This window comes from Oenanthe melanoleuca, chromosome 5 (assembly GCF_029582105.1).
Source record: "Oenanthe melanoleuca isolate GR-GAL-2019-014 chromosome 5, OMel1.0, whole genome shotgun sequence".
In the NCBI taxonomy this organism is placed as follows: domain Eukaryota; kingdom Metazoa; phylum Chordata; class Aves; order Passeriformes; family Muscicapidae; genus Oenanthe; species Oenanthe melanoleuca.
This window is the reverse complement of record NC_079339.1, coordinates 11909012-12174276: the sequence shown is the minus strand read 5'-3', so window position 1 is coordinate 12174276 and position 265265 is coordinate 11909012. Positions and strand designations below refer to the sequence as shown.

The following is a 265265-nucleotide window of genomic DNA, read 5'->3' as shown; positions in this document are numbered from 1 at the left end:
TTCACTACCAAATCTTATGCAAATTAGTAGTGGATTAAAGCATGTAACCATGGATAGAAAATACTGTCAGCTGTGCAGCATTAATTCTGAATTGTTAAATTGTTGCAAGCAGTTACTTCTTCAGAAGAGTGTCCCGAGCCAGCAGTGCTCTTCCAGTTGGCTGAAGGTCCTGCTGCTGGATTTCCACAGCTGTGACCTGCTCCAGAAGGACAGAAGAGAATATTCCAAGTAGCTGATTGCCAAAACATTTAAGGCCTCAGTGATGAAAATACCCATTTTTCATTCTGAATAAGCACAAGGAGCACACATGTAAATTCTGAAATGGTCTGGGCTACTGTGTTTTATCTGGCTAAAGGATGGCCCTAGAAGTGCAATGCAAAACCTGAGCATGGTTTTGCTGAATGACCTATTTATTCTTCATATTTTGAAATCCCTGTTTGGTTCTGCCATTATTTTGGCTTTTAGGGAGAGCTCTAGCTCATGCATAACATGACAGCAGCAAGAGCTGAAGCCCTGAGTATGCAGGACTGCCTTGATAATGTCCTTATGTCTCTCCATGATCCCACAGCAGCTGTATTCCTTTCTGGGAAGTTATGCAGATTCACAAGGATGTAGTAGAGATAATCAAATTTGTGATCTTAACTGCTCAATACTTCATAATTTGTGACTGAGGGGTACTGATGGGAGAAAAGCATTAGGAATATGCTGTATGGGAGCTCCTGGGAACTTCCATGGATATCAGTATGCTGCTTTGCATGAGTGTGGGGGATCTCATTCTGCAATCTCTTAAAGCCAAATCAAGATAAAAGAAAATCCTGGGAGTCCAATGGATGGTTCCATCTCTTCATTAAGGCACTGTGAGTTGAAAGACACTAACAGTGACTGAGTCATAGCTCTGTGGGCATTGAGTGGTTTGGATGGGATGGATTTGCTGACCACAGCCAAGGAAAGGAAAAGGAGACACATTGCCAGTATGTGTTATCCAAGCCATGTTTCAGTCACAATCTGCTCTCCTCAGAACAGAGAAACATCCTGGCATGTGCAGAGATTCATATTTCAAGTGGCTCTTAGTCAGCTGGGAGGGGAACATAATTTTCTTTGGGATATTTTTTGCTGTCAATATTTTGTAGAAGGACATGGAAACACCTGTGCAGCAGGAGCTGCCATGACTTTGGGATGTTTTCCACCTGTCATGCTTTTCAGTAGCTCTCCTCAAAACCAATTTAATACCAGAGTTGGTTTTGTACAGACATTTTCATTGATGGCATGCATTTTTTTCAATAGCTTGAACACTAAAAATATTAGATCTGTGTTTCATGTCTATGCTTCAGAGATGAAATTGCCTTCTTTTATATATCCATCCTGTTGTGCTCTGGCTAAGCTTTTGCTCAGCAGCTCAGATAACAAATTGATTCTGGTCCTGTGCATACAAAGGAATATCTTGCACAGACCATCATTCTTCAGGATCCACTTGCAGCTTTTTCACTGCAGTAAAAGCTGGTGTACAGCTGTGGCTCTGAATTGTTCCAATCTTGGTATCAGGAAGTTGTTACACCCTGCTTTCTGCACAGCAGTGTATTGCATATACTGTGCTAGGGTTAAAGGGAGTGTTATTCCACTGCTCTGATTTCAGAGACTTCTATAAGAACAGGAATAAATTACCAGGAGGAGTACATAGAGCAAGGAAGCTTGCTGCTTTTCCATTAAAAGTTTTAGAAAGTCATTGCAGGATGCAGGTTAGAATAGCAGGAAGCTAGTTTCTACTATGTCCCTGCTGCCAGGAATCAGGGCCAGGTTTCTTTATTCAGGGCCTCATGAGGATTTGTATTTATGTCTTATTTAGATGCTAACATGAGAAGCAGGAATGTTTATCTGAGGACAGGCAGATGTGGGCAACTCTCATTTGTGAGTGGAAGGGCTCATCCTAAGTAAGCACGAATAGAGAGATTGGATTTACAGAAACTTTATAGGTAATATAAAAAAATAAACTAAAAATCAGACCACAGAGGAACTTAATTTGTACACTGGCCTTCAGAAAGATTTATAAGGGGTTCTGTAGAGGCAGCTTTATGCACTCTGAGACATGTGAAGCCTTATGTGAGGTGTTTGCTCTCTATCGTGTGCTTTTTGGCACAAAGCTGCAGCTGAAAGACTCAGTCACTTAATCCTGTTAGTTAGCATCACCCCATTTAAAAGCATTTTATAAATTCTTCAAAGTTTTCTTGTGTTGTTACACCAGGGGGTGCTGTCTTGCAACTGATAAATTTTCGGAGGTTGTTTTTTTGTTGTCTTTTTTTTTAAGTGTTAAGGAAGAAAGTGAAATATCTCATGCAGGGATGTACTGCAAATTTTGTCATATAAGCAGTAGAGAGTAATTTTGGCCCACTCTTGGGGTCATTTTCCGTTGGCTTTTGTATATTTTTGGGTTGCCTAGCTAAGTGTAAGCAGTGCACACCAATTCACAGCTCAGATTACTAATACAGTACATCTGTTCAAACACTGCCTTTTCTCTGGAGATTTTGCTTTTCTAAAGCACAGTGAGATAGATTTGGCTGTACACAGCTGCCTGGGGAGGATCTCCCATTTGAGAGACATGAAAATGAATTCACTAAGAAAGGGATGTAGGTGTAATATAAGAAATTCTAGCTGTGCCCATACATTTGTGATACTAACCTAGGCCATTTTTAGTTTGAGCAAAGCTATAAAATATCCACTGTATTTCACTATATATTTCTTTGGAATTTTTTTTTTGTATATATTTTGTAACTTGTGATTTTAACCTTTTCTAAACTCTGTGTATAAATTTATTTTTTTTTTTATTTCATCAGCGATCTGCAATTGTTAACAATAGAATGGAATTGCTGCCAAAATGTGATTTCTTTTGTTTTGACAGATGAACATAATTCTCCTAGCCATAGATTGTAGATATTTTATGATTTGGTTATAAAGTACAAATATTTTATATTTGTAGACATTTTATTCTTGTCTAAACCAGCTACTTTAGACAGGTATAAGGTCTGCAGTTTCTGTGGTTTGTAAGTGCCTATTTTGCTCTTTCTTTCACTGGAATTTCATATAGGGGAAGCAGAACATATTAAGCTTGTTGTTATCCTGACCCCAGCACAGAAGCAGTGTTAGTGGGTCTCACTGTTGCTGCATCTTACTTACAGTGGTTTTCAGGTTTGATGTTTCAGGTTTTTCCTGTAATAGCTGATCAAAGTCTTCTACAGCAGATGGTCTCACTACATCTTTTAACTAAAAATGTGGTCTCTTCTTTTTCTGAGGTCTTAGAGTACCAGGAAGAGTTATAAGGATTTTATCATGCTTCTGATTTTAGTTACATCCAAAGTTTGGAGATGAATTTCAAAATGCAGTAATGAGTTCTTAATCTGATCTTTCTGAATTACTTCTGTCACTCATATTTAGACACAAGAATAAACAATTATTTCTGCTCTGTTGTTCTTAAACTATATGTAAATATTTTATTACTTTGTAGAAATTTCACTTAGATGGGATTCCCCACATCCTTTTGTTTTTTCCCTCCTTGTTTTTAAATATTTTTTGCTGACAATGATCTCCACGTGATCTGTCCAAAACTACTATGATGTGTTGCATAGACATCCCTACTTTGGTTTTTCAAATGAAGTTCTGCCTTTTTTTTTTAATATGCATTGAACTCAGTGGTGCTAGTGGACCAGTTTCCTCTGAGCTATGGCTAGAAGAGATGAAAGGGTTGTTCATGTGCAGAAGCATGCACCATTTAGCAGGAGATTCTTTTGAGACCAGGAATGGTGGATGACAGGCCTATGTAAGATCTTTGAATTTGGGAGGGTAGACTTCTCACTTCAGCAGTGTCCTAACTTGTGGCAGAGCTCTGTGGACACTGAAAACCCACTGGGTTCATCTCTTTTAATAATGTAGTGCATGGTTTTAGGTGTGATCTGCTTTGCATGTACAGTAGTCTCTGGGACGGGATCAAACTTAGCACAGTTCTCCTCCTGGTGTGACCTGAGGTTGTGACCCTGTGCCTCAGTTGCTGCCAGGATTTCCAGTTAAGTTGTGGGATGTGCATCTGGGACCAGAACCATGCAACAGCTCCATTCCTGGCCAAAACCAAGCCTAGGCTTGCAGTACCAGAGTGGCAACAGGTCAGACCAAAGCTGATCTCCAGGCTGGGGTGCAAGCTTCAGTTCAGCCATGAGCAAACCTGTGTCTTCCCCCCTGATGCAGAGAAGTAGCTGCCTGCTTGAGGCATTACCCCATGCTCTGAGACCTTTCAGGCTGTTCCTGTCAGTAAGAGGCTGTTCTACATCGTCAGGCATCTTGTCAAGGGACTGAATGCACAGTTGTGTGTACCAGATGGGAGTTATGCTCTGGGCTTCAATCTATTTGATCCTGAGTGCCATCTCTGCTTATTTACAGTTCTCTAATATCTGAAAACTGCAACTTGAAATGGTCCACTTAAGTTCTTGTGTGCTATGCACAGATTTGTTACTAACCTGGAAGGTGAGTGACCCAGTTTATTTGGTTAGTGCAGCTAATGTCACCTTTTAGAAAGTGAGGGAGTTCACTGGCTCCTTACAATTACATCCACATTAACATGAATTATTGTTCTGAGGAGAAGGAGTGGGGTTTTGAAGTCTTGTCATCTTCAAAGACTCTATCCCTTCATCCATTCTTGAGCTTGAGGAGAAGGCAGCTTGAATCTGCAAGTGTTAGCACATGCAGCAAACCATGTACCACTGATGGCTTCAGCCTGGCTGCAAGGTCCCACACCTGTGCCCAGGACACACCTGTATCCTGCTGACCACTCCTAAAACCCCTATAAACTTTCCATAAATAAACCTCTGTAAAGTTTATATAAATCCAGTCTTCCCCAGTTTGCCAGGCTGCATTCAAGCAGCTGTTTATGTGCTCACAGATAGCACCTACCTGTCAGTAAAAACACTGAGCAATGTAGGAGCATTCTTCTTTTCTGGCTCATCCAATTTTCTTTGTTCTAGTTTACTTAAAGAAATATTTCCATCACAGAAAACAGATTGTCTGGAATTGCCTTGGATTCTTAAGTGGGATTTTTTGAATGCCATATCAAACTTTCTTTTAACGGTGCAAGACAAGAAGCTATTAAAACTTTAATGTGTTTGACCTGATAATTTAGTGCTTGTGTTTTCAAGCATGTAACACTATGTTAATGTATCTTTACTAAGAGATACAATTATTCCAGGGTTTGGATGCCTGATCCATAAGTAAGAACAGGTGTTTTTTTCCTACGCCTGTTCCCACTTGCACTTTCAGACGCACAAGTTCAGCAGTGCTACTATATCCAGCCTTAAGAAATGGGAATGTTACCGTAGAAACACCATCACTGGGAGAGGTACAGAATGCCACAGAGACCTGCTCTTGCAGCAGGCAGGTGCTAAAAGCACACGAAGACATTTATCAGGTAATCAGTCAAACTTAATATTTATGGAAAGTACAGATCATGCGAGACTATGGAATGCATTTCTTAATTAAATGAAAAATCAGGAATTGTGTGTATTCTTGCAAATTCTTCACATGTTGCTATAAAGCACAAAGATACAAGCCCTAACAAATACATGCTTTTATTTCTGGAAGTAAAGTATTCCCTAACTTCCCAAGCTATATATATTAAAACACATAAATAACAAAGCTGCAATTCTTGTTTAACCTTTGGTTTTTTTGTTGTTTTTTTTTTTGTTGTTTTTTTTTTAAATGTAGTTTTGCATTGCAATTTTTCTTGGAAATTATTTGAGTTTGTAGTTGGGGCAACCATGTTTTCAAAAGCTTGTAACTGATTTTTGTAGCAGTATTTAATGGATGGTACTTGGGAGCAGAGCAATTTTTCTCATATATCCAGGAAATCACCTTAGAGCTTCAGTTTCATAGCTGTGAAGACAGGCTGCCACCTTTGTGTTCTGAGATCTGCTGGTGAGAAGTTCTGTACACAAGCTCAGGTGCTGTTGTGCTTCTGAAAATGTAGTCAACAGTCCCCACTTTCTTCCTCATCACTAAATGGGCAGGTCTTTGAACTTAGATTTCAGAGAGCTCTGGCTGAGTACAGTGAGACAGAACTGGGAACTGGATGGCTGTGAGCACCTTCTCTTATAAGCAGCATGCTGAAGAACAGAGGCCCTGCCAGCTCGATATAATTTACATTTTGCTGTAGTTTCCTGTGAAGACAGTAAATTCTCAGTACAGCAAGACTAATTTTTGATGTGCACAAAAGCTAATAAGCAATCAGGTAAGTGATGGTTGTGTAGCAGTGGCAGGACAAAGCTGCAACAGAGGCAGCCTGATGTGTTTCAAGTGACCTTTCCTGTGAGGCAAGGAAGGGAAATTGATAGATAATTGAGAGCTGGGCTTCTCAGCACCTCCTGCTGCTCCTGTGCCACCAGGAGTGAAAAGACTTGTGCAACACCTTGTTTGTTATAGTGAAAGCATATTTTCTAGCTCTGTTTTCCAGTTTGTCTTTAACAGAGACAGGCACAGATGCTTTTGGAGGCAAATGCAATCATCCTGTTGACAATTGTAGGCAGCACTTCAGAAGTTCCTCTTCTTGCCCTCGGAGGAAACACAGTTTCTCTGGCACCAATACACTGTGCCAGGCCTCCCTTCCATGGCACTGGTGTCACAGGAGCACCCAGCCCCTCTGCCAGCAGCAGCAATCCTTGTGTGCATTGCCAGGGTGGTGTGGGCTGTGCATTGGGCTGGGTGACTTTTAAAGGTCCCTTCCAACCCAAACCATGCCATGATTCAATGCTTCAGTGTATTTATTCCACCAGTCTTCAGTTGCCTCAGGTTGCAAAGAAACCAAGTGGATCAAGGGAAGCCTAGAGGCCCAGATCTTGTTGTTTTAAGAAGAATCTGCAAACAGACAAATATTTCAAGGAAAGACAGAAGGGCTTTGTATTAATAGAAAAAGGGACAAGCAGTGGAATTGGATCTTCCTTCTAAGAACCCTTAAATGCCCATTGAAAGGTTTAGCTGATTCTACTTGATTAGATTATGATAAACATTTTGAGGGAGTTAATTTCCTCAGCTTTCTGTGATACTATTCTATATCTACCTTTGTGAAAAAGGTCAGTAACCCAAATTGTTCAGGAATCCTTTAATAGTACTGTCCTCTGCCACAAAGAGCCCAAAACTTACCAAAGCAAGGGAATATGTACTTTGCTGGCCTAAAATGTGTTATGTGCAATCACTGTAGCTATTTGAATTTCAGACAGGGCTTTTTTACTTTATGTTTTGCAGTATGTGATGTATTTTTGAAGTAACCTAAAAATACACTTAAATAATTAGGAGCTGGAAATGTGATGACATCTCACAAAATGTTGCTGTCCACTAAACTCCTGGCAGTGCTCATTCACAAATGTTTCTGCTACATGGAGGGTGTGAATGACAGTGGAACTGAGGTCTGTATCATGTGCTCAGAGTTTTCCTGGGTGATGAAAGTGATGCAGGTATTACCACTTGTCTATTCATGTTTTTTGATGGCAGTCTTAAATGTGATAGAGCTCTGAAAATGTAAATTATCACAGCAAGTTCAGAGTATGTTGAATTGGTGCCATTCACATAGAGGAGCTCCATGGAATCATTTCAAAATCCAGCTGGGTTGTGTAGATTGCCCAATGGAGATCCAATGCAATTTTGTTTGACTGCTTGTATCTGTGTGATGTTCCTATGTCTGAAATTAATTTTGGTGCTTGTGACTGAGCAAAGGATACCTGTCTCTCTGAAGTTCCACTAAGCCTCAGCTTTCATAACTTAAGCAGCTACTCAGAGAAATGGGTCTTGTCTTAGTTGTTTCCATGCAGAACTTTTGTGAGGAAAACAGGATTTAAGCTTGGGAATAACTGACTGATGATCATCTCTGCCCTGTTTGGATGCAAGCAAGTATCACCTCATGCACAAGCACACTGTAATGTCAGCACTGCAGTGACTGAGGGTGAATTCAGGTTTTCTCAGTGCTAGGTTTGGGACTAGTACATCAGGTCATTGATAAGGCAGGCAAGGAAGGCTGTCATTCCCTAGAAGCTGGTCTGAAGTGATGAGGAAGTTTGCTGGTGTCCCAGTCAGAGCCAGGTTAGAGCTTCTTGGAAACATGAGCAAGGTGGAACATTGAAACCTGGAGCATGAGGCTTGGGGCTGGCTGAGGCTGGGCTGTTGCTCCCCACAGGAGAAGGACAAGGAGGACTGGACCTGAGGGCACTGAGATGGTTTTTCCTCTGGTGGATTCATTACAAAATCTACAGGCAGGTGCTAACCATGTTTGGAGTAGCAGTTATTCCTGTCTGTCTTGGGTCAGGGCCTCAGCTGACATCCTTAGAACAAACCCCTTGTATTTCTCACAAATTTCCTGAAGCTTGTTTCCACATAAAAGCTTAGCAGCCCTCATCCAAAGGGGCTTAGGGATCTCTACCAAGGGCTGTGTTATATTTTGAAACCCAGGTTTCCTTCCACAAATGTTCACAATTTTGCATGGTGTAGCAATGTTTAACTGAAACAAGGGTGCTCCCCTACATCAAAACCCACAGGGACAAGCACTTCCCCATTCACACCCTGGCCCATGTACTCCCAGAGTTTCTGAAGCTTTTTCAAAGGGTCTGTTACTCTAAATTTCTTGAAAACTTCCTGAAAATTAAAAATCAATCCATTTTCTCGGTCTCTGTCAAATTGTAATCTTATGGAAGAACTTTTTGTGCCCAAAGAGAAGGACTGTGACAGAAGACAAATGCAGTCATTTACCCTGGCAGACTCATTCTCTGCCTGACCTCACCCCAATGGCATTTTGAAAGTGTGGGTGCGTTATTTTGTTCAGGTGAATCACTCAAAATTACCGTTTGTCTGAAAGAGTTTATCAAAAACTAATGGGATTTTGCAGAATAAATGGCTTCACAATTCTTCATCTAGCAGATTGCTGAGAGATGAAATGAGTCTCTGAGGTATTTATTAACTTCTGTGGGCAGCTCTGAATATAAGAAAGGCAAGTGCTTGAAACTTTTGTACAGGAAGTCTTGCACTCTTTGTTTATCAGTGAGGAGTTTCTAATGCACAATCAAAATGCCCACCATCTATTTATCTGCTTCCTATAACACTGTAACATAAGACTATTTTAATAAAGAATTCAAATTTTCCAAGAGTAAATGTCTGAAAATTAGAATTTTTAGAAAATTCTTCGGAATCCCATTTTCTGAACAATCAGTCTTTTCCACCAGCTCAGAACACTGGTGGATGCACAGCTCCTGAGAGGTAGGGGAAGGGTTTCTCATGGACTTGGAAGAAAATGGCAAACATGATGCTCACCTTTCACAGAAATTTTATAAAGCTGTTAGAATAGAGTGTCAGGTTTTGATACCAGATGTAATTATACTCTAGAGGCAAGTCTATATTTAATCCTGAAGGATAGGAGTGTTAAGTAGGCAGGGTAAAGTTTGCCTGTATGGACTACTCCATTCCTCAAATGAGCAGGCTAAAGCTTATTCTCTGCTTTTGTCTCTACTTGTCACAGCATGAACATGAATCAGAGTTGGTACAGTGTAAATATGATGTGCAAATGCAGTTTAATTCGTGCAAACTCTGTCAGAGAGAGGGAGCTTGCCTTTCCCAAAAGGGATCTCTCACACTATAGGCCAACAATTCCCACTGTAAAATTGTCATTTGAATCTTCTGTAGATTGTCAAATAGGTTTTATGGAGACAGGGATGGTGTGTTTGTAATATGTGCTAGGCATGCATGGACCATGATATGCTGTGCCATCAGCTACCATTGCATTAGTGAGCCATACCATAATAAGGGCTTCAACTGATTTTTGCCTTCTCTTTACCTATGGATATTCTCATACTGCAAGGAGCAGAGGATTGTGAGAAAGAAACAAAGGAAGATTGTGTGTAGGAAGGGAAATTTCTTCTAACATTCTGTAATTCTGTATTTTTCCATAATCACCTGTGTAAGTGGCTTGCTTTTAGTTTTGATTTTTTTTTTCTAAACACTTAAAAATAATAATAAAGGCCTAGACAAAAAAAAAAACCCAAAAAACCAGCAGAGTATTACTGTGAGATTGTTTTAATTTTGATGGTCAACGGAAAGACTATTCAGCAGTGCAAGAGAAAAGCAGATGGAAGCAGCCACTCTAAAATCAGGTGATTTTACATTGGTTTTTAGAAGAATGTTTCATTTTTAATAGGTATTAGGATCTCCTCATGATTGTAAAGGCAAAATATTTTTAAATTAGTTTTTTGTCAAGCATTCTGCAGATGGAGAGAGTTGATTGTCACTAATGAAGTGTTTTATGACTAAGACCATTGCTGGAATAAAACTGTTGGCTACTTTTGCCTGCAGGTTCTACATCAAAATCCTATATACATTCATTAAGTTTGGTTTCCTCCTTTCTTACTCTTATTCATTAGTGAATACTGTGGGTTCCTTTATTGCATCTTCTTCATCCTGGATCATTATAGGGTCACTAAATGTAATTTTCCCTGTGGGTATATATTAGCTGTTCCTGCTCATTTCACAACATTGTAATTATGGAGAAACCAGAGGTTTCAAATTATGAAAACAATTTGGTTTAATTTAGATTCAGTGTCAGCCATAGGGAAAAATCCTTTCATGTACCTACTTTGTCGGGTTTGTTTTTAATAGAAAAGGACCTGGATTTACTGCTCCAATGCCTCATAGAAGGTAGGAATCTTGTGGCAGTGTCCATTTTTTCATAGCTAGTGAGTTTTGAGATATGGCTGTGTTTGGAATTAAATAAATCTTTCCCCAGGCAGCTGGGGTCCTGAGCAGGGTGCAGTGAAGGTGATGGTCAGGTCCCTCAAGGGCTGTGCTGTGCACAAGGGCACTGCTGTGCCATGAAGGAAAGGGGAGAACTGCTGCTCAAGGCCTCTTGCTCTGAGTTTTTCCTTTCCTCCTTTGAGGGGCGCCAGGCCCTGGTATGGGGGTGCCTGCTGCCCAAAGGAATTGTGCCTCTTTCTTGTGCCTTGTGTGCTGCTGGGAGAAACAGCAGCTTCAAAAAGATGGCAACTGGCTCCTCTGGTTTTTGGAACAGTACTTCTTTTCTGATCATGCTGGCATGGAATTGATTCCCCATCAAGGACAGCTAGGAGAGGACTGTCCATGTTTTCCCTTTCTAAGTTTTCAGGGTGAGGGGTAGCACACCTTGCTCTGCACACTGACTCTGTTACAGCACATCCTGGTGCTGCTTGTATTCCTCTGGGTGTCCCAAGGAATGCACGGTTGTGCTCCAGAGGGAGGGCTGCCAGCAGATGCACACACTGTATCTGATGCTGAGAGAGACAAGGACAAGGAGAAGTGCACATCTTTCAGTGGTCAGTGGCAGAATGATCCCAGCCAGGTTTAGTATGACACTGATCTCACTGGTGTAGCTGGTGTTTAAACCCAAGGATGACAGGTACCCCGTGGTGCTTCTGACAGCAGACAAAGCAGGTACTGAGTGCAGATTTGCACACAGTGCTGCTACTGAGGCTCAGTTGTTTCTGCCTACAGGACATCCATTATTCCAGTCCTTAGGCTCATCAGGAAAGGGCTGCTGTGCAAGTGCTGCAGTTAGAGCAAATCCCTGAAGTGTCTGAGGGCCATAAGCCCATTTCACCTCTACCCATGCATCAAATATGAACTCATGTCTCCAGTGACTTAACTTTCTGCACCACCGGTCTCCAGCCCTCTCTGTAATGCTCTTATTTCTGGATGGGTCACAGGGGATCCTCTCAGGCTTTTAATCTGTAGCTTATTGTTTAAAGATTTATTTGTTTTGCAAGACTACCACCAGTGCTGATCACAGGCCAGCAACCATGGAAGGAGCTGGGCAATTGGAAGACTTTCCACTTTTCCCCCAGTGCTTATCTGTGATAAGGCTGCTTTGAAGGATTCAAGTAATTTGCAAACATCATCTTAAAACTGCAGGTGCTTAGTTGTTTGCAGGAGAAAATGAGGTGCAAGCAGCAATCACTTGATGGTGCAGAATAGCCTTATAACCTTTTTTTTTTTTTTTGGTAGGTGTGCCTTGTTTCCATGGCTACCCTATGTTAAGATTCCTGCTGTTGGGATCAACTTCAATTCTGCAAGTACCAGAGGGTGCCCAGCAGTAGGATAGTTTGGTCTCAGGAGGGGATGGTTACAAGGTTTTCCCCTGCACACACAGGCAGCACTTCCTTTGCTGGGCTCTGCTTCTCCATCACTTTAAAGAAGGCAATCTCACATTTCTTTCTGTGCTTTCTTCTCCCTCCAGCAGACTTTGCCACTTCAGGGACATACTGCCACAACAGGCAAAGTAATTAAGCCAAGAAACCTTAAAGAAAACACTAATCTTTTGCCCTGCTGCCAATTCAAGACAGTATAGCCAAGGAATTCTTGCTCTGATCTCTCTGCACACCCAGTGTTCAGTCTGTATCCTGCTAAAAAACTCCAAACAAAGAGAAAACCAAGCCCCAACCAAAACAAAACAACCCCTGTCTCTTGGAACTGCTCCTAATTGCAAATACAGATATTAATGTTGATGTTTCTGTCTCGTATTTTTCCCATGATTTTTTTTTTTCCTTTTCTAGATTCTCCCTTCCCCATGCAGGCAACAACATGTTGATGGGATGAAGTGTTAAATTTTGCTTGTTAGTATAGCTGTACTCATATGCCACAGTCTCAGGAGTGTTGGGTTGGAGATGAAGTACTAGTTTTATCCACATTCACATAAAAAACTGTAATAATAGGGAAAAGCTTCTGAAAGCCTAACAGTGGTTTGGTAACACTGGTAGCTTCTAAAAGTTTGCTTGGGTGTTTCTGTGAGTTTCTAAGTGTGTCACATATTGATCACTTGATTCCCTCTCTCTCTTCTGTGTTGAAATTTCATGTTTTTGTCAATGATGTGTGTCCAGAAGCAGTAGACTTCAAACCTATTCACGGGTATTTGTAACTTCTTGTTATCTCTCTCCCTTTGGAACTGATTGAATATAGCTCAGGCTGAGGCTTTCTCTCTTGTCACAAAAAGGAGCAAAGCTGCTTGCAGCCTTTCCTCCTACTTATCTATTTCTGTAGCCATGAGGTACAAGAGAAATCTCAGCTTCTATTTTCTTCAATTTTCCGCTAAATTTCCTTTGAAGGTTATCTTCCCTGGAGGCTTCAACTGATCCATTTTCTTTTCATTTCCTTCTCTTTTTTTTCTTTCTTTCTTTCTTTTTTTTTTTTTTTTTTTTTTTTTGGCACTGTGTAATGTGTTCATGTAAAGAAAGGAGAGGAGAAGGAAGTGTACCTTTCTGCTGGCATAAAAACTCCTCAGTTCTTGCTCTGCTTCTGGGCTCTCTGCTTGGAGATCCTAGATACAGCCATGCATCTCTTCTCCATAAAAGGGAGTAATGCAGCTATGAAGGATGCTATTTGAACTAATTTTCCTTATGGACTTTGAATCAGGCCCTTTAGTAGGAGATCTGTTGTCCATGGATATATTCATGTAATCATAGCTCTCTGCTGTATTGATTTAAAGTCAGTTTTAATTAATCCTTACTTTTCTAATTCATCTGGAGGCAGTGGAGCTAAAGCTCATTGATCATATTTTGTAGGGGGTATGAGGTTAGGAGGGTAGTTCCTGCTCCATAAAGCAGGCTGGCTTTGCTCTAGGGTGGGAAATCCCAACACTCCTGCCCAAGTCCTCTGCCAGGACCAAGCAGCCAGGTGAGGAACAGAGCCATGCCTGGTGCTTTTGGTGTCCCAGACCCAAGGCACCCTTCCCTGTGTCCCTGCAAGGCAGTGAAGATGGGTTGTGTTCCTTCTCTCTCCTGATGGAGCTCATCCTGATTTACACAATTCATTGATAGCATCTTTCCCTGGCCACACTGTGCCTCAGCTTCTACTTTTGCCCTCAACAGTCAATGTAGAATTTTCAAAATATTCATCTTTTGACAATTTGACTCTGCTTTTTCAGAAGCTCTTCTGGACTTTTTAATATTTTCTGACTATACCTGAGCGTGTCTGTGAGCTGTCTGAGTATTTAGAAAGCATTTATTTACACATTTCCCAGCATGTAAATAACCAAATTGATGGGTAAGTCACAGTCTGTACCTCAGAACTAATTTGGGGAAATTATTGCATCTCTGCAATTCAGAACCTCTCTTGTCCAAACATCAGCCTTAGACATACTGAGAGCTGTTTGTGTTACAGGAAGACATGATGCAATGTATTTCAGATCAGCCCTGCTCCTGTCACACACTGTCTGAGGGGGCTGTAGGGTGGCTGGCACCACAAAGTCTCCTCAGATTCTGGGCACTCTGTGCTGGAACCTCTGTCTGATTTAAACCTGCACTTTGTATTGACACCAAATTTCCTTTGCAGGGTGAAGGGTTTGGCCTGTGGGTTTCTTAGCTGAGAAGCACAACCATAAAATCCATGAGAAAAGCAAGTTTTCTGTTCACAGCAGAGCTAATGTAGCTTTCCTATATATATTTGCATCTTCCTCACACACTCATATCCACACTGCTTTTCCTTCTGCTTTTATAAGACTTTCTAGTTCCCTTTCTGTGTTTCTCTGGACAAGCAGTAGCATTTTGGCTGATGTAGGGTTATGGAGGGGCTGACTGGCCTTGTCAGTCTGCCTGTTCTTTCACAGCAGCCATTTTTCCTTGCTTGGGTTTCTGTCCTCCATCCAGCTGATTTGCATGAAGAAAAAAAAATAGTCTCAAGTGGTATGTCAAATTTGGCTGAAATTGGTATTAACAGGAGTATCAGTTTTCTGCTTATGCTGAAAAACTTAAGTGTGCTCCTTTTGGGCCCCAAGTCATCTTATGTTTTATTGAAATATTTGCCTACAAGCTTTAAAAGATACCAGTAACTGAGCTTTCATCCTCTTTGTTTTTTTTCCTGTGGAATTTTATTTATTCACAGGGGAGCAATCTGATAGCATGTAGACCATTGGCTATATGACTTTAGTAGAAGGCCATTGTGCAGAAGATTAATAAAGGTATTTGACTGTGCTGCATTTCCTCTTTATTCATTGTATGAGCAGTGTTGACGTGTGCAGTACACTGATACAGATTGTACTCTTTCATCCAACCACACACAGTCCTATTCTCCCTATGTTTTGCCTTTAAAGTGAACCACTTGTAGTTGTGAATGATGTGATTTATTTTATTAATGGTATCTTTGCTGCAGGCTGTGGCATTGAGTCTCTTTGTCCCCATGAAGTCTTTTTTATGACAATGAGAATATATGACTTAGTGTTTGTTTCAGTTACAAGGAGACAACTGTATTTTGCATGTACTTATTTCTTCAGTTTCAAATTCTTTGTCCATTCCCAAAATAGACAAAATGGGCTGAAGCATATGCAAAGATCCTCATTTCAAACTTAGAAATATCTATTGGAACACTATTTTTAACTGGAGATAACAGCTCAAGAAAACCAATGCATTCCCTAAGCATATCCTTAGGTTTCATTGAAGTCAGTCTAAGATTTTGGGGCAAGTTCAGTAGCTGGAGCTGCAGACCACAGTGTTTCTGGACTGCATATAGAGAGCCCAGGGCCCTGCAGGGGGTTTGCTAGGAAGGCAAATCCTTGTTGTCTCCAGCTGCAGCAAGGAGTTGGGATGCAGTTGTACAGGCTGGACATTGCCCAGGGGATCAGGAAACCCTACTCCAAGAGAGAGTGGCCTGGTGCTTTTACTGAGCCCTCCTCACCTTTAGAGCCCTGTGTAAGAAGAGGCAGCCCTGCCAGAGTAATTCCTTCCAAACCTCATCCCACAGCCCTGCCTCAGCTCTGGGTCCTGCCCAGCTCTCATCAGCATCGTTTCCTGCCCACATTGGTGCCACTTGGAGACCTTCCACTGCAAATATTGATCCAGCTTACACTGCTTTGCTTATGAGATCTGAGGAGATGACAGCCTTTGGCCTTCTGGCTGCAGGCTATTACAAATGATTACAAGATGAATCAGAAACTCCACCTACCTGCGAGGTACCACGTTTGGGATTCTTTTCCATCCCCTGCCCACGCAGTCTTTAGCCCAAAGATTCTACCTGGGTAGGGAAACATGCTGCTGGAGGGATCAGGCTGGCAGACTGCCATCTGGTTTGCCTTTCTGTCTCAAACACATCAGGTTTTTCTCTTCATTATATGCTTACAATAAAGCCTTGGGTGAGTGGCAATGTTTGGAGGTCTTTTGGCTCCAGCTGTGTCACTGCTTGTTCAGCTCAGTGTCATGATTCACAGGTCTGCATTCTTTGCACTGAATCAGACATTAGAGGTGCAAAAGGTCTGTCAGGTCATCTAGCACACCCTTTGGTGACTCTTCCTTTCAGGATGTAAGTGCAGTTTCTGTTCTGCTTAGGAGAAAAAAGGAAGCAGGGTTGCACAGTGTCTCTGCAGGTCTGGATTGTTGTGTGAACCCGGGTCTTTGGTCCTTTGTGCTCGTGGAGAGCTTTAGGTTCTTATAGTTTCAAAAAATCAGTATTGTTGCCTTTTTTTTGCCTGATCATTTGTGAGTTGATACAGCAAAGGCAGAATAAAAGGCACAGTGCATTGGGTAATCAAAGGGGAAAAACTTTCTAAATTGTGGGGCTTGGAGATTTGTGCCACCTGTTCTTTTCCATCACTCAGGGACAAATACAGCACGTGTGTATCTTCCCTGGCTTATTTCTCCCCTTCCCTGACATTTCTTTTTTTGCTGCACTTAAAAGCATTGTTAGAATTGATATGACTCTGATGAGCCTGTCCAGGGTCTTGTTGATTGTCTCACATAAGATAAACTGGTGAAAGAGGTACTGCTAGGAACAGATCTTGCTCATTTGAGAGGCCAGTAGTCTTCTTTCAGCACTAGAGCTGAGACTCACTCCATGCTCCTACAGCTCTTACATTCTCCTTTGCTCACCAAGGTATTTTTCATGATTGCACTGCTGTGCTTGTTCAGGGTGAGCTCCCCTCTCTCCTTGCTCCTTACCCCTCCTTGGCACTATGTGTGTGTCTGAGTGTCCAAGGACAAAGGCAGGACTCAGACAAAAACCTCCTGCCACACTCAGGTTTCTGGCTAGGCTTGCATTTCTGCTCGACTTTGTGTGCTGTATTTTGGAGATTATTTCAAGCACCAGGTCTCAAAGAGGAGTTTGGTAAAGCCATTAAAAAAATAAGGTTCGTGTTTAAATCCCATTGATTTAGATAGGTATATCTATTCCCAGCAGGAATCAAACTAGATTATTACCTGTGTTTCAGCAAGAGCTGGATGGAAATTTGTCTTACTGGGCTCCATAAATGTGTAGTGGGAGACTACTATATGTGGAAGAAATCCCTGTTTGAGGAGGCACTGCAACAAAGGCTAAACAAACCAGAAACAGTAAAGGTAGCAGGTTCAAAGCAGCACACAAATCAAGCAGAAGTCTGACTTAGAAACCCATCTTTCCCAGGTGTGCCTAAGGCCCCACCCCAGAACTTCCCAGGTACTCCACTGAATAATTTTTAAAACATTGAAACAGTAAAAAAAGCTGATGGCTTTAAGTCCATCATGCAGGATTCTCATTTCCTTTCATACTGAGGAGACTTATTGGATGAAAGGTGAAGTTATCAAATCTAGCACAGGAGCCCTTCTTCTCAGTGGAAAAGGGAGTTGCTGCCAACTTGTTTGGGTAACAGCAGCCAGCCAAGCCTGTGTCCTGCAGTGTGCTTTAAGCCTCAACAATTCCAAGTTCTCCTGCTGGAGCACAGCAGGCACAGTGGGAGCACAGGTTTGCAAGAGCTTCATCTGTGACCTCACCAGCCCTAGTGTGGTGGCAGCCTGGGCTTTTCCTCAGTGAGAAGCACACCAAAGAAACAGGTGCAAAATAATTGCTAGTTACAAGTTAGGGTTAGTTTGTGTTTCATTTGCTGGTTAGCAGAGCAAAAAGGATAACAGTGAAGACCTTTCCTCATTTTCCTAAACAGGTCCTATAAGTCCTTTGAAATGGGGCTACTTAGGGAAAAAAAGTCCTCTCCCAAACCCCAAAATAACCTAATGATGCTCTCAGGCAGAGGAGTGTTTGCACCTCCTTCTAGCACAGGCTGCTCTGAGCTGGAGTTGCTCCCTGCAGAGTCCCAGTGGGATTGCAGGCAGGACAGTGGGGATGTGGCTGCCAGCATGGAGGATAACAAAATAGTGACTTCTGTCCCCTTTTTGTTACAGCTCTGCATCCCCCTTCCCACACTGCAAGGACACTTTAACCCCACCCTATTTCTCTTGAGTAAATGATGTGTAAAAAATGAGGGAGGGGTTGGTTTTGGTTTTAGTCAGCAGCAGAGTTTTGTGTTTTATTTATGTTTGAGGGAGTGAAAAATTCATGTCCAATTGCTCAGGGTGGGAGATCTTGCCAATATTGTTCTGGTCATGCCTCAAGGCTATTTGGGAATTCATTTAATGAAGTCCATGCTAACAGCTGAAGACCCATACATAAGAAATGCTTTTTAGGGTTTTTATAAATCTATAAATCTTTCTTAAGGTTTTAGGTTTTGCTTTAATAAAACAAGAGGTTTTTTAAACACAGCAATCTTTCCCCACATGTTGGTGACCCGAGTTTGTGGTTTAGGGAGACATTTCCCAGAGAGTGAGTGGAGATCTTGTGGTGACACTTCTAAAGGCTGCACTTTCTCTGCTGTAGGACCCATTCAAATGAGACATTATTAAGTTTCCCAGCTCAGATTTGTTTTGTTTTGTTTTGTTTTATTTGTATTTTCCTTACTTATGCCTGTAAAGCCATCCTAGGGTGTTATGAGGAGTCATAAAGTGTTCCTCATTCTCTGGGACTGAACTGGTATCAGGGATTCTTTCTACCTGGCTTATTTCAACCTACCTTTCACAGAAAATTCAGGGTGCTTAGCAGCTCAAAGCCCCATATTTTTACTGCATCTGCTTGATTATATCTAAAACAAGTAAAAAAACTACAAACCTAAAAATAGATAAAAATTATTTTTACTGGAAAATGTTTGGCTTGGAGTTCTTAATCTGTTCATTGATGTCTGTCTCTGAAAGGGCAGATGAATCTCACATTTCCAAGAAGACTATAAATACAGAGCAGTGCAGTCTCATTTACTAATGTTATGAAGCTAATTTGGCTGTAAATTCAATCGTACATCTATATAAACCATCAAGTAAAAAGTCACCATGCTGGGAGACTGAGTTCCCAGCAAACATCTAAGCAGGAACACAAGTCTCTACTCTTCCTGTAAATCACAAAAATGGTGTCCTCATGAAGCTCTGAAATTAGAAAAACTTTGTAGAATTTATCTACTGTTGTTTAAAGGCAGCTTTATATATATGTCCTTTTAATTTCTCTCTGCTTTGTGATTTCTGTGTGTTTAAGGATTACAGAATTTTCCTGCAGGTAAAAGCAGGAAAGTGTCTCCTCCATTACTAATTTAAAAAAAATAACAAGAAAGAGAGAATAATTTGATAGTCTGTCTGGTGCTTTTCCAATAATTGAGTGATAATAAACTATTCTAGATATCTTGAGCAACTCATCAAGCCTTTCAGCACTAGGCAGGCCACTAATGGATGCAGAATCAGACCCCACTAAAATACAATAATCTTTACTGGAAATGGTAAGCCTGTGACAGTGTACTCTAGTGGAGGGTGGCAGGGATCTACCTGAGGTGGGATTTGGTGAGACACACAATTTATTGTCACTGGCTTACAAGATGTTCCAGGAATTTCTTCTGATTCTCTGAACTTTCCCTCACGTCACCTGACTTTGACTCAGAGCCCAGACTGCAAAATGTAGTTTGGTTTATGAGATAAGGTTTTCAATTTCTACTTTAACAGAATTAAGTATTGACTTGACATTTATACAGATTATGACTCGTGGGATGAGTTGACTGATTAAAATGAGGACAAGCAATCTACCAGAGTGTGAAAAACAATGATGAATAATGAAGAAATAATGACTGATAGTAATTAGGGAAGATTATATCATGTCTGTAGCTCTGTAAAACTTCGTACTGAATGATCTGCAAAAGTTTGTTAGAAGACCCTTCCATAAAAAAACCAGAAAATTCCAGTGAATTTCTTAAATGTTGTTGGCTTGGGAGTTTATTTAGTGCAGATCTCATTACATCAGGTGAGTATTTAGCAGAGGTGTACAATATTACTTCCCACCTTTCACCTCCAGTGAAGAGGCAAGGACAAGGCTCATTTGCATGTCTGTTTAAAATTTAAACACTACTCTGCTTTTTTCATAAACTTTAATATTACTTCCCATTATCTAACTTTTGAGTGACTGCTGAATAAAACAAACCAGAAATGATGAAAAGGTGCTATAAGAAAATGTATTGGAGGGGAACCTTGTCACAGCTTTTAAAAGATGGAGCCTGAGCAAATAAGGAGCTGCATCCTCCAAGTCCTGGCTTCCTGTTAGACTTTATTTGCTTTTTTGTTGCCTATTTTCTTGCCTGCTCCTGTCAGTCTTTCCTCTCTAGTCTCTCCACTGTGTCAGAACTGACTCCTAGACTCTGAACTTCTGCACTAAATCTGTCTGATTGAGCACAGGATTTGTCTACATTTTTAAATTCATTAGAAGTGGTGTAATTTATTAGAAGTGGTGTAATTTATGTTAATTATCTCTATGTTGTATTCAGAAATAGACTCTTAGTTTCTGTCTGATATTCCTAGGCAGTACCTTAAATCAAGCAGTAATCTGGCAGTCATATGGCACCTGTCAGCAGATGACCTTGGAAGATAACATTTTAGAACCAGATTTGTCATCTTTTGTTCCTCTGTATAAAATTTGTCATGATCTATCCATAGCCCCAGTCTACACCAAGTTATACCCTGGAACCGTGGGGAGGCAGCATGAGGAAATATTGTAAAATCTCTCCAATAACAGCAGATGGGGGGGAAAAATCTGCTTTGCTCCCAAAGGCAAAATATCTGGGCACAGAGACAAGTATCATTTATAGCAAGAGCTGATAATATTTTAATTTTTTTTATTGACTTGCTTCCCTCTGGAAAATGCTGCTTGCTTGTAATGATCTATTTTAGTGAAACTGGGAAAACTGTGGAGCAGTTCAATATTGAAATGGATACTTCTTCTAGACTTCCTTCTCTCCTTCACATTCTTCCATTTCTTTTGCTCCAGTGTCTTGGCTTTATTCCCAATACATACATGATAGGAATGATCCAATGTTACATATTGGAATATTTTGATGTTCAGAGGTTTTCAGCTTCCCACTCTCTGTTGTTTGGGGTTTTTTTAAACTTAACATTAGTTTAACCTTTGACACTATTTCCACCTTCTAATACTTTCCTCCATTGCTCTCCTCCTTTAACTTGGCCCTTAACCATGCCTTTAATGATGTCCTGAACTTTTAAACCTTGTTCTTTCTTTTTCTGTTTGACAGTGCCTAAGGAAGGGTTCTAAGGTAAGGATTATGTGTCCAAGGAGAAGCTTCATGACACTTCCATGCTCTTCTGATGCACAATACCTTTTCTTTCCTTAGGGAAAATAAGCTACTACAATTCTAAGATGATGTTCCCAGCACACCTACTAATATTCACCTTAGCCTGTGGGATAATGGTTTTTCATTTTGTCCTCTTGGTGGTGGTGAGCATCAGGAGAACTCAGTGCAAAATCTTGGTATGAGGGCCAAGTAGACAATTCTAACAGAGGGGTCTAACCTTGATTACTGTCATCTCCTTCTTTTATACCTGGCATGTGCTACAGCTCTTGGAAATTCTCAGCAATTACTCCTTTCCTTGCTATTCATGTTTTTACAAATGCATCAAGCACAGGTTGAGGACACATTTAATAGACAGTGTATTAGCCTGATACATGACCTCTGATCTCAGAGATTTATGATCTCAAAAAGCCTTCCATGAACTGTAATTCTGTCTCCAATGTGCTTGGACAAAATCTTGGTTTTAGCACATTGCATCTGAAGAAAGGAGATGATGGCAAAGACATGGGGTTTCACTGAGAAGAGGAAAGAAGGAAAGAAGGAAAGAGACCAGCAAAGGAATTCCTTGGCAGAGTGCACTCCAGGACAGTGTGAAGGGAAAGATGACTTTCTGTTAGAGCCCTACTGTGACCAGCCTAGGGCAAAGTAAGGAATTGCTGTGAGGGCTTTGGGAGCCCATGGAGGGAGTTTAGAAATAATCCTATTGAGTGGGGATTGAGCTTTCCTAGCAGGGGATGTCTCTGGTGAGATTTGAACTGAGGAAATGAGTGCTGGGGAAGCAACTCTTCAGATGCTGTGAGAATAATGAGTAGACTGGAAGACTGGAATAAGAAGTAGGTGGAGAGATAAATAGAATGTTTACTAGAGGTTCGTGATGGGGTGGACATGAGCTGCTTTTTATTGAATAAATAACTGTCACTGCAACTACTGTGTGAGTGAATCTACTCTTCATCCCTAATGTGCATCAGTGGAGACATGGCTGGCTGTTCCAGGCTGGCTATTCCAAGGCTGGCTGTTCCAAGTGCAGGTGAAGGGCTGCTGCAAACCAGACTGCAGATCAGCTTTCACATTTCTTCAGCATCATCCTATGTGTGGTGGGTTTATCTGCTTTTCTCGTCCTACTCATTTCTGTTTCGGCTGCTGAAGTGTAGGAGGGGGAGAGAATTATTTGTGTTGCTGTTGTTTCTTACATGTGTTATTTAAGGAAGGGCCAAGTTCACTAGTAACTAGTGCAAACTGCCTTCTGGGCAGGTGCTGTCTGGAGCTGAAAGATTTGGGAAGCTTTGCTCTGTAAGGATGTATGGATTGAATTGCAGCCCTCGTGCTTAATTTCTCCTAAGCTTGGCCTTTAAAAATAAATAAATAACCATAAATATTGGTTGCTGGATCACAGGATACCTCCTGTCTTATCTATATTTATAAATATTATTTTATTAGTAGTGAATTAAATCCAAACATTCCATTGCAGCAGAGGAGTGCAAAGAAAGTTTCTAAAAGCTGAAACACAGCCTCTGTGGCAATATCACAGGCAGCTCCTGGGGACTCTGACACAGTTCACGTGCCATTTCCATGACTAAGATAAGCTAAGTAACCCTGTTGCCTTGCAGAAATCTGCCTGTGCCTATGACCTGTGGCTCTCCCTCCTGAAGAACAAGGCCATCTCTGTGTAAAGGTGAAATGGAATTGCCTCTATTTATCAGTTATAAAGAACTAAAGTGTTTGGTGTGCACCTAATTGCTTGCAGATAAACTCTTGGGACACTTAAAAAGCAGATCTATTTCTTCATGTGTCCTCTATAGTGGCAGCAGAGACCCTTTTTTCTGTCATATTTGATAGCTGCAATTCTTATTAACTCTGCAGTAAAAATCCTCACCAATTTCAGCCAGTGCTGCATTAACCCCTTAGAAAGGGATAGATAAGATGGCACTCTCGGGGTGAATTGATGAGTGCTTTCCTTACCTCACCATGGATGCTCCAAGCTCAGGAACCCTGCAGTGAGATCAAATCAAATTCATCCTAATCTCAATGCAGTGGGTCAGGAAATGGTGCAAATGCATCTTTATCATCCAGTAGGGGAAAACAGGGAAAGTGTAGCTCCTTACTCTGTTCTGTTTCTACAACTGGCTTCCTATATCTGTGAATTTTTCACTTAATATGGTAGTTGCATTGTTAGAGAGCCCAAGAGTTTGTTGACAGTCACCTGTGCCCTCATATATTTCTCTGAAAAACGTTTCAGTATCCAGTGTTTTAACTGTCTAACTAGGGATTCATTGCCTTCATTTCTATTTCTGAGAAAACTAGAGTGACATAAAAAGTACATGCTGTATGCATTGAGATTTTACAAAGGTTTTATGAACTACTACAAGCCTATTTTAAAACACTTACTATTATATAAGTGTTGAACTGAAACTGCTAATACAAGAAGACACTTCTGACATTTCTAGGAGGGAAAAAAAAAACATTAACTGAAGAAATTACTAAGGACACAGAATGGGTCTGTGAATGGAACACAGGGGAATCATCTCCTCCAACCTCTCTGTTCAAGCAGGGTCATGCCATGGCACAGGACTGTGTCCAGATGGTTCTGGAATATCTCCATTGAGGGACATCCCCCACCCTCTCTGGGCAGCCTGTTTAGTGCTTGGTCACTGCACAGTAAAGAGATTCTTCCTCATGTTCAGGTGGAACTTCCTGAGCATCAGTTTCTGCTAAGGAGTGTGCAGTGCTTCCCACAGGGGTCTTGTTAGTCACTCAGGAAAAGTAAACTGCATTTGATGAAGTTCACCCTGGTATTTCAAGGATGAGAGCTCAAATCAAGCTCACTCTTACAGAAAAAATAAACGGTCTGTTGAAACAATTAAACTGCAAAATGCCACACTGTGCTATTTTGGCAGTGATCTGAATCATGACACACCTTCTCCCATTTGTGTGGGAGAGATCTCAAGTGGAATGCAAGGTTAATTACTTGGGGATGGTTTTCTTCCACCAGAGATTACCTCTTTGCATAACTATGAGCTGCTGGTGGCAGTTCCTGTCCATATCCCCAGTAAAAGCATCTCCCTGTGTCCCAGAATCGAGCCAGGGACCACTGTCAGGTCCAGCTTCACCTGGTGCAGGAAATGGGGCTTGTTTCTGTGCATGCTGCAGCTCTAAGCTGTTCTCGTCTAACAGCCCCCATGTGACCTGGTGTGTTTGCTCAGAGACCAATTTGATTTCAGAAAGGCTCTGTGCAGTCACTGCAGCCTGGCTTGATGTTATCAGCTGAGAGATGAGTGTCATATATCTTAATTCTCACTGTTAAGGAGTGTCAGAAATGCACAGCAGGAGCCCTTATGTTATGTGTATATTACTTAGACCTGCCTGTTATCCCTGGGGCAGCTTTTTTATATATTGAGACACAAAAATAGCACAATCATGCTGCTTTGGATGTAATGTCTATAACTGTGTGCAATCCATTCCCAGATGGCCAGAAAAGGTGGTCTCTGCACTATGCCTTTCTTTATTAAATACAGACTGACATGAAAGGAAGAAATGGTGAGGATGAATTCATGCTCAGATATAGCATCACATTAAAAGGTCAAAAACAAAACTGAAGTTTTGTCAACATTAGACATTGTTTCCAGAAAAAAAAAAAGGACCTATCCTTTACTTCCCACACTGAAAAGCATTTACACTTCATTGCCTGATCATCTATGAAGGTTCTCCAACCCTAAGGCAAGTGCCAAAAGAAGAGTCAAAAAGCCTGTAGGGCATGGATGAGTGACAGGTTTGTTTTTATGACTTCCTACAACAAAATGAGAAATGACTTTACTTTTCTGAGAGTGGGAATTGCAAAGAAATTTAGTCAAACATGTAATATGAAATCTTGCTTTCAACGAAGCAGGAAACATTTTCAGCAAATTCAAAGGCATGGCTTAATGAAAGGATTTGGAAGCCAAAGCCTTTTAATAGCTTTGGGCCTAAGTGTAAAAAAATCTCAATGCCAGTACTAATATGAATGTCTATCTTTTCACTAATATCAGGTAAATCTAAACAAAATGAAAATCCACACAAAGAACAGACCATACCTTCTGGCTGTGTCATCAAGTGGGGTTCATATGCCCCTGTTGAGGAGCAAGCTGGGTTTGCTTCCTCCTGCCTTGGGCTCCATCCTGCCATGCAGGAGGCTCCTTGGCCACAGCCAGACAAGGATCCTCACTGCTGTGGGCTGTGGCTGAAGCCACACACCCACCTGCTCCCAGCCCCTGTGGGGACAGCTAACTTGGCAATACTTGGTTGGGCTGTGCTTGTCGTCTGATCTGGTGCCAAGCTGTGATCAGGACTCTGCTGCTCTGTCTGATCCTGGGGCTGTACCACCACTGTGTCCTTGGTCTGTAATTCCCTCACAGCAATCCTCATGGGACATGAGCTGCATTTTCTGCCAGCATAGTTCCTTGTTCCACTGTTGTGTTCCCAAGCAGTGCCAAGTAAGGGAGCACAAGGAAGAATAGTGTCTGTTGTGCCCTCCTCTCTTCAGAGTCCTCTTTGGGGCTAAAGGGCATAAAATGGCAGCAGGCTCTGCACCACATGGTGACATTTTGGGAGTCTCCACAACATGGAGAGGCTTTAAAGCACCTGGGGTGCAGGTGGCCTGTGAGATTCAGCAGGCACAGCCACTCCATGAATAGAGTGGCTGGCCAAAAGCCTTGGTGAAAGGAGAAATGGCCAGTTTCTCTAGAGATAAACAAATAGAAAATGGGACAGGATAGAAGGTCTTGTGTCACTGTGGACAGGAGGGAGAAAGGATTTCCTTGGTGAAGGGTGCTTTTTCTGTCCTGCATGATCCAACCAGCTGGTTCCTTTCATTGCCTTTCTAGGCCTCCTCAACTCTTCCTCCCCCATCCATAAGGCTGCTTACACAGCCTTATTCCTTCTGCCACTCTCTCCACAGCCTCCCAGGAAGCAGGCAGAAAGCAAATCTCTCCTCACCCTCCCCCTTTCCCGGCACAGCCACTTGTCAGCCGCGGCTTTCTCCAGCCAAACACGGAGTGCTCAGCCTGTGATGTTCCCTGAGGGTTGTGGAGGCAGCAGTCACAGCCACATGCCAGAATGCTCAAAAGGTCAAGAAGGACACACAGGGCCAGGACAGACACAACCAGAGGAACCATGCTTCCCCAGAAGCACAGATTGAGGCGTCCTGGGGAATGAGGGTGAAGCAGGCACACCTAAACCTTTCCTCTGGAAAACAGAATGGGATAGAAAAGTCACTGAACTCCACCCTACCCTGCTCAGCTGGCCCTGCTAATGAAGGCATGGTCAGACACAAAGGGTCATCTGGCTTCTCCAGCTACCCAGAGACTGGAGAAGATGAGCATAAAGCTGCTGAAGAAACACTCCTTGCTCAGTCCAGATGGAAAGGCTCAGCCAGTTCCTTGCAGAAGCTGTGTAGGACACAACAGCCATCACTGTTTGTGCAGCCTGTGCAGTTTGCACATTGCTGTCTAGTCTGTCAATCAGGACCTGCCATATTGTAGTCAACGAAAAAAGCACATTCCATTTATTCACAGCATTTCGTGGCATGTGGTGAAACTAGCCCTGCTCCCCAGTGCTGTGCCAGTATGGCTTCACCACCAGCAGCTCAGAGGGCTCAGCCTCTGCCACTCCATGCTGTGAGTGATCCTGCTTGGTCTTTTTTTTAAAAAAAAAAAACAGACTGGATGTGGCTCTTGGTGCTATGGTTCAGTTGAGGTGTTGGGGTGTGGGTTGGACTTGATGATGTTGGAGGTGTCTTCCAACCTGGTTATACTGTGGAAGGAGGTTTGGGCATCCCCTCTGAACCTGATGGTGGAGGAGGGGGAAGCACAGGTACCAGAAGGCCTCCTGGGGCAGGGTGTCTGCAAATGTGTGCTGGTTGGTCCATCAGTGACTGGGCCACTGACTGGCAGTCCTTGTGGGTTATGTAGCTGGAGCTGCCCTGGGGTGGGGTCTGAATGGGAGAATGGGATTGTCATAAAGGGGAACCTGTGGAGAGCAGTGTCTTGGGTGCTTCAGTGAGACCTCTGACTCCTGAAGTCCAAACTGAGGTTTGGACAACAGATGCAGGATTAGAGGGTGGCTAACAAGGGCCACAAAGGGCTTGAGAAGCTCAATGCCTTTTTCTTCTTTGCCCAGGCAAAGGCTGTTCACAAAGAGCCAGCTCACTCTGGGTGTCCTGAGGAGCTGCTTTGGCTGCCACAAGAGCCCTCTCATTCTGCCTCTGCCTGTGGCCCAGCCCAGCACTGGAGGAGCTCTGGACAGCAGGTCCATGGGGTCACCTAGAACAGGACAAAGAATTTTAAACAGGAACATGGTCAGAAAGAAAATATGTGCAAAAAGTCTTGTCTCCTGATCCCCTCCTGTTTCACTGCATTCCTTGTTAGCAGGCACTGCTCTGGCAAGAACTTCAATGTTTTCATTTGCCAGGAGCCAAATAGGCAAATATTTCCTTGCATCTTCTGAGCTGTTCTGAGGAAGAAGTGCAAACCTAACACACTAGACTTGATGCCAGACCCAGGAAAACTGCAGGTCACTTTCTGCACTTCCCCACACAGCTCCTGCCAATGTGATAATGTGAGAAGAAGTTGCTGTTTTCCTGCACTAGCTCTGCTGTAGCCAGGGAAGATGTGCTGACCTTGGGGTTGGATATCTTGCCAGCTCTCTTGTCACCACTGAACAAGTTATTTCAAATTGTCCCTGCTGATTTTCATTTTCACCACTTTCCTTTCTGTCCTTTGTGCTTTTTGAGATGTCACTCGTTAAAACCAGGCTGTAGCCTTGACAATGATTTTGGGAACAAAGAAATTATTTAGTTGGGTAAGAGTTAACTGGAATAATACTCATTAGCATTCATTTACTACAAACTAGTAAGGGCAAGTAATGTTTTGAGTACATGAGTGAGTTTGGTAAGTGGTGAATGGCCACATTTCAGTGAGCCCACAAGTGTAAGCTCCTCAATGTGACTGTTTATTCTATGTAATAGAAAGATATATTGATATTTAATGGTAAATTTAATTATTATTATATTTTTTCCATTATGATTTTGTGTGGCTATTACTATTTTAAAATATCTTTTAAATACACTTTCCTTTAATAGGAGATTTGACAGTGAGCCAAAGCATCTTAAAGATTTTGATTTATTGCATTAAGACTTTTAAAGATGGGAGTTGGAGCTGCTAGGAACAGAAAATCCTAGAGATATTTTTTTTCAATTGTTCTGAAAGAAATTGTTTGGCAAGTAGAACATTTGTCTTGCACGATGCTTATCAGAGAAGACAGAATTTTTAAAAATTGTACATTGAAAAAATAGCGTCTGATTACATACAACATGTTCTGCCAGATATTCTGAGACAGCACCAGAAGGCACCACATTTCAAGTGGCAACAACATGTCATGGAAATATCTGAAAATCTCCTTCTCAGTGAAATGTCTGTTTACCATGCACTTGTTATCAAGCTGGCTTGTTTACTTTTACCTGAATTTCCCCATTTTTTTTCCATTGTTAGATATATTTTCTGTTTTTCAGATAGATTCTTATTTTTAGTGACTTAAGAGTGTAAAAAAAGCAGAGTATTTGTTTTTAAAGATATGTTTAATGGTATTTTTTTCCTACAGCAGATATGTTGAGCTCATTGATTCTTATTGACTTCAGTCTCTTGTTCTCACGTACATAAATAAAGACAACAAAAAGAAAATAGATTTCAACAGCTCCTTCACCTGTGGTGTTCCTGGTGATGAATTAATAGGCTGATTTAGGGGAAGATAGAGAGTGTCTGGAGCAGAAATAAGTAAAGGGCTTGTGTTGTTCATACCCCAATATGGCTCACTTGAATGATGTACTCTTTCTGGGTGTCCTCAGGCATATTCCTTGGCATGTTTGTGCTTGAATGCCCTGTCTGCAATGGGATAATAATATTTTTTCTGTCTGTCTAGATGGTAATTTCCTTGTGATAGGAACTGGATCTTGCAACATGTTGGTGCAGAATCCACCAGTGTGATCCAGTAGTACTGCTTCTTTACATTGATGGTAAGTAATAACTTGGACAAATATGAAAATTAAATGTTAATTCCTCAGCTGACATCTCAGTACAATTTAATTTCACATACTTGAAAAAGTGCTTTTTTTTCTGCTTGGCAACAGCCTCACAAGTCAAAACATCCCCAAAAAATCTCCCAAGTATCACCTTTGAACCAAAAGCTCAAGTGCCTCTGAAGCTGGACATAAGATATTGTGAATATAGTGTGTTTTGCTATGTAGGGTTTCCTTGATGTATCCAGATTGGGGCAGGAGGAAAAGGAGTGAAAGAGGAATTGCTCAAACTCTGCAACAGGCTATTTCCTCTCCTCTGGCAATTATTCTTCCATTCCTGTGTCCCCATACCTAAACTGGGGCAAGCCAGAAGACAGCAATCTCACTTGTCCAGTGTTTGTCTGTTGAGTTTTGGAAACACACCTTTCCAGGTTCTTGAGCTGGCATCCAGCAGTGCCTCACAATACCTTGTATCCTGAGAAAGGGCTGTTGATGACATGAAGAGCATGGAAAGGGTGTTGACTCCATTGTTCAATGTGTGTTGAGATTACAGGGGGTTTGATGAGCTCACTACTCTGCAGGACTCAATGGCAGAATCTTAGATAAAGACCGGCAGGGGAAATCAGTGGAGAGCTTGCCAACAAGGAATAGGAACAAAATACAGCAGGAATGCTAGACAGGAGAAAAAGATCCATTTTACAAGATTTTTACATTGGTATTTCAATTCTCATACCCAAAGAAAATGAACTGCTGAACCTTCTCCTGTTCACCCACAAGTGACCTTACGTGATGAAATGACAGTGCTGAGGGAAATTGTTGTAGGCTGAGAAAAAAAGTTTCCCTAAGCAATAGCTGTGACTTCAGCTAGCTGTGACATTTGAAAACACAGCCAGACTAACCTGTCCTTTATTCCCTAGCAGCACAGATGCCCTGTTATGTTCCATAGGCAGCTATGATCAGTAGCTGAGTTGACCCAAATAATAAGGGAAGTCTCAACTGTTGGGGCATCTTGGAGGTACGAAAAAAATGTGGCACTTAGGTAATAGGATGGATGAAAATGAGAGTGAAGATGGGAAAAGTATTTATTTAAAGGAAATTCATGTCACCAAGCAGCTTTTAGTCCTTGAAAGAGTAATGCTTTTGTATCTGTGAGCCTGTCCCAGACAGGATCTTGCTGTACAAACCCCATTGCTAACAAGAGCACTGTTTCAAGACATCTCTAGATCAAGAATCCTTCTTGCCTATTTTTAGCACTGGAAATTTAAAAGATGATGTAACTGTTTTGAAGAATAGCTCTTCTTGTGGTGCCTAGATGGTGATGCCACATTGCATGGATTTTTGGTCATTTCAGACAGCACCAGAGGTGGTGTCTGAAGCAAAACATGACAGCTTGAAGAGCCAAACATTGGACAACCAACAGCAGAGGGGTTATCACCATCAGAGCAGTGCTGATGGTTCAAAGAAGAGCCCCACATTTCTTATCAATGAAGGCAGAACATTTCACTGTGCTCAGGATGTACATGCATTGCCCAGATAAGTGCACACTGGAGAGGCAGGATTGGCAAACTGGTCACCAAAGTCATGGATCCACATGTAGATGTACTTGTTTAAATATACTTTCAGTATCTCTATGCTATCCAGTAATCTCAGTTTTTTAAACCAGTCCAAAGTACTGACTCTTTTAAATCTCATAATTTCCCAGCCTCAGACATCTGGTAAACTCCATCTGTGCTGTGGAACTATGCTATTTCAAGGTCATGCATTTCAGTAAATGATTCCTAGTGCATTTTGCTCCACTGTGGATTTAGAGTTCTCAGAATTAACCAGACAGATCTCTACATCCAGCTGAGATACAGAAATACTGGGACAATGAATTCTAGAAAAATTGCATCCCAACATTAATCAGTGGGAATGGGTCATGAAGGGTAAAGGGAAATAGAACTGAGGCTGGAAGTGAGTGGCCTTACAAAAAGTGAGTTTATAGGAAACAGCAGAATAGGCAGTTTGCTAAATTAATGCCATGAAGCACAAGCACACATCACCTCTGAAGAAGGAGGATGGGAATTTCAGTCAGACCAGTGCCTCAATCATTAGCTCTCCTTTGATCTCAGCATAAGGAGGAAATATGCAGAAAATGAAATGTAGGTCATCATACTAAAGAGTTATACTAAAATGGTAATACAAGCCTTTATCGTGGAAATTACACTGTAAGTTAGCCAGAGAAATAAAATGCAAGGAAGGATATTTCTGAAAGTATGTTTCTATGTAAAAGGAAGGAGTTCAGGCTCAGGTGGTATAAAATACCAAGAAGCAAGGGAAAACACCAACAAAAGGGAAAGTATTTTTTCCAGTGTTTTCTTCTAATGTACTTAACTGCAATCAAATAACTAACAAATTGTTGTCTACAGGCAGAACAATATGTGCAATATTGTTTCTGAAATACAATATTGTTTCTGAATTGCATTATCTTTTTCTAGAACTTTTCTTTAATCCTTGTGGTTATTCTCAAGTCTTGTTTTCTTCCCTAGCATGCAGTTTCTGAAAATGTAGGACATGTGCTTTCTTGTTTCATAATCTAGGTTATTACTAAAATATTTAATAATGCTGTTTTGTGTGACATCTTCTGGATTGTTGTGTGCTGCTACCCTCAATTCTGTCAAGGAACCACTGCAAATCACTGGGTCCAGCTGTCCCACCTGCCCTGCTGCAGCTTTACTGCTGCCATCTAACATAGCACAGGGCTTGTGTAATAGCCTAATTATGAGCACAGAGAACCATAAAACTGTAGAATAGCCTGGGTTGGAAGGGACCTTAAAGAATTCCAATCCCTCTGCCACAGCCAGGGACAGCTCCCACTATCCCAGGCTGCTCAGAGCTCCATCCAACCTGGCCTTGAACACTTCCAGGGATGGGGCATCCACCACAGACCCTGGACAACCTGTGCCAGTGCCCCACCACTCTCACAGTAAAGAGTTTCTTCCAAATATCTAATCCAAAGCTGCTCTCTTTCAGTTTGAAGCCATTCCCCCTTGTCCTGTCACTGCCTGCTTGCATAAAAAGTCCCTCTCCATCTTTCTTGTCAGCTCCCTTTAGATATTAGAAGGTTCAATTACATCACCCTGGAGCCTTCTCTTCTCCAGGCTGAACAAACTGAATCATGAAAGGGAGCATCAGGTATAGGATGCATACAGCTTCCTCCTACTCAAATGCCTGTTAATGGATCACAGGAGAACATTATTTTCATTTGACATTATGTCCTGGAGAAGAACATAATTGTTGTCAGTTGCCTTCTTGTTTTCTTAGAGGTATTTACAAACAGTTTAATTATTTGGTTAAATACTTTTTCTTCCAGAAAATGAGATTAGAGTGACTGATAGACAATTTTCTACTCTTTTTTTTTCTGCCTTTTTAACATTCTCCTTAACTTCTCACCCACTTTCTATAAAAAGGGTAAGGGTAACCACCAATGCTTCTGAGACTGCTAACCATGTACCTTACAACAAATGTTCTCAGATGATTTAGTCCAACCTACCTAATTTCTTGCCCTTTCTTTCTCTAATCAATCTTAACTACCACCTAAGTGGGTCTAGAGCAGTACTGGTGTGGGAGCTTTGGTGAGAAGTGGAAATGTGGCTTTCTTGTCTCCACTATCTTGCCAACTCCAAAAACATGGTAGAAGCCAGCTAAGGTGCTCACAAACCTTCAGGTTTTTGCAAGGTGAGCAGCAGATACTCTTGGGACAGGTGGTAAAAGCTGCTTCTCCATTTTGGGGTAGCAGGATCCTGAATGATGGAAAGGTGTATGAAAATCTGGCTGTTCCCAAGGCTGAGGTTCAGGGGCATAACACAATCCCCCTGGGATCTCTCAGAAGATGCCATGAAAACCCTGCAAGGAGTACAAACAGCAACCAAGGGCACATGTAAAGCTCACCAGCCTCTGGGGAATGCTCTATGGGGTCCCATACTGTGAGGAAGATGGGTCAGTCATGACCACAATGGGTGGAGAGGGGCTTGTGGTGTAAGGAATGAAGGCACCAGCTCCATGGTGCACCATGGGCATGGGCACCTGCTCCAGAGGGAATGCCATCTGCTCTCAGCTTATTTCTGTTCATGTTTGTACCCCTACTTGCTGCCTGCATCTTGAAAGGGATCAGGAAAGGTACACACACCCTTCCAACAGAGTAAGGGTCTTCTTTCAAACAGGAATTTGGAGGTGATTTGTGGAGAAATTTCCTTTTGGGATCACTTTCTCATTTTTAAGGTCTACAGGGACAGTCTAAAAGGTACTAGTTTAGATTTGCTTCCTGCCTTTTTGTTATCCTAGTATCATAATTATATAAACAGATAAATTAATATATGTGTAAAAATCAATAAATGCATACTATCTAAATATGCTTGGAATCCTGTCAATCAAATAAATCAAGACTGATTGCTTGGTTTGGTCGAGGATTAACTTAATGCCCAGATGTGCAAAACCTGAGCTGCTCACTAAAGAACTGATGCTAGGGCATTCTCTTAAAAAAAAAAAAAGGAAAAAAACCCCAAAACTTAAATTGGCCCATATGTTTATTGCTCAAGGCAGTTATATAAATGTTAGGGAAAACATACAGCATCACAAACTTAAACAATCTTGTCTAAAAATCTCATTCCTACACAGTTTCTTTTACTCTTTTCTCTTGGGATATTATTTCTCTGTAATAATGACTGGGTATAAACACATGGAATCATAATAATTAATAAAAATTGACAAGCCCATCTTAAACATTTCAGAAAAGAAATTAGGACTTCTGCTTGTAGATCAGTTTCAAGGCTCAAAGAAAATGATACATTTTGAATTGTTTACTACAGACTACTTTACTGGAATAGGTAGATGTAAAAATAGATCAAGATTTATAAAAAGCTGTAGCTACTTGGCTGCAAATAGTTTTACACTTTACTCAGATAGAAACTAATAAGTATGTCTGAGGAGAAAGAGCTTATTTTTCTCCCAGTTTCTTGGTCCCTATTGCTTATTAAATTGTTCAAGATTTTTGTACAGACAAGAAAAATTATCGAGTGTTTTATTCTGAATTGGGTCTTGCATTCCTATTCCAAGGAAAACCAAATTGTTCTTATATTTTTTTTCCTGAGCTTTTTGTTTTATGGCTTTGAGAAAGCCAGTTTCCTTTAACACTCATATGGTCAGCAGTGGAGTCCTTGATGGGAATTGCAGCACATGGATGTCCTTTAGGTGAAACTATCCATGGTAGGAGGGGTGACGTTTAAGGTCTGTTTGAGCAAGGTCAATAAACAAGTGCCAATGATAGGCACATATATAATCCTACATCAGTGGAATAACCCACAGTTAAAGTTACCTGCCACTCTGACTCATGTCCCAAAGATTTTTCCTAACTTTTTTCAGTGCTAAGCCTGAGAAGAAGTTTTCTTCTAATTAAGCTTTTAGGTTTCCACAGAGCACTTTTTAGCTTTCAATATGTCACTTACTGCGTACACGTCTTCCAACCTTCCAAACCCACATCTTTGCCAGGCTGCCAACGTAAAATAAAGTTCTGGATCTTTCCCTCAAGCACTTCCTGAAGCCTTTTTTTTTCCCCCCTGTCATTATATAAAGCACTATGGTGATCTTTCTTTCAAGCCTGCCATCTGGAAGTCATTCCTGATTTTGTCTCTTTTTAAATATGCATATTCAGGCTAGACCTGAAGTGACGCAGCTTCTTTCTATGCAATGCTTCTAAAAGCTGTACTTTCTTTGCCAGCTGCTTCATCAAAACTTTGGTCATGGCATCATCATCTCAAGTCTTGGTATTTTGAGTTCTTCCTCTCTGTTATGAAATCCCACATCTACTGCCTCCCTAGGGATATGAAAACTGATGCTGTGAAATTTATTTTCCTGGCTGCCTGGAGCATGCCAAACCCTTTTTGCATCATCTTCCCCTGCTGCCTCCTATCAGTCACAAGTTTCTTGTCTTCACCTGCTGGGTAAAGTGTCTCACCAGTCAAGTCTTTCCCAGGTTAGTTGATCTTGAAGTGAATCCTGGGGTGTGTAGTTCCCTCATCTCAATGTCTTTATTCTCATGTCTTCTGGGTGCAGGGAGTAGAGACTGGCACTTTCAGGGCTGGATCTGCCCTGGCTGCCCTGGTTTTAGACTGTCTCTGCACTTGATGTTCTCTCCCTCTACCTATGTTTACTCAGCAAAGAGTAAACAAGTCTTACTGACATCTTTGGTTGCAGTTAGAAAACTACAAAGCCCACCGCTGCAATCCATCTCCTGTTTTTCTGTGATGGTTGCTTTGTGCTTTGAAAGAATATAATTCTATTTATGAAAGCAGATTTCAAAATTTACAAATGCAAAGAATTTAGCAGTATTCTTTAATAGCCTCTTTTGATCATAATTGATGATTGTGTTATTCTAACCCTTTGTCATAACTGTCAGAGTTATTTAAATAACAAGATTTTCTTGCAGAATTCACAAGATTGGATAGATATATCAGTGACAATACTGATATTATTTTCAGAATACTAAATTTGTTTTAAAATATGTATAATGAAACTGAAACCTTAAAAAATAAGGGATAATAAAAATGTTTGACTTTCTATGTAACTTTGATTGAAGAACTCAGATATCCTATTCCAATAGTTTTCAGAGAGATTAGTGTGTTCCTAAAACTCACTCAAAATCTGCTTTTCATGTCACTGCCATTCCTGGCAGTGGAGTTTATTGGTTACTGTACTAACGACCAGCTGTGAGATTGTAGCTGTATTTTGATTAAAAAACACCCAATACTTGATAAATCAGCTGCAGCTTCACTTCCCCACAGCCTTTTGATTTTTCATAGGCTAGAGAATGTAATTAAGACTTAGGAGACTTGTCCTGCTGGATTAATACTCGCATGGTCCCTGATCCTGGCAGTGGCCAGTGATTGATTTGTAGGTGAGAGAACACCAGAGCCAGGACACGTGGGAAGTTACTGGGTTCTTTGTTTAGCCAACCTGCCTGCAGGCTGCCAGTGCTTTAGGGGCTTCCCGAGTCAAAACTGTGCCCCTGGTCTGTGCTTAGTAGCAGCTTTAAGCTGCTTTCTGCTCTGACTTTGTCTAACCTTTTGTCACTCACATGCAGTTTCGTTTTCCACAGCCCCTCCTGGCAGAGATTTCCACAGTGCCATTGATTGTGTCTGTGGAAAACAGTATCCTTTTTCATCCTGTTTTGTTTGTTTAAACTTGTTTCTTCCTACTATCACTGGGTGTCCTTTAGTTCTCCTATTTTGAGGCTTTCTCTGTTCAACTTCCCTGTGCTGCTTAGGAATTTACAGACCTCTGTTTTATCTCACTCTCTCTTATCTTTTTTCCGAACTGGAAAATATTAGGCTGCGTATTCTCTCCTGTGTGAGTTGTTCCTTATTTCTGATCAGCATGGGCAATAAGGAAACGGATGTGAAAAAGCAGCTTATCACTACAGCAGAATACCGAGGCAACTGAACCTGAGTGCTGGCATTCCCCTTCCAAAATAGTGAGTCCCGGGGACAAAGTGTCACCTTCTCATACAGTTACACCATTAAATCACAAAATATCAGTTTGTTTCCTGTGTGTGGGACACTCTTCTCCCCTGAGACAGAATGGGTGTTGAAGGAGTTTTGGGGTTTTAAGCAGAGAAATTCAGTTAAAGAACTGCAAAGCTCACCATGACAAATTGGGTAATAGTGGAATTAAGATTAAGCTACACCATGGATTTACCCCATGTGTATATATTATATCATGTTAGTTCTTAATTATCTCCACAAGTAATTTCTCTGTGGATCTCTCTTAGCCTCTGCACCAGGCAGTCAGTGCTGTCCCGGGTCTGTGGAGGGAAGGAGGCTCCTGCCTGTGGAACCCATTTGGTGCAGAGCTGAAATACGTGTTGAATGTTGAAAGTTTGGATTCCTTGAGTAAGCAGGAGGTTGCTGTCCCTGCCCCAGTGTTGTACAGGGAAGCAGCACCGGATCCTCCCTTCAGCGAAGATTCCATGCACGGCCACCACTTCTGTGGCTTTGTTTGTAGGGAGGAGGAGCGTGTCTACCTTGCTGATGTGATTGTGCAGCTCAGGAACACGGTAACAGCTCTCTGTCATTCATTCTGTGCTGGCAAAAGGATGCACTGTCTACAGGTGTGTAAGGGTGTAAGACACATGTGGAGTTGTGCTTTATATCTTCACAGAAAGGGAGAGGAAGCGAAGAAGCAATTCCCTGAAAGCAGGTCTAACAGCAGAACTTCTGCTTTGCTGTACTATGACCATCTGCCGAGTGTTGGGTGTGCAGAAACGTGCTGGGCAGTGAGACATTACCCAAAGGGGCAGGACACCACTGTCAGCTGCCTGTCCCCAGCCAAGGTGGTGGAGATGCAAAGGGTGGATTCATCACACACAGAAACCGGAGTACAGGTGAATGTGGGGCTGTGACATCCAGCGGCGGGTGACACTTGATCTGAATGGCTTAAACGAGAGAGAAACACATTCACAAGAAAACCCGGTGAAGAATGGCGAGGGGCTTTAGCCACTATGACTTTTTCCCGTTTTTCCCTCTTGGTGGGCAGTGACATGAGCGACACTTCGGCTTTAAACCTCCCTGAGCCTTCTGTACGCAGGGTCACCAACACGTCCCACCCCATCCCGTGGGCATCCCGAGCCTCATTAACGTTGATGAGGCACTCAGACGGGCAAAGCCCACGAGGCCACGGCTAATTACCTGCGCGGCGGGCTGTCTGCCGGGGGGACACCGGGGACACCCGGGGCCGCCACCCGCGGACACAAACACGGCACGGAGCTCATTAGCATGATGAGCAAGGACGGCAGTCTGCGCATCCCTAATTAGCATGTACATAGAGCCCCGCCCCCTCATTAGCATGGCGATAGCAGGGACGGCAGCTCGCACATCCCTAATTAGCATGTACATAGAGCCCCGCCCCCTCATTAGCATGGCGATAGCAGGGACGGCAGCTCGCACATCCCTAATTAGCATGTACATAGAGCCCCGCCCCCTCATTAGCATGGCGAGAGCAGGGACGGCAGTCCGCACATCCCTAATTAGCATATACATAGAGCCCCGCCCCCTCATTAGCATGGCGAGAGCAGGGACTGCAGCTCGCACATCCCTAATTAGCATGTACATAGAGCCCCGCCCCCTCATTAGCATGGCGAGAGCAGGGACGGCAGCTCTCACATCCCTAATTAGCATGTACATAGAGCCCCGCCCCCTCATTAGCATGGCGAGCAGGGACAGCAGTTCTCTCATCCCTAATTACCATGCAGATGAGGCCCCGCCCCCTCATTAGCATGACGATAGCAGGAGCGGCAGTTCTCTCATCCCTAATTAGCATGCAGATGAGGCCCCGCCCCCTCATTAGCATGGCGATAGCAGGAACGGCAGTTCTCTCATCCCTAATTAGCATGCAGATGGAGCCCCGCCCCCTCATTAGCATGGCGATAGCAGGGACGGCAGTTCTCTCATCCCTAATTAGCATGCAGATGGAGCCCCGCCCCCTCATTAGCATGGCGATAGCAGGGACGGCAGTTCTCTCATCCCTAATTAGCATGCAGATGAGGCCCCGCCCCCTCATTAGCATGGCGATAGCAGGGACGGCAGTTCTCTCATCCCTAATTAGCATGCAGATGAGGCCCCGCCCCCTCATTAGCATGGCGGCTGGCCCCGCCCCGGCGGCCATTAGTGCCGCGGCGCCCTGGCTGCGGGGGCGGGCGGTGCTGCGCTCCGCTCCGCTCGGCTCCGCTCGGCGCTGCCGCACCGCACGGCGGGGCGGGCGCTGCTGCTGCTGCTGCTGCTGCTGCTGCTCGGCCCGCGGCTGCTCAGCCCCGGCGGCACAAGGCGGAGCGGGAGGAGAGCGCCGGCGAGAGAGGCAGGCGTGGGACCCCGCGGCGGCGCTGCCGCGATCGCCCCGCTCGGCTCCCCCATGGCCGCGGGCTGCAGGGACGGCCCGGGGCAGGAGAAGTACCGGCTGGTGGTGGTGGGCGGCGGCGGCGTGGGCAAGTCGGCGCTCACCATCCAGTTCATCCAGGTGAGGGGCCGCGGCGCCCGCCGGGGCCTGGGCGCTGCCCGGCGCGGGGGGGCCGGGGCCGGGGCCGGGGCCGGGGCCGGGCTGGAGCCGGCGCGGCGGGCGGCAGCTCCCGGCGGCGCCGCGGGATGCTGCCGGCGGGGCAGCGGGAAGCCCGGGGCGGGGAGGCGGCGGCGTGACCTTGAGGGGCCCGGGGCGGCGGCGGCCGGGCCGGTGCGAGCCCCCGGGCAGGTTCCGGAGGGCGGGAAGCGGCCGCCGCCGGGTGGGGTTCGCCGGCCGGGCGCGCTGCGCTCCGCGGCCGCCGGCGGCTCCGGTGCCGCGGGCGGGGTCCGGCCCCTGCTCCGCCCGGGAAGCGCTGACACTCGGCGTCCGGCTCCGAAATAGCTGCCCCGGGCTGCGCATCTTGTGCCGGCCCGGCGAGGGCCCGCGGAGCTGCCGGGGACTGTGTGCGAGCGGGGACCCGGCAGCGCCCACCGCCCTGCGAGCGCCCGCTCTCCGTCCTGCAACTTGTAGACAATTGAACTTTTCCGTCTGTTCGTGTTCGGTAGAAAACACCATACAAAGGGTGCGTGTCAGGGTTACGAGGAAGATCCCTTTTTGCTGTTTCGCCGCCAGTTCAGCCGTACCTCCTTTACTTATTTTCATCCGCTGCCCTGTTGCTGTGAGCATTTCTACCTCTGTTTATGGTGGTAGGAGGAGACAGCTACTTGCTGTTGCTGACGGCAGAGCAGCAAATCTGGAGAGCATGGCTTCTTGTTTGTTTTCTTTTATTCCACTGAGGAGAGGCGGTAATGCTCTACCTACCCCCGAGATGGGCTGCTTGACCGCGGGGCACGCTTGTCTTTTAATGCTCGGGGCAGTGATGTTCTCAGCGAATGTTTTGTTAGAACAGGTGATCTGATAGCAAGTGGACAATTTCTTTATTTCAGTGGGTTTTTTCACTCACACATTCATCTATGTGCTCATTAGCTCATCTACTCTGTTAAGGATTTAAGCTGTGTAGCATAGACTGAGTAACTGCATAGAAAACAGCACTTATTTTTGGCTAAGTACTGGATACCCAAATGCTTATAAGATCCAGTATTGTACAGAGCATTAAGAGAGGGAACACTTTGGGAGAAATGGTTCTTTGGAGCTAGTTTAGTCTGAGTGGTGTTTTTTGAGATGTATTGAGATGTTTTGTCAGATATATAGATAGCTGGTTAGTTTTTGGTAAAATGCTGGTTGGTGTGTTTGAAGGTGATGGGGCTGGAATAAGTGCAGTCCTCTCAGTGTGTGGATTGAATTCCTCACTGCTTGCGTATGGAGATAATTAAACCCTGCTTTTTCTGCAGCTGGTTTAGGGTGCCATTCACTCAAACACAGCACTGCTGCTCGAGGTGGTGGTGCCTGTGTCTTGCTGTGGCAGTAATGTGTGCAGCTGGGTATGGCATCAGTTCTGAGACGCTGCTGTCTTGGGAAGTGGTGCTCGAGGGATTTCTGGATTCCGTGGCAGCATTGAGGGCTCTGGGATAAATTTACCTTTGCAACAACAATGCTGTAGTTCCTCCTAAAGATGTAAGGAGGAAAGAAAGGGAAGTTCACACTTGATGCCTTTGTATAGCCATCTTTTTTTAAGAGCAGTAAGGTTCTGCTGAGTACTAGATAGCCTCAACATTTGAGTACTTGTAGAAATTAATTCTTTAAACCTAGAAGTTTAAGCTTATATTAAATATAAATTTTTGGCCAAGTGCTGTGACTGACACTTGTCTTTCAGCAAATATCTGCAAAAGAGGAACCTGTGTCTGTTGTGTCATGTATAAGGATCTTTTCAAATTAACAGCAGAAAAATGAATAGTTCAATTTGAGAGAGTGTTGAGGGAGCAGCACTGTGGTGTTAAGCTGACACGTGGAGGGTGAATTCTTCAAAACAACTTATTGTCAGTTTGCATTGAGTTATCTCCATCTTCTTGCCCTCTCGGCAACTTTATCCCGAGATAAAATCTTGCCACTGAAAAGTGAAGTTTAGCAGAAAATTCAGCCTTAAAAAAACCCTAAACAGCCCAAAACAAAACCAAAGAAAAATAGCTGGGAGATGAAGACCTGGGCAGTACCTCAGGTACTTTAGAGAAGAGTTTTGTGTCGTTTCCGTGCTTGCTGTGTGGTTTTGGACAATGAGATGAGGCTTGGTGAACTATTTATATCCCCCAGCGTCTTCCTGAGCTCTGAAAGCTGTGATGTTATCAAGTGTGTGCTTTGCCATGCAGGCACCTGGGTAGTTTCTGTGCAGCAAGTGTATTGCCAAATACGTTGTTTGTCTTTTAAGGCTGCACAGAAACTGCTCCAAGTTGTTTTAAAATTGATTACGAGCAAGTCACGTGCTTCATTTTTGGAATTTCTTAGGATTAAGTGACAAACGTGTAGTGGCCTTCACTAAAACATGGATCAGTACTAGCTTTTGCTACATGACAGGTCCTGATGTCACTGGAGGATTTAAATTCTTTTTTGCTTCTTTATTGCTTGTGTTTAAAATAAGGCTGTCAACAACTGAGTTTTGAGGCTTAAAAAGGAAAGCTTATTTTTTCTTACTGATACTAGTAAATATTTCTACACTTGGTTTTGCTTTCCTTCTTAATTTTCAGTAAATCAGTACTCAAGTACAGCTGTTGCTTTTACTTCAGTGCTGGTTGTTTCCCAGTAAATAAAACTTTTGTGGTGATAGGATATAATGAGAAAGCATGTGCCATAATTAATGCTCTATCTTTGGAAGACAACAGGGGATTCATATTTGAAAACGGGAAAACTCTTCTTTGATTTCAGATAAAACAAAGGGAAACATGAGAAAGTGAGGATGTAAGAAGAACCAGTTAATCTTCTTTCTTTTGCCAGCTTTGTGGGATGTCTGCACAGCTCATCCTTCCCTGCCTTGTTGATGGTGGGAAAGCAGAGAGCATTCATTCCTGCAGGAGTAGCAGTGGCTGAGGTTATGGCAGTGCAAAGTGCTCCTGTGCTTGCTGTTCTGTGTGTGAGAGACATTATCAGTTCCTGGTGATTGTTGTGCCTCAGTCTGGCCAGGAACAACCACGTGTTTGTAGGGAGGCTGAGTGAGCAAACCCATCTCAAGGCTCTTTGGTGTCCTGGGTTCAGGCTCACTGTGCTAATTAGAGCAGTGCAGGAATAATTGAGGTGGAACTGGTCACTTGTGTCGAACTGCCTGGGATCTTGGGTTCACCTCTCAGGCGTTCATCTGACACCTTGGAGTAACTTTAGAGTACAAATTAGCAGATCAAAGCTTTCAGTGGTTAGATGAGTAGTGTGTTCCTCAAAATTCTTCCACTAGGGAGGTAAACACAGCTCGATATTGCTGTTGGTGGGCCAGGATTTCATCCTGGAAATACCAGATCATTTCCTTTAAATCAGGATATGATAGATGAACTTACTGCTGTCGAGCCTGTGCGCTGGTAAGACAGGAAGTGAAGATGTTTTAATTGTGGAGGAGAGTTAATGGGATGTTGCAGCTATAAACTCAAGGAAAGCAGCAGTGAATGATAGTTCAGCATTACACCACAGCATTTTGTAAAAGTCTAAGTGGTAGAACCAAGCATTCCTTCTGTTATTGGAAACATACACAAATAATCCATCATGTTCACATCCCAAGAGGCAGAAAACTTTTAAAATGCATTGCAGCCAGTTAACTGGCCTCTTAGCAGGCTGAGGTATTTGGGAGTATGAGCTGTGCAGAGCACACAGCTGTTGCCACAATAGCTTTTCTCCAGCTGTCATGCAGAGTTCTGTCACAAAATACCCCACATTCCCTTGTAACTCAGCCCTTTGTAATATTCAGGTTTCTTTGCTCAAAGGGAATACAGCCTAGCAGATACCTAATCACCCTCTGATTTTTTTTTTTTTTATCTTGCAGTTGCCATTTACTTCATGCTTTTTTTTATTTTGCAAAACTGAACAATATATAGCTAGTTTTTCTTGCTAGTTTTAGCAAGAAAGCCACAAATATTTTATTCTTTCAAGTCTCCTGTGCAAAATGATGTCTATTTTTGATCAGAATTGATGAATTTATTTGTCCTGGTGTTTTTTCTCTTTGTAAAACTATGGCTTTTGTTTTGTGACAATGGCATGTATAGTTTTGCATACTGAGTAGGCTCTGGTGATTTGTGTGGGTGTATCAGTTAATAAATGTCATTAGATCCTTGAGATGGTATTGAATGGATATAATTCATTGTGGCTGAGTTGAGCTTAGTTTGTCAGTCAGCTTAATGTTACCTGTGGTAATGCATGAACATGTCTGAAACTGCTAAAACACTTAACACGGTACAAAATCTGTGTAGGGCTTCAGTGTTTGGGGCTTGTTTTTGTTTATTTACTGATTTCATGCTGTATTTGCAAGCTCAAATCTTACTGCCAAGTTTGTAAAAGAAAATACTTTTCCTACTGCTCTTAAAGTGTCTGTAACGAATTCTGATTGGAGCTGAGCTTACTGTTCCACTCACTAGTGAGCAAAATGATTTGGATGTAGATTTTTGACTCTTGAATTTTGATATCAGACTCTTTGTCTGAAAGCAGGCGTGTGACTTGCAGATGGATGGGTCAGCAGTTGTTCAGACTTTTCCCCCCCTTTTTCCTTTCCTTTTCCAAGCTGCTACTTTCACAAGACTGTTCTCATTAACTAGCAATAAACCCAAAGGTGGGTTATCTCAAAGTGTCTTTTACCTCTGAAAGTAGCTGTTGGGCAACAAAACGGCTTGTTCTGAATTTTATGCTCTATATATGAATTCCAGGTTCCAAAATAGGGTAGTAAAGTAGATTGAAAAGCAACAACTGAGCGTGCAGCTGGTGTTTGAGCCGGCGTTCTGGGTGTTTGACAGACCCTGATGTCTTGGTGCCCCACTTCCTTCCCTGTGCTGGGCTTGGGATGTGCAAATCCCTCCACAGTTTCTGGGTATTCTGAGTAACCCTCTCTGACCGTCAAAAAATGCTCTTGGAGTAAGCACACAAGCAAGTGAAAGGAATAAAATGCCACGGATTCCAGGCTGCAGATTCACGCAGGGCTACGCTGGCACTGGTATGCTCACACTGAGATAAAGCCTGGGGCCTCCTTACAGTAACTCAAGGTGACAAAATACAGTCCAGGAGCAACTGGTGTCGACATCTGGTGAGGTTAAAGGTGGGAAATAAAAATCCTAATCAAAACAAAGGACTTGTGGTGCAGTCACCTGGAATAATAAGGGCTGCTTGTCGCCCCTCTTGTGAAACTTGAACCGCTCGGGCTCTTTGCTTCCTGCAACACTGCTACCAAGCAAAGGCTGGGCTCACTATGGATACAGATCTATAGCCTGGGAATGCAATAGGTGACTTCAGGCTTGCCTTGCAGGCAAGCAGGAAACCTCAGGCTGCATGTGAGTGTTGCAGTATAGCCAGCAGTGGCATAATGAATCCTGTTAGCCAGCAATCACGCCTTGTACTAGTGCACACACAGGGTAGAGCTGAGCTGAGTTCAAAAGCTGGCATCAATTTGGAGCAGTGCTTAAGTTTTGAGATACTCCCCATTCTAGTTTTGAGCAATTTTTTTTTTTTTTTTTTTTTTTTTTTTTTTTTTTTTTTTTTTTGTTAACAAAGTGGAATTTCTTTTGGGTAGCTAACCCACGTGGCAGTCCGAAACCTTTCTGTGTGCTAGCTCCTAGCAGCAGTTGCTTATATAGCGAGTAAATATTGACGTACCTTTTGGTTATCAGGTCGTCTTCTACTGCCACTTGCACAAGGAGTGCTGGCACAGTTTCCCAGATTACTGCCTGGCATGGCCTTTGCACTCCAGGGATGAATAGGCAGCCGCTGGCCGCCAGCCCTGCACCTCCTTCCCCTCCTGGAGGGAGAGGCTCCTGCCTCTGGTTTTGGCTGGATCTCTGAATTCCAGTGCTCAGGAGTGGTGGTGGAGGGTGCCTCTTATAAGTAGGGCCCTTATACTCCAAGAGTTTGGAAGGGCCTAAATGGCTCATACCTTGTGCAGCCTGTTTGCACTTACCAAAAGCATTCCCAGCACTGGAAATGTTGTGACTGAACTCCTTGAAGTATCCGAAGATAAATACCAGCTTGGTGAAGTGGAATGTAGCAGACTTCTGGCTGGCTGGTAGGAAGCTAGGTTTGCTGCAGACCTTCCCAAATTAGTCAGTCTGCAGGTCTAGACTGGTGTGGCACAAGCTTTGTTCCTACAGTTCAGGTGGCTTAACTGCACCAGTTTGGTAGTCTTGTCTTCAGTTATGGTCATAATGCACTGTTAAAGGAAAATGGAGCCAGAGAAATGCAGCACTTCTTGTTCTAGTTCAACAAGTATGTAAAACCAACATTAAAACAGAAATCATGCCTGTAATTGGTACTTTTTATTTTCCTTTAAACTTGTTGCTCCGCACAGGACGCATCCAACGAAGACAAACTCTTACTGTGAGGAGTAGGAGGGAACCAGATTGAAAAGTTCAATTACAAATTTCTTAGGCAGTGTTGGCCTGGAAGTGGTTTGCCATGCAAGGTTGCTGGAGTTCTGTTTTGAAATTCTGAGAGCAGTGGTAGCCTGGTACTACAAGTTTCTAGTTAGATCCCAAGTGAATTATTTCTGTCTGGGCAGTGAGTGAGACCCTTTCTGTTCACCTGGAGCTGTATCATTCTTTATGAAGACATGCTCTGTGACTGAACACCTTTTTTTCTTGTCTCTTTTTTACCTTTGCTATTTTGTATGCTCTGCCCTACAGCTCAAGTGTGGTTGCAGCTTGAGTTTGGGATAGCCTGTAGGGCACTTAATGGGAACAGGTAACACTAAAGAAAATATTTCTTTCCTCTTTTTATAGCTTAGTTACTTAGATAGCAGACAAGGGATGTTTGCTTAATATGTTTGCTTTGCCTTTTCTTATTTTTTTTCACCATGCATAGACTTAAGCTGGTCACATCCCAGTGTGTGAAGTTCATGATATGCAGTTGTGCTTCTGGATGGAACTGTGGCGAGATTGAAATTAATTTTTTGCAGATGGCTTGCTTTTACTAGGTTGTTTTTTAGGAGGGTTGGCTGGACTGTTCTTGGTTAAGCTAAAGAAGGTCAGGTATTCACATTTGAAGAGCTTGATTTTGAGACTAATCAAGTGTTGTGTGCAAGGGCTGTTGTTGCAGCGAGGTCAGGGATTCTAATCTGCTGCTGGAATGGGAAAGGCTGGAGAACCTGGACTTATGTAGAGCCCCAAACCTGGCTGGGTGAGGGCTACTGAGGAGGACTGTGTGCACTTCTCTAGCTTTGTGACCACAAGGGCTGTGCTGGAACTGGAGAGCCTTGAAAGCGAGGGCAAGATGATTGTTTGCCTTTTAGAAGGGACTGACAGTGGGGAGGCACAAGGCTGGAGAAATGTTTTTGTTCTTCAAGCCTGAAAAACAGGACTTTGCTGTAACTGAAGACTTAATTTGATAAGCTAGTACTACAAGTAAGGAAAAATGTTCAGAAGGTCCCCTTGCTGCCACAGCAGTTTGCCATTATAGCTATTTACTCCCTCCAGTGCACCGAAACTCCGCAAGCCATCGGAGTTAAAAATAACCAGGGAATGTTTTTAGCAGGATCAGTTACCCTGTCTGGTTCACTGTGCAGCTCTGCAAACAACTTCATCTGGCAGAGGAGCTCATTTAACCAGGCCTGCACCAGCTTCTCAGTTGTGAGCAGAAAGTGAAGTGTAGTTTTTGGTGAATCCAGATAGGAATGAGTTCAGGCAATAGGAATGTATGCAGAAGGGCACTATTAAAGATAGCATAAAGTGCTGGCTGCTGGGACCAGCGTGCTTTAATAATTAACTAGATGTTAGCACTGACACATAAAAATGGTGCAGTTGAAGAAAAAAATTAGTATAACACTCACAAGCAAAGTACTCCACAAAGATCTTTATTCAGGGGTTCTATGGGAAGTGTTATTTCTCCTCATTCGCTGTGGGTACACACATTAATAACTATCAAATGTGTCACTTTCCTCAAGTCTTCTAAGCCAGAGAATAAGCTTGAGCTTCCACACAACTTTACCAGCAAATTATTTTTCCAGTCCTGTTCTGAGTGGTCTGTAACTGTAGTGATATAATATGTTGAGACACCAGTTATATTTGCTAGGAGAAGAAATTTTAAAATCACTCTCGTTACCATTTTGAGTTTTCCTGACAAAACTAACAACCCAGCTCATATTGCAGAGCATCTTCAGTATTCCTCATTTAAGCAGACATAAATCTATAAACCTGCAAGCAAATCTGAGTGTTTTGCTTCATATGTGGTAAGTAGACCATGAAATGGTAGGATGCCAGTGATAAATCTGTGTGAAAAATCTGGCATCTTTGGGTAGAAAAATGATCTACTAAATTTCTTTTGTTATTAGACTGGTTCTATGCAGGGAAAATTAGTGGGATTACAGTAATATGCACTGCTTGAGGTAGGGAGTTACTTAACTGTGTGTTCATAACTTTTCTGTGTTTCTCCCTCCTTTTAAGAAGGTGCTTTGTGATCATTTGGAAAGGTACCTGTCTATAATATCCTTGTATATGTGCTGCCAGCTCTACTAAAAAAGCACACAGTGTTTTCCTCTGCTAGCTCACACTAACAAGCCTTCATTAGCAAAACCCAATAAAGTAATGGTGATGTATTTAAATGGATTCTGGCTTTGCATGACCCAGTATTACTGAGCATGCAATAATGAGTATATTTTAACTTTGCCTTGAAATTTCAGTTGCTGCTTACAATTTTTTTTTCCTAGCAGTTGTCTTTGAAGTCCTCCAGAAACACAGCATCTTAGCCTTTGCTTCCTATTCTCCTGCCTCATCTCAGACCCTAAACTATGTTACCTGGATCTTGACCACATCCTCAGAGATTTCCAAAATGTGTCTGTATATATGCTGTATCACTTTGCTTTCCCATACTTTGATTGTCCTTAAACTCATGTTCCCCCTCCTTGTGTGAAGCAGGTTTGCATCCTGATGGGAATTCTCAAAATATTATGGATGGAGGTGATACCCTTCTGTGCTCAGCTGCACTCCTGTAGTGTTGCAGCAAATTCTGAAGCTTTTTTTCTGATGGGTGTATGCCATGATAAACATTTTCCAGACTCTCCAGTTTGAAAGTGAACCTGTGATGCCAAGGTCCTTCTTAGCACACCAGCAAAGTTACCAACTGTGCCTTGTCTTACATCTGAGAGTATTTAAAGGAGAACTTTTAAACTGTGGATGTAATCTTAATTCTATCTCTGTAGGGGCCTTAACAGGGGTGTTTGTGGTGGGGTTTTTTTGGGGTTTTTTTGTTTCTAGAAATAAATTCTTCTGTCTGTGGCATCCAGTGGACCAACCACTTTGACTGTCCTGCCTTTGCTGGCTCTTAGCAGGTTGTCACCAAGCCACAATGCTGTTTTCTACTTAGCTTTGGTTTGGAGTCTTGTGCTTCCAGTTCTTCTGGGTTGGTTTAACTACTTCTTCAGCTGTTGGGGCAATATTATTTTATGTTGTACAAGCAATTCTACCAGCTGAAGGAGTGCTAAACCTTAAAGCTCTTGTCTGGTTTGGTTGCTGCAATAACTGCATGTTTAAGCTGCATGCCATGCCTGGAATATGGGAGGTTCAATCCTCTGGGGCTCTCTAATCATGAAGAAATTATCAGAAGGGAATCAGGCTGCTCACTGTAACTTCTTGAGCATGAATTTAGCATTAAGTCTTACATAGAAACCAGGCCTTCTGCCATAATGTAATTTAAGATGCTTCCAGCAGTTAGGTGGTTTGTAACTTGCTCTGCCATACCCTGCCAGCCTCGGGGGGATGCTGTGGGAAAGCTCACAAAGGTCCAGGTGGAGCTGGAAGAGTTGTCTGTGTCTCATGGGGACAGCAGAGCCGTGGTGAGACCCTTGTGCAGGCAGGGGGGGTGGGACAGCACTGCTCCTGCAGCAGGCTGACACAGATGTGTGTACAGCTGGCTGCAGCCTGCAGTGGGGGAGGTTAAACTGCTCTGGGGTGCAGGCTGAGACCTGGGGGTTGTTCCTCTTGCAGAGGGCACAGGGAGAGTTGTGAAATGCCCCTGTGTGTAACCCTGATGAGCAACTCCTGCTCTCAGAAAAGAGGGTGTTCAGTGAAGTCTCTCAGAGGTCACACTGTGTCAGTGCAACTAACAGAGCAAGAGGTTTGATTTCTTTCAGGTTCAGCTTATAATGTCAAGGCAGCTCTAAAGTTTTTGAGGTGTTGTGGGGATTCTGGCTGCACATCTCTGAGACCACTGAGACTGCCTGGCAGTGGGTTTGCTCTTTGATCTGTCCTGAACATTACTTAGTGCAAGGAGACGTTTTAAACAGAGCTTTACTTTCATCAAGGATGTTTAAAACCTGAAGCATTTCTGAATTCCTGTATCTGTGACCTAAATCTACTAACTATAGAAAATGTTTTGTCTCCCGCAGAGTTTCTGCTTTGTTTCTATCTTGCTGGAGCAGTACAACCAAATATATTGTTGCAGACATCTCAACTTCTTTGAATTTAAAAAAGAGACTTGAAAGCTCAGCTTTTGAAGTAGCTAAAGACATGTTTTCCTTTAGCTGTCTAGAAGTTTTTGCATCCATTAGAATGGATATGTTGTCTATCAAGTAACTGAAGGATTTGACAAACTATTTTTGTCTGTTAAACTATTTTTAGTCATATATATCCTACAAAAGTTGCTAAAACTCACTAGCATTTCTAAATTTGAAATTGCTCAGTGTCTCTGTTGGTGGGACTGTGTGGGAAAAGAGCCTCAGATCTGAAGTAGTCAACTTCCTTGTCCCATTATCTGCCTTCTGCCTGAGTAGGTTACATTCCACACATTTTTAATAGTGGCTTCCCCTCCTCCTTAGCTGCTTTGACTTGTTTTGTGGGAGGGCTTGAATATTTCACTGACACGCCAGAGGTCTTCTCCCAAAAAAGGAAACCGATAATAAAATTGTTCCCTTAGAGCAGATTTTGGAAATAATCTGGTCTGTGCTGATCTGGGTGTCTGTTGGTTGAAGTTGTGACCTGGGGTTTTAAAATCCAATTGAATTGGGGATTTTGCTCAAGGTTTGAGTTTTTGGTTTATTTTATATATATGTATTTTTTTTTTTTTTTTTTTTTTTGGTAGTTTAAGAGTTTAAATTGCACCTTGAAAATCTATCTTCTATGCATTTCTTCAATTTACAAATACTCTGAAAAAAATAAACAAAAGCCCTGCATCTCTTGAAAAATATACTGAATGCCTGCTTGCATGAGGGAAGGTGGTGATCTGGAAGAATTTGTTCAGGGTGATTTCAGAAGATGAATAATTTAAACTGCAGCCACTTGCTTCAGACTAGATAATTGAGGCTGGGTTTTCTAAGAGCTGAACAGCTTATGTTAAAACTTAAAAAAGTTCCCTGCAGCACATGTACTTTAGCTAGCTGTTTTGTATGTGAGTTAATCCCATGCCAGTTGAGTAGCGTGAGAAATTTAAAAGTATCTCAGCTTTTCCCCTGTGCAGGGAGTTATGAGATGCTTCTGTGACTGCCTAGCACTATTCACCTAGTTATTTATCATCTCTTTGTAACTTCTTCCCTGAATGGATTCCAGTCCAGAAAATACATAAGAGATACAGGGAAAGGCACTCGTGCTACTTGATTCTGCTGGGCAAAACCTTCTGTTCTGTTCTTGCTGACTAAATGTCTCCAAGTTGGAGCACTGACTTTTGTCAGCTTCCAGGCTGTGCTTTGAAGTGTGAGCTGTTGCAAAGGAATGGCTGCCTGCTCTCCCAGCAGTGGCTGTCACTGTGATTCCCAGGAAGATAGCCCCAGATTTGGTTTTATGTTTTCAGGATCTGATGGTCTTTTCCTTAACCTGAAGCATGTAGGCTGTCAGTGCCAAAACTGACTTGAAGCAGAGTTATAAATCTGCTTTCCTGGTTTAAAAAAAAAAAAAAAAAAATATATATATATATATTTGAAAAACAGCAGTGCATTAGTGGGCTTTGATTCTGTTCCATATGTTTGTAACACATACAGTCCCTCCAGGCAGCTTTGAGTTTTGGTCATTGTGAAAGGTTGAGTTTAACACATGCACAGGAAATGAGTCTTCTAAGAGTTATGACTTAAATTAAAATACTTTCTAATGCTGGAAGAAAGCTCAAAAGAGAAACTACTTGCCTGTAATTGGTAGCATCCACCCTGTCTTTGTAAATAACATCAGCTTTGCAGCCTGTGAAAGGCTGGCAGAGCTGTGTGGTGCTAATGCTGTGATCAGAGGGATGTGCACACCCTGCTCCATCCAAGTTAAGCAACAAGAAGATAAGATCTTCTGAAGGGTTTCTGCTTGTCACACTGATGGACTGTCCAGAGACTTCACCTATGACTGCTGGAAATCTGAATAGTCCATTATTCTAAGTGTGATGAAGTTGAAAAACCTGTTTCTAATCTATAAAAATTGAGAGAAACTAATGTGCTTTCCTGTGGTTTTTGGTGCAGAAGGCTGTCTGCCTGTGCATTCCACTCTCTGTTTTCTCTTCACTGAATGCCTTAACCACAAGATCTCTACTTGGTAGAATATGGGAGCGGAAATAGCAATAGGGTTTTTTTAAAAAAGAAAAAAAAACCCCTCTGATCAAACCCCATGCATTCTAAAGCTGCTTTCTGAAAGTAAACAAATTGAAAGTCTTTGCATACTGCTCACACATTTTAAGATGGCATTTGCTGTACTGCTGCCTCTTTATACCTTTCAGTTCAACATTTGCAGGAATTCTTTGCTCAAGAAATCAATCAAATAATGATGCTCTCTACTTATTTGAGACTATGCTTCATTATGTGTGCCTGTCAGAGCAGGGAAGAATGTTGCACATTGCAATTTGAATTTAGATGTTGCTCTGTGGATCAATTTCCTAATGAAAACAAGTGGCTTTAGGTGATGGAGTGTGTTCTAGCTTTCAGGGCAGGGTGTTTTAAGCTGTCTTCCCTACTAGATGTATGGTAAATCCACTTTTTCACATGCTGTTAAGCTGTTAGTAGCAGGTTAGCAGAGGTTGGAGTGAGTTAGTGTGGAAGGATTGTGACATGTAGTGAGTCTGCTTGGTTTGCTCTGAGTTTCTTACTTCTGTACATGTTCTGAAATGGGCTTGGGTAATTTACTTGTTAGCTACCCATTTCCTGTCAATGTGAACTTGCTTGCAGAGACAACAACTTGAATTTTGTTTGTTCCTAATGTTTTTGTTTGTGGGTCTTATAATTGCTGCATTTCATGCTACAGAAGCTCTTTCTTCCTGCTCTTTGCATGGGCTTGCAAGACCTTCTTGTGCTGGCCCTTCTGCACTCCAGAATCAGCCTCTGCAGGATTCTGGCCTCCAGAAATGAGGTGAGGAATGGAGGGATTGCTTTGGAGAGGAATAAAAAGCAAATAAGAGCAGCAAAGAATTACATTTCAGGAGTACTGGCTCCCCTCCTGGAAAGTCTTTTAGGACTTGTCAAGTTGAAAGACTGTAAACTAAACATAGTGTAGCTGATTATGGCTTGTAAGTATCATTTGGCATGTTAAGATGATAAACAAAACAGATCTTCCTTCTAAGTTGGTTCTAGACTGTGGAGAAATCTAATGCTTTCTGTGCTGTTTGTGGAATTCATATTCACCCTCTTTTCTGAGCTTGCTATATGCTTAAAGAATATTAGTCTAACGTGGTTTTCAAAGGCAAAATATTTTAGTAATAAACAAATTAGAGTTACTTTTGTGGCAGTGGCTGTTCAGTGTCTGTCCTGAAGAAAGTATCTTACTTCACTGAAGATTTGTTGCAGTTTAGTAATCATGAAATCGGAGGGAGAGGTAGCAGCTGCTAGTGGAACCAGCTTGTCTGAACTGGGAAAATACAACTAGAATGATCAAATTATTTTTCCTCAGCTCTTGTCCTTCTTACCTTTGATCAACCTTGTATCTGGTTTAGACAGTATGATTACCAATGCTTTTCATGACCTATATTCATCTAATGTGCACCTCTGTTTTCCAGATAATAATGTTTTTCTCCTCAACTGATGTCTGTAAAAGAATAATGTATAGAGAAGCCAGCCTGTATCTTCTAATGCAAATGAAGTAAAAAACATGTGGTCTGGCTGCCCTGTGCAGGCTGGCTTGTAAGTTTAGAAAACAAGTTTATTTGAGAATTTATGTAAATTCTTTGTAAGAATGAGTGCACACAGGGCAGAAGGGAAAGCACCTTGCTGGAAACCCCCGAGCAGTTCTTGACTGTATTCTGCTACTGAAATATCTGAATTGAACACTTAGTTTTTAAGTTCACACCTTCAGCAATCTAAAAATCCCAAAGCCTACCATAAGGAGGTGATGATAAACTGGTCAGTGTGAGTGTTCTGTAGGAGAAAAAAATAAATTCTTTGCATTTTTAGTGGTGTGCCTTCCTTATATTCCCTTAAAACTTGAAAGCCTGCTAAAGTACTAGATTGTTTTATTCAGAACAGGAGTAGCAGGAGGGGGAGATAAGAATTTATTCTATTCAAGTGAAATTTATTTGAAGAGTTGTTTTTGAAGGTTTATGTGGACCTATGTGAATGACTCCAAAGATTTTAGCTCTTAGGAAAGGGCAACAAAGAACTGGGCTCAAATCTGTTTAAATAAGCACACAAAGTTAGTTTTGAAGAAGGATGAGAAAAAGTTTGTTTACCTGGATTGAGCTGAGATGTATTGTGTGTAGTCTGATGGTGCTTCTGTCCTCTTCTAGTTGGGATGGAGTATTTCCCTAAAGCAAAGCAGGATTCCTCAGCCAAAGGTCTCTGCTTTCTCTGGATGGTTGGTCTGCTAAGCCTTTGGATTATAGAGGTAGCATCTTGTCATGATTTGTGTACCTGCAGCATAGATGGTGTCCTGGAGGTTTTTAATATGAGGGTTGGGTAAAGAGCAAAGGAAGAATGCAGAAAGTTTCTAGATCCAGTGGAGGTTTGCATGCTCTGGATGGTCTCAGGTTGTGTAGATGCATTTATTAGTTTTCACAGAGTTTGCTGCTGTAACTGTAGGAAGAGCATTTTGATGTTAAATCCCTGCTTGCTGTATTAATCTGCCTGCCCAGTTACTTCAGGAAAGCTGTGTGGACAAGCTTTAGATGACCAAGAGTGAAGAATGACTGACTGTCTGAGGGTTCTGCTATCACAGCAGGTGTGGCTGGGTCTTGTGCTTCAAAGAGGGAATTACAATACCCATTGTTTCACGAGAAAAGCTCTCCACTGGAGATCTCAGGCTCAGCCTGAGCATCCAGCTCTGGGAGGAAATTGGGCACTGTTTCCCTTCAGCAGTTCATGTACTTCTGAATGGCAAGTGTTTGCTCTTAATTTGATCTTTAAACTCTTCTTCCCCTTGGAGGAACTTCACTCACAAATGGGTAGAGAGCTATTTTGGAACCTTAATGTACTGCTAAATAGGATGTTGGAGAAGAAAATGCTAAACAGATTTTCAGTGATCCTAAGGTCTGTGTGACTCTAGAAAATGTTTGTAGCTCAAACTCTGAACTCCTGAAATAAGGATAGATTGCCTGTAATGTTTGATACAAATAATGTTTTTTATACGTTGCTTAGAATCAGCTCCACTTTGGGAAGTGAGAGTGCTCAGTGTGAAACTGCTCCAATCTTTCATTTGCCTCCTTCACTGCTACCATAAATGGCCATACTGTAAAGACATGTGTTGACTGTGTGTGGTGGTTGATTGTGTAGCACCTCAGCTGAATGCTTCTTGCAGTTTCTTGATGTGGTTCATCATAGATGTGGCTTTTTGAAATGTGAAAGTAGGTGCTTGCATGTAAAGCTAGTCTGTGGGATGAAGCAGATCTTCACATTGACAGGTCTCCCAACATGTGTCTTGAGTGTGCTGTGTCTTTGGGTTTTAATGGAATGAGAATGGTTCCTTGCAGCAGATGTTTGGCTTTTTTGATTAGTTATAAGAGCATGTGGTTTGGGGTTATTTGTATTCTCTATATACATGCTCTAAAAGTGCAAAGGCCAGGATTAACATCCAACAAGTCCTCCAACTCAAAAAGTCGTGTGAAATATTCATCTAACAATCACAGAATCAGTTAGGCTGGAAAAGACCTCTGAGATCATCAGCTCCATGGATCTATGGATCACCACCATGTTACCTAGACCATGGCACAAAGTGCCCCATCCAGACTTTGCTTGAGCATTCTTAACATTAACATCAATGCCATAGGTATTGATTAATGTTAGTTGTCTCTGTCTTTTTCTATTCCATGCAGTGTCTGTGGTAATTCAAAGTCAAAAATAAACTCCCTCTGAGATTTCTACATGTTTCCCTGCCCTGTGAGTGGGGTGATGCTAAGAGTGGTACTACACCTGCAGGTGCACAGGCAAAGGGGAAGAAACATTGTGGTTGGTTTTAGTAAAACCAAGTGTTTTGCTCGTAAATACGGGTTTTTTTTCAGATGGAAATTGTTGCTTGCTTAAATATGTAGACTGATTACTGAGAGCAAAAGAATTTTTAATAAAATTTGAGGACATAAATGTGTTTCCATTTGACACCGTTTTGACTTCAAAATCTGAAGTTGCTGAGACTGAAAATTCTGGCACTGCTTAGGAGCATTTTAATTGTGCAGATCTGCTAACAAGCTAATTTAGCAAGGCAGAGCTTTTAACCAGTTCTGTGCTATGAAATTGTACTCGTGTCAGGATCAGCAGTGGTAAAACCACTTATACATATACACTTATACAATAGCTTCTGGTTCCTGGAATTTGGCTGTGTGCACATTTCCCTATATGTGAATATTGGTCACATTGTGCTTTTGAAGTGTTGGCTAGTTGGGAGGATAATGCTGCTCAAGAACTTGCCTCTGTCAAGCTCCCTAGTGAATATTCCAGTATGGAATGATTTGGCTTTGTGACTGCCGTGCTGCTGGGGTGGGGCTGTGTGTAGCACTTGCTTGGTGGAACAAAGGGTGGCAAACCATGCCTCTTCTGCCAGGAAAGCATCTCCCCCTTGCTTGTTCTGTGATTCTGATGCTGATGGGGCTTCATGCACACTGTAAAATAACTCAGGAAAAATAGGTACTGCCCCTGATATTCTTCAGGTGAGTATAAGTGAGTGTGGATTCTGAAGGAGGTGCACAGACAGTGTAAGAATTGCACATAAACTTCATGTTCCACTCTGCAGATGTGCTGATTTAAGTGATCTCACTGAGTAACCTTGTGCCACTGAGGTGCAGGGTCTGGAGATGTGCAGGGCAGCATGTTTGGGTTGACCTGTGGGATGCTGATGCAAACAGAGTGGAGCCATAAATTCTGTCTTCCCAACCAGGAGTCTGGTGGTTTGGATTTCCTTGTTTCTGTTTATATTCAGGATAAAACTTTCTCTTTTACCTATTGCATTTCTTCTAAGAACTTCAGTTGTTTGCCTGTAATGTAGAAGTTCCAATAGACATGGCTTTGCTTCTGAAAAGTCAGAAATGAAGTGCTACACAGCCTGTTGTAAACAATCCTCATGTGCTGTGCCTTTGCCACTTGATGAGAAATCCAGGCTGAGTTATGTCAGATGGGAAGGAATAATAACCTTTGATCTTGAAATCTGCTGCTGCTGGTACTGGAAGAGCCTATGAAGACATTCTTCCAAGGACATTAAGATTAAACTTTTCTGCAAGCACTGATTAGGCTGGAAAGGAAAGCATTGTAATCCCCTGGTATCTGTGTTGGAAAATACTCTGTATTGCTTTTTTCCAAAGCGATTTGTCCAGCTGAAACTTTGTTTCAGTTACACCAGTCCGCACTGCAGGCTCTTGCACACCGTGTGTTTGATTTCTAAGCTTTAGTTCTTCCAGAAACCTGGAATTTTGAGGATAGTGCTCATTTGAACAATTAGTTCTGCAGCAGTAGTGTCCACATTTTTGAGCCTAGCCTCTGTTTAAGGTGCCTGTGCTTTGACAGGCATCGTGCCCCACGGTGATCTCGGGGCAGCCTGCGTCACTGAAATATCTCCCTGCTCACATGGGGTAGGGTTTCTCCATCCTGCTCCAAAGCTGCAGTGACTTACACATTGCTTGGCTAAGTTCAGTTTACAATGGCTGAGTCTGGGCTCTTTCTCTTCCCATCTGTCAGAGTCAGATCTATTGAACACCGTGCCCAAGCAGTGGGACAGAACAAAGGCTTGTGTGCCAGGCAGGTTTGAACACACTGTCCCTGGTGTGAAAAGGCTGACACAGCCTGCCCTGCCTTGGAAGAGATCCCCTTCCTTCCTTTTCACTCTCACAATTAGGTGGCTTAACCTGACACCTTAGCTCAGAGCCACGATAAAAAAAAATACTCTTAAACTTGTTGTTGTTTGACTCTCCCAAACTGAGGTTATGAGTGCTTCTCCTTGATGTGTCTGGGTTAAAAATCAGATGCTGAAACGTGAATCTCTTGAAAAAGTTCACTTGGCAGAGGGGCCACGAAGGCTATGGAGCTTTTTGCTTATTTGGGAATGAGTGGTGTGAAGTGCTTTGTTCTGCTTCTTGGTCCCCGTGGGAGCCCCGGCTCAGAGCAGCCAAATCTGCACCAACATGGAAAAAAACACCTATTGACCAGTGCAAATTCTCCTGCTTTGAGGTTTTGCTGCTTAGTCACAAACTTCTGAGAAATGGTTTCATGTGGAGGAAAGCACATTTTCATCTCAGAATACAGTGTGATTGATGACTGATATGGATGTGCAAAAAAAACCCTGGGTACTCCCCACTGCTGAGCCTGCAGCATGGGACCAATGGGCCTTGAGTTAATCTGCCTGGCTTGGTGTGGCTTTCAAACTTTAGAAATTGATGTGTCAAAAGTGTCTGTTTAGTACATTATTGCTGTTGGAGTTTTTACCTTGAATTTCTTGTTGCTTGCAAGCTGCTCAGACACTCTTTTCTAAAGGAAAGTTACCTAGTGTGTTTCTGTTTTAATTAATTTTGCAGCACATTTTACCATGATAATATATGCAGACTCTGATGCTGTCACTGCTGAATGATTAACACACTTTGAAGGAGTCCATTATTTCATGGGTAGGCAACCAATTATTTCATTATCATTTGAAACTGTCATGCTTCTTACTTTTACTGAGTTGGATGAGGATCTGGGGGAAGGCTAATAATTATTAGCCTTGCTAATGAAAATAGATGGCTAAATAACACTTACACAGCTGTAATTTCAGCATTCCTGACACTTCTGGTTATGGCACTTTCCAAACTTAAAGATAATAGCAATTGTCTGTAGTCTGCAAAATTAGTCTAGACAGTCTAATCTAAGGCCAAAAGGTTGGAGTTGAATAAATATGTGATTTGGGCAAATAAAGCTATTAGAGCTGTGCTTATCTTCTTGAAGCAATAGTTCTTATTAGATAGAAGTGCTATTTTATAGCTTTTTCCTAAATAATTAGCTTTTAATGATCAGTCAACAAATCTTTGAAAAATAAAGCACTCCAGACTTTGCTAATGAAACTGAGTGTTATTATGTTGGATATTGTCCAAGCTTGTGTTCAAAAATTCCAGGGAATTTACTGGTAATTGAAAAAAACCCTACAGGACAGGAACTAGTACATTGCTATCAGTGTCTACAATGATCTGGCAGTGTAAATAAAGTGTGTCACTGGGTCTGAAAGAGTAATTTCAACATTTTTCTTTCCCAGCAGAAGTGGTATGATCAAAACTTCTGTAAGCTTTCATTCTTTGGGTTCAGTTCCTGTTTGGCATTTTTATATTTGAGCAAATTGTGTATTAATAAAGTAAAGTTGGGTCAAAAGGCATCCCTTGGTGATATTATGTGAACTTTATTAAGGTGCCTGGACTTATAAACGTGGTTTGCATGGCTATTATTTATTTGGATGAGGGTTTTTTATAATTTTTGGTGACAATTTGAATTTTCTGATCTCTTGATCATCCTGAAGTTGCTGTAGTTTAATTGTAGAATGAAATACTAGAAATATTTAATTCTAGCTTGACTTATTCTAGAAAAGTGTGGGCTCTGGGCTTAGTGGGCTGGTCAACCTGATTATCTCCATGTTAAACAAATATTTTAAGAGGAAGGATGTGGAGAATTTACCTTCCTCATGCTTTCTACCTGACTCTTTCTGATGAACCTGTCAGAATAAGAAAGGTGTGAACTTCAGGAAGTTTTGATCTTAGCTTGCTGTAGAGTCCCAGGGATCAAACGTTTTCAGGTACTTAAAATGTGAAATACAGGCTAGAGTTGCTGGAGTGTGGCTTTGTTTCACTGGCTTGTTGGGCTAGAAAAGCTTCTTACTTTAATTTAATTAATGCATTTGTCTGGCTCCAAATGTCCATAACCTAAGCTAGACAATCTGAAAACTCCAAGTTCATCAGGGTTATGAAGTGGATTCTTGGTTAATAGGCTGGAAATGCCTTAAACTGGGGTCTCCCTGGAACCACTAAGCTGAAGTCTTGCTGACTGTGGTAGAGTTATGTCTAAGCTACAGAAGTGAAGGGAGATTTTAATTGACTCTAAGTCTTCTCCAGTTACTGTACTTAGTTTATAAACCAAAATCTCTTAATTGCACTGTATATCTTGATGTGTTTTACTTATTTCTATTAATGTGTGTGAGAAAAAGTATTCTATGACTTTTGCCTCACCAGGGGATTTTTGGAGCAACCTTACTTTCTCTCTTACAGCTGTAGTCCCTATTATCTGGTTATACACAGTCCTAAAATCAGATATATACTTGTTAAAAAAAATTTAAAAATCACTACTTTCTTGAAAAAAAACTTGAGTTCATCATGAGCTACTAGTTTGAAAACTACCTAAACATGATAAAACTTTATGGATGAAATGATAGTGTGTTGTGAATGTTTTAAACATTTCTTGAATTATGAGTGGTTAAGATGAGGAAGATGAAGTGCATGGTGAGTTCCTGCACATATTTACTGTGAAGCAAAAACAAAATGAAATTAAGTCTCAAGTAAGCTTGCAGTATAGAATATGCTTTGCAGTCAGACTTGTTTCAACTTGAGAAATTGCAGAGCTGCCTTCAAAGAATTCTGTAGGTGCTTACTGGCATTAAAAGGGCATTAACTGAAGGCATTACAAAAGTCTTCTCAGACAGTGAAAGTGCACCTCCTCTGATCTTGAGCAATGAAAGCTGCACACTAGGAAGTACCCAGTGGGCCAAAGTTCAGTGCACATATTGCCTAAAGCAGGGCTCTGTGCTTGGTGTGGTTTGATTTTGAGATATTTGAGAATTATAAATTGGAGGGAAATGCTCACAGGCTGATGAGCTGTTAATACCAAGTTGCTGTCTTGTGGGGAGAGCTGTAAGCTGGGACTGAAAGAAGACCTAAGCACAGTGCAGATTAGTTTGAGTCTAAAAGGTGAAAGCTTTTAAAAAGTATCAATCTGCTGTTTTTTGAAGGAAGTTAATATTTTAGAAGCTGTTCACATGCATTGCAAAATATATATATGAAAAGGAAACCCACTCTCATCAGTATTCACTTTATGTTCATGTAGCCAGCATCCAAAATTTGAATCATAGAATCCTTTAGATTGAAAAAGACATTTAAGGTCATCAAATTGAGATTGCACTGGCATCTGATGGTGTGTTTAAGCTTGGCAGCATGTCAGCAAAAGGGCACATAACTTTTCAGAAAAATAGTTTTAATGATTATTCTTTAATAATTTGAACATGCACTAAAAGACTTAGTCAAAATGGCAAAGACACTTTCTTTTCCCCAAGCAAATCTGTATCTGGGTTTATTTTTTTTCCCCCACTGGATCTTGTAATTGTCTGTTTAGCTCTTACACTCTTCAGATTTCTACTGTAAACCCAAGCTGTTTTGCCAGCATGTCTTAGATGCCAGGTTGAGGGAGGAAAAAAAAGGGTGGGGTTGGAGAAGGTAAAGCTGCTTTATTTGAAGTAGCAGTTAAGGGAAGGGCAAAAATGAGCAGACAGTATTTTAGGCATGTTGAAATATGTAAGAGCTGATGGGTGTTTCCTGTCAGTGCACAACAGTCAGTTTGATTTCAGTCTTTGATATTCCTGAGTCTTGGTTCACTATGTGACTGCAGAGTAAGTTGATGCTCCAGAACCAACCTGGCTTTTAAATCTGTCACACAAGTCCTGCTTAACTGGGGGTGAAATCTGAAATTTCCTAGCATACAGCTGTTTGGAGAAATATCATTGGAAATGAGTGTGTTTATGGATACAAAATCCAAATGTTCATTTAGGAAATGCAAAAATTAAAGGTGCATAGACAGATTTATGTATTAACATTCAAACTGTAGACACTTTATCTTCCATATCCTTTCCCCCTTGCCCTCCCATCCTAGCTCATCTTTCCCCACACCTGTGAGGGATGCAAAACTAGTTTTGTTATTAGGTATTGTGGGTAGTGAGCAGAACAAAACCCATATAGAAAAGAGCCATGTTATATTTAGCTGTGTGCATTAAATATGCCCATGCACTGAACACATTTTTCTTAGGAGTTTTCCTGATGTGCTCACTCTGTGGTCAGTGTCCATGGAGGGAGAGGGACAGAGGGGTACATGGCTGTGTAATAGCACTCACACTTGCAGTGTTTCCAGCTTTTGACAGTCCTTGCATTGCATAAAAGAAATTAAGAAGACTTACCTCTACTTAACCAAGTCAGGTGTTTATTTCTGTATCCTGCTATCTATTCTGTCTCTGAGTTGTGTGTGGGCAGGGGAGTAATCTCATGGATATACTCTAAGGCTGCCTGGCTTATTCAACAACTTTGCATTTTCCTTTATGATTTCCTTCTTTAGTAGAAACATTAATGTTTAATTAAACACGTACTTAATTATAAAGTTTGGTACTATATATATGTGTGTGTGTGTTGCTATTTTTTCAAGCTTTTCAAGCTTTGTACAAGCTTAGCTTGTACATGTCTCATGTCATTTTTCACTATAACTTCCTTCAGCTTAATCCTCGTCTCTCTTTGTGCCTCAGTTTTCTCTGTTCATGAAATGTTTCACATCACTGGGTAATGGCAGTAATTGAAGTTACAAATGACATCTGTTTCCCTGGACAGCCATAACAATGCTGACAGTACACATTAGGGCACTGGGAAGTAGTGCAAATTGAGGGAAGCATCATTGATTACTTGCAAGCACTGACTATCTTTTAATTTATACTTCTTGGAAGAAAGGAATGGGTGCTTTTACTGTTGGTATAATTAAAAGAAAGAACCTCTTAAAGATTTGTAGGAATATGGGATGATTGGATGATGACACACTTAGCTTTCTGTAGCATGAGGCAGTGTTCTAATCGTTGTTTCCTTAGTCTGGTTTTTATCAGGATAATTCTAGACCTTTATTCTCCTATTCTCCCAACATTCAACACCAAAATACTTGCCCTCATTCTGTAAAATGTGAATGTTTGTTTATGCCAGCAAAGCATGCTGAATGCAGTCCTGAACATTTGTGTTTGAGATGGTGCTGGGTTGCTGTGGGTACCTCCTGCAGTTCTTTTCTGGTACCAGTTTGGGCACTGCACAAAACCTTTGCAGAGGTGGCACTTCCTGTCACCACCCCAGCAGCATCCACCTCCTGCTTTTCCAGCACCAGCCAATTAAACCTGGCTGGAAATACTAGTCCTAGTGAACCACCTGCTCTTGGGGAGGTGTGTTTGCTATTGGAACAAGCTTGTCAGAGGCTCTCTGCTAGTGTGTGTTTTTAGTTTGTTTGGGTTTTTCTGTGACCCAAATGCTTGGGGCTCTGCAAAATGCTAAATTTGTGTGTTTTGCTCTGTCTGTTCCTTTATTCTGGAATGCAGTCTGGGTTTATGTTTGCTTCTAGAAGTCAGTTAGGGTTTTTTAACTGCATGTTTTCCTTGTTTTCTAGCCAGCCAACTCATGCACTCTAAAGAAATGACTTCTCCTTTGTGCTGTGGAAGGAGGTTCTTTTAATCCCTTGAGGTGCTGAGGCCCTGAGCTGTTGCTTTGCCTGATGCTGGGCAGGTTAGCTCTGGACCAGGGCATGATAGTGCTTGGGCAAGGTGACAGGTTACTGTCACCCATCCTCTAGAACCTTGCTAGTGGTGACACAGAACCTCTCTGCCTGCTTCTCCAGAGACAGGATCACAGATTAGAGTTCCTAGGAATGGTCTGTCATCTCCTTTGCCACCTGGAGGAGGGCACAATGTGTCACTGGGGTCACTTCAGTGCAGACTTGGCTGCTCTGCCACTCTTAGGTAGGAGAGTTGAAGGCGCAGGCTGGAAGATTTCATGGGTGGGAAAACAATGGAAGTTGCAAACTGAGTTATGCAGTCATTCAGATCTTAATTTATGATCTGGTAAGGCTTTTATGGTGTAGCCAAATGCCTCAAACAAAAAGCTGTGCACTTATGGTCCTACTAACTGGCCATGGCACCAGAGCTCTGGTCTTAATCTATGGCACTGACTTTGTCTATGGCTTGGAAAGAATGCTAGAAATACTCATTTAAATGAAGAGAACTTGGGTTTCTGTCTTTTTCTGGGTTAAATATTTCTGCTGTGATGAGTGTGGTGTGTGATAGGGCTGTAGCTGATACTGCTGTTGTTGTATGCCCCTGGTGAAGACCTGGCAGGGCAGGGGATGAATTGGGCTTCACACTGGTGGAGTGGGTCAAGAACAGGCATGCTCTTGGTGGAGTGCAGGGGAAATGAGGTAAAACCTGGAGGACAGATGATAGTGTGAAAGGCAGGCAAAGGAGACACTGCCAGAAGAAATACTCTGTCAAGGAGCACAGCACAGGAGTGTCTTGGGATCTTATATTTCAGATATTTGGGAATGTATTCAAGCCTAAAGTTGAAGCTTTGGTGTTGGTGGATGCTACACATGTTTGCTTTAAGTCCTAGCATAAAAATTACAGCTAGGGGGATTTTTGGGCTGTTTGCAATGCTCAAATTGCAGATGCTTATTTAAATCCAGAGCTGGTCTGTAACTGTAGCTGGAGGGTGGAAACCCTTCTATTTCCTTGCCTTTACTGGGTTTGAACCAAAAACTTAAAACATGTGGAAAAAATTTAAATGAGCAACCAGTGGCTCTTTGAAACATTATGTGTGTGTTTAGTAAATACAGATGGAGATTATAGAGACAGCAAGGATGAATATATATTTTGGCATGTACCTCTCCCTTAACTCACTCACAGTGTTGTGCTCTCACTTCATGGCCTTGGAGCTTGGTGTGAAGAGAAAGGGAAGGATGCTGTGCAGCCTCTGGACTGCAGCTTAGAGCAGCTTCCTGTCAACAACATCTACTTCTCTCCCACCCAAAAACATGAAAGTGCAGAAGAAAGTTACCTCCTAGCTTTGCAGTTTGTGGGCTGTTGATTACTTGATGAAGGGTAAATGTGAAAAGCTTAAGAACTGTGAGTTGGGGCTGGGGTTTTCCATCAAAGGTGTCTTTACTTAGTCATTTTTATTAATTAATGGAGTGGGACTCAAGCTTGTAGGCTAATGCAGGAATTTCTCAGTGTGTATTAAATGCAACATATAAATGAAGGAAAATGATAAACTTAAGAGCAGGTTTTCATATCTTCTCCTTACCAAAAGACTCGAGTGATTGAATCAATGGTTTAGGGATTGCTGTTTCCTAAAACAAAGACTGCTAGAGCAGTATTCTGTGTAGTGTCATTGTTTCCATGCACTGCAAGTAGAAACTCCTGTGAAGGTCAGGACATCTTTTGAAATGTGTTTTAAGATGACAAGTGTGTATATAGGAAGGGATTTTAGTGGTGGGTTGCCCAGCTGTAGGTGATGCAGGTGGTGTGGGATTGGGAATTTTTATGTTCTTTTGGTTTTTTTCTCCTTTGGCAGCAGTCTTTCCCATCTCTGGACTTGATTGCCTCAGCAGTCTTAGAAAGAGAAAACCTAGAAAAACCTGTTGCATAATATTCAGGGTAAATTGAATGGTTGATGAGACTACTGGGCTCAGCTTCTCATTTCCCTCCTAGGAGATGGGTGGAAAGAGCTTTGATTTTGCTGGTGATTAAGGGAGTGGTGTAACAGGAGAGCGTGCTCAAGTTACTATCTCCTTAGAAGAAATTTAACTGCTTCTAATTATTTCCTGCAGGCAGTGGCCAACTGCAGTGGAGCCAGCTGAATGAGTCGTGGCTCTGTGGATTTGTCAAGTGCTCCTGGAAGAGCAGATCTGACATCCTGGGCTATATCAGGCCACCCCAGAGATCCATGCAGTGTGTTCCATGCCAGCTCCCATCCCAGGCTCCTGCTGCAGCTTAGCAGGGTGGCTGCTCAGAGGTGTTAGGGCATGTTTAGGGCATTCCTAAAGCAGACAGCACTAGGCAGGCATGGGTATTCCAACATTCTGGGATGTGCTTGCTCCTCTCATTTGTCTAGACTTGGCATCAGTTTGAAACCAGTAGGTTGTCAGTGGTTTGTGTCTGCTGGAATTGTGCTCCTGTTAGGGTTTTAAGCAGTTCTGCCACAAACTCCTTGACCTCTACCAAGTTATTTATGCTGGTGTAGAGTCTTGGGCTGGCTGGGTGTGCAGGCACCAGGAGCAAAGGGATGGTCTCATGGAATGTTTCAGGGTATGCTCTGCCATGCCTTAATTCCTTAAACACTGCCTGAACAGCAGCAGGAAGGTCCATTTCTGCTCAAATTGATAAATACTGTGTCTGCTACATCTAATTTTTGTAAATGAACCCAGACTGCAAGCTGTGGTGGTTGTGTTTCCTGCAGCACATAGTCCCAGTGCAATTTGGGAATACTCCTTCAAAACCAGCAGCTGTTTCAGGCACATAAGCCTTGTCCAGTGCCTGGAGGTAAACCACAGCACTAATTGCCTTGCAGACCTCTCCTGTAGTGGCTGTGACAGCAGATTTGGCACTGCAGCTCCATGGGAGGGAAGAAAACACATGTAAGAGCAATTGTTACACGGGGGAGCTGTGGCATCTGCTCATTCTGAATTTGACATTAGGCTGATGCTGCATCAGGACAACTTAATCTTGTGTCCCTTTTTGAGGGAGGAGCCATGCTCCATGTCTCTAGTCTTGCACTCTTGCTTTGTGTATAGTTGTTTTTTTTTTAATTAAGAATAAAAACAAACTAAAAAGGGTGGAGGGAATCACAGAAATGCCCAGCAGATTACAGAACATGGTGTAGTTGTTGGCCTGTGGACAGATAATGAGGAAAATAAGAAGAATCTGTCTGAGATCATTATGGCTTTCTTTTTCTGAACTCTTAGTGAAAAATATTGCCCTTGCTGGATATAAAGTTGCTTCTTTAGGTGTTCTACTAACGCTGATTCATGAGAGTAAAATAAATATTCCAGATTCTCCCTTTTAAATAAAAATGCTATCCTTTATCATTTTGTAGCTGTAAAGGTTCAGACAGTAACTTTGAATTCTGCAGGGTGGAGGAATGAAAGCTGAAGCTGGAGAGGGATAGGGAGTAATTTCAGAGTGCAGGCTTTATCTTCCATGGCTTAGTCACCTAATGCTTTTTATAAATATCACTTTCCTTAATGAAACACAGGACTTAAATTCTCTTCCTTGTGATCATCCTTTTAAAGTCAGATTCTGTAAATTATTTTATTTATATATCTGTATGTTCACATAAGTTTCTTATCCATCTTTGAAGGTTTGTTAAAGGCCACAGAAGAGTTGAGACTTTATTTACAGTTGGTGTAAATTCATTCCTCAAAGTCTCTTCTGAAGCTCCTGGATAGCAGATTTGAGTCAAGGATACAGGCAAAAGATGAGAACAGTTGAAGGCTGAATTTGTTCCTCTTTAAATCTTGAAGGGAGGCAAAGGGATGACTGGTAGTTGAAGGAGCTTCTTGTTTGAGGTGAGTGTTCTGCTGCCTGTAGATAGGCACTTTGGCTGTGTGCTGCATTTAGGATCCCATGCCTGTTGGTTTACTGGAATTTTTTTAGTGGTAGGGGTTTTGTTTGTTTGTTTTGATTGGTGTGGGTGGGGTTGTGGGTGGGATTGGAGCAGGGAGGCTGTTCAGCCTGGGTGCCATCCGTGCAGAACAGCTGAGACTGCTGTGTAGGTGTATCCTGAGAGGACACTGATGTCTGCTTAAAATGCAAAGGAGCTGCTCAGGGTCTCTGCTCTGGGGGCAGCAGGTTTTTGGTGTGGTAGCAGATCAGCAGCAACCTGTACAAACTACATGCTGGCTGTGGTGTGTGAGCCCAGGTTAAATATAGCACACACAGCTGGTGTATGGAGTGTGCCACAGCCAGTGGTGTGTTTCTGCTGGGAAAGCAGCTGCAGCTCAGGCCAGGAGCTCTGCTGGGGAACCCCAGGCCATGCTGCCAGAGCAGGAGCCTGGCATGGACATGTCCAAGTGCTGGGGTCAGTGGGTGCAGTCAGGACAGCTGCAGCTGCCCTCTGAGCAGCTCCTGACCTGGACTGCACAAGGGCAAGCACAGCCACGGGAATTACCTGCAAAGAGCAGAGTTAGCTGTGTTCTGCACTGACAGTGGGGTGTCTGGAGAAGGTTAGTGGGCTAGTGCTGTGATTTCAGTTCTTCCTTTTCTCCACTGCCCCGTGGTTTTTTTTGGTTTTTTTTTTTTTTTTTTTTTTTTTTTTCTTTCTATGAGCCCATATGTAGTTTCAAAGCATTCCTGATTCCTTACTGGTTTACAGAACTCAATAATGCACACAGGTGGTAATCCTGCAGCTCTGCACAGATTGTGCCTGCTGGGAGCATAGATGGGAAGGAATTTGATCAGTGTTCAGATTTGTTATGCCAATGTGATTGCTTTAGCTTTAGGTGAAGTTAACTTTACCATGACTGCATGCTAGCTAAAACTTCATCCTTTGAATTCTAAACTTGTCTTCTGATGGTGTTGTTAACCCAGGATTCAGTACCAGATCTCCCAGTCTCTAGAGAGATGTACCAGAATGTGCTTTGCTCTGCAGTCTGGGTGATAAACAGCAGCCTGGCAGTGTCTGGTGCAGCCTTGTGCTTAGGCCATGGGTGGCACAGGCATTTCATGGCTTATTCTGCTTTCAGGGATTGTCTTTCTGGAGGATGTGACTGCTTAAAGTCATTAAAACCAGGACAGAAGTCCTGGGAACAAGGATGTTCCAACAAACTATTCAGCTAACTAAGTGCCACTTGTGCTGTGTGGAGCTGTTGCTGGAAATTGTTCTAAAACTGCTAGGGAATTCCAGAAACAGCTGAGAAATTCCTGGGACTTCTTAGAAATTACTGGCTCTGGGAATGGGAGAGGAAGTCCTGTAAACTTCTAAGTTAATGAACTTCTAACCCTACCAGAAATCCAGAGAAATTACAGGAGATCTTAGAAACTGAAAGTTTCTAGGGATTTCTGAGAAATCCAAGGAGTTACCAGGAATGTCTAGAAAATGTTAGAAAGGCTGTGAGAATCCAGTTATCTCAGTGACTCTGCTAGTAATGTCTACAATTTATGAGCATTTACTGGGAATAGTAAATTACTGGTTGTCTTTGGATGAAGTGTCAAGCAGCTGTACATGGATAAACACACTCACCTTCCTCGTGCTGTCAAGTGTCCAGTTTTAGCATCTCCCTCACTGAGTGTCCTGGGTGTGCTTGTCTAAGACACAAACTTGTTTTCCTCTCTGCAGTCCTACTTTGTCACGGATTATGACCCCACCATTGAGGACTCCTACACCAAGCAATGTGTGATAGACGACAGAGCTGCACGCTTGGACAGTAAGTAGCCCACCCACAGTGCCCACAAAACCAGGTTTAGGAATTTGTATTATTCCCAGGAATTACCTGGGTGCATTGGTGGCATGAAAAACACACCTCTGTGCTGCCTCTCCCAAGTGCAATATAAATGCTTTGCTTTAAAAATTTCAGCTCTTGCATGTTGGTGATTTCTTTAAGGAAAAACCAACAGTGCTCATCTCCATGCATCTCTGAGCATTTTCCATCTGTGTCAGATGGTCAGGAATTAGCAGAAGTCCTCAAGTGTTTTATTGTTGAGTTTGTTTGGTAGGTCTTGAGTTGCTCAGTCAGTGCAAGAACTTGTTGGGAATATTAGAAAAATGTCCAGCAGTATTTGCAAAAAGTGGTTTCTGCTTGGCTGAGATGCACAGGAGAGACTCTCACAATATCTTATCAGGAATAATTATTTTTTGTTTTCAGTCTATCAGAACATGAAATGTAATAATCCATATTTTTGCTTATGTTCAGTTCTGGATACAGCAGGACAAGAAGAATTTGGAGCCATGCGTGAGCAGTACATGAGGACAGGGGAGGGTTTTCTGCTCGTTTTCTCAGTCACAGATAGAGGAAGGTAAGCCTGAGGTCAAGTTATTCAAACAAACAAGTTTTAATTATTCTGAAATTGCACCTTATCCTTAACTGAAATAATCTCAAACAAAACATTAAGTGTGTGTTCACTCTTAGGTTCAAGGTGTGATGCTCTTCCAGCACTGATGAAGACCAATTTTGAACCAATCACTTTATGAAAGTGTCTCTTTCAATAGATGACTGGAAAGCATACCCAAAAAATGACAGCTCTGTTCAAGAACTTTATTACAGCCCAGAATAGCATTTTCCTGGGAGTGTCTGGTATTCAGTCAGTTCTTAGGAATATCCCTTTGCCATGTGCAGCATCGTGTAGGTGGCTCTGGATTTGAGTGGATTTAGGATATGTGCCTGCTCTCCTTTGCAGGCAGAGGTCCCTCTGCTTACTTCTTACAGATTGAATGCCTGCAGGATGGAGATGAAACAACATCTTTTTTAGAAGCTCATGGAGAGCTATTCTTAGTGGCATTCATCCCTTCACCTTTGCATGAGGTGTCTGGCTGCCTAATTCTTTTTAATGTGACTTTTTTACTGGTGGTCATCTTGCTTTTAAATTTTAGCTGGCAAATTAGGTGTAAATGCCTTCAGACTATATGTCTGGAAGGCTGAAAAGGGCATGTGATTGTCTGCAAATGTCTGTGCTGAAGGTTCTTATGTAGTGATGTAGCTTTAACAGTGTTTACTTGAAAGCAGTGATTTATTTATTCATTCTCCAAAAATCCTTGCTTAGGCCAGAACTAGCTTGTTTAGTATACTGTCCTGGAAGGCTTTTTGCTCTGCTTACCTTTCCTTAAACACTGCTGGAATATTCCTTGTGCTTGAACAGCATCAGTACCTGCTATAACTTAGTTGGTAACTGGAAAGCTTTCTGATGGTTTAGCCCTGCCATTTTTCTGTCCTTGATGAAACAAAACTTCCCAGCTTTGATAGCTTCCCCCAAAATTCTTAGAAGTAGCTCTGGAGGTTGCCAGCTGAAATACTGATTACCAGGGTCTCCATGCTGTAGTTTGAATATTCTGGATGGAGTAGAACCTCCAGAGTCAGTATTTGTAGAGTGGAGTGTGGTTGCTTGATTCTCTGCCACAGATTGGCCCTGGGTCCCTGTGGAGTGAGACACAGTCAGTGTTTTCTCCCCCTGCAGCCCCACCTCAGCCCAGTGCAGAGGACCCTGCTCACTTGGGGATTTTTTTAGGTTGAGTGTAGAATGGTTCTCTGACTGGTCATGCTGTGACTCCGGAGTGCCTGCAGCTGCCTGTGCCTGTGTGTCATGGCAGGGAAGTCCCAATAGGTGACTCATCATTTCTGGACTTTTTCAGAACCTGAGAATCTGTGAATAGAGCACTGATGCTCTACTTGTGTTCTTTCACAGCTTTGAAGAAATCTACAAGTTTCAGCGGCAGATTCTTCGAGTGAAAGATCGCGATGAGTTTCCAATGATTCTCGTTGGTAATAAAGCAGATCTGGACCACCAAAGACAGGTAATGCACTTACTGCAGTTACTACTCACTTTCTTCCAGAAAATTCAGTTTTCCTCCCAAAACTAAACCTCCTCCCAGAATGGGAACAAACTAATGAGAAAAGTCATACCATACAAACCAGTTCCAATGCAAGAAACTCCAGTCAGTTTGTGTACTTGAAGAGCCTTAAGAGCATGATGGCATTCCATGCACAGCACATCTTGTGTGTGACTCAGTGGGGTTATGTTGAGACCAAGTCTGTTCACAGAGCTGAGAGCTTTCTGTCATGACTTGATTACTCAGGCATGAACGTGTCTAATTCCTCGGTTCTGTTACTCACCACTGCCCTGTGCCAGCAGAGTGCATTCCAACACTAACTCCAGCAATCCTTAGTCTTCAGTGCTCTTGCTTTTACCTTTCACTGCTGTTGTGTAGAAATTAGTGGTTATTCACTGTTTTCTCTTTGGCCACTCATCTTCTGCATAACTGACTTAGAGCTTTAAAAGCTGGAAGTACAGCATCACAATTTCTGTTGTATTTATGCACCTTAAAGTTTTGAAACCAGTAGTTTTCAACCTTGCCTCTAGATTAAAATAGTTAGTTTAGAATTATTTAAAGGACTTTCAAATGTGTTTTCCTTAGTTGCTGTTGATTTTTAATGAATCAAACTAATTTGAGCTGAAATGAAGAACTTACTACAGCAGCAGGAAAGGAGCAGATGTCAAACTTGCATTTTTTTCAGCAGCTAATTTGAGAAGCTTACTATTCTCTCTTGAGACAGTAAGATGACATCTAAAGCTGGGTGGCAAACACATGATTTTCTGATAATAAAGTAAATATTACTAAAATTGCTGCAATTGTTTTAAGAATTTCACAAGAAAAAACATAGCTTAAAGAGCTCAGTGAGTTAGTTTGTGCAATATTGAATTACATTTACAGTACAAAAAAAGTTCCTGTTGGATATGGTCCCTTGACTGTCACAGCCTCTTCATCCCAGAAGCTGTGTAGAAAGATCATGACAAAATTAAAAGCTATGCTGAAAGATGTTGCCTTGAAAGAAGTTTTCACAGCATTAGCTCACAAATTCTTCTGAAGTAACTTTGAGTACTCACACAATCACAGAACAGCCTGTCCCTGAGACAAGCAAAACTCTTCTATTCTTCAGTTACCATCAAGATTCCTAGAATTAACCTTGCAGGTCCTGGAGCATGTATACTTTATCTCCTGCACAAATGTAGGCATGGAAATTATGGAGGTGAAGCTGAACTATTCTGCTAATTGTAGTTGCTGAAGGACAAACACCCAGATGCTTTGGGAGGGAAATAACATCATTGCTGTCAGCCCCAGCTCTCAGGATAGCTGCAATTGTAGTTGGTAAACCTGTACATCCATTTCTAGAAACAGCTGTGGACTTTGTTCCCTCTCCTCCACCCTCCCAATGTTATTACACTGCCTCTGTTTCTCCCTTAAAGGCAGAGAGGTGCCTGTCACCTGTTCTACTGGTCCCTCTGTCCTGTTCCAAGCTGCTTTTTCATGTGGAGGTGGGCTGGAGCACATTCAACCTCAAAGCAGCTTTTTCTAAATTGCTTAACTTTGCAATTTTGCTGCTTGTATTAATATGTCCCCAAAATTTCCTTTTGCTTTTTATGGCTATATTAACTGCCTTAATTGATTAGATGCTGATGGGCATAACTTTTTTGTGCTGTCACTCACCATTTATATACCAACTGGGGCTTGTCACTCCCATCACAAGCTGGGCCTTAGGCAGATGTAGCTGAGAAAACTCTTCTGGGTTTGCTTAAACAGCTCCTGCATGTTCTTAACTCTTCCCTGCCCCTTCCCCATCACATGGTGTGTTGCACTTGGCCCTCAGTCAGTGTGAAGGAATGGTTTAGGATGCTGAGCTGACATAATTGGTCCCCACAAGGGAGAGGCTCCCCTCCCTCTTGGCTTCACATTCCCACTCTTTCCCAGATCTCACTTGAGGCACTTCTGGAATTAAATCATCTCTCTGGATGGGGAGGAGCAGGAATGGCTTCCTGGGACCTGTGTGAGCTAGATCAGCTTGCAGGAAGATTTGAGTGCCAGTGCTGGAAGCATGGGCAGGGGTGGGACTGTGGCTTGAGCAGAGCAGGGAGGGGTTGGGTGGGGGGAAGCAAGTGGGACCTCGCCTTTTGGCAGCAGCAAGCAGGGAGATGTTATCAGCTGGGTGTTAAACAGGGGGTTGTTTCTGAGCCATGTGAGCTCTCAGTCACTGAGGGACCAGCTGATTCATCTGGCTGAAAACTTGTCAACTGGTCCTGCCACCAGCTAAACCAGCCAGTCCAAAAGTGAGGAAAAACTTCAGCCTGACAAGCAGGGTCACCCTGCTCTGGCTGCAGGTTCCTTGTGGCTGAAAGAGTTAAACATGTGGAAGAGTTCTGGATGTCTCAAGGGTCTGGCCACACCTTTATCCAAGTAAATGTGTGTTGAGGTTGAACAGAGTACAGAGTACTCTGGTTGTGACACCATAAATCTGGAGGCTAATGATGCATAACTAATCATCCTGGTGTGGTGGCAACTGTTTCTCAGGAAATACATGAACTGGGTTGCACAGCAGAAGTGCACAAACAATGGTATGATCTTGATGAATTGTTGGGCTCACCAAAGGTGTGGTGTGAATCAGTGGGGCCCTTATACACCAGAGACCAACTCACAAATGGTTTTGGGAGGGATGTGAAAGAGTAAGTTTGAAATAGCAATTTGTCATGGTAATAGCTGTATGGATAAATAGAGTTAAGCATCTTTCTTGTGATTTTTGTCTCTCAATATCCACAAGTTATGTTGACAAAGAAAAATGAGTCTTTAGAGGACAAGCAAGCATTAATCTTTAGAATGAATGATAAGAAATGAAGCTGCCAGAGTTTCCAAATTCCCCAGTCACAAATTGCTGACTCTGAAACCAGAATTGAAGCACCATATCTCACTGCTCTTTCCTAGAGTAAATGCTGTTTAGCAGTCTTTCTGTTAAATGGGTTAATTCCTTAGAACTCAACACTGGATGTTTCTACTGTAAGATAATTCAGTAGAGCACCAGATGTTTTAATAATAACCACTAGTGATGGAGGAGTAGACTTGTCAGTGCAGGATATGTATGACTTTCTGTAGATAACTGCTAGCTTAAACTGGGTCAAGTCTGATCATTCCCCAAATGGCAGGGTTTCAAGGAAAATCCAAGTTGCAACAGGAAAGTTCTTGGGTTTCATTAAATGTTAGTTCTTGCTTTTGCATCATGACTGAACTAACACAGTGACCTAGTGCTGAGATCATCTCTGCTGCCTGTTACCTTTAAAGCAAGGTTTTAAAGAGAAGTCCATGGGACTTAACTCTTTACTTATCACTTGTATGAAAGTGTGGCAATGACTTCTTGCAGTGTGGATGTTGGGATGATGTCCAGGGACACCTCTGTGCCCACAGACAGGTTGCACCTCCTGGTGCTCCTGTGGCTTGTGTGATGATCACAGTCTGAACGTGTGTCAGTGCTCACAGCCACAGTTTCCACCTGCCAAAGTGACATTTGACAATGTGCACAAACTGGGATTAGGGGACAGTGAGCTACCCCTGCAGGAGAATTGGGATGACAGATGCACTCTTCAGGAGTGGTGGAGCTCTTGGCAGGAATGGGCAGTGTTTTTGTGCTGGGAGCTCTGCAGGGTGACCACAGAGTGGTAGAAATGGATTCCTCTCAAACTTGAGGAAACATTTAATTGTTACCTGTATGGTGTGTCCCTTAGTCTTGTGTCAGTGTCCAGGCAAAATACAGGTGCAGTGTTAGGTTAGGCAGCCTTGTAGAGTTAAGATGGAGGAAAGCATGGAAACTTCAGAAATTATGTATTTTTGACAGATATCAATAGTGAAGAGAGAAGGGCATGTGTTCACAGGATTATTGTTCAAGTACTCAAATGGAAACTGTTTCAGAAGAAGAATGTTAACTTAGGGAGGTGGGGAATAAACTATTCCATGTTTGACTGGCTCACATCTTCTGTAATGAGTTTTTATGTGAGAAACTTTTACTAACTGTCTGAACAGCACTGAATGAGTGATATCCAGAAACAAAAAGTAAAATATCCTATAACAGAAAGGATGACATTATGAGTGGTTCTCATTTGTATTCAGCCTTAAGCTCATTAAAAACTGCAGAACCAACACACACAGATGTACACACAGTCACTACCATCAAATCTGTGGTTCTCTTTATTTCTGTCAAAATAACATCCAGGCTTCTTTGAAGAAAAAGGGTTTAGTTTTTATTTTGGTGTTGATGTTAAATAAACTATCCCATCACACTTCCTGGAAAACCTGTCATGTTACAGGGTTGTTGTACTCAAGAAGGGACAACAAAAATGAAAATTCATGGTTTTATTTACAAGTATTTCTATGTTTGTACTTACATTTCCCTCAGCTTTGAAGATGGAACTGGTATGTTCTGGCCTCTAATTTACATTTTGGGCACTGCACATGTTTCCATAGTGTTTCCAAACCAAATGTTTTTTTAAACTGACTTTGAGGCCACTAAAATTGACCATAAGTAAGTTGACAATATACTCATAAGACTGACAAAAAGGATTATTTTGTAATTTAACAGTTACAGACATTTTAGTAAATACAACAAGAACTTTAGTGTGTTTATAATGTTTTAGATGCAGGTTACTGTGGAAGTGTAGCTTAACTTTATTACAATGTTTGAGTTGTACCTGTAATGTGCTTTAGGTACAATATCAAAGAAATTCTTTAAATGGATGTTTAAAGAGTGAGTTCAGTTTCTTCTCAGAATTATACATTACTTGCCAATTATTTATTTTTGTTGAACTTCAGCCTCTCACTTTCTGGGGCTGCAGTAAGCTATGCAAGGATGAAGGAGAGTAAAAGGAGTTAGTTTTGCTAGAGTTGTTGTAGCTATAACTTATTAGTCTGAGGTAGGGATGTACAGAAGGTTCTGGAATAGGAGATTCTACAGTCATTGATGTGCCAGAAAATAGCTACAAATATTTGTGCAGCCTTCATAAGCTTTGCAATTGGAATATTTCAATATCTGAGGTCAGAGGGGAGGGTTGTAGTGAAATTGTTCTAGCTAGGGGAGCAGGGGTCTTCATTATTATTCAGTTTTCCAACAGCAGAGGAGGATTGAAGGCTCCAGTTCTCCTTGTGCACCCTGCAGTTAAAAAGGCAGCTCCAGTTGATCTTGGGGTTGAGTTGGTTCTGAGGGTTTCTTTTTTGGCTTCAGCTGAAGATGATAACACTGAAATGAATGCAGAGTTGCTGTGGGTGTTTGAGATCAGCAGATGCATCCTGAATTACTCCAGCTAATGGCACAGGGTGCTGGGAGCATTTTGTGGAGCTTCACAAGGGTTTAGTGGGAGCAGCCCTGATTTCAGCAGGAAGTGTATGGATATAGCACCAGTGGGATGCTAAGGACAGAGGAATCAAACATGTGGAGATGCCATGCATGAAGGCTCTTAAACCACTGTGCAGCTGTTAAGGAACTAATTTGCAAGCTGAAAAGTACTTATAGACCATGCACTGTGGTGAATGCTGCCACTACTTTTCTATTTCCATTTCTGTGTCACTTCTTAATTTAATGAATTAAACTAAATTGAAAATAAACTTTCCTTATTTTTGTTCCTGTGTCAGTCCTCTACGTGCTGGTTTAATGTTTTTCTGTGAAAGCAGTGTAATCTTTGACATTTCATCCATTAGGCATTGTCTTGGCAAGATCTGCTGTACTTCCTTTTATCACTGAAAGCTGCCCTTTCCTCCCCAGCCCTGTGGGTGACCTTCCCCTTGGAGCCTTGCACCACTCAGGGTGGCCTCTGTTCTCTGACCTCACTGCTTTCCACCTCATCCAAAAATACACAGTGGGCTCCTTTGGCTTTGCCTTGTGCCTGACTTTTTTTATGATTTTTTTTTTTTTTTTTTTTTTTTTTTAATCTAGATTTAGCTGGGACAATGCAAAGGTAAATTTAGTAATAATATTCAGAATTCTGTTAGTAATCCAGCAGATGCTGACTGAAGCACTTGCTTTGAGGAGGGGCAAAGGCCTAATGTCTGCCTGTCAAGGAAAACATGTTCTTATGCAGAACTGAAGTGAAGGCACCTGGAGTGAGGGGAATTCTTTGGAAAGCTGCTCTTTGTCTATTGCAGAAACTTCCTTTTAAAATGTCCGTTTCCCAGCTGTATAATGTAAAGGGTGAAAACTGTTCTGTGCCCAAATAACCATTATTGTTTGAGGGAGTTGGATCCTTAGCATGCCCATGCAGTGTGTGCTGATACAACCCTTGATATTAATGACTGCTCTCTGTTACAGGTGACACAAGAGGAAGGCCAGCAGCTGGCACGACAACTTAAAGTAGTATACATGGAAGCCTCAGCAAAAATCAGATTGAATGTAGACCAAGCTTTTCATGAACTTGTCAGAGTTATAAGGTATGGTAATTGAGATAATTCATGTCCATGTATTAATGGATAGCTGCAGTTGGAAATTGCTGGGAAGATTCTGCCTGCTGTTACCTCTAAGCTTTAGCCAGTGATCTCCATTATAAAACACTCAGGTGCATTAGGAAAAATGTTTACATTAATTAAATATATATCTGAAAGAGAATCTTCCAGATTTTATTGATCACCCAGTCAGTAAATGTGATAGACTGCATCTGAGACTGGTAAAAAATTTGGTTTCTTGAAAGGCAGAAATCCAAAAAGTGAACTCAACAACTATCACTTATTTCATCAGTAATTTCACTTATTTCATCAGTAATTTCACTTATTTCATCAGTAATTTGAATGTAAAAAGGAAGTGCATTCCCTATGAAAGTATAAAAAGAAAGTGTAGAATATAGTAGTTGTGTTATTGTACCTGAAAATCATTCTATGAATTTAACTTGAAATACCTATTTCCAGGAAATTTCAGGAACAAGAGTGCCCTCCTTCACCAGAGCCAACACGGAAAGAAAAAGACAAGAAAGGCTGCCATTGTGTTATTTTCTGAGAATCCCAAGAACCAAGCTATCAACTGCCAGATCATTTTTTTTTTTTTCTTTCCATCATTTTACATCACTTCTGGTATTGGTCTAGCCTTACATGTGCATGTCCTAAAAGTGGTCACCAGAATAGCCTTAGTCCAAGAAGCTGGCAGAATAGTTCTTGAAGAAGACTCGGTCATCCTGGGGCAGACTTCAAACCAAAACACTAAGGCTGCTTCTCTAATACCACAGTTCCTTCCTTCTGTCCCTTCAGAGCTTGCACCTTGTGGAGTTTTATTCGCAAAGGAGATGAAACAAAACCGTGTAGGACGAGGTGTTGAAGTCATGCATAAGTTGTCTCTTGTGAATTAATTTATTTTTACTTCTGACATTTCATTAGCTATTACAGAGACCTATATTGGAGTATAGAGAATACTTTTTAAAAAAAGGGGTGGATTGGCTTTTTGTTTTTTTTTGTTTCTGCCCTCAGTTAAATTAGACTTGAGTATTCAGCTAGCCTTAAGAAACCTACACTGAATTTCATTGTCAGCAAAAATTTTCATCTCTCATTTATGCTGCAGTTTTATTTCGGTGGCCAAAACATTCTACTGTATTTATTTTTTGAATCCAGAACAGCTACAGGATGATTACTACTACTATTAGGATATGGCCAAATACCTGAGCTCATTCTGGATTGAGGCATTTTCAGCTTATTAAGAAATTTCACATTATGTTTGGAAACAAATTGTGTCTTCCTTTGTATTTCTGGGTAAGGGATTAAGGAAAACTAAAATTGTAGCTGTTTTTGTTTCATGTGATATAAAAACGAATTTGATCTTTCCATTGTCAGAGATGATTAAATGTTTTTGCTATATACTTTTATACATTATTTTCTTATCAAACTAGTTAACAAGTATTTTTATATGTTTGTAAGCAAATATGCTTTCACAGCATAACTTGTGTATATGTAAAGATGAGTATTTAATTCTCACAGTTCACTTTTAACTGACAAAATGTGGGATTTGCCAAACTGTGGTAAATTTCTCCTTACTCTCCTGGTTATACCCAAGAATGGCCAATTATGTGCCTGCCCAGCACACCTATAGAGTAAAATCTAGTGTTGTGTTTTAATGAATTTCAGTATCCCTTACTAAAGACTGACCATTATGTGAATTATTAAACTGTAAGACTTTTAACTGATTGTTTAGTTAAACTGTGGATGGTTGTTTAATTTTGAGTTCTGTGGATTGTGTTTAAACAATTCAAGAGTATGGTCCCTGATATTGAAATACTGAGTGGTATTGCACAGTTGTCACCTTAACTGAATGTGTCCAACAGTTCTTTGAAACTTGATTATTAAGCAAACCCTTGTATAACTTCAGGTGCTAGAATTAAAGATGATCTAACCATTTTCGGGGGGTAAGCACACTGCCTCTTTCTGAATCTCTTCCAAAACCTGCATTTTTGGGGGGGTAGGGGGGAGAAGGGCATGATGGAACCTGGCTAGGGAATAGCAACATGTGTCTGCAACAGCATTTTCCTCAAGCTTGGAAATAAGAAACTTTACTTTCAAGAAACATTTCAACTGAAGTCGTGACAGATGACAAAAGCTGATGTTTGCTTTGGCTTGAAGTGTGTAGTCAGTGGTCCAATGAACAATCCTTGTGTTTTCAGGCTGTGCTCACTGTCAGGTGCTCTGCCATAAATCTGGAAGTGTCTCCTGAGAAAACAGGGCTGAAACGAGTTCCAGGTACCTTTACAGCAGCAAGGCATTAAACCTTGAATTCAGGCAACTGCCAGGCATTGCAGAGCAGTTGGAGTTTTTAGTGTAATTTAGATCTGCTTGTGTAATGGAGCTTTGAGAGAGTGGGTAGCTTCCCCTCCCAGTGGATTTATTGGTTGATGAAAGGCTGCTTAGAAGGAGTGTGTGCAAGATTCAAACTAGAAGTTACAGTGGAAACACATTTGGGAGATGCATTGCATTTTTCAAGTCAAATGTAAGAAATTACAGCCTGCAGCAAACACCACGTGTTTTCTTAGCTATGTCAAGCTCTCTGGAGTTCAATCACTGAATGTGTGGCATTAGAATGAGTTAAGACAACAGATTACAGCATGTGTGCTGAGACTGAACTTGTGAGGTGAACATATCTTTAGCTTTTATAATGTTTTTCCTTTTTTTTTTGACCTTTCACTCATGGTAGAATGGCTTTAAATAGTAGAGTGTTACACAGAAGCTTTTTTTAACATGCAGCTCCTCATAACTGATAGAGAAGGTTCTAGAGATGGATAACTTTGAGGAGGTTGGTGCTAAGGAACCTACACCTGCTGAGCCATGTTGTAAACATGGTGAACCTTACAAACAAAATAAACAACCCTGGGACCACCAGCAGCTGCTGTGCAGAGTTTATTAACTAAATAAACATGTGCATCTGCTTTTTAAGGCTTCTGTTGGAGAGAATGTTAAGAGAAATCTCTGATGTTATAATTATTGTCAAGACTGTGACATCTCCATAAGGAGATGTTAAATGTAGGATCCTTTGCCTGTTAAATTTGGATCCTACTCTTCAGACATGAAGTAGATATTTAGAGAAGTAATAAGGATTTTTGGCCTGTAATGGTGACCTAGGTGGTTGTGAGTTCAAAACAGCTGAAGGTATTTCAATGATTTATTTTTCTAATTGTTGTAGCTGAAAGTAATGGTTAAAATGGTGCTTCTGGCCCCTGGTGTAGGGCTTGAAAAATATAATGTGGACCTTGTCAGTCTTTTAAACAGTAGTAGTCCTGATCCATATGCCTTGGATTGGTTGTGAATTTACAACATTGCCACCTTGCTGTAGGAAGAGTTTAGCTGACAGTCCAAGAGAGATTCTTAAACCTTTTCTGGCAGAAGAAATGCTTTAAGATTTGTCACTGATATTTGTAGTTACTTCAGTTCAAGGCCACATCCATAAATCTATTAAACTTGCAGTTCAGGAATCCAGAGTGCTTAAAATGTGCACAGAAGTGATCTCCTGTTCTGTAGGGTCTGGATCTGAGTTCCAAAGCACAAAATAACACCTCTTCCTGGCATCTCACACTGCTGAACCTGCTACTCCACTGGATGAGGAGTGGGGTTGATGTGCTCATAGGCAAAAGCCTTTTTATTCATGGGAGCAGGAGATGAGCTGTTGTGAAAAGCTTAATAATGCAAAATATATTTGGAAGGTGTTAACTCCCACTAATGCCAAGGAAAACTCTGACTTAAATGCATGGCCTTGTGGTTAGTCATCATTGATAAGGTTCAAGTCTGGATACAAAGAAAAACATTGGCTAATGTTCTTCTGAAATCACTAATGTGACAAGATTTCACCCCTGGTGTAGTGCAGTTGCTGACTGGCCTTGCCATATCTTGTTACAAGACTTTGATGAACTTACTCCTAACAGGAGACTTTTGAAGTTAGCTAACACAAGCCCAGCACTGCCAAAAATTATCTGTGCTTGTTCTTTAGAAGTTCATTGCTGGGAAAGGCTCAAGCTGAACAGAGCCTTGATTAAATCAAGTGCAGGACGTTTACACTTGATTTAGGCATAGATTTTGAAGTTGTTTACCCTCATGATAAAAGAAAAACCTCAAACAGAATTTAGGAAAGCAACCAAGCTGGATATAGGGGGGCATGAGAGTGTTTCCTTTGTTTCTGCAGTGACCCACAGCAGGGCAGCAGTCTACCAAAATATGAAGGCTTAAATTGCCAAGATGGGCTGTTGCTCAGAGCATCCTGGGTGGTAAATGCACTGCTCATCACTTGTAGGTGTGGCTTTTTCTGCCTTCTTACCTGTAAATTCAAGTTAAAATTGCAGGCTTGAAGTGAATTCTGGGTTTTGCATGGTGGTAAATAGAGATCTCAATCCCAGCATTGTATACACATGTTGGAAGGCCAGAAAACATTGGGAAAAATCTTTTTTGCAGACCTCTGACCATGGGAACACTTGCATGCAACAGGTGAGGTGCAGAAATGAGGCTAGGTGGTGGAGTAGCCTTTAGCTGGGAAGATAAAGAGCTTTAAATGAGAAACCACAGATGTGGAAAAGGCAAGGGATTAAACCACAAGGAAAATTTAATACTCAGGAACAACATCATGAGTCTGTGCTGGGCTTGCTTTCTGTTTCAGATTTTTCTGTTTCTTGCTTGCTGTTCTAGACTTTTAAGACTTCAGTTATTAAGGGTTTGAGAGATTTATTTATTTGTTGTGACATTAGCACTTCTTAAGCTAGTATATTTTTAAAAAATACTTCTGATATGAAAATATTGTAGAGGGAGAAATTAGCAAGTAATGTGCAAACACCAAAATTCAAGACAGCGATTAAACCTCATAATTCCTCTCTTAGTCCAAGGCTTGGATTAGGGTGTGCTAAACCCAGTTTTCACACCAGTGAAACTGAACTGAAGACTAGTAGAGCACAGTTACTTCTCTGACTGCCCTGAGATCTCCTGCAGACCACCACGAGATGGCACCAGGGGCAGCACTACATGCAGCTGGGAGATGCTGCGTTCCCCAGGATCCCCGTGCAGAGTTAAGTGCTTGCTCAGTAGGAATAGACAGCAGGAGCCATAACAAAGCTGTTGGTCTGTAGTAAACAGGGCTGTGTGTCAGGGCTATTTCAGAGTAATTATTTTCCATGGATTCTGTAAAATCTGGATGTTCAGTAGCTGGGGAAAAAAAATGGTTTATAAATGGTGATTCTGAAGAAATTGATATGAAAAGCAGGAAGGATGCTTCAAGTCTAAAATGTTCAAAGTGTGCTAACTAATACATCGCCCAAATTCTTAATTTCTCCAGTTTGCCAACTTTTGTAGTTGCCAGCTGTGTCAGGAATATCAGAGGCAAAGCAAAAATGAGTGATACTTGTGTTTAGTAACAATAATAACAAACAATGTACAATTTGCAGTCAGAAAGCTGTGCATAAACACTTTGTGTTCAGCTAAATAATAGATCTATGATGATTACTGATAGCAAATTTTTAGGGTTTGTAGGATATCTGGGAAGGCATCTGTCACTGCCAGGTCCTGAGGTTTGGGCTCTTCCCTTGCTGCCAGGAGCTGCTTTGTGATTACTTCTTTCCAGCAATATTACTTGTAATGAATGTCCTTGAAGGGCTCTGGAGTGGAAGTAGGAGATACACAGCTGTTTCCCACTTGTAGCACCAGAGCAATCCCTTACAACTCCTATTTGATGTCTTCATCTAGGACTGAATGTGGCATATTCCTCAGACTGTTCCAGACCATTCCCCTCTGTTTGCCTTTCAAGAATTAGGTGTTGGACAAGGAAAATGGGGAGCTGTTGCTGGGTGATTTAGTGACAGTAGACACCCAGAGCCTCCATTGCCTCTTGAGCAACCTGCTTTCCAAGGTCCATGTGAGGAGGTAGAATGAGGAGAAGAGGCAAGAACAGTGGCTAAGGATCAAGACAGGGTTACTTAGGAAGGCTTGACCCATACAAATTCACAGGACCTGATGGAGCCCATCCAAGAGGGAGAGAGAATGTGCTGAGGCCCTCACAAGGCTGCTGGGATATCTTTCATGACTATCTTGAATGGAGAGCAGGGAAATTCCTGGTGGCTGGAAGAAGGCAAATGTTGCCTCCTCTTCAGGCAAGGTCTGGAAACCAATATAGGGAAATGCAGGGAGTCATCCTTGCTTCTGTGTGTGGAAAGTCACACAGTGAGTCCTCCAGGAACATATTTCTGGGCACATAAAAGGGAAGTGGTAGGGAATGGTCTATATAAATGTATGAATTTTCTGGAGTCTGACACCTGACCACCAGGACTGCCCTCTGTGGCAAAGTGACTGAATTTGTGGTGAGAGAGCAGTGTGTTTTTACCTCAGCTCAGCAAGCCTTTCAGCACTGTTTGCTATCCTATTTTGATACCAAGGTTCAGGGTGTTGTGGGCTGGGTAAAGCACTGACTGATGGATTGGGCTCAGAGGGAGTGGTGCTCCTCAGTGTGTAACAGGCTGACCTCCAGGCAGAGTGTGGTGACAAGAGAAATGCTGCAGGGATCTCACCTGGCATCTTGGACATTTTGCCATGGCCTGAGGAAACAACTCAGTGCACTCTTAACGTGTTTGCAAGTGACGCCGTATTGGGGAGAGCCAGCTGGTGAGCTTGGGCATGTGGCTGCTGGAGGAACAGGTCAGCAGGAGCCCGTGGAATTTTACAAGGACAAAGGCAAAGACCTTTTTAAAATCAGAAGTTTTCTTTAAAGCAGCTTAGAACTCTAGCAGAGCTCTGTGATTTACCTGGATTTACTTGTGCATGCCAGGAAGGGTGCTCTGGACCATGGTGGCTGCCCAGGGCATGCCAGGCTTGCATTGCTGCCTCCAGTTCATCAGAGATCCAGAGAGAAGAAACAGGAGCAGTGCCTTGTGCAGCTGATGTGTTTTAGGGGGTTATTCAGATACCTCTGTTATATTTTTGGATCTGTTAAATGCTGCTTCCCATTGTGGGGAAGGTGCTTGTTTCTGGGCAAGAAGTAGCTTGTGGAGTGGGATGTCAAGGAGACAAATGGTGAAGTCTTGCAGGCCAGGCTCAGATATTTTAAGTGAACCATGAAACAGGTGTTGTACCTTGTGTGCAGAAGGACAAGGGGCTTTGTTCTTTAATTATGGGCTGTAGCCTGTGAATGAGGAATAAATGCATTACAAGGCTTTTGCAGTTTGGTTTCCAATGGTCACCTGCCAGAAGATTCTGCTACTTTAATATCTATACATGAATCCTCTGGAATAATGCCCTATACAAGAGCAGACCTCTGCTGTGGTTTTATGCTCTAGTGAAGGATTTTGTAATTCAAAACTCTTCTCAGCCTGAGCAGGATCAAGTGACTTTTTTTTTTTCCATATCTGGCAATTACATTATTTATTTCAGAACAACATTAAAAACCTGGAAAGCATAACTGCTGTGTTCCAGGGTGAAATCTGTCACTGTTTATCACAAACCTGAGACGTGAAAAGGTTGACAGCTGCAGGCAGATTTGTTGGTGCTTTTTTGCCTGCTCTACTGAAAATGACAGGGTTTTTTTGTCCTTTGAAATGTGGTCACCACCTCATTTTTGGCTTGTGTCACTGCACTGAGGTGACAAAGTTCCCACTTTCCAGTAGAGGGGACAGCCTGATGCATGTGGGCATGTCTCTAGATTTCAAATAGTTTCATGTTCCATTTACCTGAAGTAATCAAAATTTCTCGTAACATTTACACAATGATTATGTATTTTATAAGCTTTAAAAATTAATTTTTAAAAGAGTAAATTTATTGAATTTTTATATGTTTTGCTGTTTCTGCCCCCCCCTCTTCCAGATTCTGATTTTAAAGCCTGAGGAACATTTTTGAATCTTCCTGGTACTGAATTCCTTCTCTATCAAAATGCCTTATGGAAGAAATTCTTTACTGTGAGGATGTTGAGGCACTGGAATGGGTTGCCCAGGGAAGTTGTGGATGCCTCCTCCCTGGAAGTGTTCAAAGCCAGACTGGCCTTGAGCAGCCTGGTCTAGTGGGAGGGGTCACTGCCTGTGGCAGGGGGCTGGAATGGGATGCTCGTTGATTTCCCTTCCAACCCAAACCATTCTATGGTTTAAAATCTCTGTATTAGAAGCCAGTCAGTGTCAGTCCTTGTTCAGGACAGGGCTGCCTGACTGGCTGCTCGTCCACTGTCTGTGGTAGCTGCAAAAATCTGGGAATGTTGGTATGGTGTGTGAGGACACAACCTAAAGAGGCATCAGGAGTTTCCTTCTGAATGCTGAAGGCAGCAGGAACTGTGGAGGAACAGGAATGGGAACAACACATGTAATGCAGAGCAGGGATTTAAAACACCTTTGCTAACACCTGGTTCTGTACTGGGGCTGATGCTATTGCTCCTGCAACATAAATTGGGAAAAAAACCCAACAACTATTGTGATTTTGTTGAACATGAATGTCAGTTGGTAAAGCTCAGGACTTCTTTCACAGATAGGAGGATGCCAGTCCAGAGGGATGAATGCAATATAAAAATCCCCAGCAGGTGGGGACTGGAATGTCCCAAAGAGTGGCACTGCCAGGTGACTCCCGAGGGGCTTCAGGGCTGACACAAGCTGCTGCAACCTGAGGGACACACTGGGAGCTGCTGGTGTCCCAGAGGAGGGGAACCTGGTGGATTGGAGCATCCTTGTCCAGAGCTGCTTTGTGCCTTCTTTAACACAAGGGAAATTCCAAATTGTCTGAGCAATCTTTATATTTCAGCTTTTTATTTTTATTGATTAACAAAGCAATACCTCACAGAAGGCCACTATACTCATCCAATGGCACAGCCTTACATGTTTTGTGTCGCACCATTTCTGTGCATGTAGGAAATCAGGATATATTTCAGAGAGGAGTTGAGGATGAAAAGAGCTAATGAATTACTAAGAGATTGCTTTAGCAGATCACACTGCACAGATGGATGAAACTACCACGCTGTCCTTTCAGCAATATGGTCCATGAGGGAGACTGAGCCTGCTAAAACATACAGAAAAATACAGATCAGCACCCACGCTGCTGTGGACTTCCTCTGCTCTAGTAATTGTAGTATTTTCTATAGAGCAAGTACAGCATACACATCACATATATATATAGTAAATATAGTATTTTCCAGCTCTTAAAAAGAAGAAAGAAGTTGAGCTCTCATGGACACAGTGCCAGTTTCTTACACTTGTGAAGACTGGGACTTTAAAACCACCATGGATGGTATGGTCAGGTTTCTAAACACTTCCAGGTAGATTACCAGAGGGTTGTGTCATCCTGTGGCTGTGTAGGAATGGGGGAATTGCTGTGTGGAGGCTGCAGGGCCAGTGTGGGTGTCTCCCAGGGTTTCTTGGTTGCTGCTAGGAAAGCTGTGCTGCTTCAGGTTCCTTTCTGCAAGATTTAAATTGTTATGCTGGCTTCTTTGCAAAATGCCTGGAGCCTGACAAATGAAGTTGTTTATTGTATCAGGAGCAGCATAAAATCATAATGGCTCTTGGAGAGAATTTTTAGAAGCTGCATTGTCCTTTGGAAGAAAGATGAAATACAGAATTATGCCAGATGCTCTTAAGGATGTAAATACCCTCTTTCCAGGCAAAATCATTAAGCCCAACTTTCACAAGCTTTACCTTGGCAGAGTAATGCCAAGGCACACTCCTCCTTCCTGAGTTCCCCTGCAAAAAGCATTATGTCATCCAAGGCTTACAGTTCCCAGCATGGATGCTGGGTGTCCTGGAATCACCACTGCTTGTCCCATTGCTGCATGTTACTCCTCATTTTAACAAGCTGCTCCACAAGCCTTTTGTGCTGTTGTCTTCTATTTTTAATTTTCAAATTATGTCGTGTTTTTTTTCACAGGCATCTCATGCTTGCTGTAAGGCAGCAGAGCTCCTATGGGGATGCAGGCTCTGCAGGGCTGTTCCTGTGGGCCCCAATCTCCTCCTAAGCAAGGCCCAGGTGTTTGTTCTGCAGGGGAATGCACTGTCCAGGTGTGAAAGTGTTTGTAACTGGTTTTCCTGCAGGTTTTCCTGGAGCTGTCTTAGAACCTGTGTGGCTGTTGAATGAGAGCTGGGGTGTTTTGTTCAAGCCAGCCTGACTCCCTCTGGAGCTGCTTTGCAGGCTGGGCTGCAATATTCTCCTGCTGGTGTCTCCCAGATGTCACCCTGCTGCTGTCCCCAGCTGGAGGCAGTCTCACATCGTGGGACAGTGGCATTCTGAAAAATCCCTTTGCAGTGGTGCTTAGGGGACCAGATCTCCCCTGTCCTTGCTCTGCCCCACCTCCTCCTCACTGCAGAGCCCTCTTTGAACCCGGGCAGCCCCTCGGGAGGACAAGGAAGAACTTTTTTGTCGAAGCAGCAGGGCAGGGACTTTATGGAGACCCGGAGCATCCTCACCTCCAGGCAGCAGCCCCGAGGGCTTGGAGAAATCCCTGCTTGCGTAAGCACTAATTATCGCTGCTGAAGGACTCCTAATCTCATTGAGCAATTGTTTGGGGTGGTGGGGGCAGCGTCGGTCCTGTTGGTACAGTATATATACTTAATCACGGAGTGGGCATGCCCGAAAGGCATGCTTAAAACTCAGAGTGTTTCTAGAATATGTAATGTGGAGTTTAGGTTGCGTTCTTGACTTCCCACTGTTAAACCCGTTAGGCTCCATCCAGTGACTCAGCAGGTACTTTGCCATTTGTCTGCGGGGAAATGCAGCAACAGCCTGCTTGCTCCAGCCCTGCTGCCAGTTTAATTTTTGTGCTGCTTCAACAGCTCAAGCCAGTATTCCAGATCCCGTTTATTTGGGTGATAAGTCATTTGCCGTATTCTGAGCACTGAAGCAAGGAAGATTTTGTGTCTTTTCAGCGATCAGTTCCAGTCTTTCTCCCAGCTGGCACTGGGATGGGGAGTCAGTGGGGCAGCTTCTCAATGCTTTTAAGAAGAACTGAAATGTTATTGCTGCTCCAGCATTCATATGCTGCAACCCAGAAGCCCAGCCCCTTGCTCCCCCCCGATTAAACATGCTTGCTTTGAGATGTCCCTGCATCTGCAGTGGTCAGAGGGAACCTCTGGAAGCAGGGAGCAGATGTGACTAATTTTGGATGTGTGTGTTCAAACACATGGGTGACACATGCCCTGAAGCACTGGGAGCAGAACCGATGGCAAGAAAACCATTTCTGTCTCTGACTGAATTCCAGCACAGATCTCATTTGTGTCATGCCCCTTGCACATGAGTGTCCCAGCTTTGCCACCAAAACATTTCTGAAAATTTCAGCTTTGAAGGAACATTGTCAGCAATGCAGGCTGTGGGCCAGGGGGCAGCAGAGCTGGGACACTTGCAGAGGAAAGTCACTGCCCAGCAGCAGGACCTGGAGGTGCTCACAATTGATCACAAGGCAACAGCTTCACCATCAGTCATTAGTATTTGTTCTGAATTAGTGAAACAAGAATTGACTCCTGAGCAGAAGGGTGGGGATATTTTGCATTCAGGGAGATGCCACCCACTGCAGGAAGCAGGGAGACAGCTGTGTCCCAGCAGGCTGAGTCTGCTGCCCAGTTTTTCTGAGGCCTCTCAAGTTGATGTTTGCCTGCAGCAGAGCAGTGGAGGCCACACTTGTTTCTGCTCTGGTGCACCTCTTCTGAGTGGACGTGTGTGAAGCAGTCCCCTGAGAGGCACAGTCAAGTCCTCCAAGCACTACTCTGCCAAAGTTTCTGTGGGGGGGTTGTTTTTGATGTGTTACCCATGCAGAGAGGCTGTGCTTGCCCTGAGGTTCAGCAGGGTCAGCTCCAAATCTTTGCATACCATCTGCCTCAGCATGCTGCTGTGATTGCACTTTCAGGATGAGCCACCGTGGCTGACATTCTCCTGCTCAGTGCTTTGGTCCAGGATGACTGAGAAGGAGCCTGAGGTGCCAGTGAGCTACACTTTGACTGAGGCACGTGAGCAGGAGAGCAGCCAACCTGTGCTCTTGCTTTTATTGATGTGCCTTGAGGGGTTTGTTTCTGACAGAGGCTTCTCTGGGCTCCAGGAGCTCATCAGGATGATTTTTGGCTGCTCCCATGTGGAAGATGTTGGCTTGAGTAATCTCATAGACAAGTGAATGGTTTCTGTTTGCCCATTTCCAAATGTCTCATTTTGAGCAGAGCAGGTAGGTGGAGGAGATGGGCTGTGAGTAACCCTGCTTTCCAGATGTTTCAGGTCACTCAACGTGGATTATAAATGAGATAAATGGGAAAGCACTGTCTGTACATCCCATCAACAGCAGGGTATATGCAGTTACAAGGAGCAGGGCTCAGGTCTGGGCATTTTAATTGCCATTCCAAGGAACCCTATTTGATGTTTTCCCTGTTTAAAAGAAGTATGGCCAAATATATAGGAAGGGTTTGATTTGGGTTAAAACTGGTATATAGAAAAAACTCTTGGGGTTATTCTGCCTGTCCTGATGCAAAGGGATTGAGGGTTTGGTCTATTCACCCTCAAAATAAAGACTGGAAATTTAAAAAGTGATGGCAGGCATTCATTTACTTGAACTGGAGGAACTGAATGGTGCAAGAACAACTGGCTAACTGATGTCCCTGAATACCTTTGAACTAGGAATGGGAAGTCTCTGTCAGCAGGGTGGAACTCCAGGACTTTCATCTGCTTTCTGGAATTCTAGGGGATTCTTCACTAGCAGCCTCTGGAGCTTCAGCCTGAAACCCTCATCAGATACAGTGGTTTGTGAGATGACTGACTGTGCCTGATTGACCCAAGTCCTTTCCAGTCCTTATTTATGTATCCTTTGGATTATTCTATTCTATTCTATTCTATTCTATTCTATTCTATTCTATTCTATTCTATTCTATTCTATTCTATTCTATTCTATTCTATTCTATTCTATTCTATTCTATTCTATTCTATTCTATTCTATTCTAAATTTTTTTATATTCTCATGAAATGAGAAAGGGCAGGGCTGGGCACCTGGCTGGCCAAGCAGTGAAAGAAGGAACCAGAAGATGCTAGCACAGGCCAAAGAGTTGGGACAGTCTGGGTGAGGTTTGAGAGCAGTGCCCCCAACCCTGTGTGTCTGTAGATATCCTGCACTGCCCTGGGGGCTGGCTGTGCTGCCTTGGCACTGCTGCCAGCATCTCCTTTGGCCTGGGAATGGCCAGGTCCCCCTAGGTAGCCCCATGTGCTGTGGTGTTGCAGGAGATGATGGGGTCATGGTCCTGCTGTCTCTGTGCCTGACACTGCACAGCCACTCACCTCAGCCGCCTCACAATCCCAGTGTGACACTGGGAAGCAGAGCTGATCCCCAAACACTGGGCAGATGTGGGCACCTGGGAGCACCACAGGCCCTGAGGATGGAGGTGAAAAACTGAGCCCCAAAGGGCAGGCCCTGCCATGGGACACTGCTGTCCCCAGCAGGGACATGTGTGCAGGAGCCTTGAGGGGTGGTTTGGCCTTTGCTCCTACACCCAGCTCAGGGATGTAGGGCTGTGCCGTCCCTGGGCTGAGCTGGGACCCTCATCTCTGCCCTGGGGTGAGCTGGGACCCCCATCCCTGCTCTGGCTGAGCTGGGACCCCCATTCCTGAGCTGGGGTGAGCTGAGACCCCCATCCCTGCCCGGGCTGAGCTGACTCCCCCATCCCTGCTCTGGTGTGAGCTGGGGCCATGCCCTGTGCAGCAGCAGCGGCTGAAGGGGTGCCCAGCCCTTCCCCGCAGCCCGGGGCCCCGTCCCAGCCCCGCAGCCCGGCCCGGCCCTGAGGGAGGGCGCTGATCCCGGCCGTGGGATGGATCCATGGAAGGGATCCCGCGGCGAGCCCGGGGCCCGGCGCTGGGTGGGAGGCGGCTGATGTCAGCGCCACGGGCCCGTATCTGTGGCAACCGGGATAAATAAATAAATAAGGCTCGTGTGGCCGGGCAGGAGGCGCTCCAGCCGCTGCTCTCCCCGCTGGATATACATCCCTTAAGCGGCTTAGCGCCGCGCTCCAGCCTATTACCTGGCGTCTCCTCACAGCATCCAGCCCCTCGGCGGGGACACCGGGAGCCTCCCCCTCTCTCCATCCCTCCTCCTCCTCCCTCGGCGCTGGCAGTGGTTCGCTCCAGCCGCCGGGGCTCCATGGAAGCCGCTGCCGGGCGGTGAATGCCGGCGCCAGGCCGGGGGTGGCTGTCCCTGTCCCTGTCCCTGTGCCAGGTGTGTGACCGCCCGCCCTGCCCTGCCCTGCCCTGCCCTCAGAGCCATGCCGGGAGCGCTGTAGCCCAGCCGGAGATGGACGGTGTCAGCAGCAACAGGAACATGTCTTACAGTAGATGGAGTTACAACAGGTACCGTCTGTCTCGGTTGGGTTTGTTGTTTTCTTGTTTGCGTTTGTTGCTTTCTTGTTTTTTCCCCTCCGTGGTGCTGTAAAAGCATCAGGCTCGGTTTATATAAACCGAGCCCTCTTCAGGGAAGCAAAGCCCTTCAGTGATGCTGCTTTTCCAGTCTCGGGACAGCCTGCGCTCCCGGGAACTCCAGCAGCGGCGTTCGCTGATGTTTAGCAGGTGCTGGTTTGGAAAGCACGGTGGGACTTTCACCCCTGGGCTGGCCAGGCCTGAATGCTCCAGCCCTGAATGCAAATGTTCCCAAATGCTCTCTCCTCTGAGCAGGGCTCTGGATGCACTGATCACCTCGGCAGTCACCCAGAACTCTGAAAGGTGTCTGGAGGAGCTGCTGCTCAAGGCTTTCCACAAAGACACACCAAAGCTTGGGGCATGGAGGTGGCAGGGAGCCAGGATGTGCCTAAGGAGTGATGCTTTCAAGAAGCCTGGGTACCACAGAGCTGAGAGGGCTGAATTTGGTGTCTCATTGAGACAGTAGAAATATTCCCACTGTGTTTCATACCAGCATGAGTGCTTTTCCTCTTCCCAGAAACAGAAATTTATTGTACAGCATCAGTTTTGTTTTTGTGATTCATAGCTGTGACTGACAGGTTCTTCAAGCCTGGATCAAAAAAAAATAAAGGTACAAACTTCATACTCTTCTTTTTTTTTTTTTTTTTTTTTTGTTTTGTTTTGTCTTGTCTCTGTAAATGTTACACCTGAAATGCTAAGCATAAGCAGTGTTAAGCATCTCGCTGTGTCACTACCACAAGCCACCATGATATTCTGGAGAAATAGCCCTTGGAAGTGCTTTTCAGTGCTTAACCAGGTATTCAGCCTTGCCCACGCTCTCTGGATGCGTGGGTATATATGTTTTATATGTGCATCTAGAGAGTTTCACTCATTTTTTGTGCATTCCCACTGTCTCAGCAGTAAAAATACAGATACAGTGCTGCCAATGGCACAATATCTTCTTTTAAAAAAAGTGTATGTGTTTATGTGTATGTAAAACTGAGTTATACAACAAGCTGTGATTTTATGCTGCATTGTCCCATGCAGAGGATCTTCTCCATCTGATGCCACATCCTCATAGAGCAGCAGAGAGACCCTGAAGAGCTCAGTCTGTCCCATGCAGCCCAAGTTTACAGCAATTTCAATATTCTTACCCTGCAGTTAACAATCCAAACATTTCACACAAAATCCTCTTGGAGGTTTTCTCCCAGTACTATCACATTGTCATCTAACCTTACGTATTGTATTCTATTTCTCCAGTTTTCAGTCTTCTTGGCCCTGACAGAGAAGTCACTGATGAGTGTTCATCAGCTTTCACCTGGGAACATTCTGCATTTGTGTGTCCACCCTGCTTGGCTGTCCTACATCATCTGGGGGGGATAAATACAACATTTCAGTGCCCAGGCTGGTTTTTTGGTGGCTGGCTTTCCAATGTGGGGATTTTTCCTAATAAATCCAACTCTATACTATATGTATATACACACACATATTTCAGTGCTGTGAGCATGAGGAGTGAATCATGGCTTTAACTCACAGTCTTCTTCTGAAAACCAGTGCAGAGCTGCTCTCTCAAGCTGAGCTTGCCCTTCCACACCCATCTTGTGCCCAGGTTCCTGACAGGAGAAGGAGCTCACTCTCTTTTATCCCAAACCCTGATGGCTGATGTTTGCTTTTGGGTCATGTCCCAGCTTTGGTCTCACTCAGCAGTGGCCACAGGAGTCCCAGCAGCTCTCAGGGTGGCAGCTCTGTGGCAGAGATGTGGGACAGCCCTGTGAACAACCAAGCACTGTGTGAAGGCAAACATCTTTTTCTTGTGAAAAAGAGCACCCAGGTACCCCTCTTGTGTGGGCATCCATGGATCAGCATTGTAGGAATAGAGGGACAGGACCAAATGAGCAGGTGCTGCCTCCCATATATACAATTGTATTCATAGTCTAGAAAGAAACCAGGCATCATCTATGAAATTAAACTAATTAAACTAAGGGTTTGGCCTTTGGATTCTGTAAGATGCATGCATGGATTTTTCCCCACGGAAATGAGGGGGGAAATCCTGTGTCCCTTCTCAATGGCCACAGGTGTGCAGCTTGCAGGTATTTTTATTTGTTGTGTATCTCAGCATTTGGCCCTGTGATTGTGGTATTCCCATGGGCTTGCTGCCCAGGATTTGCACAGGTTGCTCCTGCAGATAGTTTGTGCAGCCAGGAGTGAGTCCAGTCACTTGACTGCAAAACTGGAGGTGAGGGAGTCCTCAGCTCCTCTCTTAACCAAGGGGAAGCTTCTCCCCACTCCCTCCCCCAGCCTAGACCAGTGTGTGTGTAAGAGAAGCAGAAACAATGGGAAAAGTCTCTTAATGATCACATTTGGCATTTCCTTATCTTGTGCACATCTTTGCCTTCCTCCCATTTTAGTGCTGTTGTAATTCCCTGGTCACTCTGGACATTGCCAGCTGGAAGCACAGGACAGGCAGCAATTTAAACAAAAACTGGGGATATTTTGATGATCCTAGAAACACTCAGGAAGTCTGGATTCAGATGGCTGACTTCTAGAGTAAAAAAAAAAAGCTTCTCTTTCACCTACTGTCCTTGGTGACAAGCTGTTTATTGGACAGTTTATATTCAGTTTCTGTTTGGTTTCTTTTCCTTTTGAACATCGTACCTGCAGTCCTTGGGTGTGCAGAAATGCTCATCTTCCAGGGCAGAGTGAAACTTGTTCTCTTCCAAGCTTTCAGTGTTCAGTGCTGGTGCAGGTTTTGGCAGCTGGGCTGATGCCTATCAGCACTCTTTCTGCCTTCTCCCAGCTTTCTTTGGAAATTGTGCAGGCCCTTGCTCTTGGAGATGCTTGGAACCTCTTCATGTTGGTGCTATCTGCAAGTGGAGGTTTTACCCAGTGCTTCTCATTATTCCCAGGTGGAAATGAAAGCTCAGAGAGAAGAGTCAATATGATAGGAAGGTGAAAATGGGGAATAGTCTTTGGCTGCTCTAAGACTGTAGAGCCATTCTCATGAACTGGAACACCTGAGTCCTTCCTAGCACTCACAGCAGCTGGTGACCAGATTGTCAAAGGCTTAAACTTCAACAACACCACCCAAATTTGACCACTGAAGGTCAAAATGGTGCTTGTGAAGGCTCAAGGGAGCTCTGATACCATTCATGTAGCTGAATTCAATTGAAGGCACAATTTAGGACAGTGTGCAGGATTCAGTCAATCCACAGGCCCAGAAGACCAGTTTGAAATCAAATATATGGGCAAGGACTGCAGAATGGGAATCTGCAGTCCACATTTGGAAAAACTGTGCAAGGAATCAGCGGTTCCCTACAATTTTGCAAGGTTTTTTCATGAATAACTGGTCTGTGTTTAGCTCTCATGGCTAGTGCAGAAGGATTTCTTCAGGAGCAGCAGGAAGTTTTACAGAAGGAATGGGTAATCTTTGCATTATACCTATGCATGAACAAAGATGTGTTTTTACGAAAAGACAACAAACCAACAAGCCACAGCAAAATACCAGATGTGAAGTCATCCCTTCTTTCTCACATCTCTCCCTGACATCAATACATTCATTGTTTTTCTCTGCTTTCCTCTCTTTGTTTTGTCTCCAGACTTTCTATTTCTTTCCTGGAGTGCTTCAGTGCAGTCATCCTGACCTCAGTAATTACCACACTATGAATGACAGAAGTTTTATCCACCAGCATTTGGAAGTATGTTTTGGGAAACCTGCTCTCAGGCTGTTCCAACTGTTGGAGACAGCTTGAAACTTTTCCCTATTGATCTATATCTTTGTTCTATTCTGGATATCAGTGTTGTTTTTTACTTTCTTTTGAAGCTGCTGTTTCTGGTTTTGCCTTTTTTTAGCCTGTGTTGAAAAGCTGTGACAGTGCATCTGGGTCATGGTGTTGGGGGGTTTCGATCTTAGATCTTTGTTTTTGAAGGTTTTTAGACTCCTCTGCCTTGATTTTTCTGGGACATGCTTTCATCAATGAGTAAATGGGGGCTGTCCTCCAAACTTCATCCAAAAAAAGCTGTCTTAGAGAAACTTAACTTTCTTTTTCCATCTCTTCTTTGAAGTAGCATCTGTGAAATCTTGAAGCACGTACAGGTTTGCTGCAGTGAGTGCACTTTACCCAAGAGCAGCTTCTCTCTGTTTGCAGCCAAGCCACCCTTCTCTCCTCTGCCTTCAGGTGTTCCCTCCTGGATGAGATACCTTTAAAGCTGTAATCACTGGACAAAGGATCTGTGAGGACAAGAAGAGGAAGTTGTTCTATGGGACAAAAGGAGAGGTAGAATCAGCTAACCCTCAAGTGAAGCCAGAATAAAACATTCCTGTAACAGATACAGAAATCCTTACAAGTTTATCAGTTTTGTGCATTTAGTTTGCTGGAATTAGGCTTTTTGCTTTTCTTTCATAATAAAACATCTTAATTTCAATGACATAGGAGAAGCTAGAGTTTGGGAGTGATGTTTCTTTCCTTAAGTCAAGGCACAAGGAATGACCTGAGGTGAGTTCATTGCATCCTCCCATGCTCAGGGTGAATGTTTTGTGTTGGTTAGCAGCACATTCTCCAGAGGCTTGTGACAGCCTGTCAGAGAGGTGTGGGAGAGGAAACTTCAGCTCCTGCTTCCCCAAAGATAAAATTTTAAAGCTTCTTGAACAAAAGTAGCCTGAGAATATAATTTAAACATACTTGGCTCATGTACAGCATGAAAATCCTAACAAATGTAAGAATTTCTTCACTGCAAGAGTTGCAAGCACTGGAACAGGCTGCCCAGGGAACTGGCTGAGTCTCCATCCCTGGAGATATTTAAAAGGCACTTTGATGTGACACTTGGGGACATGGTTTTGTGTGGACTTGGCAGTTCTGGTTTAATGGTTGGATTTGATCTCCATGGTCATTTCCAACACAAATGATTCTGTGGTTGGTGCATGGAGCAGTAAAAATCACAGCCAGCAGCTCAGCAGTGAGAGTGCAGTGTAAGTGTTTAAAGGAAATTTAGTGTTTCAGCTGGTCTTCAGTTTATCCGTAGTAATGTTATGTATCCAGGTAACATTAGTTAGGAATTTTCACTAGGAAGGAAAGAATTACTTGAGTCTTAGCTTGCAACAAGAAACCAACACAAAAATATACACATTTTTTGTCAGTAGGGTAATAGACCCCTGTAAAATTTCCAAGGTCTCTGCAGAGCTCTGTGCTTAAATCCTGCCTGCAGGTTGTCTCTTGAACCATTAGGACAACTCAAGCATTTCTTCAGAGTAGCAGGAGGAATAGGAAACCAACAAAACTGTCTGTGAAGCGTGATGTACCACAAGAAATGGCATGTCATGTACCACAAGAAAGGCTGCTCTGGGTCTCCTATTAGCACTTTTCTCTTTCCTTGCTCTGTGGTCTTATCACACACTCTGTGTGAATGCCTTTTGTTACCGTGTCTAAAAGAGACATTAAGTGCCTCATCTCTGGAGCTGGAGCACAGAATTGTCACTCTCTGCTGTGCCTGATTCCATGCACAATGCAGGGAAGATAGAACACTGCAGCTCTGAGCTGTTAGACACTTCGTGCTCTTGCTGCAGCTCTCAGCATTAGATTAGATCTTAAAGAAAAATCAACTGCATTGCTCACTATCTGCATTATCACAAAAAAGAAAACCTTTTCTCTCTCCAGCACATAATCTGTGTAAATGCTGCTACTAATGGAAGTCTGAGGAATAATGTTCATGGCTGAACATCAACAGAGATGGTTTTCCCCTTCAGAAATGGATGAGGACAGAGGAGCCATCCCAGCTGTTGACACAGCGGGATGTCCAGGTGAAATGACCAGGCTGAGTTCAGCCAGCAGCCACCTGTATTTGCAAAAGAGGCATGTTAGCCAGTGCTTGGATAGATCTGAAATGCTTGAATGCTGAGGTCAAGAACAGGGGAGGATTCCAAGAGCTTGTATGAAAACAAAGATGCTTCCAGAGTAGTACATGTCTTTGAAGAGCGAATTGTCAACAAATCAGCTCAAAATCCATTTATCCATTTCAAAAGTAATTCTTAAGTTGTAATTTGTCTCTGGAAGTATACTACATAGATGATCAGACAGGCAAGACACCTTGCTTGAAAAAGACCAATATTTTTTCCTTATTTTTATGAGCTTGCTGTGTTGTGTGCTTGATTCCTTTTATCTGCTGTTGCTGTGGTGTGTTACGGTCCTGTTACTGTGACAGACTGCCACACTGTGTCAAACATCCAATTACTGACTTAGCTATCAGGTAAATGTGCCAGCTCAAATTCCTCCACCAATTTGTGGCTCCTTAGGGAGACAAGATCATGCCTAGATGTAATTCCAGAGGCAGTGCTCTTCTGTTCTGGGAACAATCCAGTTTGTTTTGAGGTTTCACTGTTTCATGCACCCCCAGCACCCTCCTCCTCCACGCTGTGCATTTCTGCTGCCTGTGGACACCAAGGGCTGTTTGGAGGGTGGAACAGTTCCTCATGGCCCCTCCAGGCACTGATATCATCAGTATTAATGTTAAACTATTGATCTGCTCTTGAGGAATTGTGTGCAAGCTCATCTAGATTCACTCTTGCCTTCACAGAGTGTGCTGGCAATCCTTTAAATCACATTTCTCCAAGTGAAACTTTTCCAGCTTGAAAATCCTGCTAAAAAATCCTGTTCAAACATCTTCTGCTGGGACTCCTGGGGTACCAAAGCCAATTCCTTACTGTGGCTGTTCCAGATATGCTCTCACAGGTTGTTTTGCAGAGCTGTGAGCTAAAATCCTACTGAAAGCCAGGGAATTTGCTTGGTTGGTGAAAGATGCTCCCAGAGAGCCTTCTGAGGAAGGCTGTGTAAGGAAGAGGTCTGGAGGGGCTCAGCAGGGGCTATCAATCAGGCAGTCAGTCCAGGAGAGGCTGGCTCCACACAGACTGTCTTGCCTGTCTGCAGGATGCTCTGGTTTCCAAGAACATAACTCCATTTTTGCTTCATTCTTCACCTGAATTTTGTTGTTTTGTAACACAGAACTATTGAAGTATAGCTGCATAGGCTTTCCCAAACTGACGTTTCTGCTTAGCTTATCCCTCTATATTATTTATTTTCTTCTGAGGTGGAATAAGTAGACACTTGTTTTTTAGTATAATTTAGCTAGTTTTAGGAAGAATAATGAAATTGGGCTTTGTAACAGGGTCTAGTAGAATAAAGTTATCATCTGGATTGTAAAACAGTACACTCAGAGCAGAAAAGATTTTTTGGTAGTTAGGTGCAGATCAATCAGAAGCAGAAAATGAAGAGAGGGACTAGTAGGAAAACTGATAGCTGTTGATAATTAAACACTGCAGAGCAGATGAGCTGATTTTTATGGCAGTGCTGTGACCAAGAATGACATATGTGGTCAGTAGATTTGTGTTTATTTAGGTGGGTCGAAGTAAATCTCAGAAGAGCTAAGTTGCACAGTGCAGATTTCTGGAGGAGAAAAAAAAAACAGCCTTCTAAATAATTAATAATTTATAGCCTTGTTTTACTAGCAACAAGTGAGTAACAGGTGAATGCTGAGAGGGAGCTGGGAATCAGTGGAATTGGAGCAGACTCCAGTGTATTGTGTGAGCAGAAAGTGTTGGCAGTAGCTTTCCTTCCATGGCATTCTGTGCTCCAGACACTGACACATAAGTGTCCCCTTCACTTAGAAGCTGTGATGTTGCCTGCTGTGGTTTTCTCCCCACCTGTGTTCTTCAGTGTGCCCAGATACCCTGCCACACTTTCCCAGTAACTGCGTTACCCACATCCCCACCACCACCTCAAATTTCACTCCTCCTTTCACCTTCAGCATGTGCCATGTACACTTTTGTTTCTCTCTGGCATGCTTCACTTTCCTCCTTGCCTTCCTAGAAATCCCTTGCATGTATTTAATTAGGGAGGATTTTGAAATTCAGTGTGGGCTACTCACGCAAGAGGCAGAGGAGCCGGCCTGGGCTATGAACCCAGCTGAGGGCAAAGCCCACTTAAGTCCCTCCTTACAACCCTTCTGTTCTTCTGCTAATCACAGTAAGAGGATTAACTCCAGGAGTATGGGATGTTGGATACTACAGCCAGAGATGTTCATATCAGGCTCTGGGCTATTTTCATTCATCCTTTTGCAAATATAATATGATTCCTGAAGCAATGGGTGTACTGAGATCCAAGGCAATTTACTTGTGCTTGAAATGCAGGTGTATGGATAACAACAAAAGGAGCTTTGAACTAAAAAATAAGAATTAGTTTAAATTCAGAGCAGAGAATTAATGTTCCAGACTTGTTGAAAAAAACAGAGATTTTTTTTTCCCCTCTCCACTTGTATTTGGTAGTTGCATTACACAGATGTTGTTTGCTCTCTCTTATGAAAAATGAGCAACCACACAATATTATACTGTTTTGGGTTTTTTTTTGATGTCTGAATTATACCTTAGGTGAAGGTGCCCTCCTCCCATCAGCTCTGGGTGCAGGTGGGCTGCTCTTTGCAAGAGAGCTGAGGCTAAGCCACAGCTATTTGTGTTCATAATTTTCAGAGCTGCTGGAGTTGAGCTTCAGTCTGACTACAGGGATTATTAAATATATCATCTCAAATATGGCATCATAAAGTGCAAATACACTGCTTTTTGCCTCTGAGACTGGGAAGGAAGGTGGTGATATTTTCCTGATATTTACTGTCTCCTCTGGGCATTAGGACTTGGCTGCCAATAGGGCAAAAGTCCTTGCTGCCTGCAGCCCCACTCTTGTGCTCCTGAGGAAGTAAAGCCAGGATTTGTCCACCAGGCATCCTCCTGGATGGGCTGGGGCTGCAGGCATCTCAAAAGCGCCTGGGAAGGAAACTGAAGCTCAAAACTCTGTTTTGTTCACTGTCATGTCTTTATGATACATTATATGCATTTGATTGATTCACTGTGAAATCTGCACAGACTAATGGGTTGTTTCAAAATGCAATTCAAGTAAAATATCTTCAAAAGCAAAAGCATTTGTTTTGTTTTTCCCTTGCAGTGGGGATTTTCTGTTGTCCTAGTTGAGCTTTAGATTTTTTAACATAAAGCAATGAGATGCTGAGCTAATTGCTTTAAGTGTGGGAGACTGGATCTGTTCCCATTTTAGTACACAAAAAGGCACTTGTTTAGGTGCAAACTTTCTTTGTTAATTAACAAGTATGAGTGTTCTGTAGTGCTTCTCTGGCCATCCCATGTGGAGCCAGCCTGGGGAAGCTGTGCTGTGGGGGCAGCCCTGGACTGTGGCTGCAGGGTGAGGCTGAGTGCAGTTCCTGCTGTGCTAAACTCTCTTGAGAGAGGAAGCTATGCATCTATCTTTGACTCAAATTGATCTTTTGGGCATTGATGATTATCTTCCTGCTAAAAATCTCACCTTGCCCTTATTGAACTGGGGAAGCATTTCCATGCATGAGCATTAATGCTGGAAATATAGAGAACCTTTTTTTTTTTTTTTTTAAGTTAAGTTTCTCTTCACCACTCTTGTGTAGGTAGTTGGCAAGTCAGGGTAGATGACTTGGATAAGAATAGGTATGGAGAGAGGGAGTAATAAAACAGATATTTAGCAGAGAACAATGCTAGAGCCCTTTAATGAGCCTCTTCTGAAATATCTCAGATTGAGTCTTTGCAGAAATTATGCAAAAAGTTTTCTAATGATACTTGAAGTGTGTCCACAAGTACTGTCAACGTTTCTTATGCATAAGTTACCAAAGGTCTGTAAGTTATAACTTATGCACCATTATAACTTAAGCACTGCCAAGCTTTTCTGTACCTGAATTAGAGATTTAGAAGCTATAACTTTTTTTTTTCAGGGAGAACAACTGAAAACTCCATCCCTGTGCAATGAACTATTCAAATATGTGCTCAGCACCTGCTGTCTGTGATAAGGGGAGACTCTTCCTAAATGCTTGTTTAGTCTGACTTAAAATTCACCTTTTCCGGGATGCTGTGCATGAGGCTTTGCTAAATGAAAGGAAAAGATCACAGGCACCAGGGGAAGGTCTCACTGTAGAGGTACTGATTGTTTAAATTTGAGATCAGCTTTGTTCTGGTTACAGCCTGACATTTAACTACAGCCTTGTGCTCTCTGCCCTGATTGGCTTATGAGTACTCCAGTCTATGGATGTAAAAAGAAAAAATAATCTGTAATAGAAGGCACAGGACATGGCTGAGGAAACAAGAAGTGCATTCCAGCATGTCTTAGGGAATTGGATTGCTGGCATCAACCAGCACTCTCCATCTTTTGCTCACCTATATGTAGGAAAGATGTTCCTTATTGGGTGCTGGAAGAGGGGAAGTCTCTAGAATTAGATGTTTAAAGTGAAGTTCACTCCATGATGCTCCCTGAGAGCTGCCAGTGTGCTCCTTGCTCTGCCATCTTGTTTGTTCTGTGACTGGGAACTTCACCATTTCTTTGATGCTTTTCAGACAGCCTCTGAATATATTCTAGGAGACTTTTAGGCCCACTAGGTTTTTTTTTAAACCAAATCCATATTCTTGTCCCTCAGTCTGGAAAGGTGTTGGTGCAGGAAATACCCCTTTAACAATACAGGAAGTTTAGAAAGACAGTTTGTTTACTTCCCTCTCTTTCAAGTCCTCTCCTTTGTATTCTTTTTTCCTGCTACTTTACTGTCTTGTCTTTTCTTTCCAATTTTATTGCAGTTACATCCCTGGTGATGGACCATAATAAAAAACCCCAAATGGGTATTATTTTTGATTCACCCTAGCAGTGGGCAAGCTTTTCACTTCCCTGAGCTGTTTCTTGAAGGATTCAACTGCCTCCTGTATTAAATCTGTGCTGTCTCAATAGTGCATTAACTGACCAGAGAAAAAGCGCTGCTATTTTGAGGTATTTAATTTAATGTTATCACAGTGTGGTGGTTGTGCAGGGAGAGCATGGCTTTGCAGAGCTGGGAGCCTTGCATGTGCAGTGGTAGGTGAGCAGCCAGGCACCCCTGCAGCACAGGAAAGCCTGGATGAGCAGATGGAGAGGAGCCCTGCCTAGAAGGACTTGGGGTAAATGATGGATGAGAGGCTGGACATGACCCAGCAATGTGCAAGTGTGCACCTGCATCCCAGAAATTACCCATATCCTGGGCTGCATCCAGAGCAGTGTAGGCAGCAGGGGAGGGAGAGGGTTCTGCCCCTCTGCTCTGCCCTGGTGAGATCCACCTGCAGTGCTGCTCCCAGCTCTGGGGTCCCAGCACAGAAAGGTGAGTCCAGAGGAGGCCACCAAGATGATCTGTTGGGATTCAGAATGCAAGAAATTCTCAGAACATTGGGCCTGTAAATCAAAGCTTGGAAAAGAACACAGGATTTGAACTGAGGTCTTGGGAAAAGCTTCCAAGCTTAGGTGCTAGAAGCATGAATGTAGATTTAAAGCTTAAAGCAGAGACATGCTAAGTAGAAAAAAAAGCTTAGCTATAAAGTTTAAGATATAGAAAGAATAAAGTAGGTATAAAGGTGACAGAATAGCCTTACTAGAACAGGATTGGCTGAGAAAGGTCACACTGTAATTAGACAAAATTTCTTAGTATTGGATTAGAAACATAAGTGTCCTTGTTGCCAGTGTTTTATTGGTTAATAAGTACTTAAAAGGTCTTGTAACCATAAGTCTTGTGATTCCTGGTCATGCTCTCAACACCTGTAACAAGAATTCACGTTTTCTGTAGAAGATAAGAAAAATAAAGCACATTTCTAAGCAGCCAGAAGTCCCATCTCTCTGCCTCATTTGGAATAAGAAAGAATCCCCCTGGAATGTGATAACGTGGGAGCAAATAGCCCACAAAGATCAGAGGGATTGAGCACTTCTTCTATCAGAAAAGGCTGAGAAAAATTGGATTGTTCAGTCTGGGAAAGAGAAAGCTTTGTGTGAACACCCTGTAGCCTCCCAGTGCCTGAAGGGAGTGTGTAACAGAAAAGGAGAGGGACTGCTCACAAGGCCATGGAGTGAGAGGACAATGGGGATGGCTTCAAAATGAAAGAGAGCTGTTTTAGATTGGGTATTTGGAAAAACATTTCTGCTGTGAGGGTGCTGAGGCACTGGCAGTGCTCAAGTTTAGGTTGGATGGGGCTCTGAGCAGCCTGGGATATGTCACATCCTGAGGTGTCTCCTTAGACCTGAGATCACCTCTGGTGGACATGCAGGTGGTTTGGAACCCAGCTCTTTCCAATGCCCGCCGATGAGAGACTGCAGGAGGCTGTTCTTAGAGGTTTTCATGGTTGTTTATTGTTGCTTATCTCAGGAATGCTTTGTCCAGCGAACAGCAGTCTGCTCGCCAGACGTCCATGGCAGAATCTGCCTGGCAGAGGCAGAACTTATCTTTTATAGTCTAAACTACGTACTAGGTATTTACAAATGACCCCCAATACAATACAATCTTGTTACATGGTCCAGATCTGTTCTCATCCAATCTAAGAGTGCCAGCGTGTCACCCAGCATGGATGACACGGAGAAGAAGGAGGAAGAATATCCACACCCCCAATTCTCCATGTTGGCCACGTGTCCCTTATCACAAACATTCTAGAAATCTGCTAATTCTACATTCTAACAGTCCAATTTACACTCCATTTACTTTTGTGGCTTGCATTTCTTCTCTCAATGTTGGCAAACTGCTCCAAGGAGCCAAATCCAGCCCCCGAGACACCTGGGTCTCATTCAAGGGTCTTTGGGGACCCCGCCAGGGGGGTCTTAAACCTTCCAAGGAAGCCAGAGGAATACTCTGGACCCCCACAGGGATAGAGGAAAGCGTTCTTACCCATGGCAGGGGAGTCAAAATGAGATAATCTTTAAGGTTCATTCCAACTCCATCCTTTCCATTTCTTCTGTGATTCTGGATAGGAAATGATGTGGGCAGAAGTGTGGATGTCCTGCCTTTCCTCTGTTACCAAATGATAGAGGGAATGGGGGCTCTTCCTCTCAAACATGTATCCAATTCCAACTTGTAAGTTCAGCTGTGCTAGGCTCATGGAGCTCCCCTGCCTCAAATCCTGCATGTGCATTCCTTTTTTCCCTCTACCTGCCTAAATATATCATATTCATTATATACATATATATATATATATATATATATGAAATATATAATATTCTGCCTTGCTCTGTATTGCAAGACATGATTCCTTCCCATTTTTAATTAAATCCATTCCAAACTACTAATTAATGGAATAAACACACCTTTCTGCTATTTGCTGGCTTAAGGCACTCATCAAAAAGAATATTTTCATCTCAAAATGAGATCTCTTCCCTGGAGTTTTCATCCTGAAACCCCCAAATTTCAGGTCTAGGACCCCCCAAATGCCCGAATTTGAGATCTGGAGCCCTGAATTTTGGGGGGATGACCCTCCCATTTCCCTTAGATTTCTGCCCCTCCAATTTGTTGTTCGCACCCCTCCATATCCTCAAATTTAGTGTCTTGAATGCCCCCCGGATTTAGGTCCAGGACCTCAATATTGGGTAATTTTTTAGAGTCCTGGACCTTCCAACCCCCCCAGATTTTGGGGTCCTGACCCCAGATTTTGGCATTCTGATCCCTCCAACTTTCTGCCACCCTTAGAACTCGCCAATTTGGGATCCCAGGCCCCCCAACCCTCAATTTTGGGGTCCAAACACCTCCAAATCCCAAAATTGGGCACTTGAACCCTGTATCTCGGATCCTGAGCCCCCACATTTTGGGGTCCTGTCAATGGTGTTGATGGATTAGAGGGCAGGCATCTCTAATCACAGCCATCACTGGAGCTGCTCAGCACTCTTAGAGCTGCCTGGAGACTTAGGAAAGGTTTCTGCAGAAAATGGACCATCCTTCACACTCCAGCTGCTGTGAAGCTGTGAGGAATCCAGGCTTGGGCAGTTCTCCTGCACATTTCCCCCCATTTTGGGCTTGTTGTATGAGCCAGCCCCCGAGTGGCTGTTGGGTTATAAGTGTTAACCAAGAAGTGTTACTCCAGAGTGCTCAGTCACTCAGCACTGAGCCCCTGTGGCAAAAAATAGCTTTATGTAGATTGCAGGAGGTACTGAGAGGAAGCTGGATCCCCTGAGGCTCTTGTGGGAGGGGGAATGAAAAGGTTTCTTTGCCCGACTATGTCATACTCATGCAGTCATGCCAAAGAGCAGTGGTGCACTGCTCCTGCTTTTCAGAGGCCTCCAGATGCATTGTTTGTCTCCAAAAACAAGATAGCTGGAAGCCACAGTGATAAATGACAGAGCAGGCTTTCCTCCCTTCCTACAGGTCAAGCCTTTCCAAAAAGGAATAAGGAGGCTGCAAACATGGGGCTGGGATTTCTTCCTGAGACCTGCCAGAATCTTTTTTTTTTTTTTTTTTCTTCTCTCCCAGTGCATTTTTTTCCAATAATAGAAACTGTCACCTGTAATTGAGACTATCACATTGAAAAGTGAGAATGGTGCAGAAGTGTACGTAATTTAACTTATTCTAAGCCTGCTCATCCCCCTTGCTGAAACAGACAACATTTTTAGTAACCCTATCCAGCCCTTTCCAGCCAGCTGTAGGTTCTCCTATAAAAACAAGGCAAATCTCCACCACTTAAACTGCAAGACAGAGGGAGGGATGGTGGACACTGGGTTGACTCCTTCAATTTGAGCTATGCCTGTTATCCTTAGTGGTCATGGATATTTGCCTTTTTTTTTTTTTTTTTTTTTTAAGCACAAGGCACCAACAGTGCATGTGGATGATGCTCTGTCTTAATGTGGCATAGTGGCCCCAGCACAAACCTCGGATTTTTTAATGTGTTTTTAAAAATGTTTTTACATAACTTGGGGTTTGTATCCAGTGAATTGCAGGTGGGATTTGGATAAGTTAACACACCTGTTACTGTGTGTAACTGCATCAGATTTGGCTGAGTGGTGTTGATAAAATGCCATTCCTTTCCTACACTATGCACTAAAGAGCTGGACAAATAAAATAGCTAAACCAACGATTTTTCATGAGTTTATTACCACTCTGGTATCTAAGACCCAACAGAGGGTTTTTATTAGCCCTTCACAGAGTACAGATTTAATAGAGTACCATTTTCTCTGTTGAGGTTTCAGTGTATTTCAGATTTCCAGGAAATGGTCCTGGAACTCCAGTTCAGCACTGGCTGCATTAGTTTGTTACAAAGTCATTGTGAAGAGGTGGAGGATAACTCACATTCATCTTGTAAACCTTTTTGATTTTGTAAATGCAGAAGGCAGAAAACTTGAAGCAGACAGGAGGAGCATGGCATTGTATTCAAGGCTTGGTGGCATTAACAAAAATAATACTTTTATCATCACAAAATCATTGAGATGCTTCTGAAATATTTTTTCAGCTCCTAGTCTCTCCTGTGTGGAATGTGAAATGGCTTCTCTTATTAGCAGTTATCTTTTATCATAAATATGTCTCTCAAGTCACCTAGAGCTGTTTGCCAGATGTACACAATAATACCTTCTTTGATATTTAACAGCAAACTGATGAGATAATACATAAACTATTTTTAAAACATAAAACTATTTTTTATGATAAAAAAATATCATTTTCCTGTCCTGTTATGATTGACCTGTGATTTAGGCAGAGCACCAGTCTACTAAACAAATCCAGGTATGTTTTTCAAATTCTAACTGTGGCATATTGTAAGTGAGCTTAGTTGATTGATCTTTGTAATTCTTAATATAAAAAGCATTTTAACCTAAGTTAGCATTTTAAAGGTATAGGAAATTGGTAACACTTTGGCTGAAGGCTGAAAAAAATCCCAATCTGTTTAGAGAAGCACTGAAATCCCTTGGTCTCCAGAAAATATTGCATGCAACTCCTCATCCCTGTGTCATTCCTGACACTCTGATAAAGAAAAGGTAAGCCTGATACTTGCACACACAGGTTGGAAAGGAGAAATATGAAAATAGGCACGAGTGAGTCTTCATGAGAATTTGAAAACGTAACAGTTCCTCTGGTCTGTGACACAGAGGACAAGATCTATATGAAAGAACAAAATAATTTTTCTTTAGGGCACTTTTAAGCAGTCATGCTGTAATTTAGCAAAATTTGTCAGAGTTTGTGAGAGAGCAGAATAAACCAAAAGCTTTCACCCTAGCTCCAACCCAAATCATCCACATCCTTAAAACAGTCAAAATACACTTTAAAATGCAGGGAGATGGTCAAGCAGAGTAAAGGGGTATTTTATTTAATTATGATTGCACTGCTTGAAATACATTGGGGAAATTAATAATTAAAATCTCATAAGACTGGCTAAATTTGGAAGGATAAAAGTTCAAATATTTTCAAGGGCCTATAAATTAGTTTAAATGAAGGATGAATAAATACTACAGTGATTTTCCTTCCCTCTGCCCACTCGTCCTTCAATACATTTTTGGGCATGTATTTCCTTAAAGTGCAAATATTCTAAAAGAAAACACAGTGGAAGAAATGTTTAAAATTGGAAAGGAACACAAGTGTTTCACAAGCTCCATCAGGAAATGGAGAGCAAATTCTACATGAGCAACACAGTGAACTTCCTCCCACGTTACATCAGTGATACCCCCCAAAAGATGGTGACAGTGTAAACAGAGGATGCTGAGTACAAACTGTGGAAGTACATAGTCATGGTTTATGGATTCCTATCATGCTGAGACAGGATTATTTCTTTTGCCAAATTATTAAGGATCTTTTTCTTTCTCTGTGTGGAGTAACTGTACTCAGCTTTTTGAGGTGGGCAAGTGCAAAGTCACTTTGGCTTTCCACATATCCTAGTGGAAGATTTTACCCTTTTAACTTGCAATTTTTGTGTGTGGCCTGCAGTGCCTGCTGGCTGGTTGTGCTGTTCAGCACGTCCCAGGTATGGCCAGAGATTGTTGCCCTGACAATTCACTGCTGCTGAATCAGACTTGTTGTCTAGGCAACTGCCTTCAGCTGGAAAACCATGAGTTAAAAACCAGAATCTTAACACTGTGAGCTCTCCAAGGGTGGCCTCATCAACACTTAGGGCTCTCCTAAACCTTAATCTTTGCAGGTGTGTTCTGTAAAGATGCAGTCCGAGGGCAGGAAGGGGAATATGGCACCAACAAGGACTGGCAGATGATTTACTGCTGCCTCCTCCACAGTACAGGGGGCAGATCTAATTCCTGGGCAGGGACTCCAGATCCCCTCAGGAGGATGCAGAAGGTGGAGTGGGAACACTGGATGCCCTCTTGTGCCCTGCAGATGTCTGACATTTCACTAAATGGTATAAAATGTCAAACTCTTTCCCATCTGTTAAAATTTCTGTGCTGGGCAGAGCAGCCTTTTTTAAGGTCCAGCACAGACAAGGGAGATAGTTTGACAGCAGCTAGGTCTGACCCATGACTGTGTTGACATACTCTTGAAGATTATAAAAAAGAGGGAGAGAGACTTTTGACATGGGCTGATAGTGATAGAAGAAGAGGGAATGGTTTTAAAGTAAAAGAGGAGAGACACAGATTAGATATCAAGAAGAAATTCTTCGTTGTGAGGGTGCTGCAGCTCTGGCACAGGTTGCCCAGAGTTTAGGCTGCCCCATCCATGGAAATGTTCAGGGATATGTTGAATGGGGCTTTGAGCAAACTTGTCTGCCCATGCCAGGGCCTTGGAACTAGATGGTTTTAAGATCCCTTCCAACCCAAGCTTTTCTAGGATTGCCAGCAGAGTTCTCAAAAAGAAGACAGAGAAAATGCAGTTTCTGGCTTTTCAGTGCAGATGCAGGCGGTGCCCTACCTCTGTACAGTGCTTGATGGCTTGACTGGTTCCAGTCCCAGTCTTGGGGCCACCCTGCTATAAGGGAAGATGACAGAGGACACAAAGAGATTTCCCTGCTCTTCTTTGATGCACACATACTCAAAAAAGGTTACAAATAGCCTAGCTACTTCTAACACTGTAGTGGAAAAGCTGCTCATTCAGAATCACATGAAATTAGCTCTGACATGAGAGTTTCATTGCAGTGCACAGCTGGGCAGCTGCAAAACTGCATGAACCAGAAGAACTGAACCTGGAAAATTCAGAGTGAATGTGTGTGTGTTTATACTGACCTTTGGCACTTCTGGTTTTACACCATGTACCAGTGTGCTGAACTGATGAAGTAATCATGTCAGGAATTTGTGTAAGTGATACAAAAACATTACTTCCCTCTCCTGAGCCTCTGGCTGTTCTGAGAGTGTCTTTTTCTAGACTTGTGCTCTACCTGTGAGGGTGCAGTGGGAACTGCAGAGGGTCTGTGTGAGGGAATTCATGGGATGATGCTATAAAACATCCATTGTTGTTGCCCCATTGAAGTGCTGGGGCAGAGAATGCAGGTGAAGCCAGCAGGTTAAGGAGTGAAATACAGGAAGATGGGTAAACAAGAGCCAAAAAAACACATTCAGCATCCTCTTGTAGAGGTTTAAACACACCTTCCTCCCTGGGGCTGCTCCATCTTCAAGGCTTCAGCTCTCTACTTCTGCCACTTGTAAGCATCAATGGAAACAAACAAAATACCTTTTTTTAAGAACTTGCACTGCCTACTGAGTGAAACTTCTAAGCTTCCATGATGCTTTGTCTCACTAAAAATGAAATAATCTCTCCAAATTTATGCCAGATTTCTGTCTTCTGCATTTGTGTTGCTAATCTGTGTGGCCAGACAGACACTGTAGTATAAGCCTGAAAAGAGATTCATAAAAATGGAGATCTTTAGGAATAGAATAATAAAATCACAGAACAGTTTGGGTTGGAAGGAATCTTTAAAGTCTAGCTCATTTGTTCAGGCCTCCTGCAATGAGCAGAACTAGATCAGGTTGCTCAGAGCCCTGTCAAACCTGGTCCTGAATGCTTCCAGGGATGTGGCAAATAAAATGTGACCACAGCCAAACCCTATAACAAATGTTTCAGTGCAGACAGATGAGGTAAATTCCATATAAACCTGCAGAAATTGTTACCTGAGACCTCTGAGGCAGAACAGGTTTTGCTGCTGTGCTTCTACCAGAGCCATCAACAATCTTGGCAGCTCTAGTTTCCTGCTGAAATTGAAATGTTTTGTGGGAATTGATTAATTACTGCTAATAATCTTGACAGAATGCTGTCAAAACATGTTGTTTTGATTTCTATGGAATACAGGAAGCAAGTCAAAATGAATCACTGCTGCTTGAAATGGCACGTTTTGGCATTTTAAACTTAGTGTTCTCAATTCTTCATTAGAATGAGTTCTTAGCAAAAAAACAACAACAACAACAACAACAAAAAAAAAAAACCAAAAAAACAAAAACAAAAAAACAAAAAAAAACCAAAAAAACAAAAAAAAAACCAAAAATAAAACCCAACGAAAAACTTGAAAATTCTGCAACAATGAATTTTTCCCACCTCATAGATTTTTTTCCTTCTCAGCTTATACTTTAACCAAATATATAGGCATATAAAGAAAAGGCATATAAAAGAAAATTTAAAATGGAGAGTATTGATGTGTATAAAACCTTTATACAAATGTACTATTAGGTCCAGACTTAAAGCCTTAAAATATATTGGATGTTTTAATTGATACTGAGGTTCAACACAGTATTTTTATCACATTTAAGGGGGAAAATAATCATCCCTTTTTGGTCTCATCTACTGAAATTTTGGAGGGCATTCCTAGGAATGTGCTATCCTGAGATGCTGAGAAAGATTTTGATTGTGCTTTTCAGAGACACCAAATTAATTTTTCTCTAGAAAAGATGCTACAACAGACCTTCCCAAATGTGTTGCTGATTTCTTTATCACAAAAATGTAGTGTGTTGTGGCACAGGACCCCATCCCAGCTGTAGTTCCCTGATTCCCTACACAAGAGGATTCATAGGATCTGAAAGGAAAACAAAGGGGGGATACTTTTTTCTACAGTGCAATATTTATTTTGTAGTGGAATAGGTGCAGAGGAGTGATGCAATTAATATCAGAAGAGAGAGGGAGAATGGTAAAATCTAATTGTGGCTGGGAATGTGTGAGTAAAGTGCAGGGAACAGCTCAAGACCTACACCCACAGGCACATGGGGTCTGGCACTTTTCAGACAAATCTGGGCAGCACCAGCCTGTAAGTTTTAAAAATTTGGTTCCTTCATTGAACTCAGAAGGTTCAGGCTCCCCTTGCTAGTTTAGAAATTTCTTCTCCTGTTGCACTCCTGTGGTAAATATTCCCCTGGCTGGACTACCTGTGCTCAGTGCCAGATTTCAGCAAAGACCTGGAAGTGTAACACAGGGGTCTGTCTGTCAGAGCAATGTTCAACAATAAAAGATATTTCACACTTTGGAGCAGTGCATGCACTATACATCAACAAATACTGGGTTTTTCAGAACAAAAAATGAAAAAGGAAATGGTTTGGCTCATTCCACTGAGCTGAAGTCCATGGAAGAATGTTTATTCCTCTGGGCATGAGGAAGCATTTTATGCTGATTTGCTTCAGACTTCTAAACAAAAATGACAGAACCACCTGCGTATCACTTCTTGTTAAAAAAAAAAATCTCCATGAGAAATAAGAATAATTTATGGCAGCATTTAATTGTAACTATAAACAAGATTTATTCAGCAGCTTTACAGCCATTTGCCTTTTTAAGACATTTTTGTATCTGTAAACATCTCAATCTGTTTCTGTGAACCGTGAAGCTCACACAGCATTTCCAGACTTCTCACGAAGGGCAGCTGAAGAAGCCAAGCACAAAGATATTTATAATATCACTGTGGCTCATGCAGGAAATCTGCAAGAGTGGCAGGGCAGGTGTGTTATCAACCTGCTGCCTGATGCTTAGCATGCAGACAAATTAATCCAGCTTTCTGCTGGCATTTAATGGGTGAGGGAGCTATTTTGGCCCCACTTTAACAAATACTCTGGCATTCTGCATGCTGTACTAAGGTTTAGGATAATGTTTGTTGTTGCAATCATAGCAGCCATTATTATTTACATTCTGGAATTGATTTTCCCAGTTTCACTTCATTGCTTGACAGCTTTATTTACTGTCTACTTCTCTGTGTTGTTTTCTAGAGACGTAATGAGAATTGTGATTTTCTGGGTTAGTGTCAGTGTGAATTATTCTAAAGGAAATTTAGGTGTAGAAGCATAACTTGGATATTGTAGTCTAAGTCAAGTTGCAAGGTGGGATGCAGGAAATTTGCTGTACATAAAGTGGGAGGAGGAAATATTCTAAAATCCAGTCTACAGTTTAGGACAACTCTAATTTTTGTTTTCTGCATGTATCTAATGCAAGACTGTTTTAGAAACTAATGTAACGTGGAATGTAATCTGCATTCTTTTCAAAATAAGATGTTAGCATCTCTATTAATAGGGGAGAAAATAAAATGCCATATTGAAACATCAAATATTTAATATCCATATTTTAGTCTCCTTTTGCCTTCAAACTCTCTTGCAGTGCTCCAGCTGCAGAAAAACTCACTTATTGTTCTAATTGAAGTAAATAGCACTTGTCATTATAGGCAGATTGTGCTGCCAGAGAGTTTTTAGCTGGAGCATTTGCCACTTTTCCTGGCTAAGTTTGGTTTAATGACAGTCAAGAGGTGGTTGAGGCAAGCAAGCAAACAGCTTGGTTCCTACCATTTTATGGCAGACCTATCTGTAAAGCCCATTGAATCCCACAATTCTGGTGTGGAGGGAGGAGGAGGGAAAGGAAGGAAGGAATGCTGTGGGTCAAAAATTGTCACTCTTGTCAGCTGCAGTGAGTCCAGATCCTGGCATCTGAAATGGGGTGTAAAGGGCTAGATTCCAGTCAATTATTCTGAATATTTTAAAAACCCTCTTTGTGTCTAAGGCTGTTAAAAGCAGCATTTTGTGCAAATCTCAGCTCTAGTAATTGAAAAGGGATTTTCCCCCTCATTGCTTTTCCTTGGTATTTTCAGAAAGCATAATATTTGTGTATAAATACTTGCTCTCAAATTATTTGTGGGGTTTGCCAAGGTCTGTTTTCCTCTTTCATTGGGGGGAGGGGGTGGAAAGAGAGAGAGAGCCCTACATATGATGAGCTTTTCCTCTCCTCCCAGTTTAGTGCGTCCTTAAGCCTCAAATTGTTTTATAGTACAAGAACTAAGAGTCAGAGCAAACCAAGCTAGTGGGAGACATGATCAAAACAAGGAAAAGGAAGTGGGATTTCACACAGCAGGCAGCAGACAGGGAACTGCTTGCCAGAGAAAGCTGTGGATATGAAAGTTTGTCATATGGATCCAGGAAATGCCCTGAATAGAAAATACTTTAAGGCTAAGTATTTTTAATTTTTTTTTCATTTCAAGACATACTTTTTTTTTTTTTTTTAATTTCAAGACATATATTTGCCATATTATTTTTTTTCTCTGTGTGTCCATGTTTGCTTGTGCTGCAGACAGGAGCCTGGCAGCCCCTGGCTCTGAGCCTGCACAGCTCTCTGCTGCTCTCCCTGCGTTTCACACTCTGCACCATTGGTGTTTCCAAGGCTTTTATGGAAACAGAATAACACCCCAGAGGTAGCTGCATGCCAGCATGTGCTGATGTAATCCCTCTGAGATGAAAGGAGCTCTTCAAGTAAACACCAAGTCATGTTCTAACCTAGCACTTGTGATGAGACAGTGAAATGATTTACAAGCCAATAAATGTGAATAACTCCTGGCTAGCAGTTCTCTCTCAGAAATCTCCACACTTCAAGCAAACAAGCATTGCTCTCTGTAGCTCCTCAATTCCCACTGAAATAGTAATTGAAAGTGATAAGGCTCTTACCTGGAAATCTCTGTGTGGACAACAGAAGCTGCTCATTTTCCAGACATAAAGAAAGTGCCATTCAACCTGCCAAAGTTGGGGAAGAAACACAAACAGCATGGACAGAGGGATTCTGTAGTGCTGAATAATCCATCTCCTTTCTAGATCCTTGTGGGCTTTCACATGCCTCTCTATGTGCTCCTTTACTTCCACTGGATTATTCCAATGTCAGCAAGAAATGATCATGAGTTGGAGATAGCACTTGTCCCAGAGACAACTTTTCCCTCTCTGCTCCTTCAGTTTGCAGTCTGGCTTCAGACCAGAAGGATGCTCACTTTGTTGTTCAGGGTGATTCCAGTGGAATCTGATAGCCCTCTATTTGGAGAGAAAGGAATTACAGCCCTGCTCAGAGTCCAGCAGGATGAGGTCTGCAAGGCTCTGCTCCCATTCATGGTTATTTCCCACTCATCCAAATACTTGTCATCAAAGTACTTTTGTCTTAAATCTCTGTGATTAACTACGTGTGCCATATATAGACAAAATGAGTTTATGATTACATGGGGCCTGGCTTTGCTTTCCTTTCTCTTCCATATAAATAGGAATGAGTGCAAGCAGGCCAGAAATAGTTGTTCCCTCATCTTGAGCTCACATTGTGGCTGAAAAGTACCCAGGCACCTCTTTGACCACCTTCTGCTTTTGGTTTGAGTTATTAGTGATATTTAATCAACAGGTGTGTTTGCCTGACAAAGGATGAGCAAACTCTATGCACAAATTGCTTTACCAAAAAAAAATAAATAAATAAAATTAGGGAATACATCACAACCCAACTGGATAGGCAGGAGGGTTGCTTGTTTATGTCAGGTATTTCTCTTAAAGGACTGATTGTAGAGGAGGACCAAATTCTGCTCTTTTCACAGGGGTAGTTGGGATTTATGACATGATACTCTTGCTTCTCTGGAGTAGAAGGATGCATCCTGAAGAGATTTTGGGATATCCAATATCAAACACTAGTTAAGATACTGAGTATTTAAATAGAAAGCAGAATAGATAAATACAGTGCACAGAAGAAGTATGAGAGGTGGAAGAGAAGCAGCTCAAAAAGGTAAGAATATTTGGCAACTCTTCTGGAGACTGATGCTCAGGGAATCCATCACAGTAGAGCTCCAGCAACAGGGAGAGGGGTGGCAACTGAGCCCTGAAAATGCAAAAAGGTGAATTATCTTTCTCTGTGTTTAAAAGCCAAGAGGAAATTAGTATAATATTTCCCCTTCCCTATGACTGGAGTTTTTCAGAATGCTTCTCTTGCTTTGTGGGCAAGAAAACACCAGGAAACATCTAATAATAACAAGTCTTCTATACCAGGCTGCTCCTAGCCTAGATGTAGATACATTAGTTTTATATGTGCTTTTGTTATTTAACATGGTAACTTTTGCAGAATAAGAAATCTCAGCTGTGGGGTTGGGTTTTGTTGCCCTCCATGCTTTAAAGAACAGCCACGCCCAAAGGTTTGTCTAACAGATCTGTGCTCTGCAGGGAGAGGAACAAAAAATAAGAATTGTAAATTCATATGAGCATAGTCTGTATATTTGCACATCCTTCTGCCTCTGTGAGAGAACCAGAAAAACATCTGCATTTATGTCTTTTGTCAGGGTCATGGCACAGCCCTTGGATCAGAGCCCAGCAAATTAATGAACTTTTACATCACAGCCCAAGGGTCTTTCCCTTCTTGTCTCTGCTAGAGGGGGGCAGAAAGCAGAACCCAGTAATATAAATCTGCTCTTTGGTGCCCACTGCAGCTGTTACAGAACAGGTCACTTCCCTCAGGTGCACAGTGATGTGTTGTGCTGCTGCAGAATCTCTGCCAGCATTTAGCTCATGTGCTTCTCTCAGGAATAATGAGAAATTAAAAGCTGTGACACCAGTAGGATTGTGGGTCAAAAAATCTGATCTTCTTCAGCATGTGATGGCATTTTCCTTGTGCTGCTAAAAGCTGGCTAAGGGCTAATTTTTGGAATTAGCCACCCAGTCTTAGAAAGTTGCCTGCTTTTGCTTTTTATATTTCAACGCTAATTTTCTTTGGTGTGTGTTCATTTGCTTTTCTCAAACACTATACTTGAAATGCCCCAAAGATTTGAGTAAATTACTGGAAGAATACCATGACATTGATCAAATTTGTGATATATTAGTGTTGGAATTGGGTGCATTCAGGTATAGCTGGAAAGAAATTGAATACCTCCTATGATATTAGTTTAAGAGCCTACTCCCTTGGCATTAAAAATAAATCTAATTCCCAAACTGTCTTTACCACCTTTTAATGCTGTTATTGATTTAATTCCTAGAGACTGGATTATTTTTATCTTGAGAGTGGTGAAGGGGGATTTGTTTTTTAAAATGTCACTATTTTGAAATTGAAATATTGGACAGATCTCATTATGTCAGCAGAGAGAGAGCTGAGAGTTACTTTGAAGAACACACAAAAAAATTAGGCTTTTTAAATGGGAGGGTATAGGTATGTATGTATGTATGTTCTCACAGAAGTGATCTGTCCTGTCTTGATGCTATCCAATGAATCTTGATGTAAAATTTAGGCTCAGCTCTCAGTCACCTGAGAGCAAAGCTCTGAGTCTCATGTGCCTAAAATCCTGGCCAGGCCTGGCTGAGAAAAGTCTGAGCAGATGGAGGAGACTGGGGAAGCTCTTCTCTAGTGGGGAGCCACTGAAGAATGTGAATTCTGGCAAAAAGATGTAACAAAATGCAATGTTTCCATAATGGCAAAGGTGCACCCAGTGTCCCAGGAGAGCTGTTGGCATGGACACAGCTGTGAGCTGGTTCCTGACCAGCCATCCCTGCTCTGTGCCTCTCAAGCTCAGCTCAAATAACTCACACAGGCAGGAGCACTCAGATGCTTGAGTTCCCCTTTCAGCTCTGCAAGCTTAAATAAACACCTAAACATTTTCAGGGGCAGAGCAATACTCTGCTGTGTTCTGTTAGGGACAGAGTGGTGCTTGTGTTTACAGGTGGATTGGAAATTTAACTCATTTCCTCTACACAGAATTTCGTGCATGCTACTTCATTTGCATTAAGCATTACACACAACCATGGAAATGAACTTTTTTAATTTGCTAGTCAACTTCAGTAAACCTAAGCTGGCAAATCACCTGCTCTAGCCTGATAGCAATGGGAATTTTATAGATGCAACAGTAAAGTTATCCCAGTGTTTTTCCCTTGGTTACAAAACACATGCATTTGGGCGTTCGCTAGTAGAGAGAAGCAGGAGGAGCTGAAGCATAGCTGTTCATGTTCAGGGCAGCAAATCAGGGACAAAACTTCTGAAATACAGCTGGTGTCACCAGGCATTTGATGGAAAGAGGTTTCAATGTAGTAGGGAGCAAAGATGCAGGACCAGCTCAGCACAGCAAGCAAATGGGTCTGTGACCTGGTAGACCTTAAAGCACATGGTTTGTTACTGATGCTGATGCAGCAGACAACAGTTAGGTTTCTGGTGTATTTCATCCCCGATTTCAATGTTTTCTAGACAAAAGACAATATACAGCAGCTGAGTACGTGTCTCTTCACGTCCTTCTGAAGTAACACAGATGTTTATTGTAGAGTTGTTCTGCAGCCAAATGCGCTTAGGGCTGACCATGCTTTGTCATGCTCCTTAAATTAATCCCAGCTGAACTGGTCAAGGCCAATACTATTTCTTGGAAGCAGCTGAGTGGATGAGTCTTTCTTTAGCTGGAGAGGAAGAAGAAAACACATATCTGTTCTGCAAGTAAACATTTATCTCAGCTTGAACTTTGGGATATTAATCTTTTGTTTGAGTTGTGGCCTGACCGCAGCCACTTTGTCTCACTGATCAGATGGGCACAGGTACTAAACAGGTATAACTTATACAGCTGAGAACTATTTATGGAAAAATAGGGAAAGGAGACTTTTTTAAGAAAATGTATCTAGTTAGCTCTTTTACCCTGTAACTCTGAGGGTGCTGTGGTGTCAGGGAATATTTTTCATTCTCAAGTTGGTGTGTAAGCTGCAGTGCAAGTTGCAAATTGAGCTGCCTGCCCTAAATGTATCCCTCAAAAATGAGAAGGGGATTGGCAGTGGAGATGAATAGTTTTATAGTACAGCTCATATTTTCAGAACAGCTATGATGTTGGGCTATATCCTCTTTCAGAAATTTTCTACAATCTCTTGGAGAGAACAAATTAAAGAAATACTATCTTATACCATGCTATTGATTGGAAAAATACTTAAGCAGCAACAGTTGTTGAAGAAAACATAATTTTTCCAAGGTATTGCTGTACTTAGATGTTCCAGGTTTTCATGAACTTATTGCTTATATCTTTTAGAAACTGATTTATCTAAAGAAGGCCTCTCCCTGTTCTCTTGTCTTAATTTCTCTTTGCTCAGTGAAGCTAGTTTTATTTCACTGTGAAATAAGCTTGTTCAGATCTATATTTTTGTCAAAGACAGATGCTGGTAAATAAGCACAGGCAGCTTCCAAGCAATTTCTGTTTCTGGTTATCTAACAGGTATTAACTAAGGTAGAAAAGCACAGCTAAGAGGGAAGTACTTCTGGTATAAACAAGTGTCTGCAGCTTATTGCAGAGATTTGGTCATTTCTGCTCTGTGTATTTCAGTGCTTTCTATCTGTTGAGCTGTATGAAGCATATAAAATTCCTCTAGCTGTTAAGTGTTGCAATGCTGATGTTTATGACTCAGCAGTGGGTTTTTGTGCTGTGCACTCATGTGGCAAAAGGCCTGTAGTGAGGTCTACGAGAGCTGAACTTGTGATTAATGGCTCCTGCAACTCGAGCAGGGCTGTGGGTGACATTACAGCAGCATGGTAAATGCTGCATGCAGATCCTGGAGTGTGCTGGAAACCAGCATAACAAACAGTATTTTCCTATCTAGTGCTGGAAGCACTGGAAAAAGCAGCCCTTAGCATGAGGGTGGAAGGCTGGAAATACATGGCATGGTGTGGTGCTTTGCTTCCCTGAGGCAGGAAAGAAATTTCAGGAAAAGCTGGCACATCTTGGTTTTTTGGAAAAATGTACTTTCTTGACTTTTTTGACTTTGAAGCTCCAATTATGAATATAAGCAACATTTTAGGGTGTTTTTATAGCTGCTCATCCAAGAAACATCTGTCTTTTAAGGCATTCTTATGTTCTAGCCTGTGGTCATTGTCAAGGGGCACTTTGCAGAGCATGATGGTGACTCAGAAAGTTTCCTTCAGAAGGTTGCAACCTTCTGGTACCTACCCAGCAGTGAGGATCAATAAGAATTTATCCTCCTGTACCTAGTGGTGCAGAAAGAGAGATTGGAGGTGGCTGCTGCCTTGTGCAGGTTGCTAGTTAGATGGAGAGGAAAGATGCAGGAGAAAATGTCACCAGCTGATGGGGAAATGAGAATGGGTATTTTGTATCTCTGAGTTTCCTGCCAATAGAATTACAGTGGGTTTCACAGAAGGGCAAGGCAGGAGTGGGAGTAAAGGCAACAGGGAGAGGATGATAAATAGCTGAAGACAAGCAAGAAAAACAGAGATGTTGGAACAAACAGGGAGAGATAAAACAGTTTATTTACAGGTATTCCCTGGTATCTTCTTGGTGATGTGGAGGGCTCTTTTGTTTGTTTTGCTCTGTTTTTCCCCTGCAGAAGCTGAGTTGGCTTTGCTCCCTGTCTGATCAGAGGTGTGTCATGCTCCCACACATCCCTGGGCACAGCCCCTGTCCTGCCCCTTGCCCAGTGCAGCACCCCTTGTTCAACTCCTGTTGCAGTGACACCCCTGGCTGCCAAACTGCAACTGGGAATTAGTCTCACATTCAAAAAAAAAAGAAAAGGTATGTGGGAGTTTGCCACTTTAAAACATTGAAATGTTACTTAAAATCCTCATAACAAAGTAATCTGTTGCAAGAGATGGTCAAATCAGTCTTCAGCTCTTATATCTTCTGCAGTTTGGCTATATTTTTTTAAATAGTCATTCTAAAGTGAAAACCTCCAGGTATCCATTCTTTGTTTGTGTTCTTACAACCAGAGCCCTTTAAACACGATACTTTTGCTGATGTTAGCTGATCTCTTCTCTTACAAAATCAAATTCCCTAATTCTTTCTTCAGCTACCAGAGTCAATTTTTAGCATCAGAAATAATATTGTCTCTGTCAATATTACTAGGTCAAGAAAGAAGTTATTCCTTTTATCTTGTCTCTTTGATTTGGGATATAAATAGGTTGTCAGAGGTTTTTTTCCAAATTATAAAATCTTTTGCTCTGATGAATCAAAAATACACTGTTGTGCTGTTATATCTGTCTCAAAGGAGTTGAAATTCTACATTGAGGTCAGATTTCAGTACTTAGTGAAACTATTTTCTGTAAACACCTGTGGTGTTTTTCTTTGAATAGAGCTGCAGCTTCAATGTACTTGCAGCAATTTGCCTTCTAGACCTGTGCCAAGAGGGTAACTTAAAGTTGGGTTTTTTCCTCTCAAATTGAGGTATAGCTGGAGTGTGAATGTGAGCATAGAGCTGTGTGGGACACCCCAGATTGCTTTTTGTACACAGCATCCTTGAGCCTGATGCTCTTCTCTTTTTGGTCTAGTTGTCTTACAACTGATGTGGCTAAATTTAAATTCTGCTTTTTTCTCATGGTCTTAGGTCCTGGATCTCAGGCTCAAAGCCATTGCAGAGGGTAAAAAAAACCCTATAAATAACACCTTGCAGTTCTCAGTAATTTTCTGTGTGTGCTGAGTCAAGATGAAGGAGAATGGTCTCCCAAACACATGGAGAAGCCACTTCATCCAAACTACATGTGAACACACACAAAGGAAGCCAAAGCATACATATGGGAGGAAAGCAAACTTCATTCCTGGTGGAAACAACATGGTATTGTAGGCAAACAGGATTTAGTGTGGCCATGCACTTTTTACTATCTCTGAAGGACATCAGAAGCTTTAATGCTGGGGAAGACTGAAAGGTGTAATACATAAAATATTAATGATAGAAGGGGAGCAGGTGTTTTTTTCTCTCTTAGTAATTCATAATTGATGTTTACAAGGCTGGAGAATGTAGGGGGCTTTGTTTGGGTTTTATTCCTCTCTTTTTAACTTGGAGAATTTCAGAGCACAGTAAACAATGGGTTTTCCATTCCAGTGAACAAGCTGTTCTGGGCTCTTGAGCTGCAGCTTTTAGCCCATTAGGTTGAATTCTGCTGGAGTGATGGATGCTGCAACCACCATTCAGTTGGCAGTCTGGTGTGTCTCCATGCTTAATTAGTCAGGGAAATCAGCTTGAAAGGCAGCAGTTGCCTTGACAGAAGCACTGAGAGAGGCTGGTTGTCATGTGTTGGGGTTTTCATGCAGTAAATGTTTGGCTCCCAGGGGGTGACAGTTGGCTGGAGCCTGGGGCACAGGAGGTAGAAGGGAGTGTGAGCACTTAGCCAAGAGCTGTGGGAAATCCTTGGAGTAAGGAGCAAACAGGATTTGCTGCTGTTGGCACAAGCCTACCAACCTCAGGGCAGGATTTCAAGAGAGTATTGGAGATGGGCATGTTGCACTCTGGCCTTGTGTTCTGAGCAGCTGAGTGCCCACCTTACCCCAGCACACAAAGCTGGGAGATAACACTAATTACATAAGGTGATGATTTTTAATATTCTCAGTACACTCTTGGGCCAGACACCAGCTGGTTCTGGAAGTTTGGCTTCATAGGGAATGGGTCCAAATCATGAATCATTTAGAGATGGCCATATCCTGTGCCCACCTACTCCTTGGCTGCTTTTCAGGAAAGACTGGTCTGTCCCAGCCTCTGCCAGCTGAGTACTGGCTCTGATGACAAGGAACTGTGCTGACACTGTGCTCTCCTTGCAGTGTTGTGGGCTGCATTGGAAGCAATGTCCCCAGGTATACCGGGGAGGTGTTTATCTCCACCTGTGTGGCCCTGGCCAGGCAGGACCCAGGGTGCTGGATCCAGCTCTAAGGAGGGGATTCCTCAGTAGCTGCCTCTGGCAGTGACTGCAGGCTCTGCATTTTGTGCCTTGCAGTGGTCAGTGCTGCTCACACTGGGCTGGAGAAGCATGACATTGCTTTACAGGGCACATACATAAAAGACTCTGCTGTTGTTTTTTGATCTTCATTCCTTACCTGTCTCCAATTCAGATCTCCCACAGAGACTTTCAGCAAGTCCCATAGGGCTCAAGCTCAGCTGGTGTATATCACTGCACCTGCATTTGATTTAAAAAAAAACAAACCCATTTTAAAAAAATGCCTTCCCCATTCCAGTCCCTGTGTAGAGCCCTTGGTGCTAGAAATGAGGTGGCAGCAGATTTAACAACCACACTAATTAAAGCAACTCTTCCAGTGATATCTGTCTAAATTGCACTCTTGGGTAATTAACTCTTTATTGTTATTACACTTTTTCCAAAGCATCTCCTCAAACAGAGGATTTCCTTCTGCCCGCGTTTCCCAAGAATAATATTCTAGTGGATCAGCAGAAACAGTTTCCATCCATGTTCTAACAGCAAATCTCCTGTTATTAATCAGGTTTGGGATTTTTTGGGGGATCCTGTTTATTACCAGTTTTGGACTGGTCGCCAGCAGTATCTTCATACACCACAGCATGACTATTTGTAAGATCACCTTGCCTGTGAGCTGTTGTGTGTGGCTCTGAACAGACAAGTGGGTTATGTCTGAACTAACAAAGCTTCTGTCTTTAGGGTTCTTTGCTTTGATGCTTGATTTTTATCAGGTCCTAGTCCCAGGTGTCCCTTTCCATCAGGGTTTTGCTGCTTGCTTGCTTCCAGCAGTCCACAGCCACCCTATTAAGAGCAATATGCTGAAACCTTGAGCAAAAACCTCTTTGGCTAAGGCAAGCTCCTAAATTCTTCAGGATCTCAAGGCAATTTTACTAATTGGTACTAGAAACACTCAAGTGAAGGCAGAGAGCTTGACACCTTCTGCCAGAAAACATCTGAACAGCACCACATATGAAAAGACCCAAAAGGCTGTGTAGTCCAACACACTGTTTTGAAGTAAGGAAATTGGCTTGTGGCAATGCTAGACTGGAGCTAAGAAAAGCTGTGAAACTGTCACAGGCAACAAAAGATGGTCAGTGGAGTTCTCTAAGTGCCTTGTAAGGGCTGCTGGAAGTGACAGCTATAAAGCCATGCTGTTTGGTGGCAGCTTGAGTGAATTTTGTTTGCTTCTCAGGCAAAAGGTGGCCTTGTCACAATTAGAAAAGTTGACACAAGCAGTTTGCAGGGAATCAGCAAGACAACTGCAAACAGAGCAACAGCAGAAAATATCCAGAGGAGCAGAGAGGCAATTCCTTCAGACAACATTTGATAGGGTGACCCCTAGTGCAGAGAGCAGGAGCAGCCTGCAGACAGACACCAGGTTTGCAAACAGCCTTTGGTAACTCCAAAATCATGTTTTCAACACTTTGGTTCTGCTTAATCAGCTCCTGGAAAAAAACAGTCTGTGTCTCCTGTCCACAAAACTAACTGCTTAAATGTTCATTGCTCACAGTGGGAGCTGCCTGGAAGTGAGGCTTTGAACTGAAACTAAATCTTTCTTATCTCTTCTGTATAAATTTGACCTATAGTCCTATGGTTTGTACATGGATGTTGTACACCACAGCCTGTCAGTGTTCTCAATCTTTGTCAGGGCAAGCCTTTTAAGCACAAACAAAAATCCTCACTGCAAAGAACTCAACTTCCCCATAGAACTCTTCAGCTTTAGCTTTACTGTGGTTTGGAGGGATTCACAGTATAATAATAATATTTTTTTCCACAGTATCCAATAATTTTTGCAACATTCTGTGCTGTAGAAATGCTGAACTCCCAGAAAAACTGCTTTCCTATAGAACCAGGAAAAAAAACCCTTTTTTCATGCAATGTATTGTGTTCCATTTCAGAGCATCCATGAATTTGATTTCCTTTTCTGCCATATAATGAAAATTCAGAAATGTTATTAGTATTAGTTTGACAGGTGTATTTCTCTGTGTGCTGTCCTCCTAAGGCATGTAAAAGGCAAAGATTTTTCCAGCATGTTGCAGTAAAATAATTACTTCCTCGTTGAAAATTCACTTTTATTTCAAATTATTGAGACCTTTCTGGTGTTTGTTTTCAGCTCATAATCTGAACTCCTGAAGCCAATCTATTTTTTTGCAGTTGCATCCCCAGGCCTTTGTTTATCAAAGATGAAAGACTGGATAATAGCAGTTAAGAACCTTTACCAGAGGGAGGTGTACAGAAATTTCTGGGAGGCAGCTACACTCTAATGTGCTCAAAGACAAATTCCACTTTGCTGTAAGAATGAAGGAAGACACTTCAGTAATCCCCTGCTGTCAGCCCAGCCTCCAAAAGGGGACAAATATCGCCATCTTGAGGTTATTGTCCTGTATGGAAAGGAGAGAACTATTCAGCTACAGCTAATTAAAAATAAAATACCTTAAATTCGCTTAAAAGGCTCCAATGGAACACAAAAATAAAGTTGCTGCAATAGAGAGAAAATTATTTCTCTGTTGCTGTTCCTTCTTTTTATAAAGAAAAAACCATTGATGAATAGAATTTGTCATGCTATCAGAATCCTATTGAAATAGTAAGTGTTCTTTTGTTAAAAAATAAAAAAAAAGGAAAAAAGTCCAAGTGATATTTAGACATATTTCTTAATTTTAAGACAGCCTAACTACCACTTGTGCCTTCATCTAAAAATGCTGCATTCCTTTTTATGGGTAAAGCACCACAATAGGTTCAGGTTCCTAGCAATTGCTATCATGTAATTTTGTATGTTTTGACTGTACAAGATGATTCTCTTTTGAGAGTTGTAACTGTGTGTAAATCTACTATGCCAAGAGCCAAACACACACACAAAAAATGTATTATTCTACTTTTTATCATGCTGACACTGATCTATTATGCTCACATAGGGGTGGTTTGCTGAAGAACAGAGGAATGTAGTCTGAATTGTATTCCCAATTCTTTAAGTTATTGATTTCAATGATCCAGGATCTAGGTGAGCAAATGGAAAACAAATGTTACACTCTAACACTTAAATTGCTGGTAATTTCAGCACAACGTTTGTGGGGCTGAAGTCCAACAGGATTTCACAATGCTTCAAAGGCAAGCTTGCAGTGCTTGTCTCCAGGTGAAAAGAAAAATCACCTGGGAGTGATTTTACAACTCTTTCTTACATTCTTGACCTGGTCACTGACTTTCTGATTAACTCTGAACCTGTCACTGAGTTCCTGTGTTCAACCTTAAAATCACCATAAGAAAGGTGATTTGCTGCCTGAAATGCATAAATGAGAGGAGGCAGACAGCATGTGCTGAATGCAGAAACTGGGCAATTTTACAGTAGAACAGCTTCTCTCCATCCCTGTGCTCTGCATTCCTCACAACTGATAGCCACTGTGATTTTCAATTTTTTTTTTCCATATGGAGAATGGATTTCTTCAATATCCTATTTGGTGCCATCATTTCTACTTGGAGAAGAAAAAAATAAAAAAAAAGGGAATTGAGGAGGGAGATACTACTCCAAATAGAAGCCTTAGAAGTCCTGTTTTCTGAAGGTTTACAGCTGTTTCAGGTCACCATAGAGGTCTGACTAGTCCACTAATTTTTTCTAACAGCCTCTAGGAGAAGATGCAAAGAGAATAGTGTGAGAAGCAGCCAAGAATATTTCACCACCCAATTTTTCCACTCAGGCTATCAAGTCTGCTAATGAAAGAGCAATGCAGACATATTCATGTATTTATATTCACACACACAAGACTCTGGTTAAAGAAATAGCTCAGCCATGCCAAGAATCAATGTCATGGCATGTAATCTAAAGAAAAACACTGGTGCTTAATGGCAGGTGCCTGAAAGTGTGAGTATCATCTTACAAACAGTGCTGGCTGTGTTCTGGGGTGCACTGGGAGCTCCCTGTGTGCTCTGGATTAACCCAGCAGGCAGCTAAATGAAGCAGCCACTCACAGTGGGTGGGGGAGACAACTTGGGGAAAACAGGTAGATCTTATGAGTTGAGATAGAATTTAATAGGACAGAAAAGGAAGGGAAAATAATAATAAATGAATGCACAAAGAAGTGATGCATGATGCAGTTGTACAATTCCCACTGACCAATGCTCAGCCAGACCCTGAGCATCAGGCTGACACCCCCTGCTCAATTCCCATCAGATTTATTGTTCCCTTTGGCCAGTTTGGGCCAGCTGCCCCAGCTGTGCCCCTTCCCATCTCCTTGTGCCCCCAGCTTCCTTGCTGGCAGAAGCTGAAAAGTCCTTGGCTTGGTGTAAACTCTGCTTAGCAATGACTGAAACATCACTGTGTTATCAACATTTTTCTCATCCTATACCCAAAGGCAGCTTGCACCAGCTACTGGGAAGATGATTAGCCCACACAAAATGAGGACAGCATGCTCCATATTGGAACTCTCTTTATGTCAAAGGCTGTGAAGGGGAACCCTGGAAAAGTTCAAAAGCTATGTGGATGTGACACTTGGGGATGTGGTGAGCATGGTGATGTTGGGTTAATGGCTAGACTCAGTTATCTTGGAGGCTGTCTTTTCCATCCTCAGTGACTCTTTGACTCTTGTTGAGTGCCTGGAAAGAGAATGGAGCAGCTTCTGGGTGCAAGCTCTGCCTTTTGAGCTTGCCCTCGCAGATATGACCGAGTCTCTGTGGTTGTTTATCTCAGGAGATGCACAGCTAAGATCAGAGCCATGTCTGTGAAGATGTGACTTTGTTCTCCCCCATAGTCCCTCCCTTTTTTGCTCCTAGAAATCAGAGTGAAGCAGAACTGGCTCATGGTAACAAAATAACACAAATCTGTTATAATCTGTAAGAACTCTGAACTAAAAGGACCATGCTCTTTGTTTCTATATTCTTGCTTTCTGTCCTATCAGGGCAAATTGTGAGCCCTCTACTCAAGTGGATGTCACCCTCTAGAGGGCAAATATTGTGATTTAGTGCTAAACTGCTGGGTCTGAGGATTTATATATCAACAGTAAGGATGTTTTTAAAAACCCCCGAGTTTAAAAATGAATTTTGGTGCTTTATTTTGTTCCTAGAGTTTTGAACGTTTTAGAGGTCCTGGTTTTCAAGCTTGCCTCCGTACGCCTGGTGGCAGACTGCTTTATAGGAAAGTGGATCTTCTTAACCAGAAACCCTTATTTAAGGAAAAAGGTTAAGCATCCTGAGAATCTGGATAAATATGTTGTTGTCCAAGCTTGTAATTTTTATGAGCTTCCTCTTTTCCCTTTAAAGGAAATGAGACATACTCCTCAGAACAACTCTGCTCTAGTTAGAGCTGACTCTGCTCTTAGATGTGTTTCCATGTTCTTGGTTCCCCTTGAAGACTGCAGGAGCTTAAGGGACTGTACTGAGGGTCAGAGGGTTTGGCTTGAGCCCGTGGTCTGTTCCAGCGCTCCCTGCTGCCTGGGCCATGTCCTGCTCCAGGCTCAGTGAGAAGCAGTGATGATGCACTAATGGTGCTCTGAGCCAAGCTGCATTGCTCCTTGTTCTGAGACTCCTGCTTTCTGGCAAACCAGGCGGTGCTGAGCGCTGCATTTATGGTGAGATTTCCAGCCCAGAGGTGTTTTCTTCCTGAGGAAAGGTAGCTGGAATTACAGTGTGTTTGCAAGAGCCTCCTGGCCCCCTGAGAGCATCAGCTGTGCACAGAGGCAGGAGGGGAGGGAGGCAGCTGAGTGTGCAGTGCTATTGGAACTCATTCCAAGCCACTCACTTTGCATTTTCCCTTCTTCTTGCCAAATTATAGATCAAAGTCCAGGCCTGAATATGCATGTTAGGAGAAAGCACTCAGATAACTTCTCCTTAATTATGTTACAGCCCGTTACTGCATTAAGACATAATTGTCAATTTCATTAGAGTTAATTGTTGCAATTTTAATGTCACTATCAAAGTGAAGTATCCTGGCTGGAAGAAGCAGCACATCATCTTCTTTTGTGTAATGGCCCACGTGTTACTACATGCCCAGGATCAAGACTTGGCCATGTTTCTGACAGACAGATTTGATTTTAACAACAAACATCGGGGGATGCTCTGAGTCTCTCCAGGCAGGAGGTGAGAACAGCTCTCCAGGGCCAACCTGTCCGATTGTGGTGGAGCTGACATACCTGTGGTTCTTTTTGTACTGCTGTTCCATTATTTGTTTTCTTTAAAGGGCAGCCACTTTGCTGTGCTAATGTGTTATTAAGCAGCAGGCTTTCCATGGATACTGAATTGCTTGGTTTTGTGTTCCCACTTTGTTTTTGGACAGTACCTCATGTGAGCAGGAGGTGCACTCTCTGAAGTGGCCAAAAGCTGCCTCTGGCTCCCCGTGTGAAATAAACAATAATTTGATGCTTTGGAGCAGTGTGGGGTTTTGAGTGATTAAAACCAAACCATGCAGGTGTTACTTAGGCAGGTCAGCTTATTTTATCATATTATATAACTTTATAAGTATCTGTAGCATTGTTGACCTTCTACAAAAGACAGAATAATTAGATGATATCTTCATTAAAGTATAGTGCACTACTACTTCAGCTCCTGAACAGTAGGGAAAAGATGTTAAATATGATTTAGGAGGCACTTAAAATTATATAGCAAAGCTGCTCCTAGGGATAGCTGTGATAAAGCGGTCACTCAAGGCTGAAATTAACTGTTTTATCTCAATAAAGGCCAGGATTTGTTCTTCTAATGGCTTTTAGTGCCCATTTCCTTCTCAACTAGGCAGAGAGGCAGTATAGTGGGACTGGAAGACCCATCCAATTGAAAGAATGAGCCAGGTGTTCCTGGGAAGATGTAGGGAGGCTTGTGACTTATTTTCCTTTATTTTTTTTCTCTTTTCCTTGATAACCTCTTTGGGCACATACCACTGAGGTGTTCCCCCTTCGGTGAGGTCCTGGGAAGGATGCCTGTGTGAGAGGGAAGGACATGTGGCACATCTGCATCCACAGAGGAGCATCTCCTGGGCTTTAGTGGGCACAGAGCTGGCAAGTTTTCCTGCAGCGCTGTTTGCAGCTCTATCAATTTCAGATTTATTCAGGCATGGATTTTCCTTGAAATAACTAGTCTGGAGATGACAGCTGAACATAGAAGAAAACATAGAATATTGCCAAGAAAATGCAGCTCCTGTGGGGTGGGATACCACTGGCTACTTGGCAAGCCTCCCTTCCTCAAGGCCTGGGTGTTTGCTGCGTTGTTTGCTTCAAATTAAGCCAAGCACCAAACCAAGACTGGGGATTTTGTTTAATGTTTCTTTCTCAAAAGGCTGAACTCACACAGCCCAGTTTGGCAGAGGGAGGATGTGACCTTCCAGAGGGAGCCTTGACTTGTAGCCAGCCAAACTCCTGATGTCTGTGCAGCCCCAGCAGACCATGGAGCAGAGCAAGGTGGTGTCTTGAGCCCTGGCAGGTTGTCTCAAAAGTTCAGTGCCAGTCACAGGGAGGCAAAGTTGCCTCCTCTTGGGAAGTGGAGAAGTCTGTAGGTGCCTTGCAGATTAGGATAGACAGTGCAGTAACTAATCACCTCTGTAATTGGCAGCTATCACCCCAGCCAGCCTTGCCCTAAGCAGCCTCTGCAGCACCTATTTGCATTCTGCAGTTCCCTCCTGAGTGACATCAGGGTGTCACTCAGCCCTGAGACTGCTCTGCCAGCAGCTACACCGTGCCTGGGGATGCCAGCACATGAAGCAAAGTGACATTCTTGAGAGAGATGTCATTTCTCTTTCAACACTGCAAAACATCCACCCATCTGTCACAAACACGTCTTCCCTCCCGGCACTCCAGCATCTCTGCATCAGTCACACACAGAGCACAGCTCTGCACACAGGAATTTATCAAGTTAATTTCATTGCTCATATGCCAGTTTGCATTACTTTCCTTTCACCTCTTACCATCAGGCTGGGGCTTTTATTTTAAGCCTGTCCTAGAGAAAAGAGCTGGAGAAAACACAAGGGGGGAAATAGTGCTGAAGTATCTCTGAAAGAACAAGCTGGCCTGCAGACAAACTGACTGCCCATGTCCTGAAGGAAACCTTCTGCCAGATTGCAGAGTTGGAGGTAGAACTCTGTAAGCCACATGTAGCTGATTGCTCTCCACAACTTCCCACATCTCCCTTTTTGTTTTTCAAAACTCAGCCTGGTGTGTTGGGTCTGTGTTAGGAGATGCTGATCCCTCACAGGAGATGCAGCCCTGTGATTTGCCTGGTGAGCTGTCACACCAAGAGCAGATCAAGCAATCTTCATCCTCTTCACTCTGGAAATCTTGTTGACCCTGGTTAAACACTAGTTACCAGAGCAATTCCATTGTTGTTGTACTTATTCATAACTTCACTTAAAAATGTATAAAGAATATGTGGTGCACGTAGTTACTGTTAAGATCATCAACTTACTGATTTGCCCAGGTGTTGCTACTAATGTTTTCCATCTAACCTTATGACACCTTTAGAAATATCTTGTTCTTTGAGACAAATTTTATTTCCTTTGTTGGATATTTATATATGTGCCTTGGCTACCTGTGAACGACTGCTGAGATAGAAATCAGCCATAACAGTTCTGGAGAAAATTCATTCTCCTTGTGTCTCAGTCACCTAGAATGCTGATTTCTAGAAGCTGGATTGAATTTGTCATTCTGAGAGTGCTGCTATTTTGTCAACAAGCTAAAGTGGGAACAGGTTAGTGAAGCTCACACATGACTTATCAGATAATTCAGTGTATTTGTGTTAGGTTCAGAGAACTGTGAAAAATGAGGCCAAATCAGGGACTTTTATACTTTAAGCCTTTGTGAACTTGTTTTTTTTTTTTTTTTTTGGAGCACTCATCCTGAATGGAGAACTCATCTACATGCTGGTGATTGTTTGTTGTGGGCAATGTGTGCTTATTTTGCAGGCCCATGAGGCAGGAAGTTACTTCTCCCCTCCATCAACTTTTTGATTCCATCTCATATGGAGGAACCCAATTCCTGCTCTTACAACCCCTGAGACTGAAGTGTCAAACCTAATGGCAAGCAGTCAGGTGGTTCTGGCACTCCCAAGTAATGAAAACTTCTGGTTCTTGATATTGGAAGAGGGATAAGAAAGAGATACAGGCCTATTTTTCTGAGAAGAAGAGGGCATTTCCCATGCCCCAGAGATAGGAAGAAGATGCACTAACAGAAGGCAGATTTTTCTTTCTTATTGTAGAGTCTGCTGCCTGAAAAAAGCATAAAAAATTGTTTGTATCTCTGAAAAATCTTTCTGAGCCAGAGCAGCAGAGGACATGGAAACTGGCCAGAGAGTTCAGTCCAGATTGCATTGAGGTTTATTACTGGGATAATGGTCCAGCTGGACTAAAGAGATGGCCAGGCTGTCTTCTTAGAGAAAAAAAACCCCAAAGGACCACTCCAAAACCCCTTGATCATTTTATCTCCACTGTTTTAATTGGCATATCTGAGTTATGGCCAGAATGTGAAAATAGCATACTCAGAATTTGCTACTTCTGTAGTAATAGGTCTGTTGCCAAACTGCCAGTCAAATCCTATTTACTCCAAAGAAAAGTGTGGAGACAGCTTTTCTGCAACTGAAACTCCATTATCCATCACCTGAATATGCTACCCAAACAATGCAGCATCCTTCAAATGTCCTGAATCTTTTTATTAGGTATATTTTACTTTTGGCTAAATCATTATAAAAAAATTTCTAGTCATCTCTGCTAGCAAAACATATTTCATTTTAACTTAGAGAATAGGATGCAGCACTCTCACTATCTGAGGGTATCTTTAAAGATATAGAAAATGCTTTATGCCAGGTTATTTAGTGCACCTTTCAATGAACTGTCTGAGGGAGAAATAGAAATATTGATTTTGAGGCTTGATGTTATGTAAGGGAGTACAGGTGGAAGGCTGATGGTTTGGGAGAGGGTGGTTATTTGTCACGAATCTGGAGTGGGAATATGTAGAAATTTCTGAATTAGGTCTCTCATCCCATTGTCCTGCCCAGTGTGCAAGGGGACTGAGCCATTTTGGTGTTCTGAGACATGATCTAGAAGGAAATGGCCTCCTACTCATGGCCCAGACACAATTAATGCATGGCTACAGATAAATTCTTGTGGCAAATAAAGCTGATGTTTGATCCCATTTGATTAAATACCATTCCAAGATTTAAATTCTTCTGAAGGATGATCACTCAGATTTCCTTCAATTTCCCTTTGCAGTTGGTCTGAAAGTAAAATGCTACTTTTGAAATAGCTGTGTGATTCAGTTCCCTCATGTTCATTTAAAAACATTTAAAGAATTTATTTTAATTTCTGTTTCAGGGGATGGACAGACTTAATTTGAGAACTTTAATTTACTCCTGCCTAAGCAGCTTGCTGGCTAATTCAAATGCTAAATGTACAACTTAATTCAATAATGACTTCTCTTAGATGAGTGCTGAAGGCATACTATGTTTTAAAAGTCTTAATCTGCTTTTCTAATTTAACAATGAACAATCTATGTTTAAGGGTTAGAATAACTTTATCTGGACTGCAAATGGGGATAGGTGAGACAGGAAGATTGTTACAGACAGAGATATCTCTATCAACAGAAGGGAAGTGGAATTCCACCAAGCTAGGAAAAAGGAAGGTATATTGAGGGAATACAGAACTTTACAGAACTTTAGTTCAGAAAGCAGCACTTAGGAAGACAGAATCTCCTCACAGACAGTCTGGAACTGGAAGAACTGTGCTAGAGAAGCGAGTTCAAAGATCAAGTGTGGTTGTTAAGAAGTATCAGTAAAGAAGATGATTTTGCTAATGTCAGTTCAAATTTGGTGATTAAAGCTAATGAGAATTCTAAAATTACTAGGAAAAAAAAGAAAGAGGGAGAATGAGAGTTTCTAGTGCCCTGTTTCTGTTCTGTTACCCATTTTGCATAAACTGGAAAACAGCGGAAGTTTATTATTCTCTTGCATATTTTATTTATAAAGTCAGAAAATATGGATAAAAGTCTTGGCTGAATTCAAAAGATCTATTTTCATTCCATTTCTGTGCATCTGTTCAAAGTTGGCTCTATCTTTTCAAGTGTACTAAAAATTGTTTGCTATAAATATTTTTCTTTGTGTCTGGTGGCAGCTGTTAGCATTTTGTCACACACAACCTTAACAAAGGAATCCCAAAGCAATCCTAAATAAGACAAGTTATTACATGTGTGAATAGGAAATAGCTGTTAACACTAGTCTAGGTCTAGGTGCTACAGTGATGGAGAGGTGATTTAAATCTAAATGTGTTGTTTGGCTTGTGTCAAAAATAGTGTGGTGAGCAGGAGCAGGGCAGGGATTGTCCCCTGTACCGGGCACTGGTGAGGTCACACCTCGAGTGCTGTGTCCAGTTCTGGGCCCCTCAGTTTAGGAAGGACATTGAGGAGCTGAAGCAAGTCCAGAGAAGGGCAACAAAGATGGTGAAATGTCTGGAGCACATGTTCTGTGAGGAGCAGCTGAGGAAGCTGGGGGTGTTTAGCCTGGAGAAAAGGAGGCTCAGGCCTTGCCACTCTATGACTGCCTGAAGAGAGCTTGTAGCCAGGTGGGGTTTGGTCTTTTCTTCCAGGCAAGCAGCAAGAGGACAAGAATGAATGGCCTCAAGATGCACCAGGGAAGGTTCTGGCTGGACACAGGAGGAATTTCTTCATGGAAAGTGCTGTTAGGCACTGGAATGGGCTGCTCAGGAGGTGGTGGAGTCACTGTCCCTGGAGGTGTTTAAGAAACTGCTGGAGGTGACACTTGGTGCTATGGTTCTGTTGACAACTGGTGATTGTTCAGAGGTTGGACTTGATGATCTTGGAGGTGTTTTCCAACCCAAATGTTAAACACTGTGACTTAGCTTTAAACACTGTGATCAGTTTGAGTTGGGCCACGAAAAGGATTCCTTTAGTTTGTTCTAAAAATTAAGAAAACTTGGAGAGGTTTGATTGGGCTGATTTAGACATGCAATGTAGTTGAAGCAGTCAGTGAAATACCTGAATTATTTTATGCCAGACCACAAACTCTGTAAACTGCCAGAACTGAAATACTGGGATGGGAAATCCTTTCCTGAGACATTCTGATACAGTCCACCAGAGAAAACCAAGCTGTGTAGTTTCCATAATTTTCTTCATCTAAAAATATAACATTAAGTGGTGCTGCATGGTAGATCAGAAAAAAACCCAAACCCACCTTTTTTTACTTCATTTGTAGAACTTGAAGCAACATCATAAAATGTAGACTGTAGATGTTTGGAAAGCAGGACAAAAATAGGAATTTAGATAGGAAGTTATTCTTTCTGATTCAACTTTTTTTCCCCTACAGATTACAGAAAAGGAAATGTGAAATACATAGTAATTTGCTATCATTAGGTTTTATTTTTGAGTTTCATTCTTGCATGTAATTGTTTGAAAAGATGAACTATAATGCTCCTCCTGAAAATTGTAACTGTGCAGAGAATTATAACACTTAGTTTTATCTCAAAGAATATCCAAAATTACAGATCAGTATCAGCTGAATTATAACCAAAGGTTGTAGACACTTATTTTCAGTGCTGTAAGTAGAGAAAATTAGCATCCTGAAAAAAAATGTAATTACCTTATCTATGGAGATATGTTTGAAAGAAAGTATGTGAGGAAAATCCCAGAAGGTTTCTGCTGAGGCACAAATCAGAACTAGTTATCATTAGAAACCAGTAATAGCCAGTAGCACTGCATAGGAATGAAAGCAAAATTCACTTACAAAAGCCTGTGTCTGGTTTTTCAAGATGCCTTTGCTTTAGTATGCTATTTCCAAAATCTTCTAAGCCTTGGAATTAAAAGCTGTACTTTGGCTGATAGCCACTTTTTTCAAAATACTGCATGTTTCTGAAAAGTATCAATATTATGTGGCCAGTGGCACTTTGCCATAAGATTATCTTGATGAGGGTGCTGCCACTTTAAACTGAAAAAGCATGAGAACAGCTTGTCAAAGCGATTCCTGATTTATGTATGCATGTCAACACTTCACAAGTATTAAAATATATCATTTACTGATTTGCATGATGATGCCCAAGCTGGAAGATATCAATTTCACTGCCACTGGTTTATTGGCTGCTGGGTCAAGCTTCTTGATACATTTTATAGGAGTGAAACTGTTTTATCAGTCTGGTCCTTCTTTTTATTTTGTATTCACCATATGGCAACTTGATTGTTCTCTTCAGCACAGTATCACTGTGTGCACAAACATTGCCTGAAGCACCATACACCTGAATTTTGCAGATGTCCTTGATTATCTTTGTGTCTAAATTTGTGTCCTTAACCAGCAGCTCTTCTGTTCACAGCCATGACTTGGAAGGCCACAGGTCCAGCTGTGTGAGTATCTTGTCAGGGGTTACTCAGAAGTACAGGATGATGTTTTTATTGCCTTGCTGCTCCCTGGAGAACCTCTGAATATTCCATAAGGAGGGGCTTTGCAGCAGCTGTGCAGCACAGAGGTTGGGTGTGTCATGCAAGGGAGCTCTTGTTTGCTGCTTTTCCAGAAGCAGCCTCCAGATTTAAGTATTCTGCTGATTTCATTCAAGCACTAGAAAGGCTTTCATCTCTTTGGCATTCAGCCTGTTTTTTCTCTGCTGTGCCACCTGATGGTGCTTCATCAGATGAAGGGCTGAGCTGAAAGGATGTGAAGGAGGTGCACTTGAACTGTGCCACAGAGGAATATGTTCACTGGGCTAAAACCAAGACAGAGATTTAAAAAAAAAAATCACCTGGGAGTTGGGGTGTTGTAAGAGCTGGTATACCTTTATATCTGAGGCAATGCACAGCATCATGGTTGCCAAAATAGTTTAAATTTCAAACTCTGGAGTTCAGCTGAGTAAATCACATGTTTAGAGGCTTTAAAATGTATGATAGAACAAACTCTACTGGATGTTCCTTATTTAGAGCTAATTAGGCTACCTTGACCTGCAAAGAAATTGGACTAAGTGTTGCTGGGAAGAGAGAAAGTATTTTTATTTCAGTTTTTGTCCTGGAGGGACAGTTTTTGCATGGCATCCTTCCATAACATTGATCTTGTTGAATATATTATTTTTATCATGCATGTATTATTTTGATTTACTAATTAGATGACTGTAGCTCTAAAAGGTAATAAGGCCACTTGATTATTCACTTTTTATAGCCACAGTAGAGTTTGAGAGGAAGAAACAAAACCCTCAAGCAATCTGTAAAATCTTCTGTGCAATCCACTTTTTCTCCTGCTCCCATTCCTCTCTGCAGTGCTGGCAGTGATAAATGGGGAACAGAGAAATTAATGAAACTGAGTATTTTTGAAAGCTTGTTACTCTCTACACCACCTATCTGGATTGCTTAGTGTGACAAAAATAAAAAATACTGGGCTTAAACTAGAGAGGTTTTAAAAGTGGAATTTTTGTACAGGTCAATTAAAAACATTAGAGTGCATGCAAAGGAGAAACATTTGCTAACACTTCCATAAAATGCAAAACCCCAATCCACTTCCAACAATGTTGAAGACTGTATACATGCACTTGTAGTGATTCATTCTCATGACTAGTTGACCCATCTTTAAAATATGAAATTAAAAACTTTTTGGCTTGACAGAAGATGTGAAAGTATTTGAGTATCTGTTTTGAGTGCGTTGTTTTGGTTTCTGTTTTGTTTGGGATTTTTTCCCATTTGTCCCTCACAGAATTCACAGAGTGACTGGGTTGGAAGAGACCTTCAAGTTCAAGTCCAAACCATGCCCTAACATCTCATCTGGACCATGGCACCAAGTGCCTTATCCAGGCTTTTTCTAAACACATCCAGGGATGGTGACTCCACCACCTCCCCAGACAGACCATTCCAGCACTTTATCACTCTTTGTGTGAATAACTTTTTCCTAATATCCAACCTAATTTTCCCTTGATGCAACTTGAGACTATGTCCTCTCATTCTGTAGTTGCTGCCTGTTGAAAGAGACCAACCCCCACCTGACTACAACCACCTTGGTTTTGTTTTCCAAATGACAGTGAGATAGGATAAATTCTCCACTTTGCTTCACTGTGTCTTTTCTAAGAAGCTAAGGGCATGAATTTGCTACAAATATATATATATATTTTTAGCTGCCTTTCACTATTTTTGAAGGCAAATTACATCATCATGATAATTATTAATTTTTTTTCTTAATCAAGTTTTTAGAGACAGAGATCAGAAATAAATTCCAGCATTTTTCAACTCAAACGTTTTTTATTTTGCCATGAGGGCTTCCCTTCCAATATCTTTTCCAGTTTACTATGTGCTTTTGGAAATGGGAGGGCTAAGATTTGCATGGTATTTGAAGTATGGCTGCAACATATATTGGGTTATTGAGATAATGGTTTTCACACTTTCCAGTCCATTTATTTTCTTTTAAATTTAAGCTGTCTATTGACTCGCTCTTTCACAAAGTTGGTGTAAGCAATGGATTATTTTTCCAAACTGAATTCCCACTAAGGCTCCCATTCCTGACCTTAGTGGGCTGTTCTGATACCCAAGAGACTGCTACATCTTACCTTGTATTCCTTTGAAATTTTTATTCTGTGTCAAATGGATTTAAAAGCATGGCTATGAACTTATTTATTCCTGAAAGTGTTAGTTAATCCATAAAATTTGCCTTGCTTTACTTGAATTACATAAACTCACTGTTTCTAAGACAAAAAAAAAAGAAAAAAAAAAAAATTTTTTTTGTAACAAGCTGCAGAAACCTGTAATAAGTTTTTTCACAGGAAAGTAACAGACCAGGAATGAAATTCTTGGCTTGGTGAAGGAAACAGTGATGTTTCCATTGGTTTCAGGACTATATTCCCTGTGAGCTTCTGAGTAATTTCAAAATACTGAACAGGTTTCTGAACATTGTGGTTGTCTTCAAATATACCTTTTGGACAGAGAAAAGAGCAGTAGTTTGACTAAATGCCCAGATTTGCTGTCTCCCCCGTGGTGAGGGCACTGACAAAGCCCAAGTGAAGTGGCCACACTGCTCCCTCCCTCTCTGTAAACTCAGTTTCCAAGAGCCCAAGAGCTCAGCATTGTCAGACTGAGTGAAACTGCAACTGGTGGGTTATTATTTATTTAGGGCAGCCCTTGGCACCCTATCAATTTATATGTTCTCCTACTTAAGCATTTGGTCTTCAGCACAAAGCAGCTCATTAGAACACTAAGAGAAGATTTTGTGTTCTTTTTTGAAACATGTTGAACATTTTGAATAAAAGAGTAATTATAGTTGTTAGAGTCAGCAGAACAATGTGAAGTCATTTTACTCAGAATGATATGCAAGCACTTGTCAGCTTGCCATTCAGAGGAACCTTTTAAAATGCCACAGTAGTTACTTTCTAATTGCATAAATACTAAGTCACTGGAACACAATTAAAACAATCATATTCAGGGAAAGATTCTTGCATTTTGGTTTTGACCACAAAACTCATGGCTGAAAATCTATGGCTTTCTAGAAAAGCACTAAAATAACATTACATTTAAAACAGATTTCTTTTTTAAATGGCTGTTTAAAAAAAACACAAAAACAAACCCATGCCAATCACCCTCTCCAGTCCTGCTATAATATTGTACTGTCCATGTACTTTACTGTAACCTATTTTAAAAAGTGAACAAAATAGAAAAGAAAACTCCTGTGCCAGTGCATCCATTGTAGGAATGTCCACAAGGTGTATTTTGTTCCAGTGGTTTTGGGGGTTCTCTGTTTGCACTTAACCACCTGTGATGGATCCCTGCACCACACTGAGCCAGCACTGGGAAACATCAGGGTACTGGGCCATGTTGAATGCATTGTGCTATTAGATTCTAAAATGCTTAAATACCAAAATCACATAGCTGGCACTGCTGCTGGCCCTCATTTTAACAAGTCAGGTATTTCTGTGTGATGCTATCCCCCTGATTGTTGCTGAGGGCACACAGTACAGGAGGACAGATTTTTAATCCCCCTTATGTCTGTGTAAATCCAGCCAAAGTTTATTGAATTCAGTGGACTTCCTGGTGAGACTTTCCCTTGTGCAGCAGGGCAGAATTTGGGTTATGTTCTCATTTCCTGTGCTGCTCTATGCTGGCTGCAAAAAAAGGCACTGCACAGCTCAGCTGCATCCCAAAGGCAGAAGTGCTCCTTGACATTTGAGCTCCAGCTCATGGGGGGTTTTGGAGAGCCTTTCTGCTCTCCAGCTTCTGCAGGCTGACTGAATTCATGAGGATGCTGCATTATAAACACAGACTGGTTACTAAGACATCAATAAGTCACTTCATTTAGAAACAGTACATGGACTTTTTCAGTGGGGATTTTGGACAAGTGGATAAAATGGCACAAGAAAACCCCAGGGCTGTTTTGGTAGAGTATCAGCTTGGCTTTCAGCTAGAACCTCGTGAGATTGGGGATGTAAGTAAAGCTGCTGTGCTCCTCTTTCTGTGAAATATGCTTGAGGTTGTGAGCTCTTAGAGGATGTTTGCCAAAGCCCACTACCTTTGGGTGAACCCTTGCCAAACTCACCCTGTTCTCAGCTACATGACATCATGAGTAGTCTTTTCCCCCAGTGAAAAAGGAAAGTGTGCAGTTTAGACACCCAGAAACCTTTCAGCAGGCTGTCAAGGCATTGCTGTCCTCAAAGGTTAAACCAGCTCTGGATCCTGAGGGAATGCACCCTGAAAATGGGGTGGTTATTATGTTTAGTACAAGGTTGTTTTTATTACTGGTCTGTATTTGTGTCCAGATGTGAGAGTGCTTTTTGAGGGATAGAATAATCTGTGGGTAGCTCAGGTAGGTTTGCATGCAGGTGTTAAATGTTATTTCTTACATCACATACACACCAATAAAAGCTGACTGCAGGAATGAGGATGTTCTTTGTGAAAACACGTTGAAAAACTGAAGATTGTCTTCACACTAGAGAGCCTACAGCAAATTACCTGACACTCAGGCTGTTAATTAAGAGTCTGAAGCAAGGCACTATGTTTAAAATACTAGTCATGATATTACTAACCTATTTTTTTCACACAAAAAGCTCGAGGATCTTTCCTGTTCACTGAATAGATGAATGAAAAATCATGCAGTTTGAGGTTTATGCTCATGTTTTTTCTCTGTTAATTAGAAAGCCACATCACACTTCATGATAATTTTAATAAAATTCCCTGAAATTCAGCTTTAATGATTTAAACAAGGGCTTAGTTTAAGTCTGTGTGTTTGTTTTTTTTTCTCTGCAGGAATGTTGGGACTGATGTGAAAGCTCAGTGACCAAAAGAGATAGAAAAACTGGCTGTGGAAGCAAGAAAATTGTTCATTAAAGAACAAAGCAGGGGCAGCTTATCAGGAAGGTCAGAAAAGTGCCCTTTGAGGGATTTGTTTGACAATGACATGAAGACTAGTCCTAGTCAGGAATATTAAACCTAAGTGTAGAAGGTTTGTGCAACATAGCAATTTCTTACATCTAAAGTGAAAATGGTGCTTTTATCTTGGGGAATGTTTCTTTGATTAATTGAATTTTTTCTTTGCTTCACTGGGACATTTTCTTTCCACATGGCAAAATTTGACTGGGTTACACGAAACAGCAGGTGTGGCAGGGCACTGGGAGTTTCAACTGTACAAAAGCAAGAGAGATCTATACTTCTAAACTGCATCTTAGAATATAAGAGTTCTGTGGGGAAAACAGTGCAGCAAGTGTTTCTGATTCTGAAAAGTATGTGAGGCTCTACCATTTTATTTATTTTTTTAAGTGGAGAATGAAATGGGCAATCTCACAGGTATAGTCTGTGATTGTTTTTAGGGACAAGAAATGTATCCTCCCACCAACTGCTCACTCAGTGGTAGATTTATGTATTTAATGCATTGCTTTATCTGTCTCAGGGGAAAGAATATAATAAACCTCAAGAATATAATAAACCTCATGTCTTTAAAAAGAACATGCCTTTGTATTTAGCCCACAGACAATCCCCTGAGGTCTAACTTCATCAGAGGCTTTCAGTAGCTGGAACATTAATCAGGGCAAGAATGAACCCAGAGCTGAACATAAGCAAATGGGGAGAGTCTGAAAGATTCAGGGTGTAGTTGGGAAAAGAAGACCAATGCTGATGTCTGTGGCACTTTTATCTTCCCTCTGTCTTTTTCATGTGTTTTGTTCTTATGGCTCCAATTTGGGTCAGGGAATTCTTAGAAAAAGAATTTAAAACTTGACCAAATTTAAAAATGCATTATTTGAATTATTCCTTTAAACAAAATATTATGCTTTAAATTATTAAGGTTCATGGTGATTCTTTCTTTTATAGCCTGTGGAAAACTGCTACCTACACTTACACTTACACTTTCACCTGTCTGAAAGTGGTATCAACTCTTTTGGGATTGTGACAAGTAAATTCAAAAAGCCTCAAATAAAGATGAAATAGTCTGGTATTGAACATGACATTCCACATTGTATCTTTGCCACCAAGCTCTTTTTCTGCTTGGTCTGCAGTGATACAGCTGTAATTTGGACAGAACACAGCTGGTGAGTTAATTCCCAGTCCTAGCTGTGGATCCAAAGCACAGCATCACAGTGGGCCCTTAAGTCACTGAACTGCAGCAGCAGCTGCTAAAGGAGGCACAAATTCTTCCCCCTGAGCTTGTATGGACATTATTTTCTGTAATGCATTCAATATTATTGTTCCTCCTGTGTATTTACAGCTTCCCTTAAATCCGGATTAACTAAAGCACTGGGCACCTTGTCAAATGCAGTAGGAACCAATCTGGTCCTGAACATACAAAATGGACACACAAGAAGTAAAAACTTGCTCAAAGTCAGTATCAGCCTGAGTCAAGTGGAGAATTCAGGTCTCTCTCCTGATGCACAGTAGAGTGCTTTCCCACTAGAATACAGCATCATTGTTGTGCAGACAATTCAGTAAGAAAATGAGAGGAAAAACAGGGGTGATATGTCATCTGGACTGTGATTTTTTTTTCAGCATTAAATATTTTTTTTTAAATCCTTTTCAGCATTAGATGAATAGCAGGGTACTACAACAAGGCAGTTACCCATGCTTTAGGTATTTTTGTTACTGCTGGTGCTTTTAAACTACATCAGAGAAAGGGCCATGCAGACTTTTCTTGAAGCTTATGTTAATGTTATTTTAAAGTCAAGTGCATGTTTTGATCTGTTACAATTAATTGTCCATTTATTGATCTTGTCCTTCATACCTTCCCGAAGACTGATATACCTTTTACAGAGTTGCAGTGGGATCACACACCACAGTATTTCTGGGTGATATTGTGGAATCTGAATAAGAACATGATCTTCCTTCCACTTTTTAAAACAGGACAAAATTCAACAATAGAGACTTTATAGCAGTGGTGACATTTAGCCAGCACTTTCTAGGCCTGTGTTCCCATCATGCCTCAATTTGAGCAGAAATTGCTCTTCATTAAGGGGATTGTTTGAGGTTAAGCAAGACAGACCAAGATATCTGAAAGTGACACTGTGGCACCTGAGTCATCTGAGGATGTCTTTGACCATGTGTTTGGCACAAAGAGATGTGTGAGGCCACATTGTAGGTGTGCCTTATAGTTTCAAACACTTGTGTCCTGAAATGGTCTATGACTCACCTGTATCTGCAATGCTTGCCCTTGTGACCAGAGGAATTTATTATTTTAATGCCCTTCTAACAGAGCTGCCAGCAATTCTTCTTTGGAGTTTCTCATTTGTCCAAAGTCTGAAGTCAGCAACTGTGCCTGATCTGCTGTTACACTGATGGATTGCCTTTAAGCTGCCCCTTTGTTTTTTGAAGACCTTAATGGATAAGCCACTTGGCTTTGTTTGTTTTTCTTTGAACCTTGTGCTTTGAGATTTGCCTTCTAGCAATGTCAGAACAGTTAAGTTCCTAAAGCTGTATTTTGTCTTCTGCGGCTTCTAGGAAATGAATTTCCCTTTAATTAAAATATTGGTGTATTCTCTCTGCTCTCTCTGCCTCACACTCTTCTGCATCTTTCCACACTGAGGATTGCTGAATGCACATAAAGTTTAAATGTAAAACTTGTGCTTTATTCACACTGTAAGTCTTCGACAAAGAGGCGTTTTAAAAACAGTCATTGCATTTCATAATGGTAGAGTAGGCTGGAATAGTCCTTCAGGACAAGAGTATGGGGTAACCAGAACTGTTAGTTTAGAAAATGAGCCACGAGAATCAACTTTGACCCACGTTTACAAAAGGCAGAGTGCAAACATGTTACTAGATGTGGGTGTCAGCCTGAGAACCTGGAACTTCTGGAAGCATTCTATTCTGAGAACAACTTTTGGAACATGTAGGTCTTTAGGAAAAACAAAGTTCTGTAGTATTTTGGTTGACTGATTGGGTAACAGTCTGAGGGTCTGAAATTTCTTATCTTAGGGCAGGCAAGAATTCTGATTCAATTCTCCTTGGTCGTTCAGTAGCTGAGCAGGTGACAGGCGCAATCATTATCACCTTTTAGGTTTTCACACCATGTGAAGTGAGTACCTGAAGTGCCCACTGCCTTTCATGCTTCCTTGTCTCCTGCAGTTCAGCTCAGCTCCTGCAGGCTTCTCCTGAAGCTTGGAAGTGCCTCAGGCTTCCTACAACCTAGACTGTGTTATCCTGAAAAGCAAATGAGAGTAGAACAGCATTTGAGCAGCTGTAATTTCCAAGTTTGAAACAGGAATGCTGAAGGCCAGTTTTGGCAGCCCTTGGGAATTTGGAGGTGAAGTGCTTTGCCTTCGGGGAGGCTGGCACCATCCTATGGGTTTAACTAAATTCCATCAGTCCGACACCTGCTAGTGCCCCTGCTCTGCAGAGCAGCACCCAGCTCACTGCTAATTAAAAATCAGGCTTTAACCTGAGTGAAGATAAGCCAGAACAATTTTCTTATTTCCTTTCTGCCCCTTTCTTTAATATCTGTGCTACATTTCTGTTTCATTTACTCTCACGGGGTCTGCTCAGAGGTGAAGCAGGCTGGTGGCAATCGTGGGATCCCAGACATGCATTTTGTTTGTAAATGTTTCCAATTGACCAGAGTTTATTGCTTCATAGTCTATTGCAGGAGTGCCTCCACTCAGTTTTTTCTTTAGGAAGGGGAGAATCAAGCTGCTTGGTGAAAATCTGAAGGATACTTTCTTTGTCAGTGGAACTGTACCCACTGAGAGGACCAGAGCAGGTTGAGAGGTTGACCATATTTTGAACATGTTACCTATTTCTTTGAGCTGTGAGTAACCTCCTGAGGGGTGACACACTTACAAAAGTAGCTCTCCATCTTTTTTGCCACAAGCACAGTCTTGCTGAAAATAGAATCCTCAGGAAAAGCAAAAGACAGTGACTGCAACTGCTCAGAGCCACCTCACACCATCCACAGAAAATATAAAACCCACAGCCTATGCTCAGCTGCTGGTACCAGCTGTCACATTCATTAAAGTAATTGCTGCCATTAGTGTGCTATTAATATTTCTCTTACAAAACCACACAAGAAATCAGATGAAAATGCAAAGTCTGCTCCGTCTGCAACCATTTGTGTTCTTTGTGGGTTCGGTTGCACAGCCCAACTCCTAGCAGTGCTGTTGTCCTCCAAGGAAACAGTTCTTAGGAGGAACTTCATTTCCCTGAGCTGCTTGTGCCACTTTCATTTTGTGCTGGAGGAGAAAGGCAGCAGGTATGTTTGGGAGGGCACAGGGAGAGCTGCTGCAGGATCTGCTTGCATGTTGTAGCAAGTCTGCCCCTTGGAACCAGCAGCAGGAAGATTTCTGGGCCTGTTCTGCCTTTGGTGCACAACTTGGAGACCCTGGAGCTGGCAGCAAGTGTAAAAGGCCGTGGCTAGGTCTGAATAGGTGGTTTAGCCTCCAGACTGGCAGCATGCCAAACCACCCTCAGATGTGGATCTGAGGTAATGTCATTCTGATCATTGTGATGTGCTCTTATATCAGCTCTTCATCAACATATTCCTAGAGCAGCTTTATTGTGGACCAGAATTTGGCCCTTTTTTGGTGGGGTTTTATCTTCCCTATCTCAGATTTTTTTCCATTTCTTTGGGGAAATTCTCATCTCTGAAAGTGCCATTGAGTCAGCACCTTCCAGCTCATGCATGCCAGCAAGTACCTGAAAAAACGTGTTCATTTCCATTTTCTTTTTTGATATGAAATATTACAATGGAGAACATTGCTTGACCTAAATGACACGTTCATCTAAACGATGAATGTAGCTGAGAAAAGACTAGTTAATTTTTCTAGTACACCTCACAAGAAAATGCAGAGTAATGGAGAGAGGTGCTATATTGGTTCATGGTCTACACCACTTTACACTGCTATGGAAAAAATGATTAATCAGAAGTATGTTGGAGGTAAATATTAATTACTCAGTGATCAGTTAATGACTCAAGACCATATCAGTACTGTTGTCTGCTGTGAAATGCATATGCTAATGCTGCATATATATATTGCTATAACATGGCTAGTTCATAGTGACTCTGCACTTCAGTGCACTTGTGCTCTCTTAAGCCTGTCCATTTACAGGGAAAATACTTCCAGCACACCACACTGTACAGAAAATCTGAAAGGTAGAATTCTAAAGATAAAATCTAAGAGGCAGATCAAAATGGCCTCAGTTTATTGGGGAACAATGTAGTTTTCAAAGGCAGTGCTGCAGCATTGGAGAAGCATGGCACAACTTATGGATGCATGGGCTGCTAGGTTCAGGTGCCATTTTCACAGTGCTGCAGCTCTTCTTCGAAGCATTAAGAAGCAATAAGTTTGATTTTATTTCTTTTAATTTCCTAAGATGATTGGTGCCTGCTTAAAGAGTGGCTCCTCCTGCACGGATACGTGTCCATCCTTTATTCGGCAGTGCTATGGGCGGGGCTGCTGTATCACCGAAGTGTGTGAATGTGCCATTCTCAGGCTCTTTTCACACCCTTCTCCTCACTGCCTGGAGGGCAAAGGAAAGGAAAGCTGGTTCTGGGAGTTATCTTCTTCATTATTCTGGATTTCCCCTCCATCCCCACCCAGAGCAGGCTTGTTCACCCTCCGGGCTCAGTGAGAAAGAACTTGTTCGCCCATCAGATAACTCAACTCTCACAGGAATTTCATGCACCCTCAGAAGTGGAGGAAGGCTGTACTCAAAGTGAACTCTAATTTAGGACTAGACCCGAGTACATAATTTGTCCCAGCCAAAAAGCAATCACCTCAAGGAGAAGCAAAAGATAAAATTTGATGGATTTGAAATGAAAGCAGTTTATTCCAGAAGTGTCATACTAGCCCTGATTGAAGCAACAAGGTTTGAGGGAGACTCTGGTTAAGTTTTAGCAGCTCATCATTAATACTGTGTCTGTCATGTTTTATGATGACTTAGATAGTATCACAGAAATAATAGACCAAGCTCTCAGCTGATGTAAATTTTCATTGCTCACTCCAACTCAGTGAAGTTCTGCTAGTCCGTTTGGAAATCTGGAGTATTTTTTGCAGTTTTATTGTAATACACAGTATTTTCTCTGCTTGCAGAGGCTTTGCAGTATGTATCTCAACTGATATAGATAATGCTGATAAATTAATCTGAATGCAGAATATTCTCTGCACATTAATTACATTAATTCAGTCTTACCAAAGGAGAAGCACCTGACCTTGCATTGCTAATGCAATTAAAAATACTGAAGAGATCTTGGTACAGTATTAGCTGTTAGCACTACAGCTCTTCCATCAAAAAATGTAACATGGTACTTATGCTGCTACAGAAAATTCAGTTCTACTAATTCCCAAGTTGTATCCCTTCCATGTGAGAACGCCCATCAATTTGTCTTTGATTTCTGCTTCCTACTAATATCTATGTGCAGTGTCTTATGATCCAAGAAGCTGAACTGATGTGTTCATTTGCAAAATGACATTTGATGTGACTTCTGTTTCACTTCTGCTATTATATTTTCATTCCACTTTTCCCTACTGTTCATTGATCTAAGCCAGGAATGTGAAGTTTGATTTTTCAGGGCACTCTGCTTCTGAGATGTGAGGGGACAGGGTCATTGTCAGTCACCCCAGCTGGGAGTAAAAGGAGGAAAAACTGAGTAATGTTCACAAATTTGGCCTAAAGCAGAGAGCTGTACATGCAATGCTGTGCCCTGCCAGCCTGTGTCTTCACATAGATCACACAGGTCTTAAATCCAGAGCCTGTGTGCCAGCAATCTTAGACAAAGAAATTGAAAAGCTTTGGGCTTGAAATCTGATTTAAATTTAAGCCATAATTGATTTTTTTTCTCATTTTGATTTTTATGAACAGATGGACTATAGCTAGCAGTTGCCCTTGAGGAGTCTTTAAAAATGTAGTTCTGTGAACTGTTTCCCTGAAGATTGATACAGCTGCTATTTCTTCAGCTATCTCTGAATCATCCTCAATTACTATATGTCTTTATAAAATAATTATAGGTTTTATCCAGGAACTGAGCTTGGCTCTGTACTTTTCATAAAACACTTATGCAGAGTTGGTTAGCAAAAGAGATGATTTAATCCAAGTTTTCAATTATTTAGCTTTGAATTTTATTCTCTGATTCAATGCTTTTCTATTATGTAGAAACTATATTTTCTAGAAACTGAAATGAAAAAGTTTTTGGCTCCTCTATCCATCTCTTTACACTTACTAATTTGTCTGTCAGAGTAAATCACACACAGAATGAACTTAGAGTTATTAGTTGAGAGGCTATTCAGATTCAAACCAATAAATAAATTATGATCTTGCTCTGCAATGCCTGTCCACTTTTCCTCTTTCCCTCTGCATGTCTAATGGGGAAATGCTTTGCAGAAAAAGATCAGTTTTACATGCAAGCTGAGAATGAGCTGAATGAAAACACTTGGCATTAGCTCTGGACAACAGGGTTATGGAAGCTGAGAGATGGTCACAGGAAAATGTTGTACGATGGTGCAAACTCAGTTCACAATTTCATCAGGTCCTTGCCCCTGTGTACCTCCAGATACATCTTTGACAATGCCTTGGGCAATGACAGAGGGAAGGGCAGCAGGTGAAACCTCTGACACAGTCAAATGTCCGGGCAAGACAGCTCCTCACACATTAAACCTGGCAGCTCTCTCCCTTCAGGCGCCCTAGGACATTTGGGCTGGAAAATATTTTGCTAAGAAAATGTTTTGTTCTCTCTGCACCTTCCATTTTTTGCTACCCTTAAGGACATCTTTTACTCGTGGCAGAGACAGGGCTAAAGTACCAATCTTTCTTCTGGAGAAATGTGAGGAATTTGGGAGCCATATAGCTTCCATGAACCTTTATAGAATGGCACAGTGGGAATTGTTCTTATTTCATGGTGAGTTAGTGAAGTTATAGATTATCAGAAGTGTTGTCAGTAAAAGAGATTTTCAGCTTTATAGAAGTTGTATTTCCATCTTTGCTTTCTGTATTATTTTGATGCACATAACCTGTAATTTACAGGCACTGTTAAGGAGGATTGCATATGCTAATCTTTTGCCTGGAGGAATTTTCAGGTGTATCTCACTGCAATGAAGAATGGAAGGAGTCTAATCCCTAGCTTGCTTTCAGTCCATTGTATCCAGCAGCTCCTGCTGGAATTTTGCAGGGCTTCTTAATGGAACTTGCCACTTCCATCTGGATGTGTTCAGAATAACCTCTAGATTCTGGTGTTTCCAGTGTCTTTAGTACCACAAGAGTGAATGCTCAATAGGCACATCAGTGATTTGGGCCTTCCTAAAAACCTCACAGCTTTTACTTAAATTACAGTGGCTTACAAGTTCACCTTAGCATAAGGGATTCAATTTCTTTTCCATGTTTGTTTGTTTATTTGTTTTGCACAGTTCCTCCTGCAGATAATGGCACTGCAAGGGCAGACAAACACATTTGGGGCTGTCCTGCATCCCACTTTGGCTGTGTTTATGCTGTAAGCATTGCACAAGGAAAGAGAGATCTATGGGTGAGATGACTTGATCAAAATCACATAATCAGCTCCTGGACTCATTCACTGAAATTCGATCTCATGTGCTCCTGCAATTGAATTGCAGTTTGCTGCCTCTTTTGATGATTTGCTTTGATGCCTGGTGTTCTCTTACTCTTCAGGGACTACAAGTGTTCATAACACTACCTTTGTTCATTAATATTTTCTTTTAAATAAAGGGAGATAGATTGCTTCAGAGATAGAGCTGATCACAAGATATGAAATGTAACTCCAGCACCTTTGGAAAGATATGTGTGATGTTAAAAATCTGGCATTTTCCAAGATAAATATATTGAATCAATTCTGCTCTTGAGATTGCAATTGAGACAGAGGCACATCTCCCTCTGAACCTGCTTAGAATTCATGTCAGTGGGGAATGAAAAGAAGTTATATTCAGCAACTCAAACCATTGATTGGTAGGAGTTAAAAGAGCCCAGACTTTCCATTTTAAGTTTGGTCAGAATGTGTCATGTAAGCAGGCAGGAGTACTCATACCACTAAATATTTTTTACAGCTGCTGTTCTGCTGAAGTACACTGATCTCAGGGTAAGGGATATATGCACAGAGGCACTCTCTGTTTTAGTGTCACCCTAAAATCTTGCTGGTGGACAGCAAAGTTTTGTTAAGCAGGATGCTAGTATGAAAAACCTAAAAATTTTCCAGTACTCTTTTTCTTATTTTTATAAGCCTTTTCATTAAAAGGAAAATCACATATGCTGATTCTTCCAAATATTTGAATTAATGAACAATTTTCTCTAAATGTCCAGAGGTAATTGCAAATTACTAAAAATTGTATAAGGGATAGATGTCACTTACTGAGATTAGGAGAACATGGTACAATACATCTTGAGGCTTGGGTTTTCCTCTTCTCAGAACTCCTACCCTGATCATGTCAGGCTTACCACAGGATATATTTGCATAAATAATTCCATCAATTCCAGTGGAAATGCTGGAAATGCCTATTTATTGGCAATCATTTCCTTACAAAACATAATTTTCATCTGAGCCTGCCCTACAATATCTTATTTCAATGTAATAATGCATTTAGGTCAGTTGAAATGCCTGCACACAATGAGAGTAGCAAAGGGAAAGCCAGGAACTCTTCAAGTGTTTTTTGACAGCTGAGACAAACAGCAGGGAAACACGTGGCACTCTGTGAGGCTGGGTACTTCCAGCAGAAGTTAGCACCAAAATATATGTTTTTACAAACTGATTTGTTTTTAGAAGACAATCTGAAGTCAAATCTGCTGTTCAGAAAATTATGCAGTATGTTTCCTTTCAAGGGTTGCTCATTTACTGTATGACTGACACGTGCTGTGCAACAAAATTCATTGCCATGAAGCAGTAAGAAATTGGAAAATAAGAAAAGAAAGCATCAATACCCACCAGCTGCTTCTGTCTCCTTCAGGTGCCACAACCCTTTGCATTAGTAATTTGTGGCATTTTTCTAATTGACTGATTTACTCCAAGATCCTGTTACAGTAAGTGGTGCTTTTGGAGACTTTTCATTGTTGTAGGGTTGTTGTGAGTTTTTTCCCTCCAGCCTGCTCATATATATGGACCTTTTGTATGTAGTTCCTGATTGGTTTTAATCCATAAACTCCAACTCTGTCTTTTAGACCTGGGTCTCCTGTTCTCTGTGTTTATTTTTGTACAATTTTCCCCTCTGTCTGGTTCTCTCCTTTTCCAAAACAATTTGCCTATTACACCTTCATGAACTTTTTTAGTGTTTTCTGGATTTGCTGAGTTTTTTCTGCTTCTCCTTGATTTAACTTCCTCCACTGGGTCTTGCTTTTGCTTTGACATTTTGAAGGGTCTTCTTGTTGAGCTGGGTCTGGTAGAGAGTTAAATGGGAAAACAAGCCAAGAAACACAGAAGGGAATTTCTCTAGGTCTGTGTGTCTCAATACATCTCTCATACTCAAGTAAAATGCAGCACTGGCATGTAAAGGAAGATGGTGTGGACAAAGATCAATAAATAGCAAATGTCAGAATGAGGAAACTGCTCAGCATTTCCTGAGGAAGAGGCAGCTCTTTGGGCACAGTGGGTTCTCAAGGACACTTAAATTTGGACTCTATGAGAGGAGCAGGGTCACACAGAGGTATGTATCAGGTATAGCCTGTTCCAGGCACTATGTACAGCTGCTTCATTATGGCTGCTAGAGGTACAACATGTGCATACATTATATGTATACAGAACACAACTAAATATATACTACTGTTTTCTGGGAAAGAGGCCATCAGTGGTTTTTGAACAGTTTCCTTGTAAATGCAGGAAATCTGGTGGCTTTTATAATGCCTTCTTTCCCCCAGCTCTCTCCTATTCCTTCTTGCTCCTTTTCCAGCCAAAGTGTGCTGACCTTCAGAGATTAACTGTGCTGTGCAGGGCAGGTGGGACAGTACTGCAGAGACACAGAAATCCCTTCCTGAAGACCTCAGCCTCTCTCTTTCCTGGAGAATCTTAATTCCTTAGATCAAAAAAAAAAAAAAAAAAAAAAAAAAAATGGGACAGAGCTGTGAAAGGAAGGAAATGTCAACAGAGACACTCCTACACCAATCATACAGGAATGGGAATGATGGGTGGTACCAGCAGGAAAACCTGCCACAGATTCTGACCTCCTGAGTTCTCATGCCCTTTACCTTTCTCCTCCCCCCAGATCTCTCACTAAATCCAGCCTTGTGACTAAGCTTACATAATTATTATTTTTTTTAAGTGAGTGCATCATATCTTTTCCCAATTCAGATCATCTCCCTGGTTTCTTATTCTCCATAGCATTTACTGTACCTGCACGTTCACTGAAGGAGAGTTGCATTGTTCTCACAGTCTCCTTTTGATTTAGTCATAAATAATACATTTTGTGTGAAGCTGGAATCATCCCTGCTTTCAGGCAGGGATAATTTGTAACTTGCTGCACCTGAAGGGGGGTTGAAGGGCATGGCTGCCATCATGTTACTGATGTTAGGACCCACACTGGAATAACAGTGGTGCATGAATGAAACAGGCAGGTGAACACAGCTGGAAGGATAGAAGGGAAAATGCAGTATCCATGAAAGGAAAGTGTAACAGGATTTGGCTTGGAAGAAGAACAGGGAGCTGTCACTGATCAGGAGGTGTGAAGAAATCCCAAAGAGTCAAAGTAGCAATTCCTGAGTTGGATGTTAAATAGAGTATCTGTAAATACCTATCTACAATAATTTTGGATAAAGTGAATGTAGTCTGAAAAGGGTCTGAGAGGCCAAAAAAAAGATTGGTTTATGCAAAACAAAATGAAGTAAGATGTTACACAGTCATCTCCTTCTATAATAATCTCCACAGGCTCAGGTAATTTGGTATCTGTGTAATTTTTTTTTACAGTGTATACTAGAAAGATGTAAACCATTTGACCTTTGTTTTTAATTTTTATCCCAAGATTACATAAGAAATTTTGCTTTACATTATCTTCTGCCATGGAGGAGAAGTCTTTTTGAAGAACTATATTTTTTTAAGTGGAAGTCTTATTTTAATGCATCCCCAGCCAAAAAAAAAATGCTGCCCTGGCATTCTCCAGTGAAAACTGGGGGCTGCCCAGCAAAGAGTTGTTAAACTTTGACAGCCACATCACCTAGCAAACACTGAAATAAAGCATTTTATAAGAACATGCTGAAACACAGAAAAAAAAGGGCTCTTTAGGCTGGACCACATTATTGAACACAGGGTCTCACATTTAGCTTACGTTGAGCTATTTGGCCAAGGCTTCAGTCATCTATCGAGGCAAAGTGAAAAACTGTGTGCTGAAATCAATAACATTAATAGCGTTTGCAAACAGAATTTCTCAGCCAGCAGTTTAAGTTAATTTAGTGTACCTGTGCATTTGAAATTATTACCAGTTGCATTAGATTGTAATTTAGGAAAATCCTGAGTAAGCAACGTGCTCCCATCTTGTCCTTGTTCTGGCAGATACGGAGGACTTGGAAAGCGCCTGGCACACGCTACCCAAAAACTGATTTGTATGTGCTGGGGATGGGTGTTTTGGGGAAAATCAACTGGTCATTCCCCAGCTCATCCATAGACTTTCTGTACAGCTGCAGCCAAGCCAAATCACCCAGCTCTTGCCTCAGTTTGTCACCTCTAACGTAAGTGTGACATTTTACAGCACTACAAGGATGATGTAAGGCAGTGGTATTACAAACAGTGTCACAGGGTGGCCAGAAGTGCAGATGATTGCAGCCAACTTAATAAATTGCATAAATTCTGAAGGAAAACCAGGTGTTTCCTTTGCAAGATCAAATGTATTTAGCCCATTCTGGTGGAAAGAGAAGAAGGACAATAATTTAGAAGAAGAATAATTTAAAGAAGGACAATAAGTCAAATACTTATTCCTGCTCCTTTTGAAAAGTTTTACCAGCTAGATCGTTTTAAAGAAAGCAAATGAAAATAATAACCTGATAGTATTTAATCTTACACATAATCTGAAGACTTTGAAGACTGTAGAATGTTTTCTCGCTATAAAAACGCTCAGCTATTCTAAAGCTGGTTTCCAATTTTCCAGCTGCTTTGATTCCAAACAAAACCATTCAAATCTTTTTTCTTTGTACAGTGAACTCAACCTCATTTTAATTTGATTGCAGCTCTGTGCTAAAGTGTAACGGAACATTAATTCTCTTAAAATCTGAGGCTCTCTCTCTTTTTTTTTTTTTTTTTTTAAAGAAACTGACTTCTTTGAGTAATCATGTTTGATGGAAGAAATCTAGAGAGTATAAAATGAGGAGGTCATTATCGTGATGTTCCATCCAAACACCTACGGCAAAGCACTTCTGGTTCTACTTACAAGTACTGCTGGGAGCATTTCAATTTTCTGGCTCGTTGTCAGGTGAAGTTAACAGCTTTTAAGGGCAGATAAGTCACATTTGAGTTTGAACTATCTGTGAAATGGAAATATCCCTGAGATTAGGCAGGATTTTGTTTGGCTTTTTGTTTCACTCCTCCCAGCTAAGTATGAACATTTAAAACTAAACCCTCAGCTGGGGTAGACAGCTTTAGATGTATAATTTCAATATTTGGGTGGGGCTTTTTTTAACAATAACTGGAAGTAATTCCTATGTATACTTTCACAGAATAGTTATGAAGGATGTGCTTAGCTTTAGATTAATCCTGGGGTTATGGAGTACTGAGTACAATTGCTTCCTCACCATGCTGCAAAGGGAAGACAATTAAATATGAAGAAACAGTCTGAGATTTATCCTTTCAGCAGGGTAAGACATGCTGCCGTTTGCTAACAGCTTGCAAGAATTTCAGCATGTTTCTCCCAGTCTGGGTTGGAAGAGCCTGCTTTTGTCCTGGAAGGACATCTCAGGATCCTCCACACTTGGGACAAAGGGAGATGCAATATGTTCCCCTCTTGCTGGCTGAGTGTAAAATGATCTCCAGAAATGAGATTCTTCCATTGCCATCCATCCTGTGTTCCATGAAAATACAACAAAATAGAAAAAGAGCCAGAACTGAAAACGATCCTTGACTTTTAAAAGGCAAAAAACCCACCTCAAATGACATAATTTTATGGGCAGTAAACCTGCATTTGCTTTCCTATGAATTTAGATCTGTCTTATAGGGAAGAGATGTGCTTTGGGCACAGGTATTTTTTGATAATACATTTTTTTTTAAATTTGGTGTTATACCTGCCTATATTTAAATAATGTAAATGGTTCAGAAAAATCCAGAGATGAGAGCAAAATCACAGTGCAAAATTTGGTATAATAATAAATAAAGGGAAAAAAACCCTTTTAAAGCAAAACACATGTGAAATAGTATGCTGAAATGGAAATAGAATTATCCAATTTTGTATTTAAGCACTGTCATAGGAAAATTCATCCTCCATGAACAATCACTTTAGGCATCAGGATGTAAGAATCATGTTAGAGGGCAGTCAAACAGGGAGTCTGAAGGGAATATGGAACAGAATCTGCTTCTAGTGGCCCCACTGGATTTAAGTAATTGAACAATGGACAACTATTCCAAAGACAACAGGAGCTTCAATTATGATGGTACTAGATTCTCACTCAAGTTTTAGTGACTTTATGTACACCAGTGACATAGTTTGTTTTCCTCTCAGTAACAGGATTTTTTACTTACACTGGATGTACCCAGTGGAAGATTTTGAGAGAGATGCTGAGTGTGTTATGGGATGTGGTATCAGATTGAATTAAAACTTCTAAAGAAGGTGTTGAAAACAGGCCACCATTGTTGAAAGCAGGCCACCCACACAAGGACAGTGACATATGAAGTTTGATTTCTAGTGCTGGCAAAGGCAGCTTAACAGCTTTCCCTCCTCAAAAGTTAGCATTTTCTCATACTTTCCTATTCTATAGGAATGTGTAGATGTAGGTGTCAGCTTGATAATAACTGTTAAAGAAACTGGTATTAGACAGAATCTCCTGGAGCTAGGCAAGTTCAAACTGAAGTGACTGAAGTGAAAAATTACCCTAGGTGGTAAGGGAACTCTATTCTGTTATTGCAGAATAGATTTTATTTCAGGGTGTTACTGATAAGTATTTATACTTCACTGCCTCACAATAAAGAAGCAGGAATGTACGTACTGGAATGAGAATAGATGAAATGCAATAAGGAAAGGTGAGCTTCTATGGAGAGATGGAGAGGATCAACCATGTAAATGCTGCAATTATTCTTTCATGTACCAATCTGTTTCACCTCCAAATTGTTCACCTTTACCATAAAATTTTCTTGTTATGTTTGAAATTTGGTATCAAAAATAATGCATTTTTTTTTTCTTTCTTACTAAGGAAACAAGATCTAACCTGGGCTTCTTTCTGTTTAAGGCACAATGACAACAAACTTGACATAAGCCTCATCCAAAGACCACAGCAACAGGCAGAATTACCTCTGTCATGTCTTTGGTATCACTGAAGTGTTTAAGGCCAAAATTACCACTCAGGGCTATGATTTTTTTTCCACTTTTTGAGAGGATTTTCTTATTTTTTTATTTGGGAAAGTGTTAACACCCTTACTACCATCCTGAGAGTTTATTCTGAATTTAATTAAATGAATTTCAGAACTCCCTGATTGGGAAGAAATATACTGACCCTGATAAATAGCATCTCATTGTACAAAACCTTTAGCTTTTGCATCTGGTCCTGGTTAATCCCACAGTTTGATTTTCAAACAAGCAAACAAAATATCCTAGATATGCTCACAACTGATCTGAGCTGTATAGAGAAAAATCCATGAACATTTTTAGGAACGCCAGGTTTTTAAGGAGTACAGATATATTTTATTTGGTGTGGTTTAACTTCAAATATGATCTCTTGAATCTAGATACATAGGAATGGAAAAATCCAAACACAACCACTTCTGTAGCCATGCCAGCACAAACACATCCTTCATTATTCCTTGTCAGTTGGAGCTTAAAATTAGAAAAATCTAAGGCAAATAAATTAAAGCTTAGAATCTTTACACATTTATGCCAAATTTGTTCTGTTTGTGCTAATATAAGATTTAAAAGGCTAGATAGAAGTGTTTCTGCACTGTGCTTGAGCTGACCCAGAGGCAACAAACTGGCAGCTCATGTCCTTTTAGGAAACCTCAAAAGTAAAGATTGTTTTAGTCTCTTAGGTGTCTTTTGAAAGGGTTGAGAACTGTGAGTTAGGATGTGTGTTATATCCCAGCATAAACTGAGGATAGGTTACTGAGTTCATTACTACGTTTTCCCTTTCCTAAAATCAACCTTTGTCCAGGTCAGCCAAAAAGGCAAACGAGGCAGGAATTGAATTCAATACATACCCTGAGCTTATTGTAGCAGCTCTGAGGCACACAACATGCAGACCTTTCTCTCTGTAGCACACAAGCTCTGAACAGTGCCATGCTCAGCAGTGCAGATGTAACAGTGGGCCTAGAAAGAAACACAAAGGATGTAGGTAGATAAAAGATACTCCGTGCTCTTTTTCAAATCAGTATGTACATTTACTACTTTTTTTAATGGGCTAAACAATAAAAAAAAATCCCCATCATGAGAAAATTAGACTTTTAGGTCATGAATCTGTACATTTAGGAAAGAGCTTACATCAGTTTCTTATTTTACTGCTTTCTTAGGTTCTCCAGGTTCCCTTTCAACAGTGCTTCTGCTTTGATGTCTTGTTCTCTACCCAGATTGCCAGAAGGCTTTCTGTTGCAAATGCAGGTGTTTTCAACTGTTAGATACAATTGTGTTGTATTATTCATCACTTCAATATAAAAATGTATTAGTGGGATACTTATTTTACACAGAGGACAAAACAGGGATAATTGGAAAGATGGCAGACTGTATATAGACGAAGATGTTGCTTAATGAGACATGTTGGCAGTGGAGGAGACAGGTTTGCATCTGTGTCGCTGCTGTTTCATGTATCAGTCCTTGAACCTCTAAAGCACTGTTTTTGTAACAGACTGCCTTGCCCATCAGGCTGGCATCTGAAACTGATTAAACGTGGGTTTTGAAAAGTGCAGCTCTATTCACAGAGAGCACCTCGAAATCGTCGTGGTATGTCAGGGTTATTTGTTACATGCTGGGGCTTTTTCCTGGTTTTTGTTGTTTTAGTGCTCGGTAAAAACCTGTGTGTGAAGCCAGGTCTTCCCTGAGCTGCTGAGAATTACTAGAGATGCCAGTGAATGGATCAGCACGTCAAGGGGCTTGTTACACAGAAAAATGAAAACCTCAGTCCTCCTGACAAGGATTTCTCTGTAACACTTGCCCTGTCATTCGGAGATAGCTCTGTGTGCCACACAGACAAAGCAGAGGGACATCCATGGAAGGCTGGTGAGTTGTGACCCTGCTCAGAGTTAGAGATGTGCAGTAACCCTGCTCTTAATGCTGACAGCTGCAGAGGACTGGTATTCACCTTTCCACTCCACTCAGCTGCTTCAGAAATGGAGGCAGAGCATTCATTGCTAGTGGGAAAGAATCAAAGCTGGACAGTGAAACCATATAAAATATATTTACCAGAAATGGCAAAGGGATGAAGGAGAATCAGGGTGGGGGAGGAGAGGAAAAAGGTTGGGGGTACAAGTAAGTCATTCAGAAGCAGATAAAATGCGAGAGAATTGTTTTCCCCTTCTTCCTATAAAATATTCCTTATCTTTCTTCTCCTCTGTCAGCCTTCCCTAGATGAACATTATAGTCTGTGCATACCCACCTTTCAGGGCACTCTGGCAGTCTCCCATTTTGAACACCTGGTAACCCTGTATGCTTTGTATCTGTGAATCCAAACATGATATGGGGCTGTTAAATGGCAGTACAGCACTTCCATATTTTTTATCGCTCCAAAGTTCAGAGGCATCTTTTTGATGTGTGTGCATTTGCTCATCTACCAACCTTTACACCTATGGCTTTTGAAAACAGATATTCTAATCATCAGTCTTGAGAACTTTTGTCTCTGAAGCCAGGAAGCTCTTCTTTTGTCTTTCATCTCTTCTGCAGAAGCCTCAGTGCTGCAAAAGCACACGGCTTAGTACCAGGAGATGGGAATCTCTCCTCAGCCGCCTCCTCATGCTAATGACACTGCCAGGTGGTGGTGAAGCCCTTTGTTCCACAGCTCCAGGTTGTGCCTGACTGCAGTGGAGGGAAGTCTGTCAAATCCAGTGCCTCACACTGGTCAAGAAAGCAGCACAACGTTTTATTTGTATGGATATGGGAGAATTCTTCCTTAAAAGCAGATCTGGTTTGGACTTCTGGAATGTGTTTAAATTCTGGTTCCTGGATTTCAAATAGCCTCTGGCAGCTCGTGACACTGAGGAGCATGATAATGCTTGTGTTGCCTGCTAAGCATGCCACCCATCTTCTGTTGGCTTCCTGGCCCTGACCATGATCTTTGGTAGTGAATGCAGCCATAGAGTTATGCTGAGTGAAAAAGTATTTCCTCCAATCTGTTTCTAATTTGCTAAGTTAAAATAGTCTCCTTGCTTTCTACGCTATAATCCCAAAATAAGAGTTCTTTTTCTATTCTACTCTACCATTTCTAGGCATGTACCTCTAAATTTCCCATCTCTGTTTTCTTAGGTGAAGTATTAATTTTATTTTTTTTTTTACTCTCTGCTCAGATGTGCACCTTTCCAGAGCCATTAATCTTTCTTTTAATTCTGCAGTCCTGGTGATGGGATAACCTGTACCATAACCTTCTTCCAGATGAGTTCACACATCAGGCAGAACACCAGTGCTGCAATTTGGGTATGGATTAGCAGGTCAGAGCTTCACACCTTTGTCACTGAGGTGCCACCCCTACTATCTAAAGCCCTTCCAAGGTACAGTGAGTGCCACATTTAATTCTTTGGTTGTTTAATTTCCAGCACCTGTTTTGGGAGAAAAGGTGACTTCAGTTAACTTGGAAGTTTTCTTTAAATATCTGCCCCATATGCAGTACAAAGGTTACCTACAACAAAGCTCTTGAGATACTAGGAGCCAGACTGGCATTATTCAAAGCAAATACAGATAGTATTTTTCATTAATCCTTATCTTTCACTAATTTTTGTGCTCAGGTCATGTTTCTTCCATGAAGTCAGCAACTGTTTCTATAAGCTTATAATCTGACACAGGATTTACATGGTTTAAAAGGGCTTTACTTCTGCTGTGGCTGTAGAGCTGGAGCAGAGCTGGTCTTGCTGTGCTGAAAGGATGGTGGCCTGTATCATACCCGTGTAGCAAAAGGTGGGTTCCTAAGGTCTCCGTGACTGTGCTCTGCTCCCAACCAGCCTCAGCTTTCCACCATGGTTTTTGGTTTTCCCAGGGGAGCTGCCGGCGCTCAGGGCCGTGCCAGGGCCAGCAGAGGTGGCTGCGACCACCAGACCCCAAAAGCTCTCCTGCATCACCGCAGGGCATCAATCCACTGTTGGCAAAACGAAACCATGGCTTCTCCCTTAAGGGCTGCGGTAAGCTCTTGCTAACATCGCCCCGGCCGTGGTTCCTCGACCATTTTGGGTTGAGTAGCTGCAATTCATACATTTTGGCGGCGGGCTGGGCGGAGAGGAGCCTGCGTGCAGGCTGCGCTCTCCTCGCACCTCTCCACGCCCCGGTCAGCCGAGGGCTCACGGCTCGGTCTCTGCCGATGCCAGGGCGGGCTGTGCCGAGCCGAGCCGAGCCGAGCCGTGCACAGCCGCGCCGAGCCGAGCGCAGCCGTGCCCGCTCCCTGCATATGCCCAGCGGCGGCGCGGCTGACGGGGCAGGGGCGGGCCCGGCGCGGAGGGCGGCTCGGTCCGGCCCGGCCCGGCCCGGCCCGGCTCGGCTCGGCTCGGGGCGGCGGGACCCGCCTCGCCCGGGCGATGCCTGAGCGCGGCGGCGGCGGCGGCGGCAGCGGGGGGGCGGGCGGGTAGCGGCGGCGGGGACGCGGCGCTGCTGCCCTGCCTTTCCCTGCCCGCCGCTGGCCCTTCCCCCGCCCCTCCCCGCTCCGGTGCGCGACTCAGCCGCCGCTCCGGGCAGGGAGGAAGGGCTGGGAGCCGCCTCCCGCTGCCCCCGGCCGCCCCCTCCCCATGCAGCCCGGCCCGCCGCTGGGAGCCCTCCCCGGGGGGATGTTTCTGCGGCCGCTGCCGGGATAACCGGCGCGCCGCCCGCCCCCGCCCCGGACGGAGGATGCTGCCCGCGCCGTGGCGGGCTCCGACTCGGGCAGCAGCGGCCGCGTCCGCCTCCTCGGCTCCGGGCAGCGTCGCCGGGGAGAGATGAGTTCGCGGCACCAGGCGGACTGGATCCCTTACAGGTACGGGGAGAGCCGCGGGAGGCGGCGGGCGGGGCGGCGGCACCGGGGCTGCCGCTGGCAGGAGCCGCTGCCGCTCGGGGGTCCCCGCCGCAGCCCGCGCTCTGTCGCGGGGCCGGGGCGGCCGGACCCTGCCCGGGGCGCGGCCGGTCCCGCCCGGGGCAGCGGGTGGCGGGCCGGCCCGTGCGGGTGCTCCCCCGAGGGGCGCCCGGTCCCGCCTCCCAACTCGGGGCCGGCGGCGCTCCGCGAAGTTCGGGGGCTGCTCTCGGGGCGAGCTGTCAGCCCCGCGGGGAGCGGGCAGAGCGCGGAGCTGTCCTGCCCCGCGGCCCCGGCGGGCGGAGCGCTGCGCCGTCGGCGGCGGCTGCCGCGGCTCGGGCTCGGGCTCGGGCCCGCGCTGGCCCCGCCGGCGGCGGCTCCGGGAGCGGGGCCGGGGCGGGCGATGCGCGGGGCCGCCATGGCGGGGAGCGGGATCGCCATGGCAGCGCCCGGCCCGCGGCTGCCATTGGCTCCGCCGTTGCCATAAGCTACGGGAGCCGCGGCGCGGCGGCGGCCCGGGAGCCCCGTGCGTCAGCGGAGCCGGCCCGGTGCGCCGGACCCCCGGTGCTCCGAGCCCCCTGTGCTCCGAGCCCCCAGAGCGCCGAACCCCTGTGCGCCGAGCCCCCGGTACTCAAAGCCCCCCGTGCTCCGAGCCCCCGGTGCGCCGAACCCTCGGTACTCAAAGCCCCCTGTGCTCCGAGCCCCCGGTACTCAAAGCCCCCTGTGCTCCGAGCCCCCGGTGCGCCGAGCCCCTGTGCTCCGAACCCCCGGTGCGCCGAGCCCCCTGCCCTACCCCGAGCACCCGGGTGTGGAGCAGCAGGAGCATCTGCGGCTGGGACGAGGGAATAGTTCGTGTCAGATCTACTGGACCGAGGGGAAACCGAGCCAAATATTTCGCTCCGGGTGGGATGGGCTGTTCTAGTCATAGACCCCTTTCCGAATCTGTTGTTTAGAGTATATTAACATTATGAGCTTGTTTGTTTTGTTTAGCTTTTTGTTTTTAGTTTTCGTTAAAATAACTTGTCTTTTTCAAGCTGAATTTTTACAGTACGAAGTTACAAAGATGCTCTAAAAACGGCAGAAGTCATGTTTGTTTCATTTTTTGCTAGTCAGTGAAACAAGGTTGATAAAGTAACATAGGACAAGAGGACACAGTCTTAGGTGCTCCACGGGAGGTTTAGGTTGGACATTAGGAAAAAGTTCTTCACAGAAAGGATGCTTGGGTATTGGAATGAGCTGCCCGGGTGGGTGGTGAGCTCACCATCCCTGGAGGTGCTCAGGGAATGAGTGGATGTGGCACTCAGTGCCATGGTCTCATTGACAAGGTGGTATTCAGTCACAGGTTGGACTCGATGATTTCTAAGGTCTTTTCCAGCCTAGCTGATTCTGTGATAAACCTTTTATTTTTGTTGTCAGTAGAGAATCATGGACTTAAAAATATCTACAGAGTGCATTTTCAAACAAAGACAGCTGCTTAAGCAGGTCAGTTGTAGTTTGCCACATTCTCAATGACAGTGTTTGTAGCAGACGTGTGCCACAAGGAATGCAACGTGAACACAAATACATCACTCCTCAATACAAAAAAAAAAAAAAAAAAGAACAAAAAACCCAGGATAACTGCACAACTGGAAATCTGCTATTTTACTATGTGCACAGCATAGTTCAAATCAGTAGAAGAATTTTAAAGAAAGAAACATGATTACAGTGAATCTGAGAATATTGCCACTCTCTCAGCAATAGCATTTCCAGCCCATGCATTTTGAAAAGATGTAAGGAATTGGCAACAAGGCTTTAAAAACGACTAGTGGATGCATTCTGATGCAATCTGAAGCCTTGTAATGAGGACAGAAATACCAGAGGAACAGCTGTTCATGGCTCATCCCAGCAGCAGTGGAACAGTTTCTCCGTTCTCTCACTGTACACAAGGCTCTGCAGAGGCCAATGCCAAAACTTTGCTCAAGGGTTTTATAGCAGTGGCCTTGAAGAAGGAAATAAAAAAAACATCTCCACTTCTGCTCAGCACAGCACACAGAAATAAAGGGAGGAAAAGCAGCAAATCTTCAGTGAAACACAGATTTGATAATACTCATATCTTTTCTAATGCAATGGTATTCTTGAATGTTAATTATGTGTTTATGGTCAGAAACTGCTGAGGGTTGCTTGAAACCAAAAGGCAACCAAACCACAATTCTGCTCTAAAGTGCCTTTATTTAGACTTCTGACAGTGTTCTCTCAAGAAGCTGACTTATTTTTCAATCCTCAGAGATAATTCTTGAGTTAGAGATATATCATTGATAATCTTACTGAACCTGTGTGTGTAAAGCATCTTCCTGGGTCCCCTAAATATACTTGCCCAGGAAGCAGTGGTGTGTGAATGCATATGTGACTGAATTTACACATGAAAGCTGTATGAATAAGTTAGGTCAAAGTACCATTTCAAGGATGAGGAGAGACCTGATGTGCACCCCTTGGAACAGTTCATCTTCTCTCTGAGAGCAAAATGCCCCATGCTTATCTGCCCTCTTGCTTCACATTCTTGTTTGTGCTGACTCTCAGAGCTCAGAGGAAGGTTCACCACCTTCTTTGTGGTCTGGGTGACATGTGACAGCCAAGAGTGCCACTGCTGCTGGTGTGGGGGACAGGGCATAGGCTGCTGGGCATGCTGAAGTCTGGAAAGGTGTATCCTTCTAGCAGTGGAACGTATGTGCAGGTATACACCTGAATATAATAGCAGGGAAGGATTGTATTTCTGCTAGTAAAATGTCATATTTTTCCTTTCAGGTGAAATGAGCCAGAGGGAGTCAGTTCCACATGTGTTGTGTGTAATTCATTAAGCAATGCACCTGCTTTGTGAGTGTCCACAACTCACAAACTTCTACTTCCCCTTTTAAGGTGCTGAGAACATTTTTAATGAGTTAACAAAAAATAGTGGGCAAGTTTTCGTGTCAGTGGTCGTTTGTGCTGAGGTCAATAAAGGATTCATATTTGTGAGTTTGTGATTTCAGTGTTTTGCTCTTATCTCTTTTGATCCTCTCTTAAGTATTCTGCTTTTGAAACACTTAAGAGTCATAGGATAAGAATTCAGTTCGCTAATGGTATGAAAAATTGTTAGGAAGCTGTTTTTTAAAAGTAAATATATTGCATTGATTTTCATTGAAGATGTTTCATAAATAGAAATTTAGGCAAATGATTAAGCACTTACATGAAGCTGCACATCAGGTCCAATAAGCTAAGAATTCTTTAAATTGTACTAATTTTTAACAATGTCTTTGCTCTTTATTAAAAACATTCAAAATAGTTTAGATGTGAAAAAAAAAAAAAGAAAAAAAAAATCAGTTGCAGTCCATGTAGCTGCCCCCAGCCCCAAAATTGGTTTGCAATGCAGGTTAAGAGTAACATGTAGCTTATTGAAGAATTATGTTCTCAAGCACAGTAGTGTTTTCCTTTGGTATCCTTCAGCAGTTTTCAGTAGAAAATACAATGCAGAAGTGACTGGGAATCGTTACAAATTCACAGGAGTTCAGGTTTTTTATTCAAAAGTATGTTTGTGTTTCATATCTTTTTCTTGAACTCATATTTAATTTATAGCATTTCTTAAATATAACATACTCATTTTTATTTTACACTGGTGTGTCTTGAATAAGTGAAGACATTCCTCATACTATAAAACTACAGTCAAATAAAACTGCTGCTAGGTAAGATCAAAGTATCAGCAAACTCATTTACAGTAAGGCCCCAATCTCTATTATTATTATTTGTTCTTATGTTTTCAGCTGGTTCTTTAACAATAAATCTTGATCCTGTGACTTTAAAAGGAGCATTTATACAACCAGCTAAACTGTTCCTTGAGAAATATCTAAACACCAGCAGCTGAAAAGCCCAATCCACACAGGAATTAATTTAATATAGGCCCCCAGAGTTGTCTGTTAAGTGTCTGTGGGATGCTGCTGAGCCTTGGTTTGTGTGGATAAACCTGCCATGGGCAGAGGGCACCCCATAAACTGTGCCCTGGGGGGGCCTGGCACTTGGCACTGAAGAGAGCAGATCACAAAGCCTGCATTTGCAGTGGCATAATATCTCTTGATATGTGCATGATGGTGGTAATGATACACGTTATTTTTGTTTGTGACAGGTTTTATTATCCTCAATTTTTGTAGCTTTCATGAATTTACTCTGAAGTTTTAAGGCTGTGCTTAGGTATTGCAGCCATAAACAGCCACAAGTTATTTACTTGCCAAGGGAAGGATTACAGTTGGAAGAAAATTGTGGAGCACAGCTGGGTTATAAATTCATGAATCATCGCAATTAGGGCAGATAAGAAGATTTCTGAAAGTGTGATGTGTAAACAAGCCCTGGAACAAGAACGGCCTTGAAGACCAAGGGTATCCCACACTTGTTTTTGTGCATGTTGTTGAGGTGGTGGGATGTTCTAGACCCTTAAGTTGTGGCATGGTGAAGGCAGCAGTGCAGGTGGAGTGCTCACCTTGCTGCAAGGTGCAGTTTGTGACCGAGAGCATCGCAATGCAGGCAGGCTCGCTCCCAGCCTCCTGCCCTGGGGAATGGCATGGATAATTTACAGGACCTGCTTTTTCTAAGGAAAAGAGTTCAGAGACTGTGTCTGTCCTCTTCTCTGAAACAGGCTGTCTTGTCTCAGGCTATTCAGTGTATAAAATTAGCCTGGTTGTGTGCTTTTAAAACATTTAAGTTGGAGCTCTCCCTTAATGGAACTCTGTGGTCTTGCATAGAGTGTTCCTGCTGTGGTGCACAGCGACTCCAGCAGAGATCAGAGGTGCTTTGCCTAGCATCAGCGTGAGGGAGGTGTCAGAGGCAATTTTTACCCCAAAGCTGGTAGCCTAAATCAACCAGGCAGAAAAGAGAGGTGAGAAAAATAAGTATCCTGAGCCGTGGAAGTTGTGGGATGTTGGCTTAAAAGGAAATGGGACAAGGCTCAAGGGAGATGAGCTGCAGAGCCGGGCTTGAAACCTTGTTGTCATGTGCTTTGCAGTGTGCCAGAGGTAGATTGAAGTGAGGGGCTGAAGGGGCTTTGCCACCCCTGATGACAGTAAATGATGCAGCAGCTGTCCCAGAGCACAGCCACCCCCAGCACCTTTGCAGTATCAGCCTCCAGGTTGACACAAAACTGATTTTTTTTCCCAGGCCAATGGGTTTCTGGTAGCAACAGCCATTTGTAGGTTCCTGGCAGTGGCAATCATTTACCAGCCATCTGTGCCAGATTTGGATCACATCCATGGAAGTGGATGTGAACTGTGATGTCTCTCCTCTCGCGCTTCCCTGAGTCGGACAATTTTGATTCTTATGCCTGAGGGTTTTTGGACATTCCCTGGAGTGGCATCCATTTAGACATGCAAGCAGCAGTTTTTCTGGAAGGTGGTACTTTTTATTTAGCAACTAAAAATTGCCATTCCAGAGAGCTAGATTCTTTTCACACTTCCTCCTCATTTTTCTTGCTCTCACACTAATGCCTTATTTTCTAATTCATGCTTTTCTGTTCTTTCAACCCATGAACAGATTTCTTTTTGCCATTTTTCCCTACATCTTGCTCTTCTTGCCTCTTTTTCTATTCTCTTTCCTACTTCAAGATTATTCACGAAAATAGAATTCTGTCATGCCAGCTGTATGGTGCTTGCAGAAGATACTCTTCTCTGTAAACATTTGCTATTTAATTTGTATTTTATTGTTTGTAGCTTTTAAAGAAATACATCCCAACTTCTCATGGTGTTACTTAAGTAGTTAGTACATTTGCAATTTTTAAAAGCTGAAATTATTTATTTTGCATATTGAGAAGTAACTTCAGTATCTGCAGCTGTTTATTCAAAGATTAATGCCTTAAGCATGGATATTAAAATTGGTGTTTATTTTGTATCTCACTTACTGCTGAACATTTTGTTCCTGTAGTATGTGAAGGCCAGTAACTGAGACTAGGAGATGCCCTTCTTGCTGACAGGTCTGTGTCATGCACAGGGGGTGGCAGGGATGGAGGAACTGTTTTCCCACAATCTTGCAATCTCTTTTATTTTGATGTAATGGCAGGGTTGTGATGGTATCAGCAAGTTCTGAGGACTCTCAGCTGAGAATGTAACACCTCTCTGGGCCCTGCTGTCATTTACATAATGCTAATAATATGCAGGTATCCAGCAAGGCAGTCTTCAGGCTGGAAAATTTTCAGTTTAGAAGGCAAGTACAAGAGAGGGGCACAAAATGCAAGTGGAAAGCTCAGGGTGATTATTGGCATGGGATTTTTTTTTTCTTTTTTTTTGCTTTCATTCTTATTACAGGCATATTATCATTAGTTTCTTTGGACTATCTGTTCTTATGAGAATGGGAAGTCAGGGGATATTGACTTAGATAAGGAAATGTGCTCTCAGGGAAAGGTTTATAGAGAGTACAAAGGTAACAGTGGGAGAAGGTAGAAAGACTGGAATAAGTATTTTGGATGAGTACATGGCATAAAAGATGAAACTTTTTTTCCTGACATAGTTATTTTATGCCAGGTTGTTTCATCTAACACTTGATGGCAGTGTAATTTATGTAGTTTATGTCTATGTTGCATAGCTTCGTGACACTTTAAAAGCTTAGTTTGCTCCATAATTAAATTACTTTTTGGATGATTTTGTATTCTATTCTTTTATGTTAATAAGAAACTAGAAGATATCTTTCCTTTCCTTTTCAGTGATTACAGCAGAAGCAGGTTTCACACTCTTGTATTGCTAATAAGTTGAGGGATTACATATTTATCTATTTTTTATCCTTAAAGAGAAATAATGACCCAATTGAAAACACTTCTTCCTTCAGGGAAATGCAGTAGGCCCTACAGAGCAGAGAGTAACTCCTTCTGCCAGGACAAGAACTTTGCAGGTTTGGGTGCTGATTTTGAGCATTCAGCCCACCCAGCAAAGAGGTGGCACCAGAGCCTTTCTACTGCCTTAAAAAGGGTTTGGATTGGTGCCATCCCCTTCTCTGAGCTCATGTTTTAGCTGAGCAGATAATGGGAAGTGGTCTATAGTGCATGAATATGTCAATGTGCTTGTGAGTGACACACTTACCTTGCTCTCTGACAATGCAAATGCCCGAGTCGTTCTTTCATGAAGTTGAGTTCTTGGATTCTCAGATATTTATGAAAATTAAGTCTTGAATTGCAAATTTCAGTGGAAACCTCGTGATCCCTGTTGTGATGCATGTTAACACAAGCCTGTGAATATCATAATTCATGATTATTGTAGCTCATTTGACACAGGTAATGAAACCACAGCATGAAGTTTTTAATGGTAATTTTAATTCCAATCACAGTTCTAACTACTGGCAGATGAGATATTGCAAGATGAAGAAATTCCTTGATTAGCTTCAAATGATGACTAAGTTGGAAATTGTATTTGCAAGTGAAATACAAGTACATTGGTATTTGATCTACAGTTAGAAGGGATCTGAAAAGCTCTGTCTTTCAAATTTGGTATCAGTTTGAAAGCAAAATGAATTAAGTTAAAGGCTAGATATTTGCATTAGTTATTCCTGTGCCACAGCAAGAAACATAAGGAAAACAGGTCTGGTTTTTTTTTTTTTTTTTTTCAAAGCAGGTTGTTGCTAGCCCATATTACTACAGTATTTTCACTTGGCTGCAGTAACAGCAACAAAAACAAATTACATTGCATCATGTAGCAATTCTCACTTCTGAAAATTTGAGGAAATTATTGAATGTACTGTGGAAATTAAAGAGTAGATAACTTGTCCAGACAATGACTTAGACTAACTGCTCAGATCAGGTTGAATGGAAACGGAAAGACTAAGACACATATTGTACCCTGGAATTCATCCCACAATTTTTGGCAGATATAAATCCCAATACTCAAGCCAGGAGTGTGAATTTCCATTAAACAGTGTTTTGCAAACCTAGGGATTGCTTGAAGTCTTCTGTGCTGAAACTTTAGCTCAGTTGTTCAGGTGAATAATGCCTCTTTTGGGACACTGCATCTGTAGAGCAGTGTTAAATAACTTTAAAGGTGTCTCTACACACCATTAAGTCAGACCTTGATAATTTGTTCTTTTGGGTTACTGAATCTTAAATCACTCCACTGCCTGTTGCTGCAGATTTACAAAGTGAAGTGTAAGGTTTTGGAGAAACTTTTTGTGCTTGCCCTAGAATAACATTAACATTGTTTTGTTCACTGTCTGTCCTTAAGGCAGAGCTCATGTGCCTCCTCTTGTGCTGTGTTGTTACATCTCTGCAATCCTAGAATCATTTGGTCAGAAAAGATCTCCCAAGATCATCAAGTCCAACCATTTACCCCACATTGCCAAGTCCACCACTAACTCATGTCCCTAAGTACCACATCTACACAGCTTTTAAATACCTCCAGGGATGATGACATCAACATATATCCAATATATCTTGGATCTGCCAGATATATTAATTAAGAAATACTGTATTAACACCCAGAGAAACTGGGCCATCATAGCAGAATAAAAAGATCATGACATTGCTAGATGTTTGAGGCATCCTGGAAGATGCCTTTTAAATGTTGGCTATTTCAAATAATGATATACTGAAATATTCTGGCAGTATTGATGCAGCTTGGAAAAATTCTTAATTAACTCCTTGGGGCTTGAATATCATTCTCAGATTTTGAAGATCAAGAAAAACCAGCACAGGGGAAATTTAAATGAAATTAAAATCCTTCCTAGCTGCCTGCCTTCCTTCCTTCCTTTCCTCTGTCCTTCCTTTCCTCCCTTTTTCTTCCTGTTATTGTTCCTGGCACCCTCTGTTTTTTATTAATTTAATACTATATGCCTTAGGATTTTTGCAAGATATGGGTTGTTCTGAGTAGTATTAGAAGGAAAAAAATTTCTCCTATCCTGTGCACCTCGAGTCAGAGTGATTTCCAAATTATTCTGTTGGAAAGAATGTGAAGATGATGGTATCTTTGCATGAGATAGAAGGTGGGATAAGTTCAGGTGTTCAAGTCTGTGCCCTTTGTTTCATTCTTTGGAAAGGTGTCTCAGTACCTCAGATGAGAGGATTTTCAGTTTATTTATGGGTGTGTGCTGAGCCTATTCCCCAAAATTCTGTTCTGAAACTGTGGAGGTCATTAAGTTTATAAACTTAGCATTTCATAAATTGGCATTCTCTTACAAAGACTTCTGGTAAAAGAATCCAGTGAACTCTAGACTTGGAAGAAAATATTTTAGAGCTTAGGAAATTAATTTTACTCACAATAAACTTTAGTTTCTGAAAGCTGTCCTTTCATTGATATGTTATCAAATATAAGCTATAACCAAGATTGAAGGAGATAGGCAACGGGAGCTCACTGGGAATGACTATCCTGTTTATTGTTTGTTGTATTCTATTAAAATAGAAAGGTTTTAAACCATGCAGAATAGTTGTATTTTATCTTTAGGCTGGTATAGGCCTTTCAAAGGATGAAATGCTGAGCACCTGTCTATGGCTGGGTTTTCAGGGGTGCTCAGATTCTCTTGAAAATAGTTAATGTGGTGGAATGAGAAGGGCTATTGTGCAGCCTAGTCAAAATGACAAACAGCATATACCACAGTGAAGTTTTTATGCCTTCTTTGGCAGGAACAACTAATTTTCTTCTGAAAAAGCTTATTCTGAAGAAAAATGTAGGATACATTAGAGGCAGAGAGGTTTTCACTGCATTGTGTGATGGACTGTAAATACATCCAGTTGACATTGTGAAGCATCCTCAAAGTAAGTCTCTGTGTGTTGGGGTGAAAATTCAGCCCAAAGGGTTTTATTTTACAGCCAGCTCTGCAATATTGCATTTGCTGTGGTCTTGGATTGACAATGCCAAACACAAGTGCATATTGCAGTAAAGAGTGAACAGAAAGATGTTGTTCTGTATGGTTTTGCTTTTCACTTTGCACTTGATGACATCTGTCTTGTTGCTAATTTTTCACACCATGACTATGACACCATTTCTATTTTTTTGTTTTTTTGTGTCATTAGCATAGGTCTATAACTAACAGTGTTTGAGTCATTATTAATAATTCCCTGAGTTATTTACTTTGGGAAGTGAAGACATTTTTCTTTTTACATCATTAAATGTCTGCCTCTGTTTCCTAATGATACTCAATACTTAAGGAAGCTTGTTTTCCTTGTTTCTGTGGTTCTTACCTTTTTTTATGTATATCCTCTGTACCTGATGTTGGTTTTGGGAGAGCAGTGGATGTGCTTCTGGGAGAGTGCCTGGACATAGGGTAGCTTGTGCTAAATTTGTCAGTCAGTGGCATCATTTCCTTATAATCTTCCAGCTCTTCTTAAATTAAATCTTTTAATAATCGTAAAGCAGCTAAATATTTGAGCAGGATTCCAGGTCTCTGCTGCCATCCAAGAACTGTCAGCAGCTGTCCTTCTAAAGCAGATTCCAGGCTCAGGCACAGGTCCTTCTGTCAGTAGGTGGGAGCAGGGGGCTGTGTTCCCTGGAGAGCTTCAGGAGGGTGGGTGGGCAGACTCTGGTCACTGCTGGGGTCACTGCTGTGGGCTAGAAGCCCAGACAGACACCCTGTGTACTCCCCAGTTTGACACTAATGGGAGATAAGAGCACATGCACTGGTGGTGTGCAACACCATCCCACAATGACAAACACACCTGGAGGGTCACATACAGGAAGCTGTTGCTGTCTTATAAAGTTCTAACTTGCTTGTGCCAGCCAGCTTGCTTTCTATAATTCTGCTGGACTCCCCACCCTGTTCTAGTTTTGGTAGGTTCTGAGTGAGCAAGAAAATGGACTGACAGAATGGAGCTGAGTGATGTTCAGTAGCTGCTCCTTCAGGCTGAAATGGCTCACCTTGCATCCTGCAATAAACACAAACTCACGGGTTGTGCACGGAAGTATTAGAGCTATGAAAAATGTGCAAATAACAGTGATCACATGCTACATCAATTAGACCTTCTGTGCAGTGGGCAATTAGTGTTTCATAAAGAAACCAGAAGATACACAGTCATATGTATTTATCAGAGAGGAGAAGAAAACATCTGCTGGTGTATGAGTCTTGATTAGACCCAAAGGGGAATCTTAGTTTCATTCCCTTTTAATGGTCCAATAGCTAAAATCATTCTTTCTGCCTTACTTAAATGCATTTGGAAATAGCTTCCCACAGTGCCTGAAGTGGTTTAATTACATCTGATGTGGTTAGAAGAGGTCTCCAGCTTTGTGTGATGGAGCTTCCTCTGTCTGAGAGGACGTGTGCTCGCTGATTACACCTGTGGTCGTCTCCTTTGCCTGTCTCCTGGTGATTTACAGTGGGGCTGTGGCTCAGGAGCTCAGTGGGATGGGTCCCTGGCTGTGCTGGATGCACCTTGGCATTGTGCTGCCAGGCTTGTCTCACTGCCTCATGCCCTGCTTGGTGTGGAGCTCCAGGAGAGGTTGCAAAGACAGAAATGTGTTACCCCTGTGTTGCTGATAGCAACCCTGCACATACACAAATGTGGCTTTTCCAGGGTGAAAAATCAGTAGCAAGATTGGGGAAGGAGTTATATTTCCCAAAATAAGATTGTCTTTTTTATTTCATTTATATTGCTCTTTGTCAAATCTAAAGGGGGTTAGTGACAACTATGCATAAAAAAAATGAGCCTAGTAAATTTTCTTCACAGTGCATTGATGTTGAAAGGAATCTTCTGCATATATCTGTAAGAAATGATCCTAGGATCCATATGGAGACTAGGATCCTTGCCTTTTAAATAGCAGAATTCCTATAGCTCTCCTTCATCATGTTCCCTCTCATTGTATTCTTATTACTCTAGTGATATCAAGGAGCTGAGCCCCAAAATTTCCTCTTACAGAAACACTGCTTAAGGCCTTTTCCTCTATCCAGCCACCATCTTCATTATGAAATCTGTTGGATTTAGAAATATTAACCCTCCTTAATTTTAGTTGAAATTAATCAACTGAAGAAATTATTATAGACATTATGAATGCATAAATCTTTATGCATTACAAAACCAGGCAGAACTCCCTCATTATACGAATTGCCAGTGAAGGAATTTGAAGTTTGAGCACTCTGGTCTAATTTTATTATAGAAGCCTTACAGAAATGAGAATTTTTCCTGAAACTTCCAGAGGTTCCCTGCCTTCTGCAAAATGTGACATTGGCATACATGTTTCATGGGAGATAGATAACTTAAATCCTCCTCTGACAAAGACCCAAATATTTTGAATTTAATTTTAATTGTGTGGTATGATCTGCTTCCTGTTCTAGCAACCAAGCTGAGAATCACATATTTCTGCTCACATTTTACCCTTCTTAACTGAAAATATTTCATAGGAGGGAAGTAACAGCCTTACAGGTATGTCCAGGGACAAGGCTGTGCATTGCACATCAGTGCCCAGTGGAAATTCCTTTTGCTGTAATTGTTGCTAACAGGAATTCTACCAAGTGAAGTGGAATAATTAAAATGGCAACTTCAGCCAGGTATTAAAAAGATATGAAAAGGGTGGTGAAAGCCCTTTCCTGTAATGGTTTGCTACGGATGTCACAGCATCTGAACAGCTCTTTGTTCAATAAAAATTTTGTTTGTTAAATGAAAATGACATCTTTTTCTGCCAGCCTTCACTTTGCAAGTTAAACACAAGGCAGTCTCCTGGCAAGTAGGTTTGTATGTTTTTGCTGTGCCTTTCATATCCACAAAAGGTGTTGGTAAACTTTTCTCTGCAGTTTGTCAACACAACCTTTCTTTAGCAGTTAATCTGATCTACTTCAGCTCTGATCTGTTTAGTTACATTTTTAAATGGCACACGGGAGCAAATTAGATTAGGCTTGTTTTCTTTGTTGATAAATGGAAAGCACAAAATCCAAGACCTGTAATGCCTTGAATTACCTCAGGACCTGTTTCTGTCATGCTTAAACAAATGTGCTACAAGGGCATGGCTGCATCAGTGGTAGCTCTCCAAAGCTGTGCTGGTTTAAAAATCAGAAACTGATGTGCTTTTAAACAGATTTGTTTTTTATTTTATCAAAAACATTTGGGGTAGGAAACAATTTGTACTTTTTCTGAATACATGAAGAGTGACATTTGCTAAATTCTACATTCTGGTTACTTTTTCTGTCTTGAAGATTTTTATTAAGTTGTAACCACATAGGGTGCAGTACTTGTTACAATATAATTGCATGTTGGAGATTCATGTGAATTCCACACCTTGAATCCACAAGCTGAGATTCAAAGGGATACTATCATTCATCTTCTTTTAAAAAGCAAAGAAGAGAATAACACAAAACTACCCCCAAAAGTACACAAACCCAGTGATACCAAATTATATGAGTTATGCTTTAAAGAGGAAATTCATCTGTTCTATGCAGTGTGTAGAATCAGTAGGTTTTTCTTATGTTATTTCTTATCCCTGTCTTTGTGTGGGTTGATAAACATGCCTGAATCTTAGAGAAAAAAGAAGAAAAAGAAAAGGAAAACAGTTTTTGTCTTAATTGTTAACTGCAGTAGCTATATCTAGCACAAAGCAGCCATTGGAATTGCAGATTTGGCTATCCATTTTATTTCTAGGAACTGACAAATGTACAATTTGCAATCCTATGTAATTATGATCTGATTCTAGAGGACTGCAATTTCTACCAGTATCTAGAAATATATAATTTGAGCATAAATTTTCGGTAGAGGATGTGCAGGGATTAGTGGCACAACCTTAATGAGAATTACACCACTTAATTCCTTGGATATTATGCTGGTATTATGCCCTTTATCTATTTTGGGAGGTCATATTATACTGAAAATCTGTAACAGTACATGAACAGCAAAGAATACTTATGGCTTTGCACGAGGGCAGTCCATCAGTTTATAGAACATGGTACCACATTTACCTAGCACATGGTGAAGGAAAAAAATGAATGCTTAACTCAAGTAAAAACTATAAAAAGGAGTGGATTGGATAAATGCTGAAATCTTTTTGATCTAGTTCCTTTGAATATTTTGTTACAGTCACAAATGACAGCTGCTTGCCAGTTTCAGAAAAACAAATACTTAGAGTTGACACAGCTTTTTTATCTAATTATCTTATGCATCCTTTATTTCAAGACAAGGTTACTCTTTTTGCATGTAATGTATTTGTGCAAATCTAAGGAGTTTTCAAAACAACAATAAAAAGCATCTTAGTGTCTTTTTAACTGTTTATTTTTTTTAATTCCTCCTTGGTTACTGTTTGATGGCACTGGTGAATATTTGACAAGCAGTTTAGAAAGCAAAGATAAAAATGAATGATTTTTTTATCAGCCTTTTATTCTGGTTTTCAGCATTTGGTGTGCTATAAGCTTTTATTGTGCAGATACTTAGCCACTAGAGCAGGCCTAGATGGCAATATTTATATCCAAAATTAATAAATTATGTTAGTTCAGGATCAGAACCCTAAAAATGAGGTGGTATGCATATACCAGACCCTATTTTCAGTCTGATTCAGGTGCAGTGAAAATGATGCTCCAGAGTCTGAAATGTCTTGCCTGGGGGACTGCCTTTGCTCTCAAACAGTACCATGCAGACTATTCATGTGGCAGTGTTTTAAAGCCCAGAACAATTAATTGAAAAAGGTAGTTGCTAGTAGAAATATGAATTAGTTGGGTCATGATTGTTAGCTCTTATTTTTTCAGTAATTTGATAACTGTGTCAGCTATAAGCTGCATGCTGCAGAGGAGATTTTTGGCTGGAAATCCAAAGCTTTTTGAGGACACAGATTCCACGTTCTCTGAAGTGTGAGTCTGCATGCCATCTTGACTCCCCTGCCACAGCTTTTCTCATAATTCTCATTTCTTGCTGGCAGCACAGATTTTTGCATGTTGTGTACATCTCATAGAGCAAAATCGTGTGTCCTGGAAGGAATTGCTATATCAATTAACTACTGAAAGAATCCAGCATTTGAGTCATGCCAGTTAATGATGATAATTTTCCAGACTGTATTAAAAAAAGTAGTAGTTTTGCAGTTTTTCTCTCCCAGTTTTTAAAACATATATATACAATTATATCAATGCATATATACTTCAATATGAAGAAATAATGTGTTATCTGGTTTCTGTTGAGACATCAAGCTGGATAGAGCAGATAATGCATCACTTTTCTCAAGTTATGACAGTTCTTAATAATAAAATGCTTTAAAAATATTTTTGCATTTATACATCACTGTAGGAAGGCATTTCACTTAGCTTTTTGTAGCACCACATGATGTACTATGAAGTGTTGAGAGAATAATCCAGAGTCATTATTAGACTAAGTGATAATTTCATTGGAGGCAGTTAAGGAGAACCAGATGAAGATAACTGTCAGATGTAACAAAAATGCTCACAGAGTAGTCAAGAAGTAGTACAGTTGGGATTCTGGTGATTCATAATGAATCTTGGATTAAAAATATTGCAATAACAAATACCCGACCTGTTTTAAATTTGATTGATTTACTTGAAATACTTAAAGCTGATATGCTAAACTAGGTGTATAAATTCAAGTTGTTGAGCATGGTAAATGTTTATGAAGAACAAAGATGATTGAATTTGATGCAATGTGCATGTCTTAGTATGCTACAAAAAAAATTACTGAGACTGTTACTTGACATGACACTTCCAAGTACTTATAAATGTAGTGAGTGCATTTTGTTATTAAAGGTCTATATTTTTTTCAATTTGAAACAGAAAAAGTATGCCAGCATATTTTGGATTAAATAAAGTATAGCCAGAATATATAAATAAGTGTTGAATGGGACAAGTTAGGTTTTTTCCCCAAAATGTGTCAAAAAAGTACTGTTCATTCCTTTTCCTATTACAACCTATGACCTGTGATTCTGTATAGTATTATCCCATGTCATGTTTTTCCCCTCCTGTTTATTTTCTCTCTACAGTTATTTTTGCTAGAGAAAGTAAACTCCCTTGACTGGGAGTTAGGCACAGATGTGGAGAAAAACATTTAATGTATCAAAAGAAAAGAAAAGCTGAGATGTGTTCTAGTTAATGTTGGAAGGGGCCTTTAAAGAACACATTGGAAAACAGAGCTAGAAAATTGCCTTTCACTGTACACAAAAAAGGTGGGTTTACAGCTGCAGCAAACTCCCTGACTGTTGTAAAGTTTTTTTTTCTGCTGCTTCTTAGGTCTTGGGAGTAGATTCCATTTACCACACTTGGTTGCACACAGAAGCAAAGGAAAGAGATTAGTTTAGTTTTGAAATGGAAAACAATGCTCTTCAGGTTGTTTACTCACAGGATCATCTTCACAGGGAGCTGATAAATTGGAAGATTAAATATTAACTTGTTCTGAAATTATCTTTGAATGCTGCAGACATCACCAGGATTGAGTACCCATGTCTCACTAAAAAAAATCACCATCCCAGCCTTATTATTACTATGGTTTTCTAAGATTTATTAAAATCTGAGCAAGAGTCTCTTTCAGTGCAGGCACTATGTATGCACACTGTGAAAACAATCCTCTGTCTTCAGGAGTTTATAATTAAAAGCCCCAGCCTGGAGGGATTTATACATATGCATCTTTTTATGCAATGTGAAGTTAGTGGCAACATTCTCATGAGATTGAATTCATGGTTTTGGGGATTCAGGGCCCAGATATGAAGAGCAGGCTGTATGGAACACCTCATCTGCATAGAGTGCTGTTAGAAATAATGACTTAGTTTTCATTGTAGGGAACAAAACAGAGGCCAAATGGTCTTGGCTGCTTTTGATAGCCATCAACATCTTGCCAGTCTTGAAATCAATATCATATACTTAGGCACCAGGATCTGACAAACTCATTTTCCCCTGAAAATGCTGTCCAAGATTATCAGTATTTGCTACTAGTATAGAAGGTAATACAGAGAAAGAACTCAAACCAAAATGAAAAATTTGCTTTCCTCAGTTCCAGCAAAAGAGTGCTAGGTTGAATTATAAAGATAGTATGTGTGGGGGGGAAAAGTGACAAAATATTTTGTTTCACGGTTAGTATTTATCATGAAATGACATGTCTTCCCTTAGAAACTGCATTCCATAGAAACTATAAAACCACCTGTAAAAAGGAAAAGGGATCTTGGCTGTTTCAGTTCATTAGCATCTATCAGAGTTACAATTCTTACTGCATTTTTGTTCAGTTTTGATTGTTAAAACAGCAAAGGTAAACTAGGTAGTCTCCTTCACCTTCACATTTTCAATAAACTGATAACTTAATATTACTATTCCTAAAAATCCAGTAAATACAACTCCATCTTTTTTCAGCCATGTCCTAAACACATACACAGGCAGTGGGATCTGTTAATACTTTGCTGCATTAGTGAATTACCTCAAATATAATCCATTTCAGCAGCAGCATGTTTGATCTACATATTCATGCCTGTGTTTGCACGCCTACTGCAGGGAGAAACCTCACTGAACACCTGCAGCAGTGACCCTATTGTTGGCACCAGTGTTTTGTTTGTTAAACACTTCACTATTATGCTATTATTTTAAAGGCCAGCATTGTTTCTAGTTAATTACTGTACCTGTGAGGCTTCATTCTTGCTTCACAGAGGTGTTTCCAAAAGGAGTTAAGACTTGTTTGTTCCTCTCATTTGACAGGTGTCTTGGAAGGTTGTGCTGTTTGATGTAAAATAGGCTCAGTAGCTGCCAACTGGACAAACCCATGTTTCATAGAACAGGTAAAGGACAGGGAGGGAAAGGAGCCAGCAGTCATCCTGTGCAGATTTTCTCTTCATCACAGTGGCTTGCAGTGTTTTCCACATCTAAAAGGCAGAGGTCTGTTCCAGGTGACACCTTTTACCTGGTCAGCAGCAATGGAATGGGAGAATCATAGTGGTCCAGGCAGAGAACTCTTGTTCTGCAATGTATGTATGTGTAAGTGCACTCTCCTTATCCAGGCAATACTTTTCCCTAGTTTCTGCTAATTTAATTTACTGTTTGTTGTGGTTGGATGCTTTGTACATTAAGGAGTTTGGTTTGTTTGTGCCTGTATTGTACTGTTTATACTGAGGTTGGCTGGGGTTTGGTACTGAGAGAGAAACCTGGCTGCTAGGGCTGGATCTTTCCAGTGGCTGGCAGTGCTGTGTTTTTGATAAAGGCACTTCCTGAAAGTCATGTCATTTGTCATCTGGATCCATCTGCATTGCAGGTAATGTATCTCCAGGTCACGGTGGTTTTTTTTTCCTTCCCAATTTGCTTCTATTCAGGAGCAAATTCTCGTCAAACTACTTTAAATACAATTTTAGCATAGATCACCCAAAGGCTATTGTGTTTTAGTGCTCCATCATTCATGGTTATTAAATTCACCTCTCTCTTTTGGGACACAGATTCTTTCTCTGCCATTGTGTTCAGAGTTTGTGTTTGTTAAGGGGGGGGCTAGAAATAACCCAGCTCTTCCAGTAGGTGATATTTTCATTACCTGCATTTTACTGCCATATGCTGTCTTGTTCAGTTCTGTGTAATTGCAGAGAATAAATCTGTACAAATATTAGTTCAGCTGATCTTTCTGGGGCAGTGGTGGCAGCCCTGTAGTTCAGTTATTTAAAACATGCAATGTGCTGTGGGGAATAGTTTTGGTTTTCATCTCACTAGATCATTTCCTGGCTTCTTATCATCCCCACTGAAAGCTGTCAGCATTTCAGATCCTAAACTGTAGTTTCTTTTTCTCTATGACTACAGTTTTGTTCTGATTTAACTCAAAGCTGGGTCTTGTTACTTCAAAGCATATCTGAAGCATCTGCAGAGCTCCTGTTGCTCCCTTCAGCACCCAGAGTCTCTTGAGTTATTTGCTCAAGAATGGTCGGTGTTTGTTTTTATATATCCTGTAATACATGTATCTAACAATATATTTTACCTGACTCTGATGTGTTTTTCAAAAATACAGTCTAGAACATTTAGAAGATTTGATTTCTACAATTGCTGTTGGTTTCATATTCCCCTAAAGTCGTAACAATTGGAGATCTATTTTGATGAACTGTTCTAATTAAAACAGACCAAAATGCTGTTACAGAATCATAAAATGGTTTGGGTTGGAAGGGACCTGCCATGGGCAGGGACAGCTTCCACTATTTCAGGTTGCTCAGAGCTCCATCCAGCCTGGCCTTGAACACTGCCAGGGATGGAGCCACCACCTACCCTGGGCAAACTGTGCCAGTGCCTCACCACCCAAACAGTAAAAATGTTTGTTCTAATATCCAATCTAAATTGACTCTCATTTTGAAGCCATTCCCCTTTGTCCTGTCCCTACATGCCCCTGTAAAATATCCCTCTCCATTGTTCTTGTAGACTCCCTTCAGGCACTGGAATGCCACAAGGTCTCTGCTGAACTTTCTCTTCTCCAGGCTGAACAACTCCAACTCTCTCAGCCTTCCTTTGTAGGAGGGTGCTTCATTTCTCTGATCCTCTTTTTGGCCTTCATCTGGACTTGCTCCAACATGTCCACATGCCTCTTATGTTGTGGGCCCCAGACCTGGACACAGGTGGGGTCTCTGGAGTGCTGAATAGTGGGAGAATCCCTTCCCTCACCCTGCTTTAGATGCAGCCCAGGACATGTTTGGGTTTCTGGGATGAGAGCTCACATGGCTGGGTCCTGTTGAGTTTCCCATCAGCCATCACCCCCAAGTCCTTCTCCTCAGGGCTGCCCAAGTCCTTCTCCTCCCATCCTGTGCTTGTGCCCCAACCCAGCTGCAGGACCTTGCACTTGGCCTTGTTTAACTTCATGAGGTTCACAGAGCCCCACCTCTCCAGCCTGTCAGCATCCCTCGGGGTGGCATCCCTTCCCTCCAGTGTATCACCACACCACACAGCTTGGTGTTGGCAGATTTGCTGAGGATGTCCTTGATCCCACTGTCCATGGCAGCAGCAGCTGCACTGGTCCCTGTCCCTGGTACTGACCCCTGGGATTGCCACTCCTGGCTGGTCTCCACTTGTATACTGAACCATTGACCATGGCTGTGAGTGTGACAAGAGAAACTTGTGTTGTTGTCCTTGACTTCTCTGGCCAGATTGAATTCTATCAGGGCTTTAGCTTTCCCAGCTGATCTCTGGCAATTGGGTGGTCATGCTGAGGATTTGGCTGGAGTTAATCTTAACAATTACCTACGTTAAATTAAGGAAAAAAAAAAAAAAAAAAAAAAAAAAGGAATGTATTCCTGTTGTTGCATTTGCTCTCAGTTAATCTGCAGAACTGTTGCTGGACATAATGAGTATCATAGATCTTAATGGACAAAGGACATATAGCTAAACCTTACTGGAGGAAATAGTACCAACAACCTTTCAGAAAGGTCTCATTAATTTGCTGGTTTTTAAACTAGTTTGCCATCTAGGATTTGAGAAGAAAATAAAACATTTGGTTCTGTAATTATTTGTGCAGCTACAAATGCAGTCTGCTATCAACCATCTGCACTGCAGGCATTACTTTCAGTGCCATTTGGATCATCAGCACAGTGTGTGATCCTCTGCATCTTCTGTTTTGTGGCTGGCTTGCTACTGATACTTCTCATACAAATATCTTTCATGTTTCTGCCTTTTTTTCCCTATGCTTTTGCTTTATTATTTTCAGTCTTATTAAGGATCTTCTTCACAGGCAGAAGAGGTGATGCTGTATTCCTGGACTGGCATGCTTTTATTTATTGTGTGAGATTCACAGTGAAATACTTTATTCCTTTGAAGCTTTGCATAAAGAAATGCAATTTCCATTTCTGCAGGAGTTCCTGGTGTCTGTACTTTCCTGGTCAGTTCAGTGGTGACCAAGAGGTGACCTGTAAGGATAGGTTGTTGCCCTCTCTGCCCTCTGAACATGGAATGGGAGAAATCCAAGAGCTGCTGTTGCTGCTCTTTGCAGTAGAAGGGCAAAATAATTCTCATTGTCCTTGGGTTGCTCCTCAATATCCAGACTTCTGCTTGCTTAGGTGAAAGCAGTCACTCATTTTACTGTAAAGAGAGTAGCTGCAGGTTTTACTCTAAATCAGGTGACTGAGCAGCTGCTTTAGGGTCAGAAAGCCTTGATGATTCCTAGCATGAGGGGAGCCCTTGCAGTCTTTTGGAGTGCTTTGTCTCATTTATAAGTCTTTGATTAGCCTGTGTGCCTGATGGAGTGACGTTCTCCCAAGTGGCTTCTGGTGTGCTCAGAATATGGCATTTGTGGAGCAGCAGACCTTGTTTTATGTGGGGATTTGCAGGTGTTGGCCTTTCTGCCAACTCCACTGCTTAGGAATTGGTTGAATTTCACTTGTTTGAAGAACCTAAATGTGTGCTATCCCCCTGAGCATGACTGCAGCCTGCAGGTCCCTAACCCTATTAATGGGCTTTTACAGGAGCATTTCATCAGTGCTGCAGGAAGGCTTGCTCTTAAGGACTTACCAGTAACATTATCCAGAGCAGTTGGGCTTTATGGAACTACAGAGACTTTACAGAGATTTCAGAGAAGTGCAATTGGGTGAATATGACAGATGGTATCCAGTTAGCCAAGTGCTATCTCTTTACAGGAATTTTATTTTGTGTGTTTTTGGAGACTGTAATGTTCAAGTGGCACTTTACACCCATTCTTGTTCTTTTGAGTCTGTTGTGCTCTTAAGGATCCCATAACCTGTTTGTCTTGACACAGCAACATAGCAGCTTTCTTCACAGCAGGAGTGCATGGAAAAGATCTGAGTGATCTTGAAGATTAGTCTGGTATGGTGTATTTTTTTTTTCTTCCTATCTGGTTTGATCATCTATTGTTTTTGAACTGCAGCTCACAATATGGCAGAAGAAACTTAAGATAAAAATACCACCTCTAATTTTCCATTTGCTTCTGGTTCAGTGTTCTAAATGGGAGGAACAATTTCTCATCCAATTTATAATGTGAACTGTTTGTTTGAGGAATTTTCTCTGCCTATGTCTATTAATTTTGCTTGTGCAAAGGTCCCTGACTTCACATAGAGCTTTTGGGTGCTGCTCTTAGCAATATATAAAGCAACAAAAAGAGAAAATACAAGGGTGACACTTTTTAAACAGTGTATTAAAGTATAGGGATAGTATGAGTCTGCTTGTTTGACCAGCTGTACTTTTTGGTGCAGTTAGTGCTGAGCTGCAGAAATGTGCTAGGTGAGATTTTTGGACCTTTGTCCTGGTAAAAAAGTTATTTTCATGGAAAATGTTCCTTTATGAAGCAGTGTCAGGAAGGAATAAAAGCATTGCCTTGTTTGTCAGGCAGAAACAATAGAGCTGCTTTACTGTGGCAGACTTTTTCTTTTTAAAAAAAACCCTTAAATAAAATCAGTGACTATATGCATCTTGGACATTCTAATTAGAAACATTTCTTCTTGATTGTTTTTTCTTGCATTGGCTTACTGAAATACAAGCAGTTTGCATTTTCAAAGAGCAGAGGCAAAGTATTTGCTGTGAAAATTTGCTGTTACTTGAATTAAATATTTTCAGATTTTACTTTATCTGAATTCACCCCATGTGGAATTACAGTAAAATGTAGCAAGATGTTGATTTACAGAATCTTCTGCCTTCATCTCAGTAGTAAAGTGTGGAGCTTTCTGTGATCATGAAGTTTCATCCTTAAAACAAGATTGATCTTGGTTTTCTCTCCAAAGATTTTTTAAGGAGTAGAGATTATAAAAAACTTAGAATACTAAAATTCTTTCATATAGTTCCCTCTTAAGTAAGCCTGGCTTACTGTAAATTGAATTTAATGTTGAAACTGTTTCTGCAAAATAGACTTTGTGTCTTAAAAGGGTGGTATGAAAAATAATACTTTGACTAAAATGTGATTTTGCTTTTAATGTTTTTCCCTCTAAAAAACAGGAGTTGAGATGGTTGAATCAAATGCCATTGAAATTGAATTTATTTAGAATAATTGAAATTCAAAAATAATGCTATCTAAAGATAATACTTAAGTCTCTGTGGGCTTTAGTCCAGGCAAGTGATATGAATCTTTACAATAGGTAGCTATAGGCTCGACTTCTTAAACCCAGCACTAATAAATTCTAATAGGTTGATTGTTCAGCTTCTGTATAGAAGGATTGTTTTTCCCTGAATCTGCAAGGAAATATATACAAGCTCTGATTTGTCAGCTGAATTTGTACTAGACTATTACTGCAGAGCTGAAGAGCTGTTTACAATATTATGTATAGTGTAAAATTGCTTTTTGTTTTAAGTGGGTCAGAGCCATAGCCAAGATGCCAGGCACAGATGCATGATCCTTGATCAAATAGGAATGAAAAATGAATCTTACAGGATCTTCAGGATACTTCAGCGTGCTGAGCAGATTGCTAATATGTATGCATGCTCTTCAATAATTCAATTTTCATGAATTATAAAGTTATAATTCTCTATTAAATCTGACTGAGTTTCATGCTGCTCCTGGGATTTTCTAGCATCACATCAACCATGTGGGCAGAATTGTTCTAACAGCCTCTCTCTCTGAGATTATTTCCTGCTGTCTTTCAGTCACAGTTTTTCTGCTGTACTGGGCCTTTAGTTTCTGACCATCCCAGTTATTTGGACCAGAGTGCAACAAAAAGACTGGGCAGGACAGGCTGAGTCCTCCCTCCTTCCAGAGGGATGAGCAATTGATTCCTGCTCTTTTGAAAGACCAGGAAGGGCAAAGGCTGTGCTTCTGCTCTCACACTTTTGTGCTTTCCAAAGAAATAAAAGGCAGAAATCCAGCTCTTGGGTTTCAGTTCTTGGACCCTGGAGCATCTGACAGAATGCACGGACTGCCAGATGCTGTGATGAGATGATCTGCTAAATCTTTCTGCAAGGACTCACTGAAGTGTGAGAAAAGGGTCAGTGGCACTTACACACTGCATCTCAGAGTCCTCTGCAGATGTTTTTCAAGGCAGCAAGAGCAAAGGCATGATGGAATTGCTATGGAAACAGAGCTTATATTATTTATTTATTTACTTACTTATTTATGCATGCATGTATTTAAACCCTGACTTTCCTTAATGGCATATCTTGGAAGTCACCCAGTTTCAGGAGACTTTGTCCATTGGAAATAGGGGAATGTGAAAAGCTGGCTGCTGGTCAACAACTCCAAGGTCCAATAGTTCTGCAGAAAACACTGACAAAGTGCAGTCTGAAACTGGAGTGCTCTGTTGTTGTAGCAGAGGAATATATAGGCTAAATTGAATCCTTTTTGTATTTGGAGTAGCAGAAGTGTTATTAGACATCAAGCAAGGACAGAACTGCAGCTTTCCAGTGATACTGGAACTGAGTAACATTTCAAATAGCTAGAGCTGGTGGTAATAAGGCCTTTTTTAACATTATCCTGTGCAGGATTCAGAAGTGTGGTGTGGCTGGCTGGTGGGGGCAAGGCATTCTGATACCAGTGCAGCACCCTGAGGGGAGAGAGGATAGGTGAAGCAACCATATTCTGCTGAATCTTGGTGAAGAATGTGGAATTCAGTTGTATTTGCTGAGTGTTAAATGCAAGGCTTGCCATTAATGCATGCCTAAAAAAGGTTGTAGAAAACTACTCAGAACTTTATAAAATATGAAGTGGGATAACGAAGGAGCTGGAAGCTGCAGATGACGTTGTCATCAGGTTTTCATGGCATGCTGCTCTTGGTCTCAGCTTTGGTTGCATATATTCAGAAGCTTTTTAAAAAAAGTGTTGGAGTAAGAAGGGCAATGTGGAGAGGTGTTTTAGCATTGCAACATCCATAGGTTTTGGATATAGTTTTTTTTTTTTTTTGTTGGTTTTTTTGTTTGTTTTTATTTTTTTGCAGTCCTCTGGTGTATCTGATTGTTGCTTTTCATTCCTGGAATTCTGAATGTAAATCACACCATTCTCTGATTGGAGTTTGCTGCCTGGTGTTATTTAAACTGCCATTTTTAGCATGCTTCAGTTGGACATTAAGAGACATAAAGGAGCTGTGCCTGAACCTGAATTTGCCTTGTTGTGGCTTCCCACCCAGGCACAGGACATTTTCCTGCCCCCTTTTTTTCATGCAGTGTGCCAGGACATGGATGCTGGGATGGTGTATGCATTGCTGCCTCTGCAGTTCTTGGTGTCTCTGTTAGCATCATTACATGGTTTTGGCTTTTTTTCAAGCATTGTCTGAAATGAGGAGGATTTGTTCAGGCCATTGAGCCTGAAACTTTACACTTAGGCGTCTTTTACTCAATTGTTTGGCCAAAAATCTCCATTGGGGTAGTTGTACTTTCTGGCAGTGCAGCTAATACTGCAGCACTTGTAGTGAAACACTTCTGCAAACCTGAAATTGCAATACCATGGAGGAATGTGTGTCTCCCTTTTATAAATTCTGTTATTTATAAAATGAAGAATGCTTGGTGTAAAGCAGAACATTTTTATGCGTGTGAGGGTTTTTTTTCTGTAATCATTCTTGGTGGACTATGGGTAATGCATTATTTCTAAAGAGATGGTAATTTCATACCTGAGGTACTTGAACAGCATAGTTGCAATCTGTGGAACATCAGCCTTTTGTAGCATATAACCTAAGAAAAATTATAAAAGGCTGATGCTACCAGAAATGCTGAATTATAGGTCTTTGATAATGCTGGCATTGGAAAAGTGGCATTCTGCATGACTTTATCAGCTGTTCTATTTAACTCTACTACAATGTTACTGCCTCCTAAAGAATTAATACATGAGATTCACATTTTTTATACAATTTCCATTGCAATACTGTTGGTTTGTATGTAGGTCAGAATCCAGGTTTGTTTGTCCTGGATCCTTTATTGGCTCTTTTTGATTGCTAGGAGCGATATAGGAGAAGGGGCTAACATTTTATGAAAGTGTATTGTAGGAGAAAATTAATTTTCCTTGTAAGAGGCCATTGTTTTTGTTCTATAGCACAATTTTCTTTGTAGATGACATATTATTGTTTAAAAGATTCAATTATCTATGATCAATATTTAACCACATTGTTCTTACAATAGAGACCTTTGTTCTCCAGAAAAATAAAGCCCGGTCAGTAGTTTGATAAAGTACTTTGCAAAAATAGCTTTTTGATTTCAATGCCAGTCTTTAATTAATGAAAATGATTGAATGCACAGGAGCTAATCTCCCAACAAGCAAAAATTAGCAGACATATGGGCAGTGAGCAATGCTGTTTATCTTGCCCACTTCTAAACGTTGAAGTGTGACTTCTCAGGTATTCAGGAATAAATTATGGTTTTCTGGGTGCAAAAGATTATGTGGTTAATTTTGCTACCATAATTTTAAGTACTGCTGAGTTACTAAGCAGTTCACTTACACTTCTCCCTTTTTCAAGGCTTTGTATGCAAATTTTCAATTTCAGTGCTGTATACATTGATGTGCTTTGCATTAGAAGAGAGTGGAAAAGAAACCAAGCTTTTGACAGTGGATTTTGCATTTCTTTTTGAGCTGCCTGATTATGCATTTTTGTTGAGGTTTGTGTGAGCCAGAGTTTTTCAATTTTTCGTGGACTGCATTTAAATCCTCCGAAGCCAAGTTTTTTCAGTTAGGGCAGGCAAACTTCCATGGAACATAGTGGGAGTTTTGTATGGATAACTCCTGTGAGAATTTGTTCCACTGGGTGCTGTTAGGTGTTGTTTTGAGTGCTAAATTTGTTCCAATTATGTACTCTTTGTCTTTGCAGTGTTCTGGATGATGAGGGGAGCAGCCTGCGTCAGCAGAAGCTTGACAGACAGGTAAGATTTTGGAGGAGAACCTTCTTGCTCCCTAAAGTCAGAATCCTGGAGTAATGAAAACACTGATTAGAAAATTGCATCCTCTGATTGGGGAATGCAGAAGAGAGATCTGTGGAGGTGGAATTTAACTCACAAGTCTAACTTCCATTAAAACTTGTCTTCTGAGTGTGGTTTGAGTGATTCCCACTGCCTTGGACTTGTTTTAAGTGTTGTACAAAGTGTTTGTTGCCCCACTGATGGAACAGCCACCCCAGCCAGCAGAGGTTAGCCACAAAGTTTTTATTCAGTGGATTTAGCTCTTGTGGCTGTATCCTGTGGCACTATGTGCTGTGTTGTCTGTTTTCTGACTGCATTCCTACATGACTTGTGCAAGGGAATCAGAACCCTATGCATGAAATCTGAGGGAATTGTGTCATCAGGTTTTGATGGGAGCTGAGGTTTCTGCTTTTACTTTGATTTCTGTGGTCCCCTTCTCAAAAAAAGTTATCATTTTTATAGTTAAACCTTGTGAATTTAATTTTATCCTTTTCTCTTGCCACTCTTTCACCAGCTTGCATATTTACCAGCATCTCATTTTGAAATTCAAGAACTATTTATGCCATAATCCTGTACTTAACTCTGATTATGTTGGAGTTATATTGAGGTATTAACACAACTTAGGGAGCTGAAAGAGTTCACTCTCCATTTTTATTCCTCGGTTTTATTGCATCTCCTTTCTGGAAGCTAAAATATCACTGTATAGAAGCAAGGAAATGGTTAGGTAATAGATAAATAGAATTAAAAGTTCATTTCTCTGAGGCTGTGGAAGAGGACTCAAACAAGGTCCCTGTGGTACCACTGGATGCCGAAGGTTTCGGTTTTCTGCAGGTCTAGCTGAGAAATTTAAGTGTTTAATTAAAGTTCATCTATTATAGCTGATAAATTAGGCTCATGTCCAGTGTTATCACTCGATTCTAGTTTGCAATTACCTGCTTTTAATTTACAGAAACTGAAATTGGCATGTCTGCCTCATGCCCTTGCTTACCCTCCCATTGCTTCGCAGCCAGTATTCTCACACTGTTGTTTTCCCAAGGGTTATTTCCAAGCAAGCTCTGACAGCTGGTGGGCTGCTCAGAAAGATGTATTTTAATTATTTGCTGTTTTCTGCAGAAGGTGTTTCAGCAGTGGGTTGGCTGTGGATTTTTGGAAAGATTTCCAGTAACCCGACATCCCAATCTCCCGCTTGCCAGCTGCCGCCGCCGTAAAGCTGAGGAAGATGCAAAGCTGACCATTGTTTTCTGTTGTAGATTGCTGCTGTTTGGAGTCCAGTAAGAGATGCTTTTCTCTGTGTTTTCTCCAGAGAGCACTGCTGGAACAGAAGCAGAAGAAGAAGCGCCAGGAGCCCCTGATGGTTCAGTCCAACGTGGACAGCCGGGCGAGGACGCGCAGGACGAAGCATTCGGAGGAGCAGGCTCCGCTGGTCGAGTCCTATCTCAACAGCAACAGCAGCACCATCTATCATGGTACAGAATGTTGGGTGCTTGTTTTCTTTAAAAGAGCTGAGCAGCTACTGATTGCTAGAAAGTTGTTTATTGTAAAGGCACATCAGTCTTGAAAGGCAAAGAGTTAAGCATTAAAATCCATGCTCAGACTTTTCGGTGTAGAGTCCTACATAGATGTAAAGTCCCAAATAGAAGTAGAAGCTGCTCCTGATGTTGCTGTGGCAGCTCCTGTCTTCTTCAGGTGATGATGGTGGTGCTGAGGAGAGAAGAAAAGTGAGAGAGCAAGAGCACATCTCTCCTCAGTGCATAGATTCTTACACAGAAATAACCGAATAAGCTAAAAACATAAACCAAAACCATTTCTTCTTAACCTTTTAAAATTCTACTTTCTTAGCATGCCAGGTCACGTATAAACTATGCATATGGTCTATCTTGTTCTATCTAAAAAATGTAAGCAATATTCTTACTGTAGTTTTATTATGTCTAAAACTATGTTCTTGGAGCCTACAAATGGAAATTTGTTTTTAAAACTAGTATCTAGGACTGTGTTTTTCAACCTTCACTAGAACTTGCTCTTCTACACTGGTATCTAAAATCTTTAGTCTTTAAAGCACTTAAAACATATTCTTACTTATTTAAACTTACTTGCTTATTCTAAAACTTAAACTTACACCTCTACTTTATGTGTGAGTGCCTTAATATACTTCAATCCATCCAAAGGTTTTAATTCAATCCCTGCACTCTAATCTCTCTCTGAAGGATTCAGAGAGGCCTCTGATTTACAGACTCCAACAACCTGTGGCTATTATGGTAGAGAATGTCACCTCTGGCAGGAGTATTTGCTGAGAGTCCTAGTGCAGTGCTCATTTTGTGCTCATCAGAGCAAAGGCTATTATTGGTGCCTTAATGAAGGGATGGGACAACTGTCAAGTTAAAAATGATTTATTACTTGGATATACATCAGTCTCAAAGGCTGTGAGATTTTAGAGGAGTAGGAAGTTTGCCATAGCTCAAAGTAGTTGCAAGTTTCTTTGTTACAAGGCAATATACAACATTCTAATCCAATGGAAAGTTGCCACAAAGTTTATTTTGTTTTTCTAACCTAATTCTGATGCACTTTTATCTAATGGGCTACTACTACATATGCTTCTATTATAACATCTGAGCTCTTAGCTTACTCTATGCAATGACATTACTACACTGTAAAACCTTTCACCATCTTACCCAATACAATTTTTTACTTACTTAAGGCATATTTTACTTATTACTATAGAAATACAAGTTTATAATTTTTCTGCTTAATGTCTGTGTGCTTTTATTTTTACACCAATCCAAGCTTCTTCCAAGGCTGCAAATCAAACCCTCCAGTATCTGTGGAAGTTTCTGTTTTTCCATTTCCTACAAAAGGCTCTTGTTTTGTGTATTTCAGTAAATCATTGATTTATATCTTACAACTACTTATCATACACTACTTGGGTTTGGGGATAAAAAACCGTCAGATCTTGCAATTGTAGCCTAACAGGAGGGAGCAAGGTAACTAGCTGCCATTTCAGTGCTGACCTGGGAAAGAGACAGCTTGTCCCTTCTGCCATGACTATTTAAATGTCTTCAGCCTTGGTTCCTACTAAGTAAAGCTGATGGGTTCTACTCTGAACATTCCTCTGCATGTAGTTGTGCTTAAGCCTGACAGTGGTTATGATAAATTTGAAACCTGTTAACTAAGTTCAGCTAGGACTGAATATAGTAATTTCAAAGATACTGTGTTTCTGCAAAATCCTTTAAAACAGGTAGAGAAGAACATTTCAAACGTGTATGACAACTCCATTTTCTTATTAAAGATTACAGGATCCAGTAGGGACAGAGTGTCACACCCACAGGAGGAAAAAAATTATAATGCCATTTCTTTTCAAAGACCTTAATAATCAGAAATAAATCCTAAGGAAACCAGATATATTTTAGTTCTATCCTCATATGTCCCCATGCTTTTGGCCCTCTAAAGATGGTATGGGCATACTTTTCCTCAGGATTTCCTAAGGGACAGCTTGGGTAATCCTTGTCCAAAATGTGACTCTTGTAGATATCATTCCAGGTTGGTAACACCTCCAAGATATCTAGAGAGCAGTAATTTTCCAGTTTTCTTGTTTTGCAGATCATTAAGTGGAATGTAATTCATAAGGGATTCATAAGCATAGCAAAAGGCTTCCTTCCCTGATTATTGATGAGTTTGTGGGACAGGAGCTGAAATCAACTGATATTGATTGGGAATGCAGCTGGCAGCTTTTTGGTTGGGAATGGTATTAGGTGGCAGGGTATTTAAATTTTGGATGCCTTTGCAAATCTAACTCTGTTTGAAAAAAAAAAAAGGAAAAAAGACCAACCAATATCCTACTCTTAGACAAACAAAAGCTTAACCCAGCATTCAGTTCAAATCTGTCAGTTTTACTCCACGGGCTGTAGTTTTTGTCTCCTTGTTGTTTTATTTTCACTTGGTGGTCTTATTTTTCTACAAGGGCAAGGTAGGTATTTAGTAGACTAACAAATTCTGCTCTGAGAAATGCAGGTTTCAGAGTCTTTCCTCCTGGTTAGCAATAGATGGAAATTTTTAGCTGGTTACAGCTACAGAATTTACTGTTAGAATCTGGAAATTGCATTGTTTAAATGTTGAGGTTTTGGTAATAATGGGTCGTTTCTGCAAGCAAGTAGGATACCATAAATGGTTTCAGATGGAGAATTATTTTTTCAACTTAGTATTATTTTAATTTTATTTTTCTAATAAATATTAAAAACATTAATAATATTTCTCTTTACTGTCTGTTTCTCAGGATATGGGATATAATTTTTAAAAACTAAACTGAATTTCTTTCCAGTCTAAACCAAAAAATTTTATTTAGCACAAGCATTTAGTTTGTTTATTTTTTAATCAGACAAAATAGAAATTCTTTTTCCTCTTACACTCGAGAGTTTATCAAAGGTACAGAGCTGTTCTAAGAAATAATATCTTATAGTAGAGAGATGTGCTGTTTACTAAACCCACTGTAGTGTCAGTTGATCAGGGTTTTAATTTTCACAAATCAGAGAAAAAGACATTATAATTGGTAGCAAATTTCATATATGCACTAAGATAAATTTCACACCAGTTTGCACCAGAGTAGATTTTCTCACTATAAGTGAGATTAACTGTGCTCTCAAGGTAAAAGTGACCCTTCCTGTCATATTATACCACACCATTTACTGGAATACTTAGGATTTATTCTCCCTAAATCAGTTTGTTCTAAATTTGTCTCTCAAACCCTTTTAATGTTTCACAAGGTTTCAGAGAAGCAAATAAATACAATGTTCCTCATATTCAACACGACATTTGTTAATCCCTCGGGGCAGCTCTCCTTGTAATAAACCATGCAGTTTGCAAGAGCCAGCTTAGAAGAATTTAATTACCTAACAGGATGTTTTATTGCCTTGTAAAATCCTCTGTTAGGCACGTTGCTTTTGAAAATATTAGAAGAACTCTAGAAGTGTCCTTTTTTGGTGTGGCCTTCTCTGGGAATGTGCTTAATGTCTTCAGTTCCCGAGTTTGCATGGTACATTTTGGGGTTTGATGACCATTTTTAACTGTGGCATTGAGCTTCAGGGCTGCTTGCTTTTTTTTTTTTTTTTTTTTTTTTTTTCTCCCTCTTCAATGAAAACATTTGTATGTGGCAGTGTGGGATGCATGAGACAGCTGGGCTGTTTCTAAAGAACTATTCTGCTCTTTTCCGTTCATTTGTTGCTGTTATGGGCACGCTGATTCCAAGTTAAGAATGACTCTTTGATGGGAGTTGATGCTCTGCTGAATGAGCTACACTGCTTGGATGAGCATGTTTGTGAAATCAATTCCTGTGCTGGCAAATGCTACAGAAAGAACACTTCTCTCCACCTATCATCCTGCTCCACTCTCCCTTTTAGCTTGCACTAATTCTGGGTAGCACAAAAATACTTCTTGATTTCAACAAATAATTGGATGCCTGTGTGGAGATATGTCTATGGTACTTTGAGCAAAGTAGGTCAGAGATAACATCTCAGCAATTCTCAGATGCTGGGCTTTCTGTGCTGGGAAATTCTCCTTCATACACTGCCATTGCTTATTCTGATGCCATTATCTGTGCTGGGAAATTCTCCTTCATACACTGCCATTGCTTATTCTGATGCCATTATCTGTGCTGGGAAATTCTCCTTCATACACTGCCATTGCTTATTCTGATGCCATTATCTGTGCTGCAATGGTTCCCTCATGGGCAACTCTACTGTGCAGTAAAAACTCATTTGATTCCAGAATAATTATCAGAGCTTGGAGTAGAAAGTCATTCTTATTCTGGAATAGAGCATGGGCCTGGTGAGCTATCTGTGGGTAGAGTAGAACACCATATTTTGCTATTTAAGCTAATTGTGTATTGCCAGAAACACCATAATTTTTTTCTTAGATGACTTTAAAGCAGAGAAATGACATATTGGTAGGACAAAATGGTATTTATGTTCCCTGCCACGTGTTGCTAGCAATTCCTCTGGGTGCCCATGAGACTTTTAAGGAGATGGGTGCCCTTCCAGTAAGGAAGTGGCTCTGCAGAATCCACCATGCACAAGTCTCCACACAGAACATTTCTTCTCTTTTGTGCCCATATTTCAAACCTACAGATTAAATTCTTCAGATACTGTAGCTTGTAAATGACTTGCATGTAGTGTATATTTTGAAAACCCTTTTGTTGTTGACATAAAGCCTAGTTAACTAATAACAACAGAAGTATCTGTGGGAGCTGAGATGAATTAGGCTGAAAAGACCAACTTGAGATGAAAACTCCTTGGCACTGTGGTCTGTAAGGGGTTAGTTTGAGCTGGAGTCCCAGCCAGTGGTAACACAGTCATCAGCATCTGTAGATCAGGTGGAATTTGGCCCTACATTTATCTGCCTGCCATTCCAAGGAACAGGTGTCCTTCCACTGACTTCCATGATGTTCCTCCATGGCTCTAGTTGTACTATTTACAGTAAAGCCTCTCTCTCTCAGTACCAAACACAGCTCAATTGCTATTTCATCATTATAAACAGCCATGTAAGAACCAATAACAACTTTTTGTATTGCTATTAAATTTAAACTCTATATAAAAGACAACAAAGGCATTCATTCAGTGTCTTCTCTTCATGTGTTCTGGTTTATTTTCAATTCAGTGTCTTTCATAAGGACATATTGCCACCTGTTTTTTGAAAGTTTCTTTAAAATTTTACTTGCCCTTCTGTGATATGTCACAGTTACACCTGCTTGCTTGTGTTCATATATTTCTACTCAACTTATTTTGTGAAGTTTGTTGAAAACTTGAACAAACATTTTAGCCTGATTTGACCTTGCAAAATTGTGCTGCAAATACAGTTCTTTTCAATCTGGATTGCAAATGCTGAGCATTCCTGGAGCCAAATAGCATGCAGAGATACACTAATTACTGCAACAATTTAATTACATTATTTAATTACATTTAATGCAAATGCTGAAAGCCCATTTTTACAGAGATTTTATTTCTGTGAAAATGGTGAATTTCCATTGGGGAGTGATTTTTCTTTTCACAGCACTGAGGAAGGCAGAGATTTGAATGAGTGCCAGATATGCTTTCATTAATATTGCCATACTTTGTTGCAGCTGTGGCCTTTTTTTATAAGACTTGAAATTAAAAGTGTTTTCAATTAGATACTCCCAGAGTAATTTTCATTGCAACTTCCAATTTAACGACTTAGATTAACCATGTGTAAAAAGGCAGAATGACTTTTTTACTTTTCTCCTTTGACATTTGGCAGCACATCTAGATGTAATGGTTGTGTGGTGTGTTAAACAGACCTCTGATGACAATTCATGGCTTTTTCATGTTAAATTTGTTGTGCCATTCTGCTGTTACCATGAATGATGAGAGTTTCCTGATGAGTATCTGAAATGGTCAGCTCTCCATCCCTGTTTTCCACTGACCTTGGAATCAGTAGGTATTAGTTTATTTTTTGAAGATAGCAAGGAATGTTCTTTGCAAAGGGCTGTTAATACTGAGAGATCAGGCAGCACTCCAAACATCATGTGGGCAAAATACTTGACTTCCAATAAGCATATATTTTGAAATCTTTATTTCAGCTGCAGTCTCTTCACCTTAATCTTTAAAGCATCTTTTTGATTTGTCAGCAGTCCTTACTGCACCAGTGCACTTCCAAAATAAACAAACTAGCCCAGGAGCAGAGGGCAGTGGGTAGCAAGTGTTTCACAGGTCTTTTTGTGGTTCTGAGGGATTTGAGAGGAAAGTTCAGAGGAAATGGCTCGAGAAACTCCTTCTCTTTTCTTTAATGTCCCACTTAGGTTGTGTTTACTTTTACTTACTACTTCATATTTAGCTCTTTTTTGTTCTGTTCTGTATCTCAGGAGCCAGGAGGTGAGGGTGAGCACAGGAGACGCCCTGGCAGGCAGAGTCCCATCCCAAAGGCTGCAAACACAGCAGGCAGAGCTGCCAACAGGATTCCCTGCAGTCCCAGACATGGCAAGGGGTTAACCAGGGCCAGGGTCCTGCAGGGTACCAGCCAGGGTGGGAAGAGGATGCTGCTGTGCACATGTCTCTGCTGGGCAGGTGAACTGCCTGCAGTGCCAGGATGCTCCCAGGCTGGCAAGCAGCACCTACAGCACAGCCCTGGGCTCAGCTGGAAAGAAGCAGGTTGTGGGTGGAACCCCCCAGAGAGGCTGTCAGGGCAATTAGAGCCTAGTTGTGCCCTCAAGGCTCCAGCATCACAAAGTAATTATGTAATTTATCACTGTCTTTAATCTTCCTGGCATAGGTTTTTCATGGATCATTTTAGCTGTCCTTATTAGTTGTCTGCTTTCCCAGTTCATTGCTATCAACTCTCCATTTCACATGCTTCCTTTGCCTTCCCCCTCCCCAGGATTAAGCAGCAGGTATGTGGGGGTCAAGAGGCATCTTTTATTTAATTCCTTCCCTTGTTCTCTCTGAGGAGCTCTTAGACCAGTGAGCTTTTAATAATGTTCTTAAGCAGCACCAAGTTCCCAGGTACATTGGTTCGTTTTTTGGAGCACTAAAAAACCCATCCTGTTTCACTCCTGAGTATTTTCAGGTTTGCAGCATCACATCACTGTTACAGGCAGCCTTAGGGAATTTATTGGCAATAAGGTTTTGGGAATCTGGAATCTGACTGTAAGTCACTAGCTGGAGGAGTAATGCCTTTGAATATCAGCATTTTGAAGCGGGAATCAAATCTTTGCATGTGATTAAACAGTAACCAACACACCAAAGTCCTTGTCCTAATTCAGGTCCTTGTATTTAACTATTTGTGTGGTCTGTGAAAAACTAATAAAAATATTTCATGGCACTGTAAAATACCGTGGGTTTGTCCATCTTCAGAATATTTCTGATAGACTCTAGTGTCTTTTAAATGATTGTAGGAATACTAAACCTAGTCAGAATCTTAAGATGATTAAATAAACTAATAATAAACAACAGCCCAAATAAGCAGCAAGGTGGACTAAGGCTAGAACAAAGAAAGCAAAAACAAAAAAAAAGAAGAAAAAAAAAACAAAGGCTAGGCAAAGAAAAGCAACAAGCCATTCTTTCAGTGTAGCACAAGGGCATCTCAGGCAACAATAAGAAAAGGACAACCAACTCACATTGATTTTTTAAGATACACTCTGACTGAACTGTAGTTGATATTTCTTTGCATGGTACTTGATCTGGGTTTCACTTTTATTGTTGAAAGGATGCTGGTAAATAGAATGAATTTGCCTTATACTTGCCTCACATACTTCATGGACTGGTTCAACCTCTTTCTACTTGAAGTGTTTTCCAGACAGGCTGCACAATTTGAGGTTTTTTTTTTTTTCTTTTTTTGTGATTTTTCATTTACTTCATTCTTCATATAATGTACTAATCAAAAGCATCCTTTTTTTAGCACATGGCATTTTTATGTGATAGAGATGGGTAAGTTATGATTCACAGATTTTTTTTTTCTTCCTCTATGATCATAAGAGTGTGCAAGCACTCATATCAAGCAATACAGTCATAAAAATGGCAAAAAGAAATCTGCATTTTCATTCATGCTACTTTAAAACTTATTTCCTGTATGAACTTCTCATCTTGAGGGCCAGATGGAATGACATGCTTCACATTTTCATTCACTCATATAAATATATGTGGGTAATTTACAGAATTGAAAAACTTGAGTTGTCTGCATCATAATTTACTCACATGGTTACAAATTGCATCCTTTTATTTGACTGTGCATTGTGGCTTTATCCCTGTAGCCTGGAGTGTTGTCCTTCACAGAACTGGTTCATGGAGAGGTTTCTTTTTTCCCCCCTTTTCTGAGCAATCTCTGCTCCTTCTGTATTCCGAAAAATACTTTTTTTAATACTCTATTGAGCTTAGTATTCAGTACTTGATGTAATGAACATGGATGAATAATACTGAAATTGAAGTCATGTAGTTTTATTTGTAAGCTTGGCATTTATCTCAAAACTATTTTTTGACAATTTATTAAGTTCAAGCTAGAATGAAATACCAGGTCTTAGTATCCAGTGGATTTTTCTGTTTGGAATGCTGACTCACTACTTGCTCCTCGAGTTTTTTCTTGTCTGAATGCAAATTCTAGTACAAACAAATAATTCTTATGGAAAAGAAAAATCGCTGGGTTTTTTAAGTGAAGATTTTAATAATCTGGAGTGGGGCATATGAAGTATCAGGATAGATTTTCAAATCTAGTCTCTTAGTGTTTAAGATAATGTCATAGTAGTGACAGTAGGGATTTTTAAAGCTGCCTAAATGGGTAGTTGTACTGAAATTAATGCATTTTTGAGTGATAGTCTTTGAAATTTCATCCCCATATATCTGCATTTAAGGTTCCTAATTTATTTATCCTCTGGTGCTGCCTATCATTGTTTCTAACTTTTTGATGTCCAGCGAAGGACATAATCATATTGTTGTATCAGTGAATATTACTTAGGGAGCCAGTTTATCTCATTTTCCTTATTCAGGCTTTCTTGCAGGGAACTGTGAATTGTTTTATGGGGCTGTCTAGAGCCTGTGGAGGATGCAGGCTAGAGTTAACCTCAAGGTTTCCATCCTGCTGAGAAGGGCAATTCTTGTCAGTCTGTTAGATAATGATCCAAAAGATGCAGTGGAGGGCAGAGGGGAGGACATTTGATCCCCTGACAACGTGGCTGGGGATAAACACTGCCTCTCTGACTTGCTTCATCTCCACAAAGGCAGCCTGGAAGGAGTGCTGGTTGGAGAAGTTCAAAGCTGCACATGCTAATGACCAGCTGCAGTGAGTACACAGGGTTTAGAAATGTTCTCCTTCCAGCTCTCCAGGGCAGGAGAAAGCACTGGAAACAGAAAACAGGGTTTTTTACTTTGCTCCACATCCAAGCTTGCTGGACCAGCTGAGCAGGGGAGGCTCACAGACCTGTCCCTTTGGGTTTGCAGGCTGCAAGGATCCAAATCCTCCAAATGCAAGGATATGCCCTGAGCTGAATTTGTACAGAAAACTTTCTTTGGTATCTGCAGAGACAGCACCAGGGAAAGCATAAGTGAGTGGGTGAATCTTAGCTGAGGTCTGCTATTTACCAAATAGCTGAAAGCTAAGAATGAGATGGTTTTGTGGTGGACATGGAATGTTGGGATTAAATTTGGATTTATTATAGAGGTAATACTTTAAATGTAATGGTAATGCTCAGAAATGTATCCTTTAGAAACAGGACATTCTGTGCCAATTCATTTTATGAACCAAGGCACAGTGTCATTATCTCTGTGATTTAAATCTTACTTTGCAGCCTCCATCACTTGTGTCTGAAAGGCCCATTTACCACAGACAGCAGCCAAGGTATATACTCAGAATGGCTACTGGGCTGAAATGCTGTTCTCTGCCTCATAGAGTAAAGCAATGGAAATATTCCCTCCTCTGCCCTTTGGAGCTCCCTCACTGAACTTATAATCAGATATCTCTTGCTCAAAATTTTGAGGCAAAAGTAACTAAAAAAGCTTCAGGGCTTTACTTGTATGATCAAAGAATGGCTGGCAAGATAGAGAAGATGTGTCTTTAACTTTGCAATTAATAATGTCCAAAAGTTTCATCCTTTGCTGATTGATCATTGCTTTGGACCAAGTAAATGGTGCTGCTGAGTTAATGAACACAGCCAGATTTAAAATGATTTAGAGAACTGCCTGGCCATTTAATATAGGTCATTTGTAAAGTCCTGAATTTAATTATAACATGGATTATCATCTTCAAAACAGTTAAAAGAGCACAGCCTAGTTTTTCAAGAGAGACTGAGGTACAATTATAGTGTCTGACAAAGACATGAAAAATTGGGTGGTGACAAGAAGTTTCTTTGGACTTTAAGCCTCTCCTCTAGTAATTTAATGTATATTCTCTGTAGAGCTGGGACCCTTCCTCCACCCAGTGAGAAAAAGGAGCTTGTGTTCCTGGAGTGCCTCAGGTGCCTGCTGTGTTGTGAATGCAATGCTACCCACAACAGATTGCTGTGCTGGGGAGGGTAGCAGCGGGTTTGGGAGCTGCAGTCTACACAGACATGACTAAATCTGTTTCATCTTTCTCCTCTGAGAATCTCCCTGGCGTTTCTATTCCTATTTCTGCACTTGAAGGATTTGCTGAAGAGGAAAGTTGCTTCACAGACCAGAAGCTTGGGGAGAATTTTCCCCTTCAGAGAGAGAGAATAGTGTCAGTCCACACGTCATTGAGAATCATTTAGTCTTTCAGGCGTTTAAGAAATGTGTCTGGATATTTTTAAAGTAATTTTAGGGCAATCAGTTCTTTCCCATAATGGTCCTTAGTGGACATTTTTATCCTTTTAAAGAAAGTATTTGAGTTTTGGGTTTCTTCTCCCATGTGCCAGAGAGAGAAACCATGGTCACCACGTGAAGCCAGTGGGGCTTAGCACTTAACAGTGACCAGCAGCCAACCCCAAAATCTCTTAGTGCCCACCTGTAGATTGTGGGGGAATGTTTGAGTTTCTTATCCATTTCACTAAGGCAGTTCTGATATTTATCTAACTTCAAGGTTTGGTCTAGCCAGAGGAAAGGGTTACATTGTGTGTTACATTGGTGTGCATTGCTTTCAGAGACTCAAATATTGACCTGAAAGTGTGTCGTGCTTTTAGGAAAATGACAAAGCCTCTTTTTACTTTGAAAACCAGGAACACTGCATGAGTTATGCTGACATTCACAATTTATGCCATGCATATTTTGTAGAGAGTCCTTCCAAGGAATTAATTAATTTGTGTAGGCTACAAAGTAGGAAGAGGTTTTAAATTCAGCTTGGGTGTAGTTTCACCATAAAATGCATGGCCAATCTACTCACCATGCTGTGTTACACAGTTGTGCAAGATGTGCTTTGAAGGAAACCTTCAGATGATTCCTTGTTTAGAGAGTTAGGATGTAGCTTTAAGCATGGATGCTGCAAAGTCAAAATAAAATTTTTCTGCCTTCATGCTTTCACTGTTGATGATCATTCTGGCAGAGCTTTACTATGAGGAAAAATGCTTCCTACAATAGCTCAGTAACACAATGATATTCTGATGTCACTTTTGGACTGAAAGTTGGGAGTTGATATAGTATTGTGAGGAAGAAAAATATAGGGAAATATATCTCAGCTAACCTAACACTTTCAGAGTTTTACTGTAGCTTTGCAAATTCTGGTTTACTTGACTCTCTTCACTGCATGAATTGTCTGAAATACCAAGCTCTGCTATATTTGCTTTCTCTTTTATGCCTTTGCAAAGTTCTCAATTCATTCTCTCATCTCTCTGATTCTCTCTTCTCTCTCTGTTTATTTTCTTTTTTTGGTGGGGTACCCTGAATCTCTGAAGCAGTGCAGGAGGCTGAACAGGAAGATGTAAAGGTGGTAGTGGACGCCCAAGCTCCGAAACCAACTAAAAAAACCAAGGCAGCAGCTGCGAGCTGCCAGAGTAGCAGCACCAGAAAGGAGAAAAAAGGGAAACACAAAGGTTAGCTGCATGCAGCTGCATGTCAGATGTTAAATTCATTATTTTGCTGTCAATTCTCTCTCTCTTGTTTTTTTATATGATTTATTTGAAAACCTGAAAATGGACTAAAAGTAATTTCCTGAAGTTTTTCTGAGGTTGGAAAATGCGTGTGACTTGGTCGTGTCTGGGCATGTACAGCCTTGGGGTCGAAAAATTTGTAAATGGAGTCTTTTCCAAAGGAGAGTGCTTCAATTTGCAGAGGAGGAAGATGATGGTGTTCTCCTGCAGTGGTGAAAAAAAGACAACCATCTTACAAGAGTGTGCTTTTTCAGATTATCTGAAACGAATCTTGTTTGGAGAAGCAGCCCTAAATTGCAGCTGCTTCTCTCCAGACTCTGAGTGAGGCTTAAACTACAAAATTTGAGGTTAAGGGGACATTTTGAAAATCAACAAAACTGATATGAGATCCTCAGAAGGGTTTTTCAGGTTGTTACTTCAGTGTTACTTTGTCTCACCTGGCTGACTAATGGGAGGTGGTTGTATGAAAGATTTTCTGCAATGACTTTGTGGATGATTAAGTAGATGAAAAAAATGCACTATTGGTAATGACAAAAGGGTGGGTTGAAATGATGTTGCCACTCTTAGATTTGCAGTTTGAGCTGGGTGGAAGAAGTGATGAGCTACTTCACTGTATTTAAATTTTATATGTATATATGTACATTTGTTGTACCACATACTTTTTATTTGGTGCTGAATGACTGATGAAATGAAATAACTTTCCAATAATTTGCAGTTCTTGAGTAAGGCCATTGTAACACTATCCTGCTGGGACTGTATTCCTGTCTTGTGCATGCCCAACAGTTTCTCCACTGTTGCTTCAGTGAGAAAGTAGTGTATATCCTTGACAAGTCTCTTTAGATAGCAAAGGCTAATAAGGTTAATTATTGAGGTCAAAGTATTGAGGCTTATCTGTAGGGATTTTGCAGGACTTGAGCCTACCTTAGTAAAATCCTTTGCATATTGCAGCTTAATTCTTGAGATTTGAATCTGCAGCATCTCCCTGTCTGTAGTTCTGGCTGCAAGAGAAGCTCTAGGATACACAGATTTTAGAGCCTGGCACTGAGCTAAAGGCTATTCACATATTTGAGAAAAGATGGTGTGTGTGTCAAAGGCAAAATTTACTCAATGTAAAAGTTATTAGCAAAATGAATGAATAGAAAGTGAATGTTTCCCAGTTTAATGTAAAAAGTAATGACATTCCAGCCTAGTAATACAAATGCCAAATTTTATTTTGAAGTATGTCTTGCTGAAGAGTAAAAATTCTTTTGCTAGTTTAAAAGAAAGCCTGGAAGGGAGCATTATGTGAGCTAATACTTAAATCATGGTTAAGGCAGAGCCTTGAGGCTCTGTTTTATCTCATATAATACCTCTTTTGACATGCCTGTGTCTGAACTGAAGATATTGTGCTGCACAGTTTTTTTTTATTATCCCACAGCAGGTAACACCTAGTATTTTTCTCACATGCCAGTTATAATTTTACTCATCTTCTGAAAAATCCCCCAAGCAGGCAAATGTTGGCCTATGTTAATAAAAGCAAGTTGTGACAGTAAAAGTGAAGTTACTTTGTGTAGCCTGAGAACTTTGGCATGTTGACACTGCTCCATGTGTTGGGAACTAATATTTTTTAGCTCTAGAATCCTCAGCCTCTGCTGCAATTCTTATTGCTCATCCTGCTCTGCTATGGGAGCTCTTCTCTGGCCTTCAGCATTTGCCCATCAGAGAGTGGAGGTGCTATTCATCAATTGTACATCAATTATAGCAAAGAAAATGCTGAGTATCTCCTCTCTTGAAGTTCATATTGATGATTACAAGCAAATAAAAACCAGTCAAAGTACTTTCAGAGCATACACATAGCACCTCATCCAGCTCGTCTGCTTTTTCTGTACTCTGGGATTTAGCTGTTCATTCATGTATAATTTTACCCTTGCAATAATATCTGGTTTACTTTTGATAGTGTTGTAAACTTGAGAGGATTATGACTGGATTTCCACTCTTCCATCCTTATCAAAGCTGCAAAATATTTTTTTACTGGATGTAAAAGTAAAACCAAATGTGTCTTTAAAATTGTAGAGGGATTTTGTTGATCAATCCACTACAGACATAGCTAATTTTGAACTTAGGAATGAAGAAAATACAAGTGGTAACAGAGCCCTGTAGTGGAACTTGTATTAATTTTCAGTTACTTTTAAAAATAAATGTGAGTCTTAAGGAAAGACTTTTTTATAACAGTATTAAATGATTTGCTAATGACTTCGGATCTATGAAAATGGATGGAGGGGAAGTGGTTTTATGCCATGTTTTAGCACAAGAGATTTTGTTGGAGGGAGTTAATTGGTAATTAGAGCAAATCTTGGGAAATTTTAGGTTCTGCTTTTAGCTTTGCAATTGCTTCAGGTTTGTCTCCACTCTGAGTGTAACCTTTGTATGTCCTGTAAATGAGCAGGATAAATGCTGAGGGTTGAGTGCACTTAACATTCTAAAATAGCATTTTAAAGATTTTTGTTAGTATTTAGCTATAGTGGACCTTCCCTTTCTAAGCATAGCCCAGCTCTTTGTGTTTTAAGAAAAAAGAACACTTAGACCAGATCCCATGAATAAGAAGCTAATTCAGAGCAAAAAATTGTTGAATTATACATGAGTAGCTGTTGAAGCTGTAGTGTAATGACTGCACTCTGGTTTTAGATGTGTAATGCTTTTTTAAGTGGCTTGGAGAGTGATGAAGCTGTGATCAGAACAATGAGCTGAAGACAAACGTGAGAGAAATATCAGGTTTAATGAGGTTACACTGGCATAGGAAAAGGAATGTAGCTAACTGCTCATGTCAGTGCACTTTGTAATTCTGTGATGGGTAGCATGGCATTCAGCAATTTTTTCTAGATCTGTGATTATTACTGGTATTTCTTAATGGCAGTATGCAGTGTGCACTGTGCCTATTTTTAAAAAGAACCATAATTTTTGTGGGACAGAGCCTGGATCTGCAGTAAATTGATGACATTTTGTAGTAGCTTAGCTCATTAAACTGGTATTTCTGAAAGCTTCAGTCTCAAAGTTTATTGCTTGGCACAATATTCAGTATTGGGGGAAAAAGAAGCCCAGATGTAACAAATGCATATGTAAAATGGTTCTTTCAGATGGAGATATGGATCAAATTCTGGTTAGATTTGTGGCAGATTGGGGTGATTCAGAATAGCAATGAACCAGTGTACAGCATCATTAGGTGGTTCAACAGAAAAATCATGCAAATTAATGAAAATATTTGCATCAGCAACCCATGAAAAGTATGCACCCTACATAATATCATAAAGCCAAAGCATCTTTAGCTATCAAATATCTTGATGATTCTTTAAAAAAGGAGATTCATGAAAGTATTACAGGTACATAGTGGTGCCATTACTTTGTTTGGTGGGGCTTTTTCCCCTAAGATAGGGAAAAGGTTTACAAAGAAGTTAATAAATACACAGGATAAAGTGCATTTTTTGGCTGTGTGCAGTGAATGGGGCAAATCAGGAAGATAAAATGGAATGTTTAAAAAAACCCAGAAAAGCACGAGAAGCCAGGAGTTAATCCAAAGTGAAATCTGATATGAAAATTCAGGAATCATTCTGTGAAAAGTTATTGGTGGTTGGTTGGGTTTGGTTTGGTTTTTCTTCCCAAAACTCTTCCACTTAGACCATGTAAGCACATTCTAGGAAAACCCTGCTCTGAACTGCCACGAGCAACATAAATAAAGACTTCTTTTTCAGTGGAAATTTCAGTGAAATGAGGAACCTGGATGTGTTTAAAATATCAAAACACACCATACTTTTGCAGAAATTTTCCCCTTCTGCTGTACCTTAAATGTAAGTGGTACATTGGGTATTCCCTGCTGACTTTCTGGGAGCCAGGAAGCTGGTGAGCTGCTGTGACACACAGAGCTTTTCCTGCCAGGGTGGCTATCCCATGTTTTGGTCTGGTTGGCTTCTTCCATGTTTCTTCTCTCTCTTTCACACCTGTCTGAGTGTTTTGATTTGTGCATCCTGTCCCATTTTCCTATGTAACAAGCAGCTACATTAACACTGTCTGGCTCAGAAAGCAGCAGCAGTTGTTGGGTAAGAAGCATCATTTCTCACTTAGAAAGTGTTAGCACTTCCTTTCTGATGGGGGGAGGGAAGTTCATGTAAAGCAGATTTATCTCACCTTCCCTGGGCACTAAATAAAAAGGGTAAGAGGAACAGCAAGGGAATTTCCACCAAGAAAATTCCTGTTATTTCTAGACGTGACACACCTTTCAGGCTGTGCTTTGGCAACACATTGTGAAGAAGTAATTTTGACCTCCTAAGGGTAAAGATTTATGAATGTACAGTTCCTGATTACTGTTTTAGATTTCATCAAACTGACTATAGAGCTTAGTGCTCAAGTATTTGCATTTAGTGTCCTGATCTGGTGCTAGCAATAGTCCAGTGGAAGTTTGGACTAAATCACCTCTAGATGTCCTTTCAAAAAAAAAAACAAACAAAAAAAACCAACTAATTTCTATTTGCTCCCTTTTCCTCTAAACAATTCTCTTTGTGATTTTACAGTTGCTTGAACCCCTATCAGTGGATGCACAGCCCCTATGAGATCAGGAATATGATGGAAAATGGCTTAGAAAATGTTGACAGCAGGGTTTTCTTTAAGCCAAGTTCTCTAGAGGATGGGAACTATTTGTCCTGGTGTCAGATCTCCCTGGGATTCCCTGTCCTTGACCTCAGAGCAGGCCATCCTTTGAAGGGTTGTGCTGCTGTCCCTCAGCTGGAGGGAGAGCTGCTCTGCAGAGGTCCTAAATAGCATTTGCACCCACAGCCTTGGGTGTTATCCACGTGGATGTGACTCCTTTGGCAGAGCAGTAACTGAGCTCAGGAAATGCTCAGTGTTCTCTTGTACAGTGTTGTCTTCCAGAGGCTTCTGCCTGGCCTTGCTCAACTCTCCAGGTCTGGTCTGCAAAGGGCTTCATCATATTCTTACTCTGTGAGCAGTGTGCCCAGCTTCATACATCAAACAATAAAATGAGAACAAGAACTTCCCTGTCCTGCAGCTCCTCATTTGTAAAGCAGGGACAGAATTACTTGTTTTCTATGCTGTGTGCCTTTCCTGATACATAATCTTGTTTACCATTCAGAGTTTAGATTAGCAGCTTTTAACAGATTGGTGTTGCCTATTTATAAGTATTGTCTAGAAGATTTTAGGTGCTAAGAGAATGCAGGCATTGAGGAATAGTACTTTGCAGGATATAAATGTCAGCAATGCTCATTTACTGATGCTTTTCTTTTTTCCCCATTATTGCTTTGTTTTCATTTTTGGTACCTCTGGTTTTCATCATGTCAAAGTGTACCAAAAGGCCTTTTCTGTAGGGACTGCTGTTCTGAGAGTTGTTCCAGTCTTCTTTCCTTTCTGCCCTCCTTCACATTTCCCTCTCAAAAATTTCCCTTTCTTCTTAGCAGGTATTCAAGTCTGTCTCTGTCAGATTTTTTCCCTACCTGATTTTTGGGAAGCACTGTAAGCAATGCTGAGCCTAGCAATAAAAACTTCTTTGGCAGCTTCTTTGACTCTTTTGACCATGTCCTTAAGCACAAAAACTATAGATGAGTGGTTTGTTTATTACATGGATAACCAATCTTCTGGGAAATGGATGAAAAAGATGGGGAGAGATCCACCTTGAATATCATGGTTGCACAAGCCTGGAAGTGTTTGAAGATGTGTTCAGATACTTGGTAGGTGGTGGCAAAGCTGCCTTTTGAACTATGGTTTACAAAAATGCATTTATACCTCATGATAGAGAAAAATGTGTATGTATGCTTGCATTTAATCCCATTTTACATATGCATGTGTACAAAGATTATGCAGACACACGAGTATTAAATAGTTAATGTAGTTAATGCTGTATTTGCCATGAACTACCTACAGTGTTCTAATGCAGCAGAGATCTCTTTTTTCCCCATTTTTTTTTTAAACTTCTCTGTCTTCCTCCATATTTCATTGCCTTAAATGTGCTCACCAGTGGAACCATTTCTAAGGCTTAATAACACACTCTACCAGTGATGCACTCTTCAGAGTACTGAAATTGATTTTTCTTCTCTAAGACTCTGACCTGCCAGTGTATCCTTTGTCCTGACTCCTAATAATACACCATGTTCCTGACAGCATGGGATGTGAGTGCAGATGTTCTGCACTGAAAAAAGCAGCCTCAGTGCAATCTGCACTGTTGTCGAAGGCATTTCATTTGCTGCAGATCAGTGTCTGCTTTGAAGAGGAATAATTAAGGTGTTTTGTTCCTTCTCAAAAGCCTTCTCAAAATTAGGTTTGTATCATCCAGTGATTTATAAGGGGCTAGATATGATATGCATGAGGCATTTTGTTAAACTCATGGATGCTTAACGCTTTTGAAATTCAGAGTATTAAGGTAAGAACCTATCTTTAGGCAGCCAGGTTAATATTGTAAGGCTGTTAAAAATACCACAGGGGATCTGAGCAGCTACCTTTCTGTTCTAGAGCACCTTTGCAGTGCTGCTTCTCACAGATAAATTTTAAGAAAATGCAGCTCTGTTCAGTGCCATATTGTACCTGCAGCATAGGAGATGATACTGTTCATTCTGTATCACGCAGAGCTGCTTCTGAAATTGTCATCCCAGCAAGGTCACAGAGACATTTCCATGGAGTTTATCTAGTCTTTCAAGGTTGGATGGAGAGATTATTTATTTGCTGTTAGTCATCGTTGATGTTGTTAACTTTGCTGCAACTAAATCAGAATTTGCAGGCTTGGTGCAGAAATTGCCAGGGTCTGTGTAATGCAGATGAATCAATAATTCCTTCTGGTCTTGCACCCTGTGAGTTTAACACTCTGTGGTGTCAGACTGCATCTTGTTGGGTGGTTGCACAGCCAGTGCTGTTCCTGGGGATATGAAGCACTCTTTTTTCCACTTATGCTTCATATTGCAGTGGCAGTGACAGCAGATATTGCAAAGTACAGTTAAGCATGCTAAATGTATAATCCAGCTGTCTTTTAATGCAAGTTGACAGCTGCTGGCAAAGCAGGATGAAATGGTATTTCTTGGAGACTTCTGCTACACATCACAGTCCAAAAAAAAATCCCAATCCCTGCAGCTCCTTCTCACAGGGTTTATTCAGCTCTGTTTGGTGTGAGAAGCACCATATTCCTTTACTGAATTGGCTCTTTGTAGTGCTTGCTAACTCTCCACAGTGTTGCTTGCTTATTAACAAAAATTTCACAACAGCAGCAGTATACAGCTCATGCTATTTATTATATCTATACACAAAAATATTGCCACTTTTATAGATGCAGAAGTGCATTTTTATATAGCTGATTTAGTAACATATTCCAGCTCTGTGTATTAACTAAGAGCTGAAGTACATTTGCAGTCTGTACCTCGCTGTCCTGAAGAGACAAAAATGAAGTTGGCTTGTGGTAAGAACACCCCCCACCCCTTATTTTCTTTTTCTCTCTGCTGAGGTGATTTACAGCCATAAGGAGGTAAATAGTTTCTTTCAGGAGCCACAGGAACACAGCATGGCTGAGGCTGGGCACTGCTCATCCCTGCTCACACCAGGTTGCTCAGGACATGCCTGGTTTGGATTTAAGCATCTCAAGAGGATGGAGGTTTCAGGGAATATATAATATCTCTGATGTATTAACTGTATGGTGATTTTCCTAACTCAAAAGGTATATTTAGGCTTGTTAACATGCTGCCCCTGCCAGATCCACTTGTGAATTTTCCAGGTTTTTGAAGCTTTAAAGTATTTCATGACAGCAGTGGTGTTTATATGGAGATATAGCATAACCTGGGACTCAGATTCATCTGTTCCTGGAACACCTATGTGCCCTTTGAATATTTTATGTGTTTTCTTGATCAGTTCTCTCCAGTGTGTTTCTTTGCTGTTTAGTTTTCAGTGTTTTGATACATGGGGTGGGTGTGCTTTGAGGTGAGGAGGGCACCACTGAAATCCTGATCCTCTCCTGGAGATTATCTAGGATAGTATGTGGAAAGTAAAATGTTTGCCTTGGAGGATATCTTAGTCTTGTTTAAGTCTAGAAATATTATTGAATGTGAACATCCAGTCTGTGATTCCTAGAAAAGCTGCTGTTTTTGTGAGTGAGCAATTATCTTTCTTGACACAGAGACAACTAAGGCTTTTGCTGCTGTCTGACAGGGATTGATGGCCCAGCTGCTTTTCAAGATGATGTTCAGAAGATAGGAAGTCAAGTGCAGATTCTCACTGTTGGACAGTCTAGCCATGATGAAGATGATAGTGAGAAAGTGGCTACTGGCCAACAACTGCAAAGCAAGCAAGATCTTAGAACAGCAATGCAGAAAAAAGGTAAGTAGCTAAAGCTTCCTTCATCTTCTCACTGCTTGCTTGATGGACATTGACTCAATTTTTTATTCTCACACTCAGCCTTAGCCTAAGCACAGTTCGTTAGTTCTGTGTGTCTCCTCCTCAGAGCCTGTTAGGCTCTATTCTGTTACCTAAAAAAAAATCCAAAACCCCAAACCTAAAAAAAACCATAAAACAATGAAGTTTTCTCTTGTCCCAAGGAACAAGAGCTCTGCAGGCTCTCAGGGATGTGACTTCCCCATCTGCAGTGCAGTGCTGCTATTAAGGTACCAGCCAGATGCCAGTGCTCACATCCATCTGTTCACATTTTTATAATGTACAACTGTGGAAATCACTTACTTGATGGTTAAAAACCAGCATGAAACAGCAACATTCAAATTAGAATATTAATTTTAGTGGTGCAGTCAGTTACACATTGTTCATGTTTTTGTAGTGCCTGTTCAGGGTTGCAAGAGGTGAAAAGTACACCACATTCTGCAGCATTTCCCACGCAGAGCCCTCAAACCTTCTGGAACTTCTTTTTCTTTGTCCAGAGGCATGCATGCTTTGGGAGATAGATTGTGTATGTACACATTCATGCATCTGTCTCTTCCTTCCTGCACTGTTATCTCCCCTTAGACACTAACCATAGGAAGGAAAAAAAATATCCCCAAACCCTCACAAAGCGTTTTCTGAAGACATTTGCTCTGGAGTTGTTCTTCTTCAGTGTACAGCTTTTGAAGCAAAGATGGCTCAAGCCAAGAGTGCTCTGATGCTTTAAGAATAAACTCTTTGTGTATAAAGAGCAAAATGTAAGTGCAAACTTGACTTGTGTAGAATGGACTATTCATAACCTAAATGCTGCCTCTTGTCCGCAGAGCAGTTCTCACTAAGATTTTCATTTTTTCTGGGACATTACCCTGCAGATGTGAGCAGCTCCAGCTGAAATGGGAAGATTTTCTCCAAGTGCTCTATTTCCTGGGCATTGGAGTTGCAGGGGTGTTGGGCATGACTAACAAGTTCTGATCTGTGTGGTGATTGTGTTGCCTTAGACCATGGCTCAGAATATTTAATTGTCAGGCACACTACTAAACTGAAGCTGATTGACTTAAAAAGTACCCACAGACTTTGTAAATTAGGTCACAGCACTCAGATTTTTACTCTGGGGGACATTTCTGGTTTTGATGGGTTTTTTTTGCCAGGTTATCATATATTTTTATTCTCCCCAAATTTGTGTTTATTTTTAATAGACGCAGAGAGTGGAAATTTTTGGTTTGCGTTGCTGCTGTGTATTCTCAAATATATGATATGACCTTTTTTACCAGGTCTGAGTATATTCCTGCACAGAACAGACACTGCTGAGAGTGAACCATTAGTGTTTCAAGTGGGGGGCACTTTTATTTGAGTGGGAATACTGAATTTATTTATTTTTATTAACAGCAGAGCTATTCTGGGTGAGACACAAAGACAGGTATTAAGACAATGCCTGCAGCATCTCTGTAAATTATTTATGTATTATTTGCTGCTTGATACCAGCAGAGGATGCCTGTTTTGAGAAAGTTTTGAGTATCTCACCATTCAAGTGATACTTTATGCAGAGATAAAGCTCTTCATGTGGATTCCCATTGCCACCTCACTGCCTGTGGCATGTCCTTACTGGCACGTCACCTGGGAAGTGTTTAGAGTTGCTGTCTCCCATCAGGACTTCTCTGGCATGAATGGGAGCAGAAGGAGAAGTACACAAAGATAAAGCACTGCAGAGGGGGATCTGGGGGACCATGACAAGTTGAACAGCAGTGCCCTGGCAGCTAGGAGGGACATCCCTGTCCTGGGACCATCAGGGACAGCATCACCAACCTGGCAAGGGAGGGGACTGGGGATTGTCCTGCTCTGCTTTGCTCTGCACTGGGGCAGCCTCACCTTAAATATTTGGGGCAGTTTTGGGTGCCACAGTACAGAAAAGACATTAAACTCTTAGAGTGTGTCCAAAGGAGGCCATGAGGGTGGCTGAGGGCACGTGGTCTGTTCAGCCTGGGGGAACAGGACACTGAGGAGAGACCTCACTGTGGTGTTCAACATCCTGATGAGGGGAAGAGGAGGTGCAGGTACCTATCTCTTCTCTGTGGTACACAGTGACAGGACCCAAGGGAATGGCCTGAAATTGTGTCAGGAGAGGTTGAGGTTGGATATTAGAAAAAGGTTCCTCACCCAGAGAGTGGTTGGGCGCTGGAAGAGCTCCCCAGGGCAGTGGTCAGAGCACCAAGCCAAACAGAGCTCAAAAAGCATTTGGCCAGTTCTCAGGGACACATGGTGTGGTTCCTGGGGTGTCCTGTGCTGAGCCAGAAGTTGGACTCCATGATCCTGAAGGGTCCCTTCCAACTCAGCTTGTTCTGTGATTCTATGCAGTGCTAACTGTTCTGGTGGAAAAAGCTGAATCCCATTGGATTTGCATAGCCCTAGTTTGTGCCTGTTCTGCTCTTTGGCACTAACCTGGTGGAGAGAAACGTGTCTCTGCTTCCCCACTGAGTCAAGTTCTGTAACAAGACATGAGGTTATAGGCTACCAAGTGTGAAAAGAATGTGCCTCTTGCACGAAAATGCCAAATGCTTTATTTGATTTCTCCATCTGTTGGAAATTGCCGTCCTAGAATAATTTTCCTCCCGTAGGAAATATTCATCCTTTTGATTTCCAAAGTGTTAATCCCTGGCAAATGAGTCACTAGGGCAGAGTCAGACTTCCATGAGTTTTAACACTGAATAACTCACATGCAGTCCTCACACTTACCAGTTTCCAGTATGTCTCTGTACAGGGGCTGGAATGAGCAACTGGGTCTTACTTCTTCTTTGCCACCTGAAGGTTTGAGATTTAGGGAAGGGATCAGTTTAAGTTCTGGATTCCAGAACGGGAGCTCCCTGAAGCATTTTTCCCCACAGCCCACGAGCACAGACTTTTCTAAGGCTGGCACAGAACTTTCACCACTGAAGTACTGGTGGTGAAATGGTGAGCACAGGTGTGGAAATAAACCAGTTCTGTCTGTGGATATGAATTATGGCTTTATTGTGCAGCTGCCAGCTGAGGAGATGGACTGTCTCTATTACCCATGCATAGAGCCTGGAACATGATTGTCCTTATTAAGAAATAATGCTTGTGATTAATGAGTGTGTGATTAATAATGAATGAATTCTACAGGCTTTGAAAATATCTGTTGACCTGTGAACTCAGGCCTCCCTTGCATAACCAGGTCCTATTGAAAGATTTTGCTGTAGTGCTCTGTGGTGTATGTCAGCACTGGGGGAGCTGAAGAAGTGGATAATTAGAGCTTTTATGGGACAACTGACTGCAATGCAAGCATTGCTTATGCTCCTGGTTTACTTTTACACCCTCACTCTTACTACTCTGGTGGTGTTCCACTATCCAGTCTGCATCTGGATATTCTAAAGGGATATGCACTGAAGTTATTTGAAGCAGCAAAAAAAGCAAAATGCATTTTAATGCTTTTTTTTGCTTTCTTTTTCTTCATCTATTCCAAAATTTGAACTGAAGAAAACCATTACTGAGTCTATATCTGCTGTTTATAATTCTGTACATCAATTTTGTTTAGTCTCTGCTTGTTACACACCAAGTTCATATTCCAGAAGACTAAACTACAATAAAATCTTTATGCATATCCCTGGAGCTCCCAGAAAAACAGTTTAGAGATCCTGATTTCATCTGTTGATGATGAGGATGCAGTAGGCACAGGGACTAAAGTAGAATTTAGAATATGACTCTGAATACTTCTTTCAATGTTACTCAATATTGTGTAGAATCTGTGTGTATGACTTATGCCAGTCAGGTTTGAGGGTTTTTATTTTGTTAGAATTCAAAAGTATTTGAACCCCAAACCCCACCACACAGCGCACATCAGGCACAGAAGCGTTGGTGGCACAACTGCTCAGTGTGAATGATGTTTGCTGAAGCTTCAGCTCTCATCCAGGGCTTTTTCACTTTATTCAAGGTACTGAAAGTGAAAATCACAGCAGGTATAAGCAGGTAGAAGGTGAATTTGGTGAATTCAAGCAGCAGCATTGTGGCCCCATCCCATAAGCCCTTAGCCCTGTGTGGAGTCCTCTTGCCAGGTTACGCTTGTTTGCTCAATGAAGGGTTTGCAGAATCAAACCCTTGGATTTTTTCCTTTCCCAGATCCCCATGCAAATACATCCTGGTCCTCTTCCACCTCCCAATCCAGTCTTGTCGCCCTGGATCATGCTCCTGGTGAGTACAGAAGGAAAAAGTTAATTATGCCCATGCTGCTTGGCTCTGGAAATCTGCATTTCATTTATCCTTCTACGCTGGACTTACCCATAATGGGAATTCTGGACCAAGTGATGTTTTTTGGTTTTTTTTAAAGGATAGAATATAGCCTGTAATATATGGAATTTAGAGAGCTTGAACTTGGATATGGGGTGGCTTCATCTGCATGATACTCTTTGAAAAACTAGGCCTGGCAAATGTCCCACCATTGATGCTTTTTACTGCTAAGACCTATTTGATGTTCAAAGTTATGTTTCCCTTTGAAATGTCTGAGGTTTTGAATTCCTGTAAAGTCAAATTTTCAAGTGCTGTAAGGCAGCTCCATTGGCCTAGGCTGGTACTATTCTTTAATAAAGATATAGGAGAACATTTCCTTGATGTGAATGTTTCTTCTCAGTCTGTGTTCTTCAGCAGATCACACAGCTCAAAGTGTGCTGTGAATGGACTTGTATTTTAATTGTGAGGATTTCCAAGTGGCTGTGCTAGGATGTCCTCTCAGCTCCAATTTCAGCTTTATGATTTTGTGTTGTGTTTGAAGTACTTGATTGGATGAAGATGATCTGAATTTAGTTCCTAACCAGATATTTGCTCCTGTATCACTGGGTAACTTGATCCTCTCTGTGGAATGGAAACCATGAGATGTTTCCTTTCTCTTTTACTTGAATGTTTAGGTTTCTCAGGAGAGCTGCTGTCTGACCCATGTATTCATGCACTGCCTCACACAATGAGCCACTCACACACCTCCTCACTCACCTGTGAGCCCAAGGGTGCAGCAGTCTGATAAGTGGTGTTTTACAGCAAGTATGGGCAGCTTTCATCTATCACTGCTTCATGTAAGTGTGCTGTTTTCTCCTCAGGCATTTCAAGTAGCATGAATTTTGATGAGGAAGAAGATGAGGAGGATGAAGACAGCTCCAGTTCTTCACAGTTAAACAGTAACACCCGGCCTGGTTCAGCCATGAGCAAGAAATCCAATAAGGTGAGGGGAAAGTGCTGAAGAAGGGGTATGCAAGCTGCTGGGAACTGCAGGATTTCAGGGTGCACTCAGGACAGGCCTGGCTTTCTTGTTCTGTTTGTAATATGCACTAGAGTATCTCCAAGGTGATGTACTGTGATAGCTCTCAGGCTTTGCAAAAGCAAGCAATGAAAATAACGACTTGGAGAAAAGAATGGCAAATATTGTCTCAACTTGAATGAAGAGAAAGGGAAACAATAAATATTTACCTTTCTACCTCTTGCAGGTGCTCTGAAGGATCTTTTGTTTCCATTGAATTTTTCTGGGCATTTTCCCACCCTGTTCTCTCTGCTACCATCCGAACATAAAATAAGATTTCGGATGGTTCAAACATTCTAAATCACAAGTTTTTGTTAAACCAGTTGATGATTCCCTGCTCTTTTATATACTGCACTGATTTCTCATCTTTGTTAGATCTCTCAGGAGCTTAAACTCTTGCTCCCTATCCCACTTCTTCCTTTCATCAAAGGCCCCCCCTGTCCTTGAGCATGGCCTTTTTGACAGAAGGAGTGTGGTGAGATGGGAAGGGTTTGCTCTGTAACCCCTGTATAGCATTCTATCTGTGCAGCCACCCTGTTCTGCTCCACCAGATGGGTCTGTGCACAGAGCATCAGCAAGAGAATGCAGCCCTTGGTTTGACTTTTTTAAAGTGCAGCTTCTCTCAAATGCCATTCCTTTGTGCATATAACCTTGTTGTAAATGGAAGTTAAAAACCCCTGAATTTTGTTTATTATTTTAGGAAGCGGCCTCAGCCCCCAGTCCTTCCACAAATGAGCCTCTCATAGATGTGGATGACCTGGAGGAGTTTGCTGTCAGACCTGCCCCACAGGGGGTCACTGTCAAGTGCAGGATCACAAGAGACAAGAAGGGAATGGACCGAGGGATGTACCCTACTTATTACCTCCACTTGGAAAGGGAGCATGGTAAAAAGGTCATAACATAACTTGAATGGCATACCAATTGCATCTGAATATTAAAAAAATATTAATAAAAATATGAAGGAGTCTTAAAAAAATGTAATCTTGTATTTTGAATACATTTTTGTATTGTTAGATCTACCCTACAGTCTTCCCAAAACCAAACAACAATATTGATTTCTTCCACTGCCTTTCTTCATATGTGTTAAATAATCCATGCATGGCACCTTTATGTGACTGTCAGCAGTTGGGGCTCTCTGCATTCTGTGGCCTGAAAAGCATCTACTTTCAATTCAGCTGGAAGAGCCAGAGCAAGTTAGAATGAAACATTTAACAAAATAGACCAGGTTTAATTATTTAAACCATGAATAATGGAACAAGTGGTTGAGAAGTTATTTTCTCTTACCAGATTTTTTTTCCCTGGTTTTGCTAAATCCCAGGAGATCTTCTGTTACTTTTCTGGTGATGCTTGAAGACAGAAAAGTTGCTTATGGTTATCAAAGCAGGAAGTGGTGTGTGCTAACCCCTTTAGCATTCTAGAATATGTTTTTTTTTTTTGCATTGCTTAGGTGTTTCTGTTGGCTGGAAGGAAACGAAAGAAGAGTAAAACCTCTAATTACCTCATCTCTATAGACCCAACTGACCTGTCTCGGGGTGGAGAGAGTTTTATTGGAAAACTGAGGTAAACAGAGATAAGTCTAGGAATTTTCTTTATATGATGTAAAGTCTATTTGATATTAAGAAGCCTGTAATCCACTATGTCCTCTTAGTTAGAGGCTTGACTATATCATGTGATCGTGGTCTTAAAGATCCCCAGCATCCAGGGCATGTTTTCAAAAATGTCTCAAGTACTTACAGGATCACATTTTATTAAAAGTCAGCAGGACTGAAGCTCTTAAGTGCTCAAAGGCCAGATTCTCAAGGGTGTACCAGCACAACTTATCTTAATGGGATTTTCAGAAGTGCATGAGTACATTGTGTCTAGCCTCTATTGATATAAATACTTTGGAATGCACTGTTAAACAGTCTGAAAATCCCTTTGGTTTTGCCTGTTCCTTAAGATCCAAATTAGTTATTTACAGGTAGTGGAATTATTTCAGAACCAAGTGTTCCTTTTCTGTCTGTCCCCACATCCTACAGCCAGTCTGCTGTTGATCCCTCTGTGGAGCCCCTGGATCTATGTTCAGATCATCTGTGCCTGCATTGTATTATGCACCCCTTTCCATTGCAATAGGAAAGATTTAATCTCATTTACAGCTTTATAAAAGTCACTCCCTATATTCCAACAGAGTTTAGTAGTCAGGTGAGAAAGCAGATGGTTTTGTAGTGAGTAAGTGTATTTTAAAAACCAAGCAGACACACAAAATAACCCCACCCAAGTGTTTCCTTACAGCTTTCTTGAATTTCCTAGTTTGCAAGATGTTATCAGAAATCTCCAGCATGGTGATAAGGGACCTTTAGTATACACTTCTGTACTGTACCTTTACATTTTTGTCATTTTGGCCTTTAATTCAAGGATTTACCATGTAGCTGGGATTAGAAATAACTACTCTCTGTACTTGATATTTGCCTTTCCTCTGGGGCCACAGTGCAATAAAGGATAGATGTCTCAGGCAGCACAGCTGACAAATGGTGATTGGATTTTCCATTTTTTTGGTAGATCAAATCTTATGGGAACTAAGTTTACAGTTTATGACAATGGAGTGAATCCAATGAAAACAACATCCAGCCTGGAGGCGAGTACCCTGCGTCAGGAGCTAGCTGCTATTTGTTATGTAAGTACTGCTACAGGCACAGCGTGCAGGAAGGGCAGCTCAGGTTCTGAGACAGCACACTGGATTTCCTTCTCACTTATGGTTATGTAAATCAGCATTCAGACTTGGATGGAACCAGGCAGCTGATCTAGGGAAACCAGGAGGTGAAAAACGTCATGCACTGAACAGGGTTGCCCAGTTCTCACCTTGGGTGAGAAGATGATTTTGGAGCTCTTACATAACCCTCTGGAAAGGGTGGGATCACAGCCTGCAGGCACCACCTGAGGGAGCCTCCGGCACTGGGAAGAGTTGTACACATGGCATTACTGCTCTAAAGTATGATTGTTATGGCATTTTGGAGGAGGTCTCTGATCCAAACCACTGGTAGCTGGGTCTGCAGCAGCTGAGATTGGGTTAAAAACTCTAAAACTCCTTTTTATCAGGAAAAAACCCCAAGTAAAATCCAAAATTGGATTGAATGAGAGAAACTGGGCTCTTACAGGAGAGCAAGTTGGATTTGTCAGAATGCAGACAATAAAGACTTAAAACACAGTTGCTGTTGTTTCACCATTGCTGGATGAATTACCTTTTCGGTGAGAGTGTTTTTTTCTGTCCAGAAATATTTAGGCCCAAGAAACCCTTCCAGTGAAAACTGGTATGTACACTGCTACAGAAAATTGTCTGGTCTCACAAATCAGCAACTTCTGATAAAAATATCCAAGAATTACTTTTCTGAAGAGTTCCTGCCCAGCTGTAATCAAGAATGCCTGGAAATCTGTCAGGTTGAGGTCCACCACATACTCTGTGTATGCACAGACTGCATTCCCAGAAGGGTCAGCTCTGGGCTGTGGGGAGCAAAGGATCTGGAAGATTTCAATAAGCAAGGAAACAGAGCCATCCTTGCCAAAAAAAGGGAGATCTGAAGGGAGATCCTCTTCCTGCTGCTTAGGATGCAGTTTTAATGTGGATAAAGTGTGTGTGTTCACATCTGCTGCTACTCAGGCACATGGTTTATGGTTGGAGACAGGCAGGTGAGCAGATACATATCCCTCCTTTCCTGTTGGATTTGAAATTCTGAGAATTTCCAAAAATTCAGCTTGCAGGATTTAAAAAGAGACTCCAGGATTTGACTGATGCCTAGAAGAACATATGTGTTTAATAAAGGGTATTTTTACTGGTTTATATAGGATGGCATTCCCTGGAGCCAGGCAACTCCTCTGGTGCAAACTGCAAATGCAAAAAGATAACTAAGCCAGTTTTTAAAAAGTTATATATTGAGAAATTTAGCCATTGCTTAAGTCAACAACACAGACTTGAATGATGAACAATACCAAATGAAAAGCTCTTGTGGTCAGCAGAGGTAATTAGAAGTGTGGGTGTTGGAAAGAACCAGACCAAGGCCACTGTTTGGAGAATGGGGCTGATATAAGCTGCTTTTATAAGTCTGTAATCAGCAGTTTGAAACTGGTATGTTTGTATAAGAAAATTACTTGTTCCATTGATATTTTGGTGAATGGAGAAAGGCAGCAGGCTTGCAGGTGTGCTGTGGCCAGAGGACAAAAGGAAATTGGAATTGTATTTCATTTCAGACTAGCCAGGTTTGCTGAAGTGAGATTATTGTTCCTGGCTGCAGCAGAACCAGAGCAGAGAGTGCCAGGAAGAGTGGGGCTGAAACACCCTTGTCCTAAGGCAGTCTTTAATTCCTGCCCTGAGATTTCCCCTGCAGCAAAAGCTATAAAAACAATACTTTGTAAGCACCACCTTGCCTCTTGCTGTCCCTCAGCTCATCTGAGCAAGTACCCATGTGGAGATCAAGCTGTACCCAACTTAGTGAGCATGACCTGCTTAATCATCTCAGCAGGTCTAATTTATATAGGCAGAAACTGGGGTGCATCTGTGGCTGACTGTGGGGTAAATGTGATGAGGGCTCTCTTCGTGGAGCTCACCTTAAGATGTGTTTCAAGCAAGAGGAACAGAGCTGGGCAAGGTCAGAGTTTCCTCGGTGCTGTTGGCCACTTTTACTCACTTTGTGTTGGTAGCCCAGCATATTAATAAAGCTGCAGCAGCACCTAATGGCTGATTGCAGAATTGTTGGCAGAATTTATCCAGGAGCAGTGAGGTGCAGCTGTGCCACTGGGGCCAGGATTTTCTGTGCTGGATTCCAGAGCATCTCCCAGTTCAGTGTGTGTCAGACTCCAGGCAGTGAGCTCAGCTGGTACTCTGAGGTGTGGCTCAGGTTCCAGTGCAGTAACAAGACTTTGTGCTCCTCCTCAGGCCTCAGTCACTTGCATTGTGCTCCCCCAGTGTTGTGGCTTCTGTGATTTGGGCCTTCCTTGGAATGGTAGTTTCTACATAAATATTAAGGACAAGGCACAGCTGTGTAAAACAAGCCCAGGAAGGGAAGTGGCTGCAAGAAAATGGGATTAATAAAATCGTGAATCTCCTGGGAGCTGCTGGGATATTCACCTTGCTGCCTTTATCATGGCAACTCTTCCCATTAAAGGAACGTGCTTCCATAATTATTTGAAAGTGTGTAAGATTCTAAAGGCAGCCCCAGGGAGAGGCTCTGTGTTCTTGCAGCCCAGTTTATTGTGAGGATGACTGGATGGGCTAAGGCAGAGAGTGCAGCAATACTGGGCTAAGTCCTGAGCTGGTAAAAATCATTGGTGTGTGGTTGAGTCAATAGGACTCTGCCAGTGAACAACATTTGTGTTCCTGTGTAAACCAAGACTGTCAGTGCTGTTAAAGTGGTGTGAAATCAGAATTTTAGTTTATGTTCCCCTAATAATACCCTTTGTAGTCTTAAATTTCCACACACAAAAGAGTGGAGGAGTGAAATAAAAGAGAAGCAGGGAGTGAGGCAGGAGGTGAGGTAATTTTAATAATTTTCCTCACATATTCCATGTTTATGTAATTTCAGTTTGGTACTGTGAGTTTAGCAAAAGGGTAGCATTTGCCAGCACAGCATGTGATAATTGGTGATGGAGGTAATGTGCAACTAGTAACCATTCTCTTGTCATGTGCCAGAAGTACCAATTTCAGTGTTTCTGAGTAAACCCAAAGAATATAGTCTTGTTTTTTTCCCTCTGCTTGTTGGGAGGGAAGTGATTCAGCACTATTATTTAATTTTACCTTCAACAATGTCTTCAACCAGTCAGCATCTAAATTAATTATGTATAGTATAACTGCAGCTTGAGGAGAAAAGCTTGTAAGGCATAGCAGAGAAGCCCAAAATTGTCAGTACTTAGTGGAAAATAAGCATAAGCATGAATCTTTTCTTAGAACTTGTCCTCTGCTGTGCTGAGTCTCTCCTACTTATAAAATCTGCTGGCAGTCATATCAGTTTTCATCTTGCCATGATGCAGAACCAACTGAACTGATAACATTTTTTACTCTGCCAAAGGAGGGGACATAAATGATTCAGAAAAGAGGCAGAATCTTCCCATTAATGTGCAGAGTTAGGAAGATATATAAATATGCCTGGATTGCTTCAGGAGCATGCAGTAAAACAATCCAGTAGAATTTCTCTTGCATGCATGCAAATCTTTAATGAGTTGTGGAAAATCTCCAGATGCTTTGCTGGAACAGGAAGAGTTATTTCAAAGGTCTGATGATGGTAAAACTGCAGGTATTTTAGGTGGGTATTTTCAGATGTTTCCAGTGAGTTGAGATGTGTGGATTTTTGCTTGCAAAAGTAGAGATGTTTTAGTAAGTTTAGTGCTCCATAAAATCAGGACATTGTAATTAAAAAATATAAAAGCAGAGACAGCTGAATACATCACTTTTAAATGTCCCAGTGGTAAAGCCTGGAGTCTAGGGGTGTCTGGTTCTTGGCATCTTGTGGCATGTTGCTGGGAACAATGGGAATATCACAAAACATGAGATGGAGTTCAAGGTGTCACTGTTTCATTTACTGGGTTAATGCTAAAATCAGGTTTTACTGGAAAATATTACTCTTTATTTTTTCTAGTTCAAAAGCAGATGATAACTTACTGAAATGTCTGGCCCTGGTTGCTTCTGTGGGAGAAAAAAAGGTGTCAGATGAAAATAAGGCTTTAGACTGATTTAGATTTTAGTAGTTGTGTTTTGAGAGGACAGTGCAATGCTGGAGTGCTCTTGTGAAAAACTGGTCAGGAAAGCATCAGATCATGTTTAATGGAAGAACTTGTATTTTCCGTGGATTTTTTTGCTGCCTTTTTTTTTGTGGTTTCTTTACTTTCCCAGTCTTCATAGCTAGAAAATTTGCCTTCATGCTAATGCATTTGTTTTTTTTACTGTGGTCATCTCTAAGCAAATTTTGAAAACCACAGCACTGCTATCAGATACTCTGACTAGCATTTTGTTTGCTTTTGTGCTGGCTCTGGAATAAATAGAGCTGGTCCCATATATTTAATTTTGTCTCACATCAAAATGTATCACTGCATTTTATGATTTTTAAATTGCAACTACTTTATTTTGGGATTTAGCAGTAGCCAAGCAATCTGGTTAATTCATATCCTTTTTTAACAAAGGGATTTTTTTTTTTTTAATTATATTAAGGTTGTTGGCAGCCAGTGTTAGGAGTGTTTTTGGAAACCTCTCTATTTCCATTTTTCCTGTTGTTGGAGCTTCTAAGACAAAGCTAGAATGTTTGGCAGTGCCAGTGAAGGTGGGAGTTTCAAGATGTTTTTTGAGTTGACTAACAGATAAGTTCCCTGGGCTGCCACTGTGTCTCTCTACTGAAGAAATTAACTTTAAAAATAAAAAACATGATGACATCTTTTCTAAACATTTTTAGGAAACAAACGTCCTGGGGTTTAAAGGACCTCGTAAAATGAGTGTGATCATACCAGGAATGAATATGGATCATGAAAGAGTTTCCATCAGACCACGAAATGTAAGTCATACCAGCAGCCAGCACTAAAAATTACTTGAATTCTTTTTCAGGTAGAGTTGAGGTTTTTTTATTTGCATTTCTAAAGGTCTAGAAGTTAATAAAATGGTATTCAAACAATTGCAGAACAATGGGCTGCGTGACTACTGCTGTGACTCACAAAAGCACCACAAATAAAGTATTTTGATAACAAAAGGTACAACTAAGATTTATCAAACTGTGGAAAGGACTCAAATGCACATTTGCATTTAGATCCTCAGAGTTCTCAATTTGAGGGTTGAGGGTAAGAGTTTAGTCTTTGGGCCAGGATTGATGAATTTTTCCTTCCCTGTTAATGTATTTTTTGTCACTCGAGCGTGTTAAACTGAAGCGAGTATCTGTGGTGTGTGCAGGAACATGAGACACTTCTTGCAAGGTGGCAGAACAAAAATACAGAGAGTGTCATTGAACTGCACAACAAAACACCAGTCTGGAACGATGACACCCAGTCCTATGTTCTGAATTTCCATGGTCGAGTCACACAGGCCTCGGTGAAGAACTTCCAAATTATCCATGATAACGATCGTAAGTAGAGCTCTCTGCTGTCAGCTGTAGGAGCAGCACTGTGTGCACAGTCTGGAGGGATTCTGCCCTCACAGTTGTCACCTGAGCAGGTTTAACTGAGATCAGTATAACATTCTGTACAGAAAGCCATCTTCTCTCTGTTCTTGCAAAAAGTACTTTTTAGATGCGTCATTTTTTTTGACACTAACAAGTCTTGCAACCCTTTATCACTCAAGCTGTCCTTGCTTCTCGCTCTGCTATCAGCACACCCACTTGCATGAATAAGTGCTGTGAGGTTTGATGAGTGAGCATGTTGGGTTGGTATTTCCTTGCTCTGGGACAGAGGGTAGTGTTGGGTGCACACTTATTTAAACAACAGCAGTGATGCTTTCTGCCTTTTCTGACCTTTCTTGCAGCTGACTACATCGTGATGCAGTTTGGCCGTGTGGCTGAGGACGTGTTCACCATGGACTACAACTACCCAATGTGTGCACTACAAGCCTTTTCCATTGCCCTTTCCAGTTTTGACAGCAAGCTGGCTTGTGAGTAAAGGGGCGTGGGTGAGCATCCTCTCGAAGGAAGCAGTTTGCCATATGATTCCCAATTCCTGCTGGTGTCGCTTATGGTCCATACTAAAAAGGTCAGGGAGACATGCAGTTGTGGAGGACCACTCTGTTGCTGAAGAGTAAAAGGAATCTTCTAAAAATTCAGGACATTCAGGAAATTCTGTTTTCCTTTTTTTTTTTTTTTTTTTTCTTTTTTCCTGTCATATTTTTCTGGAAGTGACATCAAGTTTTTGTAAATAGGAGTTGTCTCTCATGTCCCTGGTCATGTTATGGGTGTGTGCCATGATGTACTGTACCGTGGCTCCAGTAGCACCAGGACAGTGGTGTCTTTTTTTAAAATCCAGAAAGGGCATGAGCTCTCCAAAAGTTTCTTTTTACATTTAAGAATCATTCCGAGGCTGCAATCGTACCTCAAGGTTGCATTCCTGCATCAACTAATCAGAGCTTCACATCATCCAGCATAAGAGAAAGATGAGGAAAAAAGATGCACTTTTTGTTTTTTTATTTTGATTGTGCAAGGATCTCGTGTAGTATAAAGCTGAGTCTGAAGGTTGAAAACCTCTCCTGGACTGAACTTGATGCATTGCTGTTGTACACGTAGTAGGGCATGATGAATTTTAATTGCAGTAGGAGGAAATGGAGAAGTGGAAAGCACAAAATAATGTTGCACAAGTCACTTGAATTCTAAGCTGTCATTATGTTTTAACATCTACATGCTTTTTAATTTGTTTCAAACGGAAATGTATTTGCAGTACAGAAAGGGAAAAGGAAAACATCTAGATGCCAAGGAAGCATAGCTTATGTTGAATTTGGCATTTCGTGGGCTGGGAATTTATATCCTTGTATTGCTGTGGTAATTCAAACACATATTTTGTATGAAGTGATATAAACAATTGGATAAAGGCACTCTGCAGAGAATCTTATTATTTTGAACAGGCTGTGTAAAACTGAGGAAGGTAAATGGAAATATTTTATTAAATTTGTCTGGCCTTTTGAGCTTTTACAATTTGTTGATCGCGTTTTTTGAACTTTGAGCAACAACCACTTTTCATATTTATTTCCCATTGTAAGAATGCTTGAAATCGATTGAAACTGTGTATGTTGTTCTCTGATGTAAAGGTGCCAGCTACTGAGCTAAATCCTTCTAGGCAAATCTAGTGTATGCTGCATACAAATGAGACACTGGCAGGACACAGAATAGCTCAAAATAGTGCAGATTTTGCGTTCCTTTTTTCTGATCTATCTGGAATATATCAACAAACACCATTTCCAAACAAAACACAAGCAAAGAACAAGCCACTGTTATCTTCTCTCCTGAACATTTCAAAAGCCAGGAGCTGCAACTCAAAAGCACATTGTAAAACATCTTTAAAAATAATGGTCTTGCTGCCATTGTTGTGAGCAATGTTGTCCAGAATGGCACACAGAGTAATAGAATTTATATGTTCACCAGAAAGGTGTGGAAATGTGAGTAAAACAATAGCTGTGTTTTATGCTGTGTGCATTCAGGCCCTCCTTTTTATTCCATGTAAATTCTTGCACTGCACAGCTAGAGATTATGCAATGTAAAAGTGAGATCAGATCTGATTGTCTCAGTTGTCAGGCCCTTTTTGAGTGTAGGGGACAGGTCATAAAGCCCTCCTTAAAGTTGTGCCATTTGGACTGCATCATTTCAACTAACAAAAGAAATGTGCTCTCTTCACCTTTGCCTTCAGCTCTCCTTCCCAGTGTACAGACAAAGGAATTTCAGATAAGAGATGAAAATAAATAATTGCCAGCATTTTTTCCAATCTTTTAAACAATCTATGGGAAGAAAATCTGCTGGCTTTAAACAGTGTTTTGTTGATAGACTCAGCATGTCAAATGTTTCTTCAGTTAACAGGAAACTCTGTCTTTTTTTGCAAGGAGCCTTTCCATGCAGTGGTACAAAAAATGGAAAGACACCTTTTATTTGAGAGAAAAATTGGTTCCCTCCATGAATGATTGAAGTGCTGAGTCATGAGCTGCAGGGCAATACTTTGGCTTTGCACATGGGTGCTTTGTTTTTCCCTGGTTTCCCACAATTTCACATCCCCATCTGTCGTCTCACTTTGAATTTAACAGAGAACTTCTTACCTCATGTCAGCCTTTAAAAACTTGCTCCAGTGACGACCAGAATTTTTTGTTTGGACTACTGCAAAACCAGTCAGGAATTCCCAGTGCTGGCATTTAGGTGTGATGTGGATTTCAAGAACTCTGCAGCATGGGAATGGCTGAATCTGCATGGTTTGAATTCTGTGCCTTGCCAGTCACACGCTTACTTTAGAGCCTGAGAAGGTGGCACCTGACACAGTTTTCTGCCTCTGTCCATGCACAACACTGTGTCAAAGGAGCTGCCTCGTGGTGCAAATACACAATCTGCTGGCTTTAGTGGTGGAGCTGCTTTAGGAAGGGTTATTTTTAACCCAGATCATAACAATGGGCTGACACATCATGACCCCCCCCCCACCAGGGAATTGGCTTGAAAGGAAACTCATGTGCAGTGAACTCCTGCACAAGGGTGAGAATGAGGGGCTGGGGAAAGGCTGCAAGTTCAGCTTCTTGGGACCATCTTGCTGCCAGCACATTGTGTAACTTCACTCTCACTGCATGTTCTTCCCAGCCAGGTATTTTTTTTTTAACCTGTAACCGTGCCAGGAGGAAAGTGGTGACTCAAATTCCCATCATCTTAACAGGATCATACAGGGCCATCAGCCAAGGAGCTGCTGAGGGAAAAACTCCCCACAATAAATTGAGGTCACTAGAGGGGGATCTTAACCTGAGACTAAGAATGAGGAACTCTCATTAAATCTGGTCCAGTTAGAATAGGATTTGCTCCTAATGTCTTTTGCCAAAGCCCTAATTTCTCACTATTGTTGTGCAAGGTACTGCTGTGCACTTGGCCTTCACCATCTGCTCTGGAAGCAGTTTCAAAGATTAATTTCGAATCTGTATGATTCCTGATGGATAATTTTTGTTGGATATTTTCTGGTGAAGGTCCCATGCAAGGTGATACCACAAGCTTTCCAGCACATCTCTAAATTTTGTCCTCCTAACTTGGAAAAGTCAAACCAGCTTGTGTCTTTAACACACAGTCGTACCTGAAATTACACTTTCCTCACGAATTTACATTTTCTTTCCCATCAGTAATAAAATCTTGGTACTAGTAAGTGTTTTCAGAGGCATGTGCACAGTGAAATAACCAAGGAGTGGTTAGCACTCCTGTTGGTAACTTCTGCTGGGCCTGCATTCAATGTGCAGCAGGGCATAGCCTTGTTTACTCAGTGACAAAAACTAGAATGGCCCCGAGCTGTGTATTTCCTTCACACAGTCTCAGTGAATGTTTGGATACAGTAGATTTAATGTTATTTAAAATCCCAATATTGATGATTCTTTGCATCTGCTGTTGATTTTGACAGAGTTGTAAACAAATTCCTTGCCTGAATTGCTTATGGGCAAATGCTGCATGCTTTAATGAGAGTTCTTAATCTAACTTGTCACTCTGTTTACATCAAACAGTTTCTTCCTGGCCCTTTATCTAATTCTCTTCATCTGTGATGTTCTGTTCCTTCTCATTCTCTTTACAATTCCTTTATCTGCTTTTCAAGGATGTGCAACTCAGAAGTGTTTGCCAATATTGCTCAGTGATCTCTCCACAGATGAATAATGCCTTTGGTGCACATTCAGTGATGCTCCTACAATAGAAGCCTTATCAGAGGGGTGAATTTGGCCCGTTGGCTCTTCAGTAGAGTAAATTAACACATTAAAAGGTAGCAGATAAAAAAGCTTGCCTAAAATATAATCAGAATTTTTCTCAGTAAACATTCAGTTTCCAAACCATTGGTTGCAAATCAGTGAGCAGAGCTGTCCACAAGCCTGGAGGCAGACTGTTAGATTTCCTTTGTAGTGCTGCCTTATTTTTCCTTTTCTTTTTCCAAAAGGTTGGAAGTGATTTTGTGAGCTGAATTGTGTTGGTGGCCTAAAATAGTTTATTTTTTAGAAGCTAGGCATCACTCTGTTCCTTTTGTAGGATAATATATGGCACATAAAACAGTAGTGTCATAGGCTCTTGTTATAAATTCTGCTGTTCAGAAATCAGTGAGAATGGTTTTGTAATAATGACTGGGCAAATCTCTTGCTATTCAAGTTGCCTTACAATAGTGCTGGAGTTCCCAGCTGGCTGTCCTCATGAGGTCCTAGCACTGAAGGAGCTGGAGTGAGAAGAGCTCTGTAATAAAATCTGGTGGCTGCACAATTGAAAAATATCATTGTGGAGTCAAGTGACACCACAGAGTTCCAGTGCCATCAATTCAAAGTTTCTGAGGTTTTGCTCCCTTGTGGTGAACAAAGGAGGAGCTTTAAACAAGCAGAGGCACCAGTGAGCTCTCTGAAAATATTGGCCATTAGACCTGTTTTTCTGCTATTAAAATCTTACCCCTGCCTGGGTGATTCCCATTAAAAAAATCAGAAAATCAATCTAGTCATTACTGTAGAAAATCATTCTTAGTTCTTGTATCATAGCTTTTTACAAATTTTATTATTAATTAATTTGTAATTTCATATAAGGATAAAAAAAGGATGGGGAAAGAAGAGTTTTTGCCCTGGAGGTATGATGAGTCTAGACCAATATCAGATTATTTTGCCCTTGTTTATTGTAGTAGGGCAAGACAGGGGGTTGTCTGGTGTTCTGGGCAGGGAAGGCTTTACTAATGTATTGCAGGTATCAGAGGGAAGATTTTGGGTTGATTTTGGGTGGCATTCTAACTATTTGCCCCATACTATCCTATTGCTCTCCTAAGAGGTCATTTGTGAGATTTTTTTCCTGCTTTTACAGGAGCCTGTGCTCACCAATCAGATATCTTTGCTTGGCAATTAAGGACAGCACAGCAGTCACCTTTATTAGAATTATGGGCTGATGACTCAGATTTCTCAAAAGGCCTCGTTTTGATGACTAGAATAAGGTAGTTTTATACATATAAATCTTGCAGTAGAGTTAATCTAACTGTAGATGCAGGCTTCTCTTGTATGTGCTACTTAATGAAATCAGGTTCCTGTTGTTCCTTATGTACAAAAAGTACCTTCCAGGGTTCTGCTCTGTGAGTGTTTGAAATTAATTATGTAGATATTCTTCAGTTCTTTTTGTTGCTCGCCAAGGAACTGAGAAAAGAATTTGCACAACTATCTCAATGCTTTGGTGTTTTGCTATGAACTATAGCTCAGTAGCTGATACTCACAAATGCCTGTATATTGGATGAAAATGCATTAAAACTTATTTTGTATGTTGTATTTTATTTAACTGCCTGTACATTTTTGATTCCCCCTTTTCAGTAAGGGTTTGTTTATCTATACCTTCACTTGGAAGACTTGAATCAAGTAGCTTTCCTGAAACTCTGTCATGGAACCAGTACTCTGGTTTGCTGAATGGCTCTAGGAAGAGGACACTGTTCAGAAAAATTATGCATACATTTTTGAGAAAAAAAAACCTTCCCTATTCACATCATAATTGGATTATACAACAACACTGGAAGCTTATCATGGCTTTATTTAAGTCTGCAATGGCAGTTTGACAATTACTCTGACAAAAGCTTGTTAAGCACATGAACTAACAAAATCCTACTTGAGAGTCAGAACCTCACAAGTACCTTGAACACTCATGGTCTGTTCTGTGCTTAGGTACAGGCAAAACATGTCCTGAAGAGCCAAAATCTGTACTAGAATCAGCACAGCCCTCTAGGCTGATTCAGCACAGGGGATCAGGTCACCAGGGCTGTAATCCCAGCAGTGTCAGACTTTGTGCAGGTCTTGGACCCTCTTTGTGCCTCAGTTCCAACGAGTTGAATGGAACTCCTGGTGTGTGTCCATCTCTGCTCTGCTGAGAGGATTTCCAGGAGTGCTTTGAGGCTGGTGTTGCTGTGCTCAGAACCCAGTTTAATGCTCCCTGAAGCAACCAAAATATGAAGTGTCCTGCCACCTATGCAGAAACCATGTAACTCACCAATCTCTAGGATTAAATCTTGATGCTGTTGAATTCTGTGGAAATCTTATCAATGATTTAAGTGAGGCTTCAAGCTTTTTACCTTGTGTTATTTTTGGTTACCAAAAGTGCAGAAAAAACAATAAGGACAAACCATCTCATACACTATTCCTTCTGATAGTGAGTGTTGTTGGTTGTGTTCTACTTCCCAGCATCTGTTGTTTTAAAACTATTATTCCTGAACACATTGCAGAGGTTCACTTAATGCAATCACCTATTTATGGCTTTTATGTAGCAAACTGAGGCACTTGGCAATTGTGCTGCAAATTGCCTTTTGGTAGTTTTGTTTGTTTCCTTTCCCTTGGATGTGACTCAGTTGTTCAGAACTGTTGTTACTGCCCACTTTGACTCTGTCATGCACATCTGATTTAAAAACAATGAGCCTCATGATTTCTGACTACCTTTGTACTCAGCTGGGATGTTTACAGTGTTTCTCACATTTCACCCTGCATCTGTGGCTTCTTACTGAGGCTGTCCCAGTTGGCACTATGCCATTAGAAGTAATTTATGAAGTGTAAAAGTAATTCTCAAAGTAACAGAATGTAATTTTTAAACATTTTTATAAATTTTAACATTAAAATCTAGCTAAGTTTATTGCTTACAGTTTGGATGAAATTGCAAGGAGATGACTTGTTCAAAATTTCCTTAAGCTTGGTTTGAAGCTTGAGCTCACATTTAGGAGATTTAGAAAGCTTTAGTGAGCTTCTGATCCTGCAGCTCCATGTAGATTGCCAGACTGACTGCAGCAATCTGTCAGTGTCATGAAGAGACACTAAGTGATGAGAATTCCAAAGTCCTGACAAGAGTGCACTTCCCAATTCTCTTAGACATCTTGAACATCACATTGGAAATCGTGTACCTATCCTATGTTGACTTACCAAATAACAGCAGGAATATTTTCACTCCATTTGAATTTTAAATTATTTTTTTTAAGGCCTACTATCTAGGTAAGTGTAATCTTAACATTTAGTCTCAATGTGCTGGAAAATTGCATCATGAGATCACTTACTTTGCCAGGGCAGAAAATCTCACCAGTACACAAAACCAGGGTGTGTTGGGTGGGCTTTGGACACTGCTCATGGAAGCAGTAAAGCTGGAAAAGACCTCCAGGATCATCAAGTCCAGCCTTTGATGTTCAGTGTTCAAACAAGTTTATGAGCCCTTGCCCTTTGTAGCAGGAGGTTTTCATTCCAGTCTGGGCCAGGAGAAGATAACCCAGTTATTGCCATCCTGTTCTCTTCCCTAGGGAGAATCTCCTTCTAGAAGTAGAACTTTGTTGATCCTGATGTGACTTTAAACACTACAGCATTTTTTAGCTATTTTTAAAAAGTTTTCAAAGATGTGGTTTAAACTCAAATAAAATTTTCAAGTAGTTAGAGGTGTACCAAGTTGGCTGAGTTGAGAGGCAGCTGGTTTTTTTAGCAATTTCCTCAGTTGTTGTACAAGCAGAGCTTGATAGTCCTGCTGGAAAAACATAACATAGCTATTATATTTTATATATATCTCTATCTCAGCATATTATATAATAATATGCTTTGCTGGGTTTTGCCTAATGATGCTGCTGGTTTGTGCACCACATTTCTTCCTGAAGGGCAGGATTTCCAGTGCTGAACACAAACAGAGCTGTGTTTTCTAGTAAAGGCTCTGCCTCATTTCCTGCTGCCTTACATGTGATTTGGTGTTTGTTACTAAAAATATAAACTTTTCATCCAAGAAAAAAAAACCCCAAGATTTCTAGGCAAAATCACTGACACTTAGTGCTGTATGCCTGGATTGGCAGAAGGTTTTTTTTCCAACCAGGAATGTTATTATTCCTTATTGTTCCAGCTGTTGCCCTGGGTGAGCAGTAGGAGACAGAGGGTCTCCATTTTGAACTTCATCCTGAAGACTGAACTGCTTCGCTTTAGGACACTGGAAAACCAAACCATGTAACTTCAGAGTTCTCATCAGGCAATTAAGTTGCACTGAAATGGAGTTTCATGCAAATTAATTTATGAGAATGACCCCAAACAAACATGGGAACACTGAGCAAATGCCAGGAACTGAAAAGTTGCTCAGCAAATATTTAAATCAAGCCCTCTGAGTTTTCCTAAGTAAAAAAACAAACAAATGATGTTTCATTCCTAATTGTACTTAGTTGAGGATTCAGTGTTTTGTAATGTAGGCTGAAAAGAAATTCTGTGTACTGTTAATTCTAACTTCTGTTTTAAAGTAGGGCTGCAGCAGTGATGTGTACACTTACCAGATCTCCAACAGTGTCACCTCAAAAAGCTGATTGTGGAATATAGTTCTAACTGGGGAATTCTCAAGAGTTACTGAGTCCACTGATACTATCTATGACAAAGTTTTTGTTGGTTTTCTTTTCTTTCCAAAAAACCCCAAACCCCTGTTTTCAAAAGCACCATTTATTCTGTCTTTTGGTCTGCACTACACAAGTCCACAAAGTTGAAATTCCTATTTGGTATCACTTTAAATACTTTCTTGCAGGTGGTAAATGCTTTTCAGCTTCTTGGTAATCTGTGTTACTGGAATTCCTTGTTTTTCTTTAAGTTCCTTGATTTTTTTTTTTCCCCACCCCATTTATAACCTTCTCTTCTTTCAAACATGTGCAGGTTTTTCCATATGGGGACACTCCAGAACACTAAGTCAGTGAAAGCTCTCTAAAGTCAATATCTGTGAATTAAAGTGTGTTAAATCCCTGTGTATATGTTCTCATTTTGAAGTAGGGTGGCCTTCAATTCTGGTTGCATAATCTTCCACCTGGGTATTCATCAAGTTGGGCACCTCAAGGTTGTTGGGGTATTTTAAAGTGCTGAACAGTTTTCTGACCAAGCCCTGGTGAACATGTAAAGGGATTCACCCCTCTGCATTCTCAGAGTGCACTCTCACTTAGGACTTACTGTCCCACATTATCTGGCTTCTTGAACTGTACCTCAAAGCTCAACACCTGCAGTAGAGGCTTCATTTCCCAAATCCTGTTTTCCTACTGCAGTAGTTTGCAGCACTGATTTATTGCCACCTGTATGGTGAATTTAAGCTTCTGACAACAGTGTGCTTTCTGCTTGGGATTTTGTGTCTGCCAGGATGCTTTAGTGGTGTAGCAGAGCTGGACTCTGGGAGCGTGATGTAAATGATTCCCTTAGAGCTGGGTTTGTTTTACAGTGCCCATCAGAGGGTATGCTTGTTCCTCAGAAAATAATCTTCCTTTCTCTTTCTCTTCTTCATTTCTGTCTGCCTGGATCTGGAGGATGAGAGCCCCTCCTAGCACTCATGCAAGCCGTGTCAGAAGGCACACACAGCGGGTTTATCAGGAGCACTGAGCTCTCAGCTGCTCGCTGTCACCCTGCTCTGTCACAGTGTGTTTGTCCCCGCGTGCTGTCCCCTACCTTGTGTGTCTGTCACCACTCAGAGGACACGGCTGCAGAGACCAGAAAATGCTGAGCCGAAGCCATTAAATTACAGCTCTCCCAATCCTGAAGAAAGAGCTCCTCCTGAAGGCAAAAGCTGGGACCTGTGGCTCTTTGAGTTGCTTGAACTTTGCTTGTGTTCACATTGCATTTCAGAAGAGAGCACCTTTGGTTGTTCTTGCACTGCTTTGAGCCCTAAGCCCAGAAAAAGGCAGCACAGAATCCAGGGAGTGCAAACAAGCTCCACTGGCAGATGTGGACAAGTCCAGCATGCAGGATGTGCTGGGAATGGCAGGAGAGTGATTTCCTGGGCACTGCTTAGAGGGAGCCATGGATTTCAGTGACATGATGGTCACTGCTTATGTTGTGTTACATTGGTAAGAACTCTGCCCATACCATTTGTTTCTCTCCAAACTGCTCCATTTCTGTACAGATTGTTTCATGATGTCATTTTCACCCATTTAATTCCGTGTCAAGCCGAATCCCACCCATTTATTTCTGTGTAACCAATGTTTCTCTCTAACTTCTGTTGTGTCTCCATAATGCCACACTTGTGTGTCCCTGCCAGTCCTCATGTCTTCTTGTCTTTGTTTAAATGTGAGCTTAACTGGATCACAAAAATTGGGCATTACTGGCATGAACACTTGAGAAAATTGGATTTGGAAGGGAGGCCAAAGTTTGCTGTTCCACACATCCCATGAAGGCTTGCTGACACTCAGAGGGGGGATCTAGAGTATCTGTTGGTGAAAAATGCACACCTTTTCCATTAAATGTGCTGCCAAATTCAGTGATGTCACTGCAACTCCACAGAGCATTTAGAAAAAAAAACCTTGCTCATGTTTTAAGGGATAAAACAGGGCAGAACTGAACCTGCACAAGAACTAGCAAATCACATGGAGTCTCCCTAAGAAACAAAGTCTGCAAGAAACAAAACCTTTACAGTGGCCTACTGAAAAACATGTATGAAAAAGACAAATATTGGAGCTTTAATAATTTTTATTATCTTAAAAGTGTAAGCATCTTTTCTGGTGAATGAAACTAAGTTTATTTCAAATTAAAATCCTGAGACAGTGGCAGGAAAATCAGGTCCTCTGACAGTTGTATGCAAAGTATAAAAAGGACATACATGTATGCCCAGCAGGATTGTCAGTATCAAGTGTGGGATGGGCTTAGTTTGACTTTCCCAACATTTTCCAGGTTTAAATGTGCAAACATTTGTGCACACACACATACAAATATTGACAGTCTTAAGAACACTCCTTTGGTGATATCTTCTTTCCCCTCTGTTCACAGTGACAGCATAAACCATGATATTAATTTGCCTTGGGGTTAATCATTGCAAAATATCTCTAAAAAAGTCAATTATTTGAAACCTCTTTTTAAATCATTCTGAGCTATTGTTTTTTTCTGTTGAAAAGATTACAAAAAAGTTGTTCTCTCTCATGCTTTCGATGTAAGTATCTATTACAGAGAACCATCTGCTTTTCCTTTGAACTGACTTTTCAGTGAGCCAATCTCTACCCCTTGATCACAAGACTTTTCTTCTCCTTTTTCAACAATTTCTCATAGTCAAGAGCAGGGAAACAAAACAAAAAATGTCTGTGGAGGCTATTTTGTAATTTGTTGCACCTCTAGAAGTGTCTCAGAAAGTACATACTCGAGGTGGTTCATTTCTGAGAGTTCCTGAGCTGATTTTGTACTTTCCAACACTGGGCAGTCTGAAAGATCCAGTGTTTGGGAGCAGCTGTAGAAATACCCATTTTAGAATATGTTTGGACAATATCTGCCTGTAAAGAAAAATAGCCTTTGTTTTTGACTTGTTTACTTAAACTTCAAGAAGTAGAAAATGCGCTACATTAATGTTTCTGTCCCTAGAAAATGAAAAAGCAGATTAATTTTTTTATTTTATTTTTATTTTTTTAAATTCCCACAGTAAACATTTTCTGATTCATCTCTTTGCCTTTCTTAAATAAACTGATGTTAAACAGTAGAATTTGAATATGTTATGGTCCATATTTTCTTTACATTAAATGGGGTTTTAAAGAATGGAATATATCAAATTTGACAAAAAAATGACCTAATCCTGAGAACTAGCATTTAACCAGACATGTTTTTTCACCATAGCTGTAACATTTCAGGCTTGTTTGCACACAAGACTGTCTTGGCCTGTTTTGAGTAGTCAGGCATCTCCCTTCTTGTTCAGACTTTAGAAGAGTTTTAGATAAATCTGCTAGAATGTGCTTTTGCAAATTAAATTTTTTAAAGAAACTCTTTGGTATTCTGGAGTAAATGTATTTATTTACCAGTATGTGCAATGACTGATTTTTGTATTCTCACATAATTTACCTGGTGCGTACCATAGGGGCTCCAGTGTTTGTGAATACAGAGCACTGTGCAGAAATATTAAACTTAATTTGTTTGAAACAATGTCTTTCCCTACCCAAAGTTGGAAACACCTCAATAAATTACCTTCACTGGATATGGAGTTATTTAACATAAGGAGTATCCAGTGCCATTGAAACTGTAATTTTACAATTTCATCTGTCAGGAATAATATAGTTTGGGCAATCTTGCAGCTGTGTCTGTCTGATCTGGTGTTGCATTCATTTCCTTTGAAATATGTGGTCAGTATAAAACCATTGATATATAGATGCTTTTCTAACTCCTACCTGGTTTCTCTTCCCAGTGTTTGTGATCCATGAGGTTAGAAACATAGAATTTCATTATTTTTTATTAGAATGTGTAAGTAAATATTTAAATAGATTATTGCACTGGATTGTTCTGTGTTCTCAAAGGTAAGCATAGTTTTCTTATTCTTAGCTGAAAATTAAAAATCCAAGATATGGACACTAATTGCTAATGCAAAGAGTTAGGTCATAACCCCCTAAGATATTTATCTGATTCCCAAATACTATTTGATAACTAATGCTCTTTAGAGTATTTTTGGGGCCAGCAGTGATCTTACTTTTTGCTTTTTTCCTGATCCCATTAAATGCCCAAAACAATCTGTAACCATTCTCAAATATCCAGGGAGAACTAAGCCTGTTTGTGGGTTTTAAAGTCTAGTTTTATAATAATATTTTGTCCTAACAACACATGTGCTGTTTCTTTCAGCTTTAACAAAAAGTACAGCCATTTCATTTGCCAGGTGGGAAACATCACAAGTAAAGGAGCATGTGCTTTTAAAGAGCCTGACTCCTTCTAATGGGCATCCACCTGAGCTTCTCTGACTTTTTCTCAAATCAGCTTTGCTGATGTTCTGACCTATGAGTTTGATTTACTTAAAGTTCTCTGAGAATCCTGATTTTCATCAGCTAAGCTCTCCTTTAAATTATGTGTTCTCTAGTAGAAGTGAGCAGTTAATAGTTGAGAAAACTGGAGACACACATTTGATGGTCCTTTTCTAAAATACTCCTCTAAACAGACACTTCTGTTTCAGGGAGGGGAAAGCTGAGGCAAAGGGTGAAAAGGAAATATTGTTCAAACAGGAGGAATCCCAGTCTGAAGGCTGGCAAGCTGCTACAGGAGGCAAGGCTGGCTACATTCAGAGAGCACTTACTGGTCCCTGGGGAGGGGCTGCCAAGGCCACTGACACCTCAGGGATGAGCTCTTGGAGCTCTCTGACACCTTGCTGCAAAGGAAGCCTTTAGCTCAGTCACAGGCATTAAAAGGAGCCCTAACAACTCCTAAGGTGTAAGGGATTAGAGCCCTTGCAAGGCACATGTAAAAGAGGAGTTCAGCTCCTTTTTTTTCCCATGTAAAAGGGGGATTCAAGTCCCTCTTGGTGCTTGAAACAATGGGAAATAGACCTGGTATTGAGAAGAGGACCCCTTGGCTGAGATTTTGCAAACCTGGGAGAAAATGTTTGGTACAGCCTAATTATTCTAAGAACAAATAATGCATGGGCAACTCCCATCTGGGGAATGATGGCCATCACAAGGAGCTCCTAATGGACACAAATCCACTTTCCTGTAGTGCTGTCTACCTGCTGGATCCCCAGATTACATGGATGCTTGGTAAGTCTGGAACAGTTGCACCTGGCAGTTGTGGAGGTGAGGGCAGCTGGTGGGCCAGACCCACAGTTGAGGGACACAGATACTCTGGGGCTGGGCTGGTGGGGCTGGCATGGAACAGGGCTGGGGGGTGACTCTGGGGGTGGCACAGGCCCTTCCCATGGGCTGGCACAGCTGTGGTGGGTGGCATTGCCATGGGCACCCCCCACACCCCATCCCAGCACTGAGGGCCAGATGTGAGCAGCTCTGGGGGTGCAGCCCCAGGCTGGCACCACACCTGGACTGGCACCCAGCATCTGGTTGGAGCTGGTACAGACAGAGGGGACAGAGGAACCCACAGGCAGCCACCAAATCCCAAAAAAGACAGGAAGAAAGAATTTTTGCTGTTGTTTTTTTGGTTTATTGGTTTGGTCTTTTAAAATTTATTCCCCAACATTGAAAGGAACTTCCTGTGAAGCAGCTAGAAGGGACCTCCATGTGAAGGCCAGCACTTCTTCCTGGCCAAACTGCAATGTGCTGCTTCTCCAAAGAAACAGCTGTCTACATTCTTGGCTTGGCCTGCTAAAATCCTTTATGCAAGGCTGACTTCACTCATCCATCAGGGATTGTTGCTGTCCTCAGACTGAAGCAACCCCACCTCCAGACCCCAGGAACCTCAGTGGCCCTCCTGGGGGTAACTCCTGTCACCTCAATGCAGTAGCCAAGTCCATTCATGTCCTTTCCCTGTGGCTCAGAGCACAGGAGCTCCAGGAAGGCTGGGGTAAGGGATGAGAAGGAAGGGCTCATACAATACAAATGATTGTTGATGCCAGGAGATGGAACGGGTGAGCCAGTAGGATGGGCCCCATGTGAAGGCTGGGACTCCATAATATTCCCTAGCAAAAAAGAAATTCCTAGGACTCCATGCCTTATGATAACTTTACTCTGTTTAAAAAAATCTAGTCTCAAATTGTTGATGTTACAGCCTGAAAAACCCCAGGATGTAAGGTGGCACCGGCAAAGCAGGATGTGGGCATGGAACTGGAAAGTTTCTAAAAATCACCTCCTACTTAAGGGGTCAGAGGAGCACAGGTGCTGTTGCCAAAGTACCAAATAAGGAGGGTGACAGCATTTTCATCCTCGGGTTGTTATTTTTCAGGCAGGCAGGTGCGGATTTTGATCCGCCAGAACTCCTGGAGGCAGGCGCTGGACGCGGTCCCTCGGGCGCTGGCAATGGCTCTCATGGTGCAGGGGCTGCTGCTCCTCCTCCTCCTCCTGCCCCTCCTCCTCCTCCTCCTGCAGCGCTGGTGGTTTTTCAGGCCCTGGGCCCGGGGCTCCCTCTCTGGCCGCTGCTGGCCGTGTCTCTGTGCTGCCCCGTGCCAAGGCAGGTGGCCGCGCCGCTCTCTGCTCCCGGGCTGCCCGCCGTTCCCTGCCGGGCACAGGGCCAGGCTCTGCATGGCCATCACCAGCGAGCTGAGGGCGGCGGCACTCACGGCAGAGGGCTGGTTGTGCTCCTGCTCTCCCACAGCCTCCTCCTGGCACATGCCTTCCTCGTCCGCCATCACTGCCAGGGGCGCTGCTGCCGTCCCGTGCGCAGGCGGGCTGCCATGGCCGGGCTGCGCTGCCTTCCCCTCCCCGCGGACATTCAGCGGCGCGCAGAGCGGGTGGCCGTGCCGAGCGCCCTGCCGCTGGTGCCTGGCACAGGGACTGGTGACATCACACACGGCCACTGTGACGGCCTGAGCCGTGCCCAGACGTGGGGGAAGCAGGAGGGTCGGGGGGCTGAGGGACCCTGTCCTGGGCCCTGTCCTACCTGCCATGCTGCTTGTACAAGCAAGGCTGTCCCTCGGGCACAGGGACCGCCTGCCACCTCCCCTCAGGAGCCCTTGGCTCCAGCACCCTGCTCATCCCATTCCTGGGGCTGCCTCAACATGACCCTGGCAACAGCATTCCAAAAGCATAAAAAGGTTTCCAGGAAGAAGGAAAAGCCTACCAGCTACCTTCAGTCTGAGGGTCCCCCTCATGCTGTTCTCTCCTTTACAGGCAAACCTTATCACTGCTTTTTGCTTTTAATCTTTAGGGATATTTTTAGTGCTGTCACACATTGTGGTCCACATCCTGTAACCATCTGGGAATTTCACCAGGGCTAAGGCAAAGTTAAAGCACAATTCACAGCGTTTCAGTCTTGCTCACACAGGTTACACAACATGGATTAGGCTATCATTCCAACAACATGGAATAATGGGGAAAGGGGCTGTGGGGTAGCACAGGAGCTTTGTGGATTGTAGTGACAGCAGCTTCTCAAGCACAGACAGCAATGACAGAGTTGAGAGAGTCATGTGTGTGACTATGATCAGCTGACCAGTTAACACTGAGCTAAGACAAGGCATATTTTGCCCTTCAGCATCCCACTAAACTCATGTACATATAAGGATCTGATTAACTCTCCTAACTGGTAGCACACAGATGTTTTTGAAAAAGTCAGAAGAGACATTTGTTTAACTCTGGGATGACAGAGGGCAAAACCAAGGATGGCTCCTTCAGAATTGAAAAGGAACGAGTCACAAATATCTGCTCCAAAATACAAGGCTTCAAAAATCAAGGACAAAGCACTGTTGGCAGCATCATGGTAACCATGATGAGTGCACTAAAGAGGGCACTGGCTTCCAGTTGAGACAGATGATGTGACTGGCACCACAAGAATGCAATAGGTCAAGGAGATGAACACAGAGAAGTCCTCACTGGGAAGAAAACCCACATGGAGGAGAGTTTATAACCTCTACCTTTACCATCCAGACAGCATCCACTGGTGTCCTATCAATCAAGTACTTTGGTGTAGCGCTTTCTCAGTGTGCCTGTCTCCTCTGAATCACCGACTTTTTGCTTTTCCAGTGCTGCATTTTCATTTTCTGACTCCACAGACAGGTCCTCTTGGCTTGTCTCTTCTACTTCACTGCAGCTCTCAGAGTGAAATCCAGCATTCTCTGCTATGACAGCAGGATCATCATCCCAGCAGCAGCAGCACTCCCCAGTGCTCTGGCTGGGAGGAAGGTCACTCTCCTCCTCCCTGCCAGGAGTTACATCATCCTTTTTCTGCATTAAATCCTGACCACCCATTCCTGTGGTGAGATCACTCAGCAGGGTTTCATCATAAGGATACTCCTCATCTTCCATGCCCTCCATTCTTTCTGCCAGCTCCTCTGGAGAGGGCTGGCTCAGGTCAGGGTAATCTACAAGGATTGTGTCCTGTTTGCGCTTGCAGCAATCGGAATTGTCGTAGACAGGATAGGTCTCTTCTGGATAACCTTAGGAACAAAGGGATATGCAGCTTGGAGTATTAACAGCATTTCAAAGAAGTCCTGACCTTAATGGTGGATGCAGAGCTGGCCAGGACAGTTGTTTTTTCTACTGTCAGTGCAAGTGTCAGCTCTTTAATGCCAGTATTAAATCCATGGCAAGAATGTGCAAAGCATGTCGTCTTGGGAGATAATGAAAAAAAAAATCACTTAGTTTTAGGGAGCCAGGATATCAACCCTGACTTTCAGGAGTGAAAGCTGGGCTATGGGGACTAGCAGGTAAAAATGGTGAATCTTAGATCTTTAAACCTTCTTTCTTTCCTGCCTACAGATTGCCTGATGCATGGTTTGAACATTTGCTATAAACAGTATTACTGAGAGAGTTGAAAAAACAGATACATCAATGACTTTGTGCATTTTATTTTAGAAATAACATCATAAACTTGACTTTATGAACAGAGCTCAAGGCTACTGTTTATACTTTATGTTTTGGATCACTTTTGAAAGCTTTTTAAAAAGCAAGAAATTAGGTCTGCCTTTAAAATTATGTTACAGAGAAGATCAACTAAGATATCTTGAAAACAAATTTATGTAGCAGTTAAACACCAAGGAATGGAAAGGACATTAAAATAAATAGTTTTTAAAATACTTCCTGGAGTTTACTTTTACCACATTGGAGCTAACAAAGAGTGACTAATCAAAAGTAAAATCTGTAAGTTATCTAAAACTACTGATTCTGATTTCCAAGGGTTTTATGATTGTCCTGAAATCCAGCCCAGCACAGAAAGGGAAAGATATAAACCCAGAGCAGCCAAGCCCCAGCAGCAGATGGAGCATATGTGAATATTCATATACCACTTTGGGCAGCAGACAGGGCAGTGTTTACACCAAAAGAAACGTTGGATACCTCAAAATCTATTTTTTTCTGTTATGGCTGGGGAAAAAAAATGCCAAGCAACCTCTTGCAAAATTTTGAACACTGGCTGCTGGAAAAGGAAGGATAAAGTTAACCAAAACTTTGAAAGGATATGGAACTGTGAGTAATCCTTATCCAATTTTTCTTGTAAGGGTAATGGTAAGAAAGGCTCTCACTTACCTTCCCAATCTGCCATGTAAGGAGCTTCCTCAGCTTCCTTCTCAGGAGAGATATCATCTATGAATTTTCCTTCTTTCATAACTCTAGTGATTTCTCGGAGTTGCTGAAGTAACATTTTTTCCTGGTCTGTTGTAACATTTTGAGTCCTGCTAGAAAATATTAGACACCAGAATTTAGTCCACTGTTACTACAAGCTGTGAAAAGTTTGAACCCAACTGTTTGGCCCATGCCAACAGCACAGTCTGGAGAAACCTACTGAGGAGTGTGATCCCCCCTCAACATCTGCACGTGCTCTGCACTGCAGCTGGGCCTGTATGAAGTATTATAAGGAAATGAAATTCTGAATCTGTGCTACATGTGTAGCTTGTGAGGCTGATCAAAATGTCTCACAGTCATTAGCCTCAAGACTCTTAAATCTCTCATTATGACCATTAAATTTGCAAGTTGGACAGATCATCCAGTCATTACAGTCAGCAATGCAGCCTGGTGGGGAGGTGGGGGGAAAAAACAGGAAGGAAAATTAAAGAATAGAAAGAATTACATTTAACTGTAACTTACCCTTTAGAATTAGAGGGAGAGGACTGAGATTTTAATCAGATTGAAAGCAAACTTTTGTCTGGTTCTACACTGCTGGATCTACTAATTATTACTGATTAGGTAATACAACTACTGCTGTAACAAAAATCCTTCCAAGAGATAAGATCATGTAGTCATTACAAGTTATTTTCTCTGCAAAGAAAAAAGGCTTCTAAAACCCTTATGGACAAAAGGGTAGTATTTGGAGGGGGGTGCTCTGCAGCCTGCTAACTCAGCAGGCCAGAATGAGAAAGACACTGCTTGCTACCAGTTTTAAAACCTCATTTTAGTTATCAGAATTCTAATAAACTTGCAATGTTCTCCTTCAGGTTTTCCTCTTACCAGCTGCTGGGACTGGAGCAGCAGTCCAAGAGGTACTTAGTGCCACTTTGCCTAAATAGGAATGATGGTGACATGATGGCTACTCCACTAAGGACAGCAAAGTCACACTATTTTAAAGTAAGATTAGCATCCTACTGCTGGTTGGTGTGATGGAGGTGGAAATGCTGATCCTGGGCTGGATTTTGTGCACAGCTGCAAGAACAGGTGTCTGTAACTGAACTTAGCTCAGGAGCTGGTTTGATAAGCACCTAACTAGATGAAACTGCTTCACTGAGATCACAAGGCAAAACATCACTGTGGTGCATTTCCAAGGAGCACCTTGCCCAGTTTGAAAAGTTGATATTCCAACACTATAGATGGGTTGCACTGATTTCCCCCAAGCTGTGGTGGCAATCTGTTCCACAAACAACTGAAGGTGTGAGGCAGCATCTTCCCAAAAGCCTGGCTCATGCAGATGTGGAATCTGAGATGGGAATTAAGAGGCCCACAAAAAGGAATGGTTCCATCAGCCTTTGACCAAAGCTGTGACAGAATTGCTGAACTAATCCTCCTTTCACAGACAGAACTGTACCCAATTTGAATATATATCACTTGGCTGAAGACAGAGAGGCCTATCTCTTTAGCACATTGGTGAGATAAGCTAGCTCAGATAACAGGATCAAGCAATGCAGCTGCATCACTGTGGCATTTCATAAAGGAAAATTCCTAATATGTGGGATACCCTCATTAGAAAACACTCCTGTCCTATTGCAACACAAGGGCTCTGAATTTCAGAGTATTCCTCCTCCTATACCTTGGTTAAAAGGCAAATTTCCCTGCAGAGAGGGAGAAACTAAAGCCCATGTGCTATTTTGACTTCATTTAAGGCCTCTGGGAAGACTTACTGTAGGTTGCTGGCATTGTTTAAGACATCTGGCTGCCTGCACATGGGAGATTTACCAGGATATAATGCACTTAGGAATACTAAGAGGATAACAGATGCAGAAGGTTTACAGTGCAAGAAAAGGTCATTGTTTTTGCTCTCTGTATTTGTAGCTCCAGCAAAAGTACTGTTTTTCATAATGGCAATATTTACACTTTGTAGAGTCCCAAAGAACTCACTAACAGGTAAAGTAAAGGTTTCTTATTCCTACTCTGAGATTAGAGCATTTCCTAAAGAGCCATCATGACTGCAGGGAAAATAATCTAAATAATCTGAAATGGCATTTCAGATGTGTTAACTGGTATTTCTTTAGTTTTGTGATCTTAAAGTAATCACTATCAAAATGCAGCTGCATCCCAAAAAATGGCACTGCATGGAGCCTCTGACTCTTCCATATCACCTTTGTTCAGTTTATGATAAAAAAAATAAGTTTTTCCACTTGACACCCTGGTAAACAGGACTTTAAAAACAGGTAGGTAGGTGATCTGCATTATTTCTTCTTCTTACCTAACTACCAGAAATAGAAATTTTTGGTTACATTGTTGAGGACCTGGCCAGACAGTTCTTTCTTCCTCTTGCTGTCTTTACCTTGCTTCTCATTCTTCCTACAACATGCTAGGCCTTATTAAAAGTACCTGTACCTGTACTTTTTGATAGTTTTGCATTTCTGGAAGCTTGTTTCTCTATTTAACAGTGTAGCAATTCCAGCTGGTATCCTGGTTTGGAAGGAGGTGTCCTTAATTGGTTTGGAGGTTGGTCTTCAAACATCATTAAAAAAAGGCAAATCCAAGTTTCTGGTTGCTGCTTTCTACAACACAGGCTGGCTGTTGCTGTTCCACACCTGGTGTAAAGGACCATGGTCTCACCTGGGGTCTTTCAGCATGAGTTGAAACTTGATACCAGTTATTTCTGTCTCTAACTTTTCTGTGTTTGGGTTTAACTGCAGATCAATAAATAAAGCTTGATTTTCACTCTCTTACTCTTTCATTTTTATTTAAATCTATCAATATCCAGACTGAATAAGACTAGCTCAGTACTCTAACTACACTCTCTAACCACAGGTTTTATTTTAATAGATTTATCTGGTATTAGTGAAATTAATGAGTAGATTAAGAAAGCTTCAAAGTGCTTGAAAACAGCTCCAATTTGCTCCATCAAGAGGTGCCTTTCCCCTCCTCTTCAAAGAGGCAACATACAAAATTCTTCATTACATTCAGATTCTCATTTCCCCTGAGACCTTTAGACCCATCTATATAAATAGTCTGGTTGAACAAAGAGGGGAAGTTCTACTAAATAGAGGCTTTGGGCCAATAACACAGAGCAGAACAAATACTGGATCAGACCCTAAACCGATTTTCTCAGTAAAAAAAAAAAAATCCATCCTGAGAATCAGCACAATATCTGGGCAGCCCTATTTCTGTCAGCTTAGAGGTGCATGTAGAGCATTGTGTCAGCCTCCAGAACACAGATGAGCAGCAGTCAAAGCAGGATCCTCTGTTCCACTAACAAAACCAGGGCAATTCAGGGGCTCTCCCACTGACTGAACATGGGCAAGTTGGGCACCTTGTCTGCCTGAGACTGTACAGGGCATGGCACAAAGGGGGCAAAACTGCACTCAAGAGAAGTGGTTTGAGGCATAAAGGAACAAAATGAGCCTGTTCAGCACAGAATTCCTACAGGATGGGTTAAAACAGGCCTTGGCTGATCCAGACAAAGTTAACATGATTTACAACCAGAACAGCTCTCATTTTGAGCAAACCTCCCCTCCATATTTATGGTATTTCAGTTTTCACACTGCAGGTATGCACTGTCCTATTGATCTGTTCTTTTTACTCCTTATGAAAAACATGCACTTGTTTCCAGTGTTTCTTTGTAACATAGACTGGTGATATCAGATTTGTAGGAAACATTAATAAACATAATAAAATCCTGAATGCTGATTTTACAACCCTTTGTCTTCTATATTTAGAAGCATATGCATGAATTTAGGGTGGAACTAAGTTATGTAATCAGATTATTATACAATTCTGCCTTAAAGAAAGATTTTATGGTTATTCTAACAGGAATTTACATAGATTACAACAGCATTTCAATGTAGGAAAATAATCCATAGAACTGGAAAAGAATAATTCAGGATATTATTTTGTTTTATGTACTTTAAATGTTGATGGTTTATCTTCTGTTTACATGTATCTGTCATTTTTTTCCAAATAACACACTACAAAGGGGGAAGATAGGGATAATTGCTTTTCTGGTTAAGGAAAATGAAGTTGGAAAAAATTATTTATATTGTATATAGATACTGAAAGGAGAAAAGCTGCAGAACAAGACTTGGGATGTGTAAAATCAAACTTCTGTAATTTGAAGTAGCAATAAAAATGCTGTTTTAGTATAGATAATGCAAGAAAGTTAAATTTCTAATCAGAGTAGAACCTCTCCTTAAAATACTCTAATTTGAAACACACCTGTCATACATAGGTCCTACTCTGTTGATTAATTTTTCCATTGCTTCTTCTGTCTCTCTCAGTCTTTCCTGGAGCTGAGTGAGCTCATAGTCAGCTGTAAAACAAAACAAAACAAAAAAATAAATCCCAAGATCTGTCAGTAGGTGCCTTGAAAATGTATCCCTGTCCCATTATCACAGGTAGCAAATGCTGTACCAAACCAAACTGGCTGTGATGAAACTGAAACTTTCAGCTTAAAGAGTTTTACCTACTTTTTCTGGTCTAAGAAGGTACAGAAAAATACCAATATTACACTCATTTAAGCAGCACAAAGGCACAATGGAACTTCAACATAGTAGGAATGGAGAAATCCATCAACAAACATCCTGTTTTTACAAAGATCCCTATTCTGCACAGATTGTCATTACTTCATGCAACACAGATGTAATTATTTTGCATGTCTGAGACTTTAAAAAAAAAAAGAGGAAGGGGAATTGGCAAAGAGAAAGGAAGTTACTTCTTCCAAGTCACTATTTAAGTGGTGACTCAGTCTTCAGGTTCCTAATCCAGTGACCTGACCCCTGCTCTGCTACAGCTTGCCATGAATGCTTTAAGAATATAAATGAAGAGCTCTAGGAAAAGGCAGAATAATTTTCACTGTTAGTTCTTTGGGATATAATGATGGCAAACTTACTGCAAAGTTACTTTTTCTCACCAAGCATCAGAGAAAAAGAAATACAATTACCATTGCTAATATATTGCCCAAAATTGCCAGGCACCATGCAGTATGAGTGCACTGGAGAAACAATCTTCAGCACTGAGTACATTAGGTATTCCTAATATGTGCATTAATGCCAAGAAAATTACAGCTATGTTAAGAGAATTACCTTCCTGCTACCACTTTCTATAAAGCCCTAAGTACTTTTCTTTCCTATTACAGTTTAGCCAGCTAAACACAACACATTTAAAGGCTCTAATGGTAACTACTCTTCCAATCCTCAATAGTGAGCTTATTAATGTATCTAATAAGTGCCTACAGATACTTGAATCTATCTCACCAATGTTTAGGTAAAATCAAATTAACATTTCAGAATATTATTTGCTGTCTTTATTGCATGCATGAAAACTCTGCATTGCAAAAAAGGGACAAATTGCTTGATGATGGCTAAGAATATACCAATTCAAAAAAATTAAACTAGCTTTCATGGTATCTATGTTCTTACTAAACCATTAAGGATTATATAATAATAGCTGGACATCCTATTATCCACTTTTAATCATTAGTGACACAGCTTTTCAGCAAATCCATGCAGTTAATTCAGCAAACCTCATGAAAAGCCATTCCTTCCAGAGGGGCTTGGGATCAGGCTGTGATCACAGCCTCATGGGCTGAATGAGCTTAGAAAGTGACAGTGCAGTAATTCTTTTTAACTCTTGCTCATTCCAACACAGAAGATTCTGGCTTGGTCTGGGGGCTTTTTTTTGGGGGATGGGAGGGAACATCAGCTTTACAGTGCACCCAGAACTTGATGAACCCTGTTGAACCACTACAGAGTCAACAGCTACACAGATACAGCTCAGAGCCAAACTCAGATACAACTCACTGATTTTCCTCTTCATGTTCCCAGGTGTAGCAGTGGGGCATTTTCGTTCTGCAGGAGTAGTTCTTCCCTTGGAAGCCAGCTGATGAGGACAAGAACATGGCCCTTCCATGAGTTACAACAATAGTAATAGATAAGCCCCCCAGAGGCAATGGAAAAAAAAATACAGAAAACTGAAATATGCCAGAAGGCAGCCATGGAAAAGCACACTCAGCAGCAAAACCATGAAAGATGCCTGGAAGATTTTGCCAGCTGAAAACTCCTATCAGAATCTTGGAACAAATAACATGTGACAAATACAGTACATATAAGGTGTAGCCACATACAACAGGGAAAAGAATACTTGTGTATATTTAAAATTAATCTAACATTACTCTAGACATGCATATTTTCCTGGGGAAAAAAAAAATCCTTAAAAAATCGTAAGAGGCCAATGCAGGATCAGAGAAATCCTTCCCTGCATTCTTAGCTACAGTCTTTGCAACAGCAAAACTCACAGGATACTCCAATCTTTTGACCACCAGGCAAAGGTCCAGCATAAGCATTTTTTTGAGCTCAGCTGAAATGGAACAAGGTAATGAAATGAGAGTATAGATTTTTCTTTCCCAAGTTTTTTTGAGTTATTTCCCCTGACTTTTCAATTTATGTTGGTCTTACCTTAAATAAAATGTACAGAATATATAAGAAGATGCCGAATCCATATATAGGGATAATCTGTCCCACAAGACCTCTTCCACTTCCACCAGTGCTTCCACCACCACCTCCACCTGCCTTGGCTTTGGCAATTGCTTCAGTAAGGTGAGACCTTGGGAAATGAGGGACAGCTCTGCCGTCGGGAGTGGCGTGGGAATGCATCCTGGGTGGAAAGCGACCGAGCTTCCCTGCAAAAGAACACAAAATGATCATTTCCCTTCTGTTACTTTCCACCTTTTACATGTACCATAAGTGATCTATTTTCTCTGCTTGAAAACTCACCACCCTGTTGAATAAGTAACTTGTTGGACTAAGTCTGTGAATTGAGTCCTTAGTCTCTTGTGATCTGCAGTGCTAGGAATTCGGTTTTACTTGAAGCCATTTACTCCTAGCAATTTTACTCCTAGCAGTTTTACTCCTACACAATTAGGAGTAGAATCACACAATTAAAATCTCTTGATTTTAAGCAGAGAAAGAGCTGGCAGGGCAATTAACAAAACATGGATTTTAATAGGTATATTCTTGTCCAAATACTCAACAGATCAGCATCTCCAGCAGCATGAAATGCCAGATTCCTCCTTGTTTCTCTCCTCAAGATCTCCCATCAACATACCAGTTTTCCACTGTGAGCCTGGTCTTTCAATATTGCCCAAAGGCATTCAATATATAAATGTATTAATGTCCAAACCATTATCCACCTAACACCCTGACACACGACTGCAGTGTTTGCCCAGCACAGATTTTTGGTTATTGCTGTAAGAAATAGTATTTTACCTGATTTTACCAAGCAAGTAATGAAAGATTAAGAAAAGTGGTGTTACCTCAAGCTATTCTCCTTAAAAAGGTCTAAGGTAAAGCAGTGTGAGAAAGGAGATTGAATATAGCCTGAGACATATTATCTTTGGCATTTTAAAGGGAAAAAAATTTAGAGGTTTCTAACCTTTCTAGGCAGAGCTAATTTAACACAAGAAAGGAGAGCAAGCATAAATGGATGTACAGATGCCAAAGTAAGACTGCAGAGAGCCTGAAATGGTGCTGCAAATGATTTCATGCAACTGAAGGGCACAAGAACCTCAATAAATTTAAGCTCACACGTTATTCTATTTTCCTGCTGCCATCCTTTCCACAATTTTGCTGTGAAATTCGCTGTTTTACTCCTCTGTGTAGCTGACATCCTGCTTTCCATCTCCATATCCAGCTTGGATGTGCACCTGCACTGCCTTCCACCCAGTGGTGCTGGGCTGAGTTACTCAGTTACTCTGCCATGGAATCTGGTGGTGGCAGGCGCTGGATGGAAGCACCAGAGGTGGGGATTGCCAGGCTGGGCAATCAGATCCCTGATGCCAGCTGGAAAACTCCCCCTCCCTGGCACACATGGCCTGGTGCTGGGACAGGCTGCCTGTGCTTGCAGAAAGAAAATGAAAAGCAGGTTTGGAGCAGCACTGTAAATAGCTGACTTTACTTCTGCGAGTACGCAGCTGCAAATACTTTTATGAGACACAAGAGAAAAATTTAATTAACATTTGGTCTTGCTAGGAAACACCATCATAGGCAGCTAAATTCCTGAGCACAGAAAATTGCAGTAAACACTTACTAGGAAGTGGTATCAATAATTCATGAAGTTCCACTATTAAAAACACATTTTTCTTGTAGATGATAGCACACATTCCATGAGTTCTTTAGTGTAACTGCCAGGATACACTACTACTGACCAAACCCACTTTCAGATTAGCTTAATTTCAAGGAAGCTGTTATCATGCACTTAAATTTTAGTGAATTATTCAAAGTCTGTGATGGAAAGCATAGCATCTTATTTACAAGAAAGTGCCCCTGCTGCAGCAGGAATGCCCTGTAGCAGTAGGTCACTGTGGAAACGAGTGTGATGTCATGCAGAGAGCAGCATCACTAAGGTGAGGATGAAGCAGCAGGGAAGGTAAACATTATTAAAACATTTTATACTTATGTAAATATTGTCTATTTTTTAAAAAAAAAGAGATATTAAGAAAGCAGAAAATAATGGACAAAGGTGAAACTGTATTTAAAGTGAATAGTTTTCTAAATTATCCACATGGCCTTCTTTGTGCTTTAAAAGATTCAATTCACTTAAATATAACCAGGTCAAGAGGACAGACACTAGACATCCCAATATCATATAATTTTAAAGGGGAATTTCATGGCTGCTATTTCTAAATCTACCCTGTTGATTTCACACTTCCATAATTATTTCCTTAATAAACAAACACTACCTTCCATAGTTTTTTATTATAAAGAACCCATGCAAATTACACAGGAAATTGAGGGTGCTGGCAACTTGAAAGCAATATATGCACAAAGCTCTTAAATGCACAGTATATAAATGGAAAATGTAACAATTTGTGTGCCACTGTGATTTGAACCAGATTCCACACTACCAGGGATGAAACAAACCATTTTCAAATGGAGACAATATCATATTCTCCATCCAGAAAATCAAGTGACACTTGGTGAGCACAGAAGGGCATGTCCTTGTTTGCTGCCTTACCCAGCTGCCAATGAGGATGGGGTGCTGTATTTACAACACAATGAATACAACCAACCAGATGATGACAGGATACTTAGACCAGCCAAGCATCTTTTTTCCATGAAAGCTGTTATATGTTTTACTTAATGGCTTTTAGGAATTGCTACTGAGCCAAACTCAACTATGTATAAAGTTATTTAGACTTATGTTACTGTACTACTCAGCAGCTCTTAGTCTAGGTAACATATCTCTCTGCCACATCACTTTCTTCAGGACACCAGCAGGAAACTGATGTGTGCATTGAACAAATTTAAGCTGAGCAGGGGGGTTACCTGAATTTTTTTTTTTTGTTTTGTTTTGTTTTTTTTTTTTTGGTGAAACTGATGCCATTTGATTGTTTCTAAGAAAGCAGAGTCTGCTGCTGTCATGGAGTTGTAACTTTATCTGAAACTACCAACTTGAATAGGTTTACAAGATGCATGGCAAATATTTATGAATACTAGACTTAAGAAGTACTTTTACAACTGCTAGCAGATCCTCTTTTTGCTCCTCTTTAACAAAAGATCAACATTCTAAGGCCTGTCTATGAAGTCAACTAGGAATGTGATACAAACACAGTAAGTTCTTTAAGCAAGCCTTGTCATATACATGAAATTATTACTGTGAAAAAGAATAACATTCCTGTCTGGAAGATAATATTAACTTCTATAGTTCAATGCTCACCATTTTCCTAAAAGTGACCTCTGAAAATTACTTTATTAGACAATGTTCCATTCCCATGCCTAAAGCCTGTTTTGATAAAAAGCCTTCTGGTAACATTAAGTTCCAACAAATGATACTAAACTTTAAGCATGTTTTATTCAGAGACATTTTGCCCCCAAGACTACCATAAGCACTTTATTAACTTCAAGAATGACATGATTACCTCAAGCCCCTGAAATTCCTGCCAGGTAACTGTAGTTATTAGTGCACTGAAGAGGACAACTAATGACAGAGATATGAATTGAGCAGTTCAATCAAGATTTATTCTTCCAATAAAAAAATAACTTCAGGTGAAATACAATTTGGTCTACAGAGCAGGTGTAATGAAATCCTTGCTATCAAGTTGAAAATCTGGACTATAAACTCTGATTTAAAACTGACTAGCTGATATGAATTATTACATCCAAAGACAGGTGTTGGGGTGCAACAGGGGAGCAATGCTGGGTGCCTGTGCTGTCCTGTGATCTCTGCAGGAATAACAGGAAGCATTTACAATATTGAGGATGTAAAGACTATTTATGTTACCAATTTTAAGCAGTTAATTGTAGCTGTGCTTAACCACCCTATCACAGCACTGCTCAGAGCCAGCTGTGCTAGAATAGGTATGAACATCACTCATTTGACAGATGGCATTGAAAATAATTGGAGGACAAGTTTGTTGTTGGGGTTTTTAAAGCTAGTTTTTCTGTCAGATCAACCTGCAGCCACAGGAAGGAGCACCACATTAATTGACAACTGATTAAGATTCCATTGCTCTGGGAAAACTGTGTGTCAAATTCCACAATCTGGCACTGCTGTGGGATCAGCTGGGAGCTGTGCAGGGACAGAAGTTAATGGGGAGCCAGGTGCCACCTCCCAGAAGACCTGCTCCCATCCCTGCTCCAGGCAGGTGACTCCAGTCCTCACCTGTGCTGCCTGCTGGGCCTTCATGGTTTTCAGTGTGAGGAGATCCTGCAATGGAGCCATACACCTGCAGATCTACAGTGCTGACAACCTGTTTTCAAGTTCTTAAAGACCAAAAATACACACAGTAACCACGAAAGGGATGCTGTAGCATGGAAATCCTAAATCTGGCTTCAACATAACCCTGAAATGAAACACTAAATGAAATCCATGTCACTGAAGAGTGCAGACATGGAAGAACCAGGCTGTTGGAAGTCACTGAACATGAGCCCCTGTGGGACAGCATCCTGAAGAACTTGTTAAATTCTCTGCTTCCACCAGCCTCACCTCTGGCTTGCCCTGGGCAAAACTCCCTCTCTGCCAAGACTAGGGGTTATGATACCAGCTACTCTTGTGAAGCACCTTGGGGAGAAAAAAACCTCCACATTAAAAGGCAATGGGCATAAAAAGGATGGGAGATGCTTGTATGAACCCTTGAGAACTTCAAGAGAGGCCATGCAGAGTGGGAGGGCACGAAGGACACAGTGGGGGGCTGAATGGACAGGACCTGAGCCTAAAACAAACCAACAGCATTATGAGAGCCTGGTGCATGAAAACAAAACCTTAAAACGCTGGCGTAGGAAACTGAACAATGAAAACGACTCAAATGAATTTTTATTTCATATGCGACAACAAAAAGCACTCCGTACACAAAATAACAAAACAATGAAGGGATGCAGTGCAATAAAAAAAACAAACGAAAAAAGTGGAATGGATTTGTCACTTTCCGGGAAGCTTTAATAACCCGCACATAAACAAAATGATACTTTGAAGGCTTTGAGCTATTTTTTTAAAAGGAAGTAAGCAGAACACAGCGGTGACCACGAAGGACTCCTCCGGCACTCCACAGTCGCTAAGGGGACAGACGCGCGAAGGGGAATTACGCTACGTTTCCATGCCGAGCTCCCTGCAGCCCCGGCCCCTCACGGAGCCCTCACGGAGCCCTCACGGCCCGGGCTCACCGCGGGGGAACACGGGGGCTCGGAGCGGCCTCTTACCCTCGGGCGGCGCGGCGCCGGGCTCCTGCCTGCCGCCGGGCTCCTGCCTGCCGCCGGCCCGGGGCAGGAAGGCGCGGGGCAGCAGCAGCGACACGCAGAGCACCAGGCAGGACACGGCGGCCACCCGGCAGCACGTCCAGGCCGCCATGGCGCCGCTCGGCGCAGGCGCGCGCAGGCGCGGGAGCCTGAGGGGAGCGCGGGGCGGGGGGTGCCCTTGGGGAGCGCCTTGGGAATGGGCTGGGATAGCGGCGCTGGGGTGGGATGGGCTGCGGGAGAACGCCTTAGAGACGAGTTGGGATGGCAGGGGTGGGCTGGGCTGCGGGAGAACTCCTTGGGAACGTGTTGGGATAGCGGGAACAGCCCTGTTCGGCCGTTGTCAGGTGCGCAAGGCTCCCTTCTGCTCCTTCCAGTGCCTGAAGGGAGCCTGGGGGAAAGATGGAGAGGGGTTTTTACGTGTGGTTATAGGACCCAGGGGGAATGGCTTCAAGCTGAAGGCTTCGATTAGATATGGAAGATGTGCGCTAATGTCTTTACAAAAAACTTGATGGGTGAAGGCGTGGCTGTTAACACCTTGGAAATGGAGCTCAGTGTCTCTACAGACTTTGGGCAGCGCGATTGTTGCAGAGCTCGGGTAGCTCGGCTCCTGTCAAAGACAAGGGTCTGCACAAGCCTCAACTTCGGAATTTTGGGGTAAAACAGCAGGTTCAAGGAGCTGGAAATGCACAATATGGTGTTGTGAAGATTTGGTGTTGGTTTGGGAAAGCATTGGTTGAAGGAAAGTGTGGAGAAATATGGTTAAGGCAGAGAGCTGGAAGGTGACAGGAGGACTGGGAAGTGCTCTGCCTTATCTTCAAAATCTGCAGTCCAATAGTGGCCAGCTACAAGCCTTTAGTATTCCCAGCTTCCAGGAGAGGGAAAATAAGGAGGAGTTGTTCCTACAGCCCCAGCCCTCCCCGGGCCATGACAGAGCCGGGGTTTGGGTTTGGGTTTGGGTCTGTGCGCTCACTGCCCTGAGCCCGCACGGGTGTGCTGGGGGGTCTGGACACGGAGCGGCTCTGGAATAGGGTGTGTGGAGAGGAGGGGGAGCACAGGCAGGAGGAGAGTGGGATAGCTGGGAAATGCGGACTGCATGTAGAAGAATTAGATTTTCTTTCAATGGTTTTGAAATTTTGGGTCACTAGAGAAGGGCGAAATTTTGAGCCATTGGAGAAGGAGCACCCACAGACAGCAGGTGGAAGGGCAGAATAAGTCTCTGGGTGAACTGGTTAGAAAGATATGAAAGAAGAGATTATGAGGAAAAGGTAAAGGCACAGGCAAGAAGAATGGTGTTTTTTACAATCCCTGACAGGAAAAAGTGCTGGCAGCCCCAGGACCAAAGGGAAGGGAGCAGCCACCAGGACAGAGACTGGGAAGAAATGAAACATCAGACATGGGTTGTTAAGGGTGTCAGGATCTGCTGTCATAATGTGAATTTTATGGCAAAGAGTGAACATTGTTCAGATACTCTTTTCATAAGTGGGAAACGTGTACTGATTTGTTAATTTGAGTTTTGCTGGCAAATATAAGCAACATGAGAGTTTGCTTCATGTGTGAGATGGGTTTGAAAAGCATGAGTTTCTGGTTGTTGCTGGGTATTACTGTGGCTTGCCAGGAGTGGATTTGATGGCTGGAGTTGGGAATGTGAGTTAGTACTGGAAGGGATGATGGGGAGGGTAGCACTGCTGTGAATGCTGGAGTGAGCCCTGAGCTGTGGGCATTCCCATGGGAGTGTGGAAAACTGGATATGGAGCCTGTCCACATTACTCTGAGGAAACCTGGACAGTGGTGTCTGAAAAAGCAATACCCTGTTCCAAGGGAGGGAAAGAAGGGGTTGGATACGGCCTGTTGTTGAGTCTCTGTTGAAGGCAGGGCTTTTGGAGCCACAGATATGTCCTTATGACACTGCTCTCCTGCCAGGTAGGAAATCAGATGGAACTTACAGAATGGTGCAGGATTATTAAACCCAGGCACTCCACATTCCCAATCCTTGTACCATCTTGAGCCTGATTCCCTTCTCCCACTGCTACTAAAGGACACTTTCTGAGGATGCCCACTTCCAGAGTATAGTAAACAGTATTTTGCCTTTGAGTGGGAACAGGAGGCAGAAGGGATTATTTGGATAAGAGGTTAATTTATACCTTCCCTAGAAATTGGGTTATTGCAGGATGTGAAGGACTTGCTCCTATTGGGAGAATGGGAGCCAGTGTAGGGAAGCCACAGTGAAATGTTCAGCTTTCTGGCTGGAAGGGAGGCTTGGAGTGTCTGAAGGGAAGGCACAGGTGACAGAGGAGAAGGCTGAGTGTTTGGGGCAGATTTGACTGAAGTGTGATGGCTCAGAGAGAGTCCAGGGAATGTTGGCAATGCCCTTGCCCTGGACTGAAGGGGAGCTGTAACAATTTTTTGGGTTAATAGGGTATTCATTGTAGTAGCTGGATTAAGGACTTTTTATTCTGTGGCTTTCTAACCCCAGATAGTCCTCATATTGTTGTATAGACACCCGTAGGAAAGCAGAATTTAAGGAAGTTACAAGAAAGGTTGATGAACGCCCCAGCTTTAGCTCTCTCAGGCGCAGAAGAGGAATTGGAATTGTATGTGAATGTTAGACAAGGCTATGCCAAAGGAATTATCATGCTAAAATGTTTGCAAAGTGAGGGGTGGCCCCATTGCTTGCTCTGAGGTAACAGAGGTTCTGTTGTCTGCAGAGCTGTGCAGCCACGACTTTGGTGGTAACTGATGGCAGGAATAGCAGAGTCTGGCATCAAATCCTAAATTAGTGACCAGCACTAGATTGTTTCAGTGTGAGAACCCTGTTTAATGGAACAGGAGGGTTTAGAATTGAGAAGCAGGAAAGGAGTTGGATCTTCAAGAGTTATAGGAGGAAAAGGAGTTACTGGATGTGCCCTAGTGAAAGGAAGCGAATTGCAAGAAGCAGGGAGCTGCCGTGCACATGGTCAGCACAACCACAGACTGGCACACCTTAATAAAAGCCTAAAAAGTATATCAAGGAAAGGTAGTGAATGCATTTAGAGATGAAAAGTGTGCATGTGTGCTGGTACATGCTTCTGGAAAACAAATGATTTCAGAATATGTGATTGTGAAGGCAGTGGACTTGGACGGGGGAACTCATTTGGCAGGGGGATCCTTCCAGGGATTTGAGAACTCTGTGGGATCTCCACGCCTCCTGGCAACCTGAGAATGCAGGTCAAGTAGAAAGGACGAATGGAGGAATAAAGAAACACCCATGGAAGCTGCAAAGCTGCTGAACTTTCTTGTAACACAGTAGGTTTAGGGGGGAATATGTTGTAGGAGGTTTGGGAAGGCTGTGCCTTCCTGATGCCTCAGCAATGGGGAAAGGAAGAGGGCATGGGGCCAGGAATTTGGGTAGAAGGAGCTGCTCCTTCCAAAATAGAAAGGAAGAAAACCCTATGGGTGCACCCCAATGGACTTTCTCCCTTTATTGGAATAAACTTGAAGGACTCCTCTGTTTCCTTTTTGGACATAAACCTCTGGTGTTTGTGGACTTTCTAGGAACTGAAGTGACCTCAAACGACCTCAAGTGACCCCCAAAAGGCACTCAAATGACCTCAAGTAACCCAATTGGCACTGAAATGATCTCAACTAACCCCAACTTACCTCAAGTAACGCCATGAGGGACCAGGCTCAAGATGGTAAAAGGATTGGGACTGTGGAGTGCCTGGGTTTAATAATCCTGCACCGTTCTGTAAGTTCCATCTGATTTCCTACCTGGCAGGAGAGCAGTGTCATAAGGACATATCTGTGGCTCCAAAAGCCCTGCCTTCAACAGAGGCTCAACAACAGGCTGCATCCAGTCCCTTCTTTCCCTCCCTTGGAACAGGGTATTGCTTTTTCAGACACCACTGTCCAGGTTTCTTCAGAGTAATGTGGACAGGCTCCATATCCAGTTTTCCACATTCCCCTGGGAATGCCCACAGCTCAGGGCTCACTCCAGCATTCACAGCAGTCCTACCCTCCCCATCATCCCTTCCAGTACTAACTCACATTCCCAACTCCAGCCATCAAATCCACTCCTGCCAAACCAAATCACAATTAGGAATAACCAGAAACTCATGCTTTTCAAACCCATCTCACACATGAAGCAAACTCTCATGTTGCTTATATTTGCCAGCAAAACTCAAACTAACAAATCAGTACACGTTTCCCACTTATGAAAAGAACATCTGAACAATTGTTCCCCCTTTGCCATAAAATTCACATTATGACAGCAGATCCTGACACCCTTAACAACCCATGTCTGATGTTTAATTTCTTCCCAGTCTCTGTCCTGGTGGCTGCTCCCTTCCCTTTGGTCCTGGGGCTGCCAGCACTTTTTCCTGTCAGGGATTGTAAAAAACACCATTCTTCTTGTCTGTGCCTTTACCTTTTCCTCATAATCTCTTCTTTCTTATCTTTCTAACCAGTTCACCCAGAGACTTATTCTGTCCTTCCACTCAATTACTGCCTGTGGGTGCTCATTCTCCAATGGCTCAAAATCACTCATTTCTCCAGTGACCCAAAATTTGAAAACCATTGAAAGAAAATCTAATTCTTCTACATGCAGTCCGCATTTCCCAGCTATCCCACTCTCCTCCTGCCTGTGCTCCCCCTCCTCTCCACACACCCTATTCCAGAGCCGCTCCGTGTCCAGACCCCCCAGCACACCCGTGCGGGCTCAGGGCAGTGAGCGCACAGACCCAAACCCAAACCCCGGCTCTGTCACGGCCCGGGGAGGGCTGGGGCTGTAGGAACAACTCCTCCTTATTTTCCCTCTCCTGGAAGCTGGGAATACTAAAGGCTTGTAGCGGGCCACTATTGGACTGCAGATTTTGAAGATAAGGCAGAGCACTTCCCAGTCGTCCTGTCACCTTCCAGTTCTTTGCCTTAACCATATTTCTCCACACTTTCCTTCAACCAATGCTTTCCCAAACCAACACCAAATCTTCACAACACCATATTGCGCATTTCCAGCTCCTTGAACCTGCTGTTTTACCCCAAAATTCCGAAGTTGAGGCTTGTGCAGACCCTTGTCTGTGTCAGGAGCCGAGCTGCCCGAGCTCTGCAACAATCGCGCCGCCCAAAGTCTGTAGAGACACTGAGCTCCATTTCCAAGGTGTCAACAGCCACGCCTTCACCCATCAGATTGTTTGTAAAGACATTCCCGGGCAGGGCAGTTGTAACATCATGGTCTTCAAGATCCCTTCCAACCGAGGCCATTCTCTGATTCTTCCTTACCTCCCATAACCATCTTCCAGGCTCTGGTCCTTTCTTGCTTGTAGCACTTTGAACTTTCTGGGGGGAAAAAATAAATAAATCTCCACTGTGACCTGTTTTTCAGCACTGTGCGGGGTCTCAGCTGGTCTGTGCTGGAGGCAGTGATGGCAGGGACAGGGCGGGTGAGCTTAGGGTGCCCAAGGATTGGAGCATCCATGGCAGTATGGTTCCCATTCTCCCTGGGCTGAGAAGGGACCAGGACCTTTCCTGTGGCAGGACTGCTGGAATTTGGGCAGCCAGGCTGCAGGGGCAAGGCTTGGAAAAGCACTGCTTGCCTAACCTGGATTCTCCATGAGGATTTGTTTCCTTCCTTTAATCATATGGGACAGATGTAGGAAAGTCCAGACCATATTTAAGCCTAAATCAATTTACTGCGACTATCTAAGACATTAAAAATGTGCATATATTGTCAAAAGAGGGTGTGAAATATGCCTCTTGTCAGTGCATTTGTTTAGGGTGCTGCTGTGCAAGTCATCCTGAAACCAGCTCCCTACTGCACTAGCAATGAAAGATCGAAGAGGGAAGTTCAGTGTTTGTACTTGTTCATTTTCACCGACTTAAGCAAAAAACTGCCAGTCATGTCAAATTAAATTATATGGTTTTGTATTTCCATTATATTTATATTACACTGTATTACTGTAGTTGAATTAGACTATTTTCCATGGGGTCTGGGCTGTGACTACTGAATTTAACTCACTTTACGCAAGAGCTCCCCTTAATTAGACTTGAGCTGAGAGCAGAATTGCTTTGACTAACGCTGCAGACCACTATGGCAGCAGAATACCTCAGGCTCTTAAATTACTTCAAAAGAGATATTCACTGTCTGAGCAGCTGGAACTGGATGGACAATTCCAGAAATCCTTCTCAGTGAGCAGTCCTTGGTCAGGCCCTGCCACCCCTTACAAACCAGCCTGGCTGTCTCCTTCCACAGCTCCTTCACCCATCACTCCTTCACCAGGTTTCAGGCTTCTCACAGTAGGATTTCTGAGAGTCCCTGCACTGTTCCTGGAAATGAGAACTATGGGAGCTGTTGTTTTGGTGTCTGTGCCTCTTTCCCAAACTTGTCAGCAACTCTTGATGCCTCCAGAGGCAAGTTAACAAGTAAGGGTATCATTGCCTCGATCAGAAATGTGTCATCAGTTCACTGACAGCAAACAAGTCCCTCATTCCATCATGAAAAATACATTGTTGTTCTCTGGGAGTTTTAATATTCAGAAACAACACTTATGTAGCAAAATATCCTCCAGCCAGTGTGATAGATATTTAGCAGCATCAGTAGAAATCTCCAAAAACTTACTTATGTTGAACTTCTGCACAGGAATGTTAGAAAATAATTTAATTTTATTCCTGCTTGTTTAATCCTCCTGTTTTTCCACTTACCTGTCTCTCTGCTATCACATACTTACTGACTTTCTCAGTTTCTCCTTATTGTGGGACAAAGCTTTATAGGCAATTTAGCCAGTATGAATCAGAGGTGGGTTTTCCCCTTGTTTTTATGCTTTTTCCTTAAGGATGTTCTTGGGCTATTTTATTTGCAAGAAAACTCAAAACCCAGTAAATAACAGTAGGAGTTGTGGAAATTGTGAATGTTCATGCTGCTGTCCACACTGGCAATATCAGCATTGAAGCAACCATCCCTTTGCACAAGAATTTGTAATTTATTTTCAATTTTACTTTTTATAAAGGAAGGGTCATCTTCAGAAGGCAGAAGATTTTGTAGGTAAGGATCTACATAAGCCACAGTTTATAGCCTAAGGAATGCAAAACTTGGGATTTTGTAAAGCAATATTCATCTGTTCTGAAAAACAGGAAAGGCATGAATGCTCGAGAATGATTGCTAATAATTCAGTGAAGAGAAAATTAATGTGAAAGAACTTGAATGAATCACTTAAAGCCTTTTTTTATCTTTTTATTTTTGACTCATTCTTGACTGGCCACATATAAATTGCTATAAAAATGAACAATCTCTGATATAAATGTAAATCAGGAAGAAATTCCTTAACTTAATCAAACTAACAAATGACACAAGAGCTTCCTCATTTGTCTAGGTTTTGTCAAAAGCTGTGCCACCACATCTCCTCACCTAAATTAGGGAGGTGCTTATGTGCATGCTGCAAGCATTCTCACTGCAGAGTATCTTAGCAGTAAAGAGCTGCAGTAGCAGGTGAGTGCTAACACCAGGTAGAAGAGTGAGAGCTTGTTTTCTGAGGAAGGATGTAATTCCTTGGCAGTTCCCAGAGCTGGTGATGAGCAGCAGAGCTGTGGAGGCAGAGTTCCTGGGAAGGTCTCAGTGGTCTGCAGCAGGAGCTGGGTGTGCAGCACAGGAAATGGGGCCAGCAGGTCTGAGCAAACCGATTTGGCATCTCTTCCACTCTTCCCCTCGCTGAGAGCTGGAGGATTTGCCCCAAAGTGAGCAGTGTTGACTGGAGGCTGCCTGTGCATTTCCAACTCCACGGTGAGTTGTGCAGGCAGCACCCAGCAGCAGATGGGATTTTGCTTGTGCAGCTTGATCAGGAACACATTAAAGGACATGGTTTAGCCCAGGTGATGCCTTGCCTTTCCTGGCACCTTCCTTGGTGTTACTGATCAGCAGAAAGAAAGCTCTGAGGAATTCTGTGGCCCTTCTGTCACCAAAATAAATAAATAAATAAGGGGAGTGGTATTCTGCACCAATTAATTAAACAAACTGATATGAATTCCGAGCTTAAATCACACTTTGCATATCCATAATCTCTGCACTACATTTTATGTATACTTTACCCCTGGGTAAAAATTTGTGAGCATATAAATGCTTTCTCATATAATCTTGCTAAAGCACGCTCTTCCCTATAAATATTCATACCACTGCCAAAACATTTGCAAGCTTTCCCCAAAGGTGAAATATGTGTAATGTACTTTGCCTTCTGGGTATAAATATTATCCAATACATTTTGGTTAATATGAATACACTAATTATTCTTGTAACCCTTTTTAAAAGGGTCATCCTCATGATGTGAATTTTTTAAAAATGTAATTACAGTAATTGGATACTTAATCTAATTAAAATTGGCTTTATCTTTAATGGGAATTTTTCTAAAGAGGCAGGATGACAATTGACTTTCTGATAATCACTGTTTTCTTTCAGCTAGAGGATGCATTTAGTACAGTAGGAACCAGAGAACGTGGCCTCTTTACCACGTGCCAGCCACCTTTAGGGCCAGTTAAACTACAATTTTATCCATTACCAGGCAAAACTTCTGCTTTGCTTAGAAATGAAAGTTCTTCAGGCTGAATTGATTTCATTGTGGCTCAGGTGGAGATAATTTAGGGAGTGTTTATGCTGCTGATCATGATGCCTTAGAGAAGATGTTGCAGAGGGGAAGGTGCCAGCTTCCCAAAGCCTGGTTCTGTTCAAGGATGCAGGCACAGTCATGGTCAATGAGCTCCCTGTCTTTGGGAGGTGCTCCTGGATGGACCCCAGCATGCTTGGGGTGCATGTAAATTCTCACTGACATCAGCAGAACTCTAGACAATTTGGATTATTTCCTGGCTTTATAATTCGGATCAATATTTCTAATGTGCTCTTTTAAAGGCACTTTCCATGCAGAGTGACAGGCAGGACTGCCACTGTTCAAAGGGGGAAAATTATTTTGAGTACACGCTACATCTTTTACTGTGGGAAGCCAAGGAGAGCAAGTTAGGAGTTGTATGGGAAAGAGTGGAGAAGTGGATTCATGTTGCTGCCTTCAGACACCTGTGACACAAACATTTATGTCTGCTATAAAGCTGCTGCACCTTTCAGGGCCTTTGCTTTACTGGAAGCCAGGAAAGAGAGAAGGGCCTTCAAGGAAAATCAATCAACTGCTTTGTAGGCTCAACTTGCCTATGTGTGTTCTCATATGGCAAGACAGAGATATATTTCATAGAGGAATAAATAATTGTTTTTTGAGAAGCATAATCATCTACATCTACAAAGTACTTTCTAAAGGAAAGTTAGAAAAAAAGATAGATTACATAGAACGGGCCAAATCATGACCTAGCACAAGGAGACACCACTGATTTTGATATACTTGTAGCTGGCTGGTCTCAGTGTCAGCTGGGGGATGATCAGATTGCCAGAAGAGTCTTTGGGGTTCTGTCCCTGCAGCCTGGTGTGAGCCACAGTGAGACCAGAGCCCCTTGCAGGATGAATGTGGCAGTTCTGATGGGAAATCTGTGTCTCTGTAAATGCTCTCTGTGCCTCTCCCATGGCCCAGCTGCCTGGGGAGTCACCTGGAGCTGACAGACCATCACATTTTCCACAGGAGGCTGTTCCTTGTGCCCAGAGAGCTCCTGCTGAGCTCAGCCCTCTTGCAGCCCCCTCAGACAGGCAATCAGCTGATGAACAAAGAGAGCAGGTTGTAATCCTGTGCCACTTTTTGGTCAGGGTGAATAAATGTCTATCTACTTCTGCTGAGCATGTGAGGCAGCAGTGACTGCAGGGCTGCTGCAGGAAAAGAGCATGGAGGTGATGCTATGATTTCAGCAACAACCTGTATGTAGAACATGTGATAGCAAGGAGGCTTCTAAGAGAGCCATTTATGTACTGCAAAAAAATAAAAAATTTTGGAGTGAAATTAACACTTATTAAAAGAAGCATTTCAATTAAAAAAAGCAGGTACCAGGAAAAGTTGATCGTAAAATGAGTGCATAAGTTTAGAACAGCATCAGAAGAACCAAGGAAGCCTCAAGTTTTATCTACAAAGTGCAGGTGGTCTCAAACTTTAGCTTTCAGCTTATGAAAAACATTTGCCACATGAAAAACTATTGATACTGAAAATACTGAAAAGCAAGTAATTTCCCATTAGTTTGTTTTACCAAAGTGATATCTTTGTGCAAGCTGGACATTGGATAAAGAAATAAGGATATTTTCTGCTAGCCTTCACTAAGCTTGAAGATTCCAGGTTGAAATTGAACATGGAGGCAGTATTGAACTTTTCAGTGCACCTTTAGTGGCAAAACCCCAGTGCACTGGCAGGTAAGTGAGACACACAGACATGGCAGTGTGGGGAGGTTCTGCTGCTATTACAGAAAGTGCATTTTTAGGCCTGGCAGTGCAGAAATGCTGTGGGAGGTGAGAAAAGGGAGTGTTGTGGTGGCCAGCAGTGTGAACTGTCATTTTTCCAGACCTGAAGAACCTTCTGGTTGGTGTTTTTGTTTTGAGGCCATTATTATCTACTCAATACAAAAGAGCTGAGGCCAGAACAAATCACTAGAAAAAAATCTGAATTCTTCAGAAATAAAATTTTGGAGTGCCATAGGAATTCCTGTCCCTATTTACAAGGCCAGTTCAAGCTACACTTGCAGTAGCTTGTGACTGAGGAATCTTGGCAGATCTGAATACTTAGAAAAACAGAATCAATGTGGATTCACAGTCTGTCTTGGGTAAAATCTCTGCACTGCTGATGTGGTCTCCAGATAGGCTTATTGTGGAACTAATATCAAACATTGCTCTAAGCATGAGAGAAAAGTATTGCTGGCTGAAGGGAAGAGATGTGTTCAAGGAGGGAAAAGAGTCTGCTGCCCCTCTTCTCTTTGCAGACATGCAAATGTTCCTCACCTATCAGTGGTGCAGTGCAGGAAGAGACTGCCAAGTAACCAACTTGGCATGCACATATCCTACAAAACCACAGGAAGAGTTTTCTTGCCTAAAAGAAAACTGCTCTTGTCTAAGAGAAAGGTTTATGACAAAGTGTGATGTAAAAGTCTTACAGAGGAGATCAAGTATTTCTAATAAAACGAAGGCCAGACATGACTTTTGCTTTGATCATAGTCAAAAAGGTGATTGCCACTTTCCAAAATTTTGCTATCCACAGGATTATTTCAGAGAGCAATTCAACACTGTGCACAGAGAGAAATGAGCAGGCTGGGCAATTGAGTGCCATCAACTTCCTTTGCAGCACCTGTCATACCTTACATGCATCACAGGCAGGAAAAAAAAAAATCTGTATCCACAGGATTAGTGAAAGGCTGTGCAATTTTTGGATGTCTCTGAGGTCAGCATCCCTGCAGCAGAGGGAGTGTGGTGGGAGTTGTGCAGCTGGAGCTGTGTGTGGCTGGCTGACAGAGCAGCCTGTGTACCTGTATTCCAGCACTGTGGAGATGGGAATGGGCCCAGCTCAGTGGGGGTGATAAAACATTAACACTTCACAAACAGCTTCTGCCCAGCAGAGAGACAGGAATGGGAAGTGAAATTTGAATAAAAAAACCCACTTGGTTTTGAGTGAAAATATCCTGAAAACAAGGCATGGAAAAACATAATATTTGAATAAGAAAACTAACCCAGCACCCAGAAACATGGGAAACATGCTTGGAGGTGGGGGAGATCTTTTAGCACAACCAGAACCACTGTTTAGTAGGTTGGTGGGATGGTGAATGCTAATTATCATGGGGTGGCTCAGGAAAGGCCAAGAAAGCAGACAAAAATCTATATTGCCATCTCCTTTCAGATGAAAGCTGCAATAGAAACATCTTTACTGCTAAAATCCTGTGGTCAGAAAGCAGCTGTTCCTGGGTAACTGAATACTGGGGCATTAAGCAAAGGATCCTGCAAAATTCCTTGGTGGGCAACCC

The 265265-nt window shown here is 41.8% G+C and overlaps 3 protein-coding genes across 10 annotated transcripts; 2 read left to right on the top strand and 1 right to left on the bottom strand.

The window, feature by feature from the left end:
* The first annotated feature begins 39155 nt into the window (after nucleotides 1–39155).
* On the top strand, nucleotides 39156–79604 carry RRAS2 (RAS related 2). The gene is made up of 6 exons (XM_056493092.1): nucleotides 39156–39518; nucleotides 69051–69138; nucleotides 69625–69727; nucleotides 71111–71219; nucleotides 77542–77660; nucleotides 78132–79604. The coding sequence occupies exons 1-6, from the start codon at nucleotides 39414–39416 to the stop codon at nucleotides 78217–78219; spliced, it is 612 nt and encodes a 203-aa protein (XP_056349067.1). The 5' UTR covers nucleotides 39156–39413; the 3' UTR covers nucleotides 78220–79604.
* An 11999-nt stretch (nucleotides 79605–91603) lies between these two features.
* TUB (TUB bipartite transcription factor) lies at nucleotides 91604–229027 on the top strand. 6 transcript variants are annotated; one of them, XM_056493268.1, is made up of 13 exons: nucleotides 91604–91994; nucleotides 187819–187870; nucleotides 189210–189372; nucleotides 201240–201374; nucleotides 209598–209765; nucleotides 213945–214016; nucleotides 214913–215034; nucleotides 215810–216001; nucleotides 216557–216669; nucleotides 217648–217762; nucleotides 222519–222617; nucleotides 223007–223178; nucleotides 223574–229027. In XM_056493268.1, exons 1-13 carry the CDS (start codon nucleotides 91813–91815, stop codon nucleotides 223705–223707), a joined length of 1719 nt encoding a protein of 572 aa, XP_056349243.1. In that variant the 5' UTR covers nucleotides 91604–91812; the 3' UTR covers nucleotides 223708–229027. The 6 variants fall into 6 exon arrangements, with proteins under 6 accessions (XP_056349243.1, XP_056349244.1, XP_056349247.1 ...); XM_056493270.1 differs by lacking the exon at nucleotides 91604–91994 and adding an exon at nucleotides 160878–161251; XM_056493269.1 differs by lacking the exon at nucleotides 201240–201374.
* An 8545-nt stretch (nucleotides 229028–237572) lies between these two features.
* Nucleotides 237573–253519, bottom strand: RIC3 (RIC3 acetylcholine receptor chaperone). 3 transcript variants are annotated; one of them, XM_056493382.1, is made up of 6 exons: nucleotides 253347–253519; nucleotides 248109–248332; nucleotides 247455–247533; nucleotides 245872–245965; nucleotides 241567–241715; nucleotides 237573–240479 (listed from the first exon to the last, which is right to left on the bottom strand). In XM_056493382.1, the coding sequence occupies exons 1-6, from the start codon at nucleotides 253492–253494 to the stop codon at nucleotides 239992–239994; spliced, it is 1182 nt and encodes a 393-aa protein (XP_056349357.1). In that variant the 5' UTR covers nucleotides 253495–253519; the 3' UTR covers nucleotides 237573–239991. The 3 variants fall into 3 exon arrangements, with proteins under 3 accessions (XP_056349357.1, XP_056349358.1, XP_056349359.1); XM_056493383.1 differs by having other exon boundaries at nucleotides 241567–241712; XM_056493384.1 differs by having other exon boundaries at nucleotides 241567–241712; nucleotides 253311–253510.
* Between the last annotated feature and the right edge of the window lie 11746 nt (nucleotides 253520–265265).

What these genes read in the sequence shown, in the direction of transcription:
- RRAS2 (XM_056493092.1), top strand. Translation starts at nt 39,414, where the DNA reads ATGGCCGCGGGCTGCAGGGACGGCCCGGGGCAGGAGAAGTACCGGCTG. An exon ending in TCACCATCCAGTTCATCCAG is followed by an intron (nt 39,519 to 69,050) that starts GTGAGGGGCCGC and finishes TCCTCTCTGCAG; the next exon opens with TCCTACTTTGTCACGGATTA. An exon ending in GAACTTGTCAGAGTTATAAG is followed by an intron (nt 77,661 to 78,131) that starts GTATGGTAATTG and finishes ACCTATTTCCAG; the next exon opens with GAAATTTCAGGAACAAGAGT.
- TUB (XM_056493268.1), top strand. Translation starts at nt 91,813, where the DNA reads ATGCCGGCGCCAGGCCGGGGGTGGCTGTCCCTGTCCCTGTCCCTGTGC. An exon ending in CAGCAGCACCATCTATCATG is followed by an intron (nt 189,373 to 201,239) that starts GTACAGAATGTT and finishes TCTCTGAAGCAG; the next exon opens with TGCAGGAGGCTGAACAGGAA. An exon ending in TGAGCAAGAAATCCAATAAG is followed by an intron (nt 215,035 to 215,809) that starts GTGAGGGGAAAG and finishes TTATTATTTTAG; the next exon opens with GAAGCGGCCTCAGCCCCCAG.
- RIC3 (XM_056493384.1), bottom strand. Translation starts at nt 253,494, where the DNA reads ATGGCGGCCTGGACGTGCTGCCGGGTGGCCGCCGTGTCCTGCCTGGTG. An exon ending in GAACATGAAGAGGAAAATCA is followed by an intron (nt 245,966 to 247,454) that starts GTGAGTTGTATC and finishes TTTGTTTTACAG; the next exon opens with CTGACTATGAGCTCACTCAG. An exon ending in TTACATGGCAGATTGGGAAG is followed by an intron (nt 240,480 to 241,566) that starts GTAAGTGAGAGC and finishes TTTGTTCCTAAG; the next exon opens with GTTATCCAGAAGAGACCTAT.